Source organism: Phascolarctos cinereus, unplaced genomic scaffold (assembly GCF_003287225.1).
Source record: "Phascolarctos cinereus isolate Bilbo 61053 unplaced genomic scaffold, phaCin_HiC Scaffold_2;HRSCAF=192, whole genome shotgun sequence".
NCBI classification, from domain to species: Eukaryota; Metazoa; Chordata; class Mammalia; order Diprotodontia; family Phascolarctidae; genus Phascolarctos; species Phascolarctos cinereus.
The window spans coordinates 216,185,711-216,474,068 of NW_027555625.1; the positions used below are offsets into that span (position 1 = coordinate 216,185,711).

At 38.0% G+C, this 288,358-nt stretch overlaps 1 protein-coding gene and 1 long non-coding RNA gene across 5 annotated transcripts; one reads left to right on the forward strand and one right to left on the reverse strand.

Moving 5' to 3' along the window:
* Positions 1–40,057: 40,057 nt before the first annotated feature.
* Positions 40,058–188,803, reverse strand: LCLAT1 (lysocardiolipin acyltransferase 1). 4 transcript variants are annotated; one of them, XM_020983748.2, is made up of 7 exons: positions 188,713–188,803; positions 141,655–141,823; positions 130,553–130,751; positions 108,998–109,036; positions 104,665–104,811; positions 102,803–102,919; positions 40,058–44,464 (listed from the first exon to the last, which is right to left on the reverse strand). In XM_020983748.2, exons 2-7 carry the CDS (start codon positions 141,817–141,819, stop codon positions 43,965–43,967), a joined length of 1,167 nt encoding a protein of 388 aa, XP_020839407.1. In that variant the 5' UTR covers positions 141,820–141,823; positions 188,713–188,803; the 3' UTR covers positions 40,058–43,964. The 4 variants fall into 4 exon arrangements, with proteins under 4 accessions (XP_020839407.1, XP_020839408.1, XP_020839409.1 ...); XM_020983749.2 differs by lacking the exon at positions 188,713–188,803 and adding an exon at positions 182,360–182,602; XM_020983750.2 differs by lacking the exon at positions 108,998–109,036.
* Positions 188,804–202,322: 13,519 nt separating this feature from the next.
* Positions 202,323–211,420, forward strand: LOC144455852 (uncharacterized). Its single transcript, XR_013484658.1, has 2 exons — positions 202,323–207,073; positions 209,098–211,420. It is a non-coding gene; the product is annotated as an uncharacterized LOC144455852 (long non-coding RNA).
* Positions 211,421–288,358: the final 76,938 nt, after the last annotated feature.

Sequence of the window (288,358 nt, forward strand, 5' to 3'; positions counted from 1 at the left end):
TCTAGTCTGAATCACCTGGGCAGCTCTTCAGCTTCAGCTGAGTAGGCTGGAAACAGCTCAGTGCAGACCGTGGGTGGGGCACTCCTAGTGTCCATCTCAGTACTGCGCTAAGCTCCTTACCCATACAGGCAGGGTCCTTTATGTTTGCTCAAAAGCCCTTTCCTCTATACTTTGGAGGGGTGGCATCCTTTTAGGGACCCTTGTGATTCTGTTCTGGGGAGCGGCCTTGGCCTCATAGAAACCATAGACCCAGGCTTGTTTCAAAGGCAGATAGTTACTGAATGGCAGGGAAGTAACTAACTCACCACCCAGCACTCTAGCCACCTCAAGGAAGACCTGAGTTCAAATCCAGCCTCAGACACTTACTAGCTATGAAATCTTTAACCTCTGTCTCAGTTTTCTCATCTGTAAAATGGGGATAACAATAGCCCCTACTTCCCAAGGTGGTTGTGAGGATAAAATGAGATAATATTTGTAAATCACTTGGCAAATCTTAAAGTGCTATATAAAGGCCAGCTATGATGACGATTATCATCATCATCATCTCCCTTCATCCTCATGTTTCATCTTTTGTACCTTATGAAGATGGTAGTCCCATCTTTCAGATGAGAAAACTGATGCCTTCAGAATCTAGGTTACTTACTCAAGGTCACATAGGCCTTCAGCTTTAAGTTTAGTGATTTGTCATCTGGAAAATCTACCCCTTCTGGTTGAGTGAACAGCCCTGTCCTGAGCACCCCGATTATACTCCAATAGAACTTTGATGTTGCCCAAGTACCCACTTGCCATGCTATCCATTTGATCTTAAGGGACCTTCTTCCAGTGGCTGGGTCAGACTGGGGCACATGCAGTATAGTTTCCCTCTTATAACTCCTTCCCTCCTTCAACAAGCTTAAGGAAGATGCAGGGTAGTATATTGGAAAAAGTGTTGTGTTTGGAATAAGAGTCACCTGGGTTCCAATCCCATCTCTGTTATCTCTATCATCTCACTTAACCTATCTGAGCCTCAGTTTTCTCATCTGTAAAATATAGATGGTAATTCCTATAGCCCCTGCCCACAGTATTGTTGTGAATAGCAAATGAAATAATGTGTGTAAGATGTTTTAAAACCCTAAAGTGTTATATAAATGTCAATTATCATCATCATCATCATCATCATTATTATTATTGTTATTTTTACTGGGGTGTTGGACTGAGAATCAGACAATCTTCAGTCAAACCACACCTCTGACACTTATTAGGATTCTAACTCTGGGGAAATCACTTAACTTCTCTGAAACTGAATTTCTTCATCTGCAAAGTGGAGCTGCTAGTGCTTGTATTTCTTACCCCCACAGGACTGTCATGTGGAAAACTCAGTGTAAACCAAAGAACTGCATCAATGTGACAGTGTTATTTGGCAGATATTTGTCCTTTATCATGGAACATTCAGTAACACACTCTGTACCCCTGATCTAGCCAAAAGGAAATTATTTTCAGGACATCAGTATCCTTTGGACTGGGCACTGATGCTATAACCCATTATCCACTCTCCCCTCCCGGCTGTTGAAAAGGAAACATGTGACTCACTGTCACCCTGCCTGGGGAAGCAGGGGAGGGAAATGAGGGGAAGGAAGAAGATTGTTTTAGAATGGGTGCTACACGAAATCCCTATGACTCAAGGAGATGGACTCTGCTGTGACCATTTTTTTTGTTGTTGCTCTAACCTAGGAATGACACATATATTTGTCATCTGTAATAATTACTGGAGAAATGTGTATACAGGTACACATGCTCCCTTCCAATATGAAGTTATTAAAACAGAAAATATTATTTAATTTCAAATTTTTTCCATGGGAAAAAAAAAAGGAGGCAGGGAAGAAGCTAGATTGGATGCATTCTGAAGTTCCTTCCAGGGCTGAGATCTATGAATCTAAGTTAACTTTCTGAGTTTAATCCTTAATTATAAAATGTAGGGGTTGGATTAGATGTAAAAAAAAAAGCATTATGGGAAATGTTTAACAACTGGCTATCTGAAAAAAATGTGTGCACAGGACACATTTTTAAGTTTAATTGGCATTAACATTTTCTCCGGCCTTGACAATTAATGAAACAATAAACCAACCTCTGATTTTTAGTGCTTGCTGATTTTTGAGGTGAAAATGCTTACTTACATTGAAAATTTAACAACTGGCCAGTATAACTAACTCTGGCACACCACTGATGATATGCTCCCTAGACCCTCTTCCATAACTAATCTGGGCAAGTAGGTGGCACAGTGGATAGAGCATTAGGCCTGGAGTCAGGAAGATCTGAGTTCAAATCTACCCTCAGATACTTACTAGCTAAGTGACCCTGGAAAAGTCACTTAACCCTGTTTGCCTTAGTTTCCACATCTGTAAAATGAGATAGAGAAGGAAATGGCAAAACACTCCAGTAGCTTTGCCAAGAAACCCTTAGATGGAGTCACAAAGAGTCAGACATAACTGAAAAAGACCAAACAACAAGAAGAAAAGATCTCTTCCAGGTTTTGAAATTTATGAGTTCTTTATGACTCTGTGACTTAAACCTTCTTGGTCTCAGTTTCCTGATTGATAAAATGGGGATGCTGGATTAGATAATGCCCACAATCCCTTCCAGCTCTAAAGGCTTACGGCATTCTGTAGTATTCAATAGCAATTGATCCCTCTCATAATATTAGAACAAATTGATATGGACTTTGAGGGTTTTATATGTATTAGCCAAGTTGGGCCTCACCACAACCCTGGGAAAGTAGCTACTTTTAGATCCCCATTTTACGATGAGGAAACTGAGACTGAAAGAAGTTAATTGACTTACCCAAGATCAAAGGGTCTGAGGTGGGATTTGAACCTCAGGTCTGTCCTGGCTATTTAGCCATGGTCTCATGCTGCTGCTCAAGCTAAAGCAAATAATAGTCCCCAAAAAGTATGTAGTTGAGGATGGTAGTGTAATCCTTTTAAATATATATATATATATATTTCTTTTTAGTTTTCAACATCCACTTTTATAAGATTTTGAATTTCAAATGTTTCCCCCTCCCTCTCCTCCTCCCCACCCCAAGACGGCGTGTAATCTGATATAAGCTATACATGTACAATCATATTAAACATATTTCTATATTAGTCATGTTGGAAAAGAAGAATCAGAACAAAAGTGGAAAACCTTGAGAGAGAGAAAAAAAGAAGGAAAATAGTATGCTTCAATCTGCATTCAAACTCCATAGTTCTTTCTCTGGATGTGAAGAGTATTTTCCATCATGAGTCTTTTGGAATTTTCTTAGATCATTGTATTGTTGAGAAGAGCTAAAGCTATCAAAGTTGGTCATAACACAATGTTGCTGTTACTGTGTACAATGTTCTCTTGGTTCTGCTCACTTCACTCGGCATCAGTTCATGTAAGTCTTTTCAGGTTTTTCTGAAATCCATTAGCTCATTATTTCTCGTAGAACAATAGCATTCCATTATATTAACATACCACAACTTGTTCAACCATTCCCCAATTGATGAGCATCCCCTCAATTTCTAATTTTTTTTCCATCCACAAAAAGATCTGCTATAAATATTTTTTGTACATGCTATAAATATTTTGTACATTTGGTATGATCTCTTTGGGATACAGACCTGCTAGTACTATCGCTAGATCAAAGGGTATGCACAGTTTTATAGCCCTTTGGGCATAGTTCCAAATTGTTCTATAGAATGGTTGGATCAGTTCACAACTCCACCAACAATATATTAGTGTTCCCATTTTCCCACATCTTCTCCAACATTTATCATTTTCCTTTTTTGTGATATTAGTCAATCTAATGGGTGTGAGGTGGTCTCTAGGTATTGTTTTAACTTAAATTTCTCTGAGCAATAGTATTTTAGAGCATTTTTTTCATATAACTATAGATAACTTTAATTTCTTCATCTGAAAACTGCCTGTTCATAACCTTTGACCATTTGTAAATTGAAGAATGATTTACAAATTTGACTCAGTCTTCTATATATTTTAGAAATGAAGCTTTTGTCAGAGATGCTGGGTGTAAACCCTGCTTTCTCCTTCCCTTCTAATCTTGGTTGCATTGGCTTTGTTTGTGCAAAACTCTTTTAATTTAATGTAATCAAAATTATCCATTTTATATTTTATAATGTTCTTGTCTCTTGTTTGTTCATAAATTCTTCACTTCTCCATAGATTTGGCAGGTAAAGTATCCATCGCTCTCCCAATTTGTTTATGGTATTGCCCTTTATATCTAAATCACGTACCCGTTTTGACTTTATCTTGGTGTGTGGTGTGTGATGTTGGTCTATGTCTAGTTTCTGCCATACTATTTTCCAGTTTTCCCAGCAATTTTTGTCAAATACTGTGTTCTTACCCCAGAAGCTGGAATCTTTGGGTTTATCAAACAGTAGTTAACTATAGTCATTGACTACTGTATCTTATGTACCTAACCTATTCCACTGATCCACCATTCTATTTCTTAGCCAATACCAAGTAGTTTTGGCGATTGCTGTTTTATAACACAGTTTTAGATCTGGTAGAGGTAGGCCACTTTCCCTTGCATTTCTTTTCATTAGTTCCCTTGATATTCTGGACCTTTTGTTCTCCTAAATGAATCTTATTATTATTTCTTCTAGCTCTATGAAATAATTTTTGGTAGTTTGATTGGTATGACACTGAATAAGTAAATTAATTTAGGCATAATTGTCATTTTTATTATAGTAGCTCAACGTACCCATGAGCAATTGATATTTTTCCAATTAGTTAGATCTGACTTTGTGTGAAAAGTATTTTGTAATTGTGTTCATATAATTCCTGGGTTTGTCTTGGCAGGTAGACTCCCAAATATTTTATATTGTCTATACTTTACAGTAACTTTAAATGGATTTTTTTCTACCTTTTGCTGCTGGGCTTTGTTAGTAATATATAGTAATGCAGATGATTTATGTGGATTTATTTAATATCCTGCAACTTTCTAAAGTTGCTAATTATTTCAAACAGTTTTTTAGTTGATTCTCTAGGATTCTCTAAGTATACCATCATATCATCTGTAAAGAGTGATAGCTTTGTTTATTTAATGCCTATTCTAATTCCTTCAATTTCTTTTTCTTCTCTTATTGCTAAAGCCAACATTTCTAGTACCATATTGAATAACAGTGGTGATAATGGACATCCTTGTTTCACCCCTGATCTTATTGGAAATGCTTCTAGCTTATTCCCATTACATATAATTCTTGCTGATGGTTTTAGGTAGATGCTATTTATCATTTTAAGGAAGATTCCACTTATTCCTGTGCTCTCTAGTGTTTTTAATAGGGATGTACTTTCTGTATTTTGTCAAAAATGTATTTTGTTGAAGCTATATTTTGTTAAAAGCTCTTTCTGCAACTATTAAGATAATTGTATGATTTCTGTTAATTTTGTTATTGATATGGTCAATTATGCTGATAGTTTTCCTAATAGTGAACCAGCCCTGCATTCCTGATATGAATCCCAATGTTAGTTTAATTCTACCTGTATGCTTTATGGGATGAGACTTGAATGAAATAGAAATGGGGTTTGTGAATTTGCAAAGCTGTTTTTGAAAATGTGTCTGCACAAAAGTTATGTCTGAGCAGAGTATGTTCCTGGATTATGGGTAGAATTCAAGGCAGGTACCCTGTTACACACTCAATTCCATAAATGTTTATTAAGTACCTACTATGTACAACTTTTTAATTTCCCAGGCAGTTCTCCAACACCATAAATTTCAAAACAGTTGTGTATCTGGTAGATTCACCTAGGAATTCACAGATCTAGAACAACAACAAATCACAAAAAAACCCCAAAAACTATAATGGATACTAGGGATACAAAACAAAAACAAAACCATTGCTGCCCTCAAGGGACTTACATGCTACTTGCATACAGATAGAGAAGGCTACATGCTTCTGTGGAAAGACTCCTCAGACGTAGAATCCAAAGGTCTGGGTCCATATCTTGATTCTGACATATGCCATTTTTGTGACCTAAGGCAAGTCACTTTACCTGGGATTCTGTTTCCTTATTTGTAAAAATAAGGTTAGAATAGAGAATCTTTTAGAGCCTTTTCCAGTTCAAAATCCAAGATTTTATGATGCTATGAATCACTCCAGGCCCCCTCTCTAGACCTCAGTTTTCTTATCTGAAAAATGAGATTAGACTAGAGGACCTACAAAGGCCTCCTCCATCTCTAAATCCAAGTTTTTGTGACCTGATAAATCACTTCACCTTAGACTTCAGTTTTCTCACCAGTAAAATGAGGGGGTTAGTCCAAAAGGCTTCTAAGGTCCCTTTGAGTTATAAATTTATACTATAACTTAAAGTAGATAATTGGTAAAGACAGAAAAGAGTAACAGCTGGTGTATGGGGGAGGGGGGGGAGAGAGAGAGAGAGAGAGAGAGAGGAGAGAGAGAGAGAGAGAGAGAGAGAGAGAGAGATCAAGGAGGGCTTCTTGAAGGAAGGATACTAAAGAGGTAGAGGTGCTATCACCCTGCTGCTATCAGAATATCATGAGTTTGCCCTGCTTTTTCTGTCACTACTATGGTATCACTGTATTGAGTCTAGGCCTAATGCACTTTGCAGTCCTGGTCCTCTCCAGGCTTTTCAGTTCCCCACCCCATCCCCATTTATGGCTCAAAACATCTGGGTGGAAATGAGTTTCTCAGTTTCCAAAGAATTTGCTGCCTGCCTCTACTCTCCCATCTCACTATTCCTGTCCACACCTGAAATCATGGTTCCCTCCAGGCCCTATTTATGAGTGTTTGCTGTGGAAACGGTCTTGGATTCATGAGCTGAGGGAGTGGACAGGTGGGAACAGAGCTCCAGCTCCTAGCAGCTCATATATGAGTCACAGAGCCTGTTTCTCATTTGGACAGTTGGGAATGGGGAGCAGGGGATGAGTATGGCAGAGGGGAGGATGTGGAGGCCAATAAAGTGCTCATTGGTTTTCTGTGAGGTGTTTGCTGGGTTTTATGAATATGGACTTCAGATTGGCTCCAGATGTGAATGCAAGTGGCCCTTTCAGGTTGGAAGCAGAGCCTTAGAGTGGTTGAGTCAGGCTTTTCCTGATTCAATTCCAGAAATGTGGTCACTTCCTCTTTAGCACCAATCGCAGTTTCTTCCTCCCCTGCTGTCTCACTCCCCATATCTCCCCTGCCACTTTCTTCCATGTGAATTAAGAGATATCATGTTTGTTCTTAAGATTTTAATTTTTGCAGAGTTCTTGCCAATCTGCTATGAATATCTCCTGAGCACCCCCAACCCCATCCTCCAGGAAGGGAAATACTAGCTGGACATTGAAATTGGCAATTCAATAACTATAGGTCTGCCTTGATAGATTCACTTACCCATGAAATCAGAGATCAGTTACCCTTCCACCTCAGCACAATAAGTAAGGAATCACGGGGAATATGAAACAAAAGCAAGGGGTTTACACCATACTTGGAGATACGTGTATACACATTGGGAGGGGGAAACTGAGGCCTAAGGAAAAGAAAATACTTTTCTGAAGTCTCGTGGAAAGTCAACAATGTTGGCATCAGAGGGGAAAAAAACATTTATCTACAATCATAAGGTTTAAAAAGCATGTTTTATCCATAATCTTATTTCATCCTCATAACAGTTCTCTGAGGCAGGGACTAAAAGTGGTGTTATCATGCTCTCTGGCTTCCTTTAAGTTCCAACTTCTATAGGAAGCCTTCTCTAACCCTCTTAAATCCAGTACTTTTCCTCTTTTGATTATTCACTCTTCATCCTGTATGTAGCTTATTTTGTATATATGTGTTTGCATGTTGTCTCCTCCAACAGATTGCAAGCTTCTTGAGGTCTTTTGCCTCTTTTTGTATCCCCAGATCTTAGTGCAGTGACTGGCACATAGTAGGCACTTAATAAATGTTTATTGAACTGGATTAATGAGGAAACTGAGACTCTGATAGAAATGAGGTGGCACAGAAAGTGTCAGTTCAGGATTCTACACCTATTGCCCGACTCTGGATTAAGCATCATTTCCGTATCTCACCCTGACTTTTCCACCTGATGTATTTTCTATTCCCTGACTAAATTCATTGAACCATGTTGCCTCCTAAAATGACTTGGTCCATGGAATATGATTAACTTTTTTTTTAAAAAAGTATCAAACTAAACACAATGTTATACTGTCTATACTCTATTCCTTTCCTCATCTTGACCTGTTGGTGAACAAGTTCAACTACACTGACCTAATCTCTCCAATTCATTGCCCCTTTGTGCTTTTGAAGATCTTACCCTGCCATATCCCAGCCTTGGACACCTTCCATAATCTGCTGTCTTCATTCTTACTCATGTGACACTTTTCTTGCTGCTTAACAAAGCTGGAGAAAATGGTGAATCAGTGTTGACTGGGTCTACTACAAGTTTACGCTACACAATCCAAAGAAAGGAGGGCCTTCATTGAGACAAAGCAATCCCTTTATACCTCCCCAGTGGATACACTATTCTACTGTACACAGAAGCTTTGGTAAACTTGTGCATACCTCCTCAGACCTTCCCCAGCACTCCCTCCTTCCACCCTCTCATTACTACCCTCCAAATACTGAGATCCAGTACACTGGCCTCCTTGCTCTTCCTCCCACATGAAATTCCATCATCTAAATCTGAGTGATCTTCCTCCACCTCTTAACTTCCTTGTCTCACTTTTCATCTCAGCTGAAGTCCTGCCTTCTATAAGAAACCTTTCACCATCCTCTTTAATCTCTGCCCTCCTCAGAGATACATGTTACTGGGCTAGAATTATACCATTCTGCTCCCTTAAATTTTATTACATTAGTGTATACAATTAAGTTCAATTTACTTCTGATCATTGTCTCTCATTATTGGGGGAAACTCTGCATCCAAGGCTTGACCCCTTTCCCACTAATTACTCATTCCACACATAGTAAATATCAAAGAAATCAATTTATCCAAATCAGAACAAAACAGAAATCAGAGAAGGTGTACATAGTAGACTATATACCAGACAACACAGAGTGAAGGAGCTCTCCTATTGGGGACAAGATAACTCAGCTCAACAGAAAGAGTGCCACATCTCATCCAAGGGGAAATTCCTTGCTGTCTCTAGAGTAGCAATTTGGGGATAGGGATATGAGGAAGCCTGCTGGATCTTCTTAGGTCTTCCCAGAGTCTTAACCTTCAGCAACTAGAAATGAGGTTGGCCCCTTCTATCTTCCATCTCAAAGGTGGAAGCCAGAAGCCCCCAAAGTGACTTGCAGTTTGAAGAGTCCCAAAGAGGACTGGATGAGAAGTGAAACTCTCTCCCTCTCTATCCAGTCCCTCACAGAGCATAGGGCCTCCATCTCCATTAACAAGGAGAGAGACCCATTCTAATGGGCTTTAGGACAGGAGTAACATAACTTTCCCCATGATACAGATGAAAGAGTCAGGAATGAGAAGAGCAAAATAATGACAAGGTCAAAATAAACAGGGACATGAAAACCTGGAGTGTGGTGGTAATTTCACCATCTCCCTTCCTAATTTAGGAAAGCTTCTTGGGCAAGATGGACAGAGGAAGGGATGCATTTCAATGCCAGATGAATATGGATTTATTCATTCAATAGGTACTTACAGAACACTTATTCTCCGCTTCTCGCTGGGCTAGTAACTATGGGAGAAGCAAAGTTGAATAAGATATAGTTCCATGGCCTGAATATTCTTTCTCATCTCTGACTCCTGAACTCTGTGTGGCTTTCAAAGCATTTCCTACATAAGGCCCTTCCTGATTCTTCTCCCACCCCACACTCCAGTTAGTCCTTTTCCATACCTATATATGTATGTATATATGATATATATTTTTATATATTTAGTTATATTGATTTATCTACATACACATTGTTCCTCACTCCCCCCACCCCAATGGAATTACAGCCATTTGAAGGCAATGGCCATTTCACTTTCTTGACTTTGCATCCTTAGTGCATAGGACAGTTCTTAGCACAGAGTGTGGTGGGACTAAATGTTTGCTGAATCAAATTGGAGAATGTAAGACACAATTACACTATAAAGCCATGTATGCTGAGTACCATAAATAAGCTACAAAGTAAGTTCCTCAGAGGAAGAAGAAATTATTTCTGGGAAAGGCTTCATGAGGAAAGTAAATTTTGGACCAGGCTTTGAAGGATGGAAAAGATGTTACCAGGTGGAAATAGAAGGAGGAGATAGGGAAAGCATTCTGGAGGGATCAGATTCTAGGCTTGAGAGAACTTCATAGCAGAGAGAGAGAGACAGAGAGAGAGAGACAGAGAGAGACAGAGAGAGACAGAGACAGAGAGACAGAGAGAGACAGAGGCAGAAGAGAGAGAGAGAGAGAGAGAGAGAGAGAGAGAGAGAGAGAGAGAGAGAGACAGAGGAGAGAGAGAGAGAGAGAGAGAGAGAGAGAGAGAGAGAGAGAGAAAATGTCTGAATGAACTATCTGTCCTTAGTAAATCTCTGCAGTACACCAAAGGAGGCGCAGAAGGAATAGTAAGGCCTGGGGTGAAGGGAGGGAGTTGGTGGGGGTGGGTGGAAGAGAAGAAAATTAGGTCTTGTTTCTAAAACAGTACACTTGTGATGCTTTCTTATCATCACTGCCTAATTGATTACTCCTTAAGTGTTTTTCCTGGAAGCACTCCAGGTTCTGAGGAGAAACAGTCTGTATTCTTTTTGCTTCCTACATCACCCAGGGTCTGTGCATCTGAAAATCTAATTAACCTGGAAGAAAGCACCATATTCCTTGGGACATAGCATCTTGACGTTGGGAAAGCAACACTCCCAGCACCCTCTGTGACCAATGTCCTCGAGCCTCTCTGCATCCTAGGAGCCAGGATGAGATCCGAGAAGTTGGTAAATCATTTCTATCCCTCCCTAGGGATCCTCAGTGATGCTCCCTTTCTCTCCTGCCCCCATAAACTGCTGATATTCTGGTTATTTAGGTGGCAAGGTCTGGAATTCAAAGCAGCAGGTAACACCAAATCCCCCAGATTTAGAAACATCCAACTCAAGGGTGGGGAATCTGTGGTCTCAAGGCCTCATGTGGCCCTCTAGGTCCTCAAGTGTGCTCAAAGAGCAGCAGGTTCCCCACCTTTGAGTAGCTCAACTCATACCTGAATGTTATAGAAAAGCATTTGTGAAGTGCTTCTTATGTGCCAAACACTGTGAAAATAACTGCGACTATTAATAAAAAGCCATAGTCCTTATTCTTAATGAGCCTAGATTCTTATATGGGGAATACAGTACACAAACAGTACATTTAGTATCAGGGTGAGTGGAAAGGCCCAGAGGTTCTACTATTGGGAAGGGGAGTTCACAGTGGGATCTGAGCAGGTGGGGTTTTTGTGGATTAGTTGATGGATGAAGGATCCTCTCCACAACTCCCCTGACAAACAGTCATCCAGGCTTTGATTGGCAATCTCCTGAGGGTAGTAACCCCCTACCTTGTGTGGCTGATCATGCTACCTTTAAATAGTCTAGTAGTTAGGAAATTTTTCCTGATAGTAAGCCTGAATGTGCCTCTTTCAAACTCCCATCTTTCACTCCTGGTTCTATCCAATCTCTTTTCTCTGAGACAGCCCTTCAGATACTTAAAAGACTGCTATCATCCCTCTACCCCAAAGTCTTCTCTACTCCAAGTTAAACATTCCCATTTCCTTCAACCTCATCCTCCTAAGAGAAGATCTAAAGTCTCTTCACCATCCTGGTTACCCTTCCTCTGGTTACTCCCTAGATTATCAATCTTCACCCCAAGTTGTGGTGAACAGAGTCCTCTAGAATCTGACCAGAGGAGAAGACATGAGGACTATGGCCTTCCTAGTTCTGAGCTCTGTGGCTCTCTTACTGAAGATCACATGAACTATTTTGACTGCCCTTATCATACTATTGACTGTTATTGAGTTTACAATTCACTAACCCCCCTTAATCTTTTTCAGAGAAACTGCTGCTGAGCCACATCTCTGCCATTTAATATTAATGAAGTTGATTATTTGCATTCAGGTCAAAGACTCTACATTGATCCCTATTAAATCCCATCTTATTAGATTCTGCCTAGTGTTCCAGCCAGGGAAGATCTTTTTAGATACTGAATTTGTAATCCAGCATGCAAGATAACCTACTTTTTTTTTTTAAAGGGAAGTAACCTTTGTGAAGAAGGAACCTGTCACCACCTGCCCCCCTGGAAAGTGGGGCAGAAAGGAGTGCCCTGAACCACTAACCCTGCTTCTAGCCCCACTGCCACAAATATCATCTAGGGAAACAACTTTTGTGGAAATATGCAGCTGCCTCTACACATGCTACAGCCCCTGCCTCCTCAGTAGCCATAGTTACTACAGACCTGATTAAAAAAAGAAAAGTTGTTACCACCAAAGTCTCTGTCACTGTCAAATGATTCAACATCAGAAATGGATGTGGTTTTATCAATGGAAATGGCCTTTAAAGAGATACATAACTATCTGCCTTGCCACTATACCTTAAAGGTCACTGGATCATTCCACTGGACTTGGAGAGGATACCTTCTGTATATATTGGCACCCCTCTATTAGAATGTGAACTGCTTGAGACAAGGCACTGTATCACTTTTCTGTTTGTGTTCTCAGAAGTTATTTGTATACAGCAAATGTTTAACAAATGCTTTTTTATTCATTCAGTCTTGCTTGCTTGTTTTTGAGAGTGTGGATAACAAGGATTTCTCCAGAGTTACTGGGATTCCTCTTTGTCTTTTGGCAAATATCAGCCAACATGAGTCTCTGTTAAATGATTCCATAAAGTGGAAATTTTAGCACAAACAATCCCAATAACATTTACTCATTCATTCAACCAATATTTATGGAGCATGAGCTAAAAACTTCAAGTGACACAAAGATTAGTTGCTGGAAGGCTATGAAAGACAACAGCGGTAAAGCAGATCAGGCACTGGATTTGGAATTAGGAAAATTTGGATTTAGTCCTAGTTAGATGATAGCTGTGAGGCTCTTGGCAAATCACTTCACCTCTCTGTGACTCTGCTTCCTCGTACATAAAATGAGGGAGTTCAATTTGGTAGCCTTTTGGGTCCTTCTAGCTCCAAGTCCATGATGTTATGGCCTCATGAGGCAGCCTGTTCCATTATTGAACAGCTCTAATTACTAGAAAATGTATCTGGTAATAAGCTGAAAAATACCTCTCCAAAATGTTCATGCATTCTTCCTAGTTCTGCTCTCTGAAACCAAGCAGAAAAAGTTTAATCCACTTTCTATAGAACACCCCTTCATTTTAAAGGCAGCTTTCGTGTCTATGTTTGCCATCCTTATTTATCAGCCACCAATCAGTCAAATAAGTTTGTATTAATGTGTCAGGGACTGTGCTAAGTACTAGAGATATAGAAAAAGGCAACAATAGTCCCTGCCCTCAAGAAGCTTACGTTCTAATGGGGGAGACACCATGGAGACAACTAGGTATATTCAAAATAAATGCAGATCATGAATGTTAAAAATTGTGATAGGTTCATTTCCTCCCAGGGAAACGAGCATTTCTTCAACAATCAGTCTTTCATTATTGATAAGAATCAGGTCCGAAATAGCAGTTCTCTTTCTCTATTCTATCTTCCAAAGGAACTGAATTGTCTGTTGCATGGCTATCACTCACCCCTTGCCAAGCATTTCACCAATGCCTGTCACTGTCCACAAAGGAGACTGGATGAGAGAGTATGTAAACCCATACCCATTGGTGGGAAAAAAGAACCCTACTGAAGATGGGTCATTACTGTTATTCAAAATTCAGAATTGTTTTCCCATATTAAACTATATTAATAAATACTCCTTTTTGTGTTAATTTTGTTTTTGCTTTTTATTGTTTGTTGTTTTTGTTTTTTTTGTTTTTACCATGGGGCAAAGACTACCAAAAAAAAGTACCTGAAGCACATGAGTTGACCTGGTAATGAGACTACTTACCCTACCAGAAGCCTCTCATCATTACCACTCTTTTTTGTTGTTCTTTCTAGGGCAGGTGGTGATAAAATGCATAAAGCATTGGACTTGGACGAAGGAAGACTTGAGTTCAAATATATCCTCAGACACCTTACTTACCCTAACACAGCAAGGACACAGTGGCAATTAACTTCTTTGAACAAGCCCCCCTTGTCTCTATCTGGGAACTGCGTCTGATCAATAAGTCATCAGGATAGGGTGATTCCTGTGGGCTCAGGCACCTGACAAATATGAGACGATCTAACTATGTGTCACTGGGCCCTTTTATGCTCCCAGATAAAGAAGCTGCATCAGGGAAGCTGGAGACAATCAACTGGTATGGGGGGAGAAAACTATGTCAGAGAGGTCAAGGAAGCTGCATCAGGAAAATGCTGATCTTACCATAATATTCTTCTTTACTATGAACTTAATAATCATAAACAAACAAAAATTCTAATATAGAAATACGTCAACAAGCATTTATTAAATGTCTACTGTGTGTCAAGCACTCTGCTTCATGCTGGGGATACAAACATATCAATAAGAACAAAAAAGGAAGACTGAATATGAAATCAAAATTCCCCTTACATAGCTTGTTTTTTTAAAATATATATCAAATGTAGTGTAACATAGTAAAAACAAAATTCTTATTTGATGCTATTTCCTTCTGAAATTCTTTTTTTCTGTGTATTTAAAAAATAGTTCATTATCAATAGGTACAGAAAGGGATTTGACAAAATATAATTTCCTTTTATACTAAAAACATTAAAAAGAATAACAATGAATGGATTATTCCTTAACAAAATAAATAGCATCTATCTAAAATCAAGAGCTAGATTTATCTGTAATATGAATAAACTAGAAGCTTTTTAAATAAGATTAGGGGCAAAATTAAGATGTTCACTGACACCACTATTATTTAACATAGTCCTAGAAATGCTAGCTATAGCAATAAGATAAAAAATGATGGAATAAGCAAAAGCAAAAAGGAAACATTTTCACTTCTTTTTCAGATTGTATAATTGCTTAGTTAAGGAACTTCAGAGAATCAACTAAAAATTAATTGGAAAAATAAATTTGGTAAATTAAGAGGATATAAAATAAACTCATTTAAATCATCTGTTTTTCTTTATGTTACCAATAGAACCTAATAGAAAGAAATAGAAATTATGACTATAAAATGCAGTTATAGAAAAAGACCGACCTAAGTAATCAGAAAATATTAATTGCTTATGAGTAGGATGAGCCAATAAAGATGACAATCTCACTTAAATAAAGTTACTCATCTGATGCCATCCCAATAAAAATTATGAAAGGTTACTGTATAAAACTAGAGAAAATAATAACAGAATTTGTCTTGAAGGACAAAAGGTAAAGAATCTCTAAGTAAATAATGAAAAAAAATGAGAAGGAAGCTTAGCAACTCCAGATCTCAATTATACCACAAAATAGTTATCATCAAAACTAGCTGTCACTCATTAAAAAATAGAAAACAGCGATTAAGTACAAGATCTAGAAGCAATTGGACATAGCATGATGTTTGATAAACAACAATGACTCCAACTATGGGAGAAATAACTCACTATTCTACCAAAAGTGTGTGAAAGTTGGAAAGCATTCTTGGAGAAATTAGGTTTAGACAAACATCTCATACCATATTCCACAATGGGTCCCAAATGTACCCATGGCCAGGATATAAAGGTCCTATCATAAACAAATTAGAGATACAGGGAAGGAGATGCCTTTTACAGCTATGGATTGGGAGAGTTCTTGACCAAATACAGGATAAAGACAAACACAGGAGATAAAAGTAGCAATTTTGATAACCTGAAATCAAAAAGTGTTTTGCACAAACAAAATCAACATAGTCAGAATTAAATGAGAAACAGTTAACTGGGAAAGAAAAAAAAATTGTCAGTAAATTTCTCTGGTAAAGTTCTGATATCCAAAATATATAGGGAATTGATACAAACATATGAACACAAGAGACATTCCTCATAAATAAATGATCAAAGAACACAGACAGTAAATTTTCAAAAGAAGGAAAGCAAGCTATTAACAACCATATGAAGTCATGTCCAAATCACTGATAACTAGAGAAATTAAAAATTAAAACAACTCTGATATTCCACATCATACCATCAGATCAGCAATGCTGACAAAAACAGAAAATGACCACTATTAGATGGATGGTGTTAGGGCAGACATAATAATGCATTGTTGATAGAGTTGTGAAGTGGTCCAATTATTCTGGAAAACAATTTGAACTTTATCACTGAAGTCATTAATCTGTGTAAACTCTGACATAGCAATATCACCACTCCAAAGAGATCAAAAGTTTATGTTCTCAGGAGATCAAAAAGAAAATGGAAGGATCCATATGCAGGAAGAAGCCATATAGCAGCAAAGAATTAGAAACAATTAGGGAATCACAAATTATGTTATATAACTGTAATAAAATATTTCGGGTCCATAAGAGATGAAAAAAAGGACAAATCCAGAGGAACCTGGGAAAATTTGTATGAGCAGATGCATAAGCAATAAGTATAAGAATTTGTATGAAGAGATGCATAAGAAATAAGCAGAACCAGGAGAATATTTTTCAACTTTGTGAAGGGAAAGAACTCAGAAAGCCTTAAAATTTTTGATCAATGCACTAACCAATCAGGACTCCAGAAGATTGGTGATAAATCCTGCTTCTTCTCTTTTGGCATAGGAATGGATGTTGGACTATAACTCCAGAATGAGTCACACATTTTCAGACATGGCCAATGCATAGATTAGTTTTGCATGATTGTACTTATTGATTATAAGGGTGAGTTTTGTTTTTTGGGTTTTTTTTTTTTTGCTTTTTGCTTTTTTTTTTTTGGTTGGGAGGAGAGTGAGAAGATAGTAATAGCAATGCTAAAACCAAAAAGGAAGAAAAGAAAGGAGAGCATCAATTAATCTTTTTAAAATACACAGAATAAGAGGGAAGGAAGCTTACAGAAGTTACCACCTTGGTCCTCACCTGAGAGATCCTGGCTTCCTGGGAAAGAGCTCAAGGACTCTCACCCACCTGGATGTCCCTCCTCCACCTGGAGGCCTACATCAGTTCTTTCTCACTCCAACACCAAGATCCAGGTAAGAAAGAGGACTCACTTTGACTGGATAGTGCCCTCTTGAATGAACACAATTCCATCTCAATAGATAATAACAAAAAAAAAAAGGCTTTTCTCCAGATAGCAAGTGCACAGGAGACAGTCATCAAATTTAACAGGAAAAAGTGCATTGACTTGAACAATGAACAGTGCATGCTCTGAAGGCCAAATGGAGGATTGAATCAAGGAGCACACACTGTTCCTGCTCCTAAGGAACTATCCCCAGCCCACTGCAGAGGTTTTCTTATATGTGTTATTAGTCTGCATTTGTGATAGCTGACCCTATTCCTGGACTGTCCTCCCTTTTTACCCCTGACTTCTAGCTTTCTCTGTTTCCTTCAAGACGAGCTCAAATCTTACTCCCTACAGAAGCCTTTTCCCTGGCTGGTTACCATCAAGCCTCTCTTCACCCCCACCCTCGCCCCACTAATGCTAGTGCCTTTCCTCTGCCATTACCTTCCATTTGCAGTGTATACATTTTGTATTGCTTAATAATTTGCATGTTTTATCACTTTTGGGATGTAATCTTGAAAGGAAGGACTTCTTGGTTTTTTTGGGTGGTTTTTTTTTGCATTTCTTTACAGACACAGTGTTTGGCGTTTAATAAACACTTGTTAACTGACTGATCTCTTGAGTAATCATGGATCATGAAGGGACCCTGCCATGTTCTGGAGCTCAACACAAATTGCACAGTGTTATCTATACACAAGGGCTTTGACTGGAGTCCGCCACATACATCTGTACTCTACAGGATATACTCCAGTGACAGTTGTGGACACCTTTGGTGAGCATACCTCTCAGTATTTTATATATCACTTGAGGTTAATAATCCAACGGTGACTGAAGAGAGTTCTCTGTGGTTGCATTTTTCAAGGAATCTTGTACTATCTTAAAATATTTACAAGAGATACGTTGTTAAAAGAGATTCTTTGAAAATTCATTTTGCTTTACTTAGATGTGTTAAAAAAATGCATCTTTTGTTTTTATATCACTTATTACCCAATGTGCTCTTTCCCTTCTACCTCCTATAGAGCAATCCTTTATAATAAAGAATAAAAGAGAGGACAAAAAAAAACAGTTTAACAAAACCAGCCAACATATCAAAAAAGCATGGCATCATATAGTGCTCCACATTCACAGTTCTGCACCAATGCAAAGAAAGAGGTGAAATAATACTTTTCATATCTTTTCTTTGGGGCCAAGTTTGGTCATTGTAATTTCACATTGTTTCAATATTGTGTTATGCAGTTTCTTCCATTTGTGTTGGAGTAGTCACTGTGTGTAGTTTTCCCAGTTCTGCTAACTTCATTTTGCAGTATCATATGTCTTCATATGCTTATTTTTCATATTTATTACCTCTTACAGAATAGCAATACCATGTGCCACAACTTGTTTAGCCATTCCTCCATCAACAAGTATCTACTTGGTTTCTAGCTCTTTGCTGCTATACGTGTTCCTATTAATATTTTGGTGTACATGGAGCCTTTAAATCAAATGCTTTTTTATTTTAAAAAATAGTCTTTTAATTTAGATGCTATTTCTTTTCATCTTCTAACAGAGAATGTCAAAACTGATATGCTTCACTTCTTCCAATTCAACTCAAGAAACATATCCCTCTAAATCTTCTCTTTTCCAGATCAAACATTGCCAGTTCCTTTAAATAACCTTCCTATGATTTGTGTTAAGATCTTTTATTATCCCTAGTCATCCTCCTCTGGATCCCTTCCATTTTATAAATGGATTCTGAAAATATGGTGGCCAGAACTGAGCACGATACACCATATGCGATCTGATCATGGCATAGTACAGTAAGACAACCATCTCCCTCATTCTGGACACTACATCTCACTAGGAATCAGTTTTCTAGTCTGTAAAGTGAAGGGCTTTGTCTGCTCTAGACAGTCCTCAATGCCTCTTCCAGCTCCAACATTCTGTGATTGTGTGAGACACACAAAAACACACAGGATCTTAAATGGACAATGGTAACACAGAGCAAGGGACTACAAAATAATTTAAAAAAATTAAAACCAAAGTCCCAAAATATAGACTTTAATAAGGTATTAACTTAATTATACAAGTTCTATGGCCGGCTTCTTATTTATTTGCCTCTCAATGCAGGGATAGTTTGGCTTCACAAGCTCAGGTCATAATGGTTGATTGTCATGTCTATCAGTGGTAGGTCCAATGCTGATATGAGAACAGAGATGCAACTCCCAATTAGAACTCCAAAGGAAGAGACAAAGATATTCCCCCTCCTAATTCATAATGGTTCCTTAGATGAAAGATAGAAAGAAGAGCTGTAAAGAAAAAAAAGGGATCATTTGTGACCCTTCAAGGTTATTTGTATGACTTTCAGCAGTCATTTCTCTGGAGATAGGGTGAGGGGATCAACCCTCTCAATAAATATTAAAAGTAAAATTTGGCATAGCAAAAAGGAGACATTCTAATTCAGGACATGTGGAAGCAGGATGCCCAGATATTACTTAGCATTCTAGGGAATCACGATGGTGGAACTTCGAGCCAGATAGGAGAGATTCATAAACTTAGAAGGGCTCCAGACTGATCTGAATCAAATCTTTTTTATATGTTCTTCTCATATATGCTAAGCCCACGTGTGATTTTTGAAATTACAACTTTTAGCCTTATAAATAATACTGCTTTGGATCTCTGTTCTCATGTCAGGTGGACCTACTACTGATGGGTATGACATCAGCCATTATGACTTGAACTTGGGAAGCCAAACTATCCCTGCACTGAGAAGAAAATAAATAAAAAGCTGGGCCATAGAACTTGTATAATTAAGTTGATACCTTATTGAAGTCTGTATTTTAGGGCTTTGGTTTTAATTTATTTTTGTATTATCTTGTAGTCCCTTGCCCTGTGTCTCTGTTATCCATTTAAATCCTGTGTGTTTTTGTGTGTCTCACAAAATCACAGAACGCTGGAGCTGGAAGAGGCATTGAGGACTGTTTAGAGTAGACAAAGCCCTTCCCTTTACAGATTAGAAAAATCTGGGATTTTTTTTAATGTGTATATTTTCTCTATGTATAGTGCAATCCCCCCCATGCCTTCTCTGCACTTTGTGTCAATGTTTTTCCATCAATCTTCCATAGAGAATCCACTGAATCTGCTGGAAGCCTTCTCGTGCTTCTTTTAATATCTTGCAGGCATCAATGTCCAACTCAAACTGTCTCTCTGTAGCCTTATCATTTTTCCCTTTTAGTTCTTTGTCCTTTTATAAAGGCAACTTGTGTTCACATAGTACATCGAGTGCTGAGATGTAAAGTAGAAATATGCTATTGTTGCTCTCATCATTGATGAAATAAGATCACTATAAAAATGCTGGCAGACCTCTTCCATTTGCATCTGTTCATTGTCTTCTTTCCCGTTTTACCTACAAATGTCCTTGGGGATGATCTGACCTTAGTTGGATCTTGTGCCAAGGTCTTATGCCAAGAGCAGAAATCCAATCAAGAAAGGAAGAGGCTGAAGTTAACTAAGCCTTTTGAAGGCATATCTAGCTTCAATTCCAACTCTGCAGCTAATCAAAGAGACTGCCAGTCGCCTTGTGAACCAGAATCAATTACACAATCTATGCCTATTCCAAAGTGTCTGCAAGGCACTTCCATTCCACGCATCATGGCTTTCCCAGAAACACGCTCCCAACCTCTTTCACGTGGTGAATTGTATCAGGCAAGGATGCTCATGCACTCTGTAAAGGCCCATAGGACACTGGGTTTATTGTCCATTCTTCGGTTGTAAAAAGCAGTGATGATAGTTGGAATAAATGGCTTTTTTCTATGTCCCATTTTTCAGAGTCAACAACTTGTTTAAACATGTTGGGTTAGAGCTGCTATAACAGTACATGATCTCTCATCTCTGCCTTCCATTTTGGCTCTGACCACTTGAATATCTTAATGTACACAGAAAGCTAATTCTTAAATGATTTCTAGTTACATCTATAACCAGCCATTTTCTGTGGTAATTAATAATAATGTCTGAAACATCAGTAAATTGGGCTCTGGAGAAAATAATTGTTGGGTTAGCATCCTAGTCAGTGTGATGTAACTATTCCTAAGAGGAAAAGAAATGGATGAGGCAGTGTGGCATTGTAGGCTGGCCATACTCAAATTGTTTCAATTTGAAACAATTTGTTTCAATCGGCACTAGCTTACCAGGGAGGACAGTAGAGTGAGGGGCACCCCTTTGTGTTCTGGTGCCGAAAAAGGCAAGATACACCAGAGCAAATGTGAAAAACCAGAACCTCACCTAGTAGAAACGCTTCAGTGTACGTGACCACTGAAACAGAGAAACCACGAGTGCCTATGAAATGGACCAAAAATAGAAATGCTTTCATTATGGGTCAGGATCATATCATAACAAAACTGGGAAGAGACCTTATCAGTTATATAGAAGAGTTCTGACTCCTTGTCGAAGGACACACATGACCCAGCAAATTCAGATTGACTCCTTGGTTCCCAAGACTAGGATGGGCATCAAAGATAATTGTCAGCTGAGGCAAGAGAAATCTTCCTTTTCAAAACACTATAAGAACTACAGAAAGGATCCATCTCTCTCATTTTTGAGTGCCTCAGACTTCTGGGTTGGGAGCAGCTACAAGCATATAACAGCCAGAATGTTTGCACACCTAAATAAGCTTACTGCTTTGAACCGCAAGTCCCTGGCTGCATTTTCTGATTTGTGTTTCTTTCCCAGAGCACAAGTTAACTGGACAGCAATCCTGAGAGATGGCTGTTTCCAGCCTTGTAAAATACCAAGAGTTTCTGGGTTCCAGAGTTAGTGCAAGCTGTCTACATGTGAACCTTTTATAGCAGCAAAGAACTAGAAACAAAGTAGATGCCTATCAACTGGAGAACGGCCAAATAAGATGTGGTATATGAGTGTCATGGAATATTACTGTGCTATGAGAAATAACAAACATGATGAATACACCTCAGCCTACAAAGACTTATATGACCTGATACAACATTAAATAGGGAGAGCAAAGAAAATCATGTAAAAAATTACTACTATAACAATATGAATAAAAGAACAACAATAACAAATAATTCAAATTACTGCCATGAAATTAGTGTCCAACCTTGACCCCAAAGAAGAAATAAAAGAAGGGACCTCCCCACTCTTTTCATCAGTGGGGGACTATGGGTGTTGAAAACTACATATAACAGATTTTTCTGATATATTAGTTATTGTTGTTCAATCATTTTTCAGTTGTGTTCAACTCTTTATGACCCCATTTGGGGTTTTCTTAGCAAGGATATTGGAGTGGTTTACAATTTCCTTCTCCAGCTCATTTTACAAATGAGGAACTGAAGCAAACAGGGTCAAGTGACTTGCCCAGGGTCACAGAGCTAAGAAATGTCTAAGGTCAGATTTGAACTCACGAAGCTGAGTTTTCCTGACTCCAGGTGTCACACTCTATCCACTGTACCACCTAGCTAGTTAGTTTTGCTGAAATTTTCTCCTTTGTTATAAAGGATGGCTCTTTGGGAGAGAGAGAGGGGAGTGAATACATGGTGACATGTAGATGATATAAAATGTCAATAAAACTGTATTTATTTTTAAAAACAAAATGGGTTCTTTTAAATTTCTTTCCTCTCTATACACACACACACACACACACACACACACACACACACACACACACAATCTTACATAGATAATCCATCAAGTTTTATGGCACTTTAATGAAAAATGTATAGCAATAGATTTACCATTCTCAAATCAGATTCACAAGCATTTATTAAGTGTTTACTGTCTACTAGGACCTAGGCTAAGTGTTGGGATACAAGAAAACACAAAAAAGCAAAACCAGCTCCTGCCTTCAAAATCTCATTTTATCCTTACAGTGATCCTGTGTAATAGGCACAGCAGGTATTATCATGACTATTTTACAGAATAGGAAACTGAGGTTTAGAGAGGTAAAGGACTTATCCAAGGCGCACACTGAATTTAATTCAATAGTAACCACAGGATTATAGCTGTTAGAGGTGGAAGGGACCTTTAGATTTAGAGGGCATCTAATCCAGCTCCTCATTTTACAGATGAGAAAACCAAGGCCTAGACTGGGTAAGTGACTTGCCCAAGGCCATACTTCAAGTAGCAACAACAGTAGTAACAAAACTGTGTGTGCGTTGTTATCAACACAAGAACCCAGGTTGCTCAACCCCAATACTGGCACGTAGCCTCACTGCCTCTCTCTCAACTCTGTCACCCTTCCTAGAGAGAGAATGAGCAAGGGGTCAGACTAGGAAATGGGAACGAAAGCAGTCGATACAGCATGGATGCAGAGAAGGGGCAGAGAGGGCAGTCGGTCCAGCCCTCACCTTCTCTGATGATTTCCAGAGTTCCACCTCTGCTCCTCTCCCAATCCTCTACCCAAAATGGAAGAGGAAATTCTGTATGTCATTCACACAGTGTCCTGGTGTTCCCAAGCAACTGCTTGGACACCACAGGATATTTCAGGAAGAAGTACAGCATGGTCAGAGGCCCTGTGGAGTGAAGAAGCCAGAAAGAACATGGTGAGTCAGCAGAGGAAAACAGGCTCAGCAGCCCATGGCTCCTGCAGGACTGCCCAGCCCTGACTGGGGAGCAGGTTTGGCTCGTGCAAAGTTGCCTAGAAGTCAACAGGAAGAGGAGGGCTATGCAGTCAATGGCTGGAGGCCAGACTTCTCAGGGAAATCACCAGGAAAACGGTCAGAGAAAGACAGAGTCAAGGTGTAACAAGATTCTTCCTCTCCTCTTCTCTTAGGCTGGCAAACCCCCACCACTCCCTTCTCTTATTTGAGCCCTCTTTATGGTATATCCAAATGACTGCGAAGTCCTCCCTCTCTTGTTTAAAAAGGAACTAGCTAGGAGTTTTGGCACCTGGGGCAGATTCAGTTGGGGGTGCTGTTAGCTCTACTACTAACTCTCCAGATATTCTGCACTATGCCACAGCAGCCTCCTCACGCTGGAAGATCTTTCTGCCCCTGCAGAGTATAGTCCACACTCTGAGTCTGTCACCTCTCTATCTGAAGGTGGGGAGCATGCTTCACGATGAATCTTCTGGAATCATGGTTGGTCATGGTATTGATCAGGGTTCCCAACTCTTTCAAAGTTGTTTGCATTTAACATGCTGTTATTCTATAATTCATTCAATTGGTTCTACTCACTTCATTCTGCATCAGTTCAGACAAGTCTTCCCAGGTTTCTCAGAAAACATCCCCTTGACCATTTCTTAAAGCACCATAGCATCCCATCACATTCATTATATTGTACATATTGCGTATATATTTATATATGCTCATATTGTCTTCCTCAATAGAACATAAGCTCCTTGAAGGCAAAGCTTGTTTCACTTTTGTCTTCATGTCCCCAGCACATAGCATAGTGTCTGGCCCATAGCAGAAATTTAATAAATGCTTATTGATTTTACTTCACTTCTGATTCAAGTATTCAATGATTCAATAATAACAGAATGATAATAACATAAAATTCCTTCTTCATAATAATAGTATGTGAAAGAGAGTCTCATTGTCTCTACTTTAAAATATCATTGCCTCTACTTTAAAAATCAGAAAACCAAGGCTTGGAGAGGTATGGTGAGTTGTCCACAGTCACCTTGCCTATAAGTGTTGGAGTGGGACTTGAACCTATATTCTCTAACATTCCTGTGCTCTTTCTATTACTCTAGTCTGCCTTTATGAAAAGTGCCTCTTACGTGCTAGGTTCTGAAAGAAATACAGGAGAAGTACTTAGTCCCTGTACTCAAAGGACTCATAACATTGTTGGAGAGAAAAGACACATTTTTATATAAAGGTTAAATACCAAAACAACTCAGTACTAAAACAGAACGTCCAAATGAGCAACACAGATGACAAATGCTAGGGGAGTTCAATTATTCAACATGAAAAGGGCTTGGAAACCTTAAAAAACACCTTACAAAACAGACATGGCTATAAGACTGTGGTCATGCAGTATCGCTGAATGATTTGGGTGGGCAGAGATAATACCCATTAAACTTGATCTGTCTCATTGATGGTGAATATCAATTGACATGTGTTGAAGTTCCTGTTCCACAACTGGTCTGAAGTCAGTGTGACCAATACTTCAGATGACAAATATTAGAACCTGAGGACGGAGGCCCAGCAAGTTCCAGATGGATGATGGTAATGTGGAAATATGTTTTGCATGACTTCACATGTATAATTGATATCATATTGCTTGCCTTCTTAATGGGTAGGAGAGGGGCTGGAGGGAGGGAATTGGGAACTCAAAGTGTTTAAAAATGAATATTAAAATAAAGTATAATCATTCTTAAAAAAAAAAAAAGAAATGGATGGAAAAAATGTTAATATAATGTAGACCAAACTTAAAAGTGAGTCTTGCTTTTTGGAGAGCCAATAATTAAATATTTACCAGCATCTCCCTGATTAGATTTGAAGTGGCAGCCTCAAGATCCCACAACTAGTGAATATTGGAGCCAAAACAATGAGTTTTGAGAATTTTGAGTTTTGAGAGTCCCAAGTTCCCAGTTTATTGCTCTGTCCCCTGTACATACCATACTGTGCTGCCTGTGAGTACACATTTGCCTAAAGAACCAATTGGGGATGTTAATGACCATGGGAAGTTTTGAGCTCTTGATTCAAAAGCTCTTTAACATCATCCATCTGGAACTTACTGGGCCTCCATCCTCAGGTTCTAATATTTGTCATCTGAAGTATTGGTCACACTGACTTCAGACCAGTTGTAGAACAGGAACTTCAATACATGTCAATTGATATTCACCATCAATGAGGTCTTTACCAGAGAAACTAGCTCTGAAAATTCTTTCCTACTTTGCTGCCTTCCTTCTGATTTTGGCTGTATTGATTTTGTTTGTGTCTCTCCTTTGGTCATAAGCAATTATTCCTTATCCATTCTCCATCCATTTCCTAAGTCTAGACAATCAAAAAAACAATAAACCAAGCACTGATTTATAGAATTTGCCTTTTGCAGATTGCTGAGGCCTAAATACAATGAAAATTCAACAATCAGTTCTCAAAAGCCTATTCAAGGGGGCTCTAGGACACCCCTAAGTCCAATGCTATAAACATTAATTAAAGACCAATCATGTGCCAGAGACTGTATTAGGCACTGGAGATGAAAGACAAACATGAAAAAGTCTCTGTCCTTCGAGAGCTTACATTCTGTTGGGGGAAACAGTGTGAGCACATAAACATGTTTACAACCCACACAAATCATTTGCATGTCTAGATATTACTAACAAAGCCCAGAAGCAAGAGATAGAAAGACAAATTCCATTTAAAATTACTGTAGACATTATAAAATATTTGGGAGTCTACCTGCCAAAACAAAACCAGGAACTATATGAACATAAACACAAAACACTTTTCACACAAATAAAACCAGATCTAAATAATTGGGAAAATATCAGTTGCTCATGGCTAGGCCAAACTAATATAATAAAAATGACAGTTCTACCTAAATTAATTTATTTATTCAGTGCCATACCAATCAAACTACCCAAAAAATATTTTATAGAGCTAGAGAAAACAATAAAAAAATTCATCTGGAAGAACAAAAAGTCCAGAATATCAAGGAAACTAATGAAAAGAAATGCAAGGGAAGGTAACCTAGCTCTACCTGATCTTAAATTGTATTATAAAGCAGCAATCATTAAAACTACTTGGTACTGGCTAAAAAATAGAGTGGTGGATCAGTGGAATAGGTTAGGTATGCAAGACACAGCAGTCAATGACTATACTAATCTATTATTTGATAAATCCAAAGATTCTAGCTTCGGGGACAAGAAATCACTATTTAGCAAAAAATTGCTGGGAAAACTAGAAAATGTATGGCAGAAACTGGGCATAAACCAACATCTTACACCCTCTACTAAGATAAAGTCAAAATAGGTACAGGATTTTGATATAAAGACTGATACTATAAGCAAACTAGAAGAGCAAGGAATAGTTTGCCTTTCAGATTTATGGAGAACAGAGGAAGTTATGATCAAACAAGAGATAGAGAATGTTATGAAATACAAAATGTTCAATTTTGATTACATTAAATTGAAAAGTTTTGGCACAAACAAAGCTAATGTATCCAAGATTAGGAGGAATGCAGGAAACTGGAAATTTTTACAACCAATGTCTCTGATAAAGGCCTCATTTCTAAAATATATAGAGAAGTGAGTCAAATTTATAAGAATACAAGTCATTCTCCAATTGATAAATGGTCGAAGGATATGAACAGACAGTTTTCAGAAAGAAACTAAAGCTATCTATAGTCATATGAAAAAATATTCTAAATCACTATTGATTAGAGAAATACAAATCAAAAAACTCTGAGGTACTCGTTCACACTCATCAGATTGGCTAATGTGACAAAACAGGAAAATGATAAATGTTGGAGATGTGGGAAAATTGGAACACTAATACGTTGTTGGTGAAGTTATGAAATGATCCAACCATTTTGGAGAACAATTAGGAACTATGTCCAAAGGGCTATAAAACTGTGCATACTCTTTGACCCAGAATACCACTCCTAGGGCTGTATCCCAAAAAGATCATAAAAATTAGGAAAAGATCCACATGTACAAAATATTTATAGCAGCTCTTTTTGCGGTGGCAAAGAATTGGAAATTGAGGGGATGCCCATCCATTGGGGAATGGCTGAACAAGTTGTGGTATATGAATATAATGGAATACTATTGTGCTATAAGAAGTGATGAGCAGGCAGACTTCAAAAAAACCTGGAAAGACTTACATGAATTGATGCAGAGTGAAGTGAGCAGAACCAGTAGAACATTGTACACAGTAACAGCAACATTGTGCGATGACTGACTTTGATAGACTTGGCTCTTCACAGCAATGCAAGAATCTAAGACAACTCCAAAAGACTCATGATGGAAATTGCTATCCACATCCAGAGAAAAAACTATGGAGTCTGAGTGCAGATGGAAGTACATTATGTGCTGTCCTTTTCCTTTGTTGTTTTGTCTTAATGCTTCATTCTCATGTTTCCTCCCATTAGTTCTAATTGTTCTTTACATCATGACTAATGGGAAAATATGCTTAATATGAATGTATAAGTAGAGTCTATATCAGATTGCAGGCTGTCTTGGGGGTGGGGAGAAGTGGGAGGGAGAGAAAATTTTAAACTCAAAATCTCATGGAAGTGAATGTTGAAAACTAAAAATAAATAAATTATCAAGAAAAAATAAATAGTAAAATAAAAATAAACATGTTTACAAAGTAAATACACATACGTTAATTCAGTATGGGCATGACAGGGAGGGGGAAGGGCACAGAAACTGGAGATGGAATGTAACATGTGAAGAACACTGAGCGATAAGCAACTCTGGTTGGACTGCGGAGTGTGTGAAGGGGAGTAATGTGTATTAAAGTCTGGAGAGGTCGGCTGGAGAGAGATTGTGAAGGGCTTTAAATAACAGAGGACTTTGTCTCTTATAATAGGGAGCCAATGGAGCTTTTGGAATAGGACAGTGACATGGCATGGAGCTAGGTGTTGGCCATACAAACTCTAATAAATGAGAAAGCACTAACAACTAGGGAGATGGAGGAAACGGAAGAGAGTAAGCATTTATACAGCCTAGTCTGTGCCAGCACTATGCTGAAGGCTTTACTAATATCATCTCATTTGATCCTCACAACACCCCTAGGTAGGTGCTATTATTTATCACCATTTTACAGATGAGAAAACTGAAGGAGACAGGGGCTAAGTGTCTTGCCTCAGACTAAATTTGAACTCATGTCCTAGCTCAGGACTCTAGGTCCAGTGTTCTATCCACTGAGCCACCTTAGCCGCTCTACCAGGAAAGGCACAAAAGCTGAGCTTTGAAAGTCAGACATTCTAAAAGGCAGTGTTGGAATATATGCTAGGCATGGGGAATAGCTTATACAAAGTCAACTAGGCAGAAGATGTAAGGTTGAGTTTAGCTTTAGGCTTCACTTAGAGATTAGGACTGGGCTCCATGAACTCCATGGGCCCATCCAGGGCTGACATTTTATAATCAGCACATCTGTGGGCTTCAACATTTCTAGGCCCCACCTGAAAGCTTGCCCCATGCTTCTGATGTGCTGTCAATTTAGAAGGTGGAACACATTGATCAGGAACTAGGAGGAGGTGAGAGATTTGTGAGGATTTTGACTTTCTAGTACAGGGTGTTCTTAATTTTTGTGTGCGTGATGAACTCCTCAAATGAAGCCTATTGGCCCATTCTCTGAATAGTGTTTTTAAATGATTAAAGGAAATGCTAAATTTCAGTTAGAGGTTAGAGAAAATTAAGATGTATGTTTTTTTCCATTCAAGTTTATAGATCCCCTGAAATCAGTCCATGGCCTCCTGTCCCTGGAACCCAGGTTAATAATCCTTGTTCTGGAAGGATCTTTTTGCAGTGAGAAATACACTGTTAAAGTTAATATTTGCTTGACATATCCCAACATAAATTTTCTGTCTTTGGAAAATGGTGCTTGGCATTAAGTGAATAACTATTGTAGTCCATTGCTAGGATTTGGAGGAACTTTGCCAAAGAACTAGATGAACTGGGTAAAGCTGAAGCAATGTACCCATTCATTTGGCATATTTAAGGGAAGGTCATGTGGCTGAACTGGACACCCCCCCCCACACACACACACAAAGAAACATGTTGGCAGAGCAGACAAGGTGCTAGGGCAGCATTAACTCTCAATATGGGATTACTTTCAAACTAGGATTGGCTGGCACCTGTCCTAGAGCTAGGGTCAATACTTCTGAAGCAGGACAGAAAAGGGCAAGGAAGGGACACAACCAGGGATGTGCTGGAGGCCTTTGGTCTTTCAGGCTATGGCAGAAGTCCACAAGATCTATTTTGAGAGTCTGAACCCAGCTTCAGCCCCTCAATTATTATCCTCATCATTAGTATCATTAGTGTCATTATTACTGTTGTTATTATACATTGCAATTATGTTAGCTAGTATTTATATAGCTCTTGAAAATTTGCAAGGCACTTTATGTACATTTGTTCACCAAGCTCTTGCCAGTTCCTGATCAGTGAGACTGCAGGTCCATCTTCACTCTGTGCTTAAGGACCTGAGGAGAACCTGAGTAATGTCTGATTGTTTTCCTAAACCTTTGATGCTACAGGTAGGGAGCATTTGTAGCTTGGAAGGCCCTAGAAACACAAGTTTCCAAACAAGGGAAGTTCAAAAAACAAAACAAAACAGGGCAATCAATCAGTCAATCAAACATTCATTAAGCATACTATGTGCCAGGCCCTGTACTCAGTACTGGTGTACTTCAGATGGACTTCAGATGGATAAACAGATCAGTATAGAGATGATAATTAAACCTGTAGGAGTTGATGAAGTCACCAAGGAAGAGCGCAGAGAGAAAAGGATGCAGCCAGGGTCAAGCCTCGGGAAGCCCCACAGTTATAGAATATGAGATAGATGGTGAGTCAGCAGAGGAGATCAAGAAGGACAGATAGAAAGAGAACCAGAAGAGAACAGTCATGAAAACCCAGAGGAGAAAGAGTCTTCAGAAGGAGGGAGCAGTCAACAGTCTAAATACCGCAGAGAAGTTAAGGAGGATGAGGATTAAGAAAGGATCATAGGATGCGGGAATTAAAAGATTATTGCTAACTGTGAAAAGAGCTATTTTAGTTGAGTGATGAGTTTAAAAATCAATTTTACCAAGGTCTGAGAAGTGAGTGAGAAGAAAATAAGGGAAGGTAAGCAAAGTAGATCACTTTTTCTAGCAATTGGATTGAGAAAGGGAGGAGAGATGTAGAATACAGTCTTGAGGGGATGGCTGAATTTAGGGAAGGTTGTTAAAGATGGGGGGAGTCTTGGCATGTTTGTATGCCAGAGGGAAGTAAGCAATAGATAGGGGAATTCCAAGGTGAATGTTTGAGTTGCAATCTGTTAGAGAAAATAAGGGCTTAAATTTTTTAAGTGGCTAGCTCCAGAAGTTGTAGGAATGATGACCATTTTCCAAATCAATTTTGATTATAAAGATCCATGGTTGTAAATAGCAATGGACCATTAGAAAGTACTTATTTGAGTAATGTGGTTTGAAGGTAGTGAGAAAACATGGGAATCTCAAGCTGCTTGCTTAAAGATCCTCAAGATAGTGGAGTGAACCAATACTAGTAGCTGAAACAGTTTTCTCTCCTCAGGTCAAACTTATAGATTCAATGAGTAGAAAAAGCAGAAAACTCCAGAAATTCTTGGCAAATGACACAGAGAAACACCATGTTCATTTATTCTGATTTTACCACCCAGAGACTCAAAATTGTGCTGAGGGTCAAAATGGCCTGTGGGGTTTCCTTTCCTATTTTAGGATCTTTAATGAATGTAATTAACATTTATTAAGTCTTTCAAAAGGACTTCTGGAGCTTCCCTCTGCTGGTTCCTTGAGAATCCTGGTCACCTGGGTAACTGGGACATCATTTTGATGCAGGTATCAATGAATAATTTACTGATGTACCTCATTAGCTTTTGTCTTTCATCAAAAACATTACAATTCTTGAAATTATGCCAAGTGATTTTTTTAAAGTGGTATCACATCCTTTCCTTGTCAGCTTATTCCTGTAGCATTCACTAGTATCTTGGATTCCTCAAATCTTCTACTTTTAGGGTTTCTTCACAAATCCCCAATGGCATGCTTCCCCTTAAAAGCCAGCAGACTTTGTTAGTTCTTTAGCAAAGGTATTCACTCAAATGACATTAAGAACAGTAATTACAAAGCATTTCCCCCTCCCTAATTATGGGCTCACTCTCCCCAAAATATACACGGTCTGTTAAGGGAGAAGACTGAACAAGAATTTAAAGTTCAATAGTAATGAGGTACACATGGGAGGAAGATATGTGGCCAAAGCATCTCATACCTCTGGAACTGCAGGACCTTAATACTCTTTCTTTTTCCAGAGGGGCCCCACATGGGTCATGGTGTTAGTAATGGATGAGTCACTCATCTAGACTGGTTTCTCTCAGGATACCATGTCTCTGATGGATAGGAAGCCCCACTGGGCTTGTTCCTTGTAAGGGGAAGTGTTTTGACTGGATGAGTTAATCTGTTTGGCTGGACTATGCTAGAGGGGTCACTCAACTGTTGGATTACTGCTAGGCTGGGCCAAGAAATTCACTAAGCCCCTGGACAGCTGCTTCCAGACTGGGCTAGGCAGGTTACTCTGCCATATGGGAATTGTGGGAATTGAGTGAACTACTCTGACTCCATCTTGTGACTCAATTTTGGATCTAGCTCAGTTCCCTTTCTATTAAATTACGGGTCTAGTCCAATTTCTATCTTGTGAGAAAACTTTATTCAATTGTGGGAATGGGGAGAAAATTTTATTGCATTGTTTGAACCTAGCCCTGCATGGCTGGGAAGCTGGACAATCTCTACCTGTTGCCTGGAGACCCTTAACTAAGGACCTAGGTTATGCTGACCAGAAACCCAGTCAGATCTGAAGACGGATACAAGGAGTTTTCTCACAATTGTACATCTCAAGAAACCCCAATGTCTTATCGGTCAGTTATTGTTTCCTTGTTCCTTTGATTGAATACAGACAGTTGGGGAGCAGCGGGATGCCTCTTTTTCTTATTTCAAGGAATTGCACCTGTTTGCTCTCCCTCTCTCAACTTGGAAAGCTCCTAATCTTTCCTCCAATTAGAAATCTAATTGCCTTATCTTGTATCTTAGTCTATATCCTGTTCTTTTCTTTTAATGAATAAAAATCTGTCTCCCCCTGTATTCAGGGTCCACTGCCAAGCTAAGGAGGCCTGGTCCTGATTTGTTGTACAATTGGCATGCATTGCTTAGCAAACTGAGCTTGAACACTTGCTTCCTCAGTTACTTCAAATTTCACCAGTCACATAATATAATGTCAATATTATAAAAATGAACAATGAAAATGAACTTTTACAAACTGACAAAAAAGGAAATGAGCAGAACCAGGAGAAACGTTTATACAATACTGTAAAAAGAAGCAATTTTAAAAAATATGAGGGGAAAAAAAGATATAAGGACTGGGATCAATCCAATGATCATTCAGGATTTCAAAGGAGAGAGGATGAAACATGCTATCCATTGCAGAGAGGTGATGGAATTAGGGCGCCGAATATATACATACATATGTGTGTATTATATATATATATATATGTGTGTGTGTGTATGTGTGTGTATATATATATACACACACACATATGTGTGTATTGTAGATATATATGTCTGTATATATGGGTGTATTATATATATGTATATGTATGTATATGTAATACATATAGATAGAGAGATACAGATAGATATACAGATATGGGTATCTATATCTATCTATATATTTGTAACATAGCCATTGAAGGAATTTATTTTGCTTGATTATGTGTATTTGTTAGAAGAATTTTTTCTTTTCTTGTCCCACCCACCCACCTAATGGGGTAAAAAGCGGTAGGAAGGAGTGAGAAAAAGATTTCTTTTAATTAAACAACTAGGAAGATGGAAGGGATGCTACGTATGTGAAATGTTGCATGTACTTTCAGATGAAGTCACTATATTACTGGTTTTGTTTAACTGTTTTTGGTTTTATTACAAGAGATTTCTCACCAAATGGGAGTAATCTGAAAATATTTACAATATAAAAACCAAATGCATAAATAACTTAGCTTTCCCCAAAGACTCTCAAAGTTCTATAAGGTACAATAATTTACCCAGTGTCATGTAGCTGATAAATAGGAGATCTGGGAGGAAATAGGACACAGTGAGAAAACTACCGGATATGGGGTTAGAGTTGTAATCCCAGCTTTGTTATTTACTGTGTGACCTTGGACAAGTCACAAATTCTTCCCACATCTGTTTCCTCCTCGATAAAACAAGGGAGTCTCCTGCATAACTTTTAAGATCACGACTGCTTGGGGAAGATAGGTGGTAGAGTGGATAGAGCACCTGCCCTCAAGTCAGGAGACGTGAGTTCAAATCCAGCCTCAGACTAAAACACTTGACACTTACTAGCTGCATGACCCTGGGCAAGCCACTTAACCCCGATTGCCTAAAAGTTTAAAAAAAAAAAGAAAGAAAGATTCATGGCTGCTCTAAATCTATGATCCTGGTCTTTTGACTTCAAGCCCAAGGTGCTTTCCACAATTTAAAGACACATTTAAAAGCTCCTTGTTGGTTACCCTTTATTAGTTCCATAATAAAAAAAAAATATTTAAAAAGAGCCACTGTTCTCCACACCAGCTTCCTTGACACCCTTGTATTTTTGTGCCCTCAATTAATATGTCATACTTGCTGCAAAACCCAGGAAGTAGGGTTTTGATTTTTTTTTTAAAGGGCTTTCATTTCCTTTTCAAATTAACTTTTAAAATTCAAGACAAAGGATTGAGCAGCTGCATTTTGATGGCTTGGAAAGATACAAGGAAAAGAAAAAACTTTGCACAAAAAAAGAACAAAGTTTCCATAGTCAATATGCTATTTTTCTTCAGTGCTGATATTAACCAGTACACATGACGGGATTTAGCAAAACTCCACCTCTAGAGTAAATGAGGCAAGTAGGTGGTGCAGTAGATAGAGAGCCAGGCCTGGAATCAGGCAAGCCTCATCTTCATGAATTCAAATCCAGCCTCAAACACTTACCTGGGCAAGTCACTTAACCTTGTCTGCCTCAGTTTCCTTATCTGTAAAAGGAGCTGGAGAAAGAAATGTCAAACCACTCCAGTATCTTTGCCAAGAAAACCCAAGATGGAGTTATGAAGAGGCAGACATGACTGAAAATGACTGAACATCAAGAACAAAGAGTAAACGGTATGAGGATGTCTTTTTAGGTCATCGGACTCTTTGCCTTCAACTAGCCTCAGTTTAGGTAACTATAAAAACTAGGTACTGACCACGTGCCATTTCTTGTAAGGAAGTAGATGAGGCCCTGTAGGGATGTGGAGATGTGTAAGAGATAATCATTACCTGAACAGCTATCACTTGGAACAGAGGTTATAGAATCACAGAATTTGGAACACGGAAGGGAATTCAGTGGCTATCTAGTACAGCCCATATATGAAAAGACTATAAACTATATACTATGTAAACTATATGGCCAAAGAGCCTTTGACAGAAGACTTCAAGGAAGGGCAACCCTCCACTTGTGGAGGTAACCCATTCCACTTTGGGCAGCTCTATTCAGTGAGGAGTTTTTCTTAAAGTCAAACCTAACTTTGCTTCTTAGTAACTTTTCCAGGGTAGGGATCCTGCGGCCTCAAGGTCACATGTGGCCCTCTAGGCCTCACCCCTGTTTTAGAACATCGTCTCAGGTTTTCCTTTCTGGGCCAAACAGAAATGTTTGGGCTGCAGAGGTAGAACCAAGAACCATTGTTTCGATAAATGTGTATGTGTGTTTCCAGGTATAGAATAAACAAAACAGATCTAAGCTGATGGAGGAGTCTTGGTTTGAAGACCCAATTAGCAGAATGCCGAAGATAACTTACAAAGGTGGAGAGTATCTAATGTCATCACATAGTATGGTTAACCAGATTTTACTGAGCTAGTCTCTAACCTGAGAACAAGGAAACAGCAGGCCAGAAACAAAGTGTCAGTAATCAGGTAGCCCTTTAACTAATTAGTTATATTGTGTGGAATAGATTGGAAATCGGGAATTCTCCCGATCAGAATTCCACCTTGCTGAAGTGAAGACAGAGATTATATACATCAAATCACAAGTGGGAAGGGAGGGTGAAAGGTGGAAACCGTGGTTTGCCAGGGCCAAAGTGGTTTCCCAGGACCAGCCCACAAATTCCGCAATGCTGAGATACAGGTGTCCTGCATTGTTCAAGCCTCTGGGGGTCATTACTTTGTGGGTCACAGGAACAGAGTTCTGCGATGGGAATAGGTTCTCCAGTGTCTGATTTGCTTCACTTAGGGTACACAGTTAGTAATGCCAGTGATTGTTAACACTGTCAAAGTCTGATTGATCAGTTCAGGCTGCATTGTGAATCTTACAAGCTAGAATAGGTAATTCTGAAAAATCAAATCTATTAGTACATTCATTACACATACGTTGATTATTATAAAAATAATTTGCTTCACAGTATTTATAGATTTCTTAGATATCCCTGGAACTCAGCAGATGGTGAATTGTTATGAGCAATCCAAATAAAGTTTAAAATGCTGAAGACAGGAAAAAGAAAAATTTACCAACGTTTTTACTTACCTTTTTTCATTCAACATTATACCAAGCCTGTTGTCAAAAGTGCAGCTAGGTCTGTAAGAGTTGAACATCTTCATTAAAAATAGCCACACTAAAATATTTTGAGGACTTCTTTACTTCCAGTGGGTTTGAAATTCTTGTCCTTATTGAAAGAATGATGAACTCTGATAAACATATTGATAAACTGAGGCAGAATTATTCTTGAATTGCAAAAATTCTCAATTAGAAATTGAATATGACCTCGTGCTGTGTCTACCACGCATCAAGGAAGCTTAAGAAATTTATCCAAGAAACAGATATGAACAATCTTCAGCAGACTGGAAGTCAACCTGATTTAAACCTCATTTAAGTCCTGCGGGTTATAAATCAAGGCTAGAATGGAGAAAATAGACTGTCCACGAGAGATATACTTAATAGTCAAATGTGATAAAAAGTGTGGCTTCATCATAAATTTTAAAATATGTCAGGATGTTGGGAACTCTAAACATCCTTTAAGACAAATGATTAAAACAAAAGAACGTATTTCATGTTGTTTTGGAGATGAAAAGAGTTGTAATGATGTATATCAATCATTTTTTTGACTTTGTCCCAGTAAATTTGTACATTATTGTTCAAGGCCTCCCTCCACTTCCCATTATCTTGCATTTATTTTGTAGACATTTCTATGTTTGTGCGTAGTCACTGCTGATAAAATGTAAGCCTTTTGGGGGAAGACAATATTTCATTTTTGTCTTTGTATTCTCAGAATTAAGACAGTTCTAGGTACATAGTGCTTTAATGCATGATTGCTGACTGACCATTGAGGAGAGAGGACATTCTATGGGAGTTCAACTGCCCATGTGAAAGCATGTTTATTTTGTATGGGGGGAAGAGTTGAAGGTAAAAACTGAAAGGAAAAAAAAACAGGCAAATTGTGGCCAGCTTATGGGACGTCATGACTGCCATGCTAAGGAGTTTGGTTGGGCTGTACGTTGTAGGTAATGGGGAGTTCTGAATGTGTTTAAGGAGGGGATGCTATCTCTCAAAATGCCTTAGAATTAGGGTCTTAGATTTAGAGCTGAAGGGACCTCAGAGGCTACTGAGTCCAACTTACTCATTTTACAGATGAGGCTGGTAGATATTAAGTGATTTCTCTATGATCACACAGCTTCTAAGTGTTTGAGGCAGGATTTGAACTCAGATCTTCCTGACTGAAAGCCTACTGCTCTATACCAGTGAAGAAATGAAACGGTGCCCAAAACAACAACAACAACAACCACCACCACCACTAAACAAACAAATGCTGAGCACTGTCCTGTAGTGCTAAGAGGAAGACATGTGCAGTCTAATACGATTGCCACTTCGCAGCTAACCTGCTCTGTGGCCTTAAGGAAAGTGCTTGACCTCACTAGGCCTTAATTACCACATGGGAAAATGAAATCAGATGCTCTAAAAAACTGTGACTAATTCAATTTGGATTCTTATCTTGTTTCATGGATATTTTATAAATAACAGAAACACCACAATAATACTCAAGTTGATGTAATGTCAGAGAAAGCAGCTAACGAGACGTCCCACAATTAACCCTCTCTTTAGATGAGCCTCCCCCCCGCCCCACCAATCCCAGCATGTAGATTGGAGTTAGAGAGCCTATGTGTTCAATCTTGGGCAAATCACTTTTCCGGTCTCAGCCTCAGTTTCCCTATCTGTAAAGTGAAGGGGTTTTGACTAGATGACCTTTAAGGTTTCTTCCACCTCTAACATTCTCTCATCCGATAACCAGATCAGAGCTTTAAGAAAGAGAAGCATATATGATGGATGGAGGTTTGACTGAGGGACTGAAGACCATTTAGGGTATTGCATCTAGCATACTGTGGAAAATGGAGATGAACTATTCTGAATGCCAGCTCCTAGAGCAGTATCTAGGTTTTAGAGTTCAATAAAGTCCTTCAAAGTTGCTGTTCAGTCCTGTCCGACTTTTGATAACCCCATTTGGGTTTTTCTTGGCAAAAATACTGGAGTGGTTTGCCATGTCCTTCTCCAGCTCAGTTTACACATGAGGAAACTGAGGCAAACAAGCTTAAGTGACTTGCTCAGGGTCACCCGGCTAGTTAAGTGTCTGAGGTCAGATTTAAACTGATTAATTTCCTGACTCCAGGCCTGGCAATCTGTGCCACTGTGCCAACCAGCTGCTCTCTCTGAAAGCATTCCTATGTGTAAATCAGTAATTTTTCTGGGTTCCTATGCCATTCTGACATTTTGTTGGGGTAAGCAATCTGCTTTTCTGGTTAAAAAAAATCAAATCAAAATCAAAACTTTGATAACAGGACATAATATACAAGACACAGCTGTGATTCCTAATCCCAGCATGGAATCCTATAGATGTGCTCACATTATTTGAATGTTTCCTCCGAGCTACAATTCCTTATCTCTCCGTCTCTGCACAGTTTATGCATATCCCTTGGGTAAGACACTGATGATATGCTTTACTATGATTACACCAGGACTGTGTCCACTTCTATTGTAGCATGGATTTCTTTTTGTCATCTTGGTGTCTGAACTTAATTCCCTTGCATGGGGAAAGAGAAAGAGGGCTGACAATTATCTGGCTTTTTCTTCCCCACCCACCCCCAACTCTTATAGCTTCTCCCTTTAAAAAATCTATTTCTTTTTTCTTTTCCCGCCAGGTAAGTGAACATTCCTCTTTTCCTTCTTAGCAGCTATACTTGTTTCTTCCACTGTCCTCCAGCTCTTGCACAGCTTCACACCATTTATGTGTTATTTATTCCTCTCCTCCTCCTCCACCCATTCACCTCCATTTGCATCAAAATCTTCCTCAGTATGCTCTTCTTTCCCTCAGTGACAATGCCTATCCTCCAGACTAGTGCTATTAGGTGAGTTAAGGCAGGCACTAATATTCTCATAGAGGCAGATAAGTGGGGAAATGGACAGGCACCAGGCCTGGAGTCAGGAAGACTCAGCTTCTTGAATTCAAAACTGTCCTCAGACATTTAGTAGCTGTATGACCCTGGGCAAATCACTTAACCCTGTTTGCCTCAGTTTCCTTGTGTGTAAAATGAGCTGCAGAAGGAAATGGCAAACCACTCCAGTATCTTTGCCAAGAAAACCCCAAATAGGGCCACAAAGAGTCGGACACAACTGAACAATATTCTAGTTTTCCAGATGTAGCAACTGAGGAAAATAAAAATGACTAATATATATATATATGATAAAATAGGGAATGGGTGAGAGAGCCAGGATTTGAACCCAAATCAATCCCTTAGATAATATATACACCTTTAAAAACTAGTTGGCATATATCAAAGTAAAACTGAGTGGGACAAAATCTCTGTAGTACAGGGTGCCTGTGAAGCTCAAATGAATTAATATTTGTAGCGTGCCTTGCAAACTTTAAAAAGCTTATTTAAATATTAGTTATTATCCTTAATGGGAGCAATTTCATGAAATATCATAGAATGTTTATAAGTTGATTAAAAATTAAATTATTTTTGACAAGGTGTAAACAAAGATAAATGCTTGAGAGTAGGATGAATTTTATGTAGTTATGCTGCTAAAAAGAATAAAGATGTCACGAGAAAATTTAAAAAATAAAACCTGCTCAGTAACTGTAATGAGAAACTTGAGAGGCTTAACAGTAATGATTGTTTTCTTAAAAAGAGGTAATTCAGGCTAGATGATGGAAAACAAAGAAGAACGATCAAAAATTATCTCTTTTGGATTGTAATTCACTTCGCTCTGGACAAACCAGAAACACAGACACACACAAACACTGTTGAAGTATTCTATTTTATTTTGGGATGTATGAAACATGACTGATATATGACTCACAAACATCTTAACATATTTCATGGATGATGAAAACTAAGGCCATTCTGTGAGTATTCTTATCTGGATATTTTTCATACAATCCTCTCACAAGATCAAGCAGTCCAAAACAAGAATTCTTTCTGAAAACAAAATTTAAAGTAAAGGCCACACAGTCATTGGCAAATTTGCTTATGCAGCCTGCATCACTGATCCCAGATACAAGTTAATGAATGCTGTGGATTTAAGCTGTCACCCAAACGTTGTCACAAAGTGATGTTTACCAACAACAGTTACAAGTGTTTAGAGACCACAAGCCTCAACAGCTTTGCTGTTGTTGTTGTTTTTTCCATGAGTTAATAAAAAGAAACCTCTGTCTAAGGGACGCAGTACAGAAATATCTGAAACTAAACCAGATCTTTAACCAAGGCACTAAAAGCATGTCATTTATACAAAGAAATGTAAACAATCCACCAACAAGTTCCCCCAGTGGAACTTGCTGTAAAGTGCACAAGGGCATGGCTGTTGGGACCAGAGCTTAGAGACTGTGCAAAGACAGCAGGAGGTCATATCTCCAATATACTTTTGATGAACAATCAGCTCACAGGACACCCCCTTCACACTAAGACTTCTGATCCATTATTTTAGAACGACTCCAATTTCTAATTGACCTAACTGTAAGGCATTCTAGGTGGAGTACTATTTTTGCATTCTAAATTTTACTAACAAAGTAACATATGAAATTTGATATGAAGCCTTTAAAAGGAGGTCTTTCTTATACATCCCTCTCCCCCTTACAATTCACAAACGCTCATCCTTTACCATGTACTTTTAATGAATATTCAAATTAACGAGGTATTCTGTCTTCTGTTTTTGCTGATAATCCACTCAGGTCTGGAAAAAGAAGTCTTACTTAATTAGTAACTTTTCTTGAGGGTCTTGGAGGAAATCATGGTCCATGAATGCCCTGGATAAAACACGCTGACTTTTATTTATTTAAATTTTCACAGAATGGCAATTTTAAAGTTGAACATTTGGACAACTAAATTATAATAATCTCTGAGGCTGTCAACTGTACCTTTTACAGATTAAGAGAATATGACCTCTGAACTGTAATGCAGCCCGGAGAGAAGCTGCTCTGTTTCTAGAGCACCAAGGTGGGGGACTGTGGAAGATGGAAAGACTCAAGAGATATGTATGCATAAGGATGCATCTTTGTCATTTTCACATTAATTTTTCTGAGTCACTCCAAAAGCAATGGATATTACAAACAAGTATTAATTACTTTAACATTTTCAAAAAATAGATTTAAAATGAAAACTTTTTTAAAAGATGAAAAATGTAGAGAAAAAAATTCTTTTCTCTAGTTCAAAAGGGGAACTGGAATGCTGTTTTCTCCAGGCAAAAACTGTTTATTTCATTTTCTCTCCACCAACCCCGCCCCAATGCCTTGTAAAAATGATTTCTCCCTGGTGTGGATGTCAGTAACTTCTGATTCTGAACTCTAGCTTTTGTTAGTTTTTTTTTTTAAAGACTTATAGTTTATCTTAAAAATATCTTCCGTGGGAAAAAATTGTTTTTCTTTGCAAGGTTCAGAATTGAAAGTGCATCAGATTAGATGGAAAATGTTCTTCAGACAGAGAGCTACATATCTTTGGACAGTAGCTATGATTTTAGCTTACAAAGACTATGTTATAAACACCTTCAGGACAGAAAGTATAGCCTTTTCCTTTGCACCTACAACAGAGCAATCCCACTTGTCAAACTCTGAGTTTCTAAACATAGCCAAAGGAAGTCTGAGACAACCCTAAATTAGAAACCACTTTTATAATGGAAAAAGGTTAACTTCCCTCCAACCCGAAAATAAACTAAAAACAAAACAAAGGAAAAAAACCCATGAAGTTAAGCAGATGGCTTTCAGCACATTCATGTAATAACTAATTAGTAGCTATGTGCAGGGAATTAAAAGCAGCTGTCATGGGGGGGAGATAGTTCAATATAGACCAGTTTTTCTACAAGAGGCACAGCTGATATAGTTGAGTGGATTTTTCTGTTGCTGCTTTCTAACAAAAATGATTTTCCATCAATGTTCTTTCTAGTTGGACGGGTACTTCTGCAAGAATTTGCTCAGGAAGCTATACTTACTATGTGCTTACCCCCTTTAATTTCAGAACAAAGTTAAAACTTGGAGTAGAAGCCACTGTCCAGCACAAAAAGTTTTAACTAAGTGTAGTCTGAACTGTCAGGGATTTGATGGGAAATTCTTTTGTTTCTAATTTTGGCTATTACCCATAACTACTTTTAAGACTTTTTTTTTTGAAAGGGCTAAACTCAGATTTTTATGTTTAGAGAGGAAACATAGCCTTCCCTTTTCTGTAGGACTAGGACAAACTCCAGTGAACAAAATACACAATGCAGTGAATGACTGTGGGAGCTGCTAAAGGATGCAACAAAGCCATAGGATTTGCTAACAGCCAATGACTTTAATTGCTTCATATTTTCATTCCTGTGTCCACCATCTCGATATTATGGAAGATGAGCCAGATGCTAAGAGGAAGAAGCTACAGAGTTTTTCTTGCCTCATAAAGAGACTGAAAGTTTATGTTGCTGGTTCCTTGGACTTTCCACTAGTGGCAACATTTATTTAGCTGAATAAACTGGTCAAGGGCAAGGCTAAATGCTGCTATTGAAAGAGGTGGCCTGAGACAAAAAGAAACCAAGATATGGAACAGTGTTGCTAATGAGTTCCGTGGCACTAGTCAAAAACGTAGTTTGAATTGTCAGGGATATGATGGGAAATTCTTTTGTCATGTAATTTTGGCTATTATTAATAACTGCCTTTGTTGAGGCTTTTTTTTTAAGAGCTAAACTAAAATTTTTACTCAAAGAGAGGAACACAGCCTTCCCTTTTCTGTAGGCTTTCAGAAACACTTGAATCCATAGTTTGTTACTTTCAGATTGTACTCTGCTTTTATTTTTTTTGAGGGGAGGGAAGAAAAAGGTAACAGTACATGGTTTTTTTTTCATACAGGCCACTCTTAGGGGCAAAAAGGTACCAATTACCAATATACTGAAGGAAAACTGGCACTGATCATATACTAATAACAACAAAATGAAGCAAAATTTCTAATTACAAAATTCAAATTGAGGTTTAGAAGTTGGTAAAGACTCTGTTTTCTCGCAGACCCGGTTCCCTCCATGGGCAAAAGGGCACACATGGTTTTTCACACTGTAGGTCACCAAAAATATTAGCCTCTTATAAATTACCACATTCTTTGTGTTGAGTAGTTGTCAAATCTTTTGACTAATCTAAGGGGGGCAGGAAGTTTCAGCAAGGCGCCCAGAGAAATCTGGAATAAGCATGGCTTTTGGGGAAAGGATGGTCAAAGCAATGTAGAGGAAAAGGTAAGAAAAAGACAACTCACATGAATAAGTGAGGTAACCTGCCTTCACTCTTCAGTGAAGAGATTTGATTTGTGCTAGGGGTTACAAGTCACAGATCTATCTCCTTTGGCTACACAGTTTGGCTGGATGACAGAAATGGAGTTTAAAAATCCATTAAGTACCTTGCCTATTAACAGCCTAATGATTGTTTAATAATCCAGCAAGAATTATTTCACCACTGCATCTCCTTGATAAAACAATATTAAAATTACATTCTGAGATTAAAAACAATTTTTATATAGAGCAACATCTGGTTTTTTTTTCCTTTTCACAAAATCAAGTGCAAAATGTCTTTAACAAAGAATGATGGTAGTAAGAAAGATTTGAAATTTTCATGCAAAAAAATCTCAGTTTACAAAGGCTATATGTAGAACATTTTTTTAAAAAATCCCTCAAGTTTCTGGCCTGTGAATCCTACATTCTCAGTCATTTTTTCTTGTCATCTACACTTGGTCGTTTCCATAAGAACCGGTAACATGCAAGCTCAATGACTTCGAGTCCACCAAATATTTTCTCTTGTAGCACAAAAAAGACAATTGTGATAAAAAAATACCACCGCACAATGCTGTATAAGCATATGAGAATAAACATAGCAGAGGTGAACAAGGTCCAGTAGAGGATAGACATCCATTTGATCAGCAGTACCCTGAACTCTGATTTGCAAGGTGGAATCACACTCTTCCCTGTGAACTCAAAACTCTTCGACCCCTCATAGAACAGCCGGAGCCGCTCTTCTTTCTCTTGCCATCGTTTGTGGCACCAGACCTGAAGTTCCTCCTTGGAGTCTGGAAGGGTTTCCAATGGATATCTACTGATGTGAAAGTGGATCTCCTTGGGGAAGTTTCCATTTAAGAGGTGTTTCTCTGTCTGAGGAATGTTATGAGGGTATGCCACAGTGATGTCATGGATGGCATCAAGGTTATTACCTAGGTTGGAAGAAAATAAGCAAAGATAAAGCAATAGCCAACTTTTCTATTAACGTTCATTAAACTTCATGGCCGACCTGAAAACACTGAAAACCAAAAAAATTAACAAAAAATAAATGCAGACAATAAATAATAATAGTTCTTGGCTGTTCGATCAATATTTACTAATCATTTTCAGTTATTTTTTTTCTTATCATCATACAAATTGGGGTGGGGGGTGTGGGATAAAAATAAAACTGAACTATGGAAATAGCAACCCAGAATCCTAAAACTAAATGGTAAAAAAGATAACATAAAATTGGAATTAGACATCAAAAAACACAAGAACACATAACTATTCCTTCTTTCAAAAGGTGGCTGATTTACTCTTGGGGTACACAATCTCTCAAATCCTTACTCACTTGCCTTTAACTAAATAATATTATGCCAACTACCAGGAATAAAAAACATAATTAAGCTGAACATAATTATTATAAACACAGAAATTTTATAAGGACTTATTTTAATGCATTAGATAAAATTTCCTTAAGCTAGCCATAGCCATCTCTGTCAACTTTATGTTTGGCAGAACTGGAATATAATTCCAAGGATATGAATGTTACTGATGGTAAATTTTTTAAAGACTCTATGATTTCACTAGGTATTCCCATATCTGATATAGATCAAAGCAAAGAAATCATGGTACAACCTTGCCAGAACTTGTACTCTGCTAGTACAGCTTTCCAAAACTCACTTCTAGGCTACCATAAGGTCCTGGAGTAAAACTTTAGCAGAAGATTGATGAAGAAATTAGTAAAATCCAATGTAAAAAAGTCTTCTTTCTAGAATACTAAAATATAGTTATATATGAAAACTTCATAGATTTAGAGCCCAAAGGGAACATGAAGGCATTCAGTTAAGCTTTCTGTTTTATAGATAAGAAAACTAATACCCAGAGATAGTATGACTTATAAATAGCCACGAATTCAAGCTAGGACTCTAACACCAGGACTCTTTTGTGATGCACCACAACCTCATCTAGGCCTCTTGCCAGACTTCTGGGTGTATCATGAAGACAACAGTCATGTACTTCAACTCACCAAAGGCCATTCTCCCTTACCAGAAAGATGAGTTTGGTTGATATAGTTTATAAATAAAGCAAAGGAGCAAAAAGTAATAGGATTTGAAATAAGGATTTATGAGGTATTATGTGGATGATGATACAACCAAGGAGACTAAAATGGGGGCCAACAGGTAAGAAGAAGAATTGAGAGACAGCAATGTCATGGAAACCAAGAGAGGGTGTGCTTAAGAGTTTCAGATCTGTAGGGAGGTCAAGAAGCATGAGGAATGAGAGAAAAACTATAAGATTCGGCAATTTATCAAGGGTAGCTTTGGAGAAATTGGTTTCATTCCACAGTTTCAGCTGAGTGATGAGGCTGGAAGTCAGATATCAAGGGATTAAAGAGTGAATAAGAGAAGAAGTAGAAGCAATAAGTATGTAGACAGTTCTCCCCCACCCCAAACTAGTTGTGAAATGGAATAAGGATACAATATAATAGTTTGATGTGATGGTAATGTCAAGTCAGGGCTCTTCAAGGATTAGGGGAAACTTGATCATGTTTGCAGGAAGAAGAAAAGGAACTAGTGTATCTAAGTATACCAAAGATTAGGGAAAATAAGGGGATGTTTCTGGGGTCAATCTACTGGAAGAGATGGAGGACATGAGATCAAAGGTAGTACAGTATACTAGATAGAAAGCTATAATTGGCATCAGGAGAATATGGATTCAAATTCTGCCTCAATTGCTAGCTGTGTGACCCTGGGCAAGTCATTTAACCTTTTCAGCCTCAGTTTCCTTATCTGTAAAATAAGGGGTTGGATTTAGATGGGACCTAACTGTAAATCTATGACTGACTAGGAGCTGACCTTGGCAAGAAGGTCCATCTCCTAATCAAAGATGAGTAGAAGAGAAAAGAATGAAGGATATTATTAAGGAGTTCTTAGATGTATTTACTATAGGAGAGAGGAGGGAGCTAAAGGCAAATGACCTTTGTTTTCTCAGTAAAGTATGAGGTGAGGTACTCTGCTGTGTGAATGTAGAGGGAGGAAGTATGGGGCATGATAAATCTGAGCAGAGAAGACAAGGTTGGGAACAGCTACTGCGGGAAGTGTGACAGAGATTAGGGAGGAATAATAAGACTGCCTTACTAAAGTGGGGGCCCAGTCAAAATCAGAAAACATAAACTGGATCAGTAACTTAGCACAATTCTCCAGTGCCATTCATTAGTAGAAGACATTCTGCTGACCTCATTGTTGCATGCCTGTGAAATGTAGATAGTATACTAGTGCCATGCCAAGAAACTAAATTGTTTCCATTTGAATGTCTTAGGAATGTTCTGAAGATCACCTGGCAAGATGAAGTACAGGGCACTGACATCCTTTCTTGGACTGAACTGCCAAGCATTTAAACTCTACTGCAGAGAGTACAACTCTGATGGTCTGGTCACATTGTTCAAATACCAAACATATGTTGCCTAAAAGACTCTTCTACAGAGAACTCAAACAAGGAAAGAGCTCACACAGCGGCCAGAAGCGATACAAGAACATTCTCAAGGTCTCTCTAAAGAACTTTGGAATTTATTGTAAGATATGGGAGACACTGGCATAGGATCATCCAGCATGGTATGCCTACATTAAAGGCACTGTGCTCTATGAGTAAAGCAGAATTGCAAGAACTTAATTTAGAGACATCTCCACTCCAAATGTTCATTGGACTATTTGTACCCAAATTGTAGTGGAGCCTTCAGAGTTCGTAATGGTCTGATCAACCACAGTTGGACACAATGCACCTTGACCCCAACAGAGTAATGTCATTTTGGTCCTCTTTAAGCACGAAAGACAACAACTATCCAAGTAGGAGGGGAGGAAAGAGACAGATGGTGGGAGTACTCCAGGGCTGGAGTTGGGTAATATATGAGTGATAAAGTGACAAGTGGCCAGGAAATTTGACAGGAGCGGATGGGATCAAGGGCACAAGCACAAGGTTTGGCCTTGGCAAAGAGGCCTATCTCTTCCTGAGACTACAGTAATAAAGACTAGAGAATAGGGGTTGATCCTGAGGTGATTTGAGGTGTGGAATTGAGAAAGAAGCGTGAGCCAAGATGGCCTCAATTTTTTTTAGTGAAGTATGAGGAAAGGTAATGGGCTGAAGTTGAGAGGAAGTGATAGTTTGAGAAGAAAAGTCAATGTTTGGAATAGCTTCTGTGGGAAGTGAGACAGCCAATCAGAGTAAAAGGGAAGGGCATGTGGCAGTGAGAATGTAGCCAAGATTGGATAACAAACATTTCTCAGGGACCCAGTTATTACGGCCATTTAACTTCTTCCATTTGTACTCAGTACCTATGAACTGGAGTACAGAAGACAGATGGAGAATGCAACCTAGGGGTGAGGCTTGGCAAAACATAAGTGTCAGCAGGACATAGGGGATGAGGAATTATCAGGAGTGCAGCATAGTGTCAAAATGAACTGGTTAACTAAAGATTTAGTAAGAGATTTTAAAGAGAGAAAAATAAAGTCAGAGTAGTGATGGCTCTCTGAGAATCCCCTCCTTGGGAAACAAGGGAGAATGATTTGGGAGCTGGTAGATACTCGTCACCAGGATGTGGAAAGGGTGATGAATTGGGGTAGATGAACCTCAAAGGAGAGTCTGATGAGTGAAAACTTTAGGGGATGGTCTTGGTAGTTGAAGTGAGGAGTAATGAGTATTATCCCTATTCCCTGCCCCACCCTACCCCCATCACTAACTCAGTATGTTAGAGGACCATAAGAGAACGTACATCCAGTACTAGAGGGAGTGGCCAGGGATGCAATGCCAATTAGGAGAGAGCCAGGTTACAATGAACGAAACGGAATGGGAAAAGAAACGATTCCTTTTAAAATGAAGGGCAATTTGTTTAAAAAAAAAAGTTCATTAGGGCACAATGAAAAGGGATAGGCAGAGTTGGATAGAGACCTACGGATATGGATGAAGCAGAGAATGGGGAGTGGTAGCAAAAGAACAGAATTTCTGCCTAGACAGTTTACTACTCTGCATCACAGGAATTCTGAGCAGAGTCATAGAACAGACCAGGATTGATCTGTCCTTCCCTGTAGCAAGGCAATGTTAATTGAGTTGTTATTCGAAAAAGGAGAGGCATGCATGCAGGGGCTGAGCAGTTGGCAGGAGGACAGTGCTAGCCAGGCCCTCGTGTTCTCATGAGAAGTATAAAGGAGATGTAGCTTAGGTTCAAGCCAACTAGACACAGAAGTGAGGTTTCATTTACTTACATGGATTTTGAGGGGAGAATTTCCTCTAATTCACCTTAATGGTTCATGCTTTGTTTCAAAACTGTTTTTGAATTTGGTATCACTAAAGCACAAGTGTTTTCAAGACCTGTGAATACCATTCATTCTGGGTAATTACAGGGAAATGCAAGGGTATGCCTTCAGGTGCTTGTTCAGGCCAGGTGATGATGGTTCCTGCTAACATGAAGGCTATTTCAATCAATCAACAAACGATATTTATTAAGTGCCCACCATGTGTCAGAGACTGTACTAGATGTTGGGGATACAGAAGTAAAAGCAAAAATAGTCCCTGACCTCAAGGAATTTAAAGTCTAGGTGGGGGAGACAACAAATACATATAAAATATATAGAAAATACATATAAAATATATAGAAAATACATATTTTAAAAAATGCCTCTAGAACAGGTCTGCACAACCTGCATCCTGCCGAAGAATTTCCTTTACATACAAAGGATGTTTTCCTCTACATTTTTCGCAGGCCCCCCAAAATCGTTGGTGTGCTACAAGTGGCTGGAGAGGGCCATAAGCGGCCTGTGGGCCGCAGGTTGTGTGAGCCTGCTCTAGAAAACACAAAATCTTCAGCCTGGTGTTTAAAGACCATCTATAATTTGGCTCATTAACTACCTTTCCACTGTTACTTCACACATCATTCACCTTTATACACTCTCTATTTTAGTCAAACTGGCCTTTTGGCTGCTTCCTGTACATGGTGATTCACCTCCTACCTCAGGGCCTTTGCACAGGTAGTCCCATCTCCTTACTTCCACTTGGAATTCCTAGCTTTTTTCAAGACACAGCTCAGGTGCCTCCTCCTACATGAAGCTTTTCCTTATCTCTCCCTTTCTCTGCCCTAACCCAATCCCATTCCCCACCTAGGTTAAAACTCTACATGCTGCTTCCTCCTAGAATAAGACAACCTTCTGAGGAATTCTTTTTTGTTTTTGTCTTTCTATTCCAGGGTCTAACAGCTCCTTGCTCATAGGGTCTTAATAGGTGTGCAATCATTTCCAAAGCTTTGCCAACTCTGGCTCTGAAGCATCTTTCATAACTGTCCCCTTCCTTTTATTCTCACAGATGACATCTTAATTCAGACCATCCTCACCTCTACCATGGACTATTGCAAGAGCTTCCTAATGGATGTTCCCAACCCCAGGCTCAATCCTTTCCAATCCACCTTCCACCCAGCTGTCAAAACCATCATCTCCCAAGCTTCGGCCCTGTCACTCCCCTGCTCCGGACTGTTCTTCATTCTGTACTGTCTCTAGCATAAAATACAAACTACTCAGCTTGTTGTTTACAGCCCTCCATAGGCTGGCTCCCATCTATCTTCCCCATTTTATTTCACTTTGCTCCTTTCCATATACTGTTATGTTCTAATTGAATTGGTCTACATGCCATGCTCTGAATTTGGCATTGTATTTTTTCACGGGCTGTTCAGCATGCCTGGAATACACAGAACTCCTCTTCAAATTTTTTAGAATCCTTCACTTCTTCCAAACTCCAGTTCAGATCCCCTAGAAAGCTTTTCCCAATCCCTAATCCCTTCACTTAGTTTTTCATTTGTTAGCACCAATTTGTATGGTTTCTTCTCTAATTTAACGTGCCTGGAATATATAGGAAGCATTTCATAAATGCTTGTTGATTCGTCTCATAACATTTTGCTTCATAGAACTGTGGAATATCCTTTTGATAAGAAAGGCAACTCTTGCTGGCCCCTTTTTTCCAAGTTATGAATCTCGCTAAAGATATATATTTTTTTTCAAAATCACATGGTAACACTGAGTTATGCTGCCTGAAGGTAAGGGCTTCAGAAGAGAAAGGCAAATTTGGGAAGTAAATAGCTACTTACAATGATGGATCTAAAATTGGGATTTGGATTTCTGGTCCATGGCATACAATTAAGGAATATGTATGCTCTATCCTTGGCAGTCGCCCAACAAAGGCTGGTAAGAACGAATTTGCCCAGAGTCTTGAAAACATAATTAGAGGACTTTAAACTGAAAAGGAAAGAATCAAGGAAGGAGAAAATGGCTTATGTATAGTAACTAAGCTAACTGCCATCTGCAGTAGCTAAAATATAGAAAAGATCATAGTAGAAATACACAAAAATTCACAGGAGACAAAACCCCAGAAATGAGCAAGCAATAAAACCCATGATCTTGAATATCTATGCAGAAATCCACAAAACATAGGAGTAAGAAAGTAGAAGCTCCTAATGTAAAAAAGCAAACCTGACTTTTCAGGAAGCAATAACATTTGATGAGATGAAAGCTACAACTGTAGTATGGTTTGGGGAATGTATATTATTCCAAAGAAACAGGGCAGGTTTTAAAAAAAATTGGGGGAAGACAAAAGTACTATTTTATGTTGAGAAGATAAATTTGTGAGAACATATAGGTACCAGAGAGAGAAAAGACTGGTGAATTATATTTTAAGTGAAGATAAACAGAGGCAGAAACAGAAGACCCTACGATCATCTGAATATCCTATAGATCAGCTGAAAAGAACAAGGAAATAGTCCTGAGTCCAGATCACAAGCTTGGAACAGAGAAATGGTGACTGGACACATCTACATAAGCCCTCTCTAATTAAAGCAGAAGGATTAATAAAATTTTGATTGTCTTAATAATAAGTTCATCCTTCAAAGGTGAAGAAAACAAAGAGTCAAATTTTATGCTGGTTCTGATTCTCCCCAACAATAAGGAACTGGTAACTTGTGATATGGAAATGTAAAGAATATAGCAGGTTAAGGGAACCACTACATCTTAGAATTTGTGATAGAAAAAAAATGGGTATCGTCTAATATGCATCTAGTTTTGAGGACAGATTTCAAAAGGTTTAGAGATAGGATAAGCTCTGTGAACTAATTCTATAGAGTAAATCAGTCTAAGAGAGGATGAAAAGCTCTCAAGAATGAAATTCTGAAAATATAAACAAAAAAAGTCAGATGAGGAATGGGGGGATGAGTCTAAAGAGACTGTTATGGGTACAAAGAGAACTCAACAACATACAAAGAATTTTAAAAAGACACAGCAGAGATGGGAAAGTTGGTAGGTAATGGAACATAACAGTGTATGGAGAGGAGCAACGTGAAATATAGTGGGGAAGATAGGTAGGAGCTAGACTTTACGTCTGGCATATCCTGGTAAGCCAAGTGCTAGGAACGCTTAAAGTTCACAATATAGAGGAGACCAGCAAGGAAAAGTCCAGACAACAAAAGGGTTTGTATTTAGCTACATGGGGAAAAGAGGAGGCTCAAAGTCAGGACAGAACTACAGTTTAAAGTGGATGGGACAAGAAATAAGTAATAATAGTGGAAAGGCAGAGAGAATGAGAACTGCTTAACACATGTTCCTTTTGCTTTCTCTGCTGAGGAAAACAATTTCCAAAAAAGGAAAGAGGATTTAGTCTATAAAACATAAGTCAGAAAGCTTTAACTCCTGGAAAAAATCCAGAAAATATTATTAGGATGGTTAGTGAACATTAAGGAAATTGTGATCACAAAGAGCTGGTACAGTTTCATCAAGAATAGGTTAAACCAGACTAACCTTATTTCCTTTCCTACCTTTTCTACCAGGGTTACTGGTCTAAAAGATCAGGGGAATGCTATGGATATAGTCTACTTGGCATTTCTGCTTATTCTACCAGGGGCAAAACCAGTAAGAATAGGTAGAAGTTGCAGAGAGACAGACTTAGATTGGAGGTAAGGAAACATTTCCTAATATGTTATCTACCTTAAAGTAGAATGAACTACACTGGAAGGTCCCAGGGTCTCTCACTGGAAATCTTCAAGCAATGCCTGGATGACCACTTGCCAAGTGTATATTCTTGCCCAGGTATGGACTGGATTAGATGGACCCTTGGGTGTCTAACAACACTGAGGGTCTGTGATTCTGATTATGAAAGATGGCAACCTGATGCGGAAATGGCCACTGCCTTAGACTTTGTGATAAAAGGGGGCAGGAAAACCAGGTAATCTTATATACAACCCTGCATTTTGAGAGAGCATACTTCAAAGAAAGGATAAGTAGGATTCATTCTATAGGGAAAGTCATTTTAACACCAAATTACTTCTTGTGATGCTGTATGGCTCTCAGTATGTAAAATCACAATCTAAAGAACCAAGATCATTGAAAATCCAAAGTATTTTTTAATGGAAAAGTAAAACTGATTAGATATGTAATCCTCTATATTCAGTTAACTATATGTGTGGAAGCACACTGGCTGGCAGAGCAACAAACCAAGAACCATTTATTGGTATTTACCCGACTTGTAGGATAATTCCCAGGAAGAATTAAACCACTGCATAAGTGGTAAACAGAAACTTAAAATAACGGCTAAGGAAAGAGTAATGGGACTCTCATTATTCCCACCTCCATCAGTTCGTTCTCTCATGACTGAGCCGTTTCTCAGTCTCTTCCTCACTCTCTCAGATTGTGTGGTACGTACAGTGGATAGAGTGACCTGGAGTCAGAAAGACCTGGGTTCAAACTGCTATTTGGCCATGGATTAATTACACTTGACGAGAGTGTATTTCTTTGTCTATGAAATGGAGCTAATACCTGTAATATCGTTTTCAAATGTCTGAGCATTCGCTTGCCTGAACTCAAATATGTACTACCTTGAAGTACCTTAGTTACATGTATTTTGTATTTAATTCATTCTTTTAATCAGTTCATGTCTTAATGTCTTATCTTCCCAACTACATTTTAAATTCAAAAGCCTGGGCCTCGTACTTCTTTTTTCTTCCTCTCAGTACTTTACAAATCTCAACTTTTTTACTTACTTCCTGTTTGAACTTCAGTAGGTCATTTCTCTTCTTTGGGTTTCAGCTTCTTCACTTGTAGAATGTGGGGAACTGAACTAAAGCACCTCTAAGAACTCATCTAGCTCAATTAGTCTATGAGCCTGTGCCCAATTGAAAGAAGAGATTTAGTAGCATCAATGTAAGGGCCTTTTAAACTCATGCTAGTCAGAATGAGCACAATAAATCGTTTAGAAAATGCTAGTGAGAACTTTGCCTTAGCACTTGAGAAGAAGAATACCAAAATCGTCACTGAGAAAATTTACTTCAAGTAATAACCCTAATGACCTTAGCAGTTTTGAATAAAGATTATAAGCTTTATCTGGACCTTCAGAGTTAAGAAAGTGGGGAGACGGATTTATAGAGTCACAATGATAACATGTTCAGGGATAACACGTCACTAAATTTGGTTATGTGTGCGACACTATCTCCACTCGTCAAGTGATTAACTTATTTAAAGTCTGTGTAGTTCACTGGGTAATTTATAAATCTAGGTTTAGAAGGGACCTCAGAGGTCACCCAGTTTAATCGCCCTCATTTTTCAAATAAGGAAAGTGAGGCCCAAGGAAATTCTGTGACTTGCCTAAGGTAATACAGGTAGTAAGCAGCAGAGATGGAATGTGAATCTAGGTCTTCTGAATTCAGAGTCAATGCTCTTTTCAGTATACCATATTGCTGGGATTATAATAAAGGGATTGGAGATACAGGCCTGTCCCTTTTAATATGGTTTAGTCTTCAAGCAATTTGTTGGACCTTGGATATGGGTACTTCCTCTAAAAGTTCAGATAAAAACTGATTCACACTTCCTCTTTTGCAAATCTAGTCCATGTCCTCCTGGACACCCTACATGGAAAATCTTACCCAATGCATCCAAGGATTTCCTGTAAGTCTTTTAATGCTTTCTGGGTACTAGCATAGTACTTAGGCTACCCATCTGTTTATTCCTCACTACTAGAAATAACTCAGACAAGCCACTCAGTTTTCACATCAATTGAGAATAACTATCTACTTAACTGGGTGTGTTTATAGACTTTTGAACATTAATTTCAGGAAAGTCTTTAGATAGCACACTGCTGTTTTCATATAAAAATTTTAGTTTCTGGATCTTTTTTTTTTTTTAAATCCTTTCCATGGCTGCATTCTGTTTAGGTGTCCTTAACAGAGCTAAGTGAAAACAAACTATAGTAAATAAAACCATGTGCCCTATAAAGAAATACATTATAATTAGAATTTTATTATCATTTATTTAGGGATTCCATTGTTAAATTAATATTTTTATATTCCTCCAGGCCCTTGACTAATCCTGAAACAAATTCTTCTTGGTAGACAAATATTAGCCTCTAATAATTAGAGGATTCATCTATGCTAATGCTTTTCATTAAATCCCTTTTTGATTAAGATGTCTCCTCAAGTTTAGGTTGATTAAATTTAATATGATTTATCTACTTGTATATACCAAGGTCTGGTAGAAAGTTTTTGGCAACAAAAAGATTAGAAATAAATTTCTACATCTACATATTCTCACAGACGCAAGTGTTTATTATTTGAAATGTGACATTAAACCAATTTCTCTTGTCATTCTGTTGAATATCATATGAATGTTGACAGGACATCACCACAAACAACGTATTTATTCTGACTTACATTATCTATTAGGAATTGAACATACAATCTGTAGCATTAAGTTTTAAAGTATATTTTAATTCTCACTAGTTCAATGAAGTTATTAAAATAATGCAAACTGACTAAAAATGTATTACTGTTTGAAGCAGGCAGTTAATTAGAATAACATTCAGAATTTGAGCTCTAAAGGGATATAAATGCAAGTCTTTTCTTACTTCCTGCACAATACCACTAACAGAACCTACTCCTTTACCTGTCCTCTCACATTACTTAATACTCCTATCTTCTTCTTTCTCCCCTGCCCCATTTCTTTGAAAGTACATGTAGTAAGTACAAATGTGAATGACTTTACTAGAATTCTTTCTTTCTTTCTTGGCCTTATTTTTCTTCCCACCATCTTCTTTATTTTTGTTTAACCATGCATTCTTTCTGATATTAACACTCCTCTCCTTTTCTATTTTTTCTTGTCATTTCAGATATTTTGCCCTACATTTTTCTGTCCTTTATTTTGTCTTCTTTTTATTCATCTGTGCATGAAATTGCTCGTATTAGTGTACAGGTGGGTGGGTGACAAAGGCTATGTGAATGTAATTAAACATGACCAGAACACACTGTCTCACTGGTACAGAAATCACAGAACTAAGTCGGAATGGACCTCAGAGGCCCAGCTAGACGCCATATAACATTTACAAGAAATGATCATCCAGGCTTTGTTGGAAGATCTACAGTGAGAGGGACAGCTATACCTTCTAGGGTAGTTTGTTCCACTTTTGTGTAGTCTGAATGGTTACCAAGTTTTCCCTTACCCATTAAGTCTAAATTTTCAACTTTGCAAATACTATCTGTTATTCCTATATATCTATGGAGGTGTATGGGGTGTCAAGAAGGACTAGTATCTCCGCTGTGAGAATCTGCCAAAACTTTTCAGGGTTGCTCATACACCTTTGGCATCCATTTGTCACTCAGCTCTCACCTGTAGCTCCAAGAAGCTGAAGCATGTGCAGCTGCCACACCCAGGTAAACCATTTTGGCAGATGGGCTAAACCAGGTTGAGGGTAGATGGCAAGCCTCAAACCCATTGGTAAATTAGGGGGAATGTCTACCCCAAGCACGTGAAGACTTCCCCTGCTGGAATGGGCAGAGGAGAACAATTTGTTCCGATGGCCATGAAAGCAACTGAAGCAGGTGCTGTGGAATGCACAGAGCTGACAACTTTGTCCAATTCTGCCTCACTTAAATCTAATTCATGCATGAGTCAAGACATCACCTGTGATGTCATTGGTCCTCTTCAAAAACAAGTAACAGTCTGTTCCACTTTTGCACAGTTTGAATGGTAACTCAGTTTTCCTAGGCCTATGAAGTCTCAATTTTTACCTTTGCAAATCCCATCTATTATTCCTAGTTCTGTCAAGGACCAGGCAAAACACATTTATTCCCAGTCCCACATTATAGCCCTTAAAATAACTCTTGGTGTTTGAGGAGGGAGTAATATCTATTCATCTTAGGGTTGTGAAGGGCTTTAAATGTCAAAGAGAAGAGTTTGTATTGGATTATTGAGACAAGAGGGAATCAATGAAGATTCCTGAACAGATGAGTGACATGATCAGATAAGCACTATGGGAATATCAGTTTGGCAATTGTGTAGAAAATGGATTGGAGAAGAGAGAGATGGGAGGCAGGGATACCAATTAGGAGGCTGTCTCAAAAAGAACAGGCAAGAGGTGAGGGCTAAACTAGGGTAGATGTGGCACAAGTAGAGAGAAAAGGAGAAATGGGAGATGTTGTGGAGGCAGAACTGGTAAGACATCATTTCAGTGAGTAATAGGGTCAGATGACATACTGAAAAATGCTGATAAGCAAATGTGAAGTAAAGAAATGGAAGCAAACAAGTAACATGAAACTTTTTTTTAAAAGGAATTTAAATGTGAAAGAGGAGAGATAAAACAAGAGGATCAAATGAAATTTTGTTAAAGATGGAGAGAGCTGGACACGTTTGCAGTTATAAGGGAAGGAACCAGTCACAAAGAGGAAGCTAAAAATTAGGGAGAGAGGGGATGGTAGAAAGGGGAAACTCTCAGAGAGGACAAAGTGGATAGGACTAATGACAAGTAAAGGGCCCAGACTAAGCAAGAAGGACCACCTCTTCCTCTGAGACAGGAGCAAAGGAGAGAATGAAAGATAATCTTAAAAGGATTTGAGCTACAGAATTTGGGAAAAAAGAGTTTGTGATGATCTCTTTTGGTTAAGTATAAGGAGAAGACATTTTATGTTGAGAATATGAAGCATTCAAAGTTGGGGGAAAAAAATAAAAGTTTAAAAGTTCCTCTTTGGGGGCAGCTAGGTGGTGCAGTGCATACAGCACCAGCCCTGGATTCAGGAGGACCTGAGTTCAAATCCAGCCTCAGACATATAACACTTACTAGCTGTATGACCCTGGGCAAGTCACTTAACCTCACTGCCTAGCCAAAAAAAAAAAAGTTCCTCTTTGGCCAAGAACAAGATCCCTAAGGTACTGTATGACAGAACTTCCTAGTTAACATCTAATAGTTAATGACTACTCTTGGGTCAAGCCATTCAGCCCTGAAAATACCTGATCGAACTATCATCTAGCTTGTATCATTCCATCTTTTCCATAAAAATAGCTTAAGATAATTTGTCAAAAACTTTGCTCAAATGTGGGTAAATTATATTTATGGCATCTCCCTGCATCTATCAGCATATTATTGCTGTCAAAAAAGGAAATAAGATTATCTTGGCATGATCTGTTTTAAATTAGTGAAGCTTTTAGTTCTCACTGGTTTATTTGCTAAAACAGTCATAGAATATCCCTTTCACATATCCTTGATTTTGCCAACCAACCACTATACCCTGAACTGGAACTCTATTTCCCACCTCTGGGCCACTGCCCAGATTGTACCTAGCTTGTACCTAGCAATGCTCTCCTTCTTCATCCAGGACTCTCAGAATCCATAGCTTCTTTCACAGATCAGCTCATGTGCCATCTCCTACCAAAAGACTTTTTAATTCCCTTAGCTGGCAATTTGATGAGGGAACAAGCACCAACATATGCGCGCATGCACGTGTGTGCGTGTGTGCCCTGCCACCCTTTTTTTATGTTTTGTCTCCCCCAATTAGAGCAGAAGTTCCTTGACAGCACAGACTAACTTTCTGTTTGTATCACCAGTGATTAGCACATGGCTTAATTAACTTTTTTCATCAATTCATATATTCATGCATGTTTTTTACATGTTGCATTTTCTTCCTGTCTTTCCTTGCCCCAACCTCCATGTAGGCTTTTTCAGTTCAAGTACTGTTTTTGTTTTGTTTTTTACCCCCATCATCTAACATAGTACCTTGCAATTAGAAGGTAGTTAATAAATGCTGGTTGGGAAGGATTGGATACATGGGGGGGGGGAGGTATAAAATCACAAAACCAATGGCAAATACTCAAAACCTAAAAAATGATTCATTCACAAATGAAGGAGATCATAGGATTTAAACCTGGTGAGGACCTTTGTGATTACCTAAATCTATGATCCCATGACCATTTTTACAGAGGTCTTCAAGCAGGAAAGGTCACATGAAGCTGGAAAGCAACAGAGCTGATATTTAAACTCAGGTCATCTGGCTCTAACCCCAGGGCTCCTTCTACCACATCAAACTGCACTATTCTCTTTTAATTTTCTAGAAGAATTTGGGTTTATTCCAAAGTTGTTGTAACGTTACCTACTATAATGTCTCTCACTTGTTGTAAAATATATGTGTGTATATGTATGTATGCGTATACACACACACACACACACACACACACACACATATATGGAGAAAGAGAGAGAGAGAGAGAGAGAGAGAGAGAGAGAGAGAGAGAGAGAGGAGAGAGACAGAGTTGTAGCCCAGAATTATAGAAATAGATGGAGAAAGAGCCATATTCTGGTTCTAATCTTACATAGCCTATCTCTCAAAACTACTCAAAGACTTTCAATTTACTTAAAACAAAAACTCCATGTACGGTACAGAATAGATCTCACTGTTCTTTCTTAGCCCTGTAAAATCTGAAACTGCTGTCCCTCCCTTGAACTGTTCCATCTCTTGTCTCTTTTCCTTCTTGGTGGAAAAACAGCTCTATCAAATGCTCCCTTTAACCCAGATCTCTCCTCGTTTTCTTGGCCTTTACATAATGGCAACTTTTTCATTAATAGGGAGCTCCATGCACAGGAGACTCTCTGCATTCAAGAATTTATCATGTTGATTTTGTTGATTTTTAAATATCCTCTGACAGTCCATATTCTTTTTCCCATGGTGATTCTGTTTTTACTGAACCCTACTGGGAAGAGAGCTATTTGCAAAGGGAAAGGGATGGGAGATGGCTATATACTACTAGATAGCAATGATTCCATAAAATTTACTTTCTGTCTAAAAAGTCTGCTGTGCTGGAGTGGGGGTGGGGACATCAGACAGGGCTGCTATTAAGGCTCAAAAAAATCTTATCTACATACTACATCGACTGAAAATTCTTATAGACTAACATGGTCTTCATTTAGAATAAACATGTCCTTCTTGTGCACTGTTTTGATTAGACCAACTCTTAGCTAAAAGTCATGCAGTGAATAGGAGGAGGAAGGGGACATTTTGGGAACACATAGCCTTTCTAGTGTAGGTTGGGACTTAATGGTGTTGGGCATGAGAAAGAAGAGTGTCTTAGGGGCAGGACAGAGGTGGAGGAAGATGGCAATGGCTAGAGAAGAGCTTTGCCCTATTTGTAATCTTGTGCCAACGTCATTCTTCATCTTTATTGAGGTTATTGGGGGATTGTATTTGTCATGAGACTTTTAGAGCCTATGTCCTGTAAATCCCTGTTATTTATTATGGCGTTCCAAAAGTTGCCCAGAAAATAGGATGTTGGCAGCCAATGGTTTTCTTATCCTGTCTGCTAAATTAAATTCAGGTTAAAGAAAAATGAGCCATATCAAATTATAAATTATGTCATTAGTATTCACATTCTAAAATGCTACACAACCATGTGATATGCTAAGAGATTAAATAGTTTACCTTTGATAATAGCAGCTAGATCATGGTAGAGCGAAGAGTAGACTCTTATAAATATGTCTGAGTTCAGCATGATCATTAAAACTATAGAGTCACAATTTGCAAGGGAAATTCCTTTATATAATAACCATAGTTTCTGTAGTGAAAGGTGCTTTTGTTTCCAATGAAAAGTATTTTTAAAAAAATTTTTTGAAAGCCTAGGAGCTAGGAGTATGACCTTGGGCAAGCCACTTACCTCATCTCTAGTGTTCTATGCTAGTGGTATCAAACTCTACTAGAAATGATCCCTGTAGTTTGACTTTGAAAACCACAAATTAACATTATTTATGTTGTGTCGTATTTTTTATTTTGTTAAAAGATTTCCTAATTACATTTTAATCTAGTTCCACTGGGTAATTCTGTGGGCCACATGTGGCTCACTATTCAGTATGATACCTCTGCTCTGGGCAATTCTCTAAGACTCTAAACTGTAGAGCACAGTGCTAACCTTCATTGACAGAGGGAGTTTCTTTATCCAGATATCCCCTATCCCAATGAAGTCACAATTCTAGCTTCTATTCCTTCATCCTTCTATGCAGAATAATAATATACATTTATATAATGCCTTTAAAGTTTGCAAAGGGCTTTTATCTACACTAGTTGATTTGAGCCTCAACAAAATTTTCAGGAAGGAAGATGAATTAGAGCTGCACATTGAAAGATGGGTAGGACTTAGATACTCAGAGAAAAGGATAAGAGAACATTTCAGGGAGTTTTATCAAGTAAAAGCCTTCAAAGCTAAAAAACTTTAAAAAGGAGTAACTAGTCATAGCAATATTCTTTTAAAGTAAATCTTTCAAAATGTCAAGGTTGACACCAATATCCATTTATAAAAACTTAAATGTCTCTACTTTACCAACCTATAACTCTGAGACTTTTACTATTCTCAAACATTATATGCCAAATATCAGTTAATCAAAATTAATTCATAGCAGAATGAATATACTACTCTACAAGGAAAACACATCCATGGAAAAATGTCTTGATTATATTTTATTTCCCAGGACACCAGTGTCCTGAGTTCAACAGAACTTTTACAGGATTATAATAAATATAGGAAGGAAAAAAATTTACATCAGTAAAACGAAGAACAATCTGATTCTATCAGTAGAGAAAGTACAATTAAATGACTCCTTTACTGAACTTCATTAAGCTTAGCGATGCAATCACACATGGGTAACAGATAATTACTATGATTACTAGATTACCTTTTGTCTATTAGCTTTATATTAATTTCTAAGGGGGGAAATCACTTCATTAGTGATCCATTAGTTCATTCAGTGTTCACATTCTAAAAATTAGTGAATCTGTTCCCATTAGTTCATTCAGTGTTCACATTCTAAAAATCAGTGAATCTGTTCCCAGGTCAAGGAGAAAATATTACAAGTATTCAAAAAGAAACAATTTAAGTATGGTGGAGCCACAGTCAGGATAACACAAGATTTAGCAGCTTCTACATTAAAGGATCAGAGGGTTTGTAATATGATATTCTGGAGGGCAAAGAAGCTAGGATTACAAACAAGAATCACCTACCCAGCAAAACTGAGTGTAATCCTTCAGGAGAAAAAAAAAATGGACATTCAATGAAATAGAGGACTTCTGGGCATTCCTGATGAAAAGACTAGAACTGAATAGAAAATTTGACTTTCAAATACAAGATTCAAGAAAAGCATAAAAAGGTTAACCGGAAAAGGAAATTATAAGGGATATCATATCATAAGGTTAAACTGTTTATATTCCTACATGGGAAGATGATACTTGTAACTCATAAGAACTTTCTCATTAATACGGAAGTTATAAAGAGTATAGATAGACAGAGGGCACAGGTGTGATTTGAATATGATGGGATGATACCTAAAAAAATAAAATTAAGGGGTGAGAGAGGAATGCACTGGGAGAAAGGGGAAAGAGAGGGTTAGAATGGGGTAAATTATCTCATATAAAAGGGACAAGAAAGATCTTTTACAGTAGAGGGAAAGATGAGGAGCTGGGAATAACATACACACTTAATTGGGTTAAAGAAATCTAACTTACTCTACGGGAAAGTAGGAGGAGAAGAGGACAAGGAAAGGGGGGAGTGCTCACAGAAAGGAGGGCGGATTGGGGGACGTGGGAGCCAGAAGCAAAACACTACTGAGGGACAGGGTTAAAGGAGAGAGATAACAGAATCAACAAGGGAGAAATAGAATGGAAGGAAATAAGTTAGTGATCCTAACTGTGAAAAGCTTTTGAAGCAAGTTTCTCTGATAAAGGCTTCATCTCTCCAATATATAGAGAAATGAGTCAAATTTACAAAAATAACAGCTATTCCCCAATTGATAAATGATTGAAAAATATGAACAGTTAGTTTTCAGATAATGTAATCAAAACTACCTATAGTCATATGAAAAATGGTCTAAATCACTATTGACTAGAGAAAGACAAATTAAAACAATTCTGAGGTACTACCTCACACCTATTAGATTGGCTAACAGGACAGAAAAGGAAAATGATAAATATTGGAGGGGACATGGGAAAATTGAGGCACTAATGCCCTACTGGTGTTGTGAACTGATTCAACCATTATACAGAGCAATTTGGAACTATGCTCAAAGGTCTATAATACCATGCATACTCCTTTGATCTAGCAATACCACTACTAGGTTTATATCCCAAAAGAGATTAAAAAAAGGGGAAAAAAAGGAAAAGGACCTACATATACAAAAATATTTACAGCAGCTCTTTTCTGGTAGCAAAGAAATGAAAATTGAGGGGATGCTCATCAATTGGGGAATGGCTGAACAAGTTGTGGCATATCATCGTGATGGAATACTATTGTGCTATAAGAAACAATAAGCTAGATGCTCTCAGAAAAACCTGGAAGGACTTACATGAACTGATGCAAAGTGAAGTGAGTAGAATCAGGAGAACATTGTACAAAGTGACAGCAATATTGTAAGATGATCAACTGTGAATGACTTAGCTATTCTCAGCAATACAATGATCCAAGACAACTCTGAAGAACTTATGACGAAAAATACTATCCATCCCCAGAGAAAGAACTAATGGGGTCTGAATATAGATCAAAATACACTTTTTTTAAAGTTTATTTTTCTTGGGCTTTTATATTGGTCTATGTTTCTTTTATAACAAGACAGATATGGAAATGTGTTTTGCATGACTACACATGTATAATCTATATCAAATTGCTTGCCTACTCAATAAGGGAAGTGGGGAGGGAAGAAGAAAATTTGGAACTTAATTTTAAAAACAAATGTTGAAAAATGTTTTACATGTACTTGAGGAAAAATAAGATACTAAATTTGAAAAATAATAAAATCAGTGAACCTGGAAGACAAGACTATGGCAGGTTCCTCTTCTGATAAGGGCCTGTATCATGGGAGTCAGGGGGGATGAAGCACTAAAATGAATCACAACTGCAGGGATTCAGAGACTCATTTCTCTGCATGCCAATATGTCACAACAACTGGTAAAAATGCATAGGTTTAAAACATCTTAGTCATAGAAAAAAAATCACACTGTAATATTATTAGATTATAAGCTATCTGAGATCAAGGATTCTGTTATGCTTTGTGTATATTCAACAACACCTAACACAATGCTAAACACATTATGGATGCTCAAGATTGTTATCCAATCAACTAATGAATACCACCTGGTGGCAACAGTTAAATGGCTCAGTCATATTAATACTTCCATTTTTAAAATAGGAATAAAGAGAGGCAAATGATCTCTTAGAATAATTTTAAGCTTGCCTTCTGTGGAACTCTAGGTTTGTAAAGAAAGCCATTTAGGGTAGGATAGGTAGGGAAAGATAAAACAAGATGAAGGTTAAATGCTACTTAGTGGCACAAGTAAAAAGCAGATCAGCTCAACATTCCTCACATCTATCACATTCAGCTATTAAACTATGATTGCTAGAAGAAGGATAGGCAATCAACAGTACTATCTACTAAACTATGGGAAAGACACTTTGAGTGAAACAAAGAAGTATGAAACGTGGTCCCTACCTCTGTGGAGCTTAAATAATAACTGGATGGGTAAGAATAACAATATTCTAAGCACCACTTCCCTTCAGGGGAGTCAGTATAAAATCAAGATTTTCTTAAGAACAAGGAGGTGTTTACACTCAGTATCTGTGGAGACTGCTTTGGGAGAGGCTTTTAGACATAAAAAGTCTTTAATATGCCTGATAGAGTAAGTAGCTCTGTCCTCTGTTATCAGCCTTCCACTAGAAACACTGCTATGATATGTAAATCACTTATTTTGATGTTTCAATGGACCCATGATTTCATGGGTATGGATATTTTTTCCCTACAAGTACAGATTGAAACTCATCAATGCCTTCATATCCTTTGCAATTCTTGTGCCTGTCCTTTCATAAAGGATAAAACTGGGGGACTGAGGAAGAGTTGACGAATTAGACTTGTTCTGTTTGACAGGAAGACCTGCGTTCAAATTCTGCCTCTGCCATTTATTAGCTATATAATGTTGGGCAAATAATTTAACATCTCTGAGCCCCATGTTCCTCGACTGTAAAATAAGGGGGTTGGAATTGGCATAGTGGATATAATACTAGGCCTGAAGTCAGGAAGACTCATCTTCCTGAGTCCTGAGTTCAAGTGTTACCTCCCAGGCCTGCACAACCTGCAGCCTGCCAAAAGATTTCGGGTGGCCCATGAGAAAGGCAGAGAAGAACACTCTCTACATTTTTCACGGGCCACCCAAAATCCTTTGGTGTGCCTGTGAGCTGTAAGTTGTGCAGGTCTGCCTCAGACACTTACTAGCTGTGTGACCCTGGGCAAGTCACTTAACCCTGTTGGCTTTTGTTTCCTCATCTGTAAAATGAGCTGGAGAAGGAAACGGCAAATCACTGCAGTACCTTTGCCAAGAAAACCCCAAATGGAGTCCGGAAGAGTCAGACATGACTGAAATGACTGAACAACAGCAACAACAAAGTTCCTTTCAGCTCTAAATGTATTATCCGATGGTGCAAAGGGTGGAAGGTAGAAAAAGAGGCAAATTTAGACTTGATGTCAGGAAAAGCACTCAACAATTTAAAGCTAGACAAAGGGAGAATAGCTATCAAGAGAGATGATGGAAGTTCTCTCATTAAAGATCTTCAAGCATAGGCTTAATGATCACCTGTCAGCTTGGTTATAATAGGCATTCTTTCTGAACAAATCCAATGACCTTTTCTTAATCCCCATCCTTCTCAAGCTCTCTATAGCCTTTGACACTGTCCATCGCCCTCTCTTCTTTGACACTGTCTTCGCTAAAGATTTTCAGGACACCAATCTGCCCTGGTTCTCCTACTATCAGCCTACACACCCCTTCTCACTTTCCTTGGCTGCATCTTCATCCAGGTCACACCTGCTAACTGTGGGTTTCCCTAAGGCTGTGCCCTGGGCTTTCTACTCTTTTTCTTGGTGATCTCAATCTGCTTCAAACTCTATGCCAGGGGTGGGGAACCTGTGGCCTCAAGACTCATGTGGCTCTCTAGGTCCTCAAGTGTGCCCCTCTGACTGAATCCAAATTTATAATCCTTAACAAAACTATTTGTTCAGTAAAATCAGGACTCAATCAAAAGGTGGCACCCAAGTACCTACAGGGCCACATGTTACCCACCCCTGCTCTATGCTAATGATCTCAGATCTATTTGTCTTGTACACTTCTCCACTCGTCCATGAGACATTTAAATTAGATGTCTCATAGATATCTTAAACTCAACATGTCCAAAACTGAACTTATTATCTTTTCCCCAAAATCTTTCCCTCCTCCTAATTTCCCCATTATTGCCCTGGGTACCACCAACCTCCCAGTTACCCAAGCTCACAACATAGGTGTCATCCTTAAATCCTCACTCTCTCTCAACTCCCCCCACCCATATCCACTCTGTTATCAAGTCCTGTCATTTTTACCTTCCTAACATCTCTTGTATATCCCTCTTTTTCTCTTCTGACACTGCCACCAGCCTGGTACAGGTCATTATCATCACCTAATGCCTGAATTACTGCAATAGGCTTCTGGCTGGTCTCTCTGATTCAACTGTCTCCCCACTCCAGTTCATCCTCAACTGTCAAACTGATTTTCTTAAAATGTAGATCTGATTATGTCATCCTCCATTCAATGATCTCCAGTGGCTCTCTATTACCCCTTGGACCAAATATTAAATCCTCTGTCTGGCTTTTAAAGCCTTTTGTAACCTGGCCCCTACTTACCTTTCCAATCTTCCCATACCTTACTCCCCCTTCCATGTTTTGCAATCCTATGATACTGGCCCTCTTGCTGATCCTTGCACACAACACTATCTCCTCCCTTGATAACTGATAATCAGAGAATTGTTCTGTGGTTACATGTATCAAAGAATCTACAATGTGTGGGCAACATTTTATTGTAGGCCAACATCTTTAAGCTATACCAGCCCAAGAAAGACTGTGGTCTCTGGAATTCATAACAGATGCTAATTATTTTTCAAAGACTCTTCCTGAATCACAAAATAATAGATTTACAGATGTAAGGGGGCTTTAGAAATCACCTTGTCCAGCCTTCTCATTCTGTAGTTGAAGAAACTAAGATAGCTGAAGTGGCTTGTACAAGGTCCCACAAGTGGGTTGACTAGCAGGGACAGGACTCAAACCCAGGTACTCTAACTTCATATCCAGAAACCTTGATACTATGACCATGTTGAGAAAACCTTTTCTGTCTTATTGGTAGAATTGTAGCACAAAGCATTGATTCTTATCTAACCAGATACATAGAAGCCTGTTAGAATTTTTGGGGAGGGGTTCCAGCCATAGGTAAGGCAAGCAAAATGTTCAGAGATGCAAGGAATTTGGAAAGGGTTCTCTTTTTCTGAGCCAGAAATCAGCTATCTTAAAATATGACTAAATATTTTTAGTATTCTTAACAAGGAAAACACTAAAGGATTTAAATATTTTTTTAAATATAACTAATATCTTAAAATAAAATATAGATAAAGAATCCTAAGGGGAAAACTACCAGAGCATAATACGCAGGGTGATGTGCTTTGGAATAAATCCGCACACAGTGTCCTGCAGTGGCACATTTTACAAAGGGAATTAAAACCACGAAATTAACATTTTAATGAAGTAGAGAGACCATTGACGTCAAGACTGCTCACTGATTGCTGCTTCCAGGTGGCCTAATGAGATGAAAATGAAGTTTATACCTTCCGCTAGTTTAGGCCAGGGCTGTTTGGTGACTATGATTGAATTTAAATGAGAAGATACTACTGTGTGCAAACATATTTAGGCTAGTAAGTAATCTGTTCAAATTTTGGCACCATAAATGACTCAAAATATTTAAGGGAAAATATATTCACTTTTGTTTTAATTCTTCTAAAGCATTTTCCCACATCTAAGTGAAGTTACTCTGTTCTAGAAAACACTAAAATAGCTTACTTATTTGTGAGATTCACTGATTGGGTTATGAAATCTCAGAAACGCAAAGGCCATTGAGCCCAATCTCTCATTCCGTGCAGAAATCCTTTCTGTGACATTGGACAGGTGACCATCCAGCTTCCAAGCACAGAAAACTCAATCATGCTTCACAGGATCATAAATTTAGAGCTGGAAGAAACCTTAGGGGTCAGTTAGTCCAACAGTCTAATTTCACAAGAAGGAAACTGAGGCCTACAGACACTAAGTAACTTCCCCAAGGTGTAAGTGATAGAGCCAAGGTTTCAACACAGATCCTCATTCTAAATCCACATCTGACAACCAGCTATTGTTAGATATCTCTCATTGCTAGTTAGTCCTTTACTCTTCATGTTAGATAGTTTCCAGATCCCTTACGTTCTAGTTACCTTCTGGTTAGTCACTGTCCCTTTTCGCATATGACACCCACAATTATATACTATTTTCCAATCACAGTCTGATAATCAGATTACAGTAGGACCTACCAGGACTGGAAGACTACATTTTTTTTACTAGTGCAGTGATATCAAACTTTTGGCTCATGTTGAACTTGTCAACCATGATCTCTAGGTCTTTTTCAAATAAACTGGTGCCCCCTATTCCATAGAAGCGGTAAGGAGGAAGAGTGGAATTCAACACTTAGCTCTCAGCCTGCAAACCAAGCCCTCATTCCCCTGTACCAGTCTGCCTCACAAATTACGGAGCTTTATTTAATAGAACTTAAGAACCATGGACTAAACCCTTCAACCCCCAACAAGTAAATCAGTGTGTCTTTTGTGGGACAAAATTACAGAATGGGAGGGCACATAAATGGGAAGGGGTAGTGTGGAGGTCAAAGGGAAAGAAAATAAAATTAACAATGAAAAATGAACAAGGTGAAATTGCAACAAAACCATGAGAATTTTTTTAACTATCAGAACCTACTATGCACAGTTATGTACCAATAAAACTGAGAAAACAAAAGAGGAATACCTTCAAAAATATAAAATAATAAACTAGAAGAACACCACATTGAAATCTTAAATAATCAATCTCCAAAAGGAAACAGAATTAGCTGTAAATAAAACTGCCAAAGGTTGAGGGGTCAGGTGGACGGCAGAGAAAGGGGAACTTTTGGTTCAGATGAATTTTCAAGGGAATTCTATCAAATTTCAAAGAGCAATTCATATCTATACAACCACAAATTGCTCCCAAAAATTAAGAAAAGAAAATACTCCCCGATGCCCTTTATATGACAAATATAGTCCAAACACCTAAAACAGTAAGGGATAAAGGAAGAAATAGAACTATGGATCAGTATAATTAATAATTATCAATTAAAAAATTAAATCCTTGGGTGGGGGGAAGTCTACTACAACCATTTAAACAGCAACAACAAAAAAACCCTTCATTATGATTAAGTTGGATTTATAGCAGAGATGTAAGAATGGTCAAACATTATAAAAACCATTAACTTAATCATATAAAAAACCACCAAACTCACATAATTATCTAAAAAGATGCAGAAAAAAGCTTTTGACAAAATACAACACTCATTTATGCCAAATACTCTACAAAGTACAGCCATAGCAGGAATGCATCCTCGCGTGCATGCACACACACACACACACACACACACACACACACACACACACACACACACAAAGGTATCTATCTAAATCCAACAGCAGGGGCAGCTAGATGGTGCAGTGGATAGAGCACTGGCTCTGGAGTTGGGAGATCTGAGCTCAAATGTAGTCTCAGACACTTACTGGCTATCCTGGGGCAAGTCCCTTAACCTTGATTGCCTCCAAAAAAACATATAAATAAAACCAACAGCAAACATTACATACAATGAAGAAACATAAAAAGCTTTCTCAAAAGCAAGGATGCTCCCTTCCCCCATCATTATTTTATATTGTTATAGAAACGCTAGCAATAGCAATAAGACGAACAATTAAAGGCATAAAGATAAGCAAAGAGAATGTAAAGCTACTCTCTCTTTGTTGATGACATGGTGGCTTACTTAGAAAATTCTAGGAAATCAGTGAAGAAACTAATTGAGATAAAGAATAGCTTTAGTAAACTTGCAGGCTACAAAATAAGCCCATAAAAATTAATAGCATTTCTATATAATAACAAAATCCAGAAGGCAAGAATAGAAAGTCTTACTCAAATTAAGTAACAAAAAATGCATAAAATATGTTTAAATTAATCTATCAAAGCACACACAATGCCTATACTGCATAGTGCTACAGTACTCCATACAGTACTGATTGGACTCGCATTTATACCCCAACTCACAAGTGGTAGTGGAATAATTTTTGCTTCCTAATACCATTTCCAAACTCCCTCTACCACCATCACTTAGCAACCTCTCCTCCTCTGAAGTTCATGTAGTCCAAATTTATCATTCAATCCAGATGATACTAGCTGTGATCCACTAACCAGAAGATTAGCCCTCCCTCCTTGAGGGCTCTAGTGCCTAGATCAATCGTCCTCTCCACCCCATTTTTATTTTTTATTTTTTAGGTTAGGCAATGGGGTTAAGTGACTTGCCCAGGGTCACACAGCCAGTAAGTGTTATGTGTCTGATGCCAGATTTGAACTCAGGTCCTCCTGAATCCAGGGCCAGTGCTCAATCCACTGTGCCACCTAGCTGCCCCCTCCACCCCATTTTTACCCCATTCTAGAGTACTAAAGAAGTAAGCTGATGCTTTCTCAAATACCCTAACTTCTCAGTTTCTCAATTTTTTCGAATCAGTTCTTCCACTCCACCTAGGCCACACTTAAATCCAATTCACACATAAGTCAAGACATCACCCTCATGATATCGTTGGTCCTCTTCGAGAATGAAGAAAAACAACAACAGCTACACATAAGCATTGTCATAACCTTACTTGACTTTGCCATTACCTATAAATATTCCACTTCCACGTTAAAGATCTCTGAATTTACTTTATCTGATTATAATCTGTTATATATCCATCTTTCCCTAACTTCACTCCTTCAAAACCTACTTTTTGTTTCATCATGACATGCAATCGCCTCCTCCCTCAGTTGTATTCCAGGTCATCATCTCTGTTCTGCCTACACTTTCCTCCTTTCTCAAATTTGGCTTCTTGGTAAAGCAGTTCGGCTTTACGCTATCTTCTACTCTTAAATCCTTGGAGTGTCCCATCACCAATCATGCCTTGCCAGCTACCATATCTGGATTACTGCTACCATCTACCTCCTTCAGTCGTATTCATGTGCTACTGACTGGGTCCAACACAAATTTATGTTAAGCTAATCTCAACCATGCCCTCACTAGAGCAAAGCAATCCTCCTCCTGCTCCTCCTTAATTGATTCCCTATTAAACTCACCACAGCAGCTGTTCCAAACCTTTCTTCTCTTCTCAAGCCTTTCACACCACACCCTCCCCTTGCTCTCTGCTACTTAAAAAAAGCTGAAGTTACTTGCTAAGTCCTGCCTTTTCTCTCTTCACCTCACATTCCTATGAAATTATCCCCCACTATCTTCTTCACTTCAGTCTCTGATGAAGACATTGCCCTTCTCCTCGCTAAAGCCAACCCTTCTCCACATACCCTTGGTCTCATCTTCACCTGTCTTTTTCAGCAAATCTCCCCTGGCGTCATACCCACTTTCCTATAATTTTCACACATTACTTACTACTAGCTCTTTTTCTACTGCCTACAAATACACTCAAGTCCACCTCTTTTCCTTCTTAAAAAAGCAAACAAAACTCTCACCAGATCCTGCCATGCCCAATGTCTCTCTCTCTTTCCCTAGTCTCTCTTTGAAAGATTCTTTTCCTTCACTTCCTCTCCTTTAAATCTCTTCTAAACCTTCACTCTGGCTACCAACCTCATTATACAACTGAACCATCTCTCTTCAAAGTTACCAATGAGATTTTAATGGCCAAATCTAACATTCTCTTCTTGATCCTCATCCTCCTTGACCCCTACAGAGTGTGCCCACTTTCTCTTATGCCTCCTAAGGTTCTGTCCCAGGCCCTCTTTTCTCTCTGGACATTCTCACTAATCTCATCAGCTTCCATGGATTCAATTATCTTCTCTATTCAAAAGATTCCTACATCTACACATCCAATTTTAGTCTCACTCCTGAATTTCAGTCTCACATCACAAACATCCTCTTGGATATTTTGAACCCAATGTTCCATAAATATTTTAAAAACTCAGTGTGTCTAAAACAGAACTCATTATCTCTTCCCCCTGCCCTAAGCCCATCTTTCTTTCATACTTCTCTATTACTCTCATGAGCACCACCATCCTTCTAGTCACCCGGGTTCAACTCAGTGCCATCCTTAACTCCTCTTTCTCACTCATCCCACTTAAGCAAGCAGTCACTAAATCTAGAAATTTCTTTCTCTACAACATCTCTCACATGTTCTCTTTATTCCTCTCCCATAGCCACCACCGTACTTCAGGACCTCATTATCTCTTGCCCGAACTACTGAAGTAGACTTTTAATTGGTCTCCCTACCTCAACTCTCTCCTTACTCCATTTTTCTAAAATCTAAGGTCCAATTGTGTGATCCTATCCCACACAATAAATTCCAAGGCTACCTTGTTACCACCAGGATTAAATGTAAAGTCCTTTGCTGACATTTAAAGCTCACTTCATGGCTCTTTCCTCTATTTCCAGTCTTCTTAATTCTCCTCCCTTATACATACTCTACAATCCAACCATGCTGGTCTACTTGCAGCTCCTTGAACACAACACTCCCCCTCCCGTCTTCATTTCTTTCCACTGGCTGTTGCCCATGCATGAACTGCTTTCCTTTCCAGCCCCCTGCTTAAAATCCACAACTACCTTTAAGACACAGATCAAAAGCCACCTCCCACCGGGGGCCTTTTACTGCTTTCCCCAGTTGCCAGGGCTATCCTCTCTAAGGTTACCTTATATTTACTTTGTATTTATCTTGTATGTTCCCCCTGTTAAGGCCTGTTTCCTGAGGATAAGAACTATTTTTGTTAGAAAGCATTTACCAATATTTACTGATTGATCATTTGTTACTCACTAAGACAAAGCATCTACTCCAGTTGGTTCACATTTTGCTTGTTCCTAAGCCCATGTTGTTTCTTTCCTGACTTTAAGAATCCATTCAGACTATCTATCATGCTGGCCATACGCTCCTGCTTTCTGCTTGTTGAAATTCTCTGCTCAAGGCCAAGCTAAGATTCCGGACTACTTCATCCAAGAATCCTTCCTTAATTTTACCAGCCAAGTGACCTCGTTTCTCACACCTAAAATTTTTTTTAAGTACTTTGCCTGATGGGGTAGCTAGGTGGCACAGTGGATGGTGCTCCAGCCTTGGAGCCAGGAGGACCTGAGTTCAAATCTGGCCTCAGACACTTGACACTTAACTAGCCGCGTGACCTTGGCAAGTCACTTAACCACAATTGCCTAGCCCCCCCCCCAAAAAAAAAGGTTTAAAGTACTTTTCCTGAATCTCGTTTGACAATATCATATTCTTTGTAGGCACATCTATTTGTGTGTAGATTATAACCTCAAATTTTACAACACTTTATTTGTTCATCTTTAGCATTACTCCTTCCCCCCCCCCCAAAGGACTGTCAAATAGCTTCATGGCATTTAAGGCTTTAGAGTTGGAAGAGACTTTGAAGACTATCTAGTCCAATCTATATGGTTGAACTAGATGTAAACTGAGGGCATGTCTATACTCCTCCCCAAGTCCTACTACAATGCCTCATCATGGAGGGAAAATAACCTTAGGCCATGGATGGGGAACCTGTGGCCTCAAGGCCACATGGGGCCCTCTAGGTCCTCAAGTGTGGCCCTCTAACTAAATCCAAACTTCACAGAAGAAATTCCCTTAATAAAAGGATTTGCTCTGTAAAACTTGGGACTCAGTCAAAAGGCAGCACCCAAGGCCTAGAAGGCCTCAGGTTCTCCAGCTCTGCCTTAGGCTCTTAAAAGTTCTGGAACATTCTTCCATGCTCAAAAACCTGGTCTTGGCAAGAGACTCTATCTATTTTTGTAGTACCAGGTTGGTTTAGTACAGAGAAGCCAATCAGCAGTAGATTGGTCACTTCATGATGAATTCCTTGGTTATGACAAATGATTAAAGAAATGTAAAATGGTCCTTAGTTCTGGTTAGTGAGCTTCTGATTCTGCAGACTGTGACAGACTAGGAGAAAAATGGCTTAGGGTGCTAACAATCATTTCAGGTGCTGGTACTCTAAATGCGAGACCCTTGTGTAGGGACTGATGAGTAAACATCATACTGGAAGAACAGAATCATGTAACTTTTGGCATTTTTCTATAGAGGAAAACAGAGGACAAGAGGAAATTGCAGCTAAATGGAATGTTATAAATAGGCTCTTCTTGGAGAGGTGAAGGTGAAGTTGATTTTATCATGAGTTCAAAGCCAAGAGGCAGCATCATTCCGTGGAATGCTTAGTCATCTTGTATTGCTGTGCTCCTGATAAGCATCTGCAGAAAGACCACCATGAAGACAGCTGAAGTTTATGGGCCTATGTTGCAAAGAACTACAAAGAATTTAATTAAGTTCTTGCAAATTAAATCAACAATAAAATAACTCACTGACTTCAATGTGAAGATGGGGATAAAAAGGGATAGGAAAAAAAAATCAGAAAATATGGCTCAAGAGTAAGAAATAAGAAAAATCAAAGGCTTATAGATTACACAGAAGCCTCACAACTACATATTATGAATCCTTTTTTCAAGAAGATAGTCTAGAGCAAGGCTGTGGAAGTGGCCTCAAGGCCACATGTGGTCCTCTAGGTCCTCAAGTGCAGCCCTTTGACTGAATCCAAACTTCCCCTTAATAAAAGGATTTGTTCTGTGAAGTTTGGATTCAGTCAAAGGGCTGCACTTGAGGACCTAGAGGGCCACATGCAGCCTTGAGGCTGCAGGTTCCCTACCCCTGGTCTAGAGGAATGAGACATAATGAGCAATGAATAACATCACACAAAAAAGAAAATGACTATATTTTAATGAACAGGAAATGACTGATTATTTAACATGAAATTCATTTGTGAAAATGTAGTCTGACTATTGCCTTGTTAGAGAAAAAAAAATCAAAATCATTGCCAAATTAGAAAAACAGAAATCAGAGGACATGACACGCAATTAAGACAACTACAAGTCCACCAATTACAAGCTACTAATGCTGAAAAAATAGGAAATCACGAAAAAACATTGTTACATACTAGAACCATTTTTCTAAGGATAAGTAATGCAAATCAATTGCCACAATGAGGAGATGAAGAATCTAGAAAATGCCTCAGCCAGTAAAGTTTTGAAAGACATGGAGCGCTGATTTAGAATACTAACTAGCCTGTAAAATTTTAATGTAGAAGGGTAGATTATGAGCAACATAGCCTCATAAAACAGTAAAACACAGTAGAGAGAAAACAAGTAGATAGAGAGTTTGTCAAGAGACTCAAACCAGAGAACAAGCCAAGGGAAGTTAAGGTTAAAAAATGGAAGAAGTACAAGAGAAGACAGATGGAAAAGCTCTATAAAGATTTCAATAACACACTTTTTCTTCCATCAGTGGTAGTGGGCCACACATGTGAGAACTAATATCATAGTCCCAATGTTGTACATGAGGTAGGAATTCCATACAAGAAAACAAAGATGAGAACAACAGCGAGGCTAGACAAAGAATACACATAAGAGTTCTGTGATGGGTGACAATTCAGAGAACACACTGAGGGATAAAATCTTAAGATATCTGGAAAAAAGGGGGGGAGGACAAATATTTGGAGAAAATTATAGACCTCGTTATTACCTTCAAAAAGTTATTAAGAAAATATCAAGAACTACTGATCATTATGCTTACAAAATCTTTATCCAAATAATTTACACCTGTATGAAGGTGTAAAAGACAAAAATATGAGAAGGAAATAGGCAAGCTTTCAGGAATGACATGCTATAGCAGGAGACATCTTCACTGTGACACAACTAACCACAAGTTGTAGTAAACACATTTTTTTCCCCAAAGCAAAAATCCATTTTTAACATCAATACTTTTCTGATGATGTTACATGACTGTAAGCCATGGTCTCTGAAGAATTAAAAGTAAAACAGTTACCTGCCTTTAAGAAGCTTATATTCTATCAGGTGTGTACAAAATGTTCACAGATAAGTATATACAGGATATTTACCCAATATAAATACAATGATGGGGATTGAGAGGGGAGGCAGTAACAACTAGGGGAAATCAGAAAGGTCTTCTGAACAGGGGATGCTTGAGTTGAACCTCAAAGGGAGTTCAGGGTTCCAGAAGGTGTTAAGGAGATGTAGCATTTTGGACACGAGGGACAGTATGTACAAAGGCACAGAGGTGGGAGATGGAGCTCACAAGCAGTACTCTCCCTAGATCTTAGACCCTATGGGGATAAATGAGGCACATATATTCTCGATTTATTTAAAAGGCATGCATAGGTCTTGGTCATATAGATGCAGAAGAGGGATAAGATAAATTCACTAAAGCCTGCTTTGTGGTGAATTCTATATGAACTGGTGATGAAAAGGAGGTATTTTCTTTTTGGACCCAATGTATTTTTCCCCCCCTCTGGGGACTATTAGCTATTTGGGAGTATCTCCATGGATGAGATCCTAGAAAAATGCATATCCTTTTAAAAAAAATCCTATTTTAAAATTTTAATGAAAATTTTATTTTTTCCAATCAATGAAAATATGCCTTCTATACCTCCTTCCCTACTCCCACTGAGAAAGAAAGAAAAATAAATTCCCCGTTATAGACTGAGTTACAAAATAAATTCCCCCACTAGTCATATACAAAAAAAGTAAGTCTCAATCTACATTCTGAGTTTATTACCTCTCTATCAGGAGATGGGCAGCATGTTTCATTATAATTCCTCTGGAATTGTACATGGTTATTGTGTTGATCAGAGTTCTTAAATCTTTCAAAGTTATCCGTCTTCATAATAATGTTATAACTTAATAAATTGCTCTGGTTCTGCTCATTTCACTCTGTATCAGTTTGTATACATCTTCCCAGGTTTCTCTGAAACCATCCCCTGAATTATTTCTTTTAGCACAAGAGTATTCCATCACATTCATATACCATAAATCGTTCAGCCATTCCCCAATTTATTGGCACCCCCTCAGTTTCCAATTCTTTGACACCACATGGATGTCTCTCCTCTTACTTTCATCTCTTTGTGAGTACAGACCTAATATAGGTACCACTGGGTCAAAGGATCTGCACACTTCAGCATCCTTTCGGACATATTCTCAAGTTGATTTCCAGTGCATTAGTGTACCTGTTTCCCCAGAAGCCCTCCAGCATTTACTATTTTCTTTTTTTGCCACTTTATCTTTTTGTCAGCTTTGCCAATCTAATAGGTATTAGGTGGAAGCTATTTTAATTTGCCTTTCTCTATTAGTGATTTAGAGTACTTCTTATATGGCTATTGATAGGTTGGATTTCCTCCTCTGAAAACTGCCTATTCAGACATATCCTTTGCAATTTGAGACTGGCTCTTTATTTTTATAAATCTGAATCAGCTCCCTATACATCTTAAAAATGGTACCTTTGCCAGAGAAACTGAAAAATATTTTGCTGCAGATGAATATAAATATGTGTATATGTATGTATATTTTCCCATTTATCTGCTTCTCTTCTAATTTTAGCTACACTGATTTGGTTTGGACAAAAACATAAATTTTATGTAATCAAAATTATCCATTTTATCTCTGTGAACCTCGCTATCCCTTGTTTGGTGATGAATGCTTTCCCTATCCATAGATCTGATAAGTAATTTCTTCCTTGCTCTTCTAATTTCGTATGACATCATCTTTTTTGTCTATGTACCCATTTGGAGGTTATCTTGGCAAACAGTATGAAATGATGATCTATACTCAGTTTCTGCCAGATTGCTTTCTAATTTGCTTGAATACTGAGTTCTTACCTGGATATCCAGGATCTCTGGGTTTATCAAACATTAGGCCATTGTGCTTATTTGCTTCCCCCTATCACACATACTCCTTTTTGTATTTTTTGGTCTGCATTTAGTAATATCTGCCTTGTTTACTCAAACTCTTCAGATCCCAAGTTTTACTTGAAACCAGTAAGTCAATAAATATTTGTTAAATGCCTACTATGTACCAGGCTCGGTGCTAATCCTTGGGGATACAAAATGAGGTAAAAGATAATCTTTGCCCTCAAAGAACTCACAATCTAATGAGGGAGACAACAAGCAAACAAAGGTAATAATAATAGCTAACATTTATATAGCACTTGTGTGCCAGGTACCATGTTTAGCACTTAGTAATTACTGCCACATTTGATCCTCACAATAATCCTAGGAAGTAGGTGCTATTATCATCCCCATTTTACAGTTAAGGAAACTTAGGCAAACAGAGGTTAAGTGTCTTTCCCAGGGTCACACTGCTAGTAAGTGTTTGTGGTCCAATTTCAACTCAGGTCTTCATAACTCCAGGCCTAGCATTTTATACACTGCACCACCCAGCTGCCCAAAATGTCTAAACAAGTGATATACTGGATAAATAGGAAATGACTAAAAGAAAGAAGGTACTCTAATTTAGAGGGATTGGGAAAGACTTCCTTCAGATGAGATTTCAGTTGGGACTTAAAGGAAGCCAGGGAAGCCAATAGGTGGGAGTGGGAAGGGAGGCCAAACAAAGGGCAGAGCTCAAAATGCCTCTTCTGCAAGAAGGCATTTCTGTATGACATCCTTAAAAAACACTAACAAGCTCCCCTCTAAATTTTGTCTTCTTCAAGTTAAACAAAGCTAGATCTTTCACATCATCCTTAAAGGGCATTTTCTCTAGTTCTCTCATTATTCTAGACAGCTTCTTTTTAGATATGCTGCAGTCTATCTATATTTTTGTCAAATATGGCACCCAGGACTGAAAATAGTACTCTAGATGTGCTCTAACCAGAGAAGAGTATAGAAAAATCTAGCTCTATTGCTACTGTTTAATTCATCCTGGTATAGTATTAGCTTTTTTAATTGATGTGACATCATACTAGTAACTTTTTGTCTTTGTTTCTCCAGTGCCTAGCACTGTGATTTGAAAATAGTAAGTAAATTTTTGCTGAAGTGAATTAATTTATTCACATCAAATCTGTGGTCCACCAAAACCTGTGCTGTACTTGCCATCGTCCATGTAACCAGGTTTGTAAGATCTTTCCCTCCCTTTTCAGTTTAAAGACCTTTTGATTACATGCCTAAGACTCCAAGAAAATGTTTTAACCATTCCTTAACAGGTATATTCCATCACCAGCCAAGATACCTTGATCTCACTCTTCTGGTACCTAAATAAAAATGCTAGATACAGCAAAGTCTACAATACATGGGTTTATTTTGAAATACAGGGAAGAGAGCAGAAAGGCCATTTTATTACACTACATTAATTTAATATTATTTGTTTAAAAAAAAATCCTGTACATAACAGTTGTTTATTTATAATCCTCCTTTCTATTCTGAAATGTTAGTGTTTGTGTTCATAATAGAAAATACAAAATTTAAAAAATAAGATAACTTAAAGATCCAAACTTTTGGGATAAGAATTCAACATTTGACAAAAATTGCTGGGAAAAATGGAAAGCAGTTTGGCAGAAATGAGGAACAGACCAACATCTCATACCATATACCAATATAAGGTCAAAGTGGATAAATTATTTAGACATAAAGGGTAATACTGTAAGTAATTTAGAGGAACACAAAAAAATATATGTGTCACGTCTATGGATAAGGGAAGAGTTTATGATCACAAAAGATAGAAAAGATTATGGGAAGTAAAATAGGTATTTTTGCTTACACGAAATTTAAAATCTTTTGCACAAAACTAATGCAGCCAAAATTAGAAGGAAATCAGGAGAAAAAATTTATAACAAGTTACTCTGAAAAAAAAAAGACTCATTCCTCAGCATCTTTGCCAAGAAAACCCCAAACGGAGTCACAAAGAATTGGATATGACTGAAATGACTAAACAATAACAAGCAGAGACTTTTCAACCAGCAGAGACTTACCTATTTTAATCAAGACAATGATCCAAAACAATTCCAAAGTACTCATGATAAAAAATACCATCCACCTTCAGAAAGAGAACTGATGAACTCAATGAAGACTGAAGCAGACTTTTTAAAACTCTCTTTATTTGGGGTTTTTGTTTTGGTCTGTGTTTTCTTTTACATTACAGCTTATATGCAAATGTTTCAAATGACTTCACATGTATAATTGATATCAAATTGCTTGCCTTCTCATAGAACAGGAGAGAGATGTGAGGAAGGGAGGGAATTTGGAAGTCAAAATTTTAAAAAAATGAATATTAAATTTTTTTCCATGTGATTGGGAATTATTTAATTAAATAAATGAAATTAATTTAATAAATAAGAGTGTTTGTTATGTGGAAAAATGTATTCCTTTTTTATAAAAGTTAGATTGACATTAATAAACTAAATATTTTGAATAGTAAGAAGACCTTCTGAGAAGAGTTTATTAAATAATCAGTGATAAAGTGAAAAATAGTAGAAAATAGTAGAAAGAAGAAATAACAAAATTTGTTAGAACTGGCTTAGAAATTTAATAGAAGAAAACCAGACAAATTGAAAGGACAGAGAAAATGAAAGACAAAAAGAGTGCTAAGGAAACAAATCAAAAGAAATGCTAAATCACCAATAATTATTTATAACTAAACAGTCACAGTAATGCAATGAAATAACATCTCTACATGGTTATTTTGGTTGGGAAATTAGGATTGTTACCTTTTGGATTATGCTAGTCCAAAAGGTACAATATAATGTGTTTTCTTTTACAGTCAGTAAAAAGATGGGGTGGATCAGAGAAAGGAAACAGGCAGAAACCAGACACAATAATAATATTAAGTTTCAGGGAAGGAGAAATTGACCTTTAATTAACAAAAAGGCTAGGATTAAAAGAGATGTAAAAAAGGAAAACAAGACAATCATACATACTCAATAAAAATGGCCAGATGATCACTACAGCTAACTTTTGAGGGGACAAACTTTGGATTCATTCTCTAAACACAACATCATGAATGTTAAATATGTCTTTAGAGGAAAAAAGATACATTTTGTTCCAAGGAATCCTAGTTAAATTAAGTTAAATGAAATGGAACCATTTTGGGTAGACAAGAGATGAGACACAACCAAAAGAGAATTCAAGGGCACCTTGAAAAGGTCTCAATAGGGGATAATAAAAGGAACTTTAAATGCATCAAAAAACAGAAAGCCAGCTAGGGTAGCTTCTGGATTATTTGAACGACGTGAAAAGGTATACTCATAGATTAAAGGCATAAATAAGAAGATGTACTGGCCTTTAAGTCAGTAGATCAGGGTTACAGTTCTGACTCAGTTATTAGTCTGTGTGTCTATGGGCAAGTCAATTAACCTTTCTCAGCTTTAGTTTCCTCATCTGTAAAAATGAAGCCAATAAACTTCTACTACCTACCAAAGAGAATGTTTGTGTGGAAGGCACATTAATATTTGCTATTATTACTACCTACCTCACAGGTCTGTTACAAGAAAAGCATTTTTAAATTGTAAAATATGATACAAAGGTAAACTATTTTTATAGTATGACTTTATACTTCCTGAATTCCCATTGAATTCACATGCAACTGGCACTTTATTTTGTATGATTATTTCACGTGTACTGGTTTCTCTCTAATGAAATTATAAACTCTGATACAAGGAGTCATGAGCTATATCTCTTTTGCATCTACCACAATGCTCAAAATGGTAGTAAGTATATACTAGGCCCTCAACAAATACTTCTGAATTTCAATCTGGAACAAAAAATTATATAACTAGTTTACATGCTTTTAAAGTATGGCTATAAAGATGTGGGAAAATACAGAGATTAATTTATTAAAATATGAATTATAAAAGCCCAAGATAGGAAATCTTACCATTTATATGTCATATATTTCATTAACAAATGCAAAACAAGGATCGATTAATTAATTTTGGCTATGCATTTCCCTATGAAGTTTAATAACAATTTGGAATTTAGTACCATGCCTTCATAGGATATTGCTGTCATACCCTGAACTTTGTTTTATTTCCATAAAAAATAAAATGACCTGGACTCGGGCATGCATCAAGTATTCATGATTAGCCTTCTATGTATATTTAATATCTTTCCATGTCCTCACCCACTGACAGATAATTAGTTCCTGGAACTCTTACTGAGTTTCAAACAGTGAAATATAAGATGATCTTATTTAATGACAAGTTTCCATGCAGTTTGTAGTCCTTCTCTGAAAGCCATGCCTCACTAATCCCAGAACAAGCATATCAAAAAGGCCTTCTCCAAGGCCTAAAACTAAATAGGCTTTTTGTAACTTGTGAAGGCTTTACACATACTTTATTCCTTCTAATTGATGCTTCTATTCATTCCTTTCTCCACTTTGGAAATCAACGAATTAGATTAATCTTTCAGCTGCAAGTGGAAAAGTTGGAATTCTTTTTAAAATGATATTTCAGATTTCCTTTCTACCAATTACTAGATTTAAAGTGATATAATCTGGATGAGTTTGTTTGGATGGAGAAGAAAAGTATAGAATGGTACCATGGAACCCACCTTTTAAGGAAAATGCTAAGTCCATATTCTTAAGTCCAACCACATCTTCATTCCTCTCCGCTGTACAACTGACTCTCCACACTTCTTCCACCACGCCATAGAAACTTCTTCACCTCAGAAGCTAACTCTCCCCCCTGTACTTCACACATTGGGAGTACCCTCTGCCCCTGCAGACTCTCTCTCTCTGACTAGCTAAGACTCCCAAGACTTCCATTTTAAGGACACCCAGGTCAGCCGTGTCTCCATTCCACATTAGATGATACTCCTGACTATAGATTTCCTCTACCCTTCCCTTGAAAGGGTACCACTTTCCACCTCTTCCTTTTAGGTGCTGTCCTCCAATAAAATGTAAGCTCTTTGAGAGCAGAGATGGTCTTTCTGCTTATATCTGTATTCCTAGTGATTAGCACAGTACCTGGCACATAGTAAGCACTTAAATGCCTGCTGACTGACTGACTTGTAGACTTATACTTAGAGGAGCTAGCTGGTCTGTCACTTACTAGATGCATGATCTTCCACTTAATTCCTCTGAGTCTCAGTTTTCTTGGCAGTAAAATGAGGTTATTAGACTAGATGATGTCAGCTCTGTATCCTCTGAATACATACTGTTGACCAAACTCCTACTTTGTTGTGACACAGAGCCTCTGTCCCCCTAGACTTCTGAAAAGGGAGCTAGGTGACAATCCTGAGAGGAGAAAGAATGCCAGGGCCTGTAGCTATAGATTAGGTTGTTGTAAAAATGCAAAGAGAAGAAGCTATCTGTTTGATTTAACCCACATAAGTTATGGACGCTGGGCAACTGGCCGAGAGGGTTCTCAGCTAGACAGAGTTTTTAGAAGCCTCAGACATACTCCATCATTCTTCACTACTTCTAACACTTCCATTTTCTGTAATTGTAAGAGCCTAAATTTTTGTCTTTGATGTTCTCTTACTGAGTTCTCCTTTCCTAAGCCAAATCATCTAAAGGCAACATGTTACATGTATTCAGTACACAAAGTTTCTTTGGCAGAACATATGTTCCTGAATGAAGAAAAAAAAAGCCAAACCACAAAGGGGAGTGGGAAGGAGGAGGTAAAATCTAATCTATAGTTTCATAGTACATTATTGTGTTAGCATTTTAATTGCTAGAAAAGGCAAGGAAGAATTCTTATCAGTAAAACAAAACACAACATGGAATTCATGTCTGGGTCTTTCTGAATTTTAGATAATATTCTTCTGAATACTTTAGACAATACTAACAGGAAGGATCTAAAAATCTATCAATTTAAACTTTTAAATTCACCAGTCAACAAATATTTAAATGCCTATTGCATGCAAGAACACTGGAAACAGAAACATGAAAAAAAATGACAACAGAAACATCTACAAATGAATGAGCATTCTCTAGTGTGCTTTACTGCTACTATGAAAAGGAAATTAGTCACATGCATAAAGTTATATGCTTCAAACTCGGTAATGGTGACTATTAGTAATAAATATGGGAATGAATTCTAGTTATCTCTGCCTTTCATTTCAGATCCATGCTTTCTACCATACACTTTGGGTAAAGGAGATCTTGTTCTCTTGTTTCCTCATTCAATAAACATTTATAGAGCATTTGAATCACTGTGTGGAGATCAGAAGATGTTCAAGGCAAAGCCCCTACCTTCCAGGTATTTACAGTTTAATGAGTTATAGAAAACACATAGAAATAACCATAAGACATTAAATGCATCATGCAAATAGTATAAAAAGCTATTAAGAGAGATTTTTCCAATCAGTGATTAATAAAGGCTGATTCACGGAAGAAACTGAATTTGAGCTAGGCTTTAAAAGGTGGTTGGGATTTTCACTGGTGGTAAACAATGCAAAAATTTGTAGGCTACATACTGGATCCCAAATACCAGCCTAGGCAATGCTTTCCTATCATTATAGAAGGTTCTGGATAGCATAGAATGTAAGTGCTTCACGTATTTACATACATTCACATTCTAAATGACACATACATATACATATATATATTTCTACACAATATACACACACATACACACACACACACACACATATATATATAAATTATACCAGTATTGACTAAATTGGCTTTATATTCCAACACTGACTCCTTGAAGAAAATTAGTTGGGGACTTCTGGCAATGAGGTCATGGATGGACCATGCCTTTGTCAGTAACTAAGCCAATAACATATAATACAGAAAAAACTCAATGGAGTAGAAGTGATACTGGGTGGAGGTATGTCAGCAGAACACAACCTCTGGAAGGTCCTGTCCTACAAATTTTGAAAGTCTTTAAGTACTAACCAAGTCCCAGATGGACTGTCAGTTGTCCAAAGATAAGCCTAGCTAAATTCCAAGAAATTTATCAGGAGGTTGGCTGCTAGGTAATTAGCTTTTTTTGCCACAGCAATTTGTGAAGGCCAATTTCTAAGTCAAATGAAAGAGGGGATATGGTCTCCATTGGCCAAAGAAGTATCCACCCTAACAAAATTACAGGCCTTTCAAGTAGAGAAGTAATATAATACAGAGAAAATTAAAAAAATGCAGTTCTCCTTTCAAGGGTGTCATCCAGAAAGTTTTCAATGTTATCATTAATTCAATGTTTTCTTCATTTGAGTTATATTGTCTCTTAAGGCTTTTATTTTCTGTCATTATTTGATTAAGAAAAAAAAGAAACGATGAACACAACAGTTTATTATGTTTTTTTATACTGGTCATTTTACTTATCACATCATTTGTAGCACTTAGAACATGCATCTCTTGTTTGTGCGTGTTTTTTTTTTAATGGAGAAAAGAAGGTGTTTGCTAACAAGGCAATTATAGCTGAACAACTTGTGAGTGGGTAAAATTTTAGTAGTAATATTTTAAAAGCATAAAAGAAAAGAAATAATTCATACAAAGCAAGAAGACAAATAAATGGAGCTATCAGTAGAGAAAAAAAGTACTTAGGCTCAAACTCAACAAAGTATTCCAACACTGCATTCAAAATGAAATTATACATTATAAATCCAAAAGGCAAAGTTCCTGTTGAGATGAATTTTTAAATTTAAGTACTCAACAAATGAAAAACACAGAGAGGGTTTAAGTTAAGGTCAACATCTTATGTTGAAATTTTGGTTTTCATATGAACAGGAAGCCAAAGTATAATGAGTGTTACATACATTTCCAAATACATATAAGAAACCATAAGCTCTGTAAGGTTCTTCCTCAAACCACTATTATAAAGAGGTAGGCATAAAGTTTTAAAAAATGATTTTTGGTCACCCTGAAAGTTAAACAAGGTGATTTTGGGCAGTCTAATCAACTGATGATGTCCATGATCTCTCTGTCGATCTTTTAAGAAGAGAAAATTTTCATATATGTAACATTATTATTTATAGTATCAGATAAAAGCTACGTACCACTCAACTGCAAATCCACTTCTACTTACAAATACTGCTTCTTCCATAAATCCAAATTTTCTAAAATAAACATATATTTTATAAATGCCAGCCAGCTACATCAAAAATTCCACCAGTGAGCTATACTTAAGAGAAATATAAAATATTAATAAAGCACAACATAATTATGTAGCTCAACAGTTATAAATGAATAAAACACACTAAATATATGTGTATATTTAGAGAGAGAAAGATGTCTTTTGTATACAAAAATGAAGTTATTCAGCAATATATATTTTTAGTTATTTTCTGCCCAGCCTCCAATGGACTTCATACTCTAAGGCCTTTACATTCTATGCCATCCAGAACCTTCTATAATGATAGGAAAGCATTACTTAGGCTGGTATTTGGGATCCAGTATGTAGACTACAAATTTTTCTCTTTCTGAAGCTAAGTGGTCCACACAAGAATCAAACTGTGGTGCTTAGCCTCATTAAGACCATGCTGAGATCTAAGAGTATCTAGCACATCAAGTAAAAATAGAATAATAAATTTAATACTGATAATAAATTTAATACCTTTTTCATATGAAGTGCTCCATAAAATCATGAATTTGAAAATGGCAAGATTCTAATTCAATTACATTAGAACAGAACATAGTTCTATAATTTTTACTTAGCTGTAATTGCCTTCTAAGCCAATGGTGGCTTCAAAATGATTTTTTAAAGAGAAAGTTGTATTTTTTAATGGTGAGAATAGGGAAGGGGGGTGGGGAGAAGGGCATCCTCATATCTATATCTGATTTTTAATGTCTTTGGTAGGTCAGTCTTCCTATTTCTAAAATTCTAATATACTCCCACCTCAAATTCAAAAGTGGTTTCCATATGATTTAGTAGTGTTTGCAATATTTGTACTCTGGATAAAAAACAGGTAAATATTAATCACACTTGTATAAATGAACAAATATATGTACCAAAGAAATCAGCAGTGGCAAACATGTTACCCATCTATTTGCTTACCATTTCAAAGGATTTAAAATTTACAATACTAAAACTAATAACTGCTATTAGCTACATTAACTGAAATTGACTGTATAGTGGAATGTATTCACATAGAACAATTCTAAATAATGTACAGTAACAATCTCTCTCATCTCTATTCATTTATTCATCAATTTGAATTACCTTGGGTACTTCTGAAAACTCTAAAGTAAAATGGAATAAAAGCTCCTTTACAACAGGGGCTTTTTTCTGCCCCATTTTTTTGTCTTTGTATCCCTGGTAACACCTAGTACAATACCTTGCACATAATGGGCAACTGATACATATTTGTTGAATTAGTTAACTGAATAAAAGGCCTCGGTAAACACACGCCTAAACACATACCAGTTGTGTGACAATGAGCAAATCACTTAACCTCAGTATCGTAAGCAATTCAGTAAGATTATAAGTTGCAGATGTTGACTGATGTACAACAGTTTTACACGTTGAGAATTCCCTATACTGATGACACTGCAGGTTTATCTCCTTTTGTTGTTGTTGTTATGACAGTTATGACTAGCTCTCAGTGACCTTCTGGACCATACTGTCCTTGGGGTTTTCTTGGCAAAGGTACTGAAATGGTTTCTCATTTCCTTCCCCAGTGGATTAAGGCAAACAGAGGTTAAGTGACTTCCCCAGGGTCACACAGCTAATAAGTGTCTGAGGCCACACTGGAACTCAGATCTTCCTGACTCCAGGCCCAATACTCTATTCATCAAGCCACCTAACTACCTCCTCCTAAAAAACCAAACACTGATAGTACATAATCTAAACATGAAAACACACATCTTCTTAGTAGGATAGTCTCCCTCACAAATTCTATTTGACCTTATCTTCTTCTGTAAAAACAAGCTTAATTATCTGGTGCCTCCGCCTAGAACACACAGAATCAAAGATCTACAGCTATAATGGATTAGAGGTCATCAAATCCAATGTCTCCATTTTACAGGTGATGAAACTAAAGCACTGGGAGATGAAGTGATTTGCCCAAGGTCACAACTAGTAATACAATCTAAAGCAGATTTGAACCCAGATCCTCAGGAGAACAAATCCAGTGACCTGCCCCCACTCTACCAAGAAGATCAAAGAGAAGTAAAAGGACAACAGAAGAAGCAAATTAGAAGTACTCGAACTGAAAGAAGGATAGTGAGAGCTGCTCAAAGTGACAGCAGACAATGAAGAGAATGAAAATATAGCTGACCAAAAACTACCACAGCCCAGGGCCACTTAATGAAGGGGTAAACAATTCAACACAACTCTATCATCACTGAGATTATCATCATAGTACAGCACAGGAAAATAACTGATATCCATAATTATGGCTCTGAGTCATCAAGAAAGGTGAAATGTTGTGTCCCCTTGACAGAATAGTTTGCCCCCAAGTTACAGCCAGCTCTCTTCTTAGAAGCATGAGTCCAAGACTGACAAAAGATTTCAGTAGCTTCATCTAATGTTCAAGTCTTTTATTTATGGCACACAAAATGAGGGCTGAATCTGGAATCATGTGCCTTGTGGGCAGGGCCCCCTTCCTTTTGCCTGACACCAGAGCTGTGCTGGAGTGCTCTGTCCCAACCCATGTTCCTTAAGTGGAAGACAAGGGAGATCTCAACTTCCCTTTGATGGGATTTTGACATTCTAAACTCCGCAGTCTGTCTTAAGACAGGTGTGCATCACATTTCACAAAGATTTCCATTTAAAATGGCTTAAATAAAAAGGGGATAACTTTCAGTTAACCTGGAAAATCCATTTGCAAAGAGCATATCATTGTCTGATGAGGAAAGATAAATGTGGGTTATTAACTGTTTTTAAAAAGCTATCTTTCGGGGAGCCAAGATGGTGGAGTAAAAAGGTAGTCACTCTCACCCTCCCCTATCAATCTTCGAAAACCCAGAAAATATCACCCCCAAAAAAAAAAACCCTGGAACAGCTGAACTAGAAGATGGGGAGCAGCAGTGAAGCAGCCAGCAAACAGGTCTCCCAATGCCTCAGCAAAAATAAGGGAAGCAGCACTACAAAGGGCCCCAGGAGGATAAGTACCCTGTGGCTTCATCTGAAGGGAGCTGAAGAAAGCAACCTAAAGTCTTCCTAAAGTCCAAGCCTTGCTGATTCCAGCCCAACACCAGGTAAGCTATCAGAACCTCTCTCAACCAGGAAGAGATCCTGAAGCCCAGGTGGTAGAACAGGCAAACACCAACACCTGGACCTCCACATGCCTCAGTAAGCATGCAGGAGGGTGGGGGGGGGTGGTGGGGGGCGGTGAGGAACAGGTGGAAACCAGTTCAGAAAACCAGGTGCCTCGGGCACTCTCCTGCAAAGGAATCTCCCAGTGCATTAGTAGAAATGAGGGAGACAGCACTGCAAGGGACCCAAGCAGATAAACACCCTGCAGCACCCATCTAAAAGGAGCTGAAGAAAGTTAAAGGAAAGGAAAAGCAGGCAACCTAGAATTGCCTGAAAGTTCCAGCCTTGCTGATTCCAGCCCAACACAAGGTAAGCAGCCAGAACTCTACAGCCTCCAACTGCCAACATAAGAGGCCCCAGTACACAAAGCCAGTGACCAAGACCTAGGCTCCCAACACAAGAAGCTTGGGTCAGTACCCTCTGTTCCCCAGCAGGAGAGCTCAATCTCTTTAAAGGCCGGGGAATAAAGAAACACCATGAGTAAAAAGAAACATACCATAGATTCATATTATGAGAAGAGTGAAGATCAAGACAGAAATTCTGAAGAGGACAACATTGTCAACAAACCCACATCTGCAGCATCAAAAGGGAATATGAACTGGTCTGAAGCCCAAAAAGCCTTCTTAGAAGAGCTCAAGGATTTTAAAAGTCTAATGAGAGAGGTAGAAGAGTCCTTAAAAAACACAATTGGCCAGTTGGAAAAAAAATACACTGAAGAAAACAAGTCCCTAAAAAGCACAATTGGCAAACTGGAAAAAAAGTACACTGAAGAAAACAAGTCCCTAAAAAGCACAACTGGCAAACTGGAAAAAAAGTACACTGAAGAAAACAAATCCCTTAAAAATACAATTGGCCAATTGAAGAAGGAAGTACAAAAACTAACAGAAGAGAACAATCTGTTAAAAACTAGAATTGGACAAATGGAAACTAATGACTCTATAAGAGAGCAAGAATCAGTCAAACAGAAACAAAAAAATGAAAAAATCGATGCAAATGTAAAATACCTCATTAGTAAAACAACTGACCTGGAAAATTGATGCAGGAGAAACAATTTAAAAATCATTGGACTACCTGAAAATCATGATGAAAAAAAGAGCCTGGACAGTATCTTTCAGGAAATCCTAAAGGAAAACTGCCCGGAAGTCCTAGAACCAGAAGGGAAAATAACCATAGAAAGAATACACTGGTCACCACCTAAAACAGATCCCAAATTGACAACGCCAAGGAATATAATAGCAAAATTTCAAAATTACCAGATGAAAGAGAAGGTGCTGCAAGCAGCCAGAAAGAAAGAATTTAAATATCATGGAACCACAGTCAGGATTACACAGGACCTTGCAGCTTCTATGTTAAAAGACCGCAGGGCATGGAACATGATATTCCGAAAGGCAAAGGAGCTTGGAATGCAGCCAAGGATTAATTACCCAGCAAAAATGAGCATCATTTTTCAAGGGAGGAAATGGATATTCAACGAAATAGGGGACATCCAAGCCTTCCTGATAAATAGACCAGAGCTCAACAAAAAATTTGATCTTCAAGTACAAGATTCAAGAAAGACATGAAAAGATAAATGGGACAGAAAGATACAATATGTTGTTAATAAGGGTGTACTATTTACATCCCTACAAGGGAAGATGACACTTGCATCTCTTGAGAACTATATTGTTATTACACCATGTTAAAGGAGTATACATAAAGGGGGTAGAAATTAGTTGACTTTGATGTAATGATAAAAAAAAAAGTCTATCAAGTGGGTTAAATGGATCCAAGTAAGTAGATTAGTCTGATCTTAGAAAATGTACTGAGGAAGAAGAAGGCAGACAAGGGTAAATTACATTACAGGAAAAGACAGAAAATCCTATTACAGCAGAGGGAAAGAAGGGAAGGGGGTGAGCATTGTTTGAACCTTATCCTTATCAGATTTGGCTCAAGAAGGGAATAACATGATCAGTTAAGTATAGAAATCTAACTTGCTCTATAGGCAGTAGGAGGGAAAAGGAGAAAGAAGAGGGGGGGGGAATAGAAGGGAGGGAAGAAGCAGTAAGGCTAAAGGGGAAGAAAAGGGAAAGGTAGGGAGGGACTGAGGGAGGCAGTGGTCAAAAGCAAAACACTAGTGAGAATTTGTACTTACAACTTCACTAATGTGAAAATATGTTTAATAGGAACGTAAATGTATATCATATATCAGATTGTGTGCCATCTTGGGGAGGATGGTAGGGAGGAAGGGGGAAAAAATTTTAAACTCAAATGCATATGGAAGTGATTGTCGATAAATCAAAATAAATTAATAAAATAAAATAAAAATTCCAAAAAATAAAAATATAAAAAGCTATCTTTCATATATTTTTATTTTAAAACTCGATATATTTCATTCTTAAACTGTTATCAGGAATAAAGTTTGCAAACAGGTCAAAATGTTATAACCCAAAATTCATTTTCAGAATATTTTAAATGAAAATTTAACTGAGAAATAAATAATGTAATGTTTCAAAGAAACAATAAACTTTGGGAAAGTCACACATTGTAAAGTAAGGTGTTTTTTAAAATGTAAGACTGTCACATTTTCACCTACTAATACAGTGTTACAACAATTATTTACCTCAAACATAATGACAAAGTTTTTATACCACAGCAGGCCAATTTTTATATTTGTCTATTTGTGATGCAGAGCTCTAACATTTTTCTATATGATGAAATAATTAATACTTAATGCCATCAATTTGGCACTATGAAAACATGATATCAAACCAAGTGATATTAAAAGGGCAAATTAATTCTACAGGCACAATTTCACATGTAATTATACATATAATTATACATATAATTAATCCTTTTATATTTCAAAATAGGTATTCAATCAAGTATTACAGTGGGGCTTGACAATGCTGTGCTAGGGTTTGATTATAATGAATGAGGTTACTGTTAGGGTGAATCCTCTTTGGAGTTCACTTTTCTATGCAGGATGTGTACTAGGCTAGGGAACAGACTTATGATTTGTTTATATAAAGAACTCCAGGCTAAGGAAGCTCCTTCCACCAATGCAGCTCATCATCTCTTGGGTTGTCTAGAGTGCTGAAGATTAAATGACTCGTCCAGAGTCACACAGCGAGTATGTATCAGACACAAGACTTAATCCTATTATTTTCCTGTATTTCAAACCAGCTCCCAAGCTGCTGCCCCATCCTACCTCTTTTTGTATGTAGGAGATAAAATGTAATGTAATAAAATACGAGAGAAAGAGAAAGAGAAGCAAAGACAGCAAAAAGAGCAGTACATGCTCTACTCATAAGGTATAAAGTGTTCAGAGAAAGAGAACAGATTCTATTTTATTGACAGTTTCTAGCCATAAATACCAAATCAAACTACTCAGGATACAAGAGTGTTGTATTTTTGGTGATATTTCTACTCTGCACCCCCCCCCACTACCTACTAGGAACAGTAAATAATATGATTGACTGACTAAGATAAATGTAATATGTGCCACGGCAAGCACTAGTTTTTGCTGCGAATTCTTAGTCACTGATAAACACCATAATTATTATACGCATGAAACAAATTAGATTATTCAAGGGGGAGGCTATGCACTATGCAATAATTTGAATAAGTGGACACCATTTACAACCCTGCTGTCAGCAAAGATGCCTGTTTGGGAATGATTTGCTACTTTTTTTTTCCTGTTAAGTAATCTTCAGCAACTTTCTGAGGGGCAAGTCAACACACTGCTTTTCTTACTACAGTTCAAAAAGAGGGAGACAAATACAGAACTCATTTATGGATGAGCACTTTCCTCTGATGCCAGTCTGTTAATTCCATCTAGGCCAGTTACTTGAGGATTATATTTCATCTACAAAGGATGACTTTGTATTTCTCCAGCCAATTGACAAATATCATCCCTCATTCACTCCATATTATAAATCATTTGTATCCTGACCAAGCTTTTGGTAAAAGCAGAATTCATTTCATTTATGAATATGGTTTGAGTAACTTTAACTTATAAACCAGAATTACACATCACAGAATGTGAAAGTTGGAAGGGACTTTTGTGGCATTCTAGTCTGGCCCATACATGAAAGGAATCCCTATAATATACCTGAAAAGTGTTCATGAAGCTTTGCTTGAAGACCCACAAAGAGGGAATACACATCACTGCTCTAGGCAGCCCATTCCACTTTTTGGGTTACTCTAAAAAGTTAACGTGTTTTTCCTGACATCAATTCTAAATTTAGCTCTTTGCAACTTCTACCCATTGCTTTGCATATACAGAACCTGACACACAGTAAGCACTTAATATATGTTTGCTGACAGACTCACTCCTGGTTCTGACTTCTAGGGACAAATGAAAACCAGGAGAGAATATTTTCATGGAAGTCAAGGAAAGAGAGAGGATAAAACAATAATAACAATAAAATAACAATAATAATAATAATAATAATAATAATGATAGTAATACTCTCATTTGATCCTCACAATAACCCCTCATCCAGGTACACTACAAACATCTCCTCCACATAACAGCCCTTCAAATACTTGAAGACAGATATTATGTGCCTCTACTGAGTCTTTAGTGGATCCTTCAACTGACCCTCATATGTCAGAATCTTTATTAAACTATCTTTCACCATTCTGGCTGCCCTCCTCTGGAAACTCTCGCTTATTAATGTCCTTCTTTAAACCTTTCTGTAAATTCTAGGGGAAATGATCTAGGTCTTAATGTCACAATAACAAACTTCTGCTCCTACAAACATTTTTTATCCACATGATATGGTCTTTTTTTTTTTTTTACCAAGTTTATGATTTTATTTTGTGTTCATGTAGAAATTTCCAAAATGCTCACTACATTCACTAAATAAGAATGCAAACAACTTCACAGTTAGAAATGCAAAGGAATGATGTATGAATATAAATTTAAACATGTTCACATATCCCCACTTTGAAATGAACCTGAGGTGAAATCATTAAAGCAGTCATAAATAAAAGTTGTCTTGACCTCTGACAACTATTTTGTCTTGGCATTGTATAAGGAAACTATTAGTCTCCATCCATAATGCACTTTTTTTTTAATTTTAATTTTTTTTTCCATATGCTTTTGAGTTAAAAATTTTTTCTCCCTTTTTCTCCCTCCCTCCTCCCCAAGACGGCGCACTATCTGACATAGGCTTTACATTTACATACCCATTAAACATATTTTCACATTAGTGAAGTTGTAAGTAAAAATTAAAACCAACAGAAGGAACCATCAGAAAGATGAAACAAAACTCAACTGAAGGTAAAAATAAGTGAGAGCGATTCGACTTCCATAGTTCTTTCTTTGGATGTGGACAGCATTTTCCATCCTGAGGCCTCTGGAGATGTCTTAGATCCTTGTATTGCTGAGAAGGGTTCAGTTTAACATTCTTAGTCATTGCATAATGTGGCTGCTATTGTATACAAAGTCCTCTTGGTTCTGCTCACTTCACTCAGCATCAGACCATATAAGTCTTCCCAGGTTTTTCTGAAGTCAGCCTGTTCATCATTTCGTATAGAACAATAGTATTCCATTACATTCATATACCACAACTTGCTCAGCCATTCCCCAATTGATGGGCATCCTCTCAATTTCTAATTCTTTGCCACTACGAAAAGAGCTGCTATAAATATTTTTGTACTTTTGGGTCCTTTTCCCATTTGTTTGATCTCTTTGGGATATAGCCCTAGAAGTACTATTGCTGGATCAAAGGATATGCACATTTTTATAGCCCTTTGGGCATAGTTCCAAATTGTTCTCCAAAATGGTTGGATCATTTCACAACTCCACCAACAATGTATTAGTGTTCCAATTTTCCCACGTCTTCTCCAACATTTATCATTTTCCTATTTTGTTGTGTTGGCCAATCTGATAGGTGTGATGTGGTACCTCAGAGTTGTTTTGATTTGCATTTCTCTAATCAATAACGATTTAGAGCATTTTTTCATATGACTATAGATGGCTTCAATTTCTTCATCTGAGAACTGTCTGTTCATATCCTTTGACCATTTATCAGTTGGGGAGTGACTTGTGTTCTTCTAAATTTGTCTAAATTCTCTATATATTTTAGAAATGAGGCCTTTATCAGAAACACTGGTTGTAAAAATTCTTTCCCAATTTTCTACCTTCCTTCTAATCTTAGTTGCATTGGCTTTATTTGTGCAAAAACTTTTCAATTTAATGCAATCAAAATTATCCATTTTGCTTTTCATAACGTTCTCTATCTCCTGTTTGGTCATGAATTCTTCTGTTCTCCATAGATCTGATAGGTAAACTATTCCTTGTTCTCCCAGTTTACTTATGGTATCAGCCTTTATATCTAAGTCCTGAACCCATTTTGACTTTATTTTGGTATATGGTGTGAGATTTGGGTCTATGCCTAGTTTCTACCATACTCTTTTCCAGTTTTCCCAGCAGTTTTTTTCAAAGAGTGGGTTCTTATCCCAGAAGCTGGGGTCTTTGGGTTTATCAAATAATAGATTACTATAGTCATTGACTACTGTGTCTTGCATATTTAACCTATTCCACTGATCCACCTCCCTATTTCTTAGCCAGTACCAAGCAGTTTTGATGATTGCTGCTTTATAATACAATTTAAGATCTGGAATTGCTAGGCCACCTTCCCCTGCATTTCTTTTCATTAGTTCCTTTGATATTCTGGACCTTTTGTTTTTCCAAATGAATCTTGTTATTATTTTTTCTAACTCTATAAAATAATTTTTGGTAGTTTGATTGGTATGGCACTGAATAAGTAAATTAGCTTAGGTAGGATTGTCATTTTTATTATATTAGCTCGGCCTACCCATGAGCAACTGATGTTTTTCCAATTATTTAGATCTGATTTTATTTGTGTGAAAAGTGTTTTGTAATTGTGTTCATAGAGTTCCTGGGTTTGTTTCGGGAGGTAGACTCCTAAATATTTTATAATGTCTACAGTAAGTTTAAATGGGATTTCTCTTTCTATCTCTTGCTGTTGGGCTTTGTTGGTAATATATAGAAATGCTGATGATTTATGTGGGTTTATTTTATAGCCTGCAACTTTGCTAAAGTTGTTTATTATTTCAAGTAGTTTTTTACTTGATTCTCTAGGATTCTCTAAGTATATCATCATGTCATCTGCAAAGAGTGATAGCTTTGTTTCTTCTTTGCCTATTCTAATGCCTTCAATTTCTTTTTCTTCTCTTATTGCTAAAGCTAAGGTTTCCAGTACAATATTGAATAACAGTGGTGATAATGGACATCCTTGTTTCACCCCGATCTTATTGGAAATGCTTCTAGCCTGTCCCCATTACATATAATGCTTGCTGAAGGTTTTAGATAATGCTATTTATTATTTTAAGGAAGACTCCATTTATACCTATGCTTTCTAGTGTTTTTAATAGGAATGGGTGTTGTATTTTATCAAAAGCTTTTTCTGCATCTATTGAGATGATCATGTGGTTTCTGCTGGTCTTGCTGATATGCTCAATGATGCTGATAGTTTTCCTTATATTGAACCAACCCTGCATTCCTGGCATAAATCCTACCTGGTCATAGTATATTATTCTTGTGATAAGTTGCTGCAATCTACTTGCTATTTTGTTTAAAATTTTTGCATCTATATTCATTAGAGAAATTGGTCTATAATTTTCTTTCTCTATTTTGACTCTTCCTGGTTTAGGTATCAACACCATATTTGTATCATAAAAGAATTTGGTAAGACTCCTTCTTCACCTATTTTCCCAAATAGTCTATATAGTATTGGAATTAATTGTTCTTTAAATGTTTGATAGAATTGCATGTAAATCCATCTGGCCCTGGAGATTTTTTCCTAGGGAGTTCATCAATGGCTTGTTCAATTTCTTTTTCTGAGATGGGGTTATTTAAGTATTTTACTTCCTCTTCGGTTAATCTGGGCAATTTATATTTTTGTAAATATGTATCCATTTCACTAAGATTGTCAAATTTGTTGGCATATAGTTGGGCAAAATAATTCCTAATTATTGTTTTAATTTCCTCTTCCTTGGTGGTAGCTTCGCCCTTTTCATTCTTGATACTAGTAATTTGGTTTTCTTCTTTCTTTTTTTAATTAAATTAACCAAAGGCTTATCTATTTTATTGTTTTTTCATAAAACCAGCTCTTAGTTTTATTTATTAGTTCAATAGTTTTCTTAATTTCAATTTTATTAATTTTTCCTTTGGTTTTCAATATTTCTAATTTGGTGTTTAGTTGAGGATTTTTAATTTGTTCTTTTTCTAGTTTTTTTAGTTGTATGCCCAATTCATTAATCTCCTCTTTTTCTATTTTATTTATGTAAGCATTTAGAGATATAAAACTTCCCCTAAGAACTGCTTTCGCTGCATCCCATAGGTTTTGGTATGTTGTCTCATTATTGTCATTCTCTTGAATGAAATTATTGATTGTTTCTATGATTTGTTGTTTGACCCAATCATTTTTTAGGATTAGATTATTTAGTTTCCAATTATTTTTTAGTCTATCTTTCCATGGCCCTTTATTACATATAATTTTTATTGCATCATGATCTGAAAAGGATGCATTTAATATTTCTGCCTTTCTGCATTGGATTGTGAGGTTTTTATGCCCTAGTACATGGTCAATTTTTGTGTATGTGCCATGTACTGCCGAGAAAAAAGTATATTCCTTTCTATCCCCATTCAGTTTTCTCCAGAGGTCTATCATACCTAACTTTTCTAATGTTCTATTCACCTCCTTAACTTCTTTCTTGTTTATTTTGTGGTTAGACTTATCTAGTGCCAAGAGGGGGAGGTTCAGGTCCCCCACTAGTATAGTTTTGCTGTCTATTTCTTCCTGTAACTCCCTGAACTTCTCCTGTAAGAATTTGGATGCTATACCATTTGGTGCATATATATTTAGCTATGATATTACTTCATTGTCTATGGTGCCTTTTAGCAGGATGTAGTTTCCTTCCTTATCTCTTTTGATTAGATCTATTTTTGCTTTTGCTTTGTCTGAGATCAGGATTGCTACCCCTGCTTTTTTACTTCAGCTGACGCATAATATATTCTGCTCCAGCCTTTTACCTTTACCCTGTATGTGTCACTCTTTTTCAAATGTGTTTCCTGTAAACAACATATTGTAGGATTATGGTTTTTAATCCATTCTGCAATCCGTTTCCGTTTTATGGGAGAGTTCATCCCATTCACATTCACAGTTATGATTACTATCTGTGTCTTTTTCTCCATCCTTTTCCCCCTATTTATGCTTTTCTTTCTCCTTTTTCCTTTCCCCTTCACTAGTGTTTTGCTTTTGACCACCACCTCCTTCAGTCCCTTCCCCCTTTTATTATCCCTTTCCCTTTTCTTCCCCTTTAGTCTTACTGCTGCTTCCCTCCCTTCTTTCCCCCCTCCCTTTTTTTCCCCTTTTCCCTCCTACTGCCTATAGGGCAAGTTAGATTTCTATACCTAACTGATTATATTATGCCCTTCTTGAGCCAAATCTGATGAGAGTAAGGTTCAAACAATGCTCCCCCCCCTTTCCCTCTGCTGTAATAGGATTTTGTGTCTTTTCCTGTAATGTAATTTACCCTTGTCTGCCTCCTCCTTTCTCAGTACATTTTCTAAGATCAGATTGATCCACTTATTTGGATCCATTTAACCCACTTGATTAGATTTTTTTTTATCATTACATCAAAGTCAACTAATATCCACCCTCTTTATGTATACTCCTTTAACAAGGTGTAATAACAATACAGTTCTCAAGGGTTGCAAGTCTCATATTCCCTTGTAGGGGTTTAAACAGCCCCCCCCTTATTAACAACATATTGTATCCTTCTGTCCCATTTACCTTTTTAAGTCCTTCTTGAGTCCTGTACTTGAAGATCAAATTTTTTGTTGAGCTCTGGTCTTTTTATCAGGAAAGTTTGGAAGTCTCCTATTTCGTTGAATATCCACCTCCTCCCTTGAAAAATGATGCTCATTTTTGCTGGGTAATTGATCCTTGGCTGCATTCCAAGCTCCTTTGCCTTAGGAATATCATGTTCCATGCCCTGCGGTCTTTTAATGTAGAAGCTGCAAGGTCCTGTGTAATCCTGACTGTGGTTCCATGATATTTAAATTCTTTCTTTCTGGCTGCTTGCAGCACCTTCTCTTTCATCTGGTAATTTTGGAATTTTGCTATTATATTCTTGGCGTTGTCAATTTGGGATCTCTTTCAGGTGGTGATCGGTGGATTCTTTCTATGGTTATTTTCCCTTCTGGTTCTAGGACTTCTGGGCAGTTTTCCTTTATGATTTCCTGAAAGATACTGTCCAGGCTCTTTTTTTCATCATGATTTTCAGGTAGTCCAATAATTTTTAAATTGTCTCTCCTGAGTCGATTTTCCAGGTCGGTTGTTTTACTGATGAGGTATTTTACATTTTCATCTATTTTTTCATTTTTTTGTTTCTGTTTGACTGATTCTTGCTCTCTCATAGAGACATTAGTTTCCATTTGTCCAATTCTAGTTTTTAACAGATTGTTTTCTTCTGTTAGTTTTTGTACTTCCTTCTTCAACTGGCCAATTGTGTTTTTTAGGGACTTGTTTCCTTCAGCATACTCTTCTGTTAGTTTTGTACTTCCTTCTTCAACTGGCCAATTGTGTTTTTTAGGGACTTGTTTTCTTCAGTGTACTCTTCTGTTAGTTTTTGTCCTTCCTTCTTCAATTGGCCAATTGTGTTTTTTAGGGACTTGTTTTCTTCAGTGTATTTTTTTTCCAACTGGCCAATTGTATTTTTGAAGGACTCTTTACCTCTCTCATTTGACTATTAAAATCCTTCTTGAGCTCTTCTAAGAAGGCTTTTTGGGCTTCAGACCAGTTCATATTCCCTTTTGTTGTTGCAGATGTGGGTTTGTTGACAATGTTGTCCTCTTCAGAATTTCTGTCTTGATCTTCACTCTTCTCATAATATGAATCTATGGTACGTTTCTTTTTACTCATGGTGTTTCTTTATTCCCTGGCCTTTGAAGAGATTGAGCTTTCCTGCTGGGGAACAGAGGGTACTGACCCAAGCTTCTTGTGTTGGGAGCCTAGGTCTTTGTGTTCTGGGGCCTCTTACGCTGGGATTTGGAAGCTATAGGTTTCTGGCAGCTTACCTTGTGTTGGGCTGGAATCAGCAAGGCCGGAACTTTCAGGCAATTCTAGGTTGCCTGCTTTTCCTTTCCTTCAGCTTTCTTCAGCTCCTTTTAGATGGCTGCTGCAGGATGTTTATCTGCCTGGGGCCCCCAGTGTTGTCTCCCTCGTTTCTGCTAATGCACTGGGAGATTCCTTTGCAGTGGAGTGCCGAGGCTCCTGGTGGTTTTCTGAGCTGGTTTCCACCGGTTCCCCCGCCCTCACTGAGGCACTGGGAGGTCCAGGTGTTGGTTTTTGCCTGCTCTACCACCTGGGCTTCAGGATTTTTCACAATTGGAGGCTTCCTACAGCTCACCTGGTGTTGGGTTGGAATCAGCAAGACTAGGGCTTTAGGAAGCTTTTAGGTTGTTTTCTTCACCTCCTTTCAGATGAATGCTGCAGGGTACTTATCCGCCTGGGGCCCCTTGTTTTTGCTGAGGCACTGGTAGACCTGTTTGCTGGGCTACTGCACTGCTGCTCCTTGTCTTTCTTCTAGTTCAGGTGTTCCAGGGTTGTTTTTTTTTTTCCCTGGGCTGATATTTTCTGGGTTTGCAGAAGTTGATAGGGGAGAGTGACTACCTTTTTCACTCCGCCATCTTGGCTCCCAGAAGCTGATATGGTCTTTTGTTTGACACTTCTTTATCAACATAACAGTGTTGAATTAATGTTGATGTTACCCAAGCAGGGCCTTTTCAGGATCATGGTCATTTAATAGATTCTTCCTGGATACAAACCACTTTTAATTGCATTCGACAAACCCAGTGACATGTACCATTGTCAACCTTTACTATTGCTCCACAATGTTTGTCACTGTTATTGTTATTTTTATCAGTAACAATAATAGTTCCATGTCAAACTGAAAATAGGTCTCTAGTGAAGTAGCCAAGAGATCTATGAGCATGGTCTTATGCTATTTAACAGTTTTTTTATCAATTACTTGGATAAAGGCATAGCTAGCAAGCTTACTAAATTTACAGATGACAGAATGGTGGGTGGAATGGCTAACACCTTGGAACAGAAAATCAGGATCCAAAAAGATCTCAACAAGTTAGAACACTGGGCTAAATCTAATAAACTGAAATTCAATGAGGATAAATGTAAAGCTTTATACTTGGATTAGAAAAAATCAACTTCACAATTAGAAGACAGGAGAGGAATTATTAGAAAGCATTTTGTTTGTAAAAAAATCTAAGAGTTTTAGTGGACTAAATGATCAATGTTAGTGATCATTGTGATGGGGTAGCCAAAAAAGCTATTGCAGTTTTGGCCTGTATAAAAGAGATATAACTTCTAGACATCAAAAGAATTGAGAATTCTACTGTTTAATGTCCTGGTCAGGTCCCATTTGGAATATTTTATTCAGTGCTGAGTATCACTGTTTAGGAAGGACACTGATCTAGGAAAGCATCCAGAATAAGGCAACCAACATGATGAAAAGTTACAAGTCTCTATCATATCCTGAGAATCAGCTGAAGAAACTAGGGGTGTTTCACCTTGAGAAGAGAAGATTTAAGAGGGGATATCAAAGATATCAAAAATATCAAAGATATTTTCAATAATAATAAGTTAACATTTTTATAGTGTTTTAACTTTTGCAAAGTGATTTACATATATTATTTGATGCTTACAATAACCCTATCAGGTAGATACTATTATTATCTCTATTTTGTAGATGAAGAAACTGAAGTGGAGAGAGATTAAAATATTTGCTCATGGTCATATATATCTAGTGTCTGAGGTATGGTTGGAAATCAGTTTTTCCAACTCCAGCATTCTATACACTATCCAATTACCTAGCCGCTTCTAAGATATAAAGGAATGTCATGTGGAATAGGATTTAGCCTTGGTCTGTTTTGACCGCAGAGAAAAGAATGGGCAAAGGACAGAAGCTGCAAAGAGGCGAATGTCAGCATGATGTCAGGAAGAGCTTCCTAACAATTACAGTGATTCCTAAATGGAATGGGATTCTTTGGGAAGTAATTGGTTCCCACTCACTGGACTTCTTCAAGGAAAAGCAATGGGAATTCTTATTCAGGTATGGATTGGAACAGACAGCTTCTGAAGTCCATCTCTGAGATGCCAATTCTGAAATTCCATGATATGATGGGGATATAGAAAGATGAGTAATTCCGAAGCATGGAGCACCAGAAAAGGACATTGATAGGGGCTAACCGGCAGCATGAAAGTACCAGGAAGAGAACAGAATAAACCTAATACCTACAGGTAGCAGAATGGCTTTTTCTTTTACATATGCCTTTCTCACCTTCTAGAGCTCCATTTTCTCAACCTCTCCAGATACCCAACAGTGTCCTGAGTAGATAGCATGGGTGCCCATAAGCCATGCTATGGAACTTTCTTACCTGGGCATTCAAAGCCCTTCATAATCTATTCTTTCTAGTTTTAATAACTAATACTTTCTTATGAGAACCTTCCACTACAGCTAAACCGATCTAATTACTGTCTCTCAAACACACTTTGAAATTTCACCTTGGTCGAAATGCCTTCCAATTCTTTCCTCATGCTCTTCAACAAAATCTACCCACATCTCAAGGTCTTGGTCAAATACCACACTATATCCCACTCTGATAACACTTAAAGAAATGGGCAGATAAGACCATCCTTTATATTTCTTAAGCATGCATAGTGAAAGATGTTAGGACCTCCTGAGTAGTTCAGCTTGCACAATGCAGTCACCTTCATTCCTGGAGTGAGTGGCATACATTTCAAAAACGACCAAATATGTTTTGAAAAAGATATTTACCTTCTTTTAGGCATTCCACTACAAAAGTAAAGCCTGTGGTTCTTGGATGTAAGACATATTCGTATTTCTCAAGTCCATTCTTTTCAGCAAACTCATTGCTTTTAGCCTTGCTATTTTCTAGACAAAATTATAGATAATTAGTAAGCACATAACATTGAAAGAAAAGATAGAGGAAGGGAAGAGGTACAACCTGCTTTGCAATATACTGGCAGTAAATTATACTGTAATTCTAAAACATGCTCCTAATTTTTTTAATTCTAAAAAATATTCCAAATATTTGGAGTCATATCCCTAATATTGATAGCTAAATTGGTTCTTTTATCAGTTAATAATTAATCAGTTACTAATTAGAATCTGTCTCTGATAAATTAGTAACCTTTAGATATATTTTACTGAAAATTTAAATTTGTCTTAAATCTTTAAAGGGTTCATAAAAACATAATATATTACATATAATGGATATGAAAATATTTATAAAATATGTTCAGAAACCACTAATCATGTGTAAACAATACTAAAAAGAAACCCACCTACTGTATGTCAAATTGCTGCTTAATTTAACATGAAACTTTAAAATTTACTTAAGCAGAGACAACACTTTCTGAAATATATCATTAACATTTTTTTTACTAATTTACAGTCTCTGTCACACAGAGTCAATATCTATATGTCAACTTTTTCTGGGCAAAAAATGTTAGCATTTTAACCAAAACTTTCTTTTGGCTGAATAGACATGCTATTAATGTAGGATATGCAAATTGCCAAATGTAGGTCTGACTGAATATAGGCAAGTGTGGTTCCTCTTTTTTTGTTCTTTAAACTATAATGTTCTCAAAAGAACTCAAACTCCTTATTCAGAGGATAATTAGGGGGAAAGCACACAGTTAGTTGGCTTCAAACTGATCTGAGAACTCATTAAGTATAAGTTGAGTACCTCTTTGACAAAATCTACAATTTTCAGTTTCTCTACCTTATACTACAGCATATACAGAACCAGGAAAACAAAACACAAATGCCATGGATAATTTTCCTATACTTTAAGCATGATACATATTTTATTACGTTTAAGAATATTGAGACCCACTTCCAAGGAAATTAAAGTAATTTAGATTTTGCAGGATAAAAACAAATATTCTTTTAAGATAGTCATTGTGAAGGCATTATATGATTTCAGAATTGAAAAATGAGTCAAAAGGGTTAGGATTAAAAGAGCAAATCCAAAATAGAAACAACTTCCAAAGGAGTCAGTTATCCACATTCCCTACCTACACGATGGAGTTAGAGTCTGTTAGTACACTGGACTTGAAGTAGGACTCACACTCACATTTAGTGTTATGAATCATATGATGTAAGATTAGTGCTAGTGTAGGCCCACAGTAGAAGAAACATTGGACAGTTGGTACACATGGGCTCTGTCTTCACTTTGCCACTAACTAGGCCAAGTCACTTCCACTTCACAAGCTTCAGCTTCTTCATGGGGAAAGCAGAATCCCTTTTCCTCCCACATCTGGAATGGCTCTCTCAGTCCCCTATTCTCTTTCTTCCCTGCCAGACACCTGTTGAAATCCCTCTTCTTCATTCAAGGCCCAGCTCATGCACAACATCTTTCATGAAGCCTTTCTGAGAGTCTCCCTCCTCAAATCTCTTATGTCAGTCTATTTGACTTCTCTTATTCACTTAACATATTGTAATTTGTAACGTGGCAAAATGTGTACCTGCCTTTTTCTCCTTTACTAGACTACAAGTTCCATTCAGCTTCACCTTTGTATCTCCATCTGCCTAGGAGCATCCTGCATATATAATTACATTAAGTACTTTAAAATATTGGTTGGATGGAATTATTCCAACACAAGACAACTTACCTGTGAGGTCAGTCCCTTCTGGGAATATGAGGAGTTGAAGTGGTTCCTGAATATCACAGAAATAATTCAACATGTTTTCAAAGTGACTCTTATCATCCTTCCACCTCCTATGAATGAAGATATAGGCAGCAGCTTGCATTGCCCAACCTGGAATAAATTTGAGAAGTATTTAAAATAGGTCAGTATTGTCTTTCTCAATGAGTACAAACACATTTTGGTTAGTTTTTTCTTGTATTTCTCAATCATAATAAGTACCGCACCCAACTGTGATCTGGGATCATGAGACCCTCATCTATCAGAATTGTTTCAAAGGGAACTGCCTCACCCCATTTCACCACTCTCCATACCTCCCAGAAAGCTTGTCCTCTACAGTACTAATGACATTATTCTTAAATACTATAGGAAATGCATCTCGTATTATCCTTCAAAAATTCACAATACACAGATAAATATATATACAAATACTGAGCACACAAAAACCCAGTTAGATGACAAAGTATTTTTTTTTTATCACTGATGGATAGAAGGAAGGGAGTGAAAGTTAGGGGTTAGCTGAAAGAAATGTCTAATTAGGCAGATGAAGTTAAGAACATACCTGCCAGCTTAGCTATCCTTGGTCATATTAGGATTTTCTATTAACCTTTCAGAATGAGGACAGGGAAGCATAACTAGTTCATTCTTCTCTCACTCAGTTCCTGCCTCAGAACAAAGGGTTGTACAATAGCTGATACAACTAGATTGAGAGAATAATTAGATGAGGTTATTAAGTGAGCAGGATATCCTTGATTCAAAACTTGAATGACCTCTTAAAAGGGGGTGGCAACTTCAGGGATACTGAAAATCTGTCTTAGACTTTGAAATGTAGGCAGATTAAAATTGCCTCCAACTTTCAAAGGAAGTTGATTAGAAACTTCCTAGGAAAGAAGGTAATTATACCAGTACTAATAGAAGTAGTAAGATGGAATTAAGGACACATAGGACTAGCCTTCTGCCCTTTTTAATGGCCTTTCTTTCCCTGGTGGGTAGTGTAGCAGGCTGGCAGCAGGGTTTTTCCTCTCCCTGATAAGGAAAGGACAAATAGCATCCTCTCACTCTCATCAAGACAGGCTGAACTAGACCAAGGAGAGCTTCTAATTATAAGACTATATATGTATATGTGTATATGTTTATAGTCAATATTGAGAATTAGACCCTCAATTTACGGAAATTATTTTTGATGGATTTGTATGTACTAAGTTAGAAATTTCCGAGGAAACCCATTATGACAAGTACTCATTAAATATCTCTCTCCCTATCTTGAGAAAAATTATCTTTTTATTTAGTTCAGGTTCAACCAACCTAGCCTCCTCTCATCTACTACTTAAAAATCCCAAGTGTGCCTAGCTATAAAGGGCTGATCAGTTACAGTTCCAAATCCCTGCCCCTGCTGATATTGTTAGGGACATGGGTGTCAACATGAGAAAAATCCGTCGGCATAACACACAAGATCCCAATTTTTAGAAAAGCACTATATTAATGTCACTTATTTTTATCCTAACAAACAGCTTTCTCCCTATTACCTCCAAGATCAAACAGGAAATCTTCTATTTAGCTCTTAAAATCCTTTACAACCTGGCCCCTTTCTACCTTTCCACTATTCTAAGAGAGTGTGAGGCTGACAACTTTGTGCAACTCTGCCTCACTTAAATACAGTTCACGTGCAAATCAAGACATAACCCCACGATGTCATTGGTCCTCTTCAAAAAAGGACAATAATACACCACCACACTCTTCTATCACATACTCTGATCCTATAATGCTGGCTTCCTTGATGGTCCTCCCATAAGACAGACCATCTCCCCACTTTGAATGCTTCCCTCTTCATCTCTGTCTCCACCTCCTGGCTTCTTTCAAATAATTAGTTAAAATCTCACCTTCTGCAAGAAGCCTTTCTGAGATTTATATACATACATATGCATATATATTCAAATGCACATGTGTATATGTGTGTGAGAGTATATGTATGTGGGGGGCAGAGAGGGAGGGAGAGAGGGAGAGGAGAGAGAGAGAGAGAGAGAGAGAGAGAGAGAGGAGAGAGAGAGAGAGAGAGGGAGAGAGAGAGAGAGAGAGAGAGGAAGAGGGAGAAGGAGAGGGAGAGGGAGAGGAGAAGGAGAGAACATGAGTTCATTAGAATCTGAACTGTGAGCTCATTAAGGGCAGAGATTGTTTTTGCCTTTCTTTGTATCCCAGCACTCAGAACAGTGGCAGGCACCAAGTTAAGCATTTAATAAAATTCGTCTTGTTAACTAATCTTTCAATTTTGTGAAGCAACGGTACATCTGAAATCTATTATGCCTAATATCATGACTTACTGATAAGAAATAATTTTGTGAAGATTTAGGAAAAGGGGGTCCTTCTGCCAGTACTTCTCCCACCTTTTTGTCCAAACACGTATACGTATCTGTTTAATCTATGGTTCTAATTTCTGTGTTCTCCACAGTGTCCCTTTTAGGATAATGTCTTTTTTAAACCATTCTGAATAGTATTCCTATTATAAAATCTGATTATATGATTAAATCTGAAAAATCATCAATCTATCCAGCTAAGTACTCACTTTAGGATTGATGTACAATTCTTGTAGTATTCCTGAGTTACTTATAATGCCAGCTTTAGATCATTCTTTAGCTACAACCAAATCTCCACCCAGATGTGGCTGGCATGTTGGCTGAAAGGATACTTGGCCACTTCAGCCATTTAGGATTTAGTCTGTACACTTGTTTTAAAAAAAAAAAAAGTCCAAATAAGTAGCATTTTATTGGTCACTGTTTCTAATCTTTGCCTCCAGTCCTTGATTGCCTTCTTTAATAATTTAATACTCTTGAAACAGATATCTTCATGGAAAAAATGCCTTAAAAATCAATAGGACAATAGTACCAACTGAATCAAGGAAATTAAGAAGTTAATAATGAATTGGCCAGACTTTAATTCATACATTTTTTTCATGAAGATCATTAATACACAATTATATATACAAATAAAATGTCCTATACATTTTTCATGTGAAAAAAATAAACGAAAGTCATTTAAAGCAGTTAGATGTCATACAAAAATAAACCTGTTAAAACAAGCCAAGAACATTTCACTTAACTGTAAGTACTAACGAGGTGGCAAGCAGGCAAAATTTAACCAACAGTTCTCCAAAGTCTTCTAAAAATTCCTTTGGTCTGGTATTACAAGTCTCTATGATCTGGATCCAACCCACCTTTCCAGCCTTATTTCATACTATTTCCATTAATATAGTCTATGATCTAGCCAAACAAAGCTCTTCACCATTCTCTGGGCTAGATTTCCCCCTAAAACATTAGTTATTAATTTTTTAGTTATTAAAATTCCATAAAAGGTATTAATTAGAGATATTAAGTTCCAAGGATAGGCTCCCTTCCACATATATGTCCCTCATTTAGAATGCCTGATAATTTCATTAGCTAAAAAATGTGATAACTATTACAATTGCTACTGGAGGCAGTGCCAGAGCTCCTAAACATAAACTCAGAAATTCCTGGACTTTTCCCAGTTCAATAAACATTTACTGTTGATAAGAGAATCCACAGCAGATGTGAGTGGAGGGAGTGTCAGGGAGTTCTTAGAAGCACAGAACTTGAAGTAGGACCTCTGCATGAAGGCAGGCTCCCTTAAAGAGAATGTTGAAGAGCTTACTTCAGAAACAGTGTCCCAAAAGTCATAGTGCAGTTTTAAGCTTTAATACTTTAACAATGCACATTTAACATTGACTTTTGGGACATCCTGTATAAGGATTCTTCATTTAGCTGGAAAAAATGAGTTCCTCCCATTTTCCCCTTTTGTTCTACCCTAGGTATGCAGAGAAACTTGGATTCAAAACACAGAAAGTATCAGGGAGCTTTATTTCTCCTGCCAAAGGAATCTGTTCTAGAATGCTTTGGAATAATATAATCCTCCCTGAAGTAAAAGCTGCTTTTTATCCTATCTCTACCTGGGACTCTATGTTTTGGAATGGTTCTGAAGGTTCACATGGCCAAATGCTGTTGCTTAACATAACATTTTCCCTGAAGCTTGTAATATGTATAATTTATAAATTAGCATTAGTTCATATTTCATTAACTGTGAATAATAATAACCCGGACCCCTATATGTGAAATTAGGCAGGTGCTATGGCTGCTCCATGAGGAGGAGTTCAGAGTGCAGACTTTAAAGAGAAATGCTGAAGGGGTGGGTCAGATCATAACAGGAGAGTTTGTCGACATATCTCAGAGCACTAGCCTCCAAAGCAGTAAACTTCCTATTTACCAACCTTTTGGCAAACAGAATAACATACCTGCCACTGCTGTCAAGCAAATGTTGGAGAGGAAGGGTCCTATAAAACAGGGAAAGGGGGAAAGTCTAATTAACTTCATGATGGTACAGAGTGAATCCCAGAAAGTCCTAGTATAATCAGGATTTCTGGTCTCCTGCTGGAGCATCCATTTGTATCAGTAAGTTAACACTTTGTCATAAGTACAAATGACAAACACATTACCCCATTCCATCCCAGGAAGGAAAACACTATAAAGTAATTTGTGAGAGAATTGCCACTAGGAACCAGAGGCTTAAGACACTACTTTCCACAGTGTATCTGTAAGTGGAATCTCTTACTGAGCCATTTGAAAGCTACCTCACAAACTAGAATATTGACTCTCTCAGTTTTAAAATCCTGATGATGTATAGCTGGCTGCCAGATCATCTGTGAGAGGTAGCTATTTATTACCTATTCCCTCAGAACCTTCAAACAGAAAAGCTAAAAGGGCTTAAATTCTATACATCAAAATGTATTATTGGCATAAGAGACTACTAATTAGAGCAAGGAAGGAAGGACTGAAAGAAAGAGGGAAGGAAAAGAGAGAAGGAAGGAAGGAAGGAAGGAAGGAAGGAAGGAAGGAAGGAGAAAAGCATTTACAAAATCAAGTATACTAAGCACTAGGTTAAGCACTGGGCATATAAACACAAAATCATGAGACCCTGTTCAGAACTTAACATTCTAGTAAGAAGAGACAATGCATAAGAAAGTGTTAGTAAGGGAAGGGTGTTTTGGTTTGGAAAAACAAGAAGAATATTAAGTATGAAGCAGCAGTAGTACTGATTTGATTATTGTTCCCAAAGGCAAGAAGTGACAGTGACAAAGAGTGGGGGTTGGGGTGGCTGGTGGAGGTAATAGGAAGTTAGAGAGAAGATGAAAGTAGCTGGCCAGGATGGCTGATCAGGTAGAACGTGAAACAAAATCTGGTGATTAGGGCTGGCTAGCTAAAGTAAACCATGTGCTTCCTCTGCTGGCTGATTCACCCATCTGGACAACAATCTCCTGGGGGTGTTTCCTAACCTGAATGGATTAAGCTGTCTAGGTTATGGTCTCAAGGAGGTCCCACGGTCCAGGAGAAGCAACTTCAAGGATGGCAAGGAAACTGTCAAAAGTGGATGGTCTCATAGTCTATAGGGACAGCTCTTAATCAAAGGCCAATAACTCACATCTATATAGGACTTCATTACAAAATGCTCTGACACTTCAACAATATATGTACATTTATTTATTCATATAATACTTATTAAGACTCATGCTAGATGATGGGAGAAATACAAACTTTAGAGAAGATAAAAGATCCTTGTCTTATCCTCAACATTTACAACAAAGATAACTTTTATATACTATTTCGATATTTGCAAAATGCTTTATATACATTATCTCACTTTGATCGTCACAGCAACCCTGCTAAATATCCATAGACTTTATTATGCCTATGTCCAAATAAGGAAACAGAGGCCTGGAGACTAGCCAATGGTCACAGAGCTAGTGAGGGTCACGGGTGGGATGAAAATGCAGGTCATCTTGATCCAAAGTCCAGCACTCTTTTCATTATGCGATACTGTCTACCTAACAAATACCAACATATTCATAAATGTGCATATACATATCACATAAAGGAGCCCATAGCAGTTATATTTCCTCGATGTACTTCACTTTGGCGGTAAAATCGTATAGCTATAAAATCTTCACTTATTTCTAGGATCAGACATTGTGAACCACTGCTAACTTATCAACTAGGATTGAATACAGTAAAGTGGGGCATAAACGACTGTTCCAAGCTACCTCTCCGGTCTTGTACATCATTCCCATTCACAAACGCTTCAGTGTAACTGATCTTCTTCCTAGTCTTCACACCTGACACCTCATCACCTATTTCCATGCCTTTGCCAAGGTTCTCCCCAATGTCTAAAACGTGCTCTGCCTTTCAGAGGTCCTTATTTCCTTTAAAGTTCAACTCAAGTGCCATTTCCTACATAGGACCTTTCTTCACCTCCTAAGGGGGTCACTGTCTCACCATTAAATTACCTTGTATTCATATGATATGTGCTTAGTTTATATGTGTTCTTTCCCCTTATGGAAAATTTCCCTTATGTAAATTCCCTGAAGGCAGGGACTATATTTTCTTTCTTTCTTTCTTGTGTAGTCCCATGACTTAACAGTCAGTGCCTGGAACGTTAGCAGAGGATGAATAAATGCTTGCTGATTGGTATTTTGTGAGAGGAACTATAAAAACTCAAGAGAAGAAAACAAGGGAAGAGCCAAGTAAAGGTATCCCAAACATATAAGCTGGGACCTGATTGATCTTAACCCTTTTAACAATGCAAGGAAAGAAAAATGGGGGGGGGGGGTTGAACTTACATATCAGTACTGAGATTTCTTAGAGTAAAGAGGAACATGAGTTGTAGGACCAGGTAGACAACATCAGAGCCCCACATTCATATGTTGTCAAAGAACAGCCACTTACCCAAATGAAGAGCCAGAGAATTAATCAAACTGATGTGCAATTATTAAATATCTGCTACGCACCCTCAGGCACCATGCTAGACAGAGGGAATAAAAGACAAAAATGAAAGTCCCTGCCCTCAAGCAGCAACTTTATTCTGACAGGAAGGCAACACATACTGTACAAGTATTTACAAATATATAAGCAAAACAAATACAGGATAATGAGAATGGGCAGTAGTAGCTGGCAGGATTAGGAAAGGCTTCAGGTAAAAGGTGACTTTTGTGTTGAATTCTGAAGGAAACAAGGGATTCTAAGATTCAAAGGTGAGGAAAGAAATGTATGCCAAAAATGGGGGAATAGGCAGTGTAAAGTATGCAATTTTTTCCAATCTGATCCAACTTCATCTCTTTTTACTACAATTTATTGTCCATTTGTGATATCCATTAAAATAAATACATACATAACATATAGAAACTAGAGTCTGCCTATCCAGCTGCATGCTATAACTTAAATGATATGTAATATTAATTTGCTTTCTTTTTCTACTATAGATAACATCACACCAATCTCTACAGCACTGGTGTGAGTTTCACTAGGAAAGCAGGTGTTATATTTTTCCAGGGCTCAAGGTAATTAGTACAATGCTTTCTGAAAATAGGAACCCTTTGGAAACTGTTGTCGTGAATTGGAAATCATTCTTTTCTTGGACTTTGTACAAAGTGTCTTCTATGACCTTACAGAAAGCAAACCTCATTAAATGTCAGTTCTCAGGAAACAACTGAGTAGAGTTACCTTTGTAATCATGGTTCACTGTTTTACATACTCTTAGTCTACACACAGGAGATATCTTCTTTGAGTAGAACCTTCAACACCACATTTTGTTCCTGGGTCAAATTCTTAACAACAACAACAAAAAGCAGGACCTTACATTCTCTGTGACTATTTGACCACAAAGATAACCTCTGTTATAAAAAATAATCTGAAATTCCCCTCTCATGTTTTCATCAACAATACGGCTCCATGAGTGTATAACCATCCCAATGAAGATTCTGGACCGATGAGAAAGCAGACATGTGCTTTCATAGTTGCTGAAAGTTTTGGTAAAAGCTGGGTCCAATATCTTTTCTCATATTCCACTCTGAGACATATTGAAAAAATCAGTCCTAAGTATCTTCAAAATTGTGCCACCTCTGGACTAGCTTTCTAGTGATAACATTTGTTCAAGTGTAGATATTCTTTCTGATCACATCTAAAGTATTAGTCATTTTCTCACAAGGATCTCATCAAGTACTGAGGTGTTAGAAACCAAATGTGGTGGTTCCACTACCACTGGCTCACAGAAGTTAAGGAGTTGGAAAAGACTTGAACCTTTATCTGGTACAACTCATTCACAAACGAAATCTCTAACATCAGTGTAATATATTGACAACCTATCAGTTTCTGCTTGAAGTTCTATGAGGAGGGGGAAACTACTATCTTTTGAAACCTCTTGAAGCAAATCATTCCACTCTAATTTTCAGATTTTTTTTCCCTGAGAACTAAAAAATATTTGAAGCTTTGCAGTTTCCACCCACTGCTCCTCGTTCTTCTGTCCTCTAAGACCAGTCAGTCAGTTAATAAATGTTGATTAAATGCCTACTAAGTGCTAAGCACTGTGCAAAGTGCTGAGGATACAAAAAGGGGTAAAACAGAACACATCTATTGGAGGGATATATATCCTCATGTATCCTCCACATATCCTCAAATACTTGAGGACAGCTAGCATAACCCTGCTATTTTCCAGGCTAAACATGCTCAATTCCTGCTATGACATGGACTCAAGACGCTTCAGCATCCTGGTTGCCCTCCTCCAGCTTATCAATGTCTTAGCATCCAGGACTGAACACAGTTAGGGCAGAGCAGAATTAGGAGATCCCAATTCTTAGAAGCTATGTCTATCATAACTGATGAATGGGGCCACCCTCTTCCTCTCCCACACCAATCACCCAGTGTCCATAACGTAACTGGAGGGCCCAAGTCTGGACTTGTGCCAAGTAAGCTTCCCTCTCCCTCAATGCCCAATATTTCTGCCAGTGCCTCTTTCCTCTCTTCTTCTCCTGGCTAGAGTGGCGCTAACCCCCTCCGTGTGCTGGAAAGAACCCAGAATCCCCACTCCATTCTGACTCTTAGGACTACTCCCTTCTCATCAATGGTGGTAGACTACTGAAAGAACATTCAGGTGCCCTACCAATATATCCCAAGTACTACTAAACCTTGCTGTCTGCCCTGTCTCTGTACCCTTAAGGCCTCTGAGCCTTTCCATGAGCCCTAAGCTGAAACTTAAATATCTTGTCTCCCTTAATTAGAATCTGAGACCTTGCAGGGGAAGGACTGTCATTTTTTTCTATTAGTATCCCTAGTACTTGACACAGTGATGGGCACAAAGTAAGAACTTAATAAATGCTTTTTTCATTCATTCACTAATGAGGATAGATCACTATTAAAAAATGTAAGGAGTTATTTCCTTTCATGTCTGTTGAATGCCCTTCTAGTTTCATCTACAAATGGTCTTAGGATGATGAAGCTTAGACGGATCTAACACCAAGCTTTCTGTAGGCTCATTTTCCTCTCACTCTTATGAGGGAATACTGATCATCATTTTCCATCATCCTTCTCTGACATTTTGCAAATCAGCTTTTACTTTAAAAAACTGTTGTCCTTGGCTACTATGTTTATCTGCTTAGCAAGGGGATTCAGTGTTGCTGGGGATTTCTTAGTGAGTGTTCTGCATCATATTAAAAAAAAAAGAGTGAAGTGTCTCACTTTATTTTTCTAGCTGCTTTACTGCCACACTTTGAGGAAGGTCTCATTTCACCTGAGTCCCAAGACTGACATTCTGTATGGTGCCAAGAAAATTAGCAGGGGCAGAGAATGGCATAGATGTTGGGTCTTCAGAGAAACATCAGGAATCAGAGTGAGGGGAGCAGTGAAGAGAGAGGGTCTTTCTTCCAGGCAGCGTGACCCACCTTTTCATGCTTTATAGTAGGACATCAGCACAAATCTGAGCTGAGTGAAGAATACAGCGCATTGGGACTAGTGTAAGCACAGAATTTCTTGGCAGAATACTTTATGTTTGGTAATCTAGAAAATTAGTATTAATACTAAACAAACTAGGCAACAAGGTGATGCGGCAGATAGAATGTCAGATCTAGAGTTTGGAAGACTCTTCTTCCTGAGCTCAAATCTAGCCTCAGATACTTCTTAGCGGTATGACCCTGGGCAAGTCACTTAATCCCATTTACCTTAGTTTCCTAATCTGTAAAATGTGCTGGAGAAGGAAATGGCAAACCACTCCAGTATCTTTGCCAACAAAACTCCAAATGGGGTCACCAAATCAGACACAACTGAAAAACTACTGAAAACAATTAAACAAAGCATCTTTTCATTTCCAGGAAGAGAACTTTTATGGATGGAGAAAATAATGGGGCCCCTGAAACTAGGATAGGCTATCCCCACAGCTTGGTTCTAGGTATCTATTGTGGAGCTCTGACTTTAATTTCCCAGCTATATCTCCTACTATTTCCTCTCTCACTTTAATCAAACTGCTGTTTCTAGAACATACCTCACATTTTTCTACCTACATGCTATGCCTTCTGCCTGTAACGTCCGCATACCACATCTCTACCAATACATCCTTACACAACTGTCACCCCTTGAGAAGACAACTAGTGATTACACATGTGAAATCATCTAAAACATCTTCATATTAGCCATGCAGCACAAGAATACCCACACACAAAACAAGGAGTACTTGTCCAGATGAAATCACAGCTCCCCCAAGATCCCTTAGTTTGATTTCTGTGACTCTGTTGGGTGAGTGCAAATCTAACCTCTTTCTATTACACCATACTGCCCTTCTAAGAGAGTTCATTCCACCTCCCTTCCCTCTCTGGCTAGAGGAACAATTTCCTTTAAAAAAAGGGGGGGGGAAGAAGAAAATAATTAGCTATGGGATGCTCATTTAACTTACAGGTGTCTGATGCCCTTCAGCCAATAATTTTTGCAACATTTGCAAGAAGTTAAATGAGTGGCAAATACCTCCAGAGTATCTGCAGTGGCAAAATTATACCTCAAGGGTGTCTACAACCATCACATGAAGAAAATAACAAGATCAGTCACCGGGATGTGGTGGTACCAACTTTAACAGCCTTGCAAACTGACTTCAATTTTTAATAGCAGCAGTTACACCTCAGAGACCTCCTACAAGTCAGGGCCTGATTTACTGTTTTGCTGACTGTCTAAACTAAGAAAAGTGTTAATAATGCAATTAAACTTCAAAGTGTGTATGTGCCCATTCCCACTACTCCCCCCATCCTGGCTGTTAAATATTTACCAGCACACCGTGTACTGCTTTATAAACACTGCTTGAGCTCAGCAGGAGGGTGGTAGAAGGCTCAGAGAAGGAAGATACCATCAGACTGGAGGACTGATGATCACAGGATGATGATGATAATAATGAACAACGACAATTAACAACAATAGGCGTTTATACATGAATTAAGGTTTGCAAAGTGCTTTACATGTGCTGTCATTTGAGTCTCATAACAGCCCTAAAGTCAGCATTCAGGATATGACAAAGGTACTACCAATACAGCTTCTGTTCTATAATGCCACATTTTCCAATTTTTTTTTTTAAATAAGGGCCTCCAGGGCCTTAATTGATTGCCCTGTCACCTATTTAGATCTCATCTTAATTGAGAGGCAGTGTAGTGTGGTAGAAAGAATTTGGGTTTAAATGCTGCCTGTTCCTTATTACAACCTATAAGATCCTGGTCAGATCCCTTGACCACTTTGGGCCTCAGCACACACATATGTCAAATGAAGAGACTGAACCCAAAGGCACTGTGGAGCTACCCTTCTATCATACTAATATGTTCAACCATGTGACCTGAATATACCCAGCAGCAATATAGACCTTCTGTTAGTCAGTCAACAAACATTTATTAAGTACCTAGTTCATACCAGAGACCGTGTTAAGCATGGGGATACAAAAAAGGCAAAAGACAGTCCTCGCCCTCAAGGAGCTACAATCTAACGGGGCAGAGAACTTGCAAACAGCTATCTATATATGCAAGTTATATGCAAGATAAACAGGAAATAATCAACAGAGGAAAGCCACTAGAATGTGGCATTTAGAAAAGTTCAAGAGACATAATTTCTGGGTGATTTAGCCATTTTATTAATAATGCCAGCATTTTCATAGAAGGACAGCCATTTGGCCATCTCTTACACCAAAGATAATCACGGAGGCTGGCTCAGGGGTTTTTATGTCCTTTTGGAAGAGGAGTGTTCAAAAAGGTGGCAATCAATGCTGACTGGTTAGCAATAAATGAGAGTGAATATCACAATGAAGGGCAGAGAATGACATCTTGTCACCCTTACACAGAGAGACTATCTCTGTATATGTATTATCTCTATACCCCAACCATCCCTGACCTTGGGCAATTTAGACAAAAGGGTCTGTCTCTACACAAACTTGATTGAATGGAATTCACCTAAGACTAGAGATCCCTTCTAAGGCTGGGTAGGGTCAAATCAGGAGAAAGTTAGCTGAACCTTCAGAGACTGAGGTTTTGAAATGAGGACAGGGAAAAGGAGGAACTCTGAATCTCCCCAAATCATCAGTTATTAATAATGATTTCTCTCAAGAATTAAGGGGAAATTATAAAGGCTTCCTTGGAAGCCGGAGAAACCGGGAAAACGAGGTAAAAAGGGAGTCCAGGGACTAGAGAGTTTCAAGATTATAGCATTCCTTCCTTCCCCATACACAAACACAAAAAATTTACAGATAATCTACCTCCCCTACAAAAGAATGATGTCAATAGTAACTGTGGGATCCTACCAATCAATTCATTTTGAGTCCAACAATTTTCTCGTGTTTATGAACTTTCACTAGTATTTATTAGATGAGTTCTCTCATGTGACAATTTCATCACAGTCCAACCATGCATGAGCACACTTAACAGGGAATCCGAGGCTTAGAGGTTCTGAATGTTGATTGGTTCATGTCAGCCAGACTCTAATGGTCAAGTTTAGCTAACCATCTGACAAGAAACCATATGATTGGTTCCTTTCAGCACAAAATTCATAGCATTGTAATGGAACTCTATGGCATATGTATAAATTAAGCGGATTTTCAGGTAATAATTCAGGTTTTTTACCTAAATTCATTGTATGGGTAACTCTCCCAGGTCTGCTGTCGTAGCCACAGAACTGGGTAAGGACACTGCAAAAGACTGACCTGCAAGGCAGCCTTGAAAGAGATAATCTGTGTTTTTTGTTGTTGTTCCAATTCTTTGTGACCCCCTTTGTAGTTTTCCTGGCAAAGATACTGGAGTGGTTTACCATTTCCTTCTCCATTTCATTTTACAGATGAGGAAACTGAGACAAACAAGGTTAAATGACTTGCCCAGAGACACACAGCTAGTAACTGTCTGTGGTCATATATTTGAATTCAGGTCTTCCTGACTCCAGACCCGTTGCTCTTTCCACTGCACCACCAACCTGCCCGTGCGTAAAGACTACTAATGTGGAACAGAGGCCACACATACCACTGGAGGAGAGTACTTAGCTGCCTTTATTTCTGGTATGTAAAAGCACACAGTTCTTGCTCTGTAAAATAGCACGATGCGAACTTGACTCCACCCTCCCAAAGGTGGCAGCAGGGGAGGCAGCTGCTGTGCAGCAGGTACCAGGAGCCTTCCTCTCCAGGCACTGAAGCCCCTCTGGCAGTAGAGGCACAAAGGCACAGAGCGGGTGGGGTCAATGGAGCTCGAGGGGAGGGTGAAATCTGCACTAAGCTGAGAACTGTCTGTACTGAAATTTGGGGGGAGATTGTTTTCATCCTTTAATGCTCATTAACACATTGTAATCTCTCCCTGTCTTCTTGCCCTCTCCCATTCTCCTCTCCTCAGATAGACAGACAGACAGACAGACAGATAGATAGACACGTACACACTCTTTGGCAAATAATTTAACTTGCTATTATGTACATATTCCTACATACAATAAGAGATGGAGGTATAAGGGAGTAAAGAGCAGGTTAGTATGTTGAAGAATAGAAATTCTTATAGTAAATTTAAAGTTTTAATATAAAGAGTTATGTTTTTCACACAGAAAATATCATTACGTTTAGTAAAAGACCATGATTAAAATTACTGCAAATAATTCTAATTTTATTTTAAAAGTAGCAATATGTTTAACATTTAAGATTTCCAATATTCTTTATAAATATATTAGTGAAATAAAGATAAAACTGAAGATTCAGCTCAATAAAAATAGATTATCTTTTTTTTTTAATTCAAAAATTATCTCTGGACTAATAATCAGCCATTCTAAAGTGTACTGACAAAGTTTGTAATGGATTTTAAATAAGCTGTTTGGGTCATGTTTGTTAAAGCCAAATGTGTAAAAAAATGAAAAACTTCAGAAGTACAAGTCCAGAAATTTATGAAAATTATGAAAACGTTAAATTAAACAAAAATCTTCACAATTTTGGCAGCTGGATGATGGATGGTCCGTGGGGCTGAATTTATGAAGACTCCTACCTACTTTCAATTTTCCTACTACCATAGATCGCCATGGGAGCTCCTGAAAATACACTTCTGTCATCTTTACATGTCTTTAGAAAGATTGGATGACAATGTTTCCTGGCTGTGTGATCTTATATTATCTATATTCCTTAAAATTTATAATTTCCCTGGATTTCATAGTCATGTTACAGTTTAACAATTTAAGAATCATAATGATAATGAAATTTGATGGCATCAGGTTCTGTTACAAAAATTTTACTTCAGTATTTCAGCCAGTTTTTGGTCACTACTTTTTCCCTACCTCAATTCTTTAAATGTCCATTTCTTCATTTAAGCCCTCTCAAAGAGTCAATCATTATGATCACATAACAGGACAAAATATATTCACATACAGTCTCTATCAATTTTGTACTTGTTTATTACAAAATAAAGCTCAACTCCCCACTCCCACCACCTATATACTCCTCTTTCCATGCTTCCTTTACTTCCTCACAGTGCATCTAAACTATAGGAATTAGCCCACCTCTATCAAGGATTTCTGCATGATCAGACAGAATACCTCACTGGACTTCTATCCTTTGAATCATTTATGTCTTCTGTTCTGCCGTTATCCCACAAAGAATTACATTTATGGCAGCTGGACACTAAATGCATTTATCACTAAATTGTACCACCTTCCAAAATGCATTATTAAAGCCGGGTAGTAAGTGCCAAGTAGGCAGGGTGGTTTTTCAAATAAAAAGATCTGAAAACTGTTCAACAACATGATTGTGCTTCCAGAAGCAGGGCTCCTTCTTGCTTAATGGCCCTGCAATCTAACTGGATTAGAGTCACTAAAAGGACAAATTCCCTACACATTTTAATTGTCTATGCCAATATTTTCCTGTGTTTGTATGGTCACTAGCCACATGTGGTAAACAGGTAAAATTCAACTAGCTAACGGCTGTTTCAAAGGAACCACAAAGTACTGACTCCTTGGATGTGTGCAAAAGATAAGAACATTTCCTGGGGTCAAACAGGCAAGCAAATGAACTTTGCTTTATCCTCTTATTAGTTGAAATCAGTTCAAAATAACTCTCTTTCTCTCTCTCTCTCTCTCTCTCTCTCTCTCTCTCTCTCTCTCTCTCTCACACACACACAAAATATGAGAATGGAGTACAAAAATCAAAGGTTGATTGCATTTTCTCAAATTCAAAACTGTACGTTCATAACCAAATTCTGCAAACGTTTCAAAAACTCTAATTTGGTTGTCAATGACATTTTTTGTTTCTTTTAAATGCAGTGACACAAAGAGATCCAAAGACCCAAATAATGCTCCCCCGCCCTTCAAATACATTTCATGAAGACAGACGAAATGATTTAGCTGGGATTTTTCTCCTATCCTTCGTGTATAAATTCTAATATTTCCTATACTTTGAGTAAAATATTTTTTTAATTTCAAGCTTTTTTGGCTTATCTTCCAAACTGACTGTTATGATTTAATATCTTCTTCAGGTTATGCTCATATGAACCAAGAATTCAGTACTTACAGTCATTAATAACTGAACCAGATAGTTAGAATTTGAACACACAGTATATAATCATCTACTTGGAATGTAAAGCCTATAGGCTAAGAAAGTTATAAATGGCAATATAAAGATCCCCAATAGTTTCCACATAATAGCTGGCAGAATCTAGAATAGTTGGAGGCAGCATTTAGCTGAAGATTAAAATTTTACTTACCTTACAGGTTAGGCATCAGTTCTTTTTCCATTCTCTCATTTTCTCCTGACAACTCCAACATTCGTTTCCACCATTAAGTATCATTTTAAAGCATGCCCTAACATTTCATTTGCTGCCTGCTCTTATTTCTATTATCCTTGGACTCCCTGTTTTCTCTAGGCTCTCTAAAAATCTTCATTTTCTTGTCTAAGATCTTCTCTCATGAATACCACCCAAAGTTTTGCACTTCTTCAGTGCTGCCCAGTGGAAAGAGTACACTGGCTCTGGAATAAGAAGACCTGAGTTCAAAGCTCACCTCTGACAATTACTATCTGGGTGGCATTCACTGAACCTCCCCTGGCTTCAGTTTCTTCATCTGTAAAATGAAGGGATAGGCTTCAAGGTCTCTGCCTGACCCAGAGCTATGATCCTATCATTTATGAACAATCAAATCAACAAACATTCACTGAATCCCTACTATGTGGTAGGTACTACAGTATGATTGGTATTACAGATCTTTACCTTCAAGGAATTTCAATCTAGTCAGAGAAAGTAGACAAAAACATGAATATTTACATTTTAATCTAAGATTTAAATAACATTGCAAGGTAACAAACAGAAGAGGCCACAAGGCAATATATGATTACTGTTCTCATGATCTGTCACATTATACAGAGATCAGAAGAGTGATGAATATTTCAAACCGGGATCATCTTGAAAGGGTATATGTAGGAGGTGAGATTTAAGCTGAGTTTAAAAGGGAAGGCATAATTAATTCACATATGCAGAGATGAGAGTAAGAGGCACTTAAGGCAGATTTGTTGTTGTACAACCATTTTCAGTAATGTTTGACTCTTCATGCACTATTTGGGGTTTTCTTGACAAAGACACTGGAGTGGTTTGCCATTTCCTTCTCCAGCTCATTTTACAGATGAGAAAACTGAGGCAAACAGGGGTAAGTAACTCTCCCAAGGTCACACAGCTAGTGTCTGAGAGGTCACATTTGAACGCACAAATATGAGTTTTCCTGGGCACTGTACCACTGAGGTGCTTAGATAAAATCATTTAGCCAAAAGCACAAAGCCACTCTGAGGGACAGTGTTAATTGTTACAATAGAAGAGTAAGTAGTGGGAGATAAGGGTAGAAATGTAGGATATAATAAAGCCATGAAGAGATAATTTGGATTTTATCCTGTTGGCAATGTAAAATCACTTGAATGGTTAAATGACAGAAAAATTGATTTGGCAGGAATAAAAGGAAGATTGTATTGGTTATGTAGTGGCATGCATCTAGGGTAGCCAAAACTCCTTTGATAAGAGGAAAGTAGTTACATATACTTCTCTGCTTGAAAGATCAGTGCAGGGGTGAGGAAGGTAGTGTCAGCTAAAGTGGTTTACACTTCTGGGGACAATGAGACACTGTAAATAAGGTCCATAAAGCACTAGTGTTTTAGCACTGGCTAATCTGATTCTATTAAAACAGAACGTGACAAAGCTAGATTGGTGTTCTTTGGGAATGGTGACTAGTAGTCAGGTCTGGGACTTAGCTTTGTGGACATGGCCTCTACGTGGTGCTGGGAACCACTGTCTGAATAATCCTTTTTATGAGCTCTGTGGCTCCCTGTGTCATGTCTAGAAGGCTGGAACCACATGAGGTAAAGTCTTGTCCATCTGTGTCATTGGGAAAGTGGAGTTCTCTAGGAGCTCCCAAGCAACCTGTCTGCAGGATAAATCAGTTGCAGTCATCCTAGAAATTGCTTGTGATTTTAGATTAATCCCAAGTGGGTTCTAAAGGGGTGAACCTGAACAACTTGTAATGAGTGACCTAAGCATCAGAGATGTATAATGCTAAATGACTGTAAGAGGGCACAGAAGATAGGGAGTACGATTGTTGGATAATTATTATAGTCCATGAAGAAAGAAAAGGCATGAAGTGAGCAGCAGAAGCAGACTACGAAAGGATGGATTTAAGACAGAACACAAAGAAAGAATTAAAAGGATTTAATGACTTAATTAGATAGAGGCAAGAAGGGGAAGAGTAGCAAAACAGGAAGAAAGCCAAAGACTGACAGGATTCATACAAAGGCTAGAAGTTGGGTTAGCCAACCACCTCTATCCCTTTCAGATCTAAGATTCTACAACTATATCGCTTCTGAGTTTGTGAGACTTTGAGTTTTATTATGGTTAGTGACCAATCTAAAGATGCCAGCTAGCTTTGCTTCACATGATTTATATTTCAACAGGCAAATAGTAATGCATATAGTTAATTACAAAACCTGATTTTATCAACCAGTTTTAACATCTCCACCAATAAAACATGAAAAAAAACCCCTTTGTTAACAGTTAGTTAACAGCATAAGAGGGAATAGCAAGCACTTCCAGAACTCAAACTAATAATCAATCATGAAAAACATTTGATAAGAGTTTAAAAAATAAAAAAGATTACTGGAACAGACAAGGAATCAATGAATCAACAAGGCACTGAACTGGGGATAAGTACCAGGGGAACAATCCCTACTCACAATGCGCTTACATTCTAATGGTGGACACAAGTCTATAATAAAATATATGTAGCATAAATAGAAAATTAATAACTATACACAAATAAGCTAAATACAAAGTGTCTAGGGAGGACTAGCAGTTGGGTGTTCAGGAAGGGCTTCGTGCAGAAGAGGGTACCCGAGCTACATCTCAAAAGAAGAGAGGCAGAGGCTAGTATAGAACAGATGGAATGTGGAGAGTGAGGACAGGAGAGAAGGCCAGTTGGGCTGAACTACAGAGTGTGGGAAGGCAAGTAATGCTCACTGAAGTTGGAAAGACAGATTACATAGGGTTTTAAAAGAGGAGTCTATATTTTATCCTACAGGCAACAGGAAGCTCAAGGGTTAGTTGAATAAGGGATTCACATAATCAGATTGGCCCTAAAGGAAAATTACTTTGGTAGCAGTGGACAGGATAGAATTGGAACTAGTCATTTAGTCAACAAGCATTTATTAAGCATTTACTATATACCAGTCAGGTGGCTAGAAGGCTCACTAGGCCTAGAGTCAGGAAGACCTGAGTTCAAATGTGGCCTCAGATACTTAATGGCTATGTGACCCTGGGCAAGTCACTTTAACAATGTTTGCCTCAATCCACTGGAGAAGGAAATGGCAAACCACTCCATCATACTAGCAAAGAAAACCCTGTGGATGACATCGGCATGCTACAGTCCACAGGGTCACAAAGAGTTGGATGTGTCTGAACAACATGTGCCAAGCATTGTGTTAAGAATTGGTAATACAAAAAAAAGGAAAAAAGCAATCCCTGTCCTCATGGAGCTTTCATTCTGATGGTGGAGACAACCTGTAAACACTGAGTGCAAACAATATCTATACAAAGTATACTGGAAGCAATTTCAGAAGAAAGGCACTAGTGTTAAGGGAGGCAGGGGAAAGTTTCTTGCAGAAGTGGGATTTTAGCTGAGACCTAATGGAAGCCAGAGAAGATGGGCAGCAGAGATGAGGAAGGAAAGCAATCCAGACACTGGGGAAGCCAGTGAAAACACAGAGTCAGGTTCATAAGACTATGAGCCATTTCCTAATATATAAATGGTCACAAGATACAAAAAGGCAATTTTTTAAACTTTATTAATTTATGTTGACTTATCAACAATCATGTCCATAAGTTTTTGAGTTTTTAATTTTTCTCCCCTTTCCTCCCCAGCTCCTTCCCCAAGATGGCATGCAATCTAATATAGGCTATACATACACATTCCTATTAAACATATTTTCACATTAGTGATGTTGTAAGGAAGAATTAGAACTAATAAGAGGACCCACCAGAAAGAGGAAACAAAACACAACAGAAGAAAAAAAAATAGCAAATAGTGTGCTTCGATCTGCATTCAAACTCCACAGTTCTTTCTTTGGATGTGGATAGCATTTTCCATCATGAGGCCTTTGGAGTTGTCTTTGACCCTTGCAATGACGAGAAGAGTTAAGTTTATCAATATCAGTCATCACACAACGTGCCTGTTACTGTGTACAACATTCTCCTGGTTCTGCTCACTTCACTCAGCATCAGACCATACAAGTCTTTCCAGGTTTTTCTGAAGTCAGCCTGTTCATCATTTCTTAAAGCACAACAGTATTCCATTATTTCATATACCACAACTTGCTCAGCCATTCCCCAGTTGATGGGCATCCTCTCAATTTCCAATTCTTTGCCATCACAAAAAGAGCTGCTACAAATATTTTTGTACATGTGGGTCCTTTTCTCATTTGTATGCTCTCTCTGGCATATAGCCCTGGAAGTGTTATTGCTGGGTCAAAGGATATGCACATTTTTATAGCCCTTTGGACATAGCTCCAAATTGTTCTCCAAAATGTGTTTGGATCATTTCACAGCTCCACCAACAATGCATTAGTGTTCCAATTTCCCTACATCTTCTCCAACATTTATCATTTTCTTGTTTTGTCATTTTGGCCAATCTGATAGGTGTGATGTGGTACCTCAGAGTTGTTTTGATTTGCATTTCTCTAATCGATAGCAATTGAGAACATTTTTTTGTAGGACTATAGACAGCTTTCATTTCTTCATCTGAGACTTGCCCATACATATCCTTTGACCAATTATCAGTTGGGGAATGACTTGCATTCTTATAAATTGACTTAATTCTCTATATAGTTTAGAAATGAGGCCCTTATCAGAGATACTGGTTGTAAACATTCTTTCCCAATTTTCTACTTTCCTTCTAATCTTGGTTGCATTGGCTTTGTTTGTGCAAAAACTTTTCAATTTAATGTAATCAAAGTTATCCATTTTGCATTTTGTAATGTTCTCTGTCTCCTGGTTGGTCATGAATTCTTCTGTTCTCCATAAATCTGATAGGTGAACTATTCCTTGTTCTCCCAGTTTGCTTACAATATCAGCCTTTATATCTAAATCATGAACACATTCTGACTTTATTTTGGTATCTGGTGTGAGATTTGGGTCTATGCCTAGTTTCTGCCATGCTCTTTTCCAGTTTTCCCAGAACTTTTTGTCAAATAGTGAGTTCTTATCCCAGAAGCTGGGGTCTTTGGGTTTATCAAATAATAGATTGCTATAGTCATTGACTACTGTGTCTTGCATATTTAACCTATTCCACTGATCCATAACTCTATTTCTTAGCCAGTACCAAGCAGTTTTGACGATTGCTGCTTTATAATATAATTTAAGATCTGGACTGGCTAGGCCACCTTCCCCTGCATTTCTTTTCATTAGTTCCCTTGATATTCTGGACCTTTTGTTATTCCAAATGAATCTTGTTATTTTTTCTAACTCTATAAAATAATTATTTGGTAGTTTGATTGGTATGGCACTGAATAACTAATTAGCTTAGGTAGAATTGTCATTTTTATTGTATTAGCTCGGCTCACCCGTGAGCAACTGATGTTTTTCCAGTTATTTAGATCTGACTTTATTTGTGTGAAAAGTGGTTTGTAATTGTGTTCATATAGTTCCTGGGTTTGTTTCAGTAGGTAGACTCCTAAATATTTTATAATGTTTACAGTAACTTTAAATGGAATTTCTCTTTCTATCATCATATCATCTGCAAAGAGTGATAGCTTGGTTTCTTCTTTGCCTATTCTAATACCTTCAATTTCTTTTTCTTCTCTTATTGCTAAAGCTACAGTGGTGATAAGGGTGATAAGGGACATCCCTGACAAACAGGCAATTTTCTTTCTTTTGGCAATGGGGGTTAAGTGACTTGCCCAGGGTCACACACCTAGTAAGTGATATGTGTCTGAGGCCAAATTTGAACTCAGGTCCTCCTGAATCCAGGGACGGTGCCCTATCCACTATGCCACCTAGCTGCCTCCAACAAACAGGCAATTTTCAAAGGAATAAATTCAAAATATCAACAACCACATGAAGAGAAAAAACAGAAAGGTAAAAAATTCGAAGACTAAGAGGGAGTCAATTCTGCAACAGTTAACTAAAATATGGCCTATAAATGTAATATTACTAAGCTATAAGAAACAATGAATTGGATAATTTCAGAGGAAACTGAGAAGACTTCTAAAACCAATGAAGAACAAAGCGAGCAGAACTAGAACAATTTATATAATGACAACATTATAAAGGAGAAACAACTTTGAAAGACTCTCAAACTCTGATCAATGAGATGATAAACCATGAATCCAGAAGACTGAAGGTGAAACATGCCACTCACATTCTGGCAGAGAAGTAATATAATTAATGTGGGAATCTGTTTTGCTCGCCTTCACATGTTCATGAATTCTATGTTACATATAAATTTTTAATATATTAACATATTATCCAGATAGTATTATTTAAACATCATGTGTTTAATAAAAATATTATTTTGAAACACATATATTGAGTTATATATTGCTTTTTGAGGTTTTGTTGATGTTGTTAAAATAGGGTGAAGTTTTTAAAAGAAAAAAAATTTTTTTAAAGCTCCTTTAACCTATAATTAAATAGAATGAATCAAGTTCCCTTTGTCATCCCAGTTAACTTCCTTTGGATACTCTGGTATTATCAATGTCTTTCCTAAAATGTGTCTTCTAGAACTGAACACAATACTCCAGATGTAGTCTACTGGGGACAGAATACATTAGGACTACCACCTTTGTCCTGCTCTCAATGCAGCCTGAGATATCATTAGCTTTGATCTCATAATTCACACACACACACACACACATACACACACACACACACACACACACACACACACACACAAACACGTATACACATACACACACACTAAACCAGCATAGGTCTGCTTCAACTGAACAGCTCTCTAGCCATGCCTCTCCCTTCTGGTACCTATGAAGTTGATTTTTTTAAGCCCAAAGGTAAGATTTTAAGCATTTGTCCCTATTGAATGTCGTCTGATTAGATTGAACCTACTGGTCTAGCCTGCTTAGCTTTTATTGGATGCTGTCATCCTGAATTACTTATCTCTACTCCTACCTTTCTGTCATCTGAAATTGTGCTAGGTATGCCATCTGTGCCTCACCTAAGTCAGAAATAATAAAAATGTCAGCACAAAATAGATAGGTTTTCCACTAGAGACTTCCCTTCCACAATTAAAACTTCTTTCTTTGATCTCTTTGTGATGTGAATCTTGTAGTGCTGATGATAGTATCATATAGCATTTCAAGTAAGAAGATCATAGCTCACTTGGATTTGGAAGGGATCTTAAAGTAACTTCTAGTCCAAAGCATGTATGTTATATATAAGGAAAATAAGGCTGAAAGAGGATAAAATAAGTTGGCCAACAATAAGGGCAATAAGGGGAGGAGATAGAAATCATCCCCAAATCTTCTAACTCTAATTCAGTTCTTTTTTCATAAGAGTGCTTTAGTAATAATGCCGTATCTGGGCTGCTTATGCAATTCTATTTTAGGTTTGGTTTTCTATCACCATGGAGCATAAAATGGCATTCATATTTTTTAAATTATGGTACCAGAGATAATAATATCAACAAACCTCATTTGGAAAAGTCTGAAGAAGTTAACATATTTTTTTAGTCTTTTTTCTAGGTATGCAGTGTGTTCCTAAGGTCACTCACGCATCATGAAAGCTGTCAGAAAGTGTGAAGGCCCTTACATTGATCAATATTCTGGGCAACTTGCATACAATTTTTAACATTTAAAAATTTCACTGTCAGTAGGACATGAGTTTGTATTTCACAACAGTGACACTGGGGGGTATGCTTAGTTCTATACCTTTATCTGGGTCTCTCAATGATGGTTATTCAGTACAGAAAGGCTGACCAGAATTATATACAGTGTGTTTTATGGTAATTGAAGAGTTATTCTATATAGCTTCCTCAATAAACGCTGTTCTTTGTCATTTCAGAAGACACTGTAGGACAAGAAACCCAAATATGCTGTATAAATTGATGACATTCTATTTATAAATCTAGGAGCTAACACTGTGTACTCATTGCTTTCATTACCATGTTGAATATCTATTGGTGAAACTATAATCTGATCCATGAATTCTGGAAAGCAATTTGGAACTATGCCCAAAAAAACCTATTCAATTGTGTGTACCCTTTGAGCCAACTAAACCACTACAAGATTCACATCACAAAGGAGTCAAAGAAAGAAGAAAAGGACCCATATACACACAAATATTTATAGCAGCTCTTCTTGTGTTAGCAAAGAATTGGAAACTGAAGGGATATCCATCAATTGGCGAATAGCTGAACAAGTTGTGGTATGCTTGTGATGGAATACTACTGTGCCATAAGAAATGATGAAGAGGTTTCAGAAAAACCTGGGAAGACTCATATGAACTGATGCAAAGTGAAGTGAGCAGAACCAGCAGAACAATTTTTATTGTAGCAATATGGCAAAGACAAACAACTTTGAAAGACTTAGGAACTCTGATCAACACAATAACAAACCACGATTCCAGAGGATTTGTGATGAAATGCTTTCCACCTCCAGATGGTGAGGTGATAGACTCACATACTGAGGCGTTTGGAGTTTGTTTTTTGTTTTTTTGGACATTGCGAACAAGAGAATTTGTTTTGCTTGATTTGTATGATTGTAACAGGGGTCTTGCTTTTCTTGTTTTCTCAATGTGGGGAAGGGAGGAGGGAGAGAATGTGGACCTGTTACATGTGATGTCTACATTAATTTATCTGTGTACATTAATAGTGGCCCAGATCTGAAGTGAATGTTAGGTAATGGGTACTTCAATGAATTCATGATCTCAAAGACGTGAACACTCTCTCTACAACTACAGATTAAATCCATCCATGCCTGTGATTAATCACAACAGTAACAAAATTAATAAACTGAAAAACATACGGTTTATCAATAACAATGTGCTCATGGAAATGCAACTCACTTCTGCCTTCCAACCCAAGTGATGAAGGGAGAAATAATACAGAAAATCTGGAGAAAACTACTAGAACACATCTCTATAGAAAAGTTTCTTTATCAGCTATGAAGATGGCATCTGGCCTAACAGAGTCCTCAAAACATTAACCAAAATTTCAGTTCACTATTAACAAGGCCATGCATGCTTTGCTTTAGGAGCAAAATCTTCAGAATGGAATTGAACAGTGGGAATATAAAGGTAAGACGGGTAGAGAATAATAGAAACTGCATTGTATAGCAATTGCTGGATTTAGTACTTTTTGTTTGTCTTTCAAACTGATTGCTTTTAAGTACCACCCCCTCTTTAAAAAAAAAAAGGGGCTACACTTAATATCCAGTGTTGGAATGGTCCTACTTTCCTGAAATAAAACAAAAAGTGTTTTCTGTGAACATTCCTAGAATGGTATGATTTAGGGTACTAAAATACACTGTACAGACTAAAGGAGAAACACTATATAAAACAAAACAAAAACAATTCTAAAATACACTTGACATTCAGTTTATACTTGCTAAAGACTACTTATTTTACATTATTATAGTGGATTTTAAGGGCTTTTATCAGCCTAGACTAGTTTCTGGCCAACTTATTACACAAATGGAAATGCAGAAAGTAGTTAAAGCATGGTTGATTGATATTCTATATAATACTGGTCACCCAAGCAACCACTTAAAACCTGGCAAATTGTAGAACCTTTACTCTGTCACTGTTTAAAGATTTTTTTAAAGGACAATAAAAAGCTATCTTCTAGCCAAGATATGCTATGGAAAGTGTCTTTAAAAATACTTTTGCATTAATCAGGGAAAATGGAGAAGGTCTTGAGGCCTAAATGGAACTTGCTATCAAGTGAAGCTATCATGTGGGAATATTATTATATATTTGCCATCCATGCATTATTTATTTTAACAAAATATGTGAGCAACTTACCAAATCCAGGAACACTTTTGAGACTGGATTTGAGGCAGATTTTCTCTAGTCTGAGGTAGCTATATCGCAGCAGGCAATTCCACAGAAACATCCAATCCATTCTTGTCCGGTGGTTCATAATAATAACAGTTCTTTCCCCAGGAACAAAGGCATCGCCTGTTATAATCACTTTTACACGAAATATGGTCTCCAGCAAAGCCTAAGAAAAAAATCAATTCAAAATCACAACTTCATGCCAGAAACAATCACAAATAAACAGGACAGCATTGAAAATTCTGTGCTGAACTTTTTATATAATTAAAAAGAAAAGCAAGCTATACATAACAGAGATTCAGTTTCACGTATAACTGTTTTCTGTTTTACAGCATACGTGGAAATGCTAATTATATTTAGTGCTTTTTAAGTTCAGAATAAAAAAAGAGGAAAAACGGAAATATAGGTGACATAAAAATTTTGAAATGTTAATTTCTATTAAAAATAATAAAATAATTACTTCTTTAGGACATATCAAAAGCATGTATTTATCTTCATAACTTACATAACATCATAGACAACTTAAGTCTAATAAGGACAGACAGCTTTTTTTTTTTGAGGCAATGAGGGTTAAGTGACTTGCCCAGGGTCACATAGCTAGTGAGTGTTATGTATCTGAGGTCAGATTTGAACTCAGGTCTTCCTGACTGCCAGTGCTCTATCTACTGTGCCAACTACCTGCCCCTCGACAGCTTCTTCTAAGAGAAAAAAACAATTAATGGATAGAAAAGAGACCTAAAATACATTCATCCCAGCCCCTTGCAATTACTATCATCTTGATCAAGTTACTTCACTTTAACTTCAATTTCCTAACCTATAAATTTTACTTTCCTCTACTGGGTGTTATGGGCCAACTGGCTACTAGCTATGACATGGCATAAGGTAGGCATTATGAACTTCAAAATATTGGGCTCATAAGATCGTAACATAGAGTTGGAAGGAACCTCAGAAGTCATATAGTCCAACTGCTTTATTTTACAGATAAGAACAATGAGGCCTAGAGAGATAAAGTGACTTGTTCAAGGTCACAAAAACAGGGCCAGGGCCAAGATGTGAACTAAAGTTCTCTAACCAGAAATTCAGTCCTATGTCCATGATTAGAAGTTAAATCCACAAATATTTAAAAACTTAACTTAGTTTTGGCTCTTCTACAAAACTTAGTAAAATTTCTTAACATGCAAAAAAGCAAGTTGTTTATCTTTTACCCAGCTATAAGGGATTCTATCAGGTAAGGGAACCGGCCAATGTAAAAAAAAAAAAAGATAGGAGAGTGAAAGCAAGGGCAAGGATCATCTGTGCCTGACATTTTCCAGTACTGAATGTACAAGATAAGATGGCAATCAACAAAACATGGCAGAATGAGTGTCTGTGAATCTTTCTTATACATGGATTTGGTGCTATTATTATTTAAATCTGGTGGTATTACTCCTCTGCTCAAAAATCATCAGTGGCTGCCTGGTGCCCACCAAATTAAGTTTACGCTTCTCTGCTTAGCATTCAACTCCCACGAGAGTCTACTACTACCCTGCCTTTCCAGCATTATTTGACATTATCTCTCCCCACCACCACTTCCTCCTCTAACACACAAAAACTTTTAATTTTAGTCAAACTGCACAAATCTCTGATCACTGAACATGCTCTCTGGTCTCTGTAACTTCACCAACCAGTTCTATAAATCAGCCATGTCTATGATATCTTTTATTTATCTAATGAATTCCTAACCAAGCCATCAGAGTGCCTTTCTTCTCTTCTACACTGTTTTCCATATCTCTCCACATTACTATAAGAGAGTCCTCATTTAAAATGAAGAGAGATGTGGGAGATTAAAGTAAAGTACTACTACACTCTTCCACTGTATTGCCTGTATTGTCTGACTGTCAAATATATGCCCCCACTCTTAGACATACTAAACATCCTCAATTTCTTTCAAATGTTTCTCAGACCAATCAACAAGCATTTATTAACCACTTTCATATGCCAGGTACTGGGGTAGGCAATAGGGATACAAGTAAAAAGTATGTAATGATCCTTATTCAAGTTTACATTCTCTTGCAATAGACAAGCCAGTCCTTTAGACCCTTCCCTGTAATCCTGACCTATAGGGGTAGATTCCATTGTTTCTCAAATTTATTACCTTTATAAATTTCATATAGGACCTGAAAGCTAGATGGACCTCATTCTTGTAACTAGTTACCTAATCTCACCCAATTTACTTGGATCTTTTGAAGAAAGCACAGTCAAGCACTTTAAGATTACACAAACCTCTAATTCTCATGCCTAGTTTCTCAGGTACAGACTTTATATGACATTTCTGATATGCAAGGGTATAATAATGATATATTTCTTTTAAAAAAATTGTTTTTATTTATGCCTTCTGACCCTACATTACAGGAAACTAATATCTCCACCACTAAACAAAGAAAAATAATCAAATAAAACTAACCAACAAAGTGACTGTTTGAGAGAGTGAATCCACGCTGCCCCTACACTATTCCACCTCACTTAGTATTTGTTCCATAGAAGAAAAATGTCATGCCAATCAGAGTCGGTCTGCCTGTCAGTGTTATTTTGACTTACACTATTGCAATCATTTTGTGTAATTGTGCCTACTTTACTTTGTCTCAATCCCTAGTCTTCTCATGTTTCTCTGAACTTCTCATCTTCAAATTTGTTATGGCACAATAATATTCCATTACAATTACATACTCCACAATTTGTTTAACCATTCCCCCTCAGTGACTACTTACTACTTTTTCCCAGGTTTTTTCTACCATAAAAAACTGCTATGCATATTTTAGTATATAAAAAGTTATTCTCTTTGACCTCCTTGCAGTATATATGTACTGTAGTGGGATTGCTGAGACAAAGAATATGAACAGTTTAGTGACTTCACTCACAAAATCTCAAACTGTTTTCCAGAATGCTTAAAACAACTCAGCTCCAGAAAGAGTATAGTGGTCTGTCAATTTTCCCATTGCCCTACCAATGCATACTATTCTCATGATCTTAAAATAATTTACTATTTCTATGATTTACTCTTTGACCTACTCATTACTCATTATTCAGGAAGTTAGTCTCCAGTTATATACACAGTCTATATCTTTTGCTTGAATTTCCTTTACTGAATACAGTTTTTGTTGAATTATGGTTTGAAACAAATAATAAAACAAAAACTACCAGGCTGCTTGGCCTAGCAGACTTTATCTTTTGTTTCCCACAGCCCTGAAGGCCAGGCCAATTTTAATATAATAAAAACTCCAAAGACAGCTCCAAACATATCTTAATGATGCCACAGGAATGGAGTAGTCAACATGAGCTAGTGTGGCCTTCACTCCTCCCAACATCACAGAATAAACCAATACAAGAAGATCATAGAACTCTTTCAACAACATATATTGAGACTTTACATTCACCACTGTTAATACCAGATAGGATACCTTCTATTCAATAGCATTTATAGAACCTATAAGGTCAGAATAACAAAAATATGACACAGGGAAAGAGATTTTTATAAAGAGGTTAGAATCTAAACAATTCTTAAATCTAAACAGTTCTTAAAAGTACTAGAAAAAATTTAATGTTCTCTTATTCATTTGACTTATAGCTTCATGTCATCATAGATTAGAGCTGGAAGGGAACTTAAGAGGTTCCTGATTCTAACCTCTTGATTTTACAGATAAAGAAACTAAGGCATAAAGAGTTTAAGCAACCTGTTGATCACAGAGGCAGTATCAGGATAGAAAAGTTCACTAGTTCAGAAAGAACAGACAAAGGACCTTTACATAAGATTTGTTTCTTTAGATTAACACAGAAGCTCAATGAGATAGAAATCTTTAACCTACCAAATCACCTACCTTCTTGTTCTGGAGTGGAGTCTTCTGAGTCTCCTGCCAAGCCAGTAGGGATTCAGTCTGATTAATTACTATCTAGAGTCCCCTTTTCCAGGGGACTTTATCATTTCATCATATAATTTTAATCATTCTGCTTATTTGATATTGAAGCATAAAGGTATACATTTCATTTCTTGACACCTTTACCTACCCATTGTGTATTTTCTATGTTCAAACAGAGGCGAAAAAGGCATCATCAGCATGGCTGTTTAGACACAGTATACCTTCAATCAAGGTTTTCACATATGTTTTAAGACATGGTCTACAGAAACATATTATGTGAATTGCAGTTTAACTGGTCATAAGAAGGGACAGATTATGAAATAACTAGGGCTTAGAATAGGATAGGGCAATCAATTAATAAACATTTATTGAGCACTATTATGTGTCAGGCACTATGCTAAGTGCTGGGGATACAAAAAGAGGCAAAAGACAGTCCTTGCCATCAAACAGCTCACAGTCTAATGGGAGAGACAACATGGAAACAATATGCACAAAACAAGATAAATATAGGATAAATAGGAAAATAATTAACAGAGGACAGGTGTTAGAATTAATACAAATGGCTAGGAAAGGCTTCCTGTAGAAGATATTATTTTAGTTGGGACTTAAAGGAAGCTAAGGAGGTCAATAGTCAGTGTGTAGGAAGGACAGCATTCCAGGCTTGAGAGACAGCCTGGGAAAACGCCCAGAGCTGAGAGATGGAACGTCTTGCTCATGGAACAGGTAAGAGGCCAGTGTCTCTGGATCAGAGAGTACATTTCAGGGAGTGAGGTATAGGAAGACTAGAAAGGGGATAGGTTATGAAGGGCTTTGAATGACAAACAAAGAATTTTGTATTTGATCTTATAGGCAATACGGAGCCACTGATAGGGGGTGACATGATCAGGCCTACACTTTAGGAAAATCACTTTAGTAGCTGAATGGAAGATGGACTGGGAGTGGGACAGACTTGAGGCAGGCAGACCCAACAGCAGGCTACTGTAATAATCAAGGCGTGAGGTAATGAGGTGCTGCACAAGAGTGGTAGTAGTATCAGAGGAGAGAAGTGGGTGTATGAGAGATGTTGCAAAGGTGAAATCAGCAAGCCTTGGCACAGATTGGATATAAGGAGTGGGAAATAGTGAGGAGTCTAAGATGACACCTAGGTTGGGAGCCTAAGGGAGCAGGAGGAGGGTATTGTCCTCTACAGTAATAGCGAAAGTAGAGTGTTTAAGGGGAAAAATAACGGGTTCTGTTTTGGACATGTTGAGTTTAAGATATCTACTGAACATCCTGAAAGGCAACGGAGATGCAAAGTTGGAGATCAACGGACAGGCTGGGGCAGGATAAGCAGGTATGAGAATCATCAGCATAATAATAATTAAATCCATGGGAGCTGATGAATCACTGATCAAAGCAGAATAAAGGGAGAAGATGGCCCAGGACAGAATTCACAAGGATATCTACAGTATGAACTTGATGGAGATCCAGTAAAGGAGACAGCAAAGGTGTGGTCAGATAGATAGGAGGGAAATCAGGAGAGAATGGTGTCCTGAAAACCTATAAAGAAGAGAATATCAAGGAAAGACTGCAGAGACATCAAGGGGACTGAGGACTGAGAAAAAGCCAATGAATTTGACAACTAAGAGATCATTGGTAACTTTGGAAAGAGCAGCTTTGGTGGAATGATGTCAGAAACTAGATTATAAGAGGTAAAGAAAAGAGTGAGAGGAGAGAAAGTGGACACACTCATTGTAGATGGCCTTTTCAAGGAGTTTTCCTACAAATGATAGTAGAGATTAAAGATGAAAGATAGCTAGGATGGAAGGATCAATAGAAGGGTTTTTTAAGGATAGGGGAGAGATAGACATGTTTATAGACAGTGGAAAATAAGCTAGTAGACAGGGAGGGATTTAAAATAAGTGATAAAGTGGAGGTAACAGGCGGCAATCTGATAGAGGAGATGGGATCAAACGGGATCACCTGAACAGGTAGAAAGGAGTTGCCTTTGGTATGGAGTAAAGTTATTTCATTATGTGAGACAGATGAAGGAGGAGAAAGTTTCAAAAAAAATCTGAGTGATAGGAGATGAGGAAGATGGGAGGAGAGGGAGTTCAGCAAGTGGCCTCAATTTTTTTGGTATAAGATTTGGAATAGCTATTGTGAAGACTAGGATAGCAAACTGAGAAGGGAGATAGAATAAGATTGCATAGTAACAGTGAAGGCCCAGTTGAAATTATGTCACATAAATTTGTCAGGGACCAGGTCTGAATGGTTACATGATTTTCTTTACCTTCATTCAGTAGCATCTCTGGAGGACTGAAGGCAAGGAATGAAACTGGGACAAAATCCCAGTAGAAAATAAGAAGTTCATAAGATAGGCATCCCTCATCAGGATATTCTACAAGTATATATCTCAGTAGATAGATGGAATATAGCATCTGGTATCAGACAACTGTAAGAGGTCATCTAGGTAGATGGTGTGGCAGCAGGTGGTTAAGAACTAGTCACAGAAACTCAGGCACAGGTATTCGGTCTTCAAGAAGATGGGGGGTGGGCAGGCACAGAAGGAACTAGGTGGCACAATGCATAGATCACTGGCCCTGGAGTCAGGAGGACCTGAGTGCAAATCTAACCTCAAACACTTACTAACCGTGTGACTTTGGGCAAGTCGTTTAACTTGGAGGAGGTGAAGAAGATTGGGGCAGGGAGAGGGGGGAAGAAGGGAAGTCATCTCTCAGATGGTCATGCCAGACTATCCTTTATTTTTTTTAAGGACAGGATTACTAAACTGTTAGATCAGGAGAATGCTGTAGAAATTATGTTAATGAAGCATTTAAAAAAGAACCTGAAACTATTCAGGTAGTAAAGATAGAAAAATGAGGGCAGTAAGAAAATTAGATGGATTCTAAACTGGTTGAATGGCTGGTAGTCAAAGAGTAGTGGCTAACGGTTCCCTAGCAGGAGGTCACCAATAGAATACTATAAGAATCTGTTTGGTTCTAGTTTAAATTTTTATCAGTAATTTAGGTAAAAGCAGAAATCTCATTTCTCTCCAGGCTGCACTCCTAACCTCCTAATCCAGAAGCTTATTCAACCCTGGAATTCATACCCTGGAAGTACCCTGTTCCCTCAGAATGGATGGCTCCTCCCACTTAAGGATCTGGATCAGACAAGTCTCCTTCTGGGTATTTCTGTCTCTTCATTTGCCACCCCACCCCACCCCCATCTTTTCAGCTTCCTTTTATTTGCTGTCTCTTATCCCATTACAACGTAAACTCCTTGAGGGCAAAAACTGTCTTTTTTTCTACTTTTATTTTTTATTCTCAGCACCTAGAATAGTGCCTGGCACATAGTAAATATTTAACAAATGCACATTTTTTACCACAAATGAAACCAGACAGAAAAATAAGAAAATTGCACCTAAATGGAAGGATAGTGCGTAGGTCTTCTTGGAAAGGCAAATAAAGACATATGTGTCTTTGCTAAAGCATAGTCGGTTTTATCATGTGTCCAAAGGCAATGAGAAATACTATTTCATGGGACCCTTAATCATATCACATTGCAATGCTGATGATGAACATAAATGATGATGATGATGATGATGATGATGATGAAAAATTACAAGGCCAATAAAGATTGCCATGAAGAAAACTGCAACTTCTATACAGATATGTTGCAGAAAATAGGAAGGCTGAGACATTCTGTGAAGAACTCAAGAAGATCTTCCAAATTCAAACCATAATTTCACACTCTACCTCTTGGGATCCCTAGTTACCTTCAGAGCTCAGCTCAAACACCTAATCCTACATGAGGCCTTTCCTGATCCCCACAGCTGATGGTATCCCCCCTAACAATTTATTTTATATATATTTTACATACTTACATGTTGACACCTCCTATAGAATGTAAACTCTTTCAAAGTTATGAATGTTTTATTTTTCTTTCTGTTGTAACTAACCCCAGAGCCTAGCAAAGTGCTTGTCACATAGCAGACACTTAATATATGCTTACTGAATGACTGATAGATATTCAGTGACTTCAATATAAAGATAGGGTTTGGGGAGGATGGCAAAAAATATTTTGGAAAACATAGCACAGGAGTAAAAAATGAAAAAGGGTAAATGCTCGTGCAAGTTATGACTGTTATCTTCAAGTATAAAGGAATGTCTCAAAGAAGAAGGCTCTTACGAGGACATTCGCCATCACTGTGGACGATGTCTAGCACAGAATTCAAAAGGATGAGGGATTTCCCTGTGGATAAGGGCTCCAGATGGTCCTGTCTGAGGAAGATATTGCACTGATTGCATCAAGCCCTGAAATACTGCAGAGCCTCCTAAAGGAGACCTCTAGTCATTCAAAAGAGTTCTACCTAATTATGTATTATTACAAATATCTAATACTTAGACTCTGATACACAGCTGGGAGGACAACTGCCTATCCAATAGACAGTTATCCACCCTATATACATAGGGAAATGGATGGCATAGTAGAAAAAGCACTAAGCCTAGAGTCAGGAAGACTTGAGCTCAAATCTAGCCTATGTGACTGGGCAAGTCATTAACCTGTTTGTTTCAGTTTCCTAAACTGTAAAATGGGGATAATAATAGCACCCACTCCTTAGGGTTGTTGTGAGGATCGAATGAGATAATATTTGTAAAGGGCTTAGCATAATATCTGGCACATAGCAGGTGCAACTAATCTATCCAACATAGTCTATGGCCACAGTGTACAGTTTAACAGCCACTACAGATAGACGATGAACTGAGTCCCAAATTAAACAGAAGGAAAACAAATTGTGTTGCTTTTGAGAAAGTATGTAGTGCCTTTCTAATAACCCCAAACTTTTCCTAAAGACAAAGGTCCACTTTTTAAACAGTGATATTCTCCTGGCAATATTTAAACAGTAATATTCTCCTGGCATGGCTGTAAGTCCTGGAATACAAGTCTCTAAAAATCAGAAGTTGAGGGTCACCCAAAGGGACAGTGAGTGGAAACATGGTAGATATGAATATATATTCAACAAAGAATTATAAAGGAAAAGTGGAAAAAGGGAGGGCACCAAAGAGATATATGACACTGGGTGAGAATGACAGATAACCAATTTCCATCTGTAAACCAGATGTAGCTCTGAACCATATACTACCTCTGGGAATGTTCACCAATGCTTCTCATAGTTTATCACAGGATTTAGAACTAGAATGGACTTAAAGATCTCCTTTACTTTGCATATAAGGAAGCTAAGGCCCAGAGGCTCCATGACTTACCCAATATCACATAATCTTTAATAAGAAGGATATCTTCTTAGATCTAAAATCCAGGTACTCTGATTTAAAATCTCATATTCTTTCCATTACACTTTTTTGACTCTACATTTATGATCTACTATGGCAATGTGATTAATCCTTTTGCTCATCTGGAAATAAGGAAGGCTGCCTGCTACCTAGCTTAAGAGAAAGTTTTAGGAAGAGACCACCATAAGAAGCAGCAGAAGGCATTATTACTACCCTATAAGGACTCTGCAGTCCAGACTCCAGTCTTTCCACATCAAGATGATTTCACTGAACCCATTTAAACTGTCTTTAGCTGATTTCAAGAGAGAATCACAGGTGTTTTTGAAGAAGCAATCATTCTGGTGAAGTACTGGAAGGGAACTCAGTTTGCTGAGATGGTCTCAAAGGACTGCACTTACTAGCAGGGTCAGAGACAAGAGCAGCAGTATAGTACTGAAAAAGGTCACATAAAATGAAAAACCAGGAAGCAGGTAGTTCAGGATCATAAGGAAATTAGCTGGGGTTAAACTGACTTTACACATATAAACGCTCTGAACACTGACTTTGAAAACTAATAGCTAGAAGATGACAACTTTAGTAGTTCCTAAATCTTATCATTACGTGAATGAGTTAAGTAAATCATATCATGAAAAGTTGAAGTAAATGAACAGTCAGATACTAGCCACCCATTTCTTCACCTTTTGACCTCAAAGGAGTACTAAAAACTCAAGAAAGAGTAATGAAGAGGATCACTATAGCAGTTTTTAACTCCAATATAACTTTCAGATATTTTGTTTTTTAAAAGATGTCATTTTTCTCTCTGATTTTCATTTTTTCCCTTTAGTTTTGAAAGTGATTCTCAAATAATTGTTACATTATGAAATTTTTGAAATCTCTTCAACACCTGAGACATGACTCATATAAAGTAAATGTAAGTAAATGACTATGTAGTTTAATTATTTTAATTCACTCCAAGACTAGTAAACTGATGCCATCTCTTGTTAACATCTGTGACAGCATCTTGTTTTTAGTTTCTCCACTTTTCATGCTGCAAAATAAATGAGGCCATGGAATGTGAGAATATAGTCTAATCACATTTCTCAAACTAGAAGACCATATTCCATGCCCGAATGATACACACACATGAACTTCCCTTCAAATAAAAATTTCAACTTGCTTTTCAAAGGAATAGGGGGTTGGGCCTGTGTTTCCACTTGTGTATGTAACTCCCATTGGGAAAACTTTCCGCACTTATTCAGGTCAGTACCTTTTCTGCAACTTGTAATTTTACAGAGGCTTGCCTAGAATAGAGATGTCAAACACAGGCAGTAAGGCAGCAACACTTCCCAGGACAACCCAGAACCAGGTTAAAATGTAATTGGGAAATATTTAACAAAATAAAAATATAATGAAACAGATAATGTTAATATTTGGTTTTCTAAGTCAGTATGTGGCCCCAGCAATCCTTAGGTACAGCTTGGTGGTCCCCATTTCTATTTGAGTTTGAAACCACTGGCCTAGAACACTGGAAAGTTAACTGACCTGCCCCAAGGTTAAACACCCCACATGTGTCAGAGGGAGGAGATGAACCCAGGTCTTCCAGCTTTAAGGCAGACTCTCTATCTACTATACCATGCTTCTTCTCATAATGTAAGTTTATCATACTATAAACTTTATCTTTAAAAATTATTCATGCAACTAAAACCAGAACTTTTTTTTTGCTTTTTTTTTTTGGTAAGGCAATGGGGTTAAGTGACTTGCCCAGGGTCACACAGCTAGTAAGTGTCATATGTCTGAGACTGGATTTGAACTCATGTCCTCCCAACTCTAAGGCCAGAGCTCTATCCATGATAAAATCAGAACTCTTAAACTTAATATTTGAAATGTTAATCATTTCAATCTCCTTTTCTGATGTTTAACTTACCACTGGAAGTGTGAGCCAGGTTGCTACAAGGCGATTGTTGATCCAGCGATACCAGGATGGTGTTATAAACATCAAAGGTATAAAAGGACCCAACATGAAAATACTTCCAAAAAAGCTTCCCAAAAAGAGTGAAACCATAAAGTATATCCCCTTCAATGACATCATGGCTCTGAAAGACATTAAAATCAATATTTTGTTAACATACATTCAATCTCTCTAATCTCACCTTCAAACTAATTTGTATACTCTACTCTTTGATCACTGTCCAAGTGTGAGTTATGTTACTCAGATGGATCATTTAAAAATAACAGGTAGTATGGTAAGAAGATTAGGCTGTAAGTCAGAAAACCCAAATTCTAGTCTCAGCTAGGCCACCAAAGAGCCTTGTTCAAGTCACTTAATTTATTTTAATCTGATTAGATTACTTCCACAGTAATTTGCTGATCAGAAAATATCTATGACCATGTTTCAAAGTAGCAAGATAGATATGACTAATAAGATTAGTTATGCCTTATTTAGCACCAGAAATGTCTGTTATGACACACACTTGCATCAAACCATGTGAGAGATATTTTCATCAAATTAAATATTTTTACTATCTAGATACTAGAACTGCTGGACATTGCATACATTACAATTGATATCTTCATTTCTTCAAAGAGAATAAAAGTATAGCACTACATTTTATAATAAAGGAAAAAAATAAAGTCTTTATAGAATAAAATCACTGACTTCTTCATGAGAAGAAAAACTGAAATAAAGATCGGAAGCACTTTTTAAGTTTTTCATAACATGTATTAGGTATGCAGAAGGAGATAAGGTATTAATTTCAATTTTTGGAGATTTCTTTGCCCAGGGTCCATAACTGAGCAAAGATGTTGCCTCCTGAATGATACCCTCTTTTTCTTTTTGCCATTCATTGCTGGCAAGGGTGAGTGAGCTACTCTTCTTTAATCAAGCAAAATATATTGTGTTTTTTAATTTTGTATACTTCAAAGGAGTTAGAAAAAAATTGGTTAAAAAGAAACAACAACAACAAGGAGACTTAATTTTCATAACCACCTTGGCAGGCTCTGAAGTCAGTAAGCAGCAGTCACTAATCATAATTCATAGCCTGCTCCTACACACCTCCACAATTTCCCCAGTTAGAATTCTAAAAGCACTTTGTACCTCTCACGAGCACTTAGCACATTCTACTTCTGTATGTGTGTGTATGCATATGTATGTATGTATATATGAAGGTATATATTATATAATATATATATATATATATATGTACATACAGTATATGTCTTATCTTGCCATTACAATTATATAATGCTTTAAGGTTTACAATTATATGACATAAAAACATTTCTATATTAGCCATGTTGCTGTTGCAAAAGAAAACATAAAATAAAACAAAAATAAAGACAGTAACAAAACGTGCTTCTGCATTCAGAATTCAGTGGTTCTCTCTCTGAAGGTGGACAGCATTTTTCATCATGGGTCCTTTGGAATTTTATTGATCACTATCGTGATCAGAATAGATTGTTGTTACTGTATACAATGTTCTCCTGGTTCTGCTCATTTCACTTTGCAATAGTTCATAAGTCTTCCCACTTCTGAAACCATCTTGCTCATCATGTCTTATAGCACAACAGTATTCTATTACAATCGTATAACCACAACTTGTTCATCCATTCACCAGTTGATGGAGAGCCCCTCAATCTCCAGTTCTTTGCTGCTATAAGTAGCAGCAAATATAAATAGCTGCTATAAATATTTTTGTACAAATAGGTCATTTACCCTTTTCTTTGATCTCTTTGGGATTCAGACTGAAGCACATTTTGTTACTGTCTTTTTTTGTTGTTTTCTTTTGCAACAGCAACATGGCTAATATAGAAATGTTTTATGTTACTTCACATATAACTGATATCATTTGTTTGCCTTATCATTGAGGGGAGAGAGGAAAGGAGGAAGGGAGAATTTGGAACTCAAAATTTTTTTTAAAAGTAAAAAACAGTGTTTTTTAAAAAAAGGATAAATATGACAAATATGAGAAATTCAGAGAAATAAAGATTTAAATGACCTGATGCAAGGCAAATAAGTAGGGCCAAGAAAATAATATATACATTGACAACCACAACATAAATGAAAGGATCACTAAAAAGAAGTCAAACTCTGAGTAACTGAAAATCCAATCAATGGAGGTTTCACTGAACAAATAAACAAACTCCCTCACTCACTGAAGAAAAGCAGGAGATAACTAGATGTTTTTATTTGTTTTTCTTTATCACAAAGGCTTTATCTTGAAGAGGGATAAATCACCATAATGTTAAAGCAAAAAGTACCAATACAATGTATCTTTAAAAAAAAAAAGGTTACAAGATGCGGAAGGAAAAAAAAGTAGGCTACAGTTCAGGTTTCAAAGTACTGAGGGGCAGCTAATGCCACACACACACCCCCTCACATTACTATAAAAGTGCCTGTAAATTCTTATGTGATGGCAGAACTCCAAGTTATTGGTAGTCCTGAGTTCCCATATTCTTGTTGCCACAGCAGCACAAAAAACATGGAGTTTTAGGCTCGAGGTAACAGGAAACATTAATTCCTAAAATATCATTTTTGTTTTACATTTAAGTTAATTTTAAACCTCATTGGCTCAGTAAGGTCAAGTTACTTTCCAAAACAGTTTCTTTTTTTTTTTGCAAATTTCTACCTTTACTAGAATTTATTCTTAGGCCATTAGAAATACCTTAATAATTCACTTTAGATGAAGGGTAAGAAGAATATGCTCTTATGATCTTGTCTTTTTTTAATTTTGTCCATTAGTTCAATATTGAAACTAGGCTTTGTTTTTGTTTTTTGAATTCATGGTACTACTGAAACTCCCAGCAAACTAAGACTGGCAAAAGCTAGACTTCTCAAGTATCTCTTCTCAAGCATAACATGAACACAACCCTGTTTTTTGGTTCATAAAAATCAGTTGAAGATGTTATATTTATTTTGGTAGAATCTTAAAAATGTTTCAGCTGATTTCACAACTCAAGGGGGTAGCGCAGCAGTCAAGTTTGTGACCTTGTACATCATTTTCTTATGATCCAAGGTTTTAGATAGGTTTTAAACTGACTCTTCACTGGCCCCTCAGAATTCTCATTCCATAGATTCCGGCAAGGCTGAGCTCAGGTGCCAACTTCTCAAAAGACAGATGGATGTGTACACACACACACACACCACACACACACACACACACACACACGAATTTCCAAGTAGAATGTAAGATACTCAAAAAGGAAAGGACTGCTTTTTATTTTTACTTGAATCCCCAGTGCCTGGAAGTGTTTTATGGTTAAAAGACTACAGTTATCCCTTCCATGTCGTTGGGGTCAGGGGCATGATGCCCCTGTGATCTGGAAAATCTGACTAAAATTTTTTGGCCCTTCCTTTACATCAGAGAAGAAATATGAATTTTTTCTTTTCCTTTTATGAAGTGTTTGCAGTACTTTGTTGCAAAATTTGGGGTGATATTATACAATACTATACATATATTTTATGGATTTCTGAGTTTCTAAACTTTTTCTGTGTTATCTGCTGGCCTTCGTGTATTGTCTGTAGCTTCCACAAAACTCCAAAAAGATTCTCATTTAATTTCTTATGCCACCCTGAGATATATCAAAACTGCAATGGGGAAAGTTGCAATGTGGAAGGTATGACTATAGTCAGTATTAGTTCTTAGAATCTCATAAGGAAAGTTCTGTTGTTAAAACAAAAGGAAATGTTTAGCTCTTAAGAGAACAAACAAATCTCATGAATTTTCATAAGTTCAATTTACTGGGAAATAAAAAAAGAAAATCTAAGATAAGATGTTAATATGAAAAGGCTAAGGTCATTTGTCATTGTAGGCACATAAAAAGAATTCCATTTTCAACAAATTTCATGGGGCATGACAATTGTTAGAGTATATTCAAACTTCATTAAAATGGAAACTATTGTTACAGTGTACAAAGTATATTACATTTTGCTTTAATGATTTGAAGGCAAAAGTTCAAGGCAAAGTGTAACCTATATGATATGGTAGAAAAGAAAAAGATTGGCTTTCAAGTCAGAGGACTTGGGTATAAAATCCTTTCTTAATACTTTTTACCCATGTGATGTATTAGTCAAATCATTTAACCTCTCTAGGTCCCAGTTTCTTCACTTTAAAATACCAAGACTGGACTAGACAAGTCTCTGTGGTCCATTCTGGCCCTAAAATCTTCCAGTATGTTGAGACAGTATTTGGGGGTTTTTGTCAGTAAGTATAGCATAGGATCACTCTTGACTCAAATGGAGAAGCTAAAAGAATTGACACCTAAGAGAGTAAAAGTGCTATATTTGACAACTGGATGTAAAATAATAGCTGTGTTTTAATGTGGAGGTTTAAATTTCAAAAGGAATCACCTCATTTGACTGCTTTTAATAAACTACTTTTTAAAAAGCTGTTTTGATATTCTCTGGGGAGGTGTTTTTATTTTCATCAAAGAGTAATTTGAATAAAAACAAGAAGGCTGCTACAATTCATACTGGTGTTTTGGACTGAATTCACATAATGAAATCTCAATGATTTGAAAAAATATCTGGCTTGGACCCTGAAGTAAAGGGATAAAGCAGATATAGGTAATCAAGGAGTTAACAAAGAAAGCAAAGTAGACTACTGCTTAGCATAAGGATGATGACTCCTCAGTTTTCTAAACTGTAAAATGAGATGTTTGGAATATACATAGGAAAGCTGAGGAGATAGATTAGGAGAAATGGGGAGAAATAGTCCAGGGAAACTTTGGGGAAAGGAAAAAACCCACAGAAATTAAAGAGACAGTGGTAGTGACCCCTAATTTACTATAAAAGCAAAGCCAACTTTTATTTAGTGTCTACTCTTATTGAAAGGTAGGCTCTTTACCCTTAGATTCAAGTGTCAAATTAAGCTTTCACCTACCTCACTTCAACACAACTTTTTTTCCTCTTACCCTACATGTAATTTTACTTAATTTAACAGTCATTTTATTTCTTCTCCCTCCCACAAACAACTAACTGAAAAATACAAAGAAAAACAAACGCCTTGTAACAAACATAATCAAGCCAAATAATTCCCACATAGCCATGTCCAAAAACCTATGTTTCATTCCTCATCTTGAGTCCACTGTCAGGTAGTGAGTAGAATTCTTCATTAATGACTCTGGACTTGAGTTCATCACTGCAATGATCAAAGTTTTTGAATCTTTCAAAGTTGTTTATCTTTACAATGTTGTCTTGGTTCTTCTTACTTTGCTCTGCATTAATTCATACAAGTCTTCCCAAGTTTCCCTGTCCCTTTCACCATTTCTTAAAGCACAAAAATATTCCATTACACATATATGAAAATTTCTTCAGCCATTTCCCAATTGATGGGCACCACTTTAGTTTCCAATCCTAACCCAATACTAACAAAAAATACTGCTATAAATATTTTTGTACATATGTGTCTTTTTATTTTTTTTTAATCTCTTTGGGGTATAGGCTTATTGGAGTATCACTGAGTATAAAAGGGTATGAACAGTTTAATGCTTTGGGGGTATAGTTCCAAACCGCTGTCCAGAATGGCTGGACCAATTCATAGCTGTATCAACAGTACATCAATGTGATTTTGCCCATAGTACCTCCAACATTTGTCATCTTTGCTAATCTGATGAGTGTTTAGTAGAACCTCTGAGTTGTTTTAATTTGTATTTCACTAATTATTAGTGATTCAGAGGATTTTTTTCTTGTGGATGTGGATAGCTTGGATTTCATACTTCGAAAACTGCCCTGTTTATACCCTTTGATCACTTATCAATTTGGAAATGGCTCTTCTTATAACTTAGAATCAATTCTTTATTTATGTTGGAAATTATAGACTTTCATCAGAGAAACTGGAAGCAAAGACTTTACACACACACACACACACACACAATTAACTTCTTCCCTTCAATTTTAGTTGCAGTGGTTTTATTTGTCCAAAACTTTTTGCAACTATATGTTATAAAAATGGTCCATTTTATTTTCTATGATCTTTTCTATCCCTTGTTTGATAAAGAGCTCTTCTCCTACCCAAGGTTTGATAGGAAAATTTCTTTCTTGTTCCTCTAATTTATGATGTGAACTTTTACATCCAAGCCATATATCCATTTAGAGCTATATGGTGTGGAGTGATGATCTAACTCTATCTTCTGAAACTGCTTTCTAGTTTCCCCAACAGATTTTGTCAAATTGTGAGTCTTTAGCCATGTAGCTAGTGTCTTTGGATTTATCTATGCTGAATTAGAAGAGCCCACCTCTTTTTTCCAATCACACATGTCCTTGATGATTGTAAGTATTTTTCCACTTCTCATGTAAGTCATCCATTCGGTTAAACTCAACATTTATTCAACATTTACTATTTGCAAGCCATTACGTGATATACTAGGGATATGCAAACAAAACAATTCCTTCCCTCAAATAAAATATTGTTGGAAGAGGTTTGATGGGTAAGGTAATAACATGTAGAGATAAATGAACACTAAGTAACTAGGGAATGGATAAAGCACTAGGGTGAGGAGGAAGTTCCACTCCAAACATGGGGAACAATCTGTGAGAAGGCACGTAGATTGGAGTTGTGATGCACAGTTTAGGGAAAAGCCAGCTTGGCTTGAACTGAGCAAGTCATGATGATGAGCTTAAGAATGTGTTTGCTCTTTAGCATTTTTATAACTAAAATGCCATCTTTCCTCTTGGAATATAAACAGATTGATATTGCCAGGCATTGCACTAGGCATTAGGATACAAAGACAAAAATGAAATAGTTCCTATCTACAAGGAAAACAACATGCACACATACAAAATAACTTTGATTTGTGGGGGGAGGGAGGAGGAAAGTACTAACTGACCAAATAAAGACCACTTGAAGGTGGAATTAGGTCTGAGCCTGGAAGAGAGATAGGCATTCCAAAAGGTGAAGGTGAGGAGGGAGAGCATTCCAGGTCTGAAGGACAACCTATGCATTAGCATGAGATGGGAAGTCATTGTATAAGGAAGAAAAAATAGGCCATTTTGACTAAAAGGTAACAAAGGTGAGGAAAGGTAGTATGTCATACCGCAAAAGGATTGATTTTTCACTGTTATTGTTATTATTTATATTTTCTGTTTTTATATTACTTTCCATTCTAAACACACTCCTCTTCCTCCACTACCTAGAAAACTATGTAATAATGTTTTCTTTAAAGAAAGAAAAGTGGTTTAGCAAAAATAAACACAACAACCATGTTGGACAGTATTCAAAGATCCACAGTTCCCTACCACCGCAAAGAAAGGAGGAAGGTGATTTTTCTCAATTTTTCTCCTGGGACATGCTTGGTCATTATAATAACACAGTTCACTTTTGAGTGTTTTTGTTGTGGTGGCGGCTGTTGCTACTGTTGTTATGAAAGGATTTAAATGCCTAACAAAGAAGTTTGAATTTTGTCATAGAAGCCATAGGCAGTCACTGAAGCTTCTTGAGCACAGCTGTATGGAGTCTGAACTGGAAAATAAGAAGCTGCATGCATGGAGCCAAATTAGGAGACTATTAGGATAGCCCAAGTGAGAGATGATGATGGTCCAAATTAGAAAGGCTGTGGTGAGCAGCAAGATGGAGGCAGACTTAAGATGTGTTGTGCAAAAAGAAGCTATAAGACTTGGCAACTTATTAGAGTGAGAGAGAAGTATGATTCCTAGGTTGTAAACCTGGGTGATTAGAAGAAGTGGTGGTGCCTCTGACCCAAGGAAATCTGAAGGGGGGATGGACTTAGGGGGAAATATACTGAACTTTGTTTTGGACATGCTCAGTGTGAGGTATCTGATGGGTAATGAGATGGAGATGGGTCTAATTATCATATCTATATTGATGACTGCCAGATCTGTTTCTGGCTCTAGACTCTCTCATGGAGACCAGTCCCATATCACCAACTGCCCACTAGATATTTTACACTGTATATTATATAGACAGAGACATTATATAAGACATCTCCAACTCAACTTGTCCAAAACTGAAGTCATTTTCTTTACTCACACCACCAAATTCACACCTCTTCTGAACTTAATTATTTCCGTCAAGGGCATGATCATTCTTGAAGACACCCATGCTCAGTATTTGTCTGTTTGACCTACACACTCTCACTCACTTCACATAACCAATATTACCAAATTTCTGTCTTTTCTACATCTACATCTCCACCATCTATCCCCTTATCACCACTCAGTGTGACCACCCTAGTTCAACCTTCATCATTCTCACTCCTGTAAGAGCCTTCTAATCTATCTCCCTACCTCATCTTTCTCTATTCTCTAATTTTAAATTCCTGCTTAATAAACTCTAGTGGTTCTCTATGATATGCAGGATTATTTAAAAAGTCTTGTTTAGAGTTTTAAAGCCTTCACAACTTGGCCCCAACCTATCTCTTTCACCTTAGTACACATTACTGTCCTCCACATACATGCACCATTAGTCCAGCTAAACTACGCTTATTACTATTTCTCATAAATATGGCTCCATTTCCCACCTCCATTCCTTTGCATGATTATTCTCCATTCTGGGATTTTACTCCCTCCTTACCTATCTCTCAGAATCCCTAGTTTCTTTCAAGGCTCAGTTCAAGCTTCATATAGCATCTACATGAGGCCTTCCCCGATTCCCTGTAATTGGTAGTTTCTTCCCCCCAAATCTCTTTGTATATATTTTGTATATTATCTATACATGTATATATTGTCCATCTTTGATAGACTGCAAGCTCCTTGAGGGCAGGGACTTTTCATTTTTTTTCCAGGTTCACTGGAACATAAGAAGGGGTTACTATGCTTATTGAACGATTGCATAATTGACATCCAGCAGGAATTCAAAAATGAAAAACTGGAGGGCTACATATGAAGACATAGGAGTCACCTACACTGAGCTGATAGCTGAACTCATGAGCTCTTGTAACACTCCTGTTTCATTCTTAATTTCCTTTGTTAGATCATCATCCATTTCTTGTCCCTTTACTCTTCCTTCCCAAGGCTCTGTTCTAGGTCCTTTTTACTTCACTTCCCATGCCCTCTCCCAATCATCTCATCATCTCTCCAAAAGTTCAAACAGCATTTCATGTAAATGATTCCCAGATCCATATATCTAGCTTTAATCATTCTCTTGAACTTCTTTTATTTACTTCAAACTTTTTTTACATGTTTTTAACTCATTAGGTTCAAAACAGAACTTATTTTCCTATTAAACTCACCCCTCTTTTGAGACTGCTTAGACCTAAGATTTATATATAGCAAGAACTTAATAAATGTTCCTTAAATTGAACTGGATATATACAAACCAAGTCTCTTATTTAATAAAGATGAGAAAGGAGACATGTGGGTCCATAGACTCCCACAAAACTCTTTGTGGTAATAATATCATCAAGGATTTCCATTCTTTAAAAGTCTTCCTCTTTTACAGTTATTTTTAAAATTGAACACTAGTTACCTTTAAACTGTGTCACTCACTGCACAGCCTGACTTTGCAATTGGTAAAGTCTAGCCACTCTTTCCAAATTCATTTCTATTTCCTCATATGGCACGTTAGATACCAAGATAAAATACAAAAATGGCAGTGCTATCATTAATCCAACAAGCATTTATTAAGTGCCTACAGTATAACACAGCAGACACTGAAGATATAAAGACAAAATGGCAAAATCCCTACCATTAAAAAAACACAGTCTATTGAGGAAAAATATGTACATGTAAAAGTAAATACAAAATACAAATTAATTTCCTCAGAGAAGATATGGGTGAAATATGAAAGACAATTTGTAAAAACCTCAAAAGAGTTGTACAGAGGAGTTGAATAAGGATACCTGAGAGATGAAACTGACACGGTGTAAGAGAGCAGGAAAGAAAGCTTTGACCCAGGCAGTCATAAGGCAGTAGACTGTCACAGTTGTTATTATATAATAGCAAAGGCAATGTTTATTTGACTATCAAGACTATCAATCTCTGAGAAACAGGGAGAAAAAGCATGTGCTCAATGATAGAGCAGATGCCCATTCTCTGGTCCTATCTGGTTGTCAAAGCAGAGAGGTATATGGAGTCCTGAAAAATCAGTCAATGACTTCATGTTTACTGACTTCAAAGACTTGTTTTAAACAGATGTTCCCTTCAAGTTCTATCTTCTTCAAGAGGTCTTTCTTGACTTCCTCATTTATGGTACCTTTCCTCCCGCCTCTAAAATGTCTTTATATATATATTTGATTTGTATTTATCTGTGCATTTCTGCTTCTCCTTGAAGAGAATATAAAGCTTCTTGTGGGCAGAGACTATTGTTTTTTAACTTGTATCCTCAGAAGCCAGCTTAATGAATGCTTGAATTTAACTGAATTTATCTAACATTCATTAAAACTAATTTATATTTTGGACCTCTAACAATTCTAATGCAATGAATCCATATATTTACTACAACCTGATGTTTAAATTAATTCTTCCACTTGTCCTAAACCTATCTCAAATTTTCACCCCCCAGTTCTAGTGTTCCAGTGTCCAGTCCTAGTTCCAATGTTCACCCTAGCCATATCCTTCATGGTTGTATAGACTCCAATCATATCTCATTTCAAAGTTCAAGCAAACTTAAAACTGTTGATTTAAAAAAAAATTACACGAAAGTTCATCCATTATCCTTTCAGCTGTCCCTCTATAAATCAGCCTTGAGTATTTTCCTAAGAAAATAAAAATTGAATGAATTATTTCAGGTATAAATCCAATATGTTTCTGAGCAACAACATGCTCCATCTTCCCATGCACATATGAACTATATTCTGTAATATAGCTAGTTTGTCATATCAACAGCAGGCAATTCAAACAGAGATGACTATGAATTCTATAAAATAATCTAGATCTTTTGCTTCAGTAAGTACTTAGAAAGCATAAGAAGACATATGAACTGATGCAGATAAGAATATTAGCCTTGTGACCCTGGGCAAGTCACTTAATTCTTCAGTTTCCTCATCTATAAAATGGGAATAATAATTGCACTTACCTCCAATGGTTGTTAGGAGGATCAAATGAGATAATTTTGTGAAGTGCTGAGCACGTGGCCAGGCACATGGTAAACATTATATAAATGTTAGCTATTATTAAGAGAATTATTGGATTTTTAAGGCAAGTTTAGTCACTATGTTCTATGTGAGGTCTGCAGTTCTAGGTACAATTCCTTCATTCTATTCTATACTGTATATGGAAATGCTCATTTTTCTTTAGTGTTAAAAATCAGAATTTAAAAAAAATTTTTTTTTAAAGAGAGGAGAAACCAGATCGTCTACATTCAACATGGAAATAGAAGACCGAACCAAGAACAAAACTCACATCAGGAAGAGCAGATGAACAAAATGTAGGTTATAAGAGGATTAGCTGGATTTTACAATATGAGAAATAGGACATGCAGTTAAAGGAGGAAGGAGAGAGAGGAAAGCCTGGAAGAACACAAAAGAAAGGTGCTATGAAGAATACAAACTTCAAATATTTCACAACTTCCCCTAAAATTAACCCTGAATCAGTAAAAGGAAGAAGTTACCTAATCAAATTCTGGCATCTAGACACATTTGAAGCAGAAATAAAGATGATATTTAAAAGGTATTTTAAATTTTGAAAGAAAAAAGCATGAAGTAATGCAGGGATTATAAATCTGGAAATGCATACCACTAGAGGATTCAAGAAGCTTGTCAAGGAGATCTAGGTAGTATTTGGTAAAGAGCTAGATTATACTATTGAAATATTTCAAAGTAGAGTGTGTATTAGAGAGTGTGTGTGTGTGTGTGTGTGTGTGTGACAGAGACAGAGAAAGAGAGAGAGTGTATTGCAGAAAGAACAGTCAGAGAGGAGGTAGCTACAAAATGGCAAAGGAAGGAAGTATTACAGTTTATCTGGAAAATTTGAGAGAAGCAACAGTGGAGGAATAATTTCTATTTGACCAAAAACAAATGAATGAGGTTTGGATAAGAAACCCCTTTCATCTTCTGCTAGGAAAAAAAAAGTGAATTCAAAGTTAAAGATGAGTTAACATATCCACAATAACTAGAAACTTCAAACTTACTTCTTATCAATTAAGTTACAAAATGTTGAAATCACATATTATTTTTTGTGTTACACACGTGCAATTATATAAAGTCATATTAGTCATTTTGTACAAGACTGGGATAAAAGAAAAATATGAAAGAAAAAGTGAAAAATATCATGCTTCAGTCTGTATTCAATCATTATCAGTTCTTTTTCTGGAGGCAGATAGTATGCTTCATCATTAGTCCTTTGGAATTGTCTTGGACCACTGTATTGCTGAAAACACTAAGTCATTCACAATTCTTCATCTAACAATAGTGCTATTACAGTGTACAACATTCTGGTTCTGTTCATTTCACTATGCATCAGCTCATATAAGTCTTTCCATGTTTTTCTGAAATCATCCTGCTTGTCATTTCTATAGCATAATAATATTCCATTAAAATCATATACCACAGTTTGTTTAATCATTCCCCAACTGATGGACCCAATTCTTAGCCACCACAAAAAGAGCTGCCGTAAATATTTTTGTGCAGGTTCTTTCCCCTTTTTTTGGATATCTTTGTGCTATAGACCTAGCAGTGATGTTGCTGGATCAAAGGGTATGCAGTGTTATAGACCTTTGGGCATAGTTCCAAATTACTCTCCAAAATGGTTGGATCAGTTCACAACCCTACCAACAGTGCATTAGTGCCCCAGTTTTCCCAGATCCCCTCCAACATCCAATATTCTCCTTTTTTTGTCATATTAACCATACCGATAAGCATGAGGTGGTACCTCAGAGTTATTTTAACTTGCATTCTCTGATCAATAGTGATTTAGAGCATTTTTTCATATGACTATAGATAGCTTTGATTTCTTTATCTGAAAACTACCTATTCATATCTTTTGACCATTTATCAATTGGGTAAGGACTTGTATTTTTATAAATTTTACTCAGTTCTCTATATATTTAAGGAATGAGGCCTTTATCAGAGATACTTGCTGCAAATTTTTTTCCCCAGTTTTCTTCTTTCCTTATAATTTTGGTTGCATTGGTTTTATTTGACATATCTTATTCTTACTAAATGTTGTCACAGGTTTTAATTCCATTTATAACAACTTGTTATTCCCAGTCTTGTTCTCCATCAAATCTAAAGAAAAAAACAAATTAGAGGCTGAACATGACACACAGGTAATGCTTTCAATAGCTCCAGGAGAAATAAAACTACTACCAGACAAGAAACAGAATAAAGGGTCTCACTAACTTAACCATCATGATAAATACTTAACAACTTTATATCACTAAACAGTTTATCAAATAAAATTCTTTATGGAAAATTAATCTCTTTTTTTGTACAGACATATGGCAGGTAAACTCTAGAATTTATGTCCTTTCATTCTAAATAGGGGAAATGAGAATATTTGCTGAAAGAAAAAACACAAGGCTAATACAAAGTACAAAGACCAAAAAAAGGGTAGGAAATCTCTGATAACAAAAACAACACTGAATTTGGAACCATGTGAGCTGAGTTTAAAATGTGACTGAATTCAAAATCAGCTATTGACTGATGACAATGGTCAAGTGGTAAGATCTTCTCATCTGTAAAGTGAGGGGCTAGGACTAAATCATCTATCTGTCTCCTCCAACTCTGATTCTTTGATAATATCATTATAACATTAATAAATCAGGTCCGAAAATTAGTCTTTGAAGCAATATATAAGAACAACTGTCAAGATTATATTTTAGCAAGCAGTCCAGAGCTCTAAAATGGCCAAGGTCAGTCAAGATCAGGGCAAAGAAAGGAAGAAATGTTACAAAGAAATAAAAGGAAGGATGTTGTTACTGAAAAATGCCAAAAGACCAAAATAACTTTATCTGGTATCTAGCATAACATAACTTGAAGAATTAGGAATTTATGACCAGATGACAGGGTATTAGCAAGAGAATAAAAAAAGATGGAAATACAAAAAGAGGTTTTGTTAATGAAGATAAAAATGATATATTGACATAATTCTTCATAGAACACACTGTACCCCCAAAGGCTTAGCTGTTGGGAGGTGGTATTCTAAAACCCCATGTTTTTTCAAATTTTTTTCAAGCCATCCAAATTTGCTACTATATGAATTTTTTTATGAAAATGCCACAAAAGGGACTCCCCACCACCACCAAGCTAGTGAACAAGTAGTTCATATTTTAAAACGTCTATTTCAACAGTTTCCTGTTATTGTACAAAGGTTTCCCTATAAGTTGTTACAGTAAAGACTACCTACACCCACATCAAGTGGAACACTACTATACAAACTTTCAGAAAGACTGAGGTTACTCTAACATTGCTCTTTCCAAATGTTATCTAAGAGGTAGTGGAACTTGATTGTTATTCTAATTACCTGCCAGAATTAATAACAAACTTCAATAAAATTCCATGTAAAATAAAATTTATAAAAATGAACAAAAAGAAACCCTCCTGGTTGCCTTTTCCAAACTTGTAAAGCTATACTATAATTTATAAGATCTTAGGTTTTAGGACTGGTAGAGTTTTTAGAGTTCATCTAGCCCAAACTCCTTATTTTGTGGTGCAAAGAGGAAAAGTGTTACATAAGCAAATAAGAGTCTAAGAAAGAATTCAAAGTCTTTGAGCACCAGTCCAGAGCTCCTTACACAAAACAATGCCGCAAGTCAAATAAAATATCCGCTCTCCCTAAATTTAAACTTTTTGGAAAAATATCGAAAGACATTCACAGAATGTAATGTCAAACATTGCACTGACATCTAACATTAAGAAAATTTCCCTTAACTTTCCTTCCTCCTCTCCAAAATCATGAATTTCAATTATTACTCAAGAAGACAGCACAGCATGGGAGAAAACACACTGGGTTCTAGAAATCAAGAGGATATAACTTCTGACATTACCTGTTATTCTGGACACTTTATGTAGCCCCTATTTCCACATTTGTTAATCAATAGGCATTGATTAAACACTTAACTATGGACCAGGTACTGTGCTAAGCCTCGGAAACGGAAGAAGGCAAAAACATGGGCCCTGCCCTTAAATAGCTTACATTCTAACCAGGGGAGACAACATCTAAGTAATTATACACATACCAAACATATTATAGCGTAAATTGAAGGGAGTTTTTAGAGAGAAGGGACTGGGAAAGGCATACTGAGGGAGAAAAGATCTCCTACAGAAGGTAAGACTCAAGATAAGGAAGATGTGGAAGCCAAGAGTCAGAGATGAGGAAGGAGGGCAATTCAAACATGAGAAGCATCCAGTGCAAATGCAGAGAGGAGAGATGGAGCATCACGGTCATGTGAAAAACAGAGAGCAGGCCAAAGTAGACAGATCAAAAAGTACGAGGAAAATGTGAAAAAGACTGGTAACAAATGTTGAGGAATGTTAAGGGGTCCCCTGAACTTGTCTTTCTGAGTGGCCATATTTTCCAGAAACATTGGAGCCAGAGTAGGCAGGAGGCCCTGAATGTGTCTTGGATGAAGCACAGCACCCCCACCAGCTGTCATAATTTGTTTAATGAATAGGAGTGTGACATGGTCACATCTGCACTTCAGGAAAATCACTTTAACAGTTGAACTAAAGATGGATTGGAATTGGAAGAGATGATGAGTTAATGAGGCCAATTAGAAGACCAACTAGAGAGAAGTAACAAGGGCCTGTACAAGAGTGACTGTGTGACTGAAAAGAAGACATATGTGAGAGATGTGAAGGTGAAAATGACAAGTCTGTACAAGAGTTTAACTATATGGGGCAAAAGCAAGTGGGGAGGCTGACCACCAAGGTTTTGAGTCTAAATGACTGGGAAGACAGTGGTGCCTTTGACAGCAATAGGAGAATTGGAAAGAGGGGAAGTTTTGAGGACTGGATTAGGTAGTCTTGGATTAGGATTTGAGGATTGGACTGGGAAGTTTCTTCCTACTCTAGGTCCCTAGGAAGGTTTCTGTGAAATCTGAGTGGCACAATGCTGCGATGTTAACAGAGCTAGATTTGACATCAGAGGACCTGGGTTCAAAAATCTTGATTCTGTCACTTAACCATCTTTGCGACCTTGGGCAAGACACTACCACTCAGTTTCTGAAGTATAAAATGAAGGCGCTAAACTAGATGAACTTAAAAGTCCCTTCCAGCTCTAAAGCTATAATTCTGTGGCATCAATGACTAATGGTGGTACTTATTCCTTAACAAGTTATGTAGGATTTAGGCATTAGTGGCAGTGTTTTCACCACAAATATGGTAGTGGTATGGTTGTTTGCTAACAATTTTTGTCACAGCACTTAGACTATGTGGATAAATTAGTAGCATATTTTCATAAACTTCTCATATCAAATTAAAGTCAGTCATTAAATATATGAAATAGAAAAAAAGGGGATACGAATTTGAATTTCAGCTTCTGTACTTTTACCATTAACTGTACAGCAGAAGAGCAATATCCTAGAGATTCATTCAAAAATGCAGAAAAACTTCTACAATGATATTCACTCAGGTTCAGAGTTGGCAGGGAACTCAGAGGCCATTTAGTCCAAAACCACATCATTTGACACATGAAGAATCACAAACTATGAAAATATATTTTTTAAAACTATGAAAAAAACACAAAACCATATAACACAAAATAATCAAGAAACCAAAACAAGATAAAATGTTTATAGACTTGGTAGCAGGATGCTGTACAAACAACAAGTAGATAGGCACCTAAAACAATGAAAATTACAGATGCAAGCACTCATGCTACAAATCAGCTACGAAATCTCCCTCCACGGATGGAGGTCAGCAATCTCTTTACACCTTAGCTTCACAGGGAGCTGCCTGGAAGACTGAGAGGTTAAGCGTCCATGGTCACAGAGCCAATATATTTTAGAGGCGAGATTTGAAAATAGATATTCTTAACACAGGCAGCTACTCTATCCACTATTCCATGTCTCATTTCTCATGCTTTAAACAACAAGAGAAAAACATTAAGGAAATATTGGGGCAATGGAACTATATCACTGATGTTGGTGAATTTCCCTGACTGCAAGTAAAGCTTCCTTAATTTATATATAGAATTCACGGCTCATAATAATAAAACTTTATTGCATAGCACCTCTTACTAGATTTCATTAGAATACTATTTCCAAATTTTGGACCCTACAACTTAGGAACTTTTAAAAAACAATGCAAGTCATATAAGAACTTGGAAAATGAAGGCTTCTAAGAAAAGACTGAGGAAAAGAAATGAGATTATTTAAATTGATGAGAAAAAAAGATCACAAATAGAACTTTGACACATGGGACACATGAATCTTTAGCCAATTGAAAATGAGATAAAGGTTACTTTGATATCTTTTTTAGGGCAGCTTGGCATAAAGGAAAGAGTTCTAGAAGCTAGGCTTTTAGCTCTGACACTAGCTGGACAGCAATTGGCAAATCACTTAACTTCTCAGAAGCTCTATTCATTCGGTAAAAAAAAAAAAAGCAATACACTTTCACCAGTTAATACACAGGTTGTTGTGAGGAAAGCATTCTGTAAACAAGGAAGTGCTATAGAAACATGAGTTTTTGTTATCAGGGCAATGGAATTTCAATCTTCTTCATTACAAGCCTGCTGGTAGGTACATACATCCACCTGGTACCACTTATTTGCTGGCTAAATCCCTAAGTACTCAAATTTTTCTATTTCTCTTGAAGGTATCACAGTTGTCCCTGATGCCTAAGTTCACAGTTGAGGTTGAAACTCTTTCCTCTTCCTCACTCTAATAGCCAATCATTTATTTGTCAAGTTTGTCAAGCAAGTCTATTTGCACAGAATCTCTTGCATCTATCTATATTCCCTTCTTTTCATTTACATGTCACCACCCTCGTTCAGGCTCTCATCATCCCTCACTGTTGAACTACTGAAATAATTTTCTAAATGGACTCCCCACTTCCCATCTCTTCCTGCCCAACTCTTATCTTCCATATAACTATCAAAATAAGCTTCCTAACGCACAGGCTATACTCCCTTAGTCAAAAATATTCAGTGGCTATTTATTGCCTCAAGTGAAAAACACAAACTCCTTAGCCTAACATTTAAAACTTCCCCAATCTGGGTTTGATGCCTACCTTTCCAGACTTATTTCACATTATTCTCCTTCACATATTCTACATTCCAGCCAAACTGACCTTTCAAGTAAGCATTCCACTTCCTAAATCCATGCTTTTTCAAAGACTCCTCTTTTAAACAGGCTTCCTGACCTCACCTTTGACCTTAGAATTGCTATCTTCTTCCAAGATTTGGCTTAAGTACTGTCTTACTGGAAAGCCTTCCCCCATTATTCATGTTAGTGCTCTCTCCTTCTGCAAATTAATTCATATTTGTTTCAAACTCCTTATAAGTTGTATCCCCAAATAGAAAGTAAGCTCCTTAGGAACAGAGACTTCTTCATAGATTATAGATCTAAAGACCAGAAGTAACCTACTCCAATTTCCTCAATTTTAGAGGCAAGAAAATTCAAGTTATTTTTGTCTTTGTATTCCTCACACCCATTACAATGCCTTGCACATAACAGACACTTACTTTTGTTGAAATGAAATTAGGCATATGTCATCTTGCAGCTTATTAGCAATGGACATATGCTCACAAGTACAAGTACAATCTGAGACAAATATTAATAGGGAAAAAAGAGATGAATTGTTCATTTAGCAAGAATGAGAGGCAATACATGGACACTGCACATGCTACCCTGGGACCAGTAAGATGTTAAAAGAACAAGGGAAAGGTGTTTTGTGTGCAGGAAGACATGGTGTAGTGGTGACTGATTGTACCTGTGAAAGAAGTACCTACACTGATGAGATTATAGATTTCAGTTATCTAAATAATTAAGACAATGAAGACGCATTGCATAGGGAATTAGGAAACCTGGATTCTAATGCTAGTTTCACCACTGAACAGTTGTGTGACCTTGGACAAAGTCAATTAATTGTGACATTGAACAAAGTCAATCTCAGCCTCAGGTTTCTCATCTCTAAAATAGAGATACTATAATTTATTCTTTCTACCTCACAGGGTTTTCCTGAGGTTCAAATGAGATATAAAAGTTCTATAATAATAACAATTTGAGATTATGTAATTGTTTTTAAGACTTGCACAGCATTTGATATGTATTATCTTATTTGAGACTCACAAAAACCCTGTGATGTAGAAAAAACATATTATTCCTAGTTTACAGATGAGTAAAATAAGACTCAAAAAAGTTAAATGACTTGCCCATAATTCATTCAGCTACTAAATGTCAGAGTTATTATTCAAACCCTGGTATTCCTGATTCCAAGTCCAACAATCAATTCATTATATCATGCTGTATCTCTCTTATATAATAACTATCATTTGCAGAATTCAAAAGAGTTTAATAAGCTAGATGAATTTCTAATGTATGGAACTATGATCTTAATTGTAATTATTATTAAAGAACTCTGTGCTATATAATCAATCAGGCAGTCAATAAATATTTATTAAGTGCTTGCTGTGTTCCGGGCACTGTGCTAAGCACTGAGGATATACAAAAGAAGACAAAAAATAGTCCCTGTTCTCATGGAGTTCAGTCTAACGGAGAAGGTAAGATGAAAACAACTATATACAACAAAATAGAAAACAGGATGAACTGGTGATAATCTCAGCAAGACGGCAGTAGGGACTGAGAAAGGCTTCTTGCAGAAGACAGGGGAAGGAAGCTAGGGAAGACAGAAGAGAATGAAGAGAAAGAGAGTTCCAGGTATGGTGGGACAGCCAGTGACAAATGCCTGGAGTTAAGAAATGGAATATCTAATCTGAGAAACATCAAGCAAGGAGACCAATGTCACTGTATTGCTGAGTATTATAGGGTGTGGAGGTTGAGAGTAGGGGTGCAGTATGGTAAAAGAAGACTGGCAAGTTAGGAATGGGTCAGTGTCCTATTTCATAGCTCATCAAAGACTCTTCAGCCAACAAGTAAATTTCCATGTCAAATAACAACCTATTCCATTTTAATTCCTCTTGATGATATTTCACATAATATTCACATGGCAAATACATTTATATTTTTTTGGTAACTTAATCTGAAAGACAAGAACTGATCTCAGTCCATAAACAAATACAGTAAGCTGTGCTAATAATCTGAAACATTCTCTTGGTCTTTAAAATATTCTGACATGATTAATGTTTTCTAGACTTGTATAAATCAAAATAAATAACAGATGGGCAATGCCCCTACAGAGTTCCATATATTTTAACAATATTTTATGTAGTATTTTCTTGCCATTAGCAAATGAAAATAGGTAGAACAATGTATTTGACTTCCAATAAAAATGCTTCATTTGGTAACAAAAGCACTTCAAGACTTGAGCTAAGCAATATAATTAATATTTACAGATTTTATGTCTCTCTGTGTGTGTGTGTGTGTATGTGTGTGTGTGTGTGTAAATACATATATGCAAAGAGAAAGAGAAAGAGAGAATGCTTAAAACAACTAAACTGTTTGATGGATGGGCACAAACAAAACGAAAATTTCAGAAGACAATTTGAGTACTAAAACCCTATGAGAATTACCAGTGAAAATCCACTCTATTTGCAAACCACACTGTCAATTAAAAAAGCATATTTCCTGAGGTTTGCTTTGTTTTTCCCATTGTTGCTAAAATAATTCTGCATCCTGATTTCTGTGCAAGGCAATCTTCACAATTCCAACGTGGCACTGATTCTGGAGTCCAAAAGCCAGGATTCCTGGCTCTGCCACTTATGAAATATATGAGGTTAGCCAAGCCATTTAACCCCTTTCAGACCTCAACTTCTTCGTATATAAAATGAAGGATCGGATGTCTAGCTCTAAATCCATAATTCTATGATTGCTCATATACAAAAGGAGTTAAAATATATTTCTCTGGGAACTTGATAAAAAAATTGAATTACATGGTATCTAAGGTCTCAATTCTCAATTCTTTAAACAATTTTTCTTTAGAAAGCATTAACTTCAGAGGTAAGATTAACAGGTATGAAAGATAAGAAGAAAAAAAGTCCACACAACTCAATACTATTCATCAAAATGAACACCTAAGAAATTAGCTTTGCTGGACTGGGTAAGCCATGTATGGAGAAAAGAATCACAAAATGTTAGATGAAAAAAGCACTTAGAGATCAAACTTCTTCATTTTACAAATGAGAAAACTGAGGCATAGAAAGTACATTGAAGTTAAATGACTAACTCAGAATCACAACTAATGTCTGAGGTGGGATTCCTGACTCCACCTCAAATAGCATTACACCATGATGCAGATGAGAGAGATGGGGAGGGAATAACCACCATGACTCACAAGAAAAGAAAATTCTCTAACTACTACTAAAGAGTAACCTTTAAAAATAATGTTTTCCCTAATATCTAACTATCCAGAAGCCTCAGTTCATTCACAAGCATCCAAGGCTGCAGGAGTGAATGGCTTAATCCCTAAAAATGACACCGCCCCTGTGCTCACTTCTGATGCCAACAAACAGATTAAGAGCTGTACAGAACATCAAACACAAAAGGGACAATGTTTGCTTTTCAAGACAATCTATTCAATACTCACAGCAAAATACCTTGGCCAAACAAATGATTTGAAGAGTACTCAACACATGGTAGGAATTCAATAAATGCTTCATGCAGGAACCAACAATGTTATTACCAGCCAAATTTGGGTTTTCTCCATCCTCCAAATGATTATATTGTATGGATATGTAATACTATCAATTCACAATGTTCTTATAAATCAACAGAAAAACTTCCTAGTGTTAATGTGGAAAAGATAGCTTTTGCAACTGACAAGTCAATCAACTGAAATCCAAATCTCTCTTTTAAAAATTCATAGCAGCAACCTGGCATAGTGCATAAAGAGCTAGTCTTAGGGTCAGAAATACCCAGAGTTAGGTCCTACCCTCAGCCACATACTGTCTGTAGTGAAAGAGGGAGAGAGAGAAGGAAGGGGAGAGAGAAAGATTATTTTATTTCAAGTTTTATAAAATCTCACAAATTTTTCTGGGCTTCAGTTTCTTCATTTGCAGAAGAAGAACGGTATAATGGGTAAAATTTTCAGAGGCAACTTGAACAAAGCATTTTTCCTTCTAAAGCAGCCAACACGCTCAGTATTTTTGGTAATGCTTTCCCAAAATCAGATTTACTATGTCACATTCTAAGTGCAAGAATATAATTTTTTCATTATTTTGTTGGACTAATTTATGGTTTTAATAAACTTACCACAGCACTACTATTACTTCTAAAAGTTGTTATTTCTTGAACAGAAAATATCTATAGAATGTGTGATGTTGGGTAAACTTATTTCACCGATGTAGGCTTTAGCTTCTTCATTTGTAAAATGAGAATGGAGCAGGTAGATGGTCTATATTGCTCTCAAATCCTATGACCCAGACTTGCTCAGAAAACTACTACTAGGAGGCAGCTGGGTGGTGTAGTGGACAGAGCTCATGGAGTCAGGAGGACCTGAGTTCAAATGCAGCCTCAACACCTGACACTTACTAGCTGTGTGAACCTGGGCAAGTCACTCTACCCCAATCGCCTCATCAAAAAGCATTTAAAAAAAAAGAAAGAAAGAAAGAAAACTACTACTATTCTTTTTGTAGTAGCAAAGAACTGGAAACAAAATGAATGCCCATAGATTGAGGAATCACCAAACAAACTGTGGTACATGATTATAACTGAATATTACTGAGCCATAAGAAACCACAAATACGAAGACCACAGAGAACCATCAAAAGACTTACATGAACAATGATGTAAAGTAAAATAGTAAAACCAGGAAAAAATAGGTACTACTATAACAGAAATGGAGATAATAATGAAAATAAAATTAAAAGAGACCTGGAAATGAAAAGATGTGCCTTCCTTTCTTCATTGTAAAGGCTTTGGTATAGAATACTAAATTTGCTGTCAGTTTAACTGAAGTGAAGGCTAGTTTTGCACATCTGCCTTTTTTTCCTTTCCTTTTTTATTCTTTATTAAAAGGGATGACTCTATGGGGGCAGCTAGGTGGTATAGTGGATAGAGCACCAGCCCTGAAGTCAGGAGGACCTGAGTTCAAATCTGGCCTCAGACCAAACACTTAACACTTACCAGCTGTGTGACCCTGGGCAAGTCACTTAATCCCGATTGCCTAAAAAGGGGGGGAGGGGGAGATGACTCTAGATAGGGAAGACAAGAAGGATAAATTCAGAAATGATGATGATAAAAAAGTAAAAGCTATCATTTTTTAAACTACTGCTATACATCATTTCCTTTCATACATAAGTACTTAGGATGAAATAAAATCATGCCATTGGCAGACTAGTACAGTAAAAAGGCAATGGCTTTGAAGCCAAAGGACCAAATCCTACCTCTGTTACTTCCTACCTGTGTAATCATGAACAAATCATTTAAGCTTTTTGGGCCTCAGGATCTAAATCTGTGAAGTTATGAAATATTTCATATTTTTTTCTTGATTACCTTACATTTTAAATTATAATATACTATAAGGTTGAGGCAATATGGCAAAGAAGGCAGAATACTAAGCTGGAAATTAATAAGATTTAGATTTAAATCCCACTTCTAACACTCACAACTGAACCCCTGAGCAAGCCATGTACCTCAATGTGCTTCAGGCAGTTCCCTAGGACTTGATACCTACTAAATGACAGTCAAATTGTGCTCTGAATGGCACAGAGATCTTCCATGTTTCGAATACGAAAATGGACAATTAAAACTTTAAAACCTAATACCTTACTCTTAATAGGCTCTGAAAGAACCCTACAATAAAATAAAAATCTTCTTTATAAAAACCATCAGATTGCTCTAAAATACTTCATTCTGATACTCATCAGTTATGTTGATTTTTTTCTCTTCTTTTTCTTTCGTTTTTGTTGTTGTTTTTAAAAAGTACTATGGGGGAGTGGTTCTCTAGAAAGAGGATGGGGAAGGATACTGGAGGAAACTATGGTGATGTAAAAAAACCCAAAAGACATCAATAAAAACTTATTTTAAAAATGTTCTTCCTTCTCATCATACAATGGCAACATGTACTACTTTTCCTCTTTATTGCCTGTATAGATTGGGAGGAAAGATTTTTTTAAATCCACAAAATAATTAAAATATAGTTTTTTTGAGAAATTTGCATTTTAGTCATACCTAGCTATCATCTAAAGAAAAATTTATATTTGTCTTAAAGCAGTAAGCAATAAGCTAAGTGGCACAGTGAATAGAGCACCAGGACTGGGAGTCAGGAAGACCTAAGTTCAAATCTAGCCTCAGACACTTACTAGCCGTGTGACCCTGGGCAAGTCACTTAACCCAGTTTGCTTCAGGTTCCTCATCTATAAAATGAGCTGGAGAAGGAAATGGCAAAACCACTCCAGTACTTTTCAAAAAAATATCCATTTGGGTCATAAATAGATATGATTGAAACAACTGAACAACAAACGAACAATGAACAGTAAGCAAAAGTCACTGTGACAAATATATAAATGATCTAAATGAGTCTATTAAAATGTTACATTTCTATAGTTGTAAAGGTTATCATTCAAAATATTTAAAATAGTTTACTTCTAATTTATTTTCCCTACCCATGACCCTTCCCCCCATCCAAGAATTGGAAAGACATAAGTAAAGAAATATTCCCTTTTTTAAAATTACATAAAGTTGAAGAAAAATAGTGTAGATTCTCTTTATTGGAAAAAAAAGATGGCTTACTCACTAGTACATTGCTTAAATGAGTTCCAAACAGTCTTACAAATATTAACCTAGAATCTTTCTAGTTGGTTTGAACTTATTCAACTAAGAGGGGATTAAACCAAAAGAAGCAAGCCACAAATGGAAAACATCTGCTGACAATTTCTGAAGTTAATGTTTTCCACTGATGGTAGATATCTGTTATCACAATACTCTTTGTGGAAAATGTTCAAATATTCATTTCTGAAAGACCAGACTGACTTAAGTGGAATTATTATCAAAAACCACTTATACCACATAGCAGTCTGCTAATGTTTAGAGAATTTAATTAGTAAGGCTTAAAGAATTCCCTCCTTAAAATTATAGTGAAAAAATAAAATAAAACCACAAGCGTAGTACATATGGAGGAATGGTGGCCTGGAAGAGGAGTTTGAGTCTGGGAAGCCACCAAACTCCTCTTCCAGTCACCAGTCCTCCATATTTATTGTCTCTTCCATTTGAATTTAAACTCCTTGAGATCAAACTATGCATTTGTGCCCCTGCACTTTAGACACAGTGGTTGACACATTAATAAGAACTTAAATATCTTTCATTCACTCATTCATTCAACAGGGGACCAAAAGAAGCTAGAAGCTTCATGAACCATCAAACACTTGATCTGCCTGCCAAAGCCAACATGTTTAAAATACAAACGCATGTACAAAAGTTTACTGAGAATGAGGAAACTAAAAGTAGTACTGCCTCAGAAAACAAAGAGAAGCAGTGAAGGGGCAAAATCATTTATAGAAAGCTTGGCAAGAGACCCATTTAAACCAGACAGTCCCCAGAGCATTTAAAGATTAAACCAGGAGATGGATAACAAATAAAAGACAGAAAAAGGTCAGCCCAAATTTCTACAACAAGCTCTTCTCTACATCAATAACAGTGAAGCCATCACATTTGAAATCTAACATCACAGTCTCTGATGTACTACATGAGGAAGAAGAAATGAAACAAAGAAAACAAAGACAGGAAGAGTAGCTGGACCAGACAGAGTAAGACTGTGCAGGAGGCAAAACAATTTTGAGGGCAATTAGGGATAGGGAGAACCAGAAGAACAGAATGCAGTCTGACTAGTGGAAAAGTGAATGAGAAGGAATGGCTAAAGAATCCTGATGGAGACTTAAAAGTACTGAAAAGTTATGATATTTTATTCAAAATACATTCATTTAAATGTAAATAGTCGCAAAGTCAGTCTAATTGGCTGCACTAGTGTTTAACTTTAGTTTTATAACAAATCATTCAATTTTTTTTGGAGGCAATTGGGGTTAAGTGACTGGCCCGGGGTCACTACAGCTAGTTAAGTATCTTTGGCTGGATTTAAACTCAGGTCCTCCTGACTCCAGGTCCACTGCCCTACCCACTGAGCCACCTAACTGTCCCCAAATCATGTAAACCAAGAAACAAAAAATTATCAAAATCATAATCTCAAACTGGATCACAAAACAAAACTGGGCTAAAAATTGTTTTTAAAAAACATGCCAGAACTTAAACAATCCAAATGTGTTATATCCTTCAAAGCAGTCACTCTGTGAATGTATTCTAATATGTCTATTTCTGAAAATAAGTATTGTAAGAACTCTAATTTCAGAAATGCCTTCAGAACTTGTGACACATTATCCTTCATCTAGTGAACTATGGAAAAGAATGTTGAACAAATTTGCCTGGCTAAAAGGAATCTCAGGCAAAGGGGCCTGGAATAAAGCATTGAGAGAACAGAATACACAAAACTTGAAGAAACTGGCTTGCGCAGAATATTATCAAGTATTTATTTAATGCCTACAAAGATCACCCTTAAAAAAAGACCTCCTGTTAGCCTCAATTAACTAAACCTTGTCCTCAAAGAACTTACAGTCTTGGCTATGAAAATAAACTAGAAATAAAAAAGATAAATCAAAAAAGTATACAAGCAAGTGTTAAATTGGAATATGAGTATCAAAAAAATTCAGGGAAGATATCAATGTGAGCTAAAGTAGTCAGGGTGAAGTACAACAAAAGAAGCTAAACCTGAGCTTGATTTTAAAGGATTTGAAGATACAGAAATGCAGGGAGGAAAGAGACTTGGATAATGAACACTGTAGAAGGCAGTGAGAAGACCACTGAGACTAATACAGACTATGTTGAAAATAGGAAAAAAAATAGGAAAATAAGGTTAGATTCATAAAATGAGGTTGTCCCAGATTACAGGAAGTCCTGAATTTCAGGCAGAAGAGTAGGCTTAATGAAGTAGCGAATACTAAAAGTTACTAAGTTATGCAAAAGGAGTAATGTCTGAAAGAGAAAGAGGGTATTACATGAGTTCAAATGGTTGTATGGTAGTCTAATGGGGTCCCTTTGAGATGCACCACAAGATTATCATTGTACCCCAGGTTTTAAGTTGATATGTAGCTACTCCTCCTAAGACTAAGAAAAGAAGTACTATGAGAACACACTCTAGCATACAACTTCAAGCATATGGGACTATTATCTATTGATAACTGCAGGGGTGACTTCTGTCAACCTCGCAGATTTTGTTCTAAGAAAGAGACAAATTAAATTAGGTTATGTCCATGTTTTTAATTTCTCTCAAGCTGGTGACACACATGCATTGCATAGGAGTTACTGTCCAGAACTGGGCCCCTCTAAGGGAGCTTGATTTGGGGGTTGCGGATAGAGAGTTTATGTATTCCTGGAAAAGTGGGTATTCCCAAGGGGTGTCAAACAACTCTGACTGGGTAACACACTGGGAGGGGTGGGCTATATTGAAATGAGGGTCTTGGGGTACTTAGGTCACTTAATCTTGGTCAAAGAGACCTTATCACCTGTCTTGACAATAGGGAGGAATCAACATTTTCCCAGACCTGTCTGGGCAACACAATGAACAGGAAAAGACCCTTTAGATCACATCTTAGTGTCTTCCTGAAGAAGAAACTGAAAGATAATGATTACCAAGAAAAATCATTTTTCACACTGCTTACACTATTGATTGTGTGTTTATATATTTTACTCTAATTAACAGCCAGTAAAAGTAAGTCAGTTGATGAAAGAGACAGAAATAGAGAAAGGGATAAAAATAAGTAAAGAAGGAAAAAAGGGAGAAAGGAAGAGAAGGAAGGAAGGAAGGAAGGAAGGAAGGAAGGAAGGAAGGAAGGAAGGAAGGAAGGAAGGAAGGAAGGAAGGAAGAAAAAAAAAGAAAGGCAGTCACAGAAGCATTAATGCCTGGAAGACCCCAAACTTTTAAGTATTCAGGTCAAATGCTCTGAATTACATGGTAATTTTCATACTGGATTTATTTATACTATTTTTGCACCCCTTGTAAAAAAAGAAAAAAATAAACAAAAATGACAGACCACTTGAATAAGGCAATCTTGCAAATAAATAAAACTCTCTTCTCCTCCCAAAAAAAAGCACAGAAGAGAATAGAAAGAAGGCAAAGGAAATAGACAGCTTTGAAAGTTATAAGCTGAATTTATTTTATACTTAAAACAACAAGCAAGATGTACATAAAAGATATTTCATAGTTTCATGTTGTCATTGTTATTCAGTCATTTTGGTTGTGTCCAACTCATGACTCCATTGGGGTTTTCTTGCCAAAGATACTGGAGTGGTTTGCCATTTCCTTCTCCAGCTCATTTTACAGATGAGGAAACTGAGGCAAATAGGGTTAAGTGACTTGCCCAGGGTCACACAACTACTAAGTGTCTAAGGTTGGATTTGAACTCAGGTCTGACTCCAGGACAGAATTAAACTGCAACCAAAGCTAATTTTAACATGCCAGGTAACACTTAGCAAATTTCCATTTTCAAGCAGCAAATTAAAATCACAGAAACTTTGGTTTAGAAAAAGCAAATATATACAATTGCCAAAATTCAAACCCTGTTTAGATGTCTTACTAAAACATGACAATTATGAGAAACTTGCATGGATTTCTAAGTGTTCCAAGATCAAACAGTAACTACATAATTTGTAAGATGTGTAATTACCTTCCTAAAAAAGGATTAAGCATTTCATTTTTCAATTTTATACAATAATGACACTAGTAGTTGACAAAGATTACCACCACATTAAATTTTAGGCATTTAAAAATAAGTCTAAAAGATGAAGTTCATTTCATCAAAATCTCTGACCATGTCTGTAATTGTCACCTGGCTTCCACAACAAACCTGGGGCAATTTTGAGGAGGGAGACATGACTTGTGATAGCTGAGAGAACACTAACTCCAACACTGAGGACCTGCCATCAAGGGCTTACTTCAGCTGGTTCCAGAGGACCTTGGGAGAGACACATGGAGAAAGAGCCTCATGGGAGGTGGAGGAAAGGGGAAGACTCTGGATGACTGCAGCCCTTTAAGATTTAGACAAGGATGGAAACTAGCTTCTACCATATTTCTCATCTCCACGGCTTACAATTCTAATGACTGCTGACTTCAGCTGGTGAGATCTTTCTCTCTCTCCTGATTTGAGGTGAGACCTCATCTCTCTCCTACCTGAAGAGCTCATTTACTTTTCATACTTCCTAGAATATTCTAATCTATACAACTTCCCCAATTTCTGTTTACTATTCAGTTTGGATCTCAATATTCACTATTTCTAATGGTCTATGGCATGACTACCATGCAGTGAGGTGGAATTATACCAGCAAGTATAAGCTAAGCACTTATCTCCACATTAAAAAGAACAATCAAGGGGAGCTAGGTGGTGCAGTAGATAGAGCACTGGCCCTGGAGTCAGGAGGACCTGAGTTCAAATACGGCCACTGACCAGACACTTGACACTAGCTGTGTGACCCTGGGCAAGTCATTTAACCCCAACTGCCTAAACAAATAAAGAGCAATCAAAGAAATAGTTTTCCTTCTGAATTCAGACTCATATCCCTAGACCAGAATGATATTTTGGGAGTGAGAGTAAGATGTTAATTCTAGGGTTTGCAGGGATGTTGGAAGGATCAGATGAGACAATATTTGTTTTTAAAAAGCACTTACCATAGTGCCTAGCACATAGTCGGTACTATATAAATGTTTACTCCCTCTCCTCTCACCTCTAGTCCAATATTCCTCTTGAAGACTAGACAACAAATATAGTTACCTTACTAGTCCTAGATCCTGCCTGCCCCTCCCCTCTCCCATTCTACTTCTCCCCAAACAAATGCACTTTTACTATAAGCATGGCCATCCTTCTACTTTTATCTATAGATATGATATCTAACATTTATATAACATTTCAAAGGCTTGTGAATGAGTATATATGTACATATATATTCTCTTCTTTGATTCTTATAACAACCTTGTGAAATGTGCTTTATTATCTTCATATTAGAGATGAAAAAAATTGAGGCTAGGAGAGGGAAAGTGACTTGCCCATGGTCACACAGCTAATAAGGGCTAGTAGGGCAGGATCTGAACTCATGTCTTCTTTACTGCAAGTCTGTAACTCTGTTCAAGTGAATTTATCATGGGCCCTGGACTTCCTAAAATACTGACAATAAGAAATCTTAGAGTTCATCTTAATTTTCTCCATTTTTCAGAGAAGAAACTTTATCTATAGAAAGACAGCTAGATTAGATACACACATATTTAAATTAGTTAGATGGATAGATAGATAAGATTGATAGATCAGAGAAATCTACAAATCTACATGTCATAGATTCTGATAAAGTCACCTTTCAGAGAGCCAATATGGTATAATGGATAGTGAGCCAACTTCCTTAGCAGGAAGCCTGGGATTCTAATGTTACTTCACATACAAAGTGGCTGTGCGTCCCTTGGCAGGACACTGAACCTCTCAGTGCCCCCTGTGCTGATGAAGAATGTTTCCTTTTGGGAAGCAGCTGGGTGGCACAGTAGATAGAGAGAGCACCAGCCCTGAAGTCAGGAGTACCTGAGTTCAAATCTGGCCTCAGACCAAACACTTAATACTTAATAGCTGTGTTACCCTGGGCAAGTCACTTAACCCCAACTGCCTAACAACAAAAAAAAAAGAATGCTTCCTCTTTGAGTATCCCCCAAACCAAAAAATTCAATAAGTCTGGGCCAAAAGAAATAAACTTTTCAGTGAAGATGTCACATTTGGCATCAATGAATATAGTCATAGGGTTTAGAATTAAAGGAGACTTTGTTTATCTAAAAAATAAGAACAAACTGGTATCCAGAAAAGGATCATTGTGACTGCCCTTATGGATATTTCCACAGGTAATTAATAGCAGTCTAGACTTAAAACCAATTCAGTCCAACAAGCATTTATTAAACACTTACTACATGCAAGGTACTAAGCTATTTAAATAGACAAAAATGAAAAACAGTGCTTTGTCCTCAAGGAACATACATTTTTACTGGAACTGCTTCAGTGACTAATAATCAGCATTATTTTAGTTCCTACTAAGACACTCTTTATAGTACAAGTGGGGATAAACAAGTGTTCACGAAAACAAGTTTTGCTCTGGGCATAAAGTGCTTAAATGTCATCAACAATTATGGGGCAGGTAAGTGGAGAGTGGGTTGAGAAGGAACTCCATTCTCTCCTAGCAACTAGCAGAAAGAAAGCACTTAGCATCTCTTAATGGGTAAGGTGTGTTGGGTTTAGAGGGAAAAACTTGTAATTGTAACTAACCAGGAATGGCTAGAGCAAGCAATGATATGCCACTGTCATGGTAACCACTGAAGTTTCCTAGGGTGTGCCAATTTTAGTGCACCAATTTCAGATTTTATAATGACAAAAAAACTATACAGCCACCATTCTCCAAAGTACAACTGCAAATGGTACCTCGAAAGTACCCTAGAGAAGGCTAAACAAACTGAAGGCTAACAAGAAGGGGAAAAAGACTATCTCTATATATCACAGACAATTTTTAGCACCCTCCAGAATGCAAAGAATCTAGTTTAGTGACTCACAGTCTGGTAAAACAATAACATCTATCAAGATAAGAGATTTCCCAGATCCAAGAGGAAGAATGCCAAAGAGCCATGAAAGGATATCTAAATTCTAGGTTTGGAGAAATTACTACTTAGCTCTACCCTGAACTTGTTCCATTTTCAAAGTGGTTTTCACAGTAACTACTTTGACAACCTCAGAATCAGAAAATGTTAGCACTTCAAGCTCTAACTAGGTGTCTCAGGCACCAGTATTAAGCATGAGGGCATGATTTCTTCTCCTGGCAAGTGTTCAGCTGGCCTCATTCTCCCTATACAAAGCCATCACTCCCACTAATCGCTCCTCAGGAACTACCCCCAGTGCCTCTGTAGCATACTTCTCCCAGGGCCTGCCTTCTGCTACACTGAAGCGTTGATGGGGATGAGGTCAATGTTGGGCCAAAATTGTGATAAAGAGGCCCAAGCTCCCCAGGAGAAGGGCCTCTCTCTGTACCCTGACTATACTGATCTGGGGCAAGCTGTCCAGGGGACCAGTATTAGGTCTTTCACAATGAAGCCCCACGCCAGTTCTCCTGATCACAAAGGAGAAGCCCCAGTCCTGTCTCTGTCCTCTAAGGAGTTTTGTGTCCCAAGATCATGCTCCTGACAGTGCTCTGTGTCCTAGGACTACCCTTTTTCCAACCCCCAAGTGAATTTCTTCCAGGTCCTGGAACTCCTAAAGGAGGAGGGAGGAAAGAAAAGGGAGAAGGAAGAGAACAATAAAACTACAGAAGAAGAATTAGTATTTAAGTAAACACCTACTATATTCCAGGCACTTTGCAAATATTATCTCATTTGATCCTCAAAGCAACCCTGCAGCTGCTATTATTTTTCCCATTTACAGCTGAGGAAAAGGAGACAAAAAGAGGTTAAGTGACTTGCCCAAGTTCTTCCTGATTACTGGCCTAGATAGCTCTATCTACTATGCCACCTAGTTGGAATGAGAAAACTGAGAACCAAAGAAGTATATAAACTTGTTCAAGGTCCTACAAATGATCAATAGCAGGTTTCCCAGCACCTAATATAATGCTCTTTTTCATGTCACAACACTGAACTTGAAATCAACCCAAATATCAGTATGTCCACCTTTAGTCCTAACATAATTGTTTATCAGGTTCTGGTTCTTTCACACCATACCAAGTTTTAGTCTGTTTTACTGCTGAAATCAGATCATGATATTTAGAGTAGGAATATTTCAAGATCTATTCATTTTTTAAAAGGTTCATTATAAATATGTGTATGTATATACATATATATACACACATAATACACACACACACACATACACACACATATGAACTATATTTATCTTAAGATATATCTCAAATTAGAATTTATTTAAAAGTCTGGTTCCCAAATGAGACATAAAAGCTTTGAGGTCTACTACTCATGATGTGATAGAATTAGAAAGCAGTTAAAAGTGGATTTTAAAAAATATTTGCTTACAAATGTATGAACAGGTTATGTTCCAAAAGTTCTCATGAAATGCTTTTGTTTCAATCTAAGAAAGCATTTTCCCATAAAAAGTGTTGTAAATTGGCAGTTAGGTTTCTAGGTTAGTCTATAATGTCCATTTAACTCATAATTATACCTCTGACATAATTTAAATATAGTACACTGGAATCTAATCATTATGTCTAACACCAACAAAGAGTGCTGTATACACAGCTGTCCATTAATAAGTGTTCATTAAATTGACCAATGTCTCTGTGGAAAAAAGTAGAGATTTTCCAAATATCCCCCCCCCAACCAATGGAGGATCTTGTACTTCTCCACCTCCCATCAAAACAGTAGTTTAAAGCTCCAATGACTCAAACAGAAGCACCATAACAAGGATCCTAGATCTGGGCCTTTCTACTTTTCCTTCAACAGCCACCATTCATTTAAAAATGGTGAAGCAGTCAGGGGGAAAAATAACAAACAAGGAGCCTTATTTAAGAGCTGTTATAGCTGGCAAAAATATCTCACAATAAAAGTTATCCCTTGGAATCACTGGAACACAAATGGAGCTAGAACTGACTATTTTTAGATGCTCTCCTTCCACATTTTCATATTCCTTTTCCAGAGCCCTTCCCAATCCTTCCATATATCTGCTTTTGGTCCTCAGACTGGTACTCCTGACCTGTTCTACAATTTTCTCCTAACTTTTTACCTCCCACCCTTAACCCCCCAGCCCAGGACATTGACTCAGTTGAGTTGGAACAGAATTATGAAGGAAAGTAACAGAGAATAAAGATGTAAAGGCAAGTTAGAGCCCAACTGCAGAGGGCCTTAAAAGCTAAGTTGGAGAATTTCTACTTTATACTGAAGACAACAGAGAACCACTGAAGCAGGGAACAGCAGGGGATGCGGCCAGACCAGTGCCATAGAAAAAAATTGTGGGCAATTGTGGAGCAGAGATGGGTGACACTGAAAACAGGCAAACCAATTATGTCACTACTCTTAACAGTCCAGTAAGATAGCATTAGCTTTGGGATTACACCTCATCCTCCCTGCCTCTCAGTTTAGAGGGTGGGGACATGAATGCCAAAGCTCCATTTAAGAAGAGAGTTCAGCTCAGATATCTCCCCATTTCTCACCTTGCAGCACTATTTTCTCCTCTCCTCTCTTCTCTCCACATGGGATATCAGGCCCTTAGGACCTGAAGGTGCTGTGCCCAAAGGAAGGTAAATTTTGATGGCTGAAACGTTCCTCAATATCTTGGGGTTTACTGCAAAACTTCTTTCTTAAAGACCGTGCCATAAACCCAATTCACTCTGGTTCACATTCTTTGGACAACAATAGGTCTCGCCAAAGCACTATTTAAAGGCTATTTGTTGTACCAGGTCGGCTCTGGGTGAATGTAAATAGTAATTGTTTCTCTTAAGACCAGAAACCCTGAGGGTCTTCCCCTCCCAGTTTGATTTTTTTCTTTTTTTTATTAAAGTGGCCATCCCTGGGCGCAAGTCTTAATCAGCCCTAATCACTGAATGGGTGTGGCCTCAGTCAAAGTGAGAAAACCTTAGCTTAAAAAAGCTGTTAACAGAATTTTACTGAGCCAGTCTCTAACCCGAGAATCATGAAAACAGCAGGCCAGAGACAAAGTGCCAGTAATTAGGTAGCCCTTTAATTCATTGCAAATTGGGAATTTTCCAGATCAGAATTCCACCTTGCAGAAGTGAAGACACAGATCATATACATAAATCACAAGTGTGAAAGTAGGGAGGAAGGGGGATTACAAACAATCGTTCCCAGGGCCAGAGTGGTTTCCCACACAAACCCACAAATGGAAGACAATACAACAATTCTGGAGTCTTGTGTGAGCAACACTGCTACAATTCTTGGGGTTCGCAACTTGGCAGGTCACAGGACCAGAGTTCTGTGACAGGAACAGGTTCTACAATCTTTGATTCACTTCACTTCAGGTACGCAGGCAGAAGGATGCCAGTGATTGTGAGCCTTGCCAAAGTTTGATCAGTTCAAACTGCACTGTAAGTCTGACTCAACAAGCTGGAAAAGGCAATTCTGAAAAATATATTCTATTAGTATATCCATTATACATATCATATCAATTATTATAAAAATCATAATTCTCTCCACATCCCCTCCTTTTGGCCAAAAGGCTCAGAACTACTCTTGAAGGCTGATAAGGAACATTCATTTGAAACATGATTTTGATTTTATGTAAGAATAAGTAAGTTACAAGTGTAATGCCAAGATAGACAGCAAGGCAAATAAAGAGAAGAAATATCAACGTGAGAGGGCAGAACATATCCTGCATCCTGGGCCATCTTCGGTCATCCGGATTTATATATCTGGCCACTGGACTGATATGGCTCTGGAAGAGAAAGTAAGGCTAGTGACTTTGCACAGCCCTTCTCTCACTGAAATCCAATTCATTTGCCAGTTATGGCATCATCTTGCTAATGCCTCGGTCCCCTTGGAGAACAAAGGACAAATCACAACCACAACTGCTCTGGGACCTCTCAGTTGACCACCTGCACCAGGGCTAAGTACCTTCACCTCCCCTTCCTACCCCAAACCTTTCTGTGTGTGGTCTTTCCCCATTAGATTTTAAGCTCCTTGAAGGCAGGGATTGTCTCTCTTTTCTCTTATTTGTATCCTGGTAATTAGCACAGAGCCTGGCACATAATAAGTTCTTAATAAATGTTTAAGGATTGTTGATAACCTGAATTACAGTAAAGATGATGTAAATGGAGAGAAGAGAACAGATGTCAGAAGAGGAAGAGGAATCTGCAAGACCTGACAAATGACTGGAAAGCAGGGAAAGAAAAGAAGTAAAAATGATTACAAGGTTAAAAGCATAAATAACAGAGAGTATAGTTGTACTCTCAATGGGGAGCTGAAGATAGGGCACTGCAGTTCATTCATAAGAGCATTTAGGAGTGACATAAAGATTTGGTAATCATCTGCAGAAAGATGATAACTGAACCCATGAAAGCTGATGAAATCATTGAGAGTAGAAGAAGAGAAGAGGCCAAGAGTGCCTCTACTTAGAGTAGACCCACAGAACTTGGCAGCAGGTAGGGGCCACAATTAAAACGGGCTAAACCTCTTCAGGCCCCAGGCAGTAAAGGTAACTAGAGACATACTGACGATGGCTGGTTGTTGCAGGTCACCTGGCAAACAGGAGAGAGTGTGCAGTGGCCCACTGCTGAAATCCTTCGGCCGCTGCAGGCAGCCCTCAGGCCTTATGTTATGCAGACCCCACTTAGAGAGTATGAGGCACATAATGATCGAGCAAAGAAAACAGAGCCATCAGACAAGTTTTTGTTGTCCAATCGTTTCAATTGTGTCTGGCTCTTTGTGATCCCATTTGGGGTTTTCTTGGCAAAGATCCTGGTGTGGTTTGACATTTCCTTCTCCAGCTCATTTTACAAATGAGGAAACTGAAGCAAACAGGGTTAAGTGACTTGCCCAGGGTCACAAAGCTAATACGTGTGAAGACAGATTTTAACTCAGGAAGGTAAGTTTTCCTGGCTTCAGGTCTGGCACTCTATCTACTGGGCCACCTAGCTGCCCTCACCAGACAGGTAGGAAAAGAATTAGGCAGTGACCTCTTAACTACTGTATTTGATGTCCTTTTAAACTCCCTTCAGCATACATTTGTTTCCCAATTTTCATCCTCTTTGACCTTAATGCAGCTTCTGACATGGTCAAGCTATCCTACCTTCTGGATCCTCCCCTTTCTTGGCTTCTATAACATTACTTGAATTAGGAGAAAATAATGTTACAGAAGCCAGAAAAGGGGAGTGGTTATAGAAGCCCCTACATTTCTACATGAATCCAAGAAGCCAAGAAAGGGGAGGATTCCAGAAGGTAGGAGAGCTTGACTATGTCAGAAGCTGCATTAAGGTCAAAGAGGATGAAAATTGGGAAACAAATGTATGCTGAAGGGAGTTTAAAAGGACATCACATTCAGTAGTTAAGAGGTTACTGCTAACTTCTGAGACAGTAGCTTCACTAGAGAGATGGGTCAGATGCCAGAATACAGAGTTGAGAAATGAGTGGCTAGAGGATAGCATAAACAATCACTAGGATTTTCAAAGAAAAAGGTAGGAGTACGACAATACAATAGCTTGAGTATTTATCAGAGGGGAATGAATGATTTAGTTTGATTTTAAGAATGGGGGAAACCAGGGCACAACTGCAGGCAGCAATCAATCAACAACCATTTATTAAGTGCCTACTATGTACCAGGCATAGTGCTAGGTGAAGGGGGGATACAAAGACAAAAATTAAATTAAAACAGTCTCTCTCCTCAAGGAACTTACATTATTATCAAGGGAGACATATGCACATACTGTAAAGTATACACAAAATAAATACGAGGTAATTGTGGAAAGGAGACACTAGCAGCTATGAGATCAGGAAAGAACTCATGTAAAAGGTGACAACTGAACAGAGCTTTGAAAGGAAACTAGAGAATCTAAGAGGGGGAGATAAGGAAGGAGTGCATTTAAAGCAAAGGCAGGAGATGGAAAGTCAGGTGTGAGGGACAACAAAAAGGCCAATTTGCTTGGATATGAAATGCTAAAAAGGTAGGTGGGAGACAAGCTGTAAAGGGTCTTCAATGCCTGAGGAGCATGTATGTAGTTCTAGAGGTAAAGGAGAGCTGCTGGAGTTTGGAGCTGTGCTTCAGGAAACTCCTGTTGGCAGCTCTGTGGAGTATGGATTGGAAAGGGGAGAGACTTGAGAAAGAGGAGTAATTAGAAAGGTACTGCAACAGTTAAGAGCCTAAACTAAGGTGGTGGCCGTGTGAGTTGAGAGATACTGTGGAAGTGGAAACAAGACATGACAATGGATACACAGAGTGAGGAAGAGTGAGGACTCAACAATGACTCTGAAATGGCAAACCTAGGTGACTACAAAGAGGATGGTACAAAAGAAATAGGGAGATTCAGAAGTAGGATAGGCTTAAGGTAGAAGACAACAAAATCGTTATGGATATGTTCAGTCTGAAGTATCCACAGTACAGTCTGAAACATCCAACTGGCGTTGACGATGCAAGACTGACCCTCAGAATAGAGACCAAGCAAGTCACTTATCCCCTCTCAACTTCAGTTTCCTCACTTGTAAAATGGGGATAACAATAACACTAATTCTACAGGGCCACTGTAAGGATCAAATGAATAATATATGTAAAGCATTTTGCTAACCTTAAATTTAAGACATCTATCAAGTCTCCCCTTAGTCTTATCAGAGTTAAACATCCCCAGTTCCTTCAAATGATCCTCATATGATATGGGTTCCAGGCTCTTCACATCCCAACTGCCTTCTTCTGGATGCTTTCTTACCCCAAATGTAGGAATAGTTTTTGCCTCACTTTTGCCAGTTTGCTCCCTTCCTTTCCCTTTCAACCTAATCCTTTCAGTTTTCAAGATTCCAGGCAAATACATTCTTATCAGCTCTTGTGAAAGATACTCCATTCCTGGCCAGGAGTATGTCAATCCATACATTTTAAACAGTAGTCCAGAATCCAAGTCCTGTTCTCTGATGTCATCTTCTTAACTAGCTGTTCTCTTTCCAAAGTCTTTATAAAACATCAGAAACAAGTATAAAAACTTTGTTCACAAAACTGTATACTCAATTAAAAATGTGACTTTAGTGTTCTAATGAGTACTTTAAAACAAAACAAACAACAACAACAACAACAACAAAAAACAGGGGCAGCTAGGTGGCACAGTGGATGGAGCACCAGCCCTGGAGTCAGAAGGACCTGAGTTCAAATCAGGCTTCAGACACATTACACTTATTAGCTGTGTGACTCTGGGCAAGTCATTTAACAGCAAATGCCTCACCAAACAAACAAACAAACAAACAAACAAACAAACAAAAACCCAAGTACTGAATGGATTTAATTTGTACCAAATGTCTATCGTTTGCTGAAAGGGCAGGAAAAGAGATTTATTTTACAACTTCAAAAACTCAAGAAATTTTACATCTCTAGGCCTGTACCACAAAGAATATTTTGTAAAAAAAAAATTAATTTATTAACATACTCTTTTTTATGTTAATTAAAAACTCATGCTCATTCATAAGCACTAGTCTCCAGGATATTAGCAAGTTGCATTCTTAGGATTTCAAAAGTCCCATGAAAATTATGGTGAATTCAGCTAGTAGTTTTTCTGATTCTTGTAGAAAACATATAATACTACATAATAGCTCAGTTCCTTTGAATCACCAATTACTTCATTATGATTTTCACTAATTAGAGTAAATTATAAATGTATCATCAAAATCTGAATGTCTAGTTGACATATCCAGATTTTATAAATGATCTGTCAAGGCCATGACTCTTAAAAAAAAAAAAGAGGGGGCAGCTAGGTGGCACAGTGGATAGAGCACTGGCCCTGGACTCAGAAGGACCTGAGTTCAAATCCAGCCTCAGACACATGACACTTATTAGCTGTGTGACCCTGGGCAAGTCACTTAACCCTGATTACCTCACCAAAAAAAAGCAAAAAAAAAAAGGAAATCAAATTCTTGGAATGTAAAATATACTAATAAACTGATAGAATGAATTCATGTGAAATAATTCAAAGAGGGGAAAACATCATTTACAAAGTACCACCAATTTAAAGCCTTCTGTGGGATATAATAAATAGTTTATTAGACAATCAAAATTATGAAAAAGTAACTAGAATAATCCTAGAAACAGCTTCAATAATACAAAGAATTTGTTTTTTTCTTAATTCCAAAACCAATTTTGGAAAAAACTATAACACAAGTCTAAAATCAGAAAGCACTCTGGGTAGGAAAACTCCCAAGTTATTCTTTTTCTTAAAAGTTTTTAAACATGATAAAAGTCTATTAGCAAAATCCCATTTCCAAATGCTATATAGAGCTGAACTGTTTGTCCCATATTCATTCTTAAAATTTACAGAGTTTCATATTTCTGTTATAAAACTGTACAAAGTTCATTGGGATAGTACAATAACAGGTGTTAACAAGAACACTTAATGTTAAAGGACAAAAAGCTGGGAACTACAATGAATTCTTAAAGAGCTACTTTATGAAACAAAGTAAGCTTCTAACATTTATTTTTGTCCTCTGTAATATTTTCAAATCTAATTATTTTCAAGGCCAGTTTATGACCCATAAACTTGCTACAGAATCACATGGTCTGTGGATTAGAAAGAACTGATCAACTATAAAGATATTTAGTTAAGTCTATAAATATAGCAGTACATGCTACTCTACTGAGCCTAAGGAAGAAAAAAAAAGTATATGAAATGGAACTATAAAAGAATGTGACCATAAAAATAAGGAGACCAGGTCAAGCAAAAATAGCAAGACTTTTCCCATGTCCTACCTACAGTGACAAACAAAATTCAAAGGAAGATGCTTCTGCTGATCCTAAGCTAAGGGTTGTTGCCTTAGCAGAAAGATCTCTGCAGCACTCCAGTTTAAAAGGAGTGTAATACTCCCCAGCAAAGACAGTGACTGAAGGCAGAAAAAGATCAAAGCCACCAACAGAAGGGAAAGCCCAGGTGGCCAGAGAAGATACCACACCCTGAGAAAAAAACGGCATCCAAGCTACCTACCTGCCCCATCCTGGCAGTAGCTGTCCAGCCCGTCAGTCGGCCACTGCACAGTAAATGTCAGACCCCATTTCTGCAGCGGTAGAGTCCTAGCGAGCGTCCAGAACGGCTACCAAGGGCGCTGCTCCACCCAGCTCAGAAACAAACTGCATCATCCAGCCAAGGCACAAACCCTAAGACAAGCAAACCTAGCTGAGCTGCTGGTGCCTCAGAAACACTGTGTCTTGCAAAAAGCCAGGCCAGTTGAACAGAGGAATTCATTCATCATGGATACCACTCCTGCATCATGAGGACTCTCCAGAGAAAAAGGACATCAAGGCCCTGCAGCTTCAGACAGACCACTTGCATAAGGCAATCTTGCAAATAAATAAAAATGTTTACCACTCCTCCCTTCTCCTCCCAAAAAGGCACAGAAGAGAATGGAAAGAAAGCAGAAGAAATAGACAGCTTTGAAAGTTATAAACTAAATTTATTTTATACTTAAAATGAAAAGCAGGCTGTACATAAAAGATATTTCATAGTTTCATGCTGTTATTGTCATTCAGTCATTTTGATTGTGTCGACTCTTCATGACCCCATTGGGGTTTTCTTGCCAAAGATATAGGAATGGTTTGCCATTTCCTTCTCCAGGGAGGGAGGAAGGGAGGATGAATCTCACCAGCCTATATTCTCACAAGCATTGTTTTACCATATAATGCCTTTATTACACCTGATGAATTGACAAGAAATATTTAAAAAAAAAAAGATTAAATCAAATGTTGGCATCATTCTGGCAAAACAATGCTTGTGAGCGTTGTCACTATAGGTTGGTGAAATTTCCTAAAGTTTACTATCTGGCAATACACAACAGAAGTCACTAAACTGATCAGATCCTCTGACCCAATAATCCTTCTGCTAGGATTATACCACAAAAATAACTTTAAAAAAGGAAATGCGTACAAAGTTAGTCATGGGAGTTTTGCTTGTAACAGCAAAAAACTAGAACAATGATAGGAGAATGGCAGAATAAGTAATGGCATGATAACAGAATGGAGTATTATAGCATCATAAAAAAGTGTAACAAATGTAACAACTGAAAAGTAACTGAAGTGATATATAGCAAAATCAGTAAGACAAAGAAAGAACATGCACACTGTCTATAGGTACATTTTTTTAAAAAAAGTAACAGAACTTTCTTTCCTAAGTATAACCTATGGGTTATATATCAGCTAGGCTCTGATGACTAAAAATAGATTTGCTAAAAATAGATGAGCTAAAAAATAGATTTGGAATCAGAGAATCTGGGATTCAAATTCCAGATTTGTTACTTATTATTTATTGGGCACTGGGCAACTTAACTTTTCTGACCCTGTTTCCTCATTTGTAAAAAATGACTTCTACATTCCCTTTATACTCTAAAATCTAGCTTCTGCCCCACCACTGGACTGAAACTGGACTCTCCAACAAAATCAGTCACCTCCTCCTACTTAATAAACTCAAAAGCCCTTAGTCCTCCTTTTCTTGACTTCTCTGTAATATTTAACACCACCACACCACGAACCAGAATTCTCCAGAGAGAATGGACATCAAGGCCCTGTGGTATACAACAAAGAGCTGATCACAGCTCTTTGAACCTCTCTTCCACTAGCTTTCCACAGACTGCATTGCTTCTTCTCCTCCACTGGATTAATTCCTAAAACTCTAAATGTGGGTGAGTAGCTAGGTGGTGAAGTAGATAGAACACCAGGCTTGGAGTCAGGAAGACTTGATCTTCTTGAGTTCAAATCTAGCCTCTGATACTTACTGACCCTGGGCAAGTCACTTAACCCTGTTTAACTCAGTTTCCTCCTCTGTAAGACAATCTGGAAATGGCAAATCACTCCAGCATCTTTGCCAAGAAAACCCCAAATGGGGTCACAAAGAGTTGGACATGGCTGAACAATAACAACAACAACAAAAAAAATGTGGGTATAAAACAAGGCTCAATTCTCAACCATCTGCCTTCAAACTCTACACTTTTAGACCATATCTATTATGACTGACTTCAACTACCATCACTATAGTATAGAATCACAAATCCTTAGAATTGGAAAGAACTAAAAGATTCATGATGGAAAATGCTATCCACATCCAGAGAAAGAATTATGGAGTCTGAATGCAGATTGAAGCACACTACTTTCTCTCTTTTTTTTTGTTTCTTCTTTCTCGTGGTTTTTCCTTATGATTGTACATGTATAGCCAATATCAGGTTGTATGCCATCTTGGGGAATAAAGAGCAGAGGGAGGGAGAGAAAATTTAGAACTCAAAATCTTATAGAAATGAATACTGAAAAATAAAAACAAAGAAATAAAATTATATTTAAAAAAAAGAATTGGAAAGGACTTCTGACAGAATCTAATTAAACTTATATCTGAAGTAGAATTTTCACTTGTGACAACTACCAACAAATCTCCATTTATAGACCAAGAGTATAGAGGAATCTTAGCTGGAAAAACATTCCCTCAACCCTGTTACCTCCTGAAACAGAAAATTCCATTTGTGGACAATACTTTTAGGAAGTTGTTCTTTACATCAAGCCAAAATCTTTGTCTCTCCAACTTCCCAATTCTTTTCCTAGCTGTGTCCCAAGGGGTCAAACAGAACAATTTGAATCCTTCTTCCACTGGACAATTCTTCAACTACAGTAAGAAAGCTGGTTGGACTAACTGATCTGGAGGATCTCTTTCAGCTCTCAAATGATGACGCTTTGTCCCCTGGTAAATCTTCATTTCTTTGAGTCACTCACTCTCAGTTCCTTCAACCAATTCTTCTCTGACCTGATCTCCAGTCAGATTCCTCTCTGGACACACTCCAGTTTTTCAAGGTCTTTCCTGAAATGTCAAATATGATGCTTCAAATGTGGTCTGACCAGAACAGAGTACATACCTCTCATTCAAATATTAGGCCCTTCAATATAGCCTAAGATGACACTGTTTTTTTTTTTTATTTTTTTTTATTTTTGGCTTCCAAGTCAGAATGCTAACTCATACCGAACTTATATTCTACTAAAACATTCAAATCTTTTTTCAAACAAACTGTCACCTAGCCACAGTTCCCCTATCCTATACTTGTAAAGATGATTTAAAAAAAAAACATTAAGTGAAAGATTTTACATGTATCCCTATAAAATATCACCCATTACTCGAATATATCAAGATCTTTTTAGATCATATGTCTGTGGTTCAATGTGTTGCCTATCCCTCCTAACACTATATCATTTGTAAATCTGACAATCATACTACTAGATAAGCCTTCAACTAAGTCATTGATAAAAATTATAAAAAGCAGGGGGGCAAATAAAGAGCCTCTAGAAAGCTCCCTTCCAAGTTGATCTGCAGCCATTGATAACTATTCTATAAACCTAATCATACAACTGCTTTTGAATTTTCCTATTTATATCATCTAGCCTAGATCTTGAGCACAGCATGAGAAATCATGAAATCCTTTACTAAACTTGAGATATGCTACGTCTGTGGAATTTCACAATCAATAGTATTAATTTAATAATCCTTTCAAAAAAGAATGAGGTTAGTCTGGTATAACTTGTTCTTGATAAAGCTTTGTGACTACTCTAAGATCAAGGGATTTACACTGATTATACTGATTTAAACTGACCGTTTCCTTTTCTTGATGATCCCCAACCATCTCTTTAGATGAAGAATTGTGTCAAACTCAAAGTCAAATTCATTGACTTATGAATTTGCAGACTTTATTTCCTTTCCCCTTTTGAAAATCAGAGGACATGGACCAGCCAGGATAGCACAGTGGAAATGGGTAGTGCAGACTGGCTCCCTCACAGAGTTCTAAGTCTGTCACTCTGAAATGGGGGGGGGGCAGGGGAGAGGAGTTTCCAGACCTTGATTTCATCAGTCACATAAGGAACAGAGCTTTGGCACAGTAGTTACTTCAATCTCCACAGAAGGATCTGAGACTCAGCTCCCAGGAAAGGAACACGACTTCAGCAAGGTCAAATCCAGGGACGCTGAAAATTACATTTTTTATGGCTCTGGAAGTTGTTTAAGACATGACCTTAATTTATATGTAGGTCATATATCCATTTAGAACTGATCTTGGCATACAGGGTGAGATATTGGTCTGAAGTTTAGACCTAGGTCCTTGGTGCCACCTCTTGACTGAGTCCAAGTTTTACAGAACAAATCCTTTTATTAAGGGGATTTGTTCTGTGAAGTTTGGATTCAGTCAATGGGCCCCACTTGATGACCTAAGGGCCACATGTGGCCTCCAGGCCACAGGTTCCCCGCCCCCTAACTTCTGCTAGACTACTGTCCAATTTTCCTAATAGCTTTTATCAAATAGTCAGTCCCGACCACAGTAGCTGGAGTCTTGGAGTTTTTGAACACCAAACTATGAGGTTCATTTGCTTCTCTATACTGTCTATCTAACCTAATTCCACTGATTAACCTTTTTACATATATCTTTTCTATGGCCCAGAAACATACCATCGTATTCACGTACAATGGTTTGTTTAGCTATTCCTCAATTATTAGATACTTATTTTCCCCCCTAATTCTTTGCTACCATTAAAAGTAGCAAATCTTGACTATAATGGAAGACTTTTCTTCATGTCTTTGAACTCCTTGGAGTATATTACTATCAGCAGGATCTCTAAGTCAAAGGGTGTGGACATTTTAGTTGCCTTTTAGCATAATTCCCAATGCTTTCCAGAATGGCTGGACCGATTCACAACGTCATCAACAAACAGTGTCTGTCTTTTAAAACCTACCCAACAGGGTTCATCTGATGTCAAGTGACGCAGCTGTTAAATAACCAATGCATTTCAACAGATTTCAAAGTTCATTTAGTCCAATCCATACCTAAACAATAATTCACTATCCAATATATTCTAGTGATCTTTTGGGGTTTTGTCTTTGTATTCCCACAGCAGGCACTTAATGAAATGCTCATTGATTGATTAGCAACGTAATACTTGCATGAACACCTCCAGCAAAAGGGAATTCACTACCTCCTTTTCTGACCTTAGGCCTAAATCTGACATGAAACCTAAATTTGCTTATTTGCAAGTTCAACCCACAGATCTTAGTTCCTGGCCAAGTCTAGAATGCCAAATCTCTCTTCTATGTCCTTCAAATCTTTAAGTATCATGTTTCACCTAACTTGTCTTTTTTTCCTCAGGCTAAAATTGGAAGCCTTATACTATATTGGTTGCCCTCCCTCCCAAAATCTAACACTCCAAAGAACCATCACTTCCCTTCTCCTAGACACCATGTCTCTCCTATGGCAGTCAAACTCTAATGCAAGATTAAACCATAATATCGAAATGTTGACTCATTGAGCTTGAAGTACACTAATCCTCTCAGATTTTATTTTCTGAGGAACTGTTTTCTGTACCCATCACCTCTACCTTGTATTTGTAAAGTCGTATACTGTGTTATGAATGGCAAATACTCTAATTCCAGAGCCATAACAAGTTGCAATTTTCAGCAGCACTTCAGGGTCAGGCGTGTTTAATACGAATACATCCTCCACAGATTCCTACTCAACTAATCCAACAGCGGATATAAACTTCCAACTAAATGTGAAATCCATGCAATCAAATCTAACTAGCATCTAAGTGCGGATCAAGTGCAAGAAAATCTGCTCTACACCCTAAGAATACAATGACAAAATCGAAAAACATTCAGTCCCTGACCTCATATAACTTACAACTCCAACAGGGGAGGGAGAAGTGAGAAAACTTTCCGTTTCCAAAAGAATGTAAGTTCCCATTGGGCAGACTTTCAATTTTGTCTTTGTATCTCCAGTATCGCGCACAGGGCCAGAATGCGCCCAATTAAATCTTTAAACAAAAAAAAAGTGCTTGTTGAACGAATATGCTAACTTGGAGAGGAAGGAGCCTTCACAACTAAGGGGATCGGGCAAAGGCTTCCTGAAGCAGATGATGACACACGAGCTTGAGCCTGAAGGAATCTAGGGAGCCAGAGGGGCGGGCAGGAGGGAGAGAGGGAGAGAGGGAGGGTAGAGGCACTGCACGAGGTAACGACGCCCAGATGCCAGACGCCAGGCCCTGGCCGCTCTTTATCCTCCAGGTCGGGGTCGAATTAAGGTGCCCCGTGCATGCACTTCTCTTTCCGGCTGGCTGCTCTTCCGCGTCTGGACAGCCCTGGACAGGACCGTACCGGACGGCCGGCTAGCCGACGGCCCCGCACGCCCCAGAACGGGCTTCGGCCGGAGCCGGGTTTCCAAGGCCCGTTTCCACGAACGCCGTGGCCGCTCCGCTCCGTGTTTATGAACATCGGCGATCACGCTCGCTCCCGCGGATAACCCGCCCGCTGCCCGGCCCCGCGCGCCCACTCACCTGAGCGGGTGACGCCGCCAGCAGCGCGGCGACACCAGCTCTGCCCAGGCGAGCGCCCGTTATTCGGGGCCCGCGGCCGTGCGGGGTCGGAGTCCCAGGAGCTGGGGCGCGGCTGGCGCAGAAGAGTTCATGTTACAGCTTCCCGGCTGCTGGGAAGGGGGTCCCCCCAACCGCCGCCGCCGCCGCCATCTTCGTCGCCCCCGTGGGCACTTGACAGCTCTGACGTCCGCCCTGCCGGCGGACTTAGGATGGACGACAGGACAGCCGCCCAGGAACTGGTACCGGAGGAGTGGGCGAGATAAGGAAGCCGCGAGGGGTCACGACCTCGAGGCCGAAGCGGCAGCAAGTTCGCTCCTGCCGGGAGGCGTCTCTCCCGTCGCCTTAGTAATGCGTGCCTTCAGGTTCCATTCTGATTGGCTGGGGAGGAGAGTGACGCAAGACGACCCTTTTAATACGGGATTGCCCAGGTTCCCAAGCACCCGGGGCCCTTTCCAGAGCCCGGCTTCGGTGAGTGGGCGGGATCTCTTAAAGGGACCGAGTGTATTTGCTTTCCTCCAGCTATAGACTGGAAACCTCTTTGAGGGCCAAGGAAGCTGTCACCTTCATGGAAGCTTCGTGAGCACTGAAAGAGGGCACACGTGGTTTTTCATTCATGCCTGATTCCACATGACCCTATTGATCATGCTGTTCATGGGGTTTTCTTAGCAAACATACTGGAGTGGTTTGCCATTTTCTACAACCGTGTATAAGAAAAACAGGGGTTAATGACAACTAGTAAGCGTCTGAAGCTGAATTTGAATTCAGGTCTGCCTGACTCCAGGCCCAGCATTCTGTCTCCTGTGGCTGCCTAGGGAACACATATACACACATACTACATGCACACATACACAGAGCATGCAGCACACATACACTGTCTCTGGAGTGAGACAGAAAAACAGAGGGAGAGCTTCAGTCTTCAGCTTCAGAAGATACAAGATTTGAATTCACAGCCTCCACATGGACTACAGGTATCTGTGATGTCAAGGAAAAGGACAATAATCATAAATTTAGAGCTGGAAGTGTTGTTCAGTTGTGTCCAACTCTTAGCGACCCCTTTTGGGGTTTTCTTGGCAAAGATACTGGAGTGGTTTGCCATTTCCTTCTCCAGCTCATTTTACAGTGGAGGAAACAGACTCAAACAGGGTTACTTACCCAGGGTCACTCAGCTAGTAAGCATCTGAGGCAGAATTTTAACTCAAGTCTTCCTTACTCCAGGCCCAGCTCTCTGTCCACTGTGCCACCAATCTGCCTTAAGGGAAGAAGGGCAAAGGGGCATTTAGTCTGACTCATTTTACAGATTAGAAAGTGAAGGACTGGAAAAGTCAAATGATTTGCCCAGCGTCACCAGGTAGAAAGAAACAGAGTGAGGCTGAGAAAAGGACTCAATCCAGGACTCTTTCCACTGTACCAGATTGGGAATCAAGAGGTCTGGCTTCCAGCATTAACTCTGCCACTAACTAACTGAATGGCCTTGGTCAAATCTCTTTATCTGAATGAGCTTCAGATTTCCGTAAAATGAGTTCAACCAAATTCAGTCCAATAGACATGTATTAAGTGTCAGCTATGGGCAAGACACTGTAAAAAGTATTCGAATTTCTGTAGCCCTGCACAGATTAAAAGGCAGTGTCCCCACACAACCATCCTATGAGGTAAGTAATACACATGTTGTCATCCCAATTTTTCAGAGAAGGAGACAGGCTCAGAGAGCCTTAAGTTACTTGCCAGAGGCAGATTTTAAAAACAGGTTCCCCAGCGTGGCATTGTTTCCACAGGAGCCACCAGCCTCTCTGGAGGGTGGTGAAGTGACTAGAGTGCTGAGCCTTAAGTCAGGAAGACCTGACTTCAAATTCGACCTCAGATGCTTCTAGCTGTGTGACCCTAGGCATGTCACTTAACCTTTATTTGCCTCAGTTTCCCCATCTGTAAAATGCAGATATAATAGCACCTATGTCCCAGAGTTGTTGTGAGGATCCAAAGAGGAAACAATGGTAAAGCACTTAGCACAATGCCTAGAATGTACCAAGTACTATATAAATGTTAGCTATTATTATTATTCTCTGAGCTTTAAAGCCATACCAGGGAATATCTGTGACCTAGATTCTGTGATATATATGGCCAACTTATGACAGTGCTCAATCCCTCTGCTTATTACAGAGTAAGAGTAAAATGTCCTATGCCATTCCTCTAAGCAGTTTTCAGCCAGGGTGCACAGGAACATTTGGTTCAGATGTCTAGTAATATCATACCTCTGACATACACATACTGGCTATGTGAAGACCCCTTCCCCCAACTCCTGAGTCATTTAACTTCTCAAAACCTAGCTCTGCTATTCATTGTATGACTTAGACAAGTCAGTCTCTCTGAGCCTCAGTTACCTTATCTGTAAAAGGAGGGGGTGGGAGTACATGGCCTCTAAGATCCTCTTCAGACTCTAAATCTATGATTCTATGATCACAGTCAATTATTATACAACAAGACGACATATAGCCCTTTAATATAGTTCTATGGTACAGGGGAAACAATATTACCAGGAGCATTTGGTTCTATGGTTATCAATAGACTGTAATCCTAAAGGGGTACAACAGGGTTCCTCAAAGTCAAAGTGAGGCTTAGTTGTAGAAACTTTACTGTGAAGCATTGGTCAGGACATAAAATATTGAAGTTTTTGAGGAGAGGAATGAGGCAACAAAAATGTCAATAAATTGAACCCACAAAATGTATTTAGCATCTAGTATGTGTAAGGAAGGCCCTGAGCTAAGTGCTATAAGGGATATGAAAGAAAATTAGGGGGTGGAGCCAAGATGGCAGAGTAAAAGCAGTGACTTGCTTGAGCTCTCCCCAAACCCCTCCAAATACTCATAAAAAATGACTCTAAACAAATTCTAGAGCAGCAGAACCCACAAAAAGACAGAGTGAGACAAATTTCCATCCCAGGCACCCTGGATGGTTGATTGGAAAGGTCTATTGCACCAGGCTGGGAGAGGAGACAGCTCAGCATAGGCCATGCCAGCAAAGACCAGGCCTCAGAGGACTGAATCTCGGGCAGCTGTGGCGGTTTCCAGACTTCTCAACCCACAAACACCAAAGACAACTTAGAAGGTCTGTAGGAAAGATCTATCAACTGTGGTGAGAGAGGAGCTCAGTCCAGCCCCAGTCCTGGCGCAGCCCTGGGGTGGTGGCTGCATCCAGAGCTCTTGGCCCACAGACAGAGGGGGGATCAAGTGGCTGATAGAGGGAGAGTTGCAGGGATCTCTTTGCTGCCACTGATGCAGGATTCTCTTGATTTGCCTGTGCTTGGATGTGGATCAAAGTTCTGAGTGGCAGTCCTAGGGTGAGGAGGAACATTGGCATGGTGGAGCTTGTGGTGGCGATGGAGAGGGAATCTTCCTCACAGTTCCAAGGCAGAATAAAGAGGGGCAGCTAGGTGGCTCAGTGGATAGAGCACCGGCCCTGAAGTCAGGAGAACCTGAGTTATCCGGCCTCAGACCAAACACTTGACACTGACTAGCTGTGTGACCCTGGGCAAGTCACTTAACCCCAGTTGCCTAAAAATTAAAAAAAAAAGGCAGAATAAATAAAGGCTTGTGGTCAGTCATAGACCAGAGCACAGGCCAGGAAAGGAGTAAACACCTCACCCTTATCATACCACCTTGGAAAACTGAAAATTTACAGGTCCTTAGAATTATCTCTGAAAACAGCTGCACAAAGCCCCCGAAGCTTGGGACAGTACATTCTCCACCCTGGAAGCAGACCCCTACCTTAACAAAGAGTTTATAATTCAAGTAATTGGCTAGGATAATGATTAAACCTCAAAAAAAAGTCAGACCATAGAATCTTACTTTGGTGACAAAGAAGATCAAAACATACAACCAGAAGAAGACAATAAAGTCAAAGCTCCTACATCCAAAGCCTCCTAGAAAAATATGAATCAGTCCCAGGCCATAGAAGAGCTCAAAAAGGATTTTGACAAGCAAGTAAGAGAAGTAGAGGAAAAACTGGGAAGAGAAATGACAGTGATGCAAGAAAATCATGAAAAACTTATCAAAGCTTGCTAAAGGAGGCCCAAAAAAATACTGAAGAAAATAACACCTTAAAAAACAGCCTAACCCAAATGGCAAAAGAGCTCCAAAAAGCCAATGAAGAGAAGAATGCCTTAAAAAGCAGAATTGGCCAAATGGAAAAGGAAGAATAAAAACTCACTGAAGAAAATACTTCCTTAAAAATTAGAATAGAGCAAATGGAAGCTAATGACTGTATGAGAAATCAAGACCTTGTAAAACAAAACCAAAAGAATTAAAAAATAGAAGACAATGTGAAATATCTCATTGGAAAAACAACTGACCTGGAAAATAGATCCAGGAGAGATAATTTAAAAATTACTAGACTACTTAAAAGCCATGACCAGAAAAAGAATCTAGATTTCATCTTTCAAGAAATTATCAAGGAAAAGTGCCCTGATATTCTAGAACCAGAGGGTAAAATAGAAATGGAAAGAATCCATCAATCACCTTCTGAAAGGGGTCCCCAAAGGAAAACTCCTAGGAATATTGTAGCCAAATTCCAGAGTTCCCAGGTGAAGAAGAAAATATTGCAAGCAGCCAAAAAGAAACAATCCAAGTATTCTGGAAACACAATTGGGATAACACAAGATTTAGCAACTTCTACATTAAGGGACTAGAGGGCTTGGAATATGATATTCCAGAGGTCAAAGGAGATAGGATTACAACCAAGAATCTCCTACCCAACGAAAGCGAGTATAATCCTTCAGGGGGAAAAAATGGATATTCAGTGAAATAGAGGACTTTCAATCATTCTTGATGAAAAGACCAGAACTGAATAGAAAATTTGACTTTCAAATACAAGACTCAAAAGAAACATGAAGAGGTAAACAGGAAAGAGAAATCATAAGGGACTTATTAAAATCCTGCATGGAAAGATGATATTTGTAATTCATGAGACCTTTGTCAGTATTAGGGTAGTTGGAGGGGGAAAAAAATCATATGTATAGATTTATTGACAGATAGACGGCACAGGGTGAGTTGAAGATGAATGGGTGATATCTAGAGAATAAAATTAAGGGGTGAGAGAAGATTATACTGAGAGAAGGAGAAAGGGAGAAGTAGAATGGGGTAAATTATCTCACATTAAACAGATAAGACAAAGCTTTTATAGGAGAGGGGAAGTGGGGGAATGTGAGAGGGAATGAGTGAATCTTATTCTCATGGGGATTTGGCTTAAGGAGGGAATACCATACACACTCAATTGGGCATGGAAATCTATCTTACCCTAAAGGAAAATATGGGGGAAGAGGATAAGAGGGGGGATGATAGAAGGGAGGGCAGATTGGGGGAGGAGGGACAGGACCAAAAGAGAGAATAGAATAAACATGGGGATGGGATAGGATGAAGGGAAATACAGTTAGTTTTTCACAATATGATTACTATGGAAGTGTTTTGCATGACTGCACATTTTTAACCTATGTTGGTTTCTTGCCTTCTCAATGAGAATGGATATGGAGGGAGGAAGGGAGAGAATTTGGAACCCAAAGTTTTAAAAACAAATGCTAAAAATTATTTTCACGTGCAACTAGGAAATAAGATATACAGACAGTGGGGTATAGAAAACTATCCTGCCCTACAGGAAAGTAGAAGGAGGAGGGAATAAGAGAAGGTGGGGTAATACAAAGGAAGGCAGATTAGGGGAAGGGGTATTCAGAATGCACACAATCTTGGGGTGTGGGAGGGACAGATGGGGAGAAAATTTGGAGCTCAAAATCTTATGGAAGTGAATGTTTAAAACTAAAAATAAATATTTAAATAAATAAACAAACAAAAGAAAATTAAAATAGTCCCTGCCCTCAAGATGCTTAAAATGTGTCTTTATATACCTCAATGCTCAGCATGACGCTATGTACTTAGGGATAGAGATGGAAACTGGACCTGAAGTTCTTGGGTAATTTACACAAGTATTTACTATCTCTCTTTCTCTCTCTCACACATTAATCCCCTTACCTGAAAAATATTTTTTAAAGCCCTCAACCATAGCACAGCAAAACAAATTCCAATATTGCCTATGTCCAAATATTCACATTTCATTCTGGATTTTAAGTCTCTAACTCACCCCACCCCCAACAAGTGGTAGATGGCATGATTCATCTTCAGTCCTCTGGATTCTTGCTTTATCATTATATTAATCAGACTTCCAAAATCTTTCAAAGTTGTTTTTCTCTATAGTGTCATTGTTAATGTATAAATTGTTCTAATTCTGATTACTTCACTCTACATCAGGTCAAATAGGTCTTCCCATTTTCCTATGAAATGTCCATTTCATCATTTATTATGGCAAACAATATTCCATTATATTCATATACTACATTCCCCTGAAAGTCAGGATACCTTTAGTTTCCATTTTTTGGGCCTCTACCAAAAGAGCTGCTGTCAATCTATTTGTATATGTAGGTCCTTTTCCTCATTCTTTAATCTCTGGGGATATAGGACTAGAAATGGTACAGTTAGATTAAATGGTATGCACAATTAAGTAACTTTTGGGACCTTACTCCAAATTTCTTTCTAAAAGGTGTGAACCCCAAACCTTATGAACCCTAATCTGAAATAGAGTCTGTTCTAAGAAACAGGCAAACGAAATTGAGGTACATGTGTCCATGGTTTAAATTCTCAGAGTGGCTTGACATGCATTGCATGGGAGTTCAGTCCAAAGCTAGGCCCTCCAACGGGGGTCCTTTGGAGAGTAGGTGTTCCCAAGGGGATGTCAATCAACTGTGATTGGTGGACATACTAGGAGATAGGTGGGTCCTTAGATCACTCAGTCCACAGGGGCTGATATTGCCTGCCATCAAAGGAAATACCACACCCAATCTTGGAAGTCTGTCTCCACCCAAACCTAAGTAGGGTGAAATCAATTCAAGCCTGGATTGGAGTTTGACCAAAATAAGATTCAATGCAATCTCGTTATCAGAGATGTCCTTCTGAAGAACTTTGAAGCAGAAAGCTGGCAGGGTGGAGCTCTGAGTCTCCAAAACACAGATTACCAAGAGAAATAATTTTTAACAAAGGTCTGTTATCCAACTCTACTACTAATGCATTAATGTGACTGTTTTCCAACAGCTCCTCTAAATTTTTCATTTTCATTTTTTGTCATATTTGCCAATTTGAAGTGGAAGCTCAGAGTTGTTTTGATTTGCATTTCTGTAATTATTAGTGATTGGGAGCCTTTTTTTTTTCATATGGCTAATTGTAGCCTGTGTTTTTACTCTTGAAAACTACCTGTTCATATACTTTACCATTTGTTTATTGGGAAATGGCATGGTCTTACAAATTTGAATCAATTTATTTTATGTTTTAGATATAAGATCTTGATAGAGAAATTTACTCCAAAGATTTTCTTCTTCTCAGTTTCCTATTATACCTATGATTTCATCCATATATGAGACTCCAAGATAAGGACCTCCCTCTACCAATGTAAATCCACATCTTCACTGTCTTGTACTTACTAGAAGTTTAATAAATATTTAAAGAATTGAATTGGATGTAGTTGAGATTAGACATACCAAACACATGACATGATAACAATACACAGAAGTATTAAGTGGGAAATGAGAGGAGATAGGTAGAGAAACAACAGTATTAAGTGATAGGTATCAAATAAGCAAGACAGAAGGAAGAAAAGAATGAGCTTCTTCCCAGATCAAAATATAGCACCAAAACAATGAGATTTCACTGCTGACATATGCATAGTAGGGAAGGGGAAGGGAATAAACGTTTATATAGTGCCTGCTATGTGCCAAGTACTATGTTAAGCACTCTTTACAAATACTATTTTGTTTGACCCTCACCACAACCCTTGCAGGTAGGTGCTATTATTATCCCAATTTACAGCTGAGGAAACTGAGGCAACCAAAGGTCGAATGATTTGCCCGGGGTCGTATAACTATCAAGTGTCTGAGGCTAGATTTGAACCTGCCTTCAGGCCCAACTTCCAATCTACTAGACAACCAACTTAATGCTTCTATAATTAAGGCAAGAATGTAGGCTAGGTAGGTAGAAAAAAATAACCTTACCTCCTGAGTTCACCTTGTTCTGACATATTCATTTGAATGTAAGCTGGTGTTTCTTCGGAACATCTAACTCTAGAAAAATCTTGTCTGGAAGAGAGGGCTAGGATCTTCACCTCAAATGAGTATGGAAAATAAGACTTAATCCTGGCCTGGGGTCAGGGGTACTCTGCCTGGCTTTCTTTAGAGATATGTAGTGGCTGTGCCTAAAGAACTATGAGTTCACCCTTATCAAGGAGAAGTTCTAGCCACTGTACCGATAGCTGATGACTAGCAGATGACCCTGAAGAGATGAAGCCCAGAAACTGGTAAACAAGGAGCATCACCTACCTAAGACTACACACCATCAGTCAGTGATGCCACGGAGACCAGTAGAACAATGCCCAGCTGAAGAGGAGCTAAGTAACCAAAGGAGACCAATCAGAGAGCAGGCCCAATGAGATCAGCACAGTGATGTCACCAGAAAAGTGGTAGTTCTTCAATGTTGGAATCATGAAATGATCTTCCCTGCATGTACTCTAAGCCCATTTATTTCTGACATGTGCCCTTAATACACAATCCTAATGCATGCCTACTCTCCCTACTGTATATATTTGTAAGAATATACACTAGATTAATTAGAAAGGTGGAGAGCCTACTGCAGTTTCTTACCATAACATATCATTAAATGTCTTTTGTCTGAATTAAAATTTGTCCTCTGACTAGAGGAAAAAAAAAGTAATCATATTTGGGAGGGCCTGAGTTATGTTTTTGAATGATGCAGATCATGGAGTACTTTGAACCTAGAAAATGATTTTGTGTGCTATTTATACAATAAGGAATATGGGAGTTGCTTAGTGAGTCATCATAATTGAAGCTGCTTAGGCAATCATGGTTCAGTCAAGATAGCCAGAAAGAAAAAAGGTACAGACCACAAGTAGGATTTCACCACTCTCTCTGCTCATGTTCAAACCCAGGTCCCTTTTCGTATACCCACACCCTATTCCTACTCCAACTATCCCATTTACCTTTCCCAATATTCCTGAAGGCCTTGAACATATTCCTTCCTAGCTGTGCTTGGCATGCATAAAGTACTGGTTCTGTAATAACAGGAGGTCCTCTTATACGAGGATGATTGGTACTTGAAAAAGACTATTTAAAGTGATTTCACTTTAAAATAGGAATAATATTTCATAATAAAATTACAGGAGGAAGGGTTTAATGGGACCCTATCTTTAAAATGAATCTTAAAATTATGAAAACAAGTTAATTTTAATCATATATTTAATAACATTTTAGTTATAATTGCAATATGTACGTGTTCTTAGAATGAATAACAAATTGTGTTGAATCTTTTGGCACAATTTTTCTGACAAAATCATATGATGGCACTATTATGACATCCTTCATTACATGTTTGACTTTCACAGCATGATCATAAAGATGGTAATTTTTGTGAAGATATTCAAGGGTTTGTCCTTCTCCCCCAAGGGCCTCTCATAATCCTTTGATATTCCAATCACTTTCTTTTGAAGTGCCTACAAAATCAGCCTAGAGAAGCAAAGTCATCAAGATGAGTAGAGGGGAGGGAGAAAGAGACAGGTAATAAATGCTAGTTGCTGAGCAGGGAGGAACATCTGAGTGGAGACAAATTTTATGTGTGTTAGTTTATTAGTGAATATTTTCATGTTATGATGACTTTTGCTTCCCTACGCAATCACTTGAGAAGGTAATGTGGGCATAGTAAATAGAGAGCCAACTTTGAGAACTCTCTCTGAAATGTAATGGAGAGGTATTTAATCTCTCCAAGCCCAAGCAACTCTCTTAAGACTATAAATTGCAAAACCTTTGCAGATCTATACCAATAGATTAGTTTCCTTAGCTGGACTTCCAAACAGCAATTAAATTGCAGGTCTACTCAAAACAACATGCAACTTCTTAACTGTAGGAACAGGCAATCATAACAAATATATGGATTATGTGAATATAACACATCTATACCAGCCAGTGGGTAGGTAAGTGACAAGGTGTCCTGGTGTCAGGAAGCCTTTATCTTCCTAAGTTTAAATCTGACCTCAGACATTTACTAGCTATGTGACCCTGGGGAAGTCACTTAACCCTGTTGGCCTCAGTTTCCTCATCTGTAAAATGATCTGGAAGAGGAAATGGCAAACCACTCCAGTATCTTTGCCAAGAAAACCCTAAATGGAGTCATGAAGAGTCAGACATGACTGAAAAATGACTGAGCTGAAATACCAGCCAGTCGGCATCAGCATCATCATTAGGAGTTCCTTATGCTCTTGGCTCCCCAAAAAGCCCTTGCAGCCTCAAGGGAATAAGAGTAGGCTAAAAAGACTGAGCAGAAGTATAGAGCAATGACAATGAATAAGGCACTCACTCACCTCAGAGGACAATTAAAATATAGTTTATATTTCAGGAAATTGTCATTTTAAAGGCTAAAGCCCCTCTATAACTTAGCATACTGTCTCCAAGAATCACTATGACTCAAAAGTTAATTACCCTAAGACTAAATTGAGGAGCCTCTCCACAGTTTCCCCTGCTAGTCCATGGACAATGGGCAGTCTGCCAATAGGCACATGCCAGAAGCTTTTCTGGCTTTGTAACGCCTGCCAGTGTTTGTCCTCCATTGACATAGCCTTGAAGAATATAGTCACTGGAGTAGCTAGGTGGTGTAATGGATAGAGCAGCAGCTCTGGAGTCAGGAGGACCTGAGTTCAAATCTGACCTCAGACACTTGACACTTACTAGCTGTGTGACCCTGGGCAAGTCACTTAACTCCCATTACCTCAGGAAGGGAAAAAAAATGACAATAATATAGTCACTGACATGTCACAATGAGGAACCAAGAGTAGGTCTTTGTGGGAGATGATAAATTAAAATATATATGGATGTTCTTAGCTCTCACAATGAACAATTGCTACTATTCATGAAACTTTTTGATAATTACAAGGTGTTTAGGATGTGGAATTCTTTGTTAGCCGAGTGTGTGAAAAAGATATTCCAATTTTTTAAAAGGCCTGTTCTGTAATAAAAAAAAAAATGATGTTACAGACACAAATTTCCTTAAAAGTTCACATATACTAGAAAATTACTCAATAATTCAAATTCAGAATGAAATTCTGTCCAGTTCTGGTTTCTAAAAATAGCTTACCACCAATGAGCAACAGGTCTGTGGGTCTTTTTAGTGACTATGATTATGTTAGTACCATGGTAGTTTTAGTTGACATCTAAGAACTCCACCAGATCTCTTCCTGGTTTAAGGGAGCTGTAGAAATAACAGAAAACTAGGGGCAGCTAGGTAGCACAGTGGATAGAGCACTAGCTCTGGAGTCAGGAGGACCTGCGTTCAAATCGAGCCTTAGACACTTGACACTTACTAGCTGTGTGACCTTGGGCAAGCCCCTTAACCCTGATTGCCTCACCAAAAAACAAACAAAAAAAAAAACAGAAAACTTTGGGTTCCTGAAAATCCATGCAAGTTTTGAAAGTATTTAACCACGTAGAACAATGACTATGGAAAGCCTAGATAAAACCTTATCTGCTGCTAATGCTGCTAATGATATATGTAAAATATAGATTTAATTCAGTGCAATGTTTTTTATATACACTGGGTATAGGGGACTGCTGTTCTATATTTGAGAAGAGGCTGAAGCAACAATCCAGTTAAGTTATATGATATGAGATTCCAGAGGGAAAAATTATAATACATTACTGATGTGTAATCTTTGCTGCTGTGCTATGTTATCAATAACTAAAAAAAAAATAGTAATAAAGACTACCACAGAAAACAAGAATATTTTTACTTTTGTGACATTTAGAGAGTTGGTATGTGTTCCATATGTCAAACATTGCTTCCTGCTAGAATTTTGTCATGACACTTACTAGCTGTGTGACCCTGGGCAAGTCACTTAACCCCATTGCCTAGCAAAAACAAAACAAAAAACAAAACAAAAAAGAATTTTGTCATGAAAACAAGCATTTATAAAGTCTGATCTCTTTAAATGAAGCTATCATGTATATATATATATATATATATATATATATATATATATGTATACATACATATATATATATATATATATATATATGTATGTATACATACATATATATATATATGCATGAAATGTTAAAACTGTGCTTATGCCTCTACCAGCCATACCTGGCACATGAAAAAGGTGGCATTTTAGAAGTCCCTGCCCTCATTCAGTCTGCATATCTATCATAGGAAATGCTGAAGGAGTTTTGCAACACATCAGCATTGTACCACAGCAACATTCTCACCCTCCCCAGAAGTTCCATGTAGATGGGCACCTAATAGAGTTAATAGTGACATATGGAGTGTCATGTGTAAGGAACATGGAGAAGGCTAGTTTGACTGTCTTAGAGTGTAGGAGAAGGAATAACGCCCAATGAAGCTGTAAAAATAGATGGGGAACAGGTTGTACAAAACTTTAAAAGTTTAATAAAGGAGTTTATCCTTGAGGGAAGAGGAAACCTAGAGTTGACTGAGTAGTAGATTCACACAGTTGGATTTAGGCCTAAGTACTTTGTCATGAGTGTGATTTGATTAGAATGTCATGGCAATAATCTATGTGAGAGTTAATGAGGGTCTGAACCAAAGCAGTAGCTATGTGATTGGAGGGGAAAGGTCTGATAGGAGAGGTGTTGTAAAGATAAAAACATCAAGATTTGGCAGCTGGTTGGATATGCATGGTGGAGAAGAGTGGAGTATAATTTAAAGCCTATGCTGATATTTTGTAACTGGTTCTGGTCCGCTGATCTTCATGGCAACTGCAGTGCCTACCAAAGGTATTAATTGTCTAAAATAAGTATCTTGCTGTTTCTCTTTTCCTCCTGGATGCCTGTTTGGATGCTGTGAGCCTCTGAATGGAGAGAGGCCTTGGACCCTTCCCACATGCCACTAACATGTCTTCAGCACGTAGTGCAGTACTTAGTACAGTACCTAACACATAGCAGGTGCTTAATAAGCATTGATTGGCTGACTGTCATGCAGCCCATGAATATGGGGCTCTGTTCTTTGCCCCTGTGTTTATTCTTTCTTTTAGGTGAAGGAGTTGGAGATGGCTACAGCTATGTGAGGTTAGTTAAAAGGGTCAAAATGGTCAGCTACTAGAGATCCAGCAACTAGGGGCAGCTCAGTGATACAAAGAATAGAGCTCTGGGTCTAGCATCAGGAAGACTTGAGCTCATCTGGCCTCAGATACTTATTAGCTGAGTGACACTGGGCAAGTCACTTAATCTTTGTCTCATTTTCCTCAACTGTAAAATAGGAATAATGATAGTGCCTGCCTTACAAAGTAAGTGTGAGAATTGAATGAGATAATATTTGTAAAGTGCTTATCACAGTGTCCAACACATAATACGTACTATAGAAATACTAGCTATTATTATTATTGTTGTTGTTTTTGTTGTTGTTGTTGTTATTGTCCAGAAGCTTGAGTGCCAGATTTTGCAGCCAGACACAATGGCTAGGAGCAAAGTCCCAAGTAACAAGCACAGATGTAAGGCAGCCAAGAGTGAATGACAGTTATTCATTCAGTGAATATACTGAATTTGAAAGTGAATCTTATGAAACAAATGCTTTATAGAAACTGTTGTAAGCTTTTCTTTTTGTTAGGGCTGGAGGACAAAGTAAAAAAACTCTTCCTGAATCTTCCATTTAAATCAGACCCAGCAGTTCAACCAACTCTTCATTTCCCAGCTCTATTTCACCATCATCATTCCCTTCACTGGGTACCCTCCACTCCCATCCCCTTTTCAAATTCCTTTTGTGTGCTGTCTTCTCTCATGAAATAGTAAGTTCTTGGAGAGCAGAGACTGTGTTTCTTTTTCTTGTTTGTATACTTAGTGCTTAGCACAGAGCCTGGCAATAGTCAGTGCTTAATAAATATTCATCTTATTGTATTGTTCATTCAGACAATAGTGTTCACTGCAATTACATTGTAGTTATTACATACATTGTTTTCCTTGTTCTTTATATCACTTTATATGTCTTCCCATGTCTCCTTTTTCTCTTCATATTCATCATAAAGCATAGTAATATTCAATTATATTAATTTACTACAACTTGTTTAGCCACTTCCCACATCAGAGGGCATTTTTGTTTACAGTTCTTTGCTATTCCCAAAAGTGCCGCTGTAAATATTTTAGTCTATGTTGGACCTTTCTTTCTTTGACTTCCTTGGAGTATGCCTCTGGCAGTGGATCACTAGGTCAAATGATATGGATTTTGTGTAATTTGAGTCATAGCTTAACTATGAATTGCTTTCCAGAATGGTTGGACCAATTCATAGCTTCACCCACTGTACCTTAGGGTTCCTGAACCTCTGAGTTCCTGAAGCACAAGGGCTCCAGGTCCTTCCAAGCTAGAGAGGCTACCTGCACACATACCTACACAGTTTGAGAGCTGGAAAGGACCTCAGTAGTTATCTGCTCCAACTCACATACCAAAGGAATCCATACTATAATGTACCTTACAAGTGACCATCCAGACTTGTCTTGAAGACTTCCAAGGAGGAAGAAGCCATCACCTCTCGAGATAATAATTCCACTTTTGGACAGTTCTAATGGTTAGGAGGTCCTTCCTGACATTTGGCCTCAATCGGCCTTCATTGCACCTAGTTCTGCTCTCTGGGTCCAAAAAAACCCCAAGTCTAATCCTTCTTCTACATGAGAACTCTTTAAATACTTGGAGACAGCTATGATATTGAGATGAATGAAAAACTTGAGAGACAGAGTTCCTGGGTAATTAATCATTAATTTACTAATTAGGCTAGCTAATAAGCAATAAATTGATGATCAGTGGTTTCTCTCAGTAACCAAAGATAAAGCCATCAAGATCCCTGAATGCTTAAATACCTCTGAAAAAGGAGGTTCCCCTAACAAGTGAAAATCAACCCTGCCTGGTGAATAATTAATGAGGAGTGTGGGCATATTAATGAGGAAAGAGACTAAAGGTCTTTAGTTCCTGCTGAGAATGTGACTTGATCATGAGACTCATTCACCTCCAGCAATTTGGACAAAGAAATTCATCTCTAATCAGATCACTCCGGTTCATGTTCTCTTTCATGAGCTGAGTTCCCTGGACTGCAGTGGAGGGCTGGAATGCATCTAGATTAGATTTTGCTGATCACTCTAAACAAAAGTAAGGTCTCCTAGTTGTGTAGGGTCCCAACCAAGATTGTAGAGCATGTACCTAGAGGATTTGGCTAATCTCACCTATTAGCCTTGTCCTTCAGACAATGGCTAAATGACCTATAGGGACTGTTCCCTAAATGAAGAAATAGAAAGGAAAAACCTCAATCCTAATTTAATAATTGGTTATTAATATAATAGAAAAATAGTCACTTCTCTCAATCCTCTCCAAGTCTTCTCTTTCTCTATCCTAAACACACATAGTTGCTTTAACTAATCCTCATATGATGTAGCCTGTAATTACCATTCTGGTTACTCTCTGCACATTCTTGAGTTTATAAATATCATGCTTAAACTGGTACCTAGAACTGAATGTAATTCTCCAGTTCAATGGGTAGAGAACTATAGAACAGTAACCTCTTTCTTTTTAGAAGCTGATAAGATCACCAAGTGAAGTAGTATAGAAAAAGAAGAGAAGAGGGCCCAGGAAAAAACCCTATGGTTCCCACAGGGATACCTATAGTTAAAAGGCATGACCTGGAAGAGGATTCAGGAAAGGAGATTGAGAAGGAGTAATCAGAAGGAGAACCAGGAGAAAGTGGTGTCCTGAAAACCCAAGAGAAGAGAGTATGAAAGAGAAGGGGTAATCAACAATGTGAAAGACTGCAGAGGAGTCAAGGAAAATGAAGATTAAGGAAGGGCCATTGAATTCAGCAATTAAAAAATCATCGATGACTTTGGAGAGAGTACTTTTGGTTCAATGACAGTTAGAAGTGGAATAGTAAGAAATAAAGAAGTGAGTGAAAGGAGAGAAAGTGGAGGCACCTCAGTTTCTTAATCTATAAAGAGGAAAATGATAATCATAACCCCTCCCCCCAGGGTTGTTATGAGGATCAAATGATAAAATCATTGTGAAGTGCTTGACATAGTGCTTGGCCTATGGTAAGCACTATATAAATGTTAACTATTGCTATTACTTCTTTGATTGTATGAGATGGTGACTTTGTACTGGGTTTTAGATGTGATTAGTATAAAATGCCAAAGGTGATAAAATGAATGATTTTCTATGTAAGATAATTTAGAAGTGCAATCAGCTGAATTGACATCATGTGTCTGGAAATAAGTTTTGCATCATGTTTTAAATACATGATATTGTGTCAGAAATACTGTGGGAAAACATTATTTTAAATAACTTCTCTTTTAATCTGGATGCTGTTAGATTACAAATTGAGCTGTTAAAAGAATGTGGTTAAAAATAGATGTTGAAAACTGATAAATAATTAATTGGGTATATTTTGTTTTAAAACAGATGACAGCAACACTAATATTAATAATAATAATGATAATGATGATGAATGATAATAATAATAATAATAACAACAACAACTTATTGTTTGGGGGGAAAGTTGCACAGACCCTGCAAGGTATCCTCATCTGTGAGGTCCTTGAGACTTTGTGTTTATCCAGGTTTGTAAGATCTTGTAAAATTCTAAAGTACTGAAGTTTAAGAACCTTAAACTGAGAAAACAGGAATCCATCTCTCACTCCTCGTCAAAGGAGGAGAATTTATGAGTTTCCTATAATAGAGAGTGAGCTTTCATTGGAAAATTTTTGGCTATCATTTGTAAAAAATTAAGAAAATATATAGGATGGTTTAAAGATGTAACTTCAATATATTACTATGAGTCAAATATCAGGTATTCACTGTATGTCTTAAAACCCATAATGTGGTTAGTTTTGATTTATAAGTAAAAGATAAATGCCATGTAACTGTTAAGGAAACATGTAAAAACTAATAATATTCAAGCCCTAAGTTATGGTTAGTGAAATTTTGCTATTTGAAGTGAACTCTCATGGTACTGTAATCTGATATTGTTTTGAGTTTGATTTCAGGTATGGTTGTTTGAAATGTTATTAAGCCACTAGCCCACTAGTCAGAGAAAATGGCATGTGTTACAGTCTGAAAACTCCTACAGGTGGATGTCTGTCCCTGGGAAAAGTTGAGGGGATGACCTTGGCAGGCCGAAGGTAAGATCCTCTTGGCTCAGTTTCCCCATTGTGCTTTTTCCTTTCTGAACAGGAAATTTATCCACCTGCTTAATCCTGAGCCTGACTTCTGATAGCTTGTGAATAATGTGGAGCATTACCATCTGACTGGCTATCAGACATGACTTATGCCTGGAAACAAAGGGAATAAGGGGGTTTTCCCTTATGATCTCTGTCAGGTCAGTTTGTGCCCTTGAGGGAATGGTCTTGACATTGTTATAACTATGTCTCTCCTTTTCTTTTTGTAGCAAATTTATATAATCAGAGTAAGTGAGCAGTAGAGGTTTTGTAAGTATAATACTAAATCTATTAATTAATAGATTAATATCAGAACATCTCTGAGTTACTTTAATAGAATGCAAGCATAGAAAAATCTTACAATTTTAATTTGTATTTGTAGAAAAATGATAATATAATTATGCTATCCTCATAAAAGAGGAATTAGACAACATAATAAGATGAAGATGTAATGTAAAAGTTTTCTAATTAAATGGAACTGTAAATTTTGAGGAAGCAACAAGATTAGACTATATACACATGAATATAATTGACTTCTAAATGTATCTAGTATGGAAATTCAGGCTTTGATTATGTTTTAGTAATAAATTCTCAAAATTGGATTAAGGATTTTACATGTAAAATGCATTGATAATTGTAAAGAAAAGGAAATTATTTTCTCATTTTAAAGTATCTGTCTGACAGTTTTCAAAGACAGACATCCCGTTTCACATCTGAAAAAGTTCACCTGCTCACTTTCCCCCCCTCCCAGTTCTCAAAACTCATTCATCCTTCTCCCAACTCAGAAAACCCCTAGTCTTTCCTCTAATTAGGAAACAGATTACCTAATCTTATATGCGGGTTGATTTGCTGTTGTTTTCTTTTAATGCATAAAAATCTGTCTTTCCCTAAATTTAGGGACCAGTGCTGAAGAGGCCTGGTCCTGATTTATTGCGCAATTCACATGCATTGCTTAATACATTGATATACTCAGAAACTCAAACCATTGTTTCTTTATTTATTTCAGATTTTACCCATCACAAAGCATATCAGGTAACCACTAATAAGTTTCCTAATAAACTTACCTAATAACCTTTCCTAATAAACTTAGTTTCCTAATAAGGTTGGACTAGATGTCGTCAAATGTCCTGAATCTACAATGCTATAATCCAATAGCAACAATCCCACCAACACAGAAATTGATAAAGGAGTAGCTCCCATGAGGAGAGGAAGTGGGGTATGAATTTCCATTTACCCATTGACTACAGACCTCTTTTAAAATCTCTGTACTAATTCTTATATTGGGTGACATTTAAATACAAAGTTATGATCTATCAGTGGCCTCACCTACATAGGTCATCTGTTATTGACAACTCCATAGCTGACTAGGTCAGGCCAGGCTGTATATAGTACTCTGATAAAGGGGAATGACACAAGACTGAAGAAAACAATGTGAAGCAAATTCCTCACAAAGGAAACCATCTATAGAAATAGATTTGGGGCCAGAAAAAGATTACAATAAGACATCCAATTAGATGACACCATTTTTGAGGGAAATAACTTATAAATGGATCTGGCTCATAGGATACATATGTACACATATATAACACCTATACATACTGTGCATACATGTACAATATGTATACACACCCAGATATACATATATACAGGTAAATGTATACAAACGTACACATATACATACATATTTGTATGTATACATACATTGTATACATATACACACACATATACATACATATACATATACATATACATATACATATACATATACATATACATATACATATACATATACATATACATATACATATACATATATATGTATGTGTACATATATATATATATGAATGATCTCCAAGAAGAAGAAAGAAAAGATATTTAAATAAAGAAGTATGATAATAATACTTTTTGGGGTCCCTGGCCCCTGAAATTTTAAAGGACTTTTCTCCTAGTTTGTATTACTGAAAAAAAAAACAACCAAACCAAAAACAACAAGAAAAGCAAAACCCTCTAGAATAATGCTATAAATTTTTTTAAATGACAAAACTTTAAAAATAGAAATCAGGTTTAAGGTTCTTATATTTTATTTCTAAATTATTTTTATTTCCTTGATTTATTTTTGCCCTTTCCTCTTCTCTCGCTACACTCTTTTTCTTGGGAATCTCATCAGCTCCCCAGTATAGTTTATCTAGCCCCAGTCTATTTCCTGTACCGCAGACTTCTGTCACTGACTGCCTGTTGGACATCTCTAACTGGATTTCCCACAGGCATTTCGAACTCAACATGTTTAAAAGAGAATTCATTATCTCCCCTCACCCCACTCGAACCCAAACCTTCCCCATTCCCAACTTTATTACATGTGTTGAGGGTACCAGCTCCTTTGCAGTCATCCAGGTTTGAAACCTCAGTGTAATCCTTTGTTCTTCCCCTTCACAATCCAACTCTGACCTACCTTTCCAGTCTGATTACATATTGTTCTTCTTATGTACTTAGAGCCCTAGCCAAACTGGCCTACTTGCTGGGCCCCATGGACAACATCTTATCCCTCACCTCTTTGACCCTTTAAATACTGCTCTTGGAACCCATAACTCCCTTCAAGGATCATGTCAAAGGCCACATTCAAGACAATTCAGTTGTTAGTGCTGCACACCCTCCCCCTCCCCCTGCCACCATACATGCATACATACATATACTATTTTATATTTAATCAATATATAGTCAACATTTCCTTATATTTTTATATCATGTTCTCCCAATAGAACATAGCCTCTCAGAGGGTAGGGACATTTCTGAGGGCCTAAAACAATATCTGGAACATAATAAACACATAATCGGTTAATTGACTGATGGATCAATGCTACTATACAAATAATATTAACATTTTTAACTTATAATTACTATTTCTTTTACAACATCCTATTCTGATTCCTCATCATTGTTGTTTGTCCTTCCTTTTCAAAGAAAACCAATGATATCACGGTGTAATGTCTTGATTCATGCATGAATTAGATTTAAGTGAGGCAGATTAGCATAGTCATCAGCCTCACTCTCTCTTCCAGAGTCATCAATGTCCAGTGGCAGTGTAAAAGTCAAGGCAACTGATGATGTCCCAGGATGCAGTGGATGACTTTGGCATCTTCGATGTTTGACTAAGCTCTAATCTCTCCACACTACCTGCTTTGTGGCCTTCATTGTTGTTGGAACAAATTATTCTCATCCACCCATTCTGCTGGGGAAAATCTTCACATGCTTGGAGTGGACATCTCCTAATTCATTACAGGCTTGAGGTTTGTTCGTTCTCCTCCATCTGGTTTGGCTAGTCTGCCAGTTCTACTGGGATATGGCCACTGCACATGTTACAGTTTCTTAGAGGCACAGGTAGATGAGCAGTGCTAAAAAGGGCTTGTAAGCCCTCACAGAAGGCTCATCCTCCTTAAACACCCCATATACTCTTATGATTCTTCATCAGAGCATGGAAGTGACTGTAAGTTTACAAAGACTATGCCTCAAAGTATGCAAGTTCTAGAAGATTTTGCCATACTGAAAAAGCTTTAAGTATGGTCCCAGTGACAGATTATGTCTCCTTTCTGAAGGCCAATCTACACAAATACCTAGTCTGCCCACACGGGCACCACAACCCATAAAACAAAGAATAACAAGGCAGCTAGGTGGCACAGTGGATAGAGCACCAGCCTTGAAGTCAGGAAGACCTGAGTTCAAATCCGGCCTCAGACCAAACACTTGACACTTATTAGCTGTGTGACCCTGGGCAAGTCACTTAACCCCAATTGCCTAAAAAGAAAAAAAACTGCAAAAACACCACCACCACCACCAACAAAAAAAACCAAACCAAAACAAAGAATAACACAAAATTGTCTTTGGCCCTGTTCAACCACCTTTCATTTCTGTAGTGATGGTAGCAAAGAGGTAGGGAAAAAAGTCAGAGAGCATTAAGAATCATACAGTTTAGGAGTTATTTATAAATATTAATTTACCTATTGTCCTTTGAATGTGAGATACTTGTCCAATATCATATCAGTTTTGACATTCTCAACATAATGAAGCCAGAAAGCAAAAGTTTCAGCTAAATTGAAAGATGGTTCACAGGTTCTCCTTGGAGAGGCAAATTACACTTGGTAGACTCAGTTTTATCATTTATGCAAAGACAACAATCAATCTCATTTTATGAGATCATTGGAAATCTTTTATTTCAGTCAGTGGTTATGATAAGACAAAGACCACCATGAGGATAATTATATCCTATATGTCAACATCTGTTACAGAAGATGAGAAAGTTACAAAATTCTACAAAGAACTCCATATAATCCTTTATTAAGTCAATATGTAATTAAATACCCAGTTGTTTCAGTGCAAAGGTGGACATAGCCAAGGATTATGAAAAATGCTCTTCAGGAGTAGTAAGTGAGAAAGACTTAAAGGCTTTAGGTCTCGTGCCTATACATCATGAAAATCTTCTTTAACAAGACAGTCAAGAAGCACTGGACATGGTGAGGACCAAATAAATATACAAGTACTCTAATGGATGTGTGAGCTTATCCATTTAGGAATTCCTTGTAATGATGTAGACAAAAACCCATACATACCAGCCCATCCTCTGGGACCCTTTTCCACTGCCTCCCAAAAGTATGTCTTAGAGCATCTACCCAGCTTGCTGATTTCTTCTTCATTTTTTCCTGGCTCTATGAAGGAGCACTCTGGCCATTCACCTGTCACCCCTTACTCAAACCACATTTTAAATCTATCTTCTTTTCCTGCCATACAATTCTTTATGATGCCCTTTACTTTTATTTTCTTTTCTGGAATTCTTCACTGGTTATATTTTGCAGCTTGCTCACCATTCACTTGGAAGAAGTCATATTCCGTGTCTCATTGTCATATAGCAATACTGGTGGAATGTTGCTATTTAAAAAATGAGTCTTTGCTTTCATATGAAGCTTAGGGCTAGTAAAGGAGTTTTGAAATCTCTCAAAAGCAGTCCAGATTGCTTTCTTCTTCCTTTTCAACTCCAGGCCCAACTCGTTCATATGTATTGTCTGTCCCAGCTATATAGATAGATAGATAAGCTCTATAAGGTGTCCATGCAAACTCATATCAAAGTCTAACTAAACATTCTTCACCTACTTGACCTTTCTTGTGTGAAAAAACAAGCCAAACTCGTTTGAGTAATTATAAGTCTCTTCCAAGATGCTCTGAGAGGCTCTAGGACTTGATGCAATCAGCATAATGTCATCCACAAACCAGAGGATCTGGAGAAGGACAACACAGTCACAAATACTTTTGATGAACGTGTATCTTCCTGCTTCATATATCACCTAATGTTTATTGTCAGAAAATAATTAAACAGGATTTGTTGTCATTGTTGCTGTGTCTTCCAAGAAATGTTGAATGGTCTAGATGTATAAATGGGAAGAACTTTATTGAAAAAAAAATCATTTTGTTCTACTCAATCAAATTTTTTTTCATAATCAACAAATGATATGCACAATGTAATCTTACATTTCCCAAATCTTTCAGTTAATTTCAAGACAGTAAAGATGTGCTTCATTACTGAATATCACTTTCAGAAGCCTGCTTCTGAAACTCATTTGGGGTCCTGTCCATTTGTGTACAAATTATTTTCGTAAGAATCTTGTATACAGAAGAGACTAGGTTTACAGATTAGGAGTTATTGATGTTTTTTTGGTTGCCTTGTTTTTGGCATTAGTAAGGTTCAATTTTTCCCATGCCTTTAATGTCTTTCCCTTCATGAAATATTCCCTGCTTGTGAATTGATCCCTTAGTGCCCTAATAATTGTAATGTCTTTAGCAATTTTCCTTTTATACATACTTGGTTCATCCTGACTACTTTTTCCATTTTTGTTCTCTTTAATGTCATTTTAAACTCCTCTACAAGCATACAGGAACTGTAATGCTAGGAAATTATATGTCATGATTCCACTATCCTTGATGAAGAAAATAATTTGTTAAATTGATTTTTGTAAATCTTTTCCATTTTTCTTCTGTTTGTAGACCTATTTTCATTTTCATCTTTAAACGTTCTTGGGATTTCTTCACTTAGTTGGGTCTTTTGCCAAATTTGATTTAAATTGGTTTACCTTCTACTGTGTTTTTTTTTTTGCTTTATGAGAAGAAACTACTCATAAATGAAATTGAATAATGTCACAAAAACTGGTATGTTATACAAATAGCAGATAGGAAACAAGTCATTACTTATGTGAGAGACATTTCTGAATCAGATGTCTATGTACAATCAAACCACAACTTGCTATAACATCCCCAATTGATAAATGTTCAAAGGATATGAACAGGCAGTTTTCAGATGAAGAAATCAAAGCTATCTATAGGCAAATGAGGAAATGCTCTAAATAACTTTTGATTAGAGAAATGCACATTAAAACAACTCTGAGATACCATCTCACACTTCTCAGATTGGCTAATATGACAAAAAAGGGAAATGATAAATGTTAGAGAGGATGAGGAAAAATTGGGACACTGATGCATTATTGGTGGAGTTATGAACTGATCCAACGATTCTGGAGAGCAATTTGGAACTATGCCCAAAGGGCAACCAAATTGCATACCCTTTGATCCAGCAATACCACTACTAGGTCTGTATCCAAAAGAGATCATAAAAAAGGGAAAAGGACCTACATGAGCTACACATAGCCCTTTTTGTGGTGGCAAAATATTGGAAACTGAGCGGATGCCCATCACCTGGAGAAGAGCTGAACAAGCTACAGTGTATGAATGTAATGGAATACTGTTGTACAATAAGAAATGATGAACAGGCAGACTTCAGGAAAACCTGTACAAACTGATGCAAAGTGAAATGAGCAGAACCAGGAAAATGTTGTACACAGTATCAGCAACATTGTGTGATGATCAGCTATGAATGACTCAGCTCTTCTCAGCAACACAATGATCCAAGAGAAGTACAAAGGACTCAGGAAGGAAAATGTTATCCATATCCAGATAAAGAACTGATGGACTCTGAATGCAGATTGAGGTATATTTTTTTCACTTTATTTTTTCTCACGGTTTTTTTTTTTATCTATTTCTTCTTTCACAACTGTGACTGATATAGAAATACTTTTTTACATGATAGCATATATATGTATATGTATATGTGCATATATATATATACATATATATATATGTATAAACTATATCAAACTGCCTACCACTTTCAGAAGAGGGTAGTGAAGGGAGGGAAAAAAGGAGGGAGAAAAATTTGGAACTCAAAATCTTGTCAAAATGAATGCTAAAAATTCTCTTGGCATGTAACTGGGAGAAAAATAAAATGCTATAATAAAAATAAATAACTTGCTATAACAAAGATCAGAATCAATACTAAATATGAAGAAAGAAAAAAAAACTAGGAAGATATGAAATTTTATTGGCATTAAAAGAAATAATTAGTGCTAAAACAAAAAAAAATGATAGAAGAACTGACATCAACACGTACTATCCCCATTTGCTTAGGAAGTTTAACCAATGTAAAACAATCACCACAACAAGGAGAAAAAAAGAGCCCAGAAACTGCCTTTATCACAAACATTTGATCTCCTTGCCAAGTGAAACAATGTGGCAACCAAAGGCAACACTGATTTGGCATATAAACTCTTTGCTAAAATTTTACAGAGGAGAATGCTAGAAGTCTATGAGTAATATTGCTTAAAAAAATGGGAAAGAGCAATGAAGGAAGAATAACTTTACAGATAATTTGGCAAGAAACCCAAGTGAAATCATCTGAAAAATAGTTAAGGATAAAACAAGAAGACAATTAGTAGATTCCCCACAAAGGAAGAAGTCTGTAATGTTTCTACAACAAACTCTTTTTTCAATTGATGGGAGTGAAGTCATGACATTTGGACTATAATACCACAGTCCCCAATGTAATATATGAGGAAGCTGAAATGGCATTAAAGAAGACAAAGACTGGAAAAGCAATGAACATGATTAAGTATGTACAAAAAAGGTCTGTTCAAGTTGACAAATTTTGAGAGCATTGAGGAATTGATGTTTAAGATATCCCAAAGGAGGGAAGATACCAAATGCTTGGGGAGAAATTATGCACCTTGTTATGTAAAATGGTAACCAAGAAAATATTAATAAATTCCTATTTCTATGCCTATTTTTCCTATTTCATAGGGATAAGCTATATATATATTGAGGAGATCTTTGATAAAGTTATAAGAAGGGAACAGACAGACTTCTGCAAACAGCAGAATATAGTTATATAGTCATGCAACTAACTTAAAGATATAGAGACTATAAGATCCCACACATAAATGGCACAGACTTCATTGTCTATTGATTATTTAAAAAAAAAATAGTTCATTAAAGTCAAATGTCACTTTAAAGATTCTCCTCCAACAAAGCAGCTTCCATGAATGTCAAAATCAGACAAGATTCCTTGAAAGATATAACAAAAGAGATAATCCTAACATTGTTCAGTCATTCAATCATGTACAACTCTTTGTGACCCCATGGACCATAATAGTTCATGGGTTTTCTTGACAAAGATAACTGGAGTGGTCTGTCCTTTCCTTCTCCAGTTGACAGCGGTTAAGTGACTTGCCCAGGGTCACATAGCTAGTAAGTGTCTGAGGTCAGATGTGAACTCAGGTCTTCCTGACTCCAAGCCTAGCACTCTATTTGCTGAACTGCCCAGCTTCCTCTTAAGTCTAACATTGCCCTCTGATTATTGACACTAAATAAAGCATAGAACAAGGAGATATATGCTACCTCATACAGAAAACATAATGTATCTGGATTTCAGAAATGTTTTTCACAGAGTCTCTCATTGTATTCTTATGAAAACAATTGAGAAATATGGATTGGATAACAGGACAGTTAGATAGACTCAGTTGGCTGAACAGCTCCTAAAGAGTGTTGATTAATGGATTGATGTCAACCTGGAGGGAGGTCTCTTGTGGTATGCTACAAGGCTTTGTCTTGTTTAACATTTTTATAAAAGACAGAGGCAGAAATAGAAGGTACACTTATTAAATTTGTAGATAACACAAATGTAGGGGGGAATGACTAATTTATTGCATTCCAGAATCAAGATTAAAAAAAGAATGATGGACTAAAGCTAACAAGAAAAAATGCTGTAGGGATAAATGTAAAATCTTATAGTTAATTTTGAAAAACATGAAGTGCTCCAGTACAGGCCTGGTTTTTGTCATGTCAGTGACTGTGGAATTTTTGTTGACTACAAACTCCATAGGAATCAGCAGCATGCCCCTAAAACATACACACACACACACACACACACCCCACACACCATCACCACCCCACCATCACATCTACCAACAACAACAGTGACAACAAATGGTAGTATGATCTTAGAAATTTTTATGTCAAGGGAACTAATAGACCTACTTTCTTTTGTACTGGTCAGACCATACCTGCAGTATTGCTGTCCATTCTTGATGCCACATAAGGACATTGATGAATTGAATCACATCCAGAGGATGAAGACAAGGATAATGAAGCCATGCCATATGAAGAACAGCTAAAAAGAACTGAAGATATTGAACATAAATAAGAGGAAACTAATATTAATATGTTAGCTTTCTTCAAATAGTTGTAAGACTTTCTTTTGTGTGGCTAAGGATCATAGATATAGAGCTCAAGAAGACCTCAAAGACCGTCTAGTCTAATTCCCTCATTTTATAGATTGGGAAATGGAGGTCCATGTCAAAGGTAACATGGGCAGTAAATATGAGAAGTCGTATTTGAACTTCACACCTTCTGAGTCTAGAGGAACTGGTCTTTTCATTCTACCACATTACTAATAGACTTATTCTGTCTAGTTTCACATAGCAGTCTGAGGAGAACAGTTGGAAGGCGCGACAAATTCTGGTTCTAAAAATTAGAGCTATTAATAATGGGTTGAACTGCTTTGTAAGCTAATATGATCCTTGTCACTCAAAGTGTTTAAATAGGGATCAAGTGGCCTTCTGTCAGGGAGGTTGTAGAGGAAATTCACGCATTAGGTAGAAAGTTGTACAGAATTAAATTGAAGGTCCTAAGATTCTATGACTATGTTTGAAGGCAGAAGAAAAGAAAATAGGACAAAAAGTTAAAAATGTTAAAGAGGAAGGGAGTAATAAGTATGGGAGTATCTTGAATGGGTATAATACACTCATTTTTTTGCATGTACTTTACTTTTCTGTTCTTGCATTAATGAAACTACTTTGCCTGAGTCAAGAGATCTGTTATAGTGCTAACTCTGCCACTAATTTGAACAAGTTATATGACTTCTTTAGGCCTGTTTCTTTACCTATACCACTAGGGGGTTGGACTAGAATTCAGGACTAGATGATGTGTAGACGTTCTCTTCTAATCCTAAAATTCTGAAGGGTAGATTGGGGTGCAGTAGATAGAGAGTGCCAGGCCTGGTGCCAGGAGGACTTATCTTCCTGAATTTAAAGTAAGCCTCAAAGATTTACTAGTTGTGTGATGCTGTGCAAGTCACTTAATCCTGTTTGCCTCAGTTTCTTCATCTCTAAAATGAGCTGAAGGAAAATGGAAAACCACTCCAGTATCTTTGCCAAGAAAACCCCAAATGCGGTTATGAAGAGTCAGACAGGATTGAAATGACTGAATAACTTAACAACATCCTAAATCCTAAATTATCTACTGTACTATCTAGTTATAAAGACGGCTCAAAGACCTTCTATAACTATTAAAAGATGCCTATCAAGAACTACAGACACCAAAAGGCAGCCTGGAGGCTTCACTGGACCAGCATTGAGACAGCCTAGCTCCAGACAAGAAAGCAGCACAAAGGGACTGATAGCTAGCACTTAGCATAGTGCCTGGGACATAATGGACATTTATTAAATTTTATTGAGTTACTCATTGATTTCAATCCTCAAAGGAGATCAAAAAGAAGATTGTATATGAAATAGTGAATTTCTATTATATACTTTGTTTTGAAGTGTATATTCAATGTGAGCAACAAAGCAGTCACATAGTTTTCTAGTTTGTGTCCTTTGTGTGTGTATGTGTGTGTATGTATGTAATGAAGAATCCATTTTTTTTTTCTCAGACAGGGTTCCAATCAGCAAGTGGCAAGGCAGCAGCCTCTTTGAGGATCCATCTATCAGTCAGTGCAACCAGATTGGGACAGAATTATGAGGCCAGTTTAGGAAACACCAACATCCTTGCTTTGCTCCTTTTCCTCCTTAAAGATGCTGGCTAATTACAGCTCTTCCAGTGTGGAAGCACAAGTATACTCTGGAAGAATAGCTACCCTTTCCCCCCTCCATTTATCCTAGGCTCACAGATGTATATCTCCAGAGCTGGAAGGGACCACAGAGGCCATCTATTCTAGCCCTCTATTTTACAAATGAGGAAACTGAGACCCAGAGAAATTGCCCAAGGTCACAAAGGTAGTCAGTGTCAGAGTTAGCATATTCAGACTCAGTTCTTGTATCTCCACTATGCTTCAGCAGCCTTGGTTTGATGATTGTTCTCCCTTTGCTAACAGTAAAGTGTTACATAACTGTAAGAGACTGTTATTGTTATACCTGATTCTATGCTGCTCCATATTGTTGAATTTGTGTGAGTCTTCATCAGGCTCCATGAAGGTGTGGGGTTATGGCTTCTCCTTGTGTATCTTCCACATTGGTTAGCAGAGGCACATATAGACACTTGACAAGTACTTGTTGCTCAAGCTACTACATGAGTCAGGATTGCTATGTCCCTGGGGCATACACTACTTAGAACTCAAAATGCAGTTGTGTGCTGCTTGGGAAGAGAGTGGGGTACTTGGAACAAATAACAAGTGAAAGGAAAAGCCAAGATTAAGGCAGAAAATAGGTCATAAGGTGGTGTGAGATGTAAAAGGTTGCAGAGGTTTAAATGCAAGGCAACGTCAAAGGGTCTCAGATTATTTGCATGTCATAGAGATCTGTGACAGGGTTGGTTAATTTTATTGTATAGTGATAAGGGAAAATAGCCATGAACAACTAAGAGAGGTGCTAGCTGGTCTAGTGGGCAGGTCACTTGAAGATAGGAGACAGGAAGACCCAAATTCAAATCTTGCCCCAAACACTTTATAGCTGTGTATAAATCACTTCATCTCTTTTACCTTAGTTTTCTTATCTGTAAAATGAGAGAGTTGGACTTAATGACTTCTAAGGTCCCTTACAACTCAAAATCTATGGTCTTAAACTGAAATGAAGAAGTTAGCTTAGCCAAAAAGAAGATAAGGTTGGGGAAAAAATGTGGGGGGAAGGGAAGGAGAGGAGAGATATGATAACAGTCTTCAAATATTTGCCAAATGGAAAAGTAATTAGATCTACTCTAAGTTTTAGAGCTAGAAGGGGTCTTACAATTGATAGAGTTTAGTCCCCTCATTTTATAAAAAGGGAAAATGAGGCCTAGAGAAGTTTTTTTTTAATTCAATTTTATTTTATTTTCAGCTCTGAATTCTCTCCCTCTCATATCTCCCCAACTCATTGGGAAAGCAAGAAAAACAAAAATCTATTACAAATGTATATAGTCAAGCAAACAAACTTTTGTATTAGCTATGTCTAGAAAGAAAGAAAGAAAGAAAGAAAGAAAAGAAAAAAGAAAGAAAGAAAGAAAGAAAGAAAAAGAAAGAAAGAAAGAAAGAAAGAAAGAAAAGAAAGAAAGAAAAAAGAAAGAAGAAAGAAAGAAGAAAGAAAGAAAGAAAGAAAGAAAGAAAGAAAGAAAGAAAGAAAGAAAGAAAGAAAGAAAGAAAGAAAGAAAGAAAGAAAAGACTATATCCCTCAATTTGCACTCTGAATCTGTCAGTTCTCTGTCTGTAGGTCAATGACGTGTTTTATCATAAGTCTTTTGGAACTGTGGTTGGTGATTGTGTTGCTCAATTATGTTTATGAGTCTTTCAATATTATTGTTATTGTGTAAATTGTTCTCCAGCTTCTGCTCCTTTTGCTCTGAATCAATTCATACAAACCTTACTGGGTTTCTCTGAAATTATCCTCTTTATAATTTCTTATAACATAGTAGTATTTCATCACATTCACATACCATAACATGTTCAGCTGTTCTACAGCTGAGGGACATTTCCTTCATTTCTACTTCTTTGCCACTTCAGAAAGAGCTGCTATAAATATTTTTATATAGGTCCTTTTTCTCTTTTACCTCTTGGGAATCCGGGCATAGTAGTGTTATAGTTAGACCAAAGGGTATACACACGTTAATAGCTTTTTGGGCATAGTTCCTAATTACTTTTCAGAGTGGTTGTACTAGTTCAAATCTCTGCCCCAAATGCATGTGTTCCCACAATCCCTTCAGCATGTCATTTTCCTTTTCTGTCATCTTAGTCAATTTGATGGACGTGAGATAGTACATCAGAATTGATTTAATTTGCATTTCTCTAATTATTAGTTATTTATAACATTTTAATATTACTATTAATAGGTTGGATTTCTTTCTCTTAAAACTGCCTACTCATACCCTTCAACCACTTATCAATTTGGAATGGTTCTTATTCTTATAAATTTTACTTAGTACCTTATATATCCTCGAAATGAGACCGTATCAGAGAAACTTGCTGAAATCTTTATTCCACTTTCTTGCTTTTCTTTTAATTTTACTGCATGGGTTTTGTTTGCACAAAAAACTTTTTTTTCTTGTAATCAAAATTGTTCATTCTGCCTCCTGTGAACTCCTCTATCTCTTTTTCAGTCATGAACTCTTTCCCTAGCCATAGGCAGGTAATTTGTTCCATGTTCCATTTGTTCCATGTTCCACTAATGTGCTTATGATGCCACTCTTTATGCCTCAATCTTGTATCTATTTTTAACTTATCTTGGTAGATAGCATGAGATGTTGTTCTACTCCTCCTTTCTGCCAGACTACTTTCTAGTTTTCCTAGCAGTTTTTGTTGAATAGTGAGTCCTTGCCCCATTAGCTGGGATCTTTGGGCTTATCAAACACTAAATTTCTGTGTTTATTTGCTTCTGTACATTGTATATCTGATTGGTTCCAGCAATTAACCTGTCAATTTCTTACTCACAACCAAAATGTTTTGATGATTATAGCTTTGTAGTACGTATAGTTTGAGATCTGTTACAACTGGGCTCCCTTCCTTTCCACTTTTCCCCCCATTAATTCCCTTTATATTCTTGAACTTTGGTTCCTCCAGATAAATTTTGTTACTGTATTTTTTTCTAGCTCTCTAAAGTAATCCTTTGGTAGTTTGGTTAGTGTGGCACTGAATAAATAAATTAATTTAGGTAGTATTGTCATTCTTATTATGTTGGCTCAGCCTACCCATGAGCAATGAATATTTCTCCACTTATTTAGATCTATCTTTGTGTGTGTGAGGCGTGTTTGTAACAGTGTTCATATGGTTCATATGGTTCTTATGCATGTCTTGGCAGGTAGGTTCCCAAGTATTTTATACTGTCTGTGATTGTTTTAAATGAAATCTACAATATATAATCACACAGCTCATAAGTATCTGGTTTGAGATTCTCACCCAGGTATTTCTGATAGCAAGACCAACCCTGCACTCGTCATTTCAGTTTTTGCTTCTCAAAAGGGACCAGCAGAGAGTACAAGGCACTTTACTTTATTCTTTGTGACTCTTGGGAAGAGAACTAGGGTCAATGGATAGAAATTACAGGAGGCAAATTTTGCTTCAAATTAAAGCAATGGTACCTAACAGTTGAAGTTGTCCAGTAGTGGAATATGTTACCTTGTGAAACAGTGAGTTCCCCATCACTGGAAGAGTTCCAGCAGAGATTGGATGACTTGTTGAGGATGGTATAGATATTCATCAAGCAAGGGATTGGACTATGACTCCTAAGGTCTCTTCTATCTCCAAGAGTCTAAGATTCTTTGAAATTTTATGGAAGATACCATATACTTCCAAGAAATGGTATGCATAAAGATTGGCATCCCCAAGGCTGCAAAGCCTTTTTTGGTGGATGTGCTAGGCCCTAACACTAATCTTAAAAGTAGAAGGAAATCAGATAGTTCTAAGCTATGTGCTTATACACAGCACATCATGGGAATTAATCTTTGGGACTATACTTCAGAGCTAGCACCAGTTTCTTTGGAATATCCTCCATGGTAGTGAATCTTCATTCTTTATGGGTTAGAGGTTAAATGGGGAGGAGTTGAATTTTAGAAGCAATCAAAACTTATTCAGAGTCAAACCTGATGTGTGAGATAGGAGATCAAGCCAGAGAATCCTGCCCACGTGTATTCAAATAGGCTATCCCCTATTCCTGTAACACATTCCCTCTTTATCTCTGCCTTCCATAATCCTTTGCTTCTTTCAAGATTCATCTCTGATGATACTATACATGGCCTTCCATGATTCACTCAGCTCAACGTGTTCTCTCCCTCCATTAAATGTACTCACTAACCTCAAAACATGTGAGACCTCCAGCTTGCAAAGAATTCAACAAAACTGCTGCTTTTATTGAAGGGAAAATAAACATACATGAATCTCCTGAGTCTCCTATTGTGCTGCCAATTTAAACATTCAGTATGCCATGATTCCTCAAGGCAAAGAAACTGTGCCAGGAGCAAAACACATTTGCAAACCATTCCACAATGCCACAAGGCTGAATGGAAGAGTGAATGAACTGTAACCCCTTACTTAGGCAATTATTTCCCAGTGTTCAGGTCCAGTAATTTACTGTTGGTTCTCAGTCGTCTGCTATGAATTCTCCTGCTCAGGCCGACTGAGATGCTCAAGAGTCTTTGCGCTTACTAAACAAGAGCTTGTGACCTCTGCCTCACTCATAGAACACCATCTTTGTATGGTAAGGATTGTGAACTACACACCCATGGCTGATGACAGGAATGAAATTGACCACTTTTTATTTGTCATACAGGCTAGTAAAGTTACTTATCTTTTTCTACCACCATTTCTCCCAAACATTCCAAATCCGAAGACCTGAATCAAAGGCAATGCAAAATTACTGAAGCATTTGAGTACATCACAGTGATTGATGTCGACAGTAGGAGTCGCACTATAGCAGCCTCCATTTTGTGGAGAAAAGCACAGAGTTTACATAATCTTGCTGCTCTTAAATGAGCCATCTTGCTGATTTCATTCACTTATGAACACAACAAGTGTGTGGAAAGGTGGGGTCAAAACCACCCTACCACAATTTTGCCTTGATAGCTCACTAAGCTAAGATCTATGTCTTGAATCAATAAATCAATCACTCATAGACCTTAGATTAAATGTTAAAAGGATTTAAAACTAGAATTACTTTGTGAAAGAATCATGTTTGGATAGGAAGAGAAACCTGGCCATGCATCAGGGATTACATATAAATTATCAAGTAAGTTGAGAAGGAATTTATTCTAAAAATTGGAGGAAGTAGTTTTGCAGCATACGTCTGAGGACCTTGGGTAGGGCAGAGGAGAGGCCTCAGCTTTGGTCTTGGCCAGGTCCCCTCCGCACCCCTTACACTGACCAGAGGAGGACCCTGCAGGTTTCAGAGTATCTGGAGGATGTTAGATTTCCCATCCTGCCATAAGGATTTCCCCACATCAGTGTGGTGCTTGTGTAGAGACTCAAGGACAGATTGAACTCAAGTATCTACAAAGATTCAAGCAAGGAAACTGGACTACAGCTAAGGAGAACTTCTTGAGGCCCTCCTGAATGGGAGAAAAGGACTTTGAACAACCAAGAGAACTGAATTAACCCTTTGCTATGTGTGCCATCTAAGCCTGAGCCACTTTCTTCTGGCTTATATATGTAATTGTGGGAGAGTGAATCACAGGTCTTTGGGGGGTAATGTTTGCACCAACTCTTTCTACTGTACTACCTTGGTAAATGCCCTTTTCTAAAAGTTGCTTAAGGCTGTCTGACTAAATTGTTTCTCAAATGATATTCCTGTGCTTAGCACAGTGCCTGGAGCATGGCATTGTTATTGTTCAGTTGTTTGGTTGTGTTTGATTCTAAGTGATGCCTTGGACTTTCATCCATGGGGTTTTCTTGGCAAAGATACTGGAGCGGTTTACCATTTCTTTCTCCAGTGGTTTCCCATTTTACAGATGAGGAACTGAGGCAAATAGAGGTTAAGTGATTTGCTTAGGGTCACACAGCTAGTAAAGTGTGAAGCTAGATTTGAACTCAGATCTTCCTGACTCCAAGCTTGGTGCTCTATCTACTGTACCACCTTATTGACCCTCCTGGCACATAGTAGGTACTTAATAAATGTTTATTGGATTGGATATTCTTGGTTGTTGTTGTTTTTTTTTTTCAGTGAAGTGATCGGGGTTAAGTGATTTGCCCAGGGACACAGATTGGATATTCTTGAGGGAGGAAGTACAGTAGTGAGAGCTTGAGCCATTAGAGAATCAGGCCTGACCTTTGAGGTAGTACCCCTAGAACCATGAGCCAAACTCTGGGGATCCAAAATTCATCTATATGAGTGGAAGTTGGGGAAAAGATCCTCAAAACTTATGTCACATGACCAATGTTAGGTATCTACCTCCTATAAAATACCTAGTGGTAGTAGGCACTAGAGGGAGATAGGAAGACAAATAAACAGCAATAGCAATAACAAACAATAGCAACAACCAGAGAATCAGCATGGGTTAATGAAGGGGTGGGGAACCTGCGGCCTTGGGGCCCCATGTGGCCCTCTAGGTCCTCAAGTGCGGCCCTTTGACTGAATCCAAATTTCACAGAACAAATCCTCTGAATAAAAGGATTTGTTCTGTAAAACTTGGACTCAGTCAAAAGGCCACCCAAGGACCTAGAAGGCCACATGTGGCCTCAAGGCTGCAGGTTCCCCTCTTCTGGAGGGTTAGGCCTTCAGGTTGGAAACTCTTAGCTTCAAGTCTTGCCACATGTTACCTTTGTGACCATAAAGTCACCTAACCTCTCTATGCCTTCAACAACTCTGAGTAGAGATGAGTCATCAATCTGTGTCAGTGGAGTGAATTTCTACAGTTGGAGTTCCCTGTATTGATAAAATCACAGGTGGAGGGGGGAAGAAAGTGTGTGTGTGTGTGTGTGTGTGTGTGTGTGTGTGTGTGTGTGTGAGAGAGAGAGAGAGAGAGAGAGAGAGAGAAGACAGAGACAGAGACAGAGAGAGACATGGAGAGACAGAGACATAGAAAGAGACAGAGAGAAAGAGACAGAGATAGAGACAGAAAAAGAGCCAGAGACAGAGAAAGACAGAGACAGAGAGAGAGAAGAGACAGAGACAGACAAAGACAGAAACAGAGAGAGGCAGAGACAGAGCTGGGGGAGGGTGGAGCATGCATTTATATTGTGCTTTCATAGATTAAATCATTGATGTCTAAGACAGATCTATGACTTAGATAATATCAACATGACACTACACTTCACAGGGGAGAAACCTGAGACTCCATGATATTACTGACTGTCTGTGGTCACATAGGTAGTAAATTACAGAGGTAGTGTTTGGTCACAGGTTTTCCTAATGCCAGAAGTCAAACACTCCAGCTAATATTCCACACTGCTAAAATGGCACACAAATAACTATGATATAAAATGAATATTATAAACACATAAAGGAGATATGAACACAATACTACTACTCTCCCTCCTCTCCTTTGCTTCTTAGACCTGTTTGGTTCCTTCAAGGCTCAGCTAAAGTACCACCTATTATGAGAGACTTTCCTCCAGTTTCCCCTAATTAATAGTCCACTCTCCTCCTCCCTAATTACTATGTACTTGTACATTACTGTATCTGGTAATAACTGACCTGTGTCCATGATGTAACTGTCTAGTAGAATGTCAGCTTCCTGAGACTTGAGGCTTCACATTTTTGTTGTGCCTCCAACACCTAGTATGATGCCTGACACATGGTAGTTAAATAACAAATGTTCATTGGCAAGAACTGAATTAAGTGGAAGCGAGATAATTTTCACCTGAGAGGTCCAGAAAAGACTTTACAGTGGCAGTGGCATCTGAGCTGATTCTTAAAGGATAAGCAAGATTGGAACAGGTGCAAATATTGGTAGAGCATTCTAAGCACAGGAACTTGGACAATGAACCCCGAGGTAGGAAAGCATAGGATTCATTGGGTGGGAAAGGGCGTAAGAGAATGGGATTTCGTCTTATATTATTGTATGTTTCTACTCAAGGGCAAATGTGGTCCATCACCAGTAGATGATGATTCAGTTGTTTACAAACTTGGCAACACAACAAAACAATTCAGGACAAATAGTAATGAGGAAGACTGCTATGTCTAATTGGGAGATGGTGGGAGGTCCTTTGTCCAGGGAGGCATGTTCAGGGATGAATAATGAATCATTAAAAGACAAGAAAAAGAGCAACAAACTGTGCTTTATTAAAGGTATCTGGGCTGAGGCTGTGATGAAAAACAGAGTTTACTGAGTTGTCATACCCTTAACAGTGTTACATTTCCTGTGACATTGGAAATTTCCATCTTCATGGACAAAGTCAATAGTACAGACAAGAAAAGAATGCATGAATTTTTTTAAAAAGTCTGATTGACAGAGATGATGAGTAGCAGATCAAAACTATGAAAATAAACAGAAGGAGATCACTTCTAGTGTTAGAACCCAGGAAATGGAGAATTGGCCCTAAAGTAGCCAATATAGGCCAGCTGGAAATTCCTTAAATTCAATTGCATTTGCAACATTTCCTCCCAACTCTAGCACCACTTCTCCACCATCCACTCTCATTACACCCTGGTTCTGCAGAAGGTAGCTAAGAACTACTCTCCTTCAGGGCTTGAGGGGTAACCCTGATTGCCTGGGTTTTCCTACTGCTATTGTTCACAATTCCCCATTGATCTGCTTCTCATTGGTGATCGGCCACACTTGCATTACCTGGCTGCCCTACTTTGGAACTTCTATGACTGACTTCTCCACCATGCCTGAGGAAGCTCATTATTGGAGTGACCTCATCTCTCTACTGTAAGGGACAGCTAGGTAGCATAGTGGATAGAGTGCTGGGCCTGGAATCAGGAAAACTCATCTGCCTGAGTTCAAATCTGGCTTTAAACACTTACAAGCTGAGTGACCCTGGGCAAGTCACTTAACTCTGTCTGCCTCAGTTTCCTCATCTGTGAAATAAACTGGAGAAGGAAATGGCAAACCACTCCAGTATCTTTGCAAAAAAAAAAAAACCCAAATGGGGTAATGAAGGGTTGGATGTGACTGAGAACAAAGCTTCCCCTATTATATTTCAAGATCCTTGAGGACAGGTACTGTCTTTTTTGGAATTTGCATCAACCCTGAAGACAAATGATCAGAGTCACAGAGGTTATACAACTGCTATTAACTCTGAAAACAGTACAGGTTATCACAACCACAGTTAAATCTGAAAAATAAAATAAAATACAAAACCACAATAAAATCAAAGAGCTAACAGGGGTCATAAGCAAAAAGCTTTCTTTATTCTGTGGGAGGGGGGAAACTAGATACATGTGCCAGGGCCTCCTCTGATACCAAGGAGACCCACTTTAGTGTAGGCAAAGATCAATACATATACTAATGGCTACAGAGTGAGCTGTAGCCCTGACAATGAGGGGTGACAGCAACAATGAGGCAAGTTGGATTCACAGCAGGACTTCATGACCAGAACATGGTTTCTGCAGGTACTTGTCCAAGCTCAGGGACTACACAGGCCTGGTGTGAAATACTTCTGGGATTTTGCTGGGACTGAGTTTGTCCTGAGAGTGAGTGCAAAGGATTGTTGTTAAGTCAAGCTCAGGGCTCAGCCTGCTTGCTGGGCCTTAGCTCTGGAAGACAGGGTGTCTCCTAATGGTAAAAACAGAGGAGTGGTCTTGGTATGGGGATCCAGACATTGCCTATTGATTTGCTTACCTTTTAGAACAGATACTTACTAAGCAGGCACAACAAGGATAGCTCTTATAAAAAACTTTCCTCCCAACCAGAGATATACTCAATGATGACTCTCTTGGGGAAGAATGGACTGAAATTGAAAGCAAAAAGACAGTGAGCACTCAGGCAGAGCACACAGGTGATGAAGGGGTACCTTGCAGCGTCTGGTCACTGGGGGGGTCCATTTCTCTCTTTGCAGTGTTCTCATGAAGTTCCCCATAGGTATAGCTGTCTTGGGAATAACTCCAAAGATCAGTGCCTCTCTAGAATCCAAAGCTTCTGCTTTTTTTCATCCCAAGGAAGGTCACACTTCCTGAATCTACCTTTCCTCAGAATGTCTAATTTTCCTTGAGTGGACCTCTCAGCTCCTATTGTCATTGGCTACTGCTATTCTCATCATTTCCAATCCTTGGCTAACCTCCTGTATTTCATGATCTCTAGAAATTCATCATTCTATAAGATGAAATCTATCAATCAATAAACAGTTATTAAGTTATTATCAATAAACACTTAAGAAATGACAGTCCCTACCCTCAAGGAGCTAATGAACAATTCTATAACTCACACCTCCTCAGATCATTTCTCGCCAAGTCTGTGGGAATTCATCATGGCCCCTCATCTTTTTCAGTTTTTTTTTTAATGTTTATCTTCCCCTATTGAATTATGAGCTCCTTGTGGGCAGGGACTATCTTTTTTTTTTTTGAGTTCATCATGTTTACAAGAAAATGATAAGCAGTTTTTATTGTGCATAAAATTTTTCTTTGACAATTGAATAAGAATTATAAACATATAAATGTTTATAATATGTAAATAACATTTGAAAATTAAATATAAACATCAAATGAATATGTGAAAATGTTTTAAGAAGTATAAATCACTATATAAATATATAATATAATATATAATATAATGTATAATATATAAATATAAATATATAAACAAAATTATTATTGGTGGTATTTAAAAATTCTATTTAATTAAATTAAATTTAAAAATTCTATTATTAATTTTTTTTAGTTGTAGGCTTATATGCATAAGAAACATCATGTTATAATGGGTAGAGAGGTTTCCCAGAGGCCAAAGGTTCTTACTTTGATATGTAAGGTTCTAGGCAACTCCTTTTTTATTTAAAATTTTTTTTCATTGTTATATATAAATTTATTTATTTTTAGTTTTCAACATTTACTTCCACAAGATTTTAAATTCCAAATTTTCACCCCATCTTGCCTCTCCCTCCACCCCAAGAGGGCATGCATTCTGAATACCCTTTCCCCTAGTCTGCCCTCCCTTCTTTCTCTCCCCCCTTCTCTTATCCCCTTCCCCTTCTATTTTCCTGTAGGGCAGGATAGATTTCTGTACCTCATTTCCTGTATTTCTTATTTCCCAGCTGCATGTGGAAACATTTTTTTTAAACATGTGTTTTTAAAACTTTGGGTTCCAAATTTTCTCTTCCTTCCTCCCACCCACCCACCCTCATTGAAAAGGCAAGCAACTCAATACAGGCCATACATGTACAGTTATGCAAAACACTTCCATAGTAGACAATGTTGTAAAAAACTAACTCTATTTCCCTTAATTCTATCCTGTTCCCTCCCATTAATTCTATTCTTTCTTTTGACCCTGTCCCTCCTCAGAAGTACTTCCTTCTGATTACCCCTTTCCCAATCTGCCCTTCTCTCTATCATCCCCCTGCTCTCTTGTCCCCTTCCTCCCCTGTTTTCCTATAGGGTAAGACAGATTTCCATACCAAATTGAGTGTATATGTTATTCCCTCCTTAAGCCAAATCCTATGAGAATAAGATTCCCTCATTTCCTGTCACCTTCCCCTGTTTCCCCTCCACTGGAAGAACCTATTCTTGTCTGTTTTGTGCGAGAGAAAGTACCCCATTCTACCTCTCCCTTTCTCCTTCTCCTAGTATAATCCTCTCTCACCCATTAATTTTATTCTCCTGATATCACCCCTTCATCTTCAACTCACCCTGTGCCCTCTATCTATCTATCAGATATTCCAATAATTTTTAAATTCTCTCTCCTGAATCTATTTTCCAGATCAGTTGTTTTTCCAATGAGATATTTCACATTGTTTTCTAATTTTTCATTCTTTTGGATTTGTTTTACAGTGTCTTGATTTCTCATAAAGTCACTAGCTTCCAATTGCTGTGTTCTAATTTTTAAGGAAGTATTTTCTTCAGTAATCTTTTGGACTTCCTTTTCCATTTGGCCAGTTTTGCTTTTTAGGGCATTCTTCTCCTTATTGGCTTTTTGGACCTCTTTTGCCATTTGGGTTAGGCTATTTTTTAAGGTGTTATTTTCTTCAGTATTTTGGGTCTCCTTTAGCAAGCTGTTGACTTGTTTTTCATGATTTTCTTGCATCAGTTTCATTTCTCTTCCCAGTTTTCCCTCTACTTCTCTTGCTTCTCAAAATCCCTTTTGAGCTCTTCCAAGGCCTGGAAAGGATTCATATTTTTCTTGGAGGCTTTGGATGTGGGAGATTTGACTTTGTTGTCTTTTTCTGGTTGTATGTTTTGATCTTCTTTGTCACCAAAGTAAGATAATATAGTCTGACTCTTTTTGCGAGGTTTGCTCATGATCCCTGCCAACTACTTGAGTTTTAAACTCTTTGTTAAGGTAAGAGTCTGCTTCCAATGTGGAGAAAGTACTGTCCCAAGCTTCGGGGGTTATTGTACAGCTGTTTTCAGAGATACTTCTAGGGACCTGTAAATTTTCAGTTCTTCCAAGGTGGTATGACAAACAGCAAGGTGTTTATTCCTTTTCTGGCCTATGCTCTGGTCTACGAGTGACCACAAGCTCTCTTTTCTGTCTTGGAACTGTGAGGAAGATTTCCTCCTCACAGCCACTACAAGCTTCACCACGCTAGTGCTCTTTCTCACCCCAGGACCACCACCCAGAACTGTGACCCAGATCCAAGCACGGGCAAAGCAAGAGATTCCTGCCTCAGCACCAGTAAAGAGGTCCCTACAGTCCCCCTCTGACCAGCCATTTGATTCCCCCTCAGTCAGTGGGCCGGAAGCTCAGGACGCAGCTACTGCCCTGGCGCCCACAATCTGTGTTCTGTGCTCTGTGCTCTGGAACTGGCTCTGACCTAGCTCCCCTCTCACCGCAAAAACAGACTTTTTCCACTGACCTTCTAAGTTGGCTTTGTGTTTGTGGATTGAGGAGTCTGGAAACTGCCACAGCTGCCTGTGATTCATTCTCTGAGGCCAGCTCCAGGTTTGCTGTGGCCTGTGTGCCCATGCCAAACTGCGCTCTTCTACCCGACTAGCACGATATGCCTTTTCGATAACCATCCAGGCTGTCTTGGGCTGGAAATTTGTTTTACTCTGCCTTTTTGTGGGTTCTGTTGCTTTAGAATTTGTTTAGAGCCATTTTTTTACGGGTATTTGGAGAGGTTTGGGGGACAGCTCAAGCAAGTCACTGCTTTCACACTGCCATCTTGGCTCCCAGGCAAGGACTATCTTATGCTTTTCTTTGCATCCCTGGCATTTAGCACAGTGCTTGGCATATAATAGGTGCTTAATAAATGTTTGTTGACTCTCACCATGTTCCTAGAACACTACCACTGATGCCTGATGAGAACTACAGAGCTTCTCAAGTTTAGAAGCTCACAAGATAGTCAGCTGATCAGTGCAGGGAGGAAGAAACGCTCTCTTTTTCTCCCAGAGGCAATTCCCCCCTCAGGAGAATCAGACCGCTGCTGACTGACTCTGACTTAGCTTTCTTTTTGGATCCTAGCTTGAAAGTATATCTGATTTTTTCAGTCAATCAATTTCCTGTGTCATATGCTTTCATGCAATGACCCAGATCTTCTATGGTCCTTTCGAGACGATTAAGGTTTCATTCATACCTTAGTTTACTTTCGATTGATTCAAATTAAGCTCTCTGGGGTGGAAATGGAACACCTCCACCCCTACCTCCAACACACACTCCTCTGGTTAAAACATTTGCTTTCCTCAACTGCAATATTTTTAGTAAAGTCTATTGTCCCAAATCTTGGATAATTCTCTAGTGACTTGGGAATTTTAACCATTATCCTTTTCTAGTGTCTTCTAGAAATAGAATATTTGTAAATGAGATATTTGTGAAAAGTGCTTAGCATGGAGCCACATAGGGATGGGATTTTATTGGTAATCTCATTTTCACTTTTGCATTGGTAACCAGGCATATATTCCTGAATTTGCACAGTAGAGAAAAAAAAAAGAGGAATTGCACCCTCAGATCTGAGCTGGAGATTCAGCCTGGGACTGGAGTTCTGAGCTGAGACTGGATTGGGCACTCACCCTGAGGCATGAGCTTTTCACTGGGAACAATTCAACCTCTGAGCTGATGGGGAGAGAGGAAAGATTAGCGATTAGAGATCCCCTTTTTACCTGAGGGCTCTTCTGACATCATCTGTCACTTTTCCTCTTTGACCAGGCTAGAGTTTCCTTTCACTTACCCTGCATTTTACGGGTTGTTTTATGGTTACTTAGGAAATCTGCATATTATCAAAATTAATGTTTTGTTAAGAAGAATTGTATGCAGAAAAGTGTATTTTCAGCCATCTCTAGTGAAAGACTACAGGAACCTAACCCCTAATTCCCATAGGTTCAATGTATCAAACTGCACACACGGTCGGCCGGTGAAGTTTGAGGATTGTCTGTGTTGGTTACACTCCTCACTCTCCCTCGCCCCACATGTCTACACAGTTGCCATATCTTTCCATTTCTGCCTCTGCAATGTCTCTCACGTTTCAACCCCTTGATTTTTCCTTCAGGGCTTGTTTGTTGTTGTTCAGTTGTTTCAGTCTTGTCCGACTCTTTGCGGACCCATTTGGGGTTTTCTTGGCAAGGATACTGGAGTGGTTTGCCATTTCTTTCTCTAGCTCCTTTTGCAGATGACAAAACTGAGGCAAACAGGGTGAGTGATTTGCCTTGGGTCACACAGCTAGTAAGTGTATTAGGCTGGATTTGAACTCTGGAAGATGAGTCTTCCTGACTCCAAGCCTGGCACCCTCTCCACCGTGCCACCTAGTTGCCCTTCCTTAAGCTTATAACTGATCATTACCCCTACTCGATAAACTCAAGTAGTTCTTCCTATTGCCTCTAGATAACATGTAGGCTTCTTCCATTTGGCCTTAAAATCCTTCACAACTTGTCTCCAGCCTATCTTTCAAGTTTCATTATACCTTACTCCGCCTCGCATACTTTATTCTCCAGTCAAATTAGATTATATTATAAGCTCTTTGAAGTCAGGGACAGTCTTCAGCCTCTTTTTTAAATTTTTTTTGTTTTTTGGTGAGGCAATTGAGGTTAAGTGACTTGCTCAGGGTCGCACAGCTTAGTAAATGTTAAGTGTCTGAGGCCAGATTTGAACTCAGGTCCTCCTGACTCCAAGGCTGGAGTTCTATCCACTGCGCCACCTAGCTGCCCCATTCTGCCTCTTTTTATATCCTTAGGGCTTAACACAGTGCCTGGCACATAGTAGGCACTGGGAATAAATGTTTATTGACCAGCTATGTTATCTCTGTTTCTCTCACACAGCACTTCATTCACTCTGTGTCTGTGCATTAATCTGTCCCCTTTCCCTGGAAGGCTGTTGCTCCTCCCCTGTACCTCATAAAATTTCTTTCTTATCTAAAGCTTAGTACAGTGCCTGGATATATAGTAGGTGCCTAATAAATGTTTATTGATTATTTTCTTCAAGATACAGCTCATAGACCACCTTATGCAAGAAGCCTTTACCAATCCCTGCAACTGCTACAGTCTCCCCTGTCATAACTTTCTTTAACTACTTCATGTTTATTTTGAAAGGGCACCTAGGTGGCATAGTGGATAGAGCACCAGGCTTGTAGTCAGGAGGTCCTGAGTTCAAATTTGACCTCAGAAACTTACTAGTTGTGTGACCCTGTACAAGTCACTTAACCCTTTTTGCTGTGGTTTCCTAGTCTCTAAAATGAGCTGGAAAAGGAAATGGAAAACCACTCCAGTGTCTTTGCCAAGAAAATCCCAAATGGGGTCACGAAGAGTCAGGTAGGACTGAAATAACTGAACAAAAACAGCATCCTAAATCCAGGTCTAGTACTTTATCTACTGTACCATCTAGTTATAAAGATGGCTCAAAAACCTTCTATAGCTATTAAAAGATGCTTATCAAGAATTATGGATGCCAAAAGGCAGCCTGGAGCCTTCACTGGACCAGGATCTAAACAGCCTAGCTCCAGATAAGAATGCAGCGTGGAGGGACCGATAGCTAGCACGTAGCATAGTGCCAGGGACATAATGGACATTTATTAAATGTTTATTGAGTGACTTATTGATTTCAATCCTCAAAGGAGATCAAAAAGAAGGTTGTATATGAAATAGTGAACTTCTGTTATATATTTTGTTTTGAAGCATATATTCAATTTTAGTAACAAAGCAGTCACGTAGTTTTCCAGTTTGTGTCCCTTTCCAAACTTGTGTGTGTGTGTGTGTGTGTGTGTGTGTGTGTGTGTGTATGTTTAATGAAGAATCTATACCTGGTGTGGGAAAATTGAGACACTGATGCATTGTTGATGGAATATTGGAAATTGAGGGGATGCCCATCAGTTGGGGAACAGTGAACAGGCTGTGGTATGTAAATGTAATGGAATACTATTGTGTAATAAGAAATGATGAGCAGGCAGATTTCAGAAAATATTGGAAAGACTTATACAAACTGATGCAAAATGAAATGAGTCACATGGTTAGTAATCATCTGAGGCAGTATCTGAATTTAGGTCTTCTTCTGAATCTAACTTTTTCCCCCCAACTGTGCCGCCTGAAGTAAGCATCTCAGTTACTATCTTCAAGTCCTCAAAAATAGCAAGTTTGGATTTGGAAACACACTTTTTCATTTTTTGTTGCTTTGTGGGAGGAAGACTAGAGGTAGTGGGTATTAGTTATGTTACAAATTATAATATATTTTATATTATGTAACAGGTAATATATTATCATATAATATAAAAGGAGGCATACTTCAACTCAGTGTAAAGAGCTATTGAGAAGTAGCTTGGCTTAGAGAAGCCTGGCCTTTGACAACTTGGTTACTTGTGTGGCCGTGGACAAGTCACTTAAAATCTTGTTGTCCTAGTCCAGCATTCTCCAAATAATTGTGACAGTGCCTATTTATCAGAAAAAAAGTTTATTTATAAATTATATTCATGTACTATTCTACTAATCTGTTGCATTATGAAACATACAAATAGACATTAAAAAGGATCTAAAAGTGAAATAATTTAAAATATTTATCAATAATATAAAACCCTTTCTGCTCTCACTAAAAATTAATTTTTTTAAAAAACCTTTAAATAATGACATTACTAGTATACTCTATATTCTGAATAGTTAACTTCTTTTGATATTCTATGTCTGCTTCAAATTTATTTCAAAATACATCAAAATCATTAATATTATAACTATAACTGCACCAAAATTAAAGATAAAAATTATTCTGTCTAAAAGGGGCAGATTGATGGTTACCATCAGAGTATATGTGAGTGCAAACTCATTGTATAGGTTGGTATCTTCTGTTATGTAACACTATGTTGGAGACTAGACAGCTTGTGTATAGACTAGAATATTTTAATTTTGCAATTTTTTGTATATTTACGTGTATTTAAATGATCACAAACAACAGTAACAGAAAAAGAAAACAAAGTGTAGTGTTGCCTAACACAGAATAAGGCAGTGCAGTTGTTTGCAGAATATTGCTGTGTGATGAAAGCAGGGATGAAGAATGAGACTAAAAAGTAGGTACAGGGTTTCATCACGTCTCCCCCAGATAAGCTCATCACCTGAAATGCACAACACTTCCTCAGCACCCTCGGCTTCCTTTCCCCTCTGCTTGGAGGGCTGGAGGTCAGAACAATAAACTTCTTCCAAGGCCTCTCTTCACAGAGGGCTCTGACTTTCCAGCTAACTTCATTTCCCGTCAGCTGCTCTGCTGCTCTGTTTTAACTTCAAGAACATCATGCCCAGAACTGGGTACCCTCTGGCTCTCTTCCTTCTATCCCCTACCTTCTTTTTAGCTTCCTGTTGCTTATTGTTTTCCCCCGTTAGACTGTAGTCTCCCTGAGTGCATGGAGTATCTTTCTTTTTCTTTTTTTTTTTTAAAGCAATTGGGGTTAAGTGAGTTGCCCAGGGTCACACAGCTAGTAAGTCTTTTTCTTATTTTTATCTCTAGCTATTAGCATAGTGCCTAGCATGTGTTGTTGTTTAGTCATTTCAGTTGTGTCCAGCTCTTCATGACTTCATTTGGGATTTTCCTGGCAATGGGATGGTTTGCTATTTCTTTTTCCTTGATAAGGAAACTGAGGCAAACAGGGTTAAATGACTTGCCCAAGGTCACACAGCTAGGAAGTGTTTCGGGACAGATTTGAACTCAGGAAGATGAATCTTTTTGACTCCAGGCCTGGTGCTCCATCCACTGTGCCACCTAGCTGCCCCTGGTGCATAGTAGGCACTTAATAAATGTTTGTGATCTATTAGCTATCAGCAGAGTTGCATTGTGACTTCCAATATTAGGGAGATATGGCCCAGGTTTTGATTCTATTTAACAAATGTTTTCAGAGTGACCACTATGATATTATACTGCTTGGAGGGTACACAATGTTTGTGAGCAGAAAAAAAGTCAATATGGAAACAGGTTCAGAGAGGTTATGGCTTTCACATCTAATAAATGCCAGAGACAGCAAGCAAGATGGTTTCATAAAAACCTGACTTACATGAACTGTTGCAAGGGGAAGTGAGCAGAACCAGAACACTGTATATAGCAATGTTGTAAGAATGATCAGCTGTGAAAGACCACTCTGATCAAGTCAATGATCCATGAGAATTCCGAAGGACTCATGATGAAAAATGCCATCTATCAGAGAGAGAACTGATGAACTCCAAGTGCTGATTGAAGCATACTTTATAAAAGTTTGTTTTTCTTGCGTGCATTTTCTTTCACAACCTGTCCAATATAGAAATATGTTTTGCATAATTTCGTGTGTATAATCAATATTATGTTTCTTGCCTTCTCAAAGGAATTTAGAACTCAAAATTTTAAAAACAAATATTAAAACTTTTTTTCCAGATAATTGAGAAATATCTAATGAAATAAATAATTTTTTTTTAATGTAGAGAGGGGCAAAAATGTCAGAGACAGAACCATGAACATAGCCTATAGAATCATAAGACTGGGAAATAGAAAGGAACATTAGTAGTTCTCAATCTGTGGATCACAGGGTTAATGCAAGGTGTCCAATCTATATGTGAACACTTAAATAAGGAAGCATGCCTTCTGTAAACTGGATATTCTGTCATGTGTTTAACACTGTCTTTCAAATGTACGTAGATGCTGTTGTGACGTATAAAATATAAGTTAATTTAAAAGTACAACAAAAAAAGCCAGTAATGAGCAGCTCAATACAAGAAAAAGCATAGCAGCAGAGTGGTAGACTTAGAGGCAGTCAGTCAATAAATATTTATTAAGTGTCTACTGTGTACTAGGCACCGTACTAAGCTCTGGGAATACAAACAGAGGCAAAAGATAGTTGAGAGACATTTCCTGCCCTCAGAGATCACCATCTAATTAGGGAGAAAATGAGCAAACAAATACAAACGAACAAGCTAGATCCAGGATGAACAGGAAATAAGGGGAATACTTGAATGAAGTTGGGAAACGCTTCCTGTGAAAGATGGATTTTAGTTGAGATTTGAAGGAAAGCAGGAAAGTAGGTAGGTGGGAATGAAGAAGGAGAACATTCCAGGCACAGGGGACAGCCAGAAAAAATGCCCAGAGCTAGGAGATGTAATGTTGTGTTCCTGGAACAGTAAGACCAGTGTCACTGGATCGGAGTATATATGCTGGAGAATGAGGTGTAAGAAAAATGGAAAGGTAGGAGGGAACTAGGTTATGAAGTGTTTTGAATGCCAAAGAAAGGATTTTGTATGTGATCCTGAAGGCAATAAGGAGCCATTGAAGTTTATTGAGTAGGAGGGTAATATAGTCAGACTTGTGCTTCAGAAACATCAAGGGCTGAATGGAGGATGGATTGGAGTCAGGAGAGACTGTATCAGGCAGACCTACCTGCAGTCTATTACAATGATCAAGGTGTAAGGTGATAGGGGATAGCACTAGAGTGGAAGCAGCATCAGAAGAGAGAAGGGGGCATATTGGAGAGATGTTACAAAGGTGAAATCAACAGGCTTTGGCAACAGATTGGATGTGGGGGATGAAAGGTAGTGAGAAATTGAAGGTGACACTTTGTTTACAAGCCTGAGAGACCTGGAGTGTGATGTTGCCCTCTATGGTAATAGAGGGGTAAGTGGAATGGGTAAGTGGGAAAGTGCTTAGGAGAAAAGACAGTAAGTTCAGTTTTTGACATGTTGAGTTTAAGATGTCTAATGGACATCCAGTTCAAGATGCCTGAAAGGTAGTTGGAGATGCAAGATTGGAGGTCAGCAGAGGGTTTGGGGCAGAATAGGTAGCTTTGAGAGAATAGAGATGTTAATTAAATCTATGGGAGCTATGAGATCACCAAGTAAAGTAGTGTAGAGGGAGAAGAGAAGAGGGCCCAGGATAGAACCCTATGGGGTACCTATGGTTAGAGGGAATGCTCTAGATGAAGTGCCTGCAAAGGAGACTGAGAAAGAGCAGTCATAGATAGGAGGAGAACCAGGAGAGAGTGGTGTCCTGAAAACCTAGAGTGAAGAGAGTAGTAAGGAACAGAGATGATCAAAGTGTCAAAGGTACAGAGAGGTTGAGGAGAATGAAGATTTAGAAAAAGCCATTGAATTTGGCAATTAGGAGATCAATGGTAACTTTGCAGAGAGTAATTTCGAAGGAATGATGAGGTCAGAAGCTGGATTGTAAGGGGTTAAGAAGAGAATGAGAGGAGAGAAAACAGAGGCACCTTTTGTAGACGGACTTTTCAAGGAATTTAACAATAAAGAGCAGAAGAGATATTGGACAATAGTTAGCAGAGATGGGAGGGTGGAGTGAGGGTTTTTTGAGAGTAAGGGAAACATGGGCATGTTTGAAGACAGTAGGGAATGAGCTGATAAACAGGGAGAGATTAAAAATAAGTGATAGAGATGGAGCAATCTGGGATGGAATGGGATTACCTGAACAGATAGAGGGGGTTAGCCTTGGCAAGGAGTAAATCTGCATCATGTGAGACAGAGGTGAAGGAAGAGATAGTGGCAGAAGCCATCTGAGTGATAGGAGATGAGTAAGAGAAAAGAAGAGGTAGCTTAGGTCAGATGGCCTCAATTTTTTCAGTAAAATATAAGGTAAAATTCTCAGTTGAGAGGGTAGAGAGAAGGAGAGCCTCCCCCTCCTTCTTTCATCTCCCACTGAGGAGGGATGAAAAGATTTGGAGAGCCACTATGGAGAGTGGGATAGCAAGTTGACGAGCAGAGTGTGTAGTGGACATGGACCAGTTGTGTGCTTTTCTCCACCTTCATTCAGCATGTGAGTAGGAGTGAAGGTAGTTGATGGTGGGAGTCATCCCAGACTGAGGCTTGGCAAGACACAACTGGTGAAATGATAAATGGGCTAGGGACTCAAGAGAAGACAATGGTGTAAAATGTAATAGTTTCAGCAAGGGTTCAAGATGGGGAAAAGAGGAGAGAAGAGCTAGTGCAGAAGAGATAACCTGGGAGAGAAGTGAGGGATCAAGGAACTGGAGGTCATGGTGTGCTTGGAAGATCAGGGTTTGGTAAGGGAAGGCAGAAAGAGGGGTGAAAAGCCAATAGATTGTTGTATAAGTGGATTTTTGAATTCTTGAACATGAAGGTGGTACATTTGTGGTTGAGATGGGGTAGAGTATTAGGTCACAGGAAAAGAGCAGGTTAAGAAACTGAGTGTGGCCTTGAGGCCACAGGTTCAGCCACCCCTGGGTTAGAGTGTTTGAGGGAGAGTCGAATTCCATCTCAGACCTTAGCTGTGTGCTTCTGGGCAAATCTCTATAAACCTCAGTTTCTTCACTTGCAAAATGTGTATATATATATATATATATATAATATAATATATATATATATAATATATATATATATATATGTAATAAAAGCACTTGCCTTCCAGGTTTGTTTTAAGGATCCAGTGAAATACCATATGAACAGGGCTTTGCAAACCTTAAGTCAGTATGTAAATATCAGTTACTGTTACTGTGGTGTCAGACGAGTGGGATGTTGCCGGCTTCTCTTCACACCTTGGCCAAATCCCCTCAACTCTTACTTCTGTGACAACAATTGGACAGTCAGGCTATTGATTGCAGTTCTGCCAGATCATTTCAAGGTACCAGGAAGCAGGAAGATTGTTTATAATCGTGTGGCAAAAGGTAGTGGATGATTGGCTCTGGCCTGGGTACAAAATGAACATTGTCTTTGGAAAGTTAAAGGAGGGTCAGGAGCCTTGGAGGCAGGATTTTTATTTGTGATGGGCACACACCTGTTTTGTTCAGGCCTCTGTCTATATAAACAATTTGATTTAAAAAATGAATTGCAAAATTCATGGGCCCTTGTGAGATATAATGATTTGTCAATGAAGAATGAGAAAATATAACTTCCAATATTCACTTATTCATAAGAAATGTTGTGATTTAAAATACTACGCGGTATAGAGCCAAAAGGACTGTTTAAATTTGTGTCTTTCTGTATGTGTGTATACACACACACACACACACACATGTATATAGATTATATGTGTGTAGTATATATATACACATATGTGTGTATGTGTATATATATTTATGTGTATATATATATATGTGTGTGTGTGTGTATATATATATATATATATATATATATATATATATATATATAAAATCTCTGATCAAAACAATGACCTATGCTGTGCCTTTTGACAAAGAGATGACCAACTTAAAGTACAGAAAGAGGCAGACGTTTTGAAACACAGCCATTTGCTTTGACTATGTTTATTATTTTTTTTACAAAGATTTATTTATTCTTGTTTTTAATGGGTGGGGTGCAGATAGAGGATAGTAGTAGTGATGCCAAAAATAGGAAAAAAAGGAAAAAGGGCCATTGAAACTTTTTTTTAATGCACAGAAGAATATAAAGAAGTTGAGAAGGAAGCACAAATCAGCAGCACAGTTTTGAAATCAGTGTGTTAAATGTGTTATATACTTTAACAAAATAAATCATATAGAATTCATAGTTTCATGTTCATCCTTCTTTTATGTTCTGCTTTATGTATGTAAAAGCTCTTTTTGGGGGCATTTGTCATGTTCAGAATAAATAATAATAATAACAATAATAATAACAATAATAATAAAAACAAGATAGCCCACACCTTCTAGCTAGTTGGGGAGAAGTGACACAATTGCTAGGAAAAGAACATCAAATCTGGGATCGGAGATTCCACTTAAAACCCAGGGTGTGAAGCCTTGCTCTGTGGCTTATTACCTTTGTATATCTGGGCAAATCACTTAATGCTTCTAAGCTTCATTTTCTCATCTGTAACTGAGAGGATTTGGCCTAGATGATCTGAAGGGCTTCTTTTAGCAGTAACATCTTAGTCTATGTTGCACACCTGTAAAATGAAAGCATAGAAGGCAGTGTACATTCAACAGTTAAATCATAGTCTTGGACTGTAAGTGCCAGAGGAGCTCAGAGAAAGGAGATTAATGTGTGTTGGATCAAAGAGGACATCGTGGAAGATGTGGGACCTCAGCTGGGCTTTGAATAATGTGCCAAATCTGGTTAGGCCAAGAAACGAGGAGAGGACATTCTAGGCAGGAGTAAACAGAGTGCACAAAGACATGGAAAATGGAGCTGGAAATGAATGTGTCTTGTGGGACTACATTGAGGTCTGCCAATTTAATTTTAGGCAGGTGGGAAGTAGCATTGTGCAGGGAGAGAGGCAGTATTGAACACGGAAAAAAGCAATAGGTTCAAATATGAGTTTCATAACTTGGCTAATGGTGTGTCCTTGGACAAGTCACTTTCTGAACCTGTTTCTTTCTCTTCTGTAGAAGGCAGCTGGGTGGTACAGTGGATACAGTGCTGGGCCTGGAGAAAGGAAGTTGCATCTTCCTGAGTTCAAATCTAGCCTCAGATACTTCTTAGCTTTGTGACCTTGGGCAAGTCACTTAACCCTGTTTGCCTCAGTTTCTTCATCTGTAAAATAAGCTGGATAAGGAAATGGCAAACCACTCCAGTATCTTTGCCAAGAAAACCCCAAAGGGGGTCACAAATAGTCAGACATTACTGAACGATGACTGAACAACTTTCTCATCTGTAGAATGAGTTTAATAATACTGACTTATAGGTATGTGTGTGTGTGTGTGTGTATTTGTGTGTTTGTGTGTGCACATGCATGGGCATGAGAAAAGTTAAATATGTATAGGTACCTATAAAGCACCATGTAAATGTCAGTTACGGTCATCTTTCAGAAGCATGGGCCTAGGAAGAAAGTTGCTACATGTGTATGAGGTATTCTAACTGATTCTGCCTTCCATGAACATGTAAAATTGGCCTCTGAAAGAGGCATGCCCTACATGAGCTCCTTTCTTGATCTCCCTGTCCAAGGCAGCCTAATGTAACAGTGACATGGTCTGCTTTAGGTGACTCCTCTCTCTAATCCACCCAGCTGTCAAAGTGAAATTCCTAAAGCACAGGTCTGACCATGTCACTGCTCTACTCAGCTAACTTCAATGGCTCCCTATTATCTCTAGAATCAAATAGAAATTTCTCTGTTTGCCTTTTAGAGTGGGTCTTTCTTCTCTTTAATCTCCTGAAGTTAGCTCATGCCTTGAGTGATCACCATAGATAAGAAACATCACTGAATTGAAAATGCCTGTCTGTTAACAGCACAGCCATCTACTTTATTTTATTTTTGGAGGCAATTGGGGTTAAGTGACTTGCCCAGGGTCACACAGCTGGTAAATGTCTGAGGCCAGCTTTACACTTAGGTCTTCCTGACTCCAGGCCCTGTACTCTATCCACTGCACCACCTAGCTGCCTCTTAGCCTACTTTCCCCATTGTTGGGAATATCCAGTTTACCTACGGAGCTCACTTCCAGGGAGGGTAATCAATTCAAAGTTGGGCCTCTTTCAATCTATTATCCTATACAACCTAAAGCTCTTGTGATTCCAATTTACCCAGGACAAGATTTCAGGTCCTTATATCCCAGAATCCTTTTACTCCTATACCACCCCCCACACCCTCCACTACCATCAAAACCGGGACTTCAAAGAGACAGTGTATCCCATAGGGATCCAGACTGTTTGAAAAAGACAAGGCCACTCATACAGGATGACACATAGCTGAACAAGCAGTTCTGACATGCTGCAAAGGAAAAATAAAAAACCCAAGCATGTGCCCGGTGCTCTGTCATTGGGGTCAGAGGAAATGACTATTCCTGCAGCCTGAGTGATGAAACCCTTGCAGACAAGACGGCTTGGAATAGCATTTGGATCCCATCAGGATATGCCCGTAAAAAAGAATAGAGTGGGAAGATTTGTAGGATTTTTTAAAAACTCTGACTCTCTTTTCAGTTTGTCTTTTCCATTATATTCCCAAGTCGTAAGAGGCACCAGCAAAAAAGCTCATGACAAATTTGCAGATCTTTACCAGAAAAGCATTGGCATGAAATCCCTGCTCACCCACCTGACTTAGTTTGACATGAGTCCTTTAATTCCTGTTAGGCTGTGAGTGTATTTAAAACCAATCTCTGGGTGTCTTTGTGTGTATCTGTGTATATGTGTGTGGAGGACTGTGTGTGTGTGTGGAGGACTGTGTGTGTGTGTGTGTGTGTGTGTGTGTGTGTGTGTGTGTATCAATGAATCCACAAGGCTTTATTAATGCCTACTGTGTGCAAGGCACAGGGCTAGATGCTGTGGACTCAAAGACAAAAATCTAACAGGTCCTGATCACAAAGAGTCTACTTTCTGTTAAATGGAGAAAACACACGTGCATATGAATAAATGCAACATAATGTAATTAGTGGGGCACCAGCAGCTAAAAAGATCAGTAAAGTCCTCAGCATAGTGCTGGGCACATAGCGGATGCTTGATAAATTCTTGGTTGATTAGTTGATTAGATTGGTTGATTAGAAAGGTAGGGGAGATGAACTTTGAAGGATGTTAAGGATTCCAAGGGGCAGAAGTGAGGAGGGAAAGCATTTCCAGGGATGTTGGGCAGCCTGGGCAAAGTCATGAAGGTAGCAGATGGATCGTCATACTTGTTCGTATGTGTCTGTCTGCTTTAATATGTGCGTCACTGGGCTTGTGAGTATGTGATTGCACCTTTGTATATCTGGAGCACTCTGCACATACAAGGGGTGTGTGTGTGTGTGTGTGTGTGTGTGTGTGTGTGTGTGTGTGCGTGTGTGTGTGTATGTATATCCAACAACTTGCATTTCTATAACACTTCAAGATTTGCAAAACATTTTCCTCATAAAAGTGAATTAGGAAACACGAATATTATGATACTCATTTTACAGATGAGAAGACTGAGGCTCAGAGAAATGAAATGACATTGTTCGTGTGTGTATGTGTGTGTGTGTGTGTGTGTATGTGTGAAAGAGAAAGAGAGAATGTACACGTGTACATTTGTCTGTGTGGACCTGTGTGATATATAAACAAATAATGTGGTACAGTGGGAAAAGGAGTTGGACTCAAAAGGACCTACCTGGGTTCCAGTACTGCCTCTGTCTCTTACTATCTGTGTGTCCCAGAGCAAGTTGTTCAATCTCTCTGGCCCTCTATTTCCTCAACCACAAAACAAAGGCATTGGACTAGATGACTCCTAAGATCTCTCCCAGCCCTAAATCTACAATCTCATGAACTTGACTGAACCTCATTAGCAACTTTTATTCTGGTGTCTGCAGCCCGTGAAACACAAGGCTGTCTCCATGTTCTTTTGAGTAAAATAACATTTGGCTTTGGGACATTCCAGAAACCAAAGCCGGTGGTTTTCATCTGAGTCAAGTGCTCCCCGGGGCTCTTGAGTCTCTTTTTCCTTTTCATTCTTCCTGTAAATCCGTTTTATGTGTTAAGAGTTACAAAGATGACATCTTGTTACATCACATTAGACAGTGCCATAATTCTTTCCAGCCAAGCTATTCCCAGTCTGTCTAAGCAGATGGAAATGAACAAAGACAGACAACCTAGCAGTAGGTATAAGATCCACTTGTGGCCCTCCTAGGCAGACCCTAAATGGTCCTCAACAAGATGCTTTAACTTTGAACTTCTTTGAAACACATTTATTAAGCACCTACTGTGTGCTAGGCACTGTGCTAAGTACAGGGATAAAAATAAGAAAAAGAAAAACCAGTCTCAGCACTCAAGGAAGCTCATACTCTAATGGGGGAAGCTCACACACAAACATAAGTTGGAAAGGGGAGGGCAGGACGCCAATCAGTCAAACAATAAACATTTATTAAGAGCTACTATGTGCCAGGTACTGTGCTAAGCTAAGCAGTGGGGATACAAAAAGAGACAAAAGTGTGTCCTTGCCCTGAAAGAGCTTGGGACAGACAACATGCAAACAAATATAAACAAAGCAAGCTATACATCAGATAATTGTTATTGCCATTCAGTTGTTTCTGACTCTTTGTGACTCCTTTTTTAGTGGGGGGGTTTTCTTGGCAAAGATACTGGGGTGGTTTGCTATTTCCTTCTCCAGCTCATTTTACAGATAAGGAAACTGAGGCAAACAGAGTAAAGTGATTTGCCCAGGATTACACAATTAGTAAGTGTTTGAGGCTGGATTTGAACTCACAGAGATGAATATTTCTGACTCTGAGACCCTGAGAGGACCCTGATTCCTGATAGTTCTAGGTACATAGGATTTAATCAATGATTGGTTGATTTGCTCAAGGAGTTGTGTGGCATTTGTAGATCTCATCCTGGAAGTCAACCCTATGTAAGGGTTAGATTAGAGGAGAAATAGAGAAATAGCCCCAGACAGTGGCATTTGGTGGAAAGCAGGGGCTTGCTATTAATGACAAGAGCTGACATTTATATTTTGGGTTATGAGTTACACAATAGGCTCTGCATATTGTCTCCCTTGATCCTCACAACAACCTGTAAGATTACTAGTGTTTGTAGGAATTTCTAAGATCTTCAAGGACATTTTATCATCCTATGAATAGCAAGCCTTTATTAAGCACTTACTGTTTGTACCACCCAGAATACAAAGAAAAAGGCTGATAAGAGCTTTGAACTTCAGGAAGTCCTGAGCTGAAATTTGGCCTCAAATTAACCTTGTGACTAGTCACACTCTGTGTTTCAGTTTCCTCATCTGTAAAATGAGGCTATTAATAACATCTATTTCCCAGACTGTTGTGAAGATAAAATGAGATATATTAATAAAGTGCTTGGCAAACTTCAAAAGCGCTATGTGATTGCTAGCTATAATTATTAAAAACGAAAACAGTGCCTGCCCTCAAGAAGCTTACATTCTAACTGAGGAAAACAGAGATAGACAAAGGGAAGAGGGAGGGAGGGAAAGAGAGAGAGAGAGAGAAGAGAGAGAGAGAGAGAGAGAGAGAGAGAGAGAGAGAGAGAGAGAGAGAGAGAGAGAGAGAGAGAGAGAGAACAAAGTAATTTAAAGGCAGAGACAATCTAGAGGATTGGTGTGGACTTTAGAAAAAGAAGCCCTCCTGGCTTCCTTTAGGAGATGGCCTTTAAGCTTAGCGCTGAAGAAGAAAGAGAGAGAGAGATTCTGAGAGGCAGAAGTGAGGAGGCAGCGCCTTCTAGGAAGGGGAGGTAAGCCTGTGTAGAAGTATGGCATCACAGGGGCAGCTAGGTGGCGAAGTGAATAGAGCTCTGGTCTTGGAGTCAGGAGGACCTGAGTTCAAATCCAGCCTCAGACACTTAACACTTACTGGCTGTGTGACCTTGGGCAAGTCACTTAACCCCAATTGCCTCATCAAAAAAAAAAGCATGGCATCACTCGGGAGTCTGAGCAAGACCGTAGAATGCATGAAGGAGAGCAACTTGGAAACGGAAGTTGGAGCCAGGTCATAAAGGGCATCAATTATAAACTTAAAGGTGTGTTTTATTGTACAACAAAACATTTATAATAAAACCCCCATTTAGTAGATGAGGAAATTGAGAAGCAGAAAAAGTTTAAGGCAACATCCCACAATCACAAAGCTGGTAAGTAGCAGAACCAGTATTTGAATCCTGATCTTCTGATTTCCAATGGGATGCTGTTTCTATTACACCATAGCTAGCCTTTAGCCGGTCAGAAATGTTGTTAAATGAAAATTGTTCCAGCCTTTGCCCTCAATAATGAAGCAAACTCCAGTAGAGAAAATTAAAAGGAGTTTATTGTAGCCCCCACAGCAAAAGCGTGTTGAATGCTGCCAGGCGGCGATTTCAATTTCAAACCACTGTTGCTTTTATAGCAGCTTTTCATAATAAGAGCAAGACAATCCTGATAGGTATTTTCCAAAACGGGACGGGCCATTGTGTCTCAGCTCCTCCCCCACTGCTGCATCATAGGGAAATGACGTTAGAGATAGAGGAGACGGGATGAAAGTACATACGTGCTGAGTAGCAGGTAATACTGAGGACAAAGGCGTGGGATCAAAGTACACGCCACTTCTTCCAACCCACTGGTTAACTTGTACCTGGAAGACAAGAATGACTGGAAACAATGGAGTTGCTTGGATGAACTTAGCGTAAATTTCAATAATTCCTTCCTGTGGTGCACTCATGGTATAGCACCACAGTTAGTCCTATATCTGGGGTCTTCTATCCTCAACTGCGATATCCTAAACTCCTTTGCTTGTAAATGTGGTAGGTGGCTTGGGGATCAGTTCTTTGCACCATAGAAGATAAACAACACACAATTCCTCTGAGGACACACAAGAGAAAACCTACAGATACTGCAGCCCATGAAAAGTTCTCCACCTCAAAACACATCTGTAGCCCATAGACTTTGGCAATTTAATACAGTCACTCTTTGAGTGTTCAAATGGTAGGGCGTCCACTTTCAACCCCCTTTTATCTCAGTTTCCTTCCGTGAGGAGTTAAGACCCTTGACAAGAAAGGCAGATAGAGAATGCAGGAGGGGCCTTTGCATAGACACCACGGGCAAACCATGACTGGCAAATGTGCGGTATGAGGGCCTCAGTGCAAGCAGAAATGATAAGCAGCTTATAAAATAGGTAATAGGTCCACAACATGCACATGATTGACAGAACAAGCAAAGTTACAATAGGTGAATAAAGACACCCAATAGAGCAGTAGCTTTAGGGGTGTCAAATCCTTTGGCAATGCTCATGATCTTCAGAGGTCTTACAAGCACTTCCCAGGCATCTCTCAGCTGTATATGGGTGAGGACAGATCTGTGGAGGCATTTTCTCAATCATCTTCAGCTACCAGATCAGTTACACAGATCCTCCTGGTAATGCTGCTCAAATTTGCTAGTGATAAGACTTAGTATAATTTAGTAAACTGTGACAAAATCTAATAGTCCTTAAAGGACAAAATTTTGATATGCTATCCTTAAATAATTCAATGCTGCAAATATGTTTCAGTATTTTCCATATCCTAAAGGCAATAGGGAACCATTGAATATTTTTGTTCAGGAGAGTTGCAAATCCTGATCAGACCTGTGTCTTGAGGATGATTAATTTTGGTGGCCACGTGGAGCAGTTATATAAACTCAGAAACCCAAGCCATTAAACATTATGTGAGGATCCCTGCTGGCTGAAAACAACATATTAACATTACCTATGTCATATTGAATTTGTATTTATTTTGTTCATTATTTCCCAATTACATCTTAATGTGGTTGTTTGACACCTCTGATGTGGAGGATAGATTGGAGAGAGGGGAAACTAGAAGCAGAGAGACTCATGAGGAAGATATTTCAATACTCAATTTGATAGGTAATGAGGGTCTAACTTAGGTTAGTGTACATAAAAGTAGAGAGAAGGAGACAGATGTAAAACATGAAAATTCAGGAATGACTCCAAGGGTATAAATCTGAGTGACCGGAAGAATGGTGGTTAGGGAAGCTTGTTGAACGAGAGGGTCTGGGGGAAAAGATGATGGGTTTCATGCTGGATGTACTGAGTTTGAGACAGTGATATGGTAGTGGAGACATCCAGAAGTTAATAGGCAATATGGGACTAGAGAGTTCAGGGAGAATGTTTAGGGCTAGAGATAGATAAATAGCTAGCTAGCTAGCTAGTTAGCTAACTACATAGATGGAGATATATAGACAAATAGAGGTTGGGATGCATTGGTCCACATGTAATTGAAACTATGAGAAGGGATTAAATCACCAAGAAAGATTGTAGAGAGATAAGAAAAAAAACGACCCAGAACAAAGCCTTGGATGATAATCTTTTAGTGGGCATGATACAAAGAGTAAATAGTGAGGCCATTCAATTTTTATTTTGTTTCTGTTTTCTTTGGACTGGAAAGGAAGGGGGAAATGGTTTACAGGGAGTTGATATTCGAGATAAGTAGTTAGGTAGTAAAAGAAAACTTAGTTGACCTTGATAAGTTTAAGGCATTTGGCCTAGAAAAACCACAACCTTAGTTAATGAAAAAACAAAACAAAACAACCAGCAGAGATGATCGCTGAACCAAAGTCACCAGTATTTTGAAAGATTGTGGCGAATAAGAGAGATAGTATAGGACTGAAGAAAGGAAGATCCAGAGGTATCAGGACTTACTCTCCCCTTTCAGCAAAGGGAAAGGAATGGGATCTTCCAGCTTCTTGTCTAGACTACTGCAGTGGCCTCCCAACCCATCCTCCACACACAGCTGCCAAAATGATATTCCTTATCTGTATATTTGACTATAACCTTCCACTGCTAAATAAATTCTAGTGGCTCCCTATTATTTCTAGGATTAAATAAATACCATTCTCAAGCATTTAAGTCTCTCTATATGCTGGCTCCAATCTACCTATCCAGGCTTATTACATACAATTCCCCTTTACACACTTCAGTCTCGATAAACTGGGATTTCTCGCTGTTTTCCACATTTGACATTCCATCTTCCATCTCTGCGCCTTTTAAAGTCTAATTCCCATTTTTGGAAAACACTCTCCTACAGATGAGGAAACTGAGGCAAACCGAGGTTAAGTAACTTGTCCAAGGTCACACAGCTAGTAAGCGTCTCAGCAGATTTGAACCTAGATCTTCCCAACCCCAACTCCTGTCACTCTATCCACTGCACCACCTAACTGCCCCATTAGTTAGTAATTTAGCAAGATGACAAGGTGATGCGAAGGTCATGAAAGCCACCAGAAGATGAAGCATTAAGACTGAGCAGTGGTCCATGGTGATACATAGGATGTGTCCAGAGAACAGGCTTTCTGGATAAGATCATTAGTTACCATGGAGGATCTTTCAGTAAGAGAGGTGAGGACAAACCAGTTTGCGAAGGGTTGACGAATGAGCAGGTAGTGGGGGAATGGGGACATTGAATATCACCTTCTCCTTCTAGGAGTTTGGGAATGAAGAAGGAAGAACAAAAACGGGACGGTAGCATGAAGAGGTGGTAGGGTCAGGAGACATGTTTTGCTTTGATTTTTAGAATCAGGATGACCTGTCATTATTGCCTACTGCAACATTTCTCATCTAATGAAGCCTCAATATTGCCTAAGCCTTGTTCTCCCTCTAAGTGGCTAGCAGATCTTAAAGAAAAACTATAAAATTGAAACTGAAAGTTTTTTCAACTGGGATCTGTGATGAGTGTGGAGTAGAGTGTGGCAGTACAGAGCAAATTCTGACCATGGGTATACTGAGTAGCCCATCCCCCAGTGGGTTAGGCCTCATGGGGCAAGGGGTGAGGAAAGGGGACAGGAATCTAGGAGTAGTGGCTGAAGGAATAGCATAAAACAAAGTACAGGGATAATAGTTGCTTTAAAAAGGAAGTATTTTCCCTGTTGGGGAAGCCACATTCATTCCTCCCCTTCACATGTAAGCACTCTAAGGCAAAGCCCCATTTACACCATGACAGCTAATGGTTCTATTGAGGTTTTAGTCCATAACGCTGAGCATGAGCTACTTGGTTCCCTTTGATTCCTCGGCAGCTTTAGCCCATGATTGGGAGTGAGGGTGGGGGATAAGGGCAGTGCCCCCTTTTAGGTAGTCACAGCTCTCAAAAGCCAGATTCCGTTTCAGTGTTCTGAATCAGTGCACCAAATGCCGGGAAGGTTAATAGAAAGCATGAACATCAGCACACAACACAGCCGATCCTGACCGGTCACATCAGAGTGTGGATTATGGACATTTGCTCAGTGACGTGCCGCTCTATTGTATTCGATTTACGATCTTCTCTCTTAATAGTATGATTAATCCTTGGCAAAAAAGAGTAAACTGGGCAGCAGACTCTGAACCAAACAAATGACCTACTATAGTCTTGGGATAATCTGTTCCCCCCTTCTTGTACCAAATCTCTAGAGCAACAAACTAATAAATATTCCTGAAAGCTCTGTTATTTCGGGGAGATCAGGACCAGACAGAATCTGACCATAGCTAACTTCAGCCTGATCAACATGTTTTTATGCCCAACAGAGGAAGCTGAGGGCAGATAAGGTCATTGTGCTTGCACGCCACCGGGCCTAACTCCTTTCACCCCTCTCAGCAGGAGGGGAGAGAAGGTCGTATAGAAATAAAGATCTGCTTCCAGAAACCTAGAGGAAAGAAAGGCCGACAGGCATTGCTCTCTCCCTACTAATTCCTTTGACATTCATGATAATGTATGTATGTATATGTGTCTTTATATGGGCACGCATGTGTGTGTTTGTATATGTGTATCCTATAGCTAAGGAAAATGCAATCTCTCCTCCAATATCTCTAGTGCCTTGTGGGATAAACAATGTAAGAGAATAATGACTTGGGACAGACGTTTTACAAAAGAGGTCATTCTGAGAAAGGAGGAAGAGGATGAGGGAGGGAGGGTGAAGCAAGAGAAAACCAATGCCTTAAATTTCATTACTTGGAAAGGGTTAGGGGAGTAGGGGATGAGGGGCAGGGTCAGTGACAGTGGCAAGAAGCAGCTTTTTTCCAGCTGTTTTCAGGCTGAGATTTGTGCTGCGTAATTTGAATGCTTTTATCTGTTTCTGAAAATAGACAGGAATTTTTTCCACAGACTGCTCCAATCTGGCTGGGGAGACATGAAGGAGGATTAGAGGGCTAAGTTCACAGTGAGTCCAGTAGGCATGTCTTACACAAACCCACTATTCTCCTCCATTGTCCCAACCAAGCCATAGCATGCTTGGGCTTCTGAAGAGGAGAGGCCACTCCTGGATCCATGGTCACAGTCTGGATTCTACATGATTCCTAGTATCTAATTTAAGTCCCTTCCCTTCCTTTCAATGTCTAAGACAAAAGGTCCAGTATGTCTATATTGGCTCCCAGCTCTACCACAAGAGGCCTTATGGAGGTGATAGGTACCATGTCCACATAGTGTGATTCCTCAGTGGCATCACTGGCATAAGGAATGAATAGATGCAACCTAAAAAGCAAGGAGCTAGTCTTTAATGGGCCCTATGATCATACTGGTGTGGGTATTTCCTGTTCCTCACCCTCTTCTCCAATGAATTTAGATAATTTCTTGGCTCTGACTACAAGAAAGTATCACGAGTTAACTTCTCTCCCTTAACTATCATATTCACTTGTAGAATCATACCTTTAGAGATGAAAGGAATCTTGGATACCATTTAATCCATCTCCTTTACTTTGTACATGAGGAAACTGACAGCTGCCAAATCTTGCCAACTCCATCTCCATGAGAACTCAAGTTCACACCATTCTCTCCACTTACTCAGCTGACACCTTCCAGCGGGCTCTCATAACTTTTAACTGGACTATTATTAGAGCTTCACAATTGGTTTTCTTGACACTAATATCTCCCCTCTCTAGTCCATTTTCCACATAGTTGTCAAAATAATCATCCTACAATGCTGGTCCAACTATGTCATTCCCTTCTTCAAGAACCCTTAGTGGATCCCTATGCCTCTAGAATAAAATGCACATTTTTATTTTTATTCTTTACATTTAAAGCCCTTTGCCATCTGGTTACAAGCTTACCTCACCAACTTATTTCACATTTCATACTCTATGTTCCAGTGAAACTAACCTAATTGTTATTTCCTTACATGACATTGCATCTCCAGACCCTGTGTGTTTGCCTGGGGTGCTTTCTTTCCTTGTCTCTGCCTGTTGGAATCCTTAACTTCTTTCAAGGTTCGGGACAGATGCCAACACCTCAATAAGACCTTTCCTTATCCCCCCCAAGTTGTTAATGTTCTCTATTGCTGCTGAAATCACTTTCTATTTACTTTGTAGAGTATGTATTTCATAGTTGAGAAGCATCATGGAATAGTGGTTAGAGAGCCAGCTTCAGTCTAGAAGACTTGGGATCAAGTCGCCCCTCCTATCCAAAATGACTATGTGACTCCAGACAAGTCACTTGGCAACTCAATGCCAATTCTCTAAGACTTTAAATACTGCTGATTCACATTGGTGGTAATAATCATCATCATCATCATCATCATCATCATTCATATAGCACTTTAGGGTTTATAAAATATTTTATAAATATTTTACAGATATTATCTCACTTTATTTTTACAACAACACTTGGAGGCAGGAACTATTACTATCCCCATTTTACAGATGAGTTAAGTACAAGTGGTAGAAGGCATTTCCTCACTTGGCACTCCCTATGCAATGAAACCAAATATCTAGTTCTCTCTAAAAAATTCTGTATTTACTTATCTATGTATAAGTTGCATCTTGTCCCCTATTCCCCTGCCCCTCTCCCCAGCAGAATGAAAGCTCCTTGAGGGCAAGGATTGTTCTGTTTTTGTATTTCCTTGCCTAGAACACTAGTTGTACCTGGTAGAACTGTTGAACTGAATGGACCTATACATTCTTCTGGAATGCTATCTTGGATTAAACCAAATTCCTCCTCCCAGCAGCTGGTACATCTCTTCAAAGATCAAAGGGCCTTCCAGCCTTCCAAGTGAACTGTTGTCCCAGCTCACAGCAAGGGAAGCTCCAAGATTATTTCTAGAGTGCTTTGTTTTTGCAAAGGATTTTTATAATTATTTATGGGTTCCTCCTTGTTACATTCCTGAGGAGAGCTATGATTGATTTTATTTTAGAGAGAGGAAACTGAGGCATGGAAAAAGGAAATGATGTGTTGGATTCTTAAAAGAGAGTCAAAGACAGAGCTGAAAATAGATTTAAGTCTCTTAACTCCTGGCTCAGTAAAACTAGAACAGCCTTGATCTGTTTTAACTCAATCTTTTGATCATTTACCCACTTATCCATCTTTATTTTTGTTGATTTCATTTGCATTACTAGCTGAACCCTCTGGTGTCTAGAAGGAATAGGTACAATTCTTTGAGGCTAGAAACTCTCAGGAGTTGATTTGCAATGTTATTTAAAGTGATATTTTATTATGAATGGAATCCAATTCAATATTATAAACATTTATTAAGTAACTACAATGAGTCAGGGCCCTGAGAATAGAAAGTAAAAAATGAAAAAGACCCCACCTTCAAGGAACTTACATTCTACTGGAGGTGAAAAACAAATGGCTGGCCCATCTTTAGAACTTAGAAAAACAATTATCTGGTTTTGTTTTTCAGATAAGAAGCATATTTTTTCTTCCTCCCCATGGGGTAAAAAAAAGAAGGAAAAATTTTATAACAAATATGCAGGGTCCAACAAAATAAAACCTGATTTTAGCCCTGTCCAAAAAATGTATGCCTCATATGTACCCATTTTTCCTCAGTCCCTCCAACAATTATGATTTTATTCTTTGTCATATTTGCCAAATTAGTGAGTGTGAAGTAATTGCCTTAATTTGCATTTGTCAGTAATTTGGAACTTTTTTTTTCACATGGCTGTTAATAGTTTGGACTTCTTCCTGTGAGAATTGCTTATTTAGCTCCTTTGACCATTTATCGTTTGAGGAATGACTCATTCTTATAAATGCAAATCAGCTGATTACATATCTGGGAAATAAGACCTTAATAAAGGAACCTATTGCAAAGGTGCTTTCTCCCCCTATTTCCCTTCTAGTTTTAACTGTATTGGTTTTGTTGGGCAATTTTCTTTTGATTTTACATAATAAAAAATTGTCCATTTGATCTTCTGTAATTTTCTTTGTCCCTTGATTGGTCATGAACCTTTCCTTTATCCACAAACTCATAACGTTATTTCTTCCTTGTTCTTCTAATTTGTTTCTGATGTGACCTTTTATATTTAAGTCATATATTCATTAGGAATTTATATTGGTATATGGTGTGAGATGCTGGCTTAAAGCTAATTTCTGTTAGACTACTTGTGAGATTTTCCAGGAGATTTTGTCCAGTTGTGAGTTTGGGGCTTAGTTACAAATTGGTTTCCAGAATAGTTAGACCAATTTACAGTTCCACCATTGGTGCATTAATGAGTCTATTTTCACAAAGTTCCTTCAACATTTGTCATTTCCCATTTTTGTCATCTCTGCCAATCTAATTTCATCTTTAGAATAATGTCAATATGCTTTCTCTTTTTGGTACTCTCTTGGTGATCTTACCAACCAAAATTATTTCAATTAATTCAGATAACAGTTAGGAGGAATTAGAAATGGAGAAATGTTAACTTTTATGAGAAGCCATGGTAGACACAAATTCCCAACCTTGGACTTTTGTGGCCGTGGCCTTGCCTGACAATGGCATCTTGTGGGTCAGTTCCCTAAATATGTCATTCTTTAATCTCATGTGCACAAAAAGTGGCAAGTTGAAGGTCTCATTTGTCAGAAGTCAGAGAACTATAACATCTGCAATATAGAATATGGCACAGTCCCATATTATACCTCTGTAGGTAGAGAAGGTAATTTTCCATCTGCTTTATTTATGTTGTTGTGCTTCTTCTGTAGACATTGTTATCAATTCATTCATTGTTGAAGAGGAGAAAAAAAGAGATAAATAAAGAGTTGAGAGGAAGATTTCATGGTATAGTGGAAAAATAGACTTTGAACTGAGTGGACATGGAAAGAAGGAAGATGGGCATGGCAAAGCGATCATGGACTGTCACTGGTGAAATCCAACTTTGCCACAATGACTTCATTTATCAGTTGTATCAGTTGACAGCATGGTATGACCTTTATTGAACCTCATGTATGGAGAATTCTTCAAGGAGGGCCATTTACCAGGTGAGGATGTATTAGATCTATTCAGCCTCTTCCATCATCAAGAGAATATAGATATGGGTTGGCTGGTATTGATGGAGGTTTTTATGATGTAGGAAAGAAGGCTGGATTTTCAGCCAGAGGAATTTATTTCAATCCTGGCTCTTTTGCTTACTAATTATGGGATCTTGGATAGGTAATTTAAAACATCCCTGGGCTTCTGGTTGTTTATAAAACAAGGAGTTGAAACTAGGTGACTTCAAATGACTCTTCAGCTCTAAATTTATGATGCTTCAACATCTTAGGATTTGGCTTTGCATTCCCAAGCTACTAGCCAATGGCAGAAGCAACCATTCAAGGGCTAACAGAGCATCTGACATACTATTATGGAATATCATAATATATAGCTTCTTATCTGTGATTTTATTTTGCTACTAAGGAATTCCAAGAACAGGTCTAGTAAGAGCCTAAAATTGGCTTTTTACATACCATAACATTCTCAGTGGCTGGCATTATATCATGCTGGAGTGTATAAAATGAATTTTAGGAGGTCAGGTCCTAAAAGGATGGGAATGTAGTATTACTGAGGGTATTTTATACCTTTCATCAGGGATCATTAAATGACTAAGGCTCTCCTTTGGTTAGGACACCTAGGTCTAGGAATTAACAAGTCTAGAAAGGAGGACAAATAACTATAGCTACCACAAGTATCAAGGATTCACAAACTTCCAAATTGTATTTCCCACACTTGTGCCCTCTGGGAGTTATAAGACTACTAGGCGAATCAATGTGTAGAATACAAATTCTGGAGTTAGGAAGACCTCAATTCAAATCTGACCTCAGATACTTACTAGCTATCTGACCCTAGGCATGTCATTTAATTTCTTTCTGCCTCAGTTTCCTTAACTATAACATGGTGTTAATAATAGCATCTACCTTCTAGTACTATTATGAGGATTAAATGAAATATTTACAAAGTGCTTGGCACAGTGCCTAGATATAGTATGTGCTTAATAAATACTGCTCTCCTCCCAATTCTTCCCTTCCTTTTTTCCTTCCTTCCTCCCTTCCTTTGTTCCTTCCTTCCTTCCTTCCTTCCTTCCTTCCTTCCTTCCTTCCTTCCTTCCTTCCTTCCTTCCTATTCCTAGAAATTCCCTAGCTTCAGGATTGTCCCATACCATCCTCTTGACATTAGACTGGCCTGTTTCTTCCCTATGACATTAGAAAAAGGACTGGAAGTACATTTCAGGGTGTGGGATCCAGATATAGAGGCTAATATGGTACTAACACTGTACCACGTCTATAGGTGGGAGAGATAGCTGGGGTGGGGGGTGGTGTGTGTGTGTGTAGAAACGCTATGTGACAGCTCCTGTAGTTTTGTTTTAAATAGAAATAGGATTTGTTTTTCAAATCATCAGACAGATACTAATCAGATACTTGAGGTTAACTCCTAGAAAGGGCTCATTATGAAAAGCATCTTTGCTCTCCTGATGAGCTGCTTTTCCAAGTGCAATCGTCCAAGACAAATTTTGATACCCTTTAGGGCAGAGTTGCTGACCACTGGTAATTTGACAACGTGGGCTGGCATTATATTGCCTTGCAAAAGGGAGCAGGATAGACAAGTTATTTTGTGTATAATAACAATAGACAAAATATAGAGCCCTATGGGGGAATACAAGACCATCTGAAGACCTTTTTAATGATTATGGGGGTGCTCTCTAACTGGCACCTACACCTACACCTACATATACATATATGTATATATATGTGTGTTTATATATACATAAACAAAACAAGTTCACAGACTCCAGATCAAGAACCTGTGACCTGCTGCGTACTGCCAAATCCTTAGGAAGACTCTAAAAATTTAGCTCCCCAGCAACTTGCGGAAGCCAGTGACCCAAATTGGTCTATGGATTGCCTGGTCTTTAATCTTTAATCCACCTTTGTAAAGGATTATTAGCCTTTGGTGTTTAAATAACTGGTTCTGCCTGATCTACTTTCAGATAGGTGCACAGGTATCTTTCCTCTTTTGAACCACAATCGTGGAACCATGGATGGTCCAATCCACCCATTGCACCTCATCTCTCTGAGTTCATCCCAAATCTACTCAGGATAATTGCTAGGGAAAGAGGAGTGGAGGTGGCATCAGGAGCCTGAAAATAGCCATGAGGGGAGAAATTATATAGCATGATAATATACTATTCTATCTGTGTAACCAAGGCAACACTTTGTTAGGGATACAGCCATAGGTTATAGAACTGCAAAGGATCTTAGAGATTGTTTTGCCCAACCCTCTTCATTTTGCAGATGAGGAAATTGAGGCATAGAAACATTAAGGTACATAGATAATAACAGAGTCAGGATTCAAATCCAGGTCCAATGCTCTTGCTAAAAGGCGCAAGCTTGCTTCTGGTAGGATGTGAGCATCAAACGTTTCACTCTGATCACTTGTTCCATTCCAATTCATAGAGAGAGGGAAGAAACCCATCTCTTCCATATTCTTCACCACACCTGAAAGAAAAAAAAAGAAGGAAGGAAAGAAAGAAAGAAGGAAGGAACGAGGAGAAGAAAAGGAAAAAAGAGAGAAATCTCATCTTTATACAAAGTCATTATCTTTCCCCTGAACCTTCCTCCCCATTTCCACTTCCCTGGAAAATGGAGCTCAGATCCAGACCTAATGACATTTATTTTTTTTTTCAGCCAGAACATCTCTCCCCACCCCAACTTAATAGTATTTTATTTTTTCCAATTACACATAAAGATAGTATTCAACATCCACTTTTATAAGATTTTGAGTTCCCAATTTTTTTCTCCCTCCTTCCCTCTCCTCCCTCTCTTCAAAAGGGCAGGCAATCTGATATAGGCTATATATGTACAATCACATTAAACATATTTCCACATTAGTCATGTTGTGAAGGAAGAATAAGAACAAAAGGGAAAAGCCATGATAAAGAAAAAACAAACAAAAATGCAAATAGTGTGCTTTGATCTGCATTCAGACTCCATAGTTCTTTCTCTGGATGAGGATAGCATTTTCCATCATGAGACTTTTGGAATCATCTTAGATTCTTGCATTGTTAAAAAGAGCTAAGTCTATCAAAGTTGATCATCACACAAAGTGGCTGTTACTGTGTACGATGTTCTCCTGGTTCTTCAGCCATAACTTCTAAGGAAGTATCACCCATGGCCAATGTGGATTCTGCTCCTTGGACGAGAGTCTAAGAGGGACAAAGATTCTAAAGCTCAGTCCTGTTCAGTCCTGTGAAGAATGCCTGCACTCCAGGGAGCATCCTTGCATTGATGCCATTGGACAAGTGTGAAGGGTTGGAGAAAAGAGGAAATATATGTCTGCACCCATCTGAAAGACAGAATGCCTTCCCCAATTTTCCTCTGGCTATTCCTCTGGCACAAATGGATCTTATTTTTTCCTCCCATGCCCACCTTCACCCCTATCCCCTAATTGTAGGAACTGCTACTCCTATTCTCCACTACAGTCTTTGTGTGTTCTCTAAGAGTCAGACCTCAGACTAGGGAACACAAAGGGACCTGGGAGCAAAGCTTTCTCCCCTTCTCCCTCTTGCCTTAGAAACAGCAAGATTTCCATTGACTGACTTTCTCGTCATGGCCTCATTTCCTTCTACAGCAGGGGAGCAGCCTTAGCAGTCCGGTACTGAGCTGTGGTTAGCCAAAAATAGCTGTGTCCAATGTGATGAATGGGAAGGCATTTGCTCTTTTTTTCCCCTTGCTTCAACACTGGGGTCTAAATCTTATTGGGGAGTGACATTTTATTAATACAAGTACCTTTGTTTCCTCTCAGGCTCTCATCATCTAGGCAGGGCCCTAGCCAGGTCTGGCTTTTAATATTTAAAGCTTCCCCAAGGGTCCATTTAGCAATCACCTCCCACCCCCACCCCCAATCCCCATTTTCTGTTATTAGGGGAAAATTTTAGACAAAATGGAATGAAAAGAAGCAGGCCTGTTCCCTACATCTTTATGGTCCTGGGTGTGGGAGCACAGGCTGATCAGATCCCATCCTTTACCAGGCCCCCATTGAAAGAACAATGGATCCAGAGCCAGAGGACTTGGGTTCAAATCCCGTTTCTGCCACTTATTACATTTGTGACCTTGAGCTAGTCATTTTTCCACTCTGTGCCCAACTTCCCTAATCTACAAATGAAGAAGAATGGAATAGATGGCTTCCGAGTTCTCTTCAGTCTCTAAATCTATGATTCCTTGAACCTATGGATGCAATGAAAAACATCCAGGTTAGAACAAATGGGCCTATAGGCAGAAATAACAACTATCACTGCCTGACTTATAGGATTGGTCCTGACTACTAGAGAACATGCTTTTTCCTTGAAGTTGGAAAAGAAAGAGCATAGCCAAGAAGGAAGGGAAGAAACAAGCATTTATTAAGCACTAGGTGTGTGCCAGGCACTCCTTTGATCCTTGCAACAGCCTGTGAAGCAGATATTATTTTCCTCATTTCAAAGATGAGGAAACAGAGGCAAAGAAAGGTTAAGTGACTTGCTTAGAAGTAACACATGAAGTGAGTGTCTGAGGCCAGAGGTGTATATATTGTTGGAAAGGTTTTAAAATAAATTACTAAACTAAAGGGTCATGTCATCCTACTCAGAAGCAAAGAAATCAATTGGCTTATTTTCTTGTTCAATTTTGAACTGGTTTAATGAACCGAAGAATTGGATAGAAAAGCTGGCTTCTTTCTTTCAGGTGGGTGCTGTGCCTGAGACCTAAAAAGCTTGGGGATCTCTAGCCTCCAGGAATCCAAGAACCCAAAGATTCTTACTTTGTTTCTTGAATACTGCTATGAAATTACAAATACATTTTCAGAGCTTCTCAAACTGATCGCCTCTCTCCATCCTCCCCTACCTTATTCTAGTCCTCGGCCTAATCCTAGATGATTAGGACTGCTTGGTGAGATTTTTCCATACCTGGCCTGACCCAGACCCACCATATTGTTCTCTGTCCATCTTCCTGCCATTCCTCAAGGCCTTCACTCATATTCTTCCCATTGCCTCCCACTGCTCTCCCTCATCCTGCTTTCCACCTCTAGTATGGAGAAAAATAATCAAATCAGCACAAACATTCCTAGAAAGGGTTCCATTTATTTGCCCTATGGCTTTACTTACTGTTCTTGTAATTTCACAAACCAAAACTTTTCCTAAATCCCAAAAGTGTTTCCTTCTCTTATTAAAATGTGAGCTTCTAAAGAGCAAGGACTATTTGGTTTGCTTGTGTTTGTATCCTTAGTGCCTGCATGTATACACGTATGTGTGTATGTATCTATCTATCTATCTATCTGTATGTATATATGTATGTATATAGGGCAGCTAGGTGGTGCTTGCATGTTGGGCCTGGAGAAAGGAAGGCCTTAGTTCAAATCCAAGCTCAAGTTACTAGCTGTGTGACCCTCAGCAGTCACTTTACCTATTTGTTTCAGTTTTCCTTATCTGTAAAATGAACTAGAGAAGGAAATGGCAAACCACTTCAGTATCTTTGCTAAGAAAGCCCCAAAAAAGGATCATGGAGAGTTGAGTATGACTGAAAAATGACTAAATAAAATGTGTGTGTGCATATGTATACACACATATGTGTATGCAAAGATGTGTATACATATATATATATATATACATGTACACATTGTATATATATATATATATATATATATATATATACACACATATATACATGTATATATTTGCTGATTGCTTAGGATATCAGGGGAGGAGATGCATTTGGAAGTACATATCCTATATTTTCAGACCCTGAGGATAAGAGTTTGTATCCTAAAACAGTTTGACAGGCTAGAGCATAGGGCTGTATCTAATAGGATGAGATTTAGTAAGGATAAATGTAAAGTCTTACCTTGAGGTAAAAAACCAAAAAATATTCCAAGTGTAGGATGTGGGAGGCATTTTGACAGCAGGATTTTTAGTGCAAGGTAAGCTTGTTGTGACTGAGGCAGCTGCCAGAAAGATTAATGTGACCTGAGCCTGCTTTAAGAGAGGTGGAGCTTCCAAGCATCAACAACTGATGGACTCTTTGCATCTGTCGGGGTCAGAATACATCCAGATGACTGTGGTTATGTCAGGTGCCACAGTTAATTTAAATGGACATTGGTAAATGAGAGAATATTCAGAGATGGGCAACCAGGAGGATGAATGGCCTTGAGCTGAAGAAAATGGGGATATTTAGACTGAAAGACCCTCACAGGGGTCAGGAGAGCTGTCTTCAAATCTCTGAAGGGTTGTCATGTGAAATAGAAATTAGACCTATGGAAATGGCCTTATATTACAGAGGCAGCAACAATGCACAGACTTTACAAAGAGATGAAAGTAGGCTTTGATGTTGGAAAAACTTCTAAACAAATAGAACTATCCAAAAGCAGAATATAGGTAATGAGTTCCACCTCACTCTGGAGATTTTTTTTAATTAATTTTTCTTTTCTTTTTGATGATTAAAAAATAGAATTTCTCTCCCTCTCACGTCTCCCATTCCCTCTCTGTAAAAAATAATTAAAAAAACCACATGTAACAAATATGCATAGTCAAGCAAAATGAATTCTCACATTGGCCATGTCCAAACCATGTCCAAATATATATGGGTTCTTCTCATAGAAGTCTTCAAGAAAAGGCTCCATGATCATTGACTTGTGAAGTATGATTGAATGGAGATTCATTTTAAGATATGGGTTGGACTAGACGGCCCCGAGCTTCCTTCCCACTCTAAAACTCTGTGATTATCTCCTGATCTTTTGGTAATTATGAAACTTAGATGAGATAGTTCCTACAAGATGCCTTATCTAACTTTCCTTTTCTACCTAAGCACAATAATATAAGCATTTGAAACTCTGAGAAGACTTCAATAACAGCTTACATTTGTATTGCATGTGATAATCCATTAGAAATCCATTATCTCAGCCCTCACACCAACCATATACAGTAGCTACAGTAAATTATTATCTTTAATTTACACATGAAGCTCAGAGAGTAAATTGACTTGCCCAAGGTCACAGAGCTAATTACTGGTAGGGCAGACTATCCTATAATCTCAAAGCAGAACCTTTTGGAGCATGTATTATCCACAGGCATGTCTATTATCAGCATTTTGGTCTTTTTACTGTCTATACATGTGTATTAGCAATCATATGCTTATTAAATATTGGAAGAATAAGGACATGGCCTTTTAATCATGCCCCCTTTCCCAGAGAGCACACCAGCTGGAGGAGACAAGCAACAAGTGGGCGTGAGACAGAATATGTTGACTTGAGTGGACAGGAAGATACATACCAGCTGGAAATGTCAGAGAAAGGGGGATAGAGGACACAGAGAGACATACAGCAGCCAGAGGAGATAGAAATCCACGAACAGACCAGAGGAGATGTAGATATACACCATCTGGAGAAGGCATAGGGAATGTAACCCAGAGGAGGCATACACATAGGGTAAAGCAATGAGACAACACAGAGACAGATGGAGAGAAGGAAAGGAGTCAGTGAGTCAATAAACATTTATTAAGCATCGACTATGTGCCAGGCATTGTGCTAAGCCCTGGGAATACAAAGAGAAATAAGTTTCCTACTCTTGAGGACTGTATAGTATAATGAACTCAGACTCCAAAAGCAATGGAGAAATGATACCATAGCTGCCAAACATTTTCATTTTTCATTTCATTTTCATTTTCATTTTCATTTTCATTTTCATTTCCTTCCTTCCTTCCTTCCTTCCTTCCTTCCTTCCTTCCTTCCTTCCTTCCTTCCTTCCTTTCTATTATTCTGACTTTTTTTTAATGTGCATATTAACTTAAAATAATCATGTAGGATTGCTGTTGTTCAGTCTTTTCAGTCATGTCCTACTCTTCATGACCCCATTTGGGGTTTTCTCTACAGAGATACTAGAGTAGTTTGCCATTTCCTTCTCCAGCTCATTTTACAGAGGAAGAAACTGAGTTAAACAGGATCAAGTGACTCAGCTAGGAAATGTCTGAGGCCAGGAAGATAAGTCTTCTTGATTCCAGGCCTGGCACCAAGCTGCTCCTAATCACGTAAGACAGGAATCTCTATACAGGTTGTCTAAATGTACAGACACAGCTCTTGGGTGGCATGAAGAGATTATTTTTGTAATCTGGTCCATCTCTGCAGAGAGAAAAGGGTTCTGATTGTGAACAACATTAGCACACTAGCTGGAGGGAAGGAGGGGCAGGCAGCTGCAGAAACAACAAGAGGCTGGCCATTCTTTGTTTCCAGAGGAGTATTAGACTACAACTATATCTATGCCTCCCCCAAATATCTCTGATCTAGGGGTGTGATTTTTAGGGACTCTGAAGAAAACCTATTTTTCCCTCAAAGGGGAGAGTAGCCCTAAGTTTACATCCATCAACTTAGCTCCATCCTAACAAGTGCTAGTTATAGAATAGACTGTCACAAACAGTGGCTAGTGAGTTAACCCATTTGTCCAAGAAAGTAGAAAACAAAAATTAGAGACGTTCTAAGAATAAGAATATACCGAGAAATGCATGAGTGAATGAGCTTTTTCTGTTGGAAATGAGATAAGATTTCACTTCAAACTAGGATGTAGTCTTTAATCTCACCCAAAAGGAAATTCTCTCTTTAAAGTCTCTAAGGAAACAGAGTGGAAATCAGAGACACATTGAGGAGCCAGCTTCACCTACAAGTCTGTGGCTTGCAGAATCTTTTCCACCCCCTCTTCTCTCCCGTCTACGTATCTCTCCTGAGGAAGCTCTGGGACCATATATATTTGTCCCTCAAAAAACTCTGTTCCCAACTGCATTGTCCTAGCATTCTCCCTGCCAGTTAAGAATCATGCCTCCCTCCATACACAGAACAAAGCACAGAACTACCCTTGCCCCACTCACTTAGGTAGGACCTGGGGTTATAATAGTAATTACATTTTATTATACTTCTGTGTTCTTTTCTTCTGTATACATTATTGGATTTTGAGGTGTTTGGTTTTGACTGAACCTGTGATATTGAGTGTTGGGAGTTTCTTGTAAGGAAGTCAACTCTTTCAATGCAGATCAGTTTTTTTTTTCTTAGCAAAGTCTTAGAGAGTTGCCTGTGAGCGTTGAGAGGTTAATCAACTTTTTCAGAGTTACGGAGTCAGCATGTGTCAGAGAAAGAACTTGAACCCAGGTCTTTCTGACTCCAAGACCTTCTCTCTATTCACTATACTACTCTCTCTCTCTGTTTTTATGGAGTCATATATATTTCAGATAATTATATGTTTACATGGTTGTGGTGAACATGCAGGTTCTGGTTCTACTTTCTTTGCTCTATGTCACTTTGTATCAGTCTTTCATACTTCTTTTTCTCTGTATTTGGTTCTTATGGTACAATAATAGTCCTTTATGTTGATCTGCCACAATTTATCTGGCCATTCCTCAGTGTTGCAAATACAGGCTATTTTCTGTTTTCCAGTGTTAGAGGTCAACATTTTTGTACAGTTCTGTCTTTGTTTTCCTCTTTTAAAAACACTTTAAAGACATTGTCTTAACAGTCAGATCCTTTAGGTCAAAGGGTATGATTAATTATGTAACTCTTAGCATATAATGCCAAGGTCTAGTGTTTTATATACTAAGCCGCTCTGGGAGAATCCTTTTCCCTAAAAAACAGGGTGTTAAGACCATTCATAGGGACGTTATTTTCTTGCTTTAGTAGGGTTGCATCCAGAATTGTCAAGCAACCTTGGCATTTGTTCCTGGCTAGAACTCTTACTAATTGTGTGACCATGGTCAAGTCATCTATCCTCACCTGAAAGTGAAGATATCAATATTTGCCTTATCTACCTCAGATGTCTGTCGTGAGGGAAATGCTTCACAAACTTGAATTACCCAGTGCATCAGGCATTATACTAAACTGGGGAATACAAAGATAAAAAAGAAAAAAGGTTCCTATCCTCAAGAACTTTACATTCTATACAAATGAAACCATACTGTTTTTCACTTTATTTTTTAATGTGTTTTTTTTTTGTTCTGCATTTTCTTTCACAACATGACAGATATGGAAATATGTTTTGCATGACTGCACATGTATAACCTATATCAAATTGCTTACCATCTCAGGGAGGGGGAAAGAGGAGGGAGGGAAGGAAGGGAGAAAATTTGGAATTCAAAAATTTTAAAACTGAATGTTAAAATTTGTTTTTACATGCATTTGGGAAAAATATTATTAATATTAAATTAATAATTAAATTAATCACTATTAATTAATAATTTAAAATAAAATATTAATTTTTAAAATAGGTCAAGCTATATTAACTTTATTTGCTTTTTCAGAAGAGTCACTAATGGTAGATCAATAGAATACTATATATACATATATGTTAAATAAATGTATATATTTGTCTCATGGACAAGATGAAGAAGCATGAGTGAAATGATAATACAATTTGCCATCTTTGAAACAGTGCCTGGCATATAGTAAGTGTTTAGTGGATGCTTCACCCATTAGGAGATGGCTAGATGGCAGAGTGAATAGAGTGCTGGACTGGGGGTCAGGAAGACGATTTCAAATCCAACCTAAGACACTTACTAGATGTGTAACCTGGGGCAAATTGCTTAACCTTTCTCCCATTAGACTGTGAGTTCCTCAAGATCTTGGACTGTTTTTTCTTTTTTTAAACCTTTCTTTGTATACCCAGTGCTTAAAATAATGCCTGGAATAGAATAGATGCTTAATAGATGTTTATTGACTGACTTAAAAAAAGTTTACATTCTACCTAAAGAACACGCATCAGCTAAGTAAGGGTTAAATTTATGCTTTTCTTCGCCCTACCTTCCCAGGCCCAGCTCCTTTTCTCCCACGGCCACTTATGATTCCAGCATATTCTTGGTTCTCCCATGACTGTGGAAATAATTCCAATGAAGTTTGGGAGAATCAAACAGCAAAGAACAACTTGGGATCCACTGGAATTGTAGATTATTAGAATCTCAGAGCTGGAAAAAAACCCTGAAGACCATTTTGTCTACTTCCTGCATTTCATAGATTATGAAATTGCAGCATGGAGACGGTAAATGAAAACCCAAGGCTGCCAGGACACTTATCTGGAGATCCAAGACTAGAACCTGGGGCTTTTGACTCCTAGCTCCATACTCTTTCTCCTACATTAATGCTGGATCTGAGCAGGTATTTATTGAGCACCTCTTACAGAAACAATACTATGCCCTATAGAAAACATACGAATGTCTAAGCTGTGTTTCTACTCTTGAAAGAGTTTAGAATGTGTAGAATTTCAGAACTATGGAATTCTAGACTTGAAACGGATTTTTAAGATGATTTAGTCCAACACTTTCATTTTATGGATAAGGAAAATGAGACTAAGACAGGGAAAGTACTTGCCCAAAGTCACACAGCTAGTAAGTGGTAAAATTGGTCATTCATCATGGTAGAGTGAACATCAGGATAGACTTGGATTTAAGAAACTCTGTGTTCAAGCCATGCCTTTGAAAATTACTAGGACCTCATGTAGGTCATTTCATGTCATGAATTTCAGTTTTCTCATCTGAAAAATGGGGCTAATGATACCTGTAATGAGGCACCAATGAAATAATGTACACAATGCACTTTGCAAACTTTAAAGCCCACTGTAATTATCACATATTATCAGTGATGATGATGATGATGGTGATATGATCCCACACTACATCACCAGGCTTCAAGTTAGAAGATCTGCATTTTATTACTGCCTCTGCTAGTTACATGACCTTAGGTAAGCTGAAGTTATTAAATTTCTCTAGGTCTTAATTTATATTTATAAATTGGAGACAATAACCCACGTCATAGGGTGGCTCTGAAGACAGAACCTAGATGTCTCTAGTATGTTGAAAATAATAATAATGACAACAATAGCTAACATTTCAATGTCACCTACTGTGTGTCAAAGCACTTTACAATAATTATCTCATTTGATCTTCACAACAACCCCAGGAGGTAAGGTATTATTATTCCCATTTTACAGATGAAGAAACTGAAACAAACAGGTTAAGTGACTTGCCCAGGGTCACACAGCTGGTCAGTGTCTGAGGCCTAATTTGAACTTGGGTCTTCCTGATTGCAGGCCCAGTGCTTTGTTCATTGGGTCACCTAACTGCCTCTAATCCATTCAAAACAGTAAGGTGCTAGAGAGATGGAAGGAATTATTATAAGCAAATATTTATTGCATACCTACTGTGTGCTCAGTGCTGTGCTAGAAGCTGTAGATTATGTAAGGAGTTTAATAAGACTCATTCCCTACCCTCAAGGAATTTACGGTCTTGTTGGGGAGATTAGACCAACACACGACATCAGAGACAAGTGGAGAGATGCCTGGTATAGATGAGCCAGTCTTCCTTTTTTTCTTAATATGGTTTTCTGATTTAACAATGAGAAAAGGATTTTTACATATTGTTTGCTTGCTACAGCTCACATTATATTGTTTTTCCATGGCTGGTTTTAGATTATATCAATATTCCCTTGAAGCTCATAAAGTTCCTTTTAAAACCTCATAAAATTTCACCTGTGATGTTTATTGCCCATGGGATGTGAGTTGGGCTCACTTGGTTTAGATAGCTTTACTATTATTATACTCGGGCTCCCATTTCAGACAGATCTTTTGAGTTTACCTCACTGGGCTTTCTTTTTTGCCTCCTAGTTAGGAAATACTTGAGCTCCCCTAAAGTTCAACTCTTCCTCAGTTGGCCGTATCTCTCAAGTTCTGGCTTCTAAAGTTTATGAATTCAACTATAACTCCAGTAGGTGGATATATTCCAAGTTTATTCCAGCCCAATTTGCCTAGATTCCTCCCAAAAATTCATCCTTTTGGAATCAATCAATTAAATATTTATTAAGATCTGACTAAACTTTGTGAGATACACAAGTATAAACTACAGTCTCTATACTTGGTGAGCTTACAAAATAGTTAAGAGGACAGGACATGTATATATGACATGTGACCCACTCAATGCCAAGGGATGCTGTTTTGTTTGTCAACCAGTTTTAACTACGCTTCTCAGACTTTCAGAACAGTTAGATGACGATCATCCTATTGTATTAACACCCTGATATTGGTGGTCCTACTATTTACATTGGTCCCAGTATATTGGGTTGAAAATCTGCCCTTATCCCTCTAGCTCCCAGTAGAATTGAAGCTAGATGAATATAATTAAACTCACAACTGATTTAGAGCTCTGGGGAATTTGGGGCTACCTCCCCTAGTGGTAGCTGCACTTACAAGTAGAATGCAAGCTACCAAAATAGAACCTCAATAGATGGATTAAGTCCCCCACTTTCGGTTCATTGCTTTCTCCCTATATCTCTGTCCCTTTACTCTGGGACAAAGTCTGTTAGATCGTTCCATAGAGCTGTAGCTGTTGACAGCTATCAGATTCCTTTCAAAGGCAAACAGTATGTTAGAAGTAGTAAGCCATCTGTAACACATTTGGTTGCCATAGATTCTCTCCCAATCTCCTTGAAAAACCTGTGTACAAGGCTTCTATCTCTTGTATAGACATAGTTTGTCAGAGCATGTGCATCCCTGGTCAGGTCGCACCAGATACATGTAAAAGACTTAAATAATAAGATAAGGCAATAAATAAATGCTGGGTGAAGGGGTACAAACAATACAAACTATGGAATTTCAAAGAGATCTCATTAATCCAGGGGCAGCAGGTATTAGAGTGAATTGGAGATTAAAATGGACCTTGAAAGAAAGGTAGGATTTAGAGGAACAGAGAGGCATATAAATGGATGGGCTATGCTGGGAGAATGGTATAAATATGGAGAGAGGTAGAAGCATGCATGATGTTTCCAGGAACAGTAAGTAAGCCAATAGGGTTGGATGAAAGGTTTCTGTTTGGACTTAGTAGGAGCAAAGGTTGGAGATTTAGAGAGAGGCTAGATGGATAAGGGCCTTCAGTGTTGGGCTAAGGAGGTAAATTTGATTTGTCTATGTGCTGCCTTAAATGTATTCTCACAGAGGGATTGGTCAGGGAGAGGTGGGACCAGGAACTCAAACTGTGCTCTTTTGGGAGGCATGTGGGACAGAGTGTTGGATTCATCATCAGGAAGTTTGCATCAGAATTGTGGCTTAAATGCTGACTATATATGAGATTGTGGGCAAGTCACTGAATCTCTCAGAGCTTCAACTTTCTCATTTGTAAAATCAGCCAGTTAATCAGTCAATGAGTGTTCATTAAGTGTTTACTAATATGAGAACCACTCCATCCTTGCCAAGGCAAACCCCTCTATATGCACAAGTGATCATTTTCCATCCTGTCTTCTCCAACGGATCCAGTATAATGCCTACCATCTCACTAATCTTTAGTTTCTCCCCCTTTTTTTGCCATTTCCATACTACCTTCACCTGTGTCACCCTGGTTCTCTTAAAAACCTTCATTTGCTCCATCCATCGCTAGCTATTATCCCATGTCTCTCCTCCCTTTTGTGGCTACCCTCCTTGAAAAGGCCATCTATACTAGGTGCCTTTCCTTCCTTTCCTTCCACTTTCTCTTTAGCTCTTTTTAGTCTGGCTTCTAACCTCACCATTCAACCACAACTGCTCTGTCCAAAGTCATTAATGATTTAATTGCCAAATTAATGACCTTCTGTCAATCCTTACCAATTTCAACATCTCTGCAGCCTTTGACACTGTCTTTCACCCTCTTCTCCTTGATATTCTCTCTAAGGTTTTGTGACTGTTTTCTCCTGCATTTCCTCCTACCTGCCTGACCCCTCCTCTCCCTCCTTTGCTGGATTTTTATCCATGCCATGCCAGTTTACTGTGGTGGAGGGTTCTACGGGGCCCTCTTCTCTTCTCTCTTTATGCTGTATTACTTGATGATTTCATCAGCTCCCATGGTTTCAAGTATCATCTCTATGACGATGACGCTCAGATCTATTTGTGCACCTCTCCTGACATCCACTCTCCCACCTCCAACTGCCTTTCAGACATCTCAAACTAAATGTTTCATAGACATCTTAAACTCAGCATGTCTAAAACTGAACTCTTATCTTACCTCCCCCCCCCATCCAAATCCTCTCCTCTTCCTAACTTCCATATTCCTGAGGAGGATGTCCCCATCCTCCTGGTCACTTGGGCTCACAACCTAGGTGTCATACTCAACTCCTCACTCTCTCTCACTCCCTACCCCCCATATCCAATCAGTTGTCAAATCTCGTCATTTCTATCTTTATATTATTTCTCACATATGTCCCCTTTCTTTCCTCTGACGCTGCCACTACCCTGGATTATTGCAATAGTCTGCTACAAGTCTGCACTGATAAACATTTAACCACCGGCTCTCCACAAATCAATGTATCAACAACCCACTTTTAAATTTCATCTGCATTATTAACTGCATTGCTAACATTTTCCTCTATCACTTTCTTAAGTCTAGACAATCAACAAAACAATAAACCAAGCCTTGATTTGTACCATTTGTCAACTTTTGCCAATTTCCTAGGCCTAAATGCCCACACTGAAAAATTTAACAATAGGCTCCCTAGAGCTGGTCAGTGCTAGCTCCAGCACACTCCTGCCTGTTAATCTCCCTGTTTCAAGTTTCTCCCCATTCCAATCTATCACTGAACTGTCGAACTAATCTTCTTAAAGTACAAGTCTATTCATATCTCGCCTCACCCCAATCAATAAACTTCCTTATTGCCCCCAGGATAAATACAAAATATTCGGTTTGGCTTTTAAAGCCCTTCACAACCTAGTGCCTTCCCACCTTTCTAGTCTTCACACATCTTGCTCCCTTTGATGTTACTCTTTGATCGGTGACACTGGCCTCCTTTCTGTTTCTCATGTATTCCATCTCTTAACTCTGAGCATTTTCTTTTTTTTTTTTTTTTTGCTAGGCAATGGGGTTAAGTGACTTGCCCAGGGTTCAGGGCTGGTGCTCTATCCACTACACCACCTAGCTGCCCCAACTCTGAGCATTTTCACAGGCTGTCTTCAATGCCTGGAACTTTCCCCTTCTTCATCTACACCTCCTAGTTTCCCTGACTTCCTTCAAGTCTCAGCTAAAGTAGTACCTTCAGCAAGAAGCCTTTCCCAGTTCTCTTTAATCTTCGTGCCTTCACTCTGAGGCACCCATAATTTATATTAGATCCTGTGGATTGGTGGTGTCAAACTCAGAGAGAAATGTCCTGCATATTGACTTAGAAAACCACAAATTAACATTATCTAATGTTGTATTGTATTTTTATTTCTTTTGTTAAACATTTCCCAGTTACTGTCAAACTCAGAGAGAAATGTCCTGCATATTGACTTAGAAAACCACAAATTAACATTATCTAATGTTGTATTGTATTTTTATTTCTTTTGTTAAACATTTCCCAGTTACATTTTAATCTGGTTTGCTGTAAAGGGTAGCTAGGTGTTGCAGGAAGATTCCTCTTCCTGAGTTCAAATATGACCTCAGACATTTACTAGCTGTGTGACCCTGGGTGAGTCACTTAACCTTGTTTGCCTCAGTTTCGTCATCTGTAAAATGAGATGGAAGAAGAAATGGCAAACCACTTCAGTATCTTTTCCAAAAAAAAAAGTCCAAATGGGGTCACAAAGAGTTAGACATGACTGAAAAATGACTGAACAACCATAGCACTCCTAAGCAGTTCCTAGGCCATGAGTTTGGCACCTCTGCTATAGATAATAGGGAGCCACTGGAAATTTTGTGAAGGCGTAAATGACAAGACTTGGCAATAGATTAGACACTTGGGGTGAGTGTGAATGTGGAATTGAGGATGACACTTAGACTGAAAGCCTGGGTGACTTTGAAAATGGTGGTACCTTTGAGAGTAATAGAAATGTTGGGAAAAGGGGAAGGTTTGAGGGGAAAGATGCTGGGTACTGTTTTGGATTTATTGAATTTGAGATGTATATGGGGTATCCAGTTTGATATGTCCAAAAGGCAAATGATGATGTAGAACTGAAGTTGAAGAGAGATTAGGTTTATGTAGATCTAGTAATCATCTTCATAGAGATGATAATTAAACCCATGGAAACTGATAAGCTCACTGGGCAATACAGCATAGAGGAAAAAGAGAAGATGATCCAGGACAGACTCTTGGAGACCCCCATAGATAGTGGGCATGACCTGGATGAACATCCAGAATGGAGCACGAAAAAAGACTGGTCAGACAGACAGGAGAAAAGCCAGGAGAAAGCAATGTCACAAATCCTAGAGAATAGAGAGTATCCAGGAAGAGAGAGGGCGATTGACTACGCCAAAGGTTGAGGATGAGGACAGAGTAAAGGCCATTTGATTTGGCAATTAATAGAACATTAGTAACTTTGGAGATGGTAGTTTCCTTGAATGAAGAGGTCAGAAGGCAGGCTGTTGAGGGTTTAGGAGCTAATAAGAGGAAAGGAAGTGAAGGCACAAGTTGTAGATGGTCTTCTCAAGGAATTTAGCCAAAGAAGGGAGGATGATGAAGCCATTGATCCTAGCTTTCTCATGGGGTTGGTATAAGCAAAACACTTTTAAAAATGAGTTCTTTTGGGAGATTTCTCCAAAGTGTAGTCTTTGTTTCTGACATGCAGGCATGACTGTCTTTTTTTTTCTTTTTCCAGTAAGGGTAAAAGAATAAAGTTTACAGAGATCTTAAATTTTCTCCTTTCCCTTTTACAATAATATTAAACTCCACTGGCTTTGGAACTGGAGAACATGGGTTTAGATACCACCTATTACAATTAATACATTTGTGACAAGTCACACAGTCTTCCTGGGCATCAGTTTCCTTGTCCGTAAAATGAGGAGTTTGGACTACATGGCCCCTGAGGTCCCTTCCAACTCTAAATCTATGGGCCTATAAAATGTTGGCAATATGTGGCTGTAAAAATAAATACTGGCTTCAACTCTATGTTAGCTACTTTCTGAGTAATTTTTCTTCTCCAACTTTAACCTCAAATATTTCTTGGTTTAGGGATATTTCTTTGAGCATTTTTTTGGGGGGAGAGTGGTACAGGCCAGTGAAGTGACTCCTGGAACCACCCAAGTCACCTCACTGACATCTGATATGCCCTTTTTTTCACCTTTCTGGAAAATGAGAATCTTTTCTTCTTTTTCTTCCCCCTCAACTGCTTTTCTCCTTGACTTGGCAACTTTCCTGACAAGCTCAAGGCTGAGCTGAGGTGACAGGCCATGTTTCAGTCACATTCCTGTGTTTCCTTGTCCTCTTGGCTCCTTGTGAGCTGGGAAGACTGTAAAACATCAGGGATGACTCAGACAGTGAGCAGACTGAGCTTTTCATCATGTGCATTTGGTGCCAGTGTGATGAACTTGAGCTGATGCAAGCATGCTAGAATGCAGGTTTGGAGCTGAAAAAAGTGTCCTTCTTGGATCTCAGGACCAGACTGACCCAAAGGGCCCTTGGAGAAGTACCTCATAAGGGGACTAATCAAGTGGCCATGGTGGTGCTAGAGGCTACATCGGTGCCTGTCCACGGTAGAGAAAAGATGTGTGTACCATGTTTGACCAAATGATTTAGACTAGTTTGTGTGATCCTGGTCAAATCACTTTACCTCTTAGCCCAGCCAACTCTCAAATCTGAAAGTTGTAGAGTAGGTGCTGATCTGCATTGGTCAAGGGTGTTTCTTCTCTGGTATTAAGGAAATCATGGGCTTGGTCTAAATTTAAATCAGAAAGAACTCTTAAGAATAACTTCATTTCTTTAGCTTGCTTTCTTTCCTGCTTTCCTGCTTTCCTTCCTTCCTTCCTTCCTTCCTTCCTTCCTTCCTTCCTTCCTTCCTTTCTTCTTCTTCTTCTTCTTCTTCTTCTTTTCTTCTTCTTCTTCTTCTTCTTCTTCTTCTTCTTCTTCTTCTTCTTCTTTCTTTCTTTCTTTCTTTCTTGTTTCTTCTTCCTTCCTTGATTCTTTGTTTTTCTTTTTTCTTCCTTCTTTTCTCTCTCTCTTCCTTCCTTCCTTTTTTTCTTGTAGGTGGGGGTAGAGGTGAGAGCAAAGATTTTTTTAAATGCTTGCTAATTGAAGGAAAAATACAAGAAAGTCCAGAGAGAATTATAGACAAGTAGAACTGTTTTAAAAGTCATGTGTTGAATCCATCATCTATTGAAAAGAAAAGCAAGCTGTATAAAATTGGAGTCTGCAAATTCATGTACTAACTATTATATTATTCCTCTGTTACATTATGTATATGGAATGTCTACTCTACTTGTTAAGTTCAGAATAAAAAATAGTTACCATTCAGTGAATACTCTGATATTATACATGTGTGAGTTTCAGAGGGTGGGGTGGTATTGGGAGAGATTCTGATGGCAGTGGAAATGTAGCTACTATGGGGGTTGTTTTGAAAATGTGTTTTGAAAATTTAGATACAGAAACAGGAGCCAAGATAGTGGAGTATAGGCAGCAATTAAACTGAACTCTTCCCTCCAAATAATTCTAAAATAATGCCTCAAACAGAATTCTGGAAGTGGCAGAGCCAACAGAAGGTCAAGGTAAGACATTTTTCCAATCCAAAATAACTTAGGAAGTTAGCAGGAGAAGTCTGTGATACCAGGGTGGCGGTCGACCCAGAGTGCAGTGCACACTGCAACAACACCAACAAACAGGCCTTTGAGGTGGCCGTTGAGGTGCAGCAGTAGCTTCAGGAGCTCTCAGCCCAGAGATGATAAGGGGAATCAGGCAACTGGTCAAAAAGAGATTATAGGAGACCCCTTGCTGGCACTGGGTGCAGGACCTTGTTACATTGCCTAGATGTACTTCTGGGTCATAGTTCCAGGGCAAAAAGGAGTACTAGTGCCAGTAGTCACAGGAGAGCAGGACCCCTGGTCACAGTTCCAAGGCACAGAGAAGTACAATTTGAGGAGAGAGAAGAGTACTTGTGGTCACTCATGATGGAGGAGAGGCCCTGGTCCAAGTTCCAGTTTGGTAAAAAACACTAGCTCTTGTGGCTGCAGGGGAGCAAGGTTCCATCCTGGGTTAAGACTTGAGCACAGATCAGGAGAGCAGTGACCACACCTTTCCTTGGATCATACCACCTTGGAAGCACTGAAAACTTGCAGACCCCCAGAACTAGCTCTGAAAACAGCAGCATGAAAAAATCTGAAGTGTGGGACAGTAACCCTTCCACCCTGGAAGCAGAGCCCAGCTTTAACATAAAGTGAAAAGTCAAGAAAGAGAGGGGGAGGGGATGAGCAAACAACAAAAATGGTAATAAAAAGCTACTATGGTGATGGGAAAAGATCAAAACAAACTCAGAAGACATGAATGTCAAACCAGCTACAAGCAAAGCCTCAAAGAAAAAGAAAATGTGAATTGGACACAAGTCCAAAAAAATTTCCCAGAAGAGTTCATAAAACATAAAATAATAGAGGCAGAGGAAAAATTGAGAAAAGAAATTAGAGTGAAACAAGAAAATTATGAAAAGAGAGTCAACAGCTTGGTAAAAGAGGCACAAAAATACTGAAGAAAAGAGCGCTTTAAAAAACAGAATTGGTCTAATGGTAAAAGAGTAACAAAAGGTCACTGAAGAAAATAATTCCATAAAAATTAGAATTGGGTAACTGGAAGCTAATGACTTCACAAGACATCACAATAAAATAAATAAACAATAAAAATAAACAATAAGAAAACAATAAACAAACAATAAAATAAAGTCAAAAGAATAAAAAAATAGAAGAAAATGTGAAATATTTCATTGGAAAAACAATTGACTTCAAAAATAGATTAAGGAAAAATAATTTAAGAATTATTTGAGTAACTGAAATCCATAACCACAAAAAGAGGTTAGACATCATATTTCAAGAAATTATAGAGGAAAAATTGCCCTGATATCCTAGAACTAGAGGAGAAAGTAGAAATTGAAAGAATCCACTGCTCATTTCCTGAAAGAGATCACCAAATGAAAACTCTCAGGGATATTATAGCCAAATTCCATAGCTCCCACATCAAGGAGAAAATATTGCAAGCAGCCAAAAAGAAATAATTTAAATATTGTGGAGCCACAATCAAAATAACATAAGATTTAGTAGCTTCTACATTAAAGAATTTGAGGGTTTGGAATATGATTTCTGAAAGGCGAAGAAACTAGGATTACAACCAAGAATCACCTATCCAGTAAAACTAAGTATAATCCTTCAGGGGGGGAAATAGATATTTAATGAAATAGAGGACTTTCAAGCATTCCTGATGAAAAGACCAAAGCTGAATAGAAAATCTGACTCTCAAATATAAGACTCAAGAGAAGCATAAAAGGCAAACATGAAAGAGAAATCATAAGGGAAACAATAAACTGTTTATATTCCTATATGGGAAGATGATATTAGTAACTTCTAAGACCTTTATCATTATTAGGGCAGTTAGAAAGAATAAACATAGACAGAAGGTATGGGTAGGAGTTGATTATGATGGGATGATCTAAAAAAAATATTAAGGGGCAAGAAATCTCCCATAAAAAAAGGCACACAAGGGAAAATGGGCGGTAGGAGTGGCAGGCAATGCTTGAACCTCACTCTCATCAGAATTGGTTCAAAGAGGGAATAGAATACACAATCAGTTGGGTATAGAAATCAGTCTCACCCAGCAGGGAAATAGAAAGGGAAGGGGATAAGATGGGGAGAGCTGATAGAAGGGAGAGTGAATTAAGGAAGGAAGTGGTTAGAAGCAAAACAGACTTTTGAGAAGAGATGGGGTAAAAAAAAGAGAAAGAAAAGAATAAACAGGGAAAAATAGGATGGAGGAAAATACATAGTTAATAATCATAATTGTGAATGTGAATGGGATGAACTCACTCATAAAACAAAAGTGAATAGAAGAATGGATTAGAAACCAGAATCCAACAATATGTTGTTTACAAGAAACACACTTGAACCAGAGATACACACACAGATTAAAAAGAAGGAGCTGGCACATAGAGTCCATTATACTTCAGCTGAAATGAAAAAGGCAAGGGTAGCAATTATGATGCAGACAAAGGGAAAAAATAGACCTAATTAAAAGAGATAAGCAGGGAAACTGCATTTTATTAAAAGGTACTGTACACCATGAAGTAATATCAATACTAAATACATATTTGCCAAATGGCATAGCATCCAAATTCTTAAAGGAAACATTCAGTGAGTTACAAAAAGAAATAGACAGAAAAACTATTCTAGTGAGGGACCTCAACTTTCCCCTTTTAGAAGTAAAAAACCCTAACTATAAGATAAATAAGAAAGAAGTTAAGATGAATAGAATTTTCAAAAAGTTAGATATGATAAACTTCTGGAAAAAACTAAATGGGAATAGAAAGGAATATTTCTTTTTCTCAGTTGTACATGGTACAGAAAAATTGACCATGTATTGGGGCATAAAAACATCACAACAAATGCAGAAAAGCAGAAATATTAAATGCATCATTTTCAGACCATAACACAATAAAATTACATTCAATAAAGGGTCATGGAAATATAGATTAAACATTAATTGGAAACTAAATATTCTAATCCTCAAGAACGAGTAGGCAAAAGAACAAATCATAAAAACCATCACTAATTTCATTAAAGGGAATGACAACAATGAAACAATATGCTGAAATTTGTGAGATGCAGCCAAAACAGTACTTAGGAGAAAAATTATATCTCTAAATGCTTACATCAGTAAAATAGAAAAAGAGCAGATCAATGAATTGGGAACATAACAAAAAAAAACAAGTAGAAAAAGAACAAATTAAAAATCTCCAATTAAATATCAAATTGGAAATTCTGAAAACTAAAGGTGACATTAATACAATTGAAAGTAAGAAAATCATTAAACTAATAAATAAAACTAGGAGCTGATTTTATGAAAAAAGAGACATTAAAATAGATTAACTATTGGTTAATTTCATTTAAGGAAAAAAAAAGAAGAAAACTAACTTACCAGAATCAAAAATGAGAAGGGTGAATTCACCACCAATGAAGAGAAAATTAAAGCAATTTTTAGGAGCCATTTTGCCCAATATGCCAGTAAATTTGACAGTCTAAGTGAATGGATGAATATTTACAAAAATATAAATTGTCTGGATTGGCAGAAGAGGAAACAGAATACTTAAGCAACCTTATCTTAGAAAAAGAAATTGAACAAGCCACCAATGAAGCTGCCAAAGAAAAAAATCTCAGGACCAGATGAATTCTTCCAAACATTTAAAAATAGTAATTTTAATACTATATAAACTATTTGGAAAGATAGGCAAATGAGTTCCTTTTATGATACAAATATGGTGCTGATATCTAAACCAGGAAGAGCAAAAACTGAGGAAAAAAACTGTAGATTTCACTAATGAATATCAATGCAAAAATTTTAAATAAAATACTAACAAGGATATTATAGCAATATATCACAAAAATCACACATTATGACCAGGTGGGATTTATACTAGGAATGCAAGGCTGGTACAATATTAAAAAAATTATCAGCATAATTGACCATATTAATAACAAAACCAACAGAAATAATATGATTATTTAAATAGATGTAGTAAAAAATTTTGATGAAATATAGTACCCACTCCTATTAAAAACACTAGAAAGCATAGGAATAAATGGAGGTTCCCTTAAACATGAGTAGTATCTATCTAAAACCATCAGCAAGAATTATCTGTAATGGGGATAATCTAGAAGCCTTCCCAGTAAGATCAGCAAGAATTCCCATTATCACTACTATTATTTCATATTGTACTAGAAATGCTAGCTATAGTAATAAGAGAAGAAAAAAAATTGAAGGTATTAGAATATGTAATGAGAACACAAAACAATCATTCTTTGCAGACTATATGATGGTATACTTAGGGAATCCTAAAGGATCAACTAAAAAACTCATTGAAACTATTAACAACTTCAGCAAAGTTGCAGGATATAAAATAAACTCATATAAAGTATTAGTATTTCTATATACTACCAACAAAGTCCAACAGGAAGAGATAGAAAGAGAAATTCTACTTAAAATAGTTGCAGATAATATAAAATACTTGGGAGTCTATCTGCCAAGACAAACCCAGGAAATATACGAATACAATTACAAAACACTTTTCACACAAATAAAAACAATTGGAGAAATATTAATTGCTCGTGGGATGGTTGAGCCAATACAATAAATATGACAATTCTACCTAAATTAATTTATTCAGTGCCATACCAATCAAACTATCAAAAAATTATTTTATAGAACTAGAAAAAAATAATAAAATTTATCTGGAAGGATGAAAGGTAAAGAATAATAAGAGAATTGATGAAAAAAATGTGAATGAAAGCAGCCTTAACAGTATCAGATTTTAAATTATGCTACAAAGTGGAAATCATTAAAACAATCTGGTACAGGGTAAGAAATAAAGTAAGTAATTAGAAACCAAAATCCAACAATATGTTGTTTACAAGAAACATACTTGAACCAGAGAGACACACACAGACTAAAAAGAGGCTGGTGCAACAATCTATTATATTTCAGTTGAAGTAAAAAAGGCAAGGGTAGCAATCATGATGCAGACAAAAGGGAAAAAAAGCATCCAAGGGTAAGGAATAGATTAAGTAGACAATACCCAGTAGTAAATGACCATAGTAATCTAGAGTTTGATAAACCCAAAGATTACATGTAAAAGTGAAAATCTCTTATTTATAGCTTACTTTAAAAAAAATGATAAATTTAGTATATTACTTTCAAGGCTTTTCTATTTTTTGTGTTTTCTTCTTTCTTTTCTGCATTTAAAAAAAAACAAGCTAAAGATTCACTTTTCTTTCTTATTTTTGGCCATACTCTTGCTAGTTCCCCTTTCCCCGTCTCTATTCCTCAAGTGATAATAAAGGCCACAATTCTTATAATAAATATGGTCAAGCAAAACAAATCCATGTTTGCCATGTTAAAAAAAATGTATAGATTAGTACCAGTTCAACTAATGTTTCTAAACAATTTTAAAACTATGTGATTCAGGGGCAGCTAGGTGGCACAGTGGATAAAGCACTGGCCTGGAGTCGAGGACCTGAGTTCAAATCCAGTCTCAGACCAGATACTTGATACTTACTAGCTGTGTGACCCTGGGCATGTCACTTAATCCCATTGCCTAGCAAACAAACAAACATGTGATTGTTAGGATGCTCTATCACTTCTCCTTCCACTCTGCTCTCCATCTCTGTGGAAGCAAAGGGGAGCCTATACTAGTGCTATTTTGTGTTTTTATCTGTTTCATGGGTCAATGGGGACAAATAATTCATCACTTGGTGGCCAGTGTGCTTGAGATGAGCCTCAACATACTTCATAAAGCTGGTCTTTAGGGAGAAAAAATCCCCCAATATTTGTGACCTGAACTATACTTGAAGCCTTTCCAGCTTGTAAGTGTCTCCCAGATTTTCAAGAGAATCTCAGATACTCTCTTCAAGATAAGTCAAAAAGAAGTTTGACCAAGAGCTGAAGATTGGTCAGGAAGGCAAAGAGTCATCCTCCTCTAAGGTGCTTATCTTTTCTCCTCATACTTCTCCAAGCTATCCCAGAAGCCATTTGGGACCAGTAGCTGCCAACTCCCCTTACCTTCTCCCCTTACTGCTTTCCCAAATCTGGGTCATATCAGAACCCTTCAAGGACTAGTGGGCCGCAGAAAGAGCTGCCACCACCAGTGGCACCACCCTATCTCCTTGTCCTTCTTCTTCACCCTAGCTGTTCAACTGCTCATAGAGCTTAGATGAAATGGAAGTCAACAACCCCATTTCTTCTCAAGAGATGGAGGGCCACCAGGCCTTATTTTCCTATCTACTCTCTCCTAAGATTCTCTAAGCCTTACCATCTGCCCTTTCTCTGATCTCTAAAGTCCTTTACACTGTCATCTTAATTGATCATGTAACCTAAGCACCTCTTGCCTTGGCATCTGCTCCCCCACTGTGCCATCAGATCTTCCGGGTCTTTCCATCTGCCCTGTAGCTGAGCTTTCTTTTATGTATTGTCTACTCCCATTAGAGAGGGATCTCCTTGAGAGCAGGGACTGTCTCACCTTTTCTATTTATATTCTCAGTGCTTAGTGTAGTGCTTAGACATAGTAAGTACTTAATAAACACTTTTTGATTCATCCATCCATCCATCCATCCATCCATCCATCCATTCATTCATTCGTTAATGAGATCATTAGATAGGTCACTGTTCTTTGAAGGGCAGTGTAGTTTAGTGGAAAGAGTGCTGGATTCAGAATCAGATTCATTTTTGAATTTTCAGCCACCAACTAGCTGAATGATGATAGGCAAATTATATTTCTCAGAACCTCCACTTCCTCATCTGCAAAATGGATATATTATTACTTGCCCTACCTATATCACTGCACTATTGTGGGGAAAACATTTTTAAAACCTTAAGCACTTTAGAAATGCGAGCCTATATTGATCCTTTACAAAACTACCCCTGCCCACGTAGGGGCATTGGAAAGCTCTTGAGTTATGTCTGATATAAGTATGGAAGGACTAAGGTATCACACGATCAGTCAACAAGCATCTGTGAAGCACTTACATCCTGCTAGGCTCTAGGGACACACATCTAAAGAATTAAGCAATCTCTCCTCTCAGGAAGCTCATGTAACAAGGCTGTCCCCTACGTGTGGCATGGGGGGCATTGTTGTGTGACTCAAAAGGAGGCAGAACAGATCTGTCCAGCCTTTTCTCTCTCCCTCCACCTCCTTCCTTGTTTTAGGGAGACTTGATTTCCTTCCTGGAAGGAAGGGCAGCAGGAGGTTGGGACCAGATGGTTTGGCCACTGTGCTCTCCCTGGAGAAAGGAAGTTATCAGGCTAGAATTATATCTACCTGCTCCCTTAAATACTGTTAGTCTAGGGGAAGTAGTTTTCAGGTTCAAGCTCAACTCCTGATCATTCTTTTTCAAAATAAGTTTTTATTGATATTTTCTGTCTCTTACGTCACCATAGTCTCCCATGTATTCCTCCCCCTGCCCCACCCCCCAGCCTTCCTATATGACAAGTTCCTTTTAGAGAGAGGAAAAAAAAGTCAGCACAACTGACCAATACATTGAAAAAGTCCAAGAACATGCTGAGTGTTTTTTTAGCCATATATATAATAAATCAAGTGGAAAAATTATATTTCAATTTACACTCAGAGTTAATCAGGTAATCAACTGAGTGCTATTTTTAATGGGAGAAAGAGGACCTAAGCATTGTATTCAAGCCTTGACTCCCATTTTACCAAATAGCGGTTTGGTATTTGATGAACACATATAAGAAGTCACAAAGATGGCAAAGAATTGGAAACTGAGGGTATGTCCATCAATTCGGGAATGGCTAAACAAGTTGCGGTATATGATTGTAATGGAATATTATTGTGCTATAAGAAATGATGAACAAGTAGACTTCCGAAAAACCTGGAAAGACTTGTATGAACCGATGATGAGTGAAATGAGCAGAACCAGGAGAATATTGTACACAGTAACAGCCACATTGTACAATGACTGACTGTGATAGACTTAGCTCTTCTCAGCAATGCAAGGATTTAAGACAACTCCAAAAGACTCATGATGGAAAATGCTATCTACATCCAGAGAAAGAACTATGGAATCTGAATGCAGATTGAAGCATACTGTTTGCTCTTCTTTTCTTTTGTTGCTTTGTTTTATTTCTTCTATCTTGTGGTTCCTCTCACTAGTTCTAATTCCTCTTTACATCATGACTAATGTGAAAATATGCTTAATATCAATGTATAAATAGATCTTATATCAGATTGCATGCTGTCTTGGAGGAGGGGAGCAGAGGAGGGGAGAAAATTTAAAACTCAAAATCTTATGGAAGTGAATGTTAAAAACTAAAAATAAATAAATTATTAAAAAGCAAATCCCCCAAAAAGAAGTAGCAAAGAAATCTATTTACCCAAGTTGCTAGCAAAACAGAAATCAGAGAAAGTATGTATAGGAGAATATGTACCAGACAATACAGAGTAAAGCTCCTCTCCCACTGGAGTGAGGTAACTCGGCTCAACCAAAAGAAAGCCCTAGGTCTCACTCATGGGGAAATTTCTCAAAGTCTCTAGTATAGCAAACTGGGAATAGGGACAGGATGGAGACTGCCAGCTCCTCTCGTGTCAGCTTCTTCCCAGAGTCTTATTTTCTCTTTAGCAACCTGAAGCGGGGTTGGCCATGTCCATTTTCCCTCTTACAGCAGGAAGCAAGAAGCTCCTGAAATGATTGCAGAGCCTAGAGACTGAAGATACTCCCAAAAGACTGGAGACTTGAAGAAGACTGAACCCTCTTCTCTCTCCTGCCTTTGTCCATTCCACCTTGCCCCTCATGCAGACACAGGGCATTGATTCCATCTGACCCCAGCAAGTTGAAAGGATGCCCTATGGAGAATATCATTGTATTGAGGCAGTGTAAAGCAGTACATAGTATTGGATGTGGAGACAAGAAGACCTTGTCTCAAATCCTACCTCAGATACCTACCAGCTATCTAACCCTGAGGAAGTCACTTAATCTCTGTATGCCTTAGTTTCTTCAACTGTAAAATGAGAATTTGGACTCAATGGTGTCTAAGGTAACTTCCAGCTCTAAATCTATTGTTAGTTATTTGTAAGAGGACATGGGTAAGAGTCATACAAGATGTAAAGATATATATTGGGATCTCTGCTGTTAGAGGGAATATTTTTCAAAGATAAATTGATGGCATGAAAGTACCTCCCGTTTTGAAATCATTCATCAGCTTTCTCTACACAGTTGTTAAAAAAAAAGAAAGACAAGATAGAAAGTCACCCAGAAGTCAATTTTAAAGGTAATGCTGTTATCGCTCTCCTGGTGATTAAAGCAGAATGGCCTAAGAGCATATTTCCCACTGAACTTCACAGACGTTCTCAAAGGCTAGAGGGTAGATCACGTCCAGGGAAGAGTAAAGGAATCGAGGTCAACTTATCTCTTAAAACAAAATATCATTGCTACCCCCTTGGTAGTAATATAGTTTTTTCAGCATTGTTGCTACTTGTTCAGCAACTGTTTTTTACAAAACAGGCAAAGTCCCTTTTTGGTAGGCAACCCAGAAATGACTGAAAGTCAAGGTCCCATGGACAAGATATTTACTTGTTCACTTGTTTAGTTGTGTCTGACTTTTTATGACTCCCCACCCCACCCCACCCCCGCCCGCCCCAGGACTATATGGTCCATTCGGTTTTTTTGGCAAAGATACTGGAGTGGTCTGCCATTTCCTTCTCCAGTGGCTTAAGGCAAAAAGAAGTTAAGTGACTTGCCCAAGGTCTCATAGCTAGTAAGTGTCTAAGGCCAGATTTTAACTCAGGTATTCTTGACTCCAGGCCCAGAGCTCTATCCACTAAGCTACCTAGCTGCTTCCTAAGGTCCTTACTACTCCTTGCTTAATATGAATCTGGATCTGATCCCTAGATAAGAAAACATCTATTCTTAACTCGTCTTCTCATTTCCTTTATCATTATTTGTTTGTAAAATGCCTGTCTCAGGTTGAGAGGGGACTCTAAGAACACAGTGCTCCCTCAAGGGGATCTAAAGGGAGTGCGTCCATGGGCATGAGGTTAGAACACAGAAACTTTTGAAGAAGAAAGAGAAGAGACCCAATGGCACCCAAGACATAGCAATTCCTCCCACCACTGGAGACATTAGATTTGTTATGGTCAGTATTACACTCTTCATGCATATATGATACTATTACAGAGATGCAGCCTAGCACTTAGCATACTTACAGAGTTGTAGATTTGAGTGACTGATCCAAGTAAGTTACATCCAATGCAGCAGAAGACAAATATGAGGGATAACAGTCTGTTGATTCAAGCCAGAACCTCCAGTTACTAACGTAGCCCTTCAAACTCTCTGGGTACCAGTGCCTTTTCCCTCCTTGCACCATTAGCCGTATTGAGTAAGGAGGTTTGAAGTAAGCATCTAAATCATATTTCTTTAAATCTTGGAGCAGGAGGCAATAAAAATGAAACTCTGCCCTGATTGGTGGTAGTATGGTAGACCAAAGAAGGTTGCTATTCATGAATTACATGTGTCTGTTGCTTACATTTTGTTACTTCCCTCTCCTCTTTTTTTATCTAAGCCAATTAAATGATTCGTTAATACAGTGACTCTACTCCAGGGGTTCTTAACCTTTTGTGTGTGTGTCAAGGATCCCTTTGGCACTATGGGGAAGTCTATGGACCCCTTCTTAGAATGATGTTTTTAAATGCATAAAATGCCAAGGAAACCAATTATATTGAAATAGTTACCCATTTTTAAAAAAAACCAAGTTCATGGACCCCAGGTTAAGACACCTTACTAGAGCAGCAAGAGCAATACCACACACAAAGAACCAAAACTAAGGGGAATGAGATAGCCAGCTTCCTGAGAATCAGAGAGGACTCAAAGCTTTCCTTGGAGCATCCTCTGGATTTGGAGGGGTGGGTGGAGAGCAGATGGGGAAACGAGAGTTTGATTGATACCACCTGGTTATTATTGTATATGGTGAGGCTCTGGTCCCAGCATTCCCCAGTTGTTTTGTACTTCTTTATCCTTTCCAGCTTCTTGTCCTTCAGAGCTCTTTCTGTTTTAACTATTTCTCCTTCCCTAGGAAGGATTTCTTTTTTAATTCCTAAAAAAAACCCTCTACTTTCCTTAAGTTTTATTATTATTATATCTTAGAGGATGCAAGTTCCAACCTTAGTATCCCTCGATATTGAACAAATCCCTGTGCTTGAAATGAGAGATTTCAAGACAAATTATGTGAGAGGGTAACCAGACTATTTGCATTCTGTGCATGTCTATAACTCAGCACAATGTTCCTGACAGGACTGTTTTTGCAGGACAAAGAAGACTGATGTTTTTCATTTTAAATAAGTGGTCATTTAATGCCCTTTATAAAATGCATTCCTGCTTCACAGGGAGGTGGTTACACTGCTTGACCCTCTAGGCAATAGGAGTATCTATTTACTCATTTATTTAATTTTGGCCTGATGTCTCTTTTAGTTGTAGCTTTCTTCCCCCATATCGTGTGTTACAATCTTTCAGTTCCATATTCACTACTCTTTGCCAAAAGATTACAGTGGAAGTTGGAAAGAAAAGAGGAAATAGAGGCAAGATAAACCAAGGAAAGGACAGGATAGAGGAAAAGAAAGGGAAAGGACAGGAGGAGAGAGAGCAAGAGAGGAAATACAAAGAATGGGAAAGAAAAGGAAAGAGAAGGTGAAGACAGGGAAGAAAGGTATCAGAGTTGGAGAGACACAAATAGAAAGGGAAAGAGGAGAGAAACCCCAGCAACTGATTTCTAAACAGCACAAAGTTCTGTCATTGTCATACCCAAAGGCAGTGTAAAGAGTCTGAGTCAGGTGTGTAGTCCTGGCTGGTGTTTAGAACATTGAGTGTGTGTGTAGCATATCTAGGAACACCCAGCTCATATTGTATATCATTTATAGTGCTACTATATATGAGGTGTTATATTTTGGAAATATAAACAGAAAAAGCAAGCACAATAACTTATAATATAAACATATGACATTACCTACTTTTTGTTGTTGCTGTTTTTTTTAAAGACAATAAGCCTAATTCTTTTATAAACAGATCCTAATGGGACCTAAATTTGAATCTTAGCTCCAATATTTACTAGATGTGGGACCCTGGGCAAGTCACACTACACCTTTCTGGGCATCAGTTTCCTAAACTGCCAAGTGAAGGGACTGGAAAAGGTGAGCCCTGAAGTTTTCTCAACTCTAAATCCTATATGCCTATGAAATCCATTTACAATTTGAAAATACTAATTTCTTCCATAGGAGTCACAATTGATCATGTAGTGGCTTTGGTCTTTTTGAGCCATTCTGGGCTTTGCCAATTACTAACCAGAGTATAGGAACTGAGCAACTGCTCTTTAGGGCATGCCACCAGCTGTGGTAAATTCAGGTCAGCTGTTCAACAGCTGCATCATATCAACACTCATCAGGGTTAGAAATGGGGCCAGAATTCAACAAGAAAAAGGAGTGATGCCACCAGTGCTGAAACACAGTACTAGAGAGACAGCAAAATCTTTCCCTAGCCATCGGCATATAATTTCTTGTTTTTCCTTGTCTTTTTTCCCTCTAGATTTCAGTGGTAGATAGGGCCACTCATGTGCATTCATTGTCATTTGACACATAAGCTATTAATCGCATCCATCAGCATGTCTATCTTAAAAGGTACTATTTATAAACCAGACCCATAGTTGAATTGGAGGAGTAGGGTGAGTTGTTGTATTTATGAATTGAAAAGCATTTTGATTGATTGCTAAACTTCTCCCTGCTGTAAAAGTCCATCTTTTTTTTTTAATACCAATATTCTTTTTCCAGTGGTGCTATATGGTTTCCAATTGTATTACACAATGATCTCAGAAGAATTACAATTGTATATGACTCAAAAAGCTATGGAAAGAGTCATGATAGGCATAAATGAGCTTTAGCATCTTAACAACAGTGACTTGAAATTTTACAAAAATGAAAAAGAAATCATTGAGGACATGCATGACTAGGAAATGCCATGCATCTAGAGCAAGGGATAACTGTAGAACCTATTGCCCCCCAAAATAGAGTTTGTTCTAAGAAAGAGACAAACATGTTAGGGCATGTCTATGTTTTTATTTCTCTCAAGCTGGCTTGACATGCATTGCATAGGAGTTACAGTCCAGAACTGGCTTGATTTGGGATTTGGGGGTACAGGGTTATATGCACTTTGAAAAGTAGGTGTTCCCAAGGAGTGCCAATCAACTCTGATTGGTCAACACACTGGGAGGTGGGCTATATTAAAACGAAGTCTTGAGTATGTGACTTTTTTTTCTTATCTAGGCAATGAGATTAGGTGACTTGCCCAGGGCCACACAGCTGGTAAGTGTCGGAGGCCAGATTTGAATGCAGGTCTTCCTGACTCCAGGTCTGGTGCTCTCTCCACTGTACCACCTAGCTGCCCCTATAATACCTTTTCAACAAGAGCTGATATCATCCTACCATCTGTTTTATCAGACCACCTTCCAACCAGACCACTCTCAGCCTTGAGCTATCTAGGCAGAAGAATCTGTCTTCATCCAAACCTGAGTAGATTAAATCAATTCAGACCTAGGTTGGAGTTTGACCAGGATAAGACTCAATGTAATCTTACCAGTAATGTCCTTCTGATGAACTTTTAGGAAGCGAAGTTGGGGGGGTGTGTGGAGCTCTGAGTCCAGAAATCATTTTTTACAAACCCAAAGACCACACTGGTAAATAAGAAATATTAAAAGGATCCCAAGGAAGCATCCAGTATATTGAGCAGAAACTCAATGGAATATCTATGGAAGGACAAGAATTGTACAAGATGAGAAGGAATGGATGGGCTGTAATTTGCACAGTGTATAAAAGGATCCACTCTGATG

Excerpts from the sequence above, each read along its gene's own strand:
- LCLAT1 (XM_020983748.2), bottom strand. The coding sequence starts at position 141,819 with ATGATGTCATTGAAGGGGATATACTTTATGGTTTCACTCTTTTTGGGA. Across the intron at positions 109,037-130,552 it reads CAAAAGTGTTCCTGGATTTG|GACCCTTCCTCTCCAACATT; the intron begins GTAAGTTGCTCA and ends CCTGTTTTATAG. Across the intron at positions 102,920-104,664 it reads AGAAGGGACTGACCTCACAG|AAAATAGCAAGGCTAAAAGC; the intron begins GTAAGTTGTCTT and ends AATTTTGTCTAG.